The 288,358-nt window shown below is 39.2% G+C and overlaps 2 protein-coding genes across 3 annotated transcripts in view; one reads left to right on the forward strand and one right to left on the reverse strand.

Moving 5' to 3' along the window:
- Positions 1-40,133: 40,133 nt before the first annotated feature.
- tmc6b (transmembrane channel-like 6b) lies at positions 40,134-179,891 on the reverse strand. 2 transcript variants are annotated; one of them, XM_039739535.1, is made up of 21 exons: positions 179,756-179,891; positions 157,981-158,143; positions 147,083-147,231; positions 145,328-145,465; positions 138,755-138,913; positions 137,908-138,013; positions 132,032-132,119; positions 118,815-119,063; positions 117,378-117,550; positions 117,134-117,278; positions 116,549-116,704; positions 102,265-102,434; positions 93,727-93,817; positions 93,509-93,606; positions 93,175-93,270; positions 79,591-79,666; positions 79,010-79,143; positions 68,298-68,474; positions 44,349-44,427; positions 41,365-41,457; positions 40,134-41,129 (listed from the first exon to the last, which is right to left on the reverse strand). In XM_039739535.1, exons 2-20 carry the CDS (start codon positions 158,034-158,036, stop codon positions 41,365-41,367), a joined length of 2,433 nt encoding a protein of 810 aa, XP_039595469.1. In that variant the 5' UTR covers positions 158,037-158,143; positions 179,756-179,891; the 3' UTR covers positions 40,134-41,129. The 2 variants fall into 2 exon arrangements, with proteins under 2 accessions (XP_039595469.1, XP_039595470.1); XM_039739536.1 differs by having other exon boundaries at positions 179,842-179,862.
- Positions 179,892-238,758: 58,867 nt separating this feature from the next.
- Positions 238,759-288,358, forward strand: part of LOC120517964 (caskin-2-like) — a 268,762-nt gene continuing 219,162 nt past the window's right edge. Inside the window, exons 1-5 of the mRNA XM_039740508.1 lie at positions 238,759-238,936; positions 243,302-243,727; positions 256,688-256,739; positions 263,412-263,509; positions 282,203-282,348. Of these exons, the coding sequence (XP_039596442.1) occupies positions 243,634-243,727; positions 256,688-256,739; positions 263,412-263,509; positions 282,203-282,348 (390 nt within the window). The 5' untranslated portion in view covers positions 238,759-238,936; positions 243,302-243,633. The remainder of the gene's footprint in view (positions 238,937-243,301; positions 243,728-256,687; positions 256,740-263,411; positions 263,510-282,202; positions 282,349-288,358) is intronic.

The raw sequence follows: 288,358 nt of genomic DNA on the forward strand, positions 1-288,358 counted from the left end.
GACTTAATGAGGTATGTTGAAGAGGGACTTCATTCAGCGAGGAAACCTTGGCCCCTGTATCAAAGAGCAAGGGGAGCAAGATGTCATTTACATAACAGGCACCCGTGTTGAGGATCCTGTCTGGTCTGGACACCTAGTTCATTACTGGTGAAGATGAAGGTGCCTCAGAAGGGTAGTGAATTAGGAGCAGAGAGGTACAACCGTGCAAAGTGGTTCATTGTTTGACTGGAGTGTCTAATAATTTTGTAAAATGCCTGAGGGAGCCACATATTCCACAACACAGTTGACAAGCCTGCTGAGCAGTTTTACAGCCTGGACTGGCATTGGCAGTGAAGTGTCAGTAGGTGGTGCTGTTGCTGTACCTGCTAACTTAAATACAGCCAAGATTGCTGCTTCAGATTGTTTCCCAGTCTTAATGGCTTTACTTAACGTTAATGTATCTGGTTCCAATAATAAACATTCTCTCAATTGTTCTTTTTCAGTCAGTTCATCCCTTATTAACTCATCTTGTAGTTTTCCATTAAAGGATTCAACAGTGAAGCCATTAGCTCTTCTTTCTGAAGTTTCCAGCTTTCCTGAACATATTGGTTTTCATCATGGATGGAGTTGAACCTGCTTTAACGTTTAAGATATCATAAAATTCAGTCTTTGTAAGAGACCTATTAGTCTGTTCATTAAAGACTGCATAGTTTGTCATTGCTATCTCTTTATTCCCAGTAGGATATGCCGTTATAAATCAGATTTTGGAGCACAGTCATGGACTTTTAGTTCCACTAGACGTTTCTGTGCATTTTTATGTAACTGAGGAAACTGAGCCTTCTTCTTGCTCCCTTCCATAATTTTTTAAAGTTTAGGGATCTCTAGGAGTGAAGTAGGTGGGCCTTGTGGTGAAGCTGCCACAATCTACACATTTAACGGATGTTTTGCAGTTCTTCACAACATGCTGAGCTGACCCACAACATCTGAAATAAATGCCATTTTGGTTCTTCCATAGGTTTGCCATTTTTTGAGAGCTTGGGGCTTTCTGTCTTTCTCTGTATTATGGTTTTAGTAGTCCTTGTTTTCAGAGGGAAGTTCTGTTTTATGAACAAAGACAGGAGAGAAGCTTTGGAGGGCTGACCACTAGACATAGAGAAATAGAAACTGGGGTCATTTCTAAGCTTAGCTTGTTGGAGAACAAATGAGGAATATACAAAGAAAGGAGGAAATGATGTTTTGTAGTCTCCCTTGTATTTCCTATTTCCATTTTTCTTGAAAGCTGTACAGGAGCTTCTCTACTCTTGGACTTTTTCCACGGGCTGTCTCTAAGTATGAGAGTCCTGGTAGGTAACCCTATTTTTAGCCCACTCCAGTTGAACAACAGCATCACTCAGTTCTAGCAGTTTGAGGTCATTTTGTGGCTCAGTTTAGGAAAATCTTCAAGTTTTAGAGCAGGTTGACTTCTATTGCTTCTGTTGTCCTGTCAAACTCTTCCAGCCTCTTTCATGTCATGTCCAGACCTACTGAGGGGATGATTGTGTGTACTGAACACATCCTCTGATGACTCTGTTTCTAGCCATTGTACCATCAAATATGGCTCTTCTGAAGTGGAGGAATGTAAGCCTTTCTAAACTTTCAAAAAGATGCCTTCCATGCCCAACACTTTTCAGGGTGATTACCAAATTTTAAGACGCATGAACCTTTCTTCTGATGAGGTACATTTTTATACCTTCCATGCCTTGGTAGTCAGATGAGAGCACTCTGTGGGATTTGATGTTTCTGTCAATCACCAGTTTGCCGTTGCCAGTGTTATACTGGGTGCTGCACATGTCTAAAAGTCTCCTTGGTTTCAGATGAAAATCCATCTTTTCAGATTTGAAGGGCAGTTCATCTGCATGCATTTGAGGAACAACAACAACAACATTTATTTATATAGCACATTTTCATACAAAAAATGTAGCTCAAAATGCTTTACAAAATGAAGAATAGAAAAATAGTAGACACAATTAAAAATAAAAATAAGACAACATTAATTAATAGAATAAGTAAGGTCCAATGGTCAGGGTGGACAGAAAAAACAAAAAAAAAAACTCCAGACGGCTGAAGAAAAAAAATAAAATCTTTAGGGATTCCAGACCACGAGACTGCCCAGTCCCCTCTAGGTAATCTACCTAACATAAGTCAAACAGTCCTCTTTGTACTGTAGGTAGGGTTCTCACGGAAGGACCTGATGATGATGGTCACGTAGACTTCTGGCTTTCAGTCCATCAAATGTTGGAGCATCATGATGCTTTGAGTAGGTGGTGGTGGCGCAGGAAAAAAGGAAAAAAGAAAGCTGCTGAACACACTGCCTGGTACGCACTGCAGAACTAGGGGGGTTCTCTGGACCATCCGGTTCTTTGCAAAGCTTCCCACTTTCCATCTGTTCCATTTCTTCATAAGCTGTCATTTCAGCTGAAGCAACAGCAGTGCTGGACAATGTGAATACCTGTTTTTGCTTCAGCTTTTTGTATTATCACGATGTGTTCTTTTTCAGCACATGAGAGTTGCGCACAGGCAGCTTCTGCTTTTCCACGGACTGTCATGGCCAAGGAACTTGCTGAAGACAGTTCGTCTGACCTGAAGGATTTTGGAGATTGCAATTTGGTTTCATTATGGTGTGGGAGTCTTGTGTTGTGTCTTCACCTGCTAACTGTTTTTCTGCTTGAGGTTTGTCAGGCTTACACTGTGTTCCTGATCTTAGACTTGTGTCTACTGTACAACAATGTCCTGTGCTTGTCTGTTCACTGTACTGTGCTTGTGGCTTGGTCATCTGGATCAATGGCGAGACAAGGCCAGACTGTTCTTCTTCTGACGTCTACTGAAATGTGTTGTGAAACTGAAAGTACCTGCAGACAATAATCAAGAATAAACCGTTTACACAGGAAGTGTTTGAACATACAACGAGCTGCTTTTTTGTCATGTCAAATCCTGGGGCATAAAGTATGTCAATGTCAAATTTATTAATATAGCACATTTAAAACAACATAGGAATGCTGTGGCCAAAGTGATTTACAATAATAGAATAAAAGAAAAACATACAATTAACATGAATAGCATAAATAGAAATAAAATAAATGAACATAAATAAAATAAATAGAAGTAAGCTTACATAATCACATTGAGGAAACCATCAGCATTACTGAAGGTTATGGAATGCAAGTGAATAGAAATGAGTCTTTAATCTTGTTTTGAACAGTTTAATTGTAGATGACTCCTTTATGTAATAAGGTAAAGAGCTCCACAGGCGAGGAGCAGCAGCTGCAAATGCTCTGTCCCCCTTAGTTTTACATTTGGTATTGGGGACAAGAAGAGACAACTGACCAGAAGATCTAAGCACTATGGATGGCTGGTGTAAAACACACAATTCGGATAAATAGGCAGGAGCAAGCCTATGTAAAGATTTAAAAACTAGCAACAAGATTTTAAAATCAATTCGAAAACTGACAGGCAGCCAGTGTAAAGAAGCTAATATTGGAGAAACAGAGTCATGCTTTCTTGCCCCAACCAGAAAGCGAGCGGCGACATTCTGGACCAACTGTAACCTGTGTATCAGGGATTTGCTAATCCCAGAATACAGCGAGTTGCAGTAATCAAGGTGAGAAAAGATAAAAGCATGAGCAGCTTTCTCAAGATCTTTAGAAGATAAAAAATGCTTGATCTTACCTAATAGATGAAGCTGGTAAAAGCAACTCTTGACTACAGAATTAACTTGTTTCTCAAAGGAGAGGTTACTGTCAAAGATAACGGGCTTGAGGTTTGCAAAAGACAGAGAAAGCCCAGAAGTCCAAGACCACTTGGGCTTTAGCTGAAGGACCCACTATAAGCACCTCCATTTTATTTTGATTCAAATCAATAAAATTATTAATTATCCAGGTGTGACGATGCGGGTTCGGCTCCACGCTCCCATCTGCTATTTGGAAGCCCTTGAACCCAACACCGTCGGTAATGTCACCGATGAGCTAGACAGCTGAGGCAATAACAACTGAGCAAGGGGATGGTTCAAAAAGTGCAAAAGTGCTTTTATTAAAAGACAATCAAAACAGTGTTCAAATAAATAGTGCAGTTCATTCAAAAAAGTTCCATAAATAATCTGATAAAACGTGGAGGTTAAAACAATAGAAAAAAACAATCCTTTAAAATCGAGGTTAAAAAGTTCTTACAGGAAGCAGTTTTTAAAACAAACGACAATCCCAAGCTCGGTGCTTCTTCTATGCTAGCGTCTCACCTGCTTCTCCAGAGTAGGCTTTACAGCAGGCGAGATGGTCTCTCTGCAGCTGCCCTTTTCCATTCAAACACACGAGACTGGAGACCTCCAGATCCCTGGCTTCGGTCTGGCACTCATCCCAGCCTCGAGACTTGGTTCCCACCAATGGCCAGATTGCTCACGTTGGGGACTCCACCACCGAACCTCCCGACTCCCGCTGCCTTCCGCGGCCAGTCGCCTTTCCATGGTCACTCCTGCTACCTGTTCACTCAGTGGGAGCGACGTCAACTACGACTCCTGGGCGTCGGCCTAACACCCAGCTTCCTCGCAGCTGCCCACGAGCGCTTGTTCGCTCGACCACACGTTCCTTGTGTGTCTCTCTCTCCCTCCCACCGACTTGCTTCCTCGCTCCCTGTAACCTCCGTCCTTTTCTTTCTTTCTTTTTCCGATCTGTTTCCTCTCCTAACCGACTCGTGCTTCTTTTAAACAGCGAGGGGCCACAGCAGCTGCAGCACATTAGCCACGGGAACAATCACGGATGTGGGTAGTCCCTCACCTGTGCACTAGATGAGAAACGCCCACACCGCAGATCACCCCGTGGCTTGCTATGGCCACTACGCCCCCTCATGAAGCCGCCTCGAGTGCGGTGATTATTTATTTAAAAAGAAATGGCCTTTGCTCAGTGAGCTGTGGACCCATAACACGACACCAGGATCTTAGTTCAGAAAGACAGTTGTGCAGTTGATTTATTGCAGAGTTGCAGATGGGAATATAAACCTGTGTATCATCAGCATAGCAGTGAAAAGAAATGTTAAATTTCCTAAAAATAGCTCCAATAGGGTGAAGGTATATAGAGAATAAGATAGGACCCAAAATGGATCCCTGAGGAACACCACATTTAAGAGAAGCAGTAGACGAAAAAGAGGATTTTAAAGTTGCTGAAAAGTGTCTTCCAGTTAAATATGACCTGAACCAGTTAAGAACAGCCCCTTTAAGCCCAACAAGATGTTCAAGCCGCAACAGCAATGTCTCATGGTCAATAGTGTCAAAGGCAGCAGTCAGGACCAGGAGGACAAGGACTACAGTGCCACCTGAGTCAATAATAATAGAGATGTCATTGAATACTTTAAGGATGATTGTCTCAACACCATGATAATGCCTAAAGCCAGATTATTGGAGTTAAGGTGATCAACCAATTGATTATAAATAATTCTTTCTAATATTTTAGCCAGAAATGGCATTTGGGAAATCAGGTGAAAATTGGCTAAAACTCCAGGATCTAATTCTGCCTTTTTTAGACCAGGACGCACCGCAGCATGTTTAAAAAGTGAGGGCACAACTCCCACACTAACAGAATCATTGATAATGGCTAGTAAAGATGGGCCCAAAACATTAAAGGCCTCCACTAAGAGGCGTGGTGGTACAATATTGAGAGGACTGAGAGCTGGTTTAAAGGAGTCAATAGTTCTTTTTAACAAGTATGAAAAGTAAAGTAAATAAACTATGTAATATGTTAAGTTTCAAATACAATAATGCTAACATCTAAATAGGTACAGATAGCAGATAATCATTGGTTATGCTTTTATTATTTACAGATGGAAACATCCCAAGGATGATCATTTGATATGAAAGAAAACTCCTCTGAAACTTCCTGTAGGCCTAGACCGTTGAATTAAACCCCCGCCATTTCCACTAATGTCCCATAGGTGACAGCAAAGACCATGAAATGAAAAAAACAAACACAGTAAGCTAAGGAATTCTTGGAGAACTCATGGCGACACACTCCCTGTCTGGCTTTAAAACTTTATAAGGACCATAACAAGCCAACTAGAAAGAGGGGAATGCTTGTGTCTTGAGCACAGCCATTACCGCTGTATTATTCCACATCACAACGTTGTCAAAACCACGACTAGCATATACATATTTTACTGCAAATTTTTTGTGGAATAAGCAGTAATTATCGCAAACCGCACTTTATTTCCGTATGTAACAGTAAATAGCAGCCTATACTTTAACAAGGCCTGTTTCTTGTGATCATGAGCCTTCATGCCACTTGAGCTAATAAAGAGAAGTAGCAGGGGCTTGAATTACCATTATTACCCCTTTGTGTACATCCCTGTCTGCAGCAGCACCTTGTCCAATGGTAGCAAGCCATCCTGGAGAGGATGACACTCTAGTGCCACATGGACATAGCCACACTTGGTCAAATTGGGCCAATTTAGAGAACTCAGTTAACCTAAGAGCTACATGTAGGGCATCAAGTTACCCAGCCTTGGGTTCAAGTCCAGTGTTCTTGTGCTATGAGCTTATGATATTATTTATCTTGACTTTCAGAAAGCATTTGATAAGGTGACACATGAGAGGTTGGGCATCAAATTAAAAGAAGTGGGAGTTCAGGGTGATGTTTTTAGATGGGTGCAGAATTGGTTCAGGCAGAGGGTGATGGTTTGAGGAACCTCATCAGAATTGGTTAATGTTAAGAGTGGTGTTCCACAGGGGTCAGTGCTAGGATGGCTGCTATTTCTAATATATATAAATGATTTAGATAGGAATATAAGTAACAAGCTGGTTTAGTTTGCAGATGATACCAAGATACATTGATTAGCTGGTAATCTGGAATCCGTTATATCATTACAGAAGGACTTGGATAGCATAAAGGCTTGGGCAGATTTGTGGCAGATAAAATTTAATGTCAGTAAATGTAAAGTATTACACATAGGAAGTAAAAATGTAAGGTCTGAATACACAATGGGCGGTCGGAAAATCGAGAGTACACCTTCATGAGAAGGATTTAGGAGTCACAGTGGACTCTAAGCTATCAAACCCAGCCACAGGGGATGCACAAACCAGTGTGATTCTTCGTGCCGGTCCCAAGCCTGGATAAATGGGGAGGGAAGTGAATCTGGTGTAAGATTTTGCCGAATCAATATGCGGACAACAACTACCGCCACCAGTACTGTTAGCCAACAGGGTGCTGGCTTAAATTAGGCTACTATTGGCAGAAGAAGAAGAAGGAGAAGAAGAGAGGGGAGACGTGTCCGGAGGCAGGAGGAAAGGAGGAAAGTACAAGGAGGAAAGTACAAAGAGTGGAACTGAGGGTAGGAACTTTGAATGTTGGCAGTATGACTGGTAAGGGGAGAGAGTTAGCAGATATGATGGAGAGATGGAAGGTTGATATATTGTGTATGCAAGAGACTAAATGGAAGGGGAGTAAGGCCAGGTGGATTGGAGTTATTCTGAAGGAACAGTATGTCAAGAGTGTTTTGAAGGTGAAAAGAGTTCCAGGCAGAGTAATGATTATGAAGCTGGAATTGGAGGTGTGATAATGAATGTTGTTAGTGCATATGTCCCACAAGTTGGGTGTGCGATGGAGGAGAAAGAAGATTTTTGGAGTGAGTTAGATGAAGTGATGAACAGTGTACCCAAGGGACAGAAAGTGGTGATTGGAGCGGATTTCAATGGACATGTTGGTGAAGGTAACAGAGTAGACAAGGAGGTAATGGGTAGGTATGGTGTCACGGAGAGGAATGAAGAAGGTCAGATGATAGTGGATTTTGCCAAAAGGATGGACATGGCTGTGGTGAATACGTATTTTAAGAAAAGGGAGGAACATAGGGTTACATACAAGAGTAGAGGAAGAGATAATCTGAAGGAGATTGAAGACTGCAAAGTGGTGGCACAAGAACGTGTAGATAAGCAGCATAGGATGGTGGTCTGTAGGATGACATTGGAGATCAAGAAGAGGAAGAGAATGATGGCAGAGCCAAGGGTCAATTGGTGGAATTTGAAAAAGGAAGACTGCAAGGTTGAGTTTAGGGAGAAGGGGAGACAGGCACTGGGTGGTAGTGAAGAGTCACCAGACAGTTGGGCAACTACAGAAGATGAAGTAAGGGTGACAGCAAGAAGAGTGCTTGGGGTGACATATGGAAAAAGGAAGGAGGAAAATGAAACCTGCTAGTGGAACAGGGAAGTACAGGAGAGTATACAGAGGAAGAGGCAAAGAACAAGTGGGATAGTCAGAGAGATGCAGAAAGTAGACAAGAGTACAAGGAGATAAGGCGCAAGGTGAAGAGAGAGGTGGCGAAGGCTAAAGAAATGCATATGATGAGTTGTATGAAAGGCTGGACATTAAGGAGGCAGATAAGGACCTGCACTGATTGGCTAGACAGAGGGACCGAGCTAGGAAAGATGTGCAGCAGGTTAGGGTAATAAAGGATAAAGATGGAAACGTACTCACAAGCGAGGAGAGTGTGTTGAGCAGATGGAAAGAGTACTTTGAAAGGCTGGTGAATGAAGAGAACGAGAAAGAGAAGAGGTTGGATGATGTGGAGATAGTGAATCAGAAAGTGCAATGAATTAGCAAGGAGGAAGTAAGGACAGCTATGAAGAGGAAGAAGGAGTTGCATTGCATCTTTGTGGACCTGGGGAAAGTATATGATAGGGTTCCTTAAGAGGAGCTATGGTATTGTATGAAGAAGTCAGGAGTAGTATGTAAGAGTTGTACAGGATATGTACGAGGGAAGTGTGACAGTGGTGGGTCTGCGGTAGGAGTGACAGATGCATTCAGGTTGGAGGTGGGATTACATCAGAGATCGGCTCTGAGCACTTTCTTATTTGCAATGGTGCTGGACAGGTTGACAGACGAGATTAGACAGGAGTCCCCATGGGCTATGATGTTTGCTGTTGGCATTGTGATCTGTAGCGATAGTAGGGAGCAGGTTGAGGAGACCCTGGAGAGGTGGAGATATGTGCCAGAGAGAAGAGGAATGAAGGTCAGTAGGAACAAGACAGAATACATGTGTGTAAATGAGAGGGAGGTCAGTGGAATGGTGAGGATGCAGGGTGGAATGGGTGGAGAAGAGTGTCAGGAGTAATTTATGACAGATGGGTATCAGCAAGAGTGAAAGGGAAGGTCTACAGGACGGTAGTGAGACCAGCTTTGTTATATGGGTTGGAGACGGTGGCACTGACCAGAAATCAGTAAACAGAGCTGGAGGTGGCAGAGTTAAAGATGCTAAGATTTATACTGGGTGTGACGAGGATGAATAGGATTAGAAATGAGTACATTATAGGGTCAGCTCAAGTTGGATGGTTGGGAGACAAAGTCGGAGAGGCGAGATTGCGTTTGTTTGGACAGAGGAGAGATGCTGGGTATACTGGGAGAGGGATGCTAAGGATAGAGCTGCCAGGGAAGAGGAAAAGAGGAAGGCCTAAGAGAAGATTTATGGATGTGGTGAGAGAGAACATGCAGGTGATGAGTGTAACAGAACAAGATGAATATTACAGGAAGACAACCCCTAATAGGGGCAGCCAAAAGAAGAATAAGAAGAAGAAGTAATTTGAATTGATGGGCCTTATTGTGAAAAAATAAATTAGCACCAACCGAAATTAAATTAAGTCCAATTAAAAAACATACACCATCAATGAGATATGTCAACAATATACAGTACAGTACAATACTACATTAAAGTTCAACAGTCCTAGTAATGGAGTTATGGGTACGACTCCGCCATTAACCTTTCATTCTGATGCGGAGTAGGCAGGCATGTTCAAAGTTCTCCCCAGTTGTATGGGATGAAGCTCTAACTGGGTGCTTAAAAAACACACACATAACTGTTCAAGCATTATTTAATTAATAAATAATGAAAATGTTTACTACTCAAAGTGATCACCAAGCTTAATGTTTGATATATTTATTCTACTTTTCTTCTTTAAAGCTCAAATGTCTGCAACCTTTCCATGATAAAATCCCAAAGATCTGTTTCCCCCTGAACAGGTCAGAGTTAGATTATTTAGTGTGTTTTCACTCATGCGATTTCTCACACAGCTTTTTATTCAGAACATCCCCTTTCTCATTTGGCTGTGCCCACATTGTTTGGGTTTAGACCACCCAGTTTTCTTTTCACAGCAATATCTAAATATGTCGAGGTTCACATGGGAGACTCATTTGACCAGGGGAGGAACATACAGGCCACCCACAGAAGACATCTTTACCAGGAATTAACCTGCAGTTTGAGTTCTTTTGGCTGACAGCTCTGCCTGTCATGTGTGCTTTGTGTGCCATATAAGCTGAAGGTGTTTTCCTCTATTAAGCTTCACTATCAACACAAAGCCACCGTTCAGGGCAGCGTAGTTGTCATTTCACACAGGGCACTCAACATGAGATGGTTTGGCTCTAGGACTGATTCCATTAGAGTGGCTTCAATTGAAGCTACTTCTCATCCGAGTGCTGTGATGGTGGGGTGGCATCACAGGGGGGTTTGAACCCCTAAGCAGTTGAACTAGTTATGATTGTAGTTAAGGCTTTGAGAATGAAAGAATAAACCTGTCTGAGCTATCCAGGGAGGCAGAGCAACATGAATGTGAAGAATGGTCAGCATTTAGCCAATGTGGCCCACTGGAATATTCTTCTTTGTCTCCTCTTTAACAGTATGCCCTGTGTGAATGAGTGTGACAACAAAACACAAGAAAACAAGAAAAACATATATACATACTGTATACTGTATACAGTACTGTATATAGAAATATACAAGATTATGAATCCAAAAAAAAGATCTACATTCATCCAACCATCTGTTTTCTGAGTCTGGTTTTACAGTTGTAGAGAGCAGGCTGTGTGGGGTGCCAGTCTATGACTGGCCTCACACACACACACACACACACACACACCTTGTATCATACTTCATTTATTTAGTGTTGAACTGGCAGGCTTATCTTTGAAATGAAAAGTGGACTCAAAAAACAAACATGCAGACATAGAAGGAGCTAACTGTGCTAACTACTGAGCCACCGTATTCAGTTGTATGATTATGGTGTAGGTCTTCATGTACAGCAAAGAAAAGTATGAAGCCCGTGGACAGGAAATGTTGTCTCTTGTGAAAATATCACTTGACAAACTGAGAAGAAGAAATAATTACCTGTAATTTCACACCATGGCCTGTGTCTGATGGTGGGACAAGACATGCATGAAGAGATTGGTGTCATCAGTCCCAGTTTTCCTCTCAAATGTTCGCTTTGTTCTTCTTTTTTCACTCCAGATGGATTCTTTCCTATTTGGTTTCTGCACAAGAAAACTGGTAAGAAAAAGTTGTAATCCTGCTGTATTAAAGTATAAATTAAAATCTTTGAAAGATGTGAATGGAGTGAATCTATAAAGACAAATCAAGGATTACACCACAAAAAGTTTGGTCTTAGAAAATACATCTCCAGCCTGAAGGGTGATGGTAAGATAGAGCATGGAGTCTTTGGATCCTTCCCCTAATATTATTATGAATATTTATTGACTTTTGTTCCATATCTATGACAGGATCAGTGTTTAATAATAAATACACTCCTATAAACACACACACTCTACCCTCCTCTCATCCTGAGGTTCCCATTGTGCTGTCCTCTCAGGTCTTATTTCTTCCCACCCAATAAGGTGCTTTATATTTTCTTCTCATCATCATCTTTGATTTTTTTGCTCTGTTCATCTAAACTTTTGTCCATCTCTCAGATTATTCCAGGTTTCAGTTCGGTCGTACTGGACACAACACACGTGTCCCCCTTATCTTTTGTGTGCCCCATCTACTACCGTCAGTTTGATTATTAAACATCTGGATTTCTGCCATCACATTTGGATACACCTGGATTGTTTTAACTCATTCCAGATGTAAACCCCTAAGAGTGATCAGGACCCAGTGAAGTGGGCAGCACATGTTTCCTGGTAGAGGTTGCCACTCTGGTTTCCCAGTTTAAACAGCAGTTTGTTTCTGTTCACTGACACTTGGGATGGTTTGCGCTGAGAAGCCAACACAACTGATGACGAACAGGACAGTCAGCAAGGCCAAAATGAGGAGACACCCTGGTAAAGAAGGGGGACTGTTCACGTAATAAGTAAATAGAAAAGAATGAAAGATGGACTAAAGGCACAACACAATCATGAAAATCATGGAGAACCTGAAAAGCATGGGATTTGGGGAGGGGGCACAAAGAACAACAAGCAGACTGAGTTCAGACTGGAGAAGAACCCAAAAGTTCTGATATCAAACGACCATCCGGATTGTTAATAGCAAACACGTCCCATGAAGTCCTGTCAGTGTTGTCACCTTGTATTTCCTCTCGTTCCTCATCTTCTTATTAAAGCCCACTTCACCTGTAATGACCAATCACATGGTGTCCATGCAGACTGAGGGACTTGGGACACTTGTATATTTGAGTTCATTCTCATCATTGCGTCTTTAACAAACCCTTGCTCTGTGGATTTGGCTTTTTATTTTAATGTTTCAGTCCTTGTGTTGTGGAGTTCACTATGTGGTGATCAGACTTTTTTTGTGTTCTTTCTTGTCCTCAGCTGATGTCACTTTTGACCCTGAGACTGCACATCAGTGGCTCATTGTGTCTGACGATGGGAAAGAAGTGAGTCTTGGAGACACATATCATAGAGTGAAAGACAATCCAAAGAGGTCTGACTACTGTTTTAATGTCCTGGCCAGAGAAGGACTCACCTCATGGAGACACTACTGGGAGGTGGAGGTCAGGGAGAAGACAGTGTGGAATTTAGGAGTCACCAGCGAGTCTGTTAACAGGTTGGGGAGGATTATATCAAGCCCATATTATGTGTTCTGGACTGGGTGGCTGAAGAATGAGAACACTCGGCATCCTCTACCCCTGTCCCTGAGGGTGAATCCACAGACAGTGGGGGTCTTTCTTGACTATAATGAAGGTCAGGTCTCCTTTTACGTTGAATAATCCCACACACACCTTTACCCCTGTATGGACTCCTTCACTGAGCCCCTCTATCCATTCGTTAGTCCTGAACTTAATGATGGTGGAAAAAACGCGACTCCTCTGGTCATCCGCCCCCTGTGCACACACTGAACCCTAGGCACACTGATCGCTCTGTAATAATGTCGTCTGTCTATCTCTTTCTTTAACATTCAGACCACCAAAGTAAACCCCCCCTGAGGTGTCCTACTCTTCGCTGCTCATTTGATTTTCATTTTTAGGATTTAATGGAGACATCTGGATTGAACACATGGCACTGGACAAAAGCTTCGGCTCCAAAAGTGAATCCTTATAATTTTATACGAGTATTTTATATGAGAATGAACAGACATACGGAGTACACATCTTTTATTTGACATTCAAAGATAAAGATGGTTATGTTCTCCACAGCACTGGATTTGTTTTTTGTTTTTCTTTATCTTTTATTGAATTTATTAAAAGCATGTAACATTCCATACTATAAAGTCAAAGTTAACAAAACGAAATTCAGTTCAACTCCCAATCAAGAGAAACAGAGGAAGGCCAAAAGCCAGAGTAAAACTTCAGAGAGTAGTAAAGAGAGAAAGGAGTCTTTCTCCCCAATGCAAATGCTTATTCTAAAATGTCATCAATTAGATCCTGCCTGGTTTTAAAAAAGTTTTGAACAGATCCTCTAAGTGAGAATTTGATTTTTTTCCATTTCCAAGTAGCATATAACATCAGTTAACCTGCTGTCTTAAAAGAGGTGGGTTAGGATTCTTCCAGTTTAGCAAGATACGTCTACGTGCTAGAAGTGAAGTAAAGACAATTACACTTTGTTTGTCCTTCTCCACTGGATTTGTTTTCTTCAATCTTTGTGTGAAGTTACTTGCTGGTACTCAGTCCTGATGACCCTGAAGTGCCCACTCTGTGACATTTAAAGACTGAGAGGACATTGTGAACGCTGGCCCTGGCACAGACAGACGGACATCATATTGTCACCACACACCATTTATTATATACACTATGTACAAAGTTTTCTCACGTGCACCCCCAGTGCCTTCTTGCACCGATCTCCCCAAGTCCAGGCCCACAGTCTCTTGTGCCTTCCTGGCCGCCTCCCGTCCTCTCTCTCCAGTTCAGTCTACTTCCTCCCGACTTCCACCCGACTCTTGTCAATGACTGGAGGGAGGCGGCCCCTTTTATAGGAACCCGGATGGGCTCCAGCTGCTTCCCGGCAATCTCCCGCGGACACACCCCCGTGTGGCGGAAGTGCCAGCTGCGCACCCGGAAGCCGTCCGGGTGTCCCCTGTCATCTTCCCTCCGGCACTTCCTGGTGTGGCGGAAGTGCCGGGCCCCTGGAATAATGAGGCACTGGGGCGCTGCCTGGCGGTGGCCACGGGTCCCTACAGGGCTGGGCTTCCAAGCCCTTTACCCGAGGCCTCCTGCATAACCAGGACGGACGCCCCCTCTCGGTCTGGAGGAGGCACATGCCCTCCTCTGGTCCTCCAAGGCGTCCCGGCCGGGCTCCAGTCCCGGCCGGCGACCACACGGGATAAACCGGCATTGGGGCGCCGCCTGGCGGTGGCCACGGGTCCCTACAGGGCTGGGCTTCCAAGCCCTCTACCCGCGGCCCCCAACAGAACCAGGACGGACGCCCCCTCGCGGTCTGGAGGAGGCACAAGCCCTCCTCACGTCCTCCTAGGCCGGGGGCCACAACATAAAGAATGTGAGCTGAGCAGAAGAACCTAGGACACCAGAGCTGAACACCGGACCACCAATCACTGTGCTACACCGATTAGACAAACATAAACTCATATCTAGCATTATATACTTTTATTGTTAAATGTGGACTAAAATTCACAACATCAGAAGTCTGCTGAAAATGTTTATCCAACATTGAGATGAGTTTGTTATTAAGTTAAATTAAAATTAAGAAAGGCAAAGCGAGACAGGCTCTAATTAAAGAATGCAAAGATAAATCATCGACATCGGGGTAGGTGACACCGTGCTGTCTTCTGGAAATAAGGGGATCCTCATGAACTTCTCTGCAATGTCACAGCAACTGGTCTGAGGTTCCACCTCACAGTCCAGAAACTCCAACAGACTTGGCGTTCAAAGATGTGCGTGACCTGACTGGGGTTCCATATTATCTGCCCCACCCCCCCACCCCCCGTAACCCACTGCTAAAATTTATATTATGACAGTCACACTGTCATCACAACAGCAAATGACAAGATGTTCTAAAGAGCTGAACTCGGATCATTCAACTAAGTAAGCAGGCCAGCCAGGATTTGTAAGTCCCTTTGGATTAAACTGTCCATTTTGGGCATTTTGAGACCCCCAGAAGGGCCTCTTAAGCTCCATCATGGACTCATTTCAGTGACATACAAAGCTGCACGGCTGCAGTCCTGGAATCAAAGTACAGTATATTAGAAAATAACAATAATAAGTTTAATTCATGAACAGAGATCACAAAGTGACAAAAAGAACAAAAGAAACAGTATTTAAAAATTAACAACTTCACACAAATCAGAGCAATGACAACAGAATAGAGAATTGTGTGTAAATGGCACCCTTTGGAAGTCATGAATCGTAATTATACGATTTATATTCTTGAGCCTTCTAATTACCTCAGTCTTATCTGGAATGACGTGATGCACAGACAGAGCTTCAGAGAAGACTGTTTCTCAGTTCTACTCTTCAGCCTAGTACCTCTCTGTCGCTGGAGCAAACCTACGCTTCAGTCCTCCTAATGATTGATTCCTCCACTATCACAAAGTATCTGTTTGTGAGGACTGGATTTGAGATGGCACGTTGGGGCTCCTTATGCCTGCCAACCACCTCAGAGTCTTAAGAGACACCATCCAGCTTCACAACGGACCTGAAAACTGTTTGGCAGTTCCAGTTTTGGGGTTTATGCGAGTCCCTTTGCCTTGAGCCTTGTGACCATGACCCACCTAGCTCCACCTGTCTGTTCTGGAATCTCCTCCCATGCCACCTTAGGGATGCACCCTATGTCTTTGAAGGACACCTAGGCCAGGTCCGTGAATTCTATACTGCAACACAAGCCAGCCAACTCCTCCTCCAGCTCTGGGACTATAAGCAGTGGCATAGCTCGAGTTCGTGCCGCTCAGGGCGAGGCAGTGCTCCAATTTGCCACCCACCAACATATCTGAATATGTTAACCTATTTAAATAGAAAATTAAAATGACGTATTGAGAAAAATTAAGATACATTTTGCATAGATTTATTTGTATAGAAAAACAGCAATCATTTTTCATATATAATTATTTATAAGCATCAACTAGACAAGAATATAGTATAGACGCACTGATAGGCCATGTTCTAATCATTAGTTTTTCTGCGAAAACCAGAAACAGTGTAGTGTATAAGTGATAGGTGGGAATGTTTTCTGCGCAGAGCAAGAGCACATTCAGATTGATAATGAAACAATTGTAAATTAGTTCTTTATCTTTCTAGAAATTATTATCGGTTTAATGTGTATGTTTATTTTTGTTATTTCCTCTTACATTTCAACTGCCATGTCTGATGCCATCACAGAAGGAGTCTGAAAATTATTTTTGAAGCATTTGTGGATAAAAATTAGAGAATTTAACTTTGTTCATTCATGAGTGATATTTTTCTGAACCCTTCTGCTTACACACGAATTGTACTGAGCCTTTTGGCCAATAATGCCACCCCCAAAAATGTATTGCCCGGGGCAGACCGCCCCCTCTGCCTGCCCCCTAGCTACACTCTGACTATAAGTATGAGGTGCCAAATCAACTGCCATCTCTTGCAGGAGGAACCAGTCTTCCTTGAAGGCTACATCAAGCCATCCTCCAAAAAGTCCAATATCCAATGGGACTTGCGTTGTAAGTGGCCTCATTATTAAAATGAGGCTTTGGATTACTAAAATTGATCAAAATGTATATTTTATCTTCCTTCTTAATAAGAAAACTTGCATACCGAATACCCACAACTAGTCATTTCTGTATTGTCTTGTCTGTTTCTTCAGCTACTTGTGCCAGATTGACACTCCTTCACCAGATGCCTGTCCACGTAAAGCATACTGTATGTCTCTCAACACCGCTTTCAAGTCAATACCCTAACTATACTTAAAATAAATGCTTGCTTACTTATAAACACGCATGCCCTCACTTTTACTCGCTTTAACGATTAACTGTACCAGTGCTACATTGTGGCCTATCCAGCTATTCTTTATATGTTTTAACTTCTTCTCACTAAAGAAATTGTGTTTACCTTTAATTATTTGTCATTATGATACCAGTTGTTCACTTACACACTTGCCAGGTTCAGCTACTACTTACTGCCTTATTGACGTTAGAATCGAATAGAAGTAACAACGTCAAATATTTTCATACAAAACATTGTAGCTCAATGTGTTTTACAAGACATCAACGAGAAAGTTACAGAATATGAAAAGACCAAAAATAATAGTGTTAAAGAATAAGTAAGAAAAAAAAGGTACGGTCAGAAGACTGGGACAACAGAAAAAAAAAAACGAAAAGAAAAACAACTTCCAGTTAGGCTGGAGAAAAATCTAAATCTTCAGGGGTTCCAAGACCAAAAGACCATGCAGCCCCCACTGGACATTCTACCTAACCAATGTTCTTAAATCGGTCCTCCTTATTTTCAGGCTTCATATGATAAGATTTGATGAAGTTGGTCTTGTGGACAGCTGAGGCAACCACCTTGATTCCATCATCACAAGAGGCTGCATTGTGCTTGATCAGGTGGTGGTGGCACCATGCCACCTCAGAAGAACTATAGTTGAAAAGTCTAGTGTATACTAATTTAACTTAGTTACCTTTACCATGTCCCCATTTAGATACAAAGAAGGGCCAAGTGTAATGACTTTTAACCAAGACAAGAGAGAACAGGGAGGTTGTAGGTCAGAGGAAACCTAAAGACCCATCTGATGAGAGCAGAGTGTTGTATCTCCCCCCCTACAAGTAAGTCAAGAGGTTTTATTGTCATACCATCCATATACAGAGTTGCTACTGTGCACAAAAAAGGTCGTGTCTGAGGAGACAGAATTATCTTTAAAAGGAAAATCTAAGAGTGAGAGAATAGCATGGCCAAGGCACAAGATTATTAGTTAGAGAGCCCTGTAGAAGTTCAAAACCTTACAAGAAAATGTCAATCTCATAAAGTAAAAATGTATTTTCCCTGTGTCATTGTACACTGTCAGTACATAGTATGTGAGGATAAGAAGCAGTCAGTGCATGCAGGCATGTTGGAATTGCAGGGGTTCGGAGTTAATGGAAGGTATCATGGATACTTCTCAGCAAGTCCATTAGAGCAGCAACAATGTCCTCCACTAAGCAGCTCTCAGTCAACAGCAGCAAGCAGGATTCAAGGAAGAAACCAGTCACAGATCAGAGGAGCAAAAACTTTAATTTTATTCATATTGCAACAATTGGAACGTACTAATTAATCTGCATAAAGTTTCTGCATTCCCTAGTGAATGTAATTGAAGGTATGCTCCTTTATGTTACTGTTATGATTACTAATTATATTAATAATATACTTCAACATATTACATTACAATTTTAAAAGTTTCCAGGTATTATGTTACAGCCAGGTTTGTTCTCTGGTTTTTGTTTATTTTAAATGTTTCTATTGTTTTTGAAGTATTATTATTAAAGTATCATTTTTATGTTATGTTTGTTAATATTTTTATGTTTATTTATTACTTAGCATTTATTTTTAGGTATACCCTTTTGTGTTGGGATTGCCAGTGTTCCCAGAAGGAAGTGTTTCATCTTGCAGGGCACCCTGGATATCATCGAGAGGAGTCGCAGTGCATGGCTTGATGGCAACTCTGGTCTGTACTGGAAACTGAGACGGATGGCTGCAAGGGCTCCGAGGGCAGATAAAGAAGCGTTTATAGAGGAATCTGTGAGCAAGTGACACACCATCTGTGGTCTAGCGACCCACACTCTGCTTACAGAGGAATCGAGGCATTACGATCATCTAAATCTGTTCCTCGGAGAGTTGCAGTTAGGGTGGCTGATGGAACGGTCCTTACATATGACGCTGCAGTTGTGACCCGCTGGGCTTGCTGCTTTGAGCAGCTGTCTGAAGCTGATCCTTCAGCTAGGACGTTGGATATCCCTGGGTCCACGGTTCTTGAGGCTGATCCTCCAATTACCTGTGAACCACCCAAACTCACTGTGATTGCACAGGTGGTGAACCAGCTGAGGGGAGGGAAGGCTGCAGGGATCTGTGGTAGCTGGGGTGAAAATCTCCAGGCAGGTAGTAAGGCTGTCCTCCTGGCAATGAAAGCAATCTTTGCTTCCATTTGAGAGACTGGCGTCATGCCAACTGACTGGAAAACGGGACTTGTCATCCCTATCTGGAAAGGGAAGGGTGATAGCCTGGATTGTGGCAACTACAGGGGGATAACACTGCTCTCGGTGTCAAATAAGGTCCTTGCTAGGGTCGTCCTCAGTAAAATCCATGATCACTTGCTCACCTACTAGTGACCAGAGCAGTCTGATTTTATGCCAAAGAAGTCTACCATTGACTGCATCCTGGCACTGAGGGTTCTCATGGAGCACAAACGTGATTATTGGCAGAATTTCTTAGCAGCCTTTGTCGATTTTTCATAAAGTGTTGATGGAGCAGCACTGTGGGACATCATGAGACTTTGCGGGATCCCTTAAGGTTGTTGGATATCATGGCCAGCCTGTACAGTGGTACTGTGAGTGCTGTGCAGAGTGGAGTTAGAACCTCTGCGTTTTGTCCCAGTTGATTCTGTGGTTCATCAGGGGTGTGTTCTGCTCCTACTTAATTCAATGCTTGTATGTACTGGATGTTGGCCAAGGTCGTGGGGTCCAGTGGCTGTGGAGCATCTGTTGGTGAAGAAAGATTCACGGATCTTGACTTTGCTGATGATGCTGTGATCTTCGTGGAATAAATGGAGGTTCTGATCGGGGGGTCTCAAGACACTCGAGTGTCTGGGCTTGCGAGTGTCCTGGATAAAAACCAAGATCCAGGCCTTTAATGACATCTTAGGCACAGCCATCAGCAGTGCTTCTGTCTGCGGAGAGAGTGTCGACCTTGTCGAGAGGTTTACTTACCTCAGCAGTTACATCCATGTCTTTGGTGACTCTTCATATAAAGTCAGTGGATGTATTGGGAGATCGTGGGGGTCATGAGGTCACTGGAAAGGGGTGTGTGGCCCACCCAATATCTATGCAAAAGGATGGAGGTCCAAGTCCTGGTGCTTCCTGACATGCTATATGGTTGCGAGGCATGGACACTATACAGTGACCGGAGACAAAGACTGGGCTCCTTTGGCACTGTGTCTATTCGGAGAATTCTTGGGTACCGCAGGTTTGACTTTGTGTCAAATGAGCAGTTGGTCATGGAGTCCCGAGCATTACCTGCATTGTGAGGGAGTGTCAGCTACGGCACTACGGTCATGTGGTGCGATTCCCAGAGGGTAATCCGGCTTGTAGGATCCTCATTGTTGAGGACCCGAGTGGCTGGACCAGGCCAAGTGGTCACCCACGTAACACCTGGCTGCAGCAGATAGAGAGCCATTTCCGTAGGGTGGGACTGTACCATGTTTCTGGATCCTGAGCCGTTTCATCATGTGATGGGTGTGGCAACACACTGTACCAGTGCATGCTCCCTGACCTGACCTGATACCCCTTTTGTGGATTATTTTGTATTTTTTTCCTGTTTTTGCCATTTTTTGTGTTTCTTTTGAAATATTATTTTGATGCCCAATAACCACATGATAAAAGGACTGTTTAATAAATAAGACAAGGTAAAGAGCTTAAAGGAGTGGATGGATGAGAACTACTTGTCCCTGAACACAGTAAAAAACAGAAATGCTGTTTACTAGGGAAAGATGCTGACAATGAAAAAAATCTCAGTTTTAACTCAGTTAGAATCACCATTAGTTTTATTAAATTAGTGCCACAATTTGGCATTATCTTTGTCACTAGAAAGGCACTCATAACATGCAATACAAAACTATCCACATGCTTTTTCCATCATAAAAATGTTGAAAAAGTAAGATGTTTTCTAGATATGGAAAATAATGAGAAATTAATTCATGCATGTATTTCTATTTGGATAAACTACTTCGATGCATTATTAAATGACTATTAAAATTGTTGCTGCTACACGAGTAACTACATAAACCAAAAAGTAGAAACAAGTAGCTCTGGTTCTCAAGTCCTTACACTGGCTCCCAGTTAAGCTTAACACTCGAATTACCAGAGTCTATGAAAAAGCTCATAGATCTGGCCCACCTTAAAACCGTTCTCACCTCTCCGCCAGCATCCTTTGTCTTTTAAATATGCCGATTAAGATGAGTAGCAAGCAGCTGGCTATTCCATCTCCCACCGTCATAGAATGTTCACTAAGTTTTCCCAGCACATGCCTTGTTTGATTACCTGGGAGTGACTCAACTGCTGGAATTTTAGAGTAGAAATAATAGATTGTTATTTGGAACACACGCATTTCATGTCTGTTCCGTTTCTACAGTAATCTGTGTAAACACATTGTTAAAACAGAAACTTTGTCATATTTTAGTAATAAATGTTACAAAATGTAGGCATAAACTATAGAATGTGTGAAGCCTGATTTCCAAAGATCAAATAAACACTTTCACAAAAGGTTCAAGAATGATACAACAGCTTCTCTGGTATAGCATTAACATTTGATTGTCAGAGTGCAGCATGCTTACTGTGTCTCAGAGACCTGAGTTTGATTCCCCGCCAGGGAGAAAGTGTTATTTTTTTTCTTCTTTTTAACCATGGCCGCGCTGCATGCCTCCCTGTCTGCCTGCAAGCGTCTGCTTTCTACATGCTGGGGCGTTTTTCTTTTTTTTTTTCTCAAGTAAGTCGTTAAGTTTAAAATGTTGATCGTGGTTATTTCTGTTGATTAATTCATGCTTCCATTCATTATAGCTAATACTGTTGTCAAGTGGACGCTATTTTTGCCTGTTGTATACAATCTATCTAGCGTCTTTATCTCCACTCTCACTGTCCGCTTGCCTGCGTGTAGCGTGTGTCGATTGATATATGATTTAATATATTTTCTTTTTAACCTCTAACGGACATAAAATTTATAAACTAGTATACACTGTCAGTTAATGAGATCGCTATATTTTCATGTGGGATGCTCCTTTTAAAATATTTTTTAACAACTGAGACTGCAAATAACATGAACAAGTGTCCTTATAACTGTTATTTTTAAGATCCATAACACACAGACAGACAGAGCACTGCGTAATAGAGAGAAAGACAGACAGGCAGAGAAGTCACTAGATATATAAACAAACAGGGAAGGCACATGTACTGAAAGAAAAAAAGATCAACATGTGGACTGAATAAGCTCATGTGCTCTAACCCCGATCTGACTCTAAGTATCAGCGCAAGTAGACGCAAAACCAAGTTTATGTGTGTACTGTATAATATTAACAAAAAGAGCAGCTTACTACTGAAAATGGCAAATATAGGAGTGAGTGGGGATTGAACCGGGGACTCTTGATTACACTTGGTTTGTGTCCGTACTTGTGCTGTTACTTAGTGTCAGATCGAGGGAGGGGAGGGGGTTAAAGCGCGTGTGGTTAAAAACACTTTCTCCTCAGGGAGGAATCGAACTTGTGTCTCTGAAGCACAGCAACTCTTACCACTACACTACAGAAGGTGTCCTGCTGTATTTGAGCCTTTAGTGGAAGTGTTTATTTGGTGTTTGGACTTCATGCTTTACACATTCTATAGTTTATGCCTACATTTTGTAACATTTATTACTAAAATATGAAAAAAGTTTCTGTTTTGACAATGTTGTAACGGCCGACCCCTTTACCCAGCCGGCAGCTACACCTCCAAGACCTGTGGCCTGGATAATTTACTGAGAAATCTAACTATCAAGCCGTACTTCTACACAATTAAACTTTTCCCCACAATCGACGGTATAAATGCAAGTACACAAAAGCAGGATGTAAAATTAAACGGATTAAATGTATTAAATGAAACAAGACATGCCACAAAACAGATATAAATATAAATATCCCTCCACCCCAGCAACAACAAGACAGCACCAAATATAAATACAAAAACCCTCCCTTGTCCCTGTAACATATAACACACAACACAAACAACAAAATGACTGATAAACGGAATGATTGTGAACTTGAGTCCGAATATAAAAAATGTCCTGAATACGGATGACTGAACTAGCGGCAATTGTGGTGTTTGATTTTCCCGGCGATTGGAGCAACCTCACCGTGATTCCTCGGCGTATGGTGGATGGTGAATCGACCCCGGGGTCTCAGCAGATGCAGGTTGAAAGACAGTCCGGAAAATGAAAAGCAAACTGGTGAAAAGACGCGACGTGAAGAAACAGCAAGCAAGTTGAAGTGGTTGAAACAAAACGGTCTTTTTTTTTCCTTCTCCTCCCTCTTTCCTTCCTCCTTAAATAGTCTGTGACGGCTGTAATTGATTAATTAAGGACAGGTGTTTTCCAGGTTTGCGGCTGTGGTCTCCTTCCATCATCCGTCCTCCTTTACGGGGACGGCATTAACTGATACACATACAAACAGCAAACGGGACAATGAAACGAGACGCACTCAGAACTGACATTTAAACACTAACTATGTGGCCCCGCTACAATGTGTTTACACAGATTACTGTAGAAAACGGAACACACATGAAATGCGTGTGTTCCAAATAACGATCTATTATTTCCCCTCTAAAACTCCACTTCACTCCCAGATAATCAATCAAGGCATGAGCTGAGAGAACTTAGTGAACGTTCTGCAACGCTGGGGGATGGAATAGCCGGCTGCTTGCTGCTTGTCTTAATCGGCACATTCAGAAGACAAAAGATGCTGGCAGAGAAGTGAGAACGGTTTTAAGGTGGGCCGCATCTACGAGTTTTTTCGTAGACTCTGGTAATTCGAGTGTTAAGCTTGATTACAAATCCTCCTTTTAACATGTAAAGCCTTAAATAACCGAGGCCCTGCTTACTTATCAGAGCTTATCACTGTTTACAAACGACAGCACACATTAAAATCTCAAGATGCTGGCCTAGTTATCACTACTTTAGCCTGGCATAACCTGACTAGAGCTTCAGATTAGCTGTTCAAACTGCATTGCTGGCTGTTAGTCATTTGTACAAAAATATAAGTAATACAATATTTATAAGCATTTACTCAACCCACCTCTATTCTGTTTTTTTTTCTTATCACACTGGGTGCAACTGCTCTACTCCCACACTGTTTTCCTTCCTATGGAAAAGTCACGTCAGATAAAAGAACACTGGAACCATCACATAAAAAGAATTCTCTAATCAAATCGGATAGCGGGGTATGTGCCTAATTGGCTGAGGCTTCTAGGACTGTGTCTGACGTGGTCTTTGACATTCTCTCTTGCAATTTTCCTCTCCTCTGTTATCCACTGGCCATAGTTTAATAAATAATTAATGAACAGCGTTGACCAGGGAGAGGGCATTGGCATTGGTGTGCAGGGATTACTGCCAATGCAGGATGGTGAACTTGTGGGTCTGGAGGCTTAGTAACCATCTGGTGACATGGGGGTTGGTCTTCCTGTGGGAGGTCAAACATTGGAGGGGGTCGTTACTAGAGTGAACTCCTGCTTCAGCAAGTAGTAGCAAAGATGCATCACTACCCAATCCCACCCAATAGCCATGTAGCATCTCTCCTGGTCCATCAGTTTCTGACTGAGATACATTATGGGGTGTTTAGTTCCTTCAACGACCTGGCTCAGTAAAGTGCCAAGGCTGGTGTCCAAGGCATTAGTGTGAAGAAAAAAAGGCAAAGGCAAAGAGAAATTCGGGGTAAGCAGTACAGGAGTTGATGTAAGGGCAACCTTTAAGTCACAGAATGGGACTTATGCTTCAGGACCATCTAGTATCATGTGGAACACTCTCTTCTTTATGAGGTCTGTGAAGGTCGCAGCCGTCACAGAGAAAGAGTTAGTGTTTAGATCTGACGTTGTATGTGCCCAAAAAAAGAAGTCTGGCTGCATTCTCATAACATTGCTCCGCGTACTGAAGTGTCAGCATGGCACCGTCAGATCTAAGCACTAACATGGAGTGTTGCTCGTGTACTGAAGAGTCTATAGCTGCAGGTCGAAGCTGCTGCCACACTTTTAGTGGCATTATACATACAGGTATACTTTGTCAGCATGCCATGTTGATCAAACACAGGAAGCTCTGCAGTCTACTTGTGACTTTACGCTGCAGGAAGATTGGTAAATAAATCAAGGCAAACAAGTAAATAACAATCGATGTGGCTTTTATATAAGTAACTTATAAATGTTTTTCTTTATATAAAAACCATCACAAAACATAATCACAAACATAACTTTGCACAATACCTTGGTGAGCTCGGCATGCCTTGCTCATCCTCATCGGAGTTCTTTATTTGAAAACTAACAGTTTCAGATCGGAGGGAGCATGGACGTGACTGAGTGAATAAAACTGAATAAAAAAAAATGCTAACCTTTACAAGTACCATGAATTTACACTGGCTGTTGCAGACTCAAATAAATGTATGTTTTTATTGTATAATAGTAACAATAAGAGTAGCTCACTACTTAAAACGTTATTTCTGGGAAGCGGTCAGGATTGTGATTATGAGTCAGCAGTTCTTACCGCTGCACCACCCAAGCAATCGTGTCAGCATTGTACCTTAACCCAATTTCTATTTCTTTCGTTATATCCTTGAATAAAAGTGTCCTTGTTTTGTTATACATGTACCTTTTGTAAAAGTGCTTGTTTGATATTTGGTCTTCACACATTATATACTTCATGTCAAAAGTTTGTCATTAGTACTAAAACATGAAAAAGGTTTGTGTTTCAGGTATGTGTTCAATATTTCTTGCATTTCCGATCATCCTACACTTACATAGATTGTTGTAGACACAGAAAAGACATGAAATGCATATGTTTCAAATAACAATATATTATTTACCCTATACAACTCCAGACACATCACACAGAGATAAGCAAGACTTGAGCTGGAAGAAGTTTTTGCCGAGTTGAGCTCCGCTGGTGGGGGATGAGATGGCAGTCTGCTTGCTGCTTGTGCTGATTGACACATTTACAAAACAAAAGAATTAGTGTTAATGAAATAAAACCAGCAACCATATTTTCTTTGGTATGTGACAAGTAGTGACATGAGGGAAATTGCATAAAGTAGCTTTCTGGGATGGTATGTTTCCAATAAAGGTCTCCATGAAGAATTATTGGCTTTGATACCTCTTAATGGAAAAACTTGAGATGAAGATAACTCTGCAGCAATTTTGGAATTTTCGAATGGAAAATTGTCATCAGTAAATTGTTATCTATCTCTACAGATGGAGCACCTAGTAATAATGGGTAAAAATAAAGGCTTGACTACTTTTGTTTTCAGAAGACTTAAAAAGTGGAAATCTGTTTTCATTTTGAAACTTTAAAAAACCATCTTTAAACTACTGTAAGTGTCATTGCTAGCAAGTTTTTTCTGGTAACTATTACAAAAATGCATGATTTATTTATAGGTCGCTTCAAAGATTTCAGAATCTACTCATTCCTTCTTATTAGTTGAATAAATGTTCTGCCATTTCCAACAGTTGACAGAGCTCGGTATGAACTACAACTAACATACTTGAAAACAACAACTAACAGACTTAAGCCGTGAATTATAAATGGACGGAACATTCCAACTGTCGAAAGGAGGACCAACTGATTTTTGAAAGCTTTTGATTGCTAAGAGGAATCACTATCTTGTCCTTGAAAATTCGTAGGATGACTCATGGACCCATCATTGGTGAATCCTCAAGACTTTGTGAGGCAATGACTTGGATTTCCTTACTGGACAAAAAAACCCAGGTCTTTAATTGTTCATTTCACTTCTCACATTCACTCTAATTCTGTCTACATTCCCACTAGCTCTGTGATTGCCCCTACATTTTCCTCCTGCAAAGGGTTAACTTCATCCTTTAATCAGCCCTTCACTTCCTGGTTTACTGCCATTTGACTTCCTCTCCTGTTTTGAGTACATACTGCTGTCCTCTAAAGCATTCGTTAACAAAGATACAAACCTTAGAGATGCAATTTTACTTTTCCATAAGTTACAATTCTTTCCCCAACACTTATAAAACATGAAATAGGATCTCACTACAAGTTATAAAACACAGACTAGTCTGACTTGGATAACACGGTGTTAGTCCCCAGCTGATAAATCTCTCTACTGGACAGTCTAACCCTTCTTTTTATGGTTTATGTTTTACGTGCGAGTCCAATTTTTTCTTTTTGTACTTTCATATAAAACCATTTGTTTAGAGGCCTTTTTAGTACACTATTGTATACTTGGATCATTTATCCTTAATTTATTTCATTAATTTACCTCTGATACATACTGTATTAAGCTTACTGAACTATAGTTATTTCAATCTACTCACTCACACTTTAACATAATAAGATAATATGAGGGGGTACCCAAAGATAACTGAAATTGAAAAAATAATTGTTTTAATAATTTTTATTTAAAGAAACATTAGTCTCCTTCACAGTACTCTCAATGTGAATGAATGCACTTGTCCCAACGGTTTTCCAACTGGTGGTAACATTTTTGAAATGGCTGAAGAGGAATGTTGTCCAATGCCTGCAGCGATTTTTCTTCAACTTCCTCCACGGTACAAAAATGCTTTCCTTTGAGTTCTTTTTTCATAACTGGGAACAAGAAAAAAATCACACAAAGCAAGACCAGGTGAGTAGGGAAGGTGGCAAGAACTCCAAGACACACAAGTCAATTCAGAAATCTCTTCAATAGTCCGACAACGATATCCGTAAATTGCATTGCAAACGTTTTCAAGATTTTCGCCATTCCTAATTGTGAAAGGTTGGCCAGATCTTGGTTGGTCTTCAAGTGACATTTCCCCTCGTTTGAAACGTGAACATCACTTTCTAACCTGTGTTTTACTTAAAGCTTCCTCTTTAAAAGCAGTTTCAAGCATCACTGCAGGTTTAGCAGCTGCTTTCCCTAAGAGAAAACAACATTTAACGCAGACTCCCTGCTCATTACGATCAACCATCACAAAAACTGCAGAACACGTTTAATAAGCACCAATCAAACCGACACGGAATGCTGCACGGACAATACAGAGCAACGCCACTTGGCAGACTGTCACAGAATACAGTAAGTATGCTGCACCAAGCAGAGAAATTGGCAACCAAGTCTAAATTGTGCGCCAGGTTATTTTTGGGTACCCCCTTGTATTTGTTATCTTCCAATCCTTAGGAATTTTCCTAGTGCATAGTGAAATTTGAAAAATGTGTAGCAGGTGTTTATACATACATTCACTAACCTAGAGTCATATGATAAATAGCAATAGCATTTCTAATCTAACCAGCATTCCCCTTTCTATAATTTCTAAATCAATGACTACCTTCTCGGCAGCTCTTGGCACTGCTGTTTGGGTGGTTAGTGAGAGGAGATCTCCAGCAGGGGGTGTTTGCTCTCCGAGATTGAGTTCCTTGTTGATGCAGAACAGACTCGAGCCATACACATCCCTTTAGTAACCATGGCAGAAATAATCAGACAAGAGCAATATCGTACAAAAAGAGATACTGTATATATTTAACTTGCTTTAACATGTAGCTTCCACTCCCATATTACAATGCATTTATACATACATGTCCAGGCAGAAGAAAAGCCAATGGAACAGTACACACACCAGGCAGATCTTCACTGGGGAAGGCTTAATGAATGTACATCATCCAACCCAGCATAGGGGGTCAGAGACATGGAGACAGCTTCTGACTTCTCGGTGGTTTCTTCAGAGTATAAATACTCTGTTTTACTTCATTAGTGAATGTTTTTTTAATAGAAAATGCCAAGTATGGCTGACCACCAACTAAGCTACACTCTTTCAGACCAACAAGGCACCATTGGCATCAGTTTTAATCATTCATGGCTTCTGCAGACCGTGACCCTGGCCATATACTGTATATATACTGATCAAACAGGGCACATCAGCATTTTTTAAATAGCCTGCTTGTGAGTCCTTCACATGTTCCTGCATATTTCCCTGTTGTTTCACCCTGTCAGCTGGTTTGTGTGATTTCAGCTTCATGGCCTAATAACCTAAGGGGTTTGGAATAAATTGCATAGATCACAGTGGCACACTTCAAACTTATGGCTACAGGAGGGGTTTATCCTCTTCTTTTTGCCTTTATTGCTATGATGTTGAGGTCACCTGAGCACCATTTTTCTGTGATGTCTTTTGATTTCAGCAACGCTACTGTCAGTACCCTTTTCATGTTTTATGGCTTCTGATTTTTGTTTGTGTGTTGGGCATTGATGATCAGTTTTCGCTTACCTTTTACAATTTTGTGTCTCCAGTCTGTTGTATGATTACGATATCGCTTTTTCCATTACATGTCATCCTTGTGGCCACTTAGACAATGTTAAAAATCTTCATCTTGATCCTTATTTTGTTTGATTCTCAGGTCAAACCCAAACAGCCCAGGAAAGAAAACAGCATTACTGCATGAAGAGGTCAGAGTGAACTAACTTATCTGTTCCTGCATAAGCCTGCTGTGGAAAATAATACTTAAAGGGCACTGAACTGTGCCTTCATTTTAGTGACATACTCATAATGTGTGGGCTCCTCACAATTAAATAAAAGCATTTACAATGATGCGACACTCCCATATTTAGCATTTTCACATACTGTATTTGACATATTTTGGATGCTGTAGTTGACATTAAAAAGGTATTGACTCAATAAGTGGAAGTCCTTTAAGGCTAAGTTCATATGTGAGCTAAAAGTGTCTTTAGTCTGATTTTCTCTAATCTGAATATTGCCTCTTTTTTTTTTTTGGTTGCTCAGATGAATTTGACTGTTCCAAATTTGTCAATTCTGAATGTGCCTTGCATGCACACAAGACAGATTCAAACTAAAAGATGCTGGTTGCTACTCTACTTCACATCATTTCAGCACAGGCCACATGCAAATTCATCAGCTTGTAGAGGTGCTACATGATTAATGCCGTCATAAATGTATTTTGTGCGGAGTCCTGTCTGTCGTCGCTTTGTCCTGTTTTCATGGTGTGTGTGCATGTAAATATGCTCCCCTGGAAACAATGGGGGGAAGGATAACACTATGGAACCGTGGCCCCTCACAATAATTGGTCCTGTCAATTCTATCACCTGCATTTGATCATTTGCTATTTAAGCGGAAGGACAGAAAAAAAAACCATCCCATTCTACTTGACCACCATTTCACTACAGAGACAGGAGAAAACACGGATTCAAATCATTCACACCTTTATCTACCTGCCACTTTCAACACATCTTTGCAACATCTTTGTACTGCAAAACCCCGGGGTTCTGGATCACGCCATGTACTGAGGATAAGCATAGCAAGACTGTTTCTTGTTGTTTGGGGAGAGGAGCAAGCCATCATTTTCATCTGTAAATTTCCGTAGGACAATTTTTCCAACATTATCCATTTTGGTCTTTTATGTGCATTTTGTACTTTCTGTGAGTCTGGTGTTCAGTGTGAGGTCAAGGGAGGGTTTGTATTGTATATTAACTTTGTGCTGTGCCTTTTCTTTTTATTATTACTTTCTGCCGGAAACTTTTGGGGATGAATGTTACGTCAGGATTGGTTAGGGTGTGATATTTATAGTTTGTTCATTTCTTTTTTTATTATTATATACTCACTTTACTAAATTGCATATCTATATATATAATTCACTAAGGCAAGACAACCATGGAAAGCACGCCGGAAGAGGCGTGGATTCACTAAGCCCGACAAGTCAGACACCTATGGCGCACGCAGGAAGGAGCCACGCCCACCAACTCCAAGACCATTGGATACGACAACAACTCACAGAGCCATGCCCACCAACTCGGACGCGAAGACACAGAAAAACCGGCGTCATTTATATTCGTCTGTCGTAGAGGTCACATGCAACTCCGACCCACGTTGACTGTTAATAGAGGCATGTTTCTCGCGGGGGTGAATCGCCATATGCGGCGTGTAAAACTGTTTGCGAGGGGTATCCCATGGGATCCTTAAAACGTTCCTTTACAACTGAGGTTAAAACACAATGAAGTGAGCAGTCTTTAAAAAACGAGTTTTCGGTTATGACGCACGACCGCATGCACAATAGCAAAATGTTTTACACGCTACATACAGCAATTCGCATCTGCGACAAACATGCGTCTTCTTAGATGCTCCTGCACTTTGTACACACCCCCCTCCCACCGTGGTCGGGTGTCTTGGTGGATTATATATAGAAAGGCAGCCAAAACCGCACAGAGCAATGAAAAGTCTACGTGAGTCACAGGTGCATCTGGACTGTACAAAGACGACAACGACACGAGTGACGAGTTGGAGGTGGGTACATGAGCAGGCAGTGTATACTGAACGAGAAACCAGCAGACTAGCATGACTGAGGGAGCGGAGTGGATGTCCTTCTTCTCTCCTCCCGTTCCACCCTGAGCGCCGCACGGACGATTGTGTGTTGGTTCGTTCCGTGCATTGGTTAAAACCCAATAAAGGAAGCAGTCTTTAAAAAGAGCCCTGTGCCTCTGTTTCATTACCGTCACACCTGCTTCACCAATGCAGGCCCCGCAACAGGCGATCCGGCCAACCGGGTAACCAGTCTTTGGGTTCAGGGGGGAGTATGGTTACAAAGCTGAAGCTTAAAGGAATTGACGGAAGGGCACCACCAGGTGTGGAGCCTTTCGCTTCATTTGACTCAACACAGGAAACCTCACCCGGCCCGGACACGGACAGGATTGACAGATTGATAGCTCTTTCTACGATTCTGTGGGTGGTGGTGCATGGCAGTTCTTAGTTGGTGGAGCGATTTGGCTGGTTATTTCCAAAACGAACGAGACTCCGCCTGCTAAATAGTTACACGACCCAACAGCGGTCGGTGTCCAAATTCTTAGAGGGACAAGTGGCTTTCAGCCACGTGAGATTGAGCATTAACAGGTCTGTGATGCACTTGTATGTCCGGTACTGCATGCGCGCTACACTGAATGGATCAACGTGTGTCTACCCAGCGCGGGGAGGCGTGGGTAAGCCGTTGAACCCCATTCGTGATGGAGACCGTGGCTTCCAATTGTTCCCCACGAATGAGAAATTCCCAGTACGTGCGGGTCATACGCTCGCACTGATTACGCCCCTGCCCTTTGTAAAGCCCCCCATGGTCGGGTGACTTGGTGGATTATATATAAAAAAGCAGCCGGAACCGCAAAGAACAATGAAAAATCAATGTGGAAACCGACTGAGGCGGTGTTTGGAAAATTAACAGTCAACGTGACTCACAGGTGCGTGTGGACTGTACACAGACGAAAGTGACTCAGGTAGGGAGTTGGGGGCGGGCACATAAGCGGGCAGTGCGTACTCAATGAGCGCCGTTCAACCCCGTCCTTCGCTTTGGAAGGAGAAAGCGCGATGGCGCTCCGCTGGTTTTCAGTCACAGACAATTGTATGTTGGTTCGTAGCGTGCATTGTTGCAATGTTACTTTTCATGGTAGTTTATTAAATTTCGGATTTTTCAAATGTTTATTTTTTCCTCTGTGCTTAAAAATCATTTAAAAAGTGGCCTGATTATGCGCCGTATGCTACGCCGCGGGTTGGCTAGTGGTTTATTGTTTGGCTTATTTTTGATAGTCGATTGGGGGAAGTTTATTTGAAAGAAGTATGGCTTGTCTGGTCTAACGTCCTCAACTTGCCAGACCACGGGTCTTGGTGGAGTAGCTGCTGGTCTTGGAGAGTGAGTCGGCCGTTACAAGCTTATTATGGCAAGGAAGAGAATGAACAAATGAAGGATCACAGCTGTTGCTTTGGGCATATTTATCCTTGCTGACATAAGTATTCTGTAAAGTGGCCTAAAGGACAAGAGACAAAACTGATGTGGATGGTTTGGATCCAAAACAGTCGCTAACAGAGTTGTAAATGCTTTCTGAAACATTTTGATCCCATGAAGTTTTTCGTTAATCATACAAAAGTGAGACTGACAATGTCCTACATGTCACACTTTTTTTTTTCATTGGTCCCTAGAAAAACACTCTATAGGTCTTCTCCTGTATTTCAAATTGGTTTGCCTCTATGCAGAAGTCAGAAACTATACAAATTTTTATAGTTTAAATTAAACCTACGCTGTGCTAGGCCAATTAGTTGCAGTTTGGAGGAAACTTAATTGTAGCATTATCATATAATAATTAAACATTGAAACCCCAGTGTTATTTACTTATCTCTGTTCAAGCACTGCATTATCCTTATTTCTATCTGGGTCTAACGCTGTCAGGTTGCACATTATTATAAACACACTTGTGGTCATCTGCAATGGAAAGATGTGGGCGGCAAGGAGGACAAGGAGAAAAAGCCTGTTCTGGCACATTTGCTGAAATACTTGTTTCACCTCATGCGTGGTAATCTGCTCCATTTATGATCGCAGCTTTTCATAAATTTCCTCTTCCACTGACACTTTAAGCATAGATGTTATCTGTTAGGCCAAATTTTACTATTTAGACTAAAACTGTGCAAATTATTTTTCTCTTTGTAAAAAGCTGGATGACTTTGTGGAGGTCTGTGAAGGGGCCTTGTGCTTCAATTCAACTTTGCTGGGTAGATCAGCAATGGATGAAAACTGATGTCTCTTGCCTTTCTAAATGCAGGACCCATCAAATGTTTATGCCTCTCGTCCTGTAGCTTATATTCACTCTGTGAATTTTCCAAGCAGTAGATACCTTCTACAATATCCTAAAATTTGCATGATAAAGGTTTATAAATAATGTTTTAAATTTTTTCTAACATTTCCAGTGCATGCTTCGCGACCTGACCTGATTATTGATCTAATCTTCCTAGCCTAAACTGTACTGAAGGCCTAAAGCATGTGACACTTATTTTTTAAATTTGTAAATAAATACCTTGTTTTTCTGAGTCCATAATTCCTAATTCTGGAGCTCTATGTAATTTCCTTGATTCTTCATACTGTTTTCTCAATTTTATGTTATAGCTTGTTTGGAATCAGAATACACTTTGTGTGTCATTAATCATCTGTGTTTTTGATCAAAGTTCTTTGTCCATATACAGTGCCTCCAGAAAGCATTCAGAACCTTTGACATTTTTACATTTTGCTATGCTGCAGTCTTATGCTTACACTGTTTAAAGTAATTTTCCCCTCTCATCAAAACATACAACACCCAAGAATGGCAAAAGCAATAATAGGATTTTAAGAACTTTAGCAAATTTAATAAAAATAAAAAACTGAAATACAGTTAGGTCCATAAATATTTGGACAGAGACAACTTTTTTCTAATTTTGGTTCTGTACGTTACCACAATGAATTTTAAATGAAACAACTCAGATGTAGTTGAAGTGCAGACTTTCAGCTTTAATTCAGTGGGGTGAACAAAACGATTGCATAAAAATGTTAGGCAACTAAAGCATTTTTTTAACACAATCCCTTCATTTCAGGAACTCAAAAGTAATTGGACAATTGACTCAAAGGCTACTTCATGGGCAGGTGTGAGCAAGTCCATCGTTACGTCATTATCAATTAAGCAGATAAAAGGCCTGGAGTTGATTTGAGGTGCGGTGCTTGTATGTGGAAGATTTTGCTGTGAACAGACAACATGCGGTCAAAGAAGCTCTCCATGCAGGTGAAAGAAGCCATCTTTAAGCTGAGAAAACAGAAAAAACCCATCCAAGAAATTGCTACAATATTACAAGTGGCAAAATCTACAGTTTGGTACATCCTGAGAAAGAAAGCAAGCACTGGTGAACTCAGCAACGCAAAAAGACCTGGATGTCCACAGAAGACAACAGTGGTGGATGATCGCAGAATCATTTCCATGGTGAAGAGAAACCCCTTCACAACAGCCAACCAAGTGAACAACACTCTCCAGGGGTAGGCATATCGATATCCAAGTCTACCATAAAGAGAAGACTGCATGAAAGTAAATACAGAGGGTGCACTGCAAGGTGCAAGCCACTCATAAGCCTCAAAAATAGAAAGGCTAGATTGGACTTTGCTAAAGAACATCTAAAAAAGCCAGCACAGTTCTGGAAAAACATTCTTTGGACAGATGAAACCAAGATCAACCTCTACCAGAATGATGGCAAGAAAAAAGTATGGAGAAGGCGTGGAACAGCTCATTATCCAAAGCATACCACATCATCTGTAAAACACAGTGGAGGCAGTACGATGGCCTGGGCTTGCATGGCTGCCAGTGGCACTGGGACACTAGTGTTTATTGTGATGTGACACAGGACAGAAGCAGCCAAATGAATTCTGAGGTGTTCAGAGACATGCTGTCTGCTCAAATCCAGCTAAATGCAGTCAAATTGATTGGGCGTTTCATGATACAGATGGACAATGACCCAAAACATACAGCCAAAGCAACCCAGGAGTTTATTAAAGCAAAGAAGTGGAAAATTCTTGAATGGCCAAGTCAGTCACCTGATCTTAACCCAATTGAGCATGCATTTCACTTGTTGAAGACTAAACTTCGGACAGAAAGGCCCACAAACAAACAGCAACTGAAAGCCGCTGCAGTAAAGGCCTGGCAGAGCATTAAAAAGGAGGAAACCCAGCATCTGGTGATGTCCATGAGTTCAAGACTTCAGGCTGTCATTGCCAGCAAAGGGTTTTCAACCAAATATTAGAAATGAACATTTTATTTGCAGTTATTTAATTTGTCCAATTACTTTTGAGCCCTTGAAATAAAGGGATTGTGTTAAAAAATGCTTTAGTTGATTCACATTTTTATGCAATCGTTTTGTTCTCCCCACTGAATTAAAGCTGAAAGTCTGCACTTCAACTACATCTGAGTTGTTTCATTTAAAATTAATTATGGTAATGTACAGAACCAAAATTAGAAAAAAGTTGTCTCTGTCCTAATATTCATGGACCTAACTGTATTACATTCTCACATGTATTTAGACCAGGGGTGGCGAACTCCAGGCCTGGAGTGCCACAGTGGCTACAGGTTTTCATTCTAACCCTTTTCCTAATCATTGACCAGTTTTCACTTCTAATTAACTTTTCCCCATCATTTTAATAGCCCTGTTAGAAGAGTTAAGCCCTCTGAATTGATTCCTTTCTTCATTAAATAACAGCCAAGCAGAAATGAGATGTGAAATGAGCTAACAGATTACCAGCTAAAGTAGGGCTTCAAACTCCAACCAACTTCACTCCAATCAACTTCACTCCAATCGCTTTCTTAATGAGAAGTCAATTCTTGCTGTTAATTAAACCCGTTATTTAATTCCATGGCTTGTTGCTGCTCTCATTCTGCCACGGCACACATTTTGAAAGCTGTTGTTTTTATGTTCTTTCTAAGAGCACCGTCAAAATGTTTTGGTGACCTGAGAGATCAAACTTACCAAGACCATCATCCATCCTCTTCCGCTTATCCGAAGTCGAGTAGCAGGGGCAGCAGCTTGAGCAGAGATGCCCAGACTTCCCTCTCCCCGGCCACTTCTTCTAGCTTTTCTGGGGGAATCCCGAGGTGTTCCCAGGCCAGCTGGGAGACATAGTCCCTCAGGCGTGTCCTGGATCTTCCCCGGGGCCTCCTCCCGGTTGGAACACCTCGCCAGGGAGGCGTCCAGGAGGCATCCTGATCAGATGCCAGAGCCACCTCATCTGACTCCTCTTGATGCGGAGGAGCAGCGGCTTTACTCTGAGCCTCTCCCCGATGACTGAGGTTCTCACCCTATCTTTAAGGGAAAACCCAGACACCCTGCGGAGGAAACTCATTGTAGCCGCTTGTATTCGCGATCTTGTTCTTTCACTACCCACAGCTCATGACCATAGGTGAGGGTAGAAACATAGATCGACTGGTTAATTGAGAGCTTTGCCTTACGGCTCAGCTCCTTTTTCACCACGACAGAACGATGCAGAGCCCGCATCACTGCGGATGCCACACCGATCCGCCTGTTGATCTCACACTCCATTCTTCCCTCACTCGTGAACAAGACCCCGAGATACTTGAACTCCTCCACTTGAGGCAGGATCTTGCTCCCAACCCTGAGAGGGCACTCCACCCTTTTCCGGCTGAGGACCATGGTCTCGGATTTGGAGGTGCTGATTCCCATCCCAGCCGCTTCACACTCAGCTGCAAACCGATTAAGAGAGAGCTGAAGATCATGGCTTGATGAAGCAAACAGGAGAACATCATCTGCAAAAAGCAGTGACCCAATCCTAAGTCCACCAAACCGGACCCCCTCAACACCCTGAATGCGCCTAGAAATTCTGTCCATAAAAGTTATGAACAGAATTGGTGACAAAGAGCAGCCCTGGCAGAGTCCAACTCTCAATGAAAACGGGTTCAACTTACTGCCGGCAATGCGGACCAAGCTCTGACACTGGTTGTACAGGGACCGAACAGCCCTTATCAGGGGGTCCGGTACCCCATACTCCCGGAGCACCCCCGACAGGATTCCCAGGGACACGGTCGAACGCCTTTTCCAAGTCCACAAAACACATGTAAGACTGGTTGGGCAAACTCCCATGCACCCTCCAGGACCCTGCTATGGGTGTAGAGCTGGTCCACTGTTCCGCGACCAGGACAAAAACCACACTGTTCCTCCTGAATCCAAAGTTCGATTATCCGACGGACCCTCCTCTCCAGAAGCCCTGAATAGGCTTTTCCAGGGAGGCTGAGGAGTGTGATCCCTCTGAAGCTGGAACACACCCTCAGGTCCCCTTTCTTAAAGAGGGGGACCACCACCCTAGTCTGCCAATCCAGAAGCACTGTCCCCAATGTCCATGCGATGATGCAGAGACGTGTCAGCCAAGACAGTCCTACAACATCCAGAGCCTTGAGGAACTCCGGGCGTATCTCATCCACCCCCGGGCCCTGCCACCAAGGAGTTTTTTTTAAATACCTTGGTGACCTCAGTCCCAGAGATGGGGAGCCCACCTCCAAGTCCCCAGGCTCTGCATCGTCATTGAAAGGCATGTTAGTGGGATTAAGGAGGTCTTCGAAGAACTCCCCCCACGACCCACAATATCCCGAGTCGAGGTCAGCAGCGCACCATCCCCACTATATACAGTGTTGACACTGCACTGCTTCCCCCTCCTGAGACGCCGGACGGTGGACCAGAATCTCCATGAAGCCGTCTGAAAGTCATTCTCCACGGCCTCCCTAAACTCCTCCCACACCCAAGTTTTTGCCTCAGCAACCACCGAAGCCACATTCCGCTTGGCCTGCTGGTACCTATCAGCTGCCTCCAGAGTCACACAGGACAAAAGGGGACTCCTTCTTCAGCCTGACAGCATCCCTCACCGCCGGTGTCCACCAACGGGTTCGGGGATTGCCACAATGACAGGCACTGGCCACCTTACAGCCACCTCAACAATAGAGGCATGGAACATGGCCCATTTGGACTCAATGTCCCTCACACCAAGACCATCACCTCTCTTTAATTTCAGATATTGTGTAATGGGCACAGGGGAGCTGGTCATGTGGTGGCTTGTTTTGTGTCTGATTATTGTTTGGCTGCTAATCAAAGAAAAAGAAACAACTATGGGACCTGAGTCAAGCTAATTAAAAGAAGTAATCAGCAGCAAAAACTGGTCACTAATTAAGAAGATGGTAAGAATGAAAACCTGCAGCCACTGTGGCACTCTAGGCCTGGAGTTTGCCACCCGTGATTTAGACCCTTTGCTATGACACTTGGAAGTCTGGTTTTGATGCAACCCATTCTATTGATTATATGGTGTGTAAGCACACACCAGAATGACTAAAATGGAAGAAAATTAAAAAGAAGGAAAACTTCTGACTTGGCAGTTACTGCCACGTTGAGGATGTATAGCTGTGGGTATAAAGGGGCCCCAGTAGCTTGTCCTGACACTCTTGTGTTGAATGATTCGTTGGCTGAAAGTACTTGGTTTTGGTGTGTCAGAGAGGGGGTGGACCCTCAAGTACCTGACTTGTACAGGACTTAGAGGCTCTTTGGTGTGGTTAGTTAATAACCAGTTCCTTGGTTTTGTTGATGGTAACTTGCAAGGAAAAAAGCAAAACTACTTACTAGGAAAGATATTAAATGGCTTAGCTAAGGACCTTAAATAATAAATTCAAAAAACTCTTTTTTCCTCCCTCTTTTAATTTTCTGGCTATAACATCTCTTACATCTATCCTCCATATTGATGTCTCACGGTTTCCTGCACTTTTTTTCAAGCTGGTCATACATTAATTCCTACTTCCCTTGTAGTACAGTCTATAGGAATGACAGGCAGTTGCAGCTCCTTCGCTGTATGTGGGTTATTTTAGGATGGACACAAATTACATAAATTGATCTGTGATTTCAGCACAAAAATGGCTAAAGTAGTTTTGAAGCCACTAAAACAGAGCCAAAAAGCAGGCCAGACACCCTAGTAGCCTGCCCAGATAAGTATCACTCTCAAGCAGCCTGACTGCCTTCTCCAATGGCGGTCTGGCTGGCTTTGTCGTGCACTGTTTCAAATGTGCTTTTGCTTCAAAAATTCAAAAATATATATACCAGTCCCAAAATATAATAAATAATATAGTAATAAAACTCCTCACAGAAGGAAAAGGATTACAATAAACCCCTGGCTTTAACTGAGATGGGCCATAAAAGGATATTTATAGAAGTCATTTTATTAACAAAAATATGAAAATATAACAAAATGTTCAAAACAGCAAAAATAATTAAAAAGTTGTTAACAAGGCAATCTTAATTCAAACAAGTCCCAATACAAAATCCTTAAACAGAGGCAAAAATGAGTCCAAAATGGAAACCAGTAAAATTAAATAAACAGAGAAATACTGGCAAGAATAATCACACTCTACCAAAGCACATTCAATGAACAATCCTGCTTACTTACTTTTATGGGGCTAGAACCAGTCCATTGTAGTGGTGCAAGAGGTGGTCCCGACTCTTGGGGTTCCACCCCCAAAACACAAAGAATATAAAGACATTTAAATAAACAGTACATAAATATTCTGAAATGTAACAAAACTAAATTCAACATTTTACTAAATAATAAATGAACAGAACAATAATAACAGAAATAATTATAATAAATAACCAAAACTGGAAAATAAATGAAACAGACAAGGAAAATGAATATAAACATAAGTCAGAAAAGAAACACTGCCATTCCCCAATTCTTCTTCCAGATTAATCCCTTTTTTTTTTTTTTTTAATTTTTCCTTCTTTTTTCTTAAGTGACCTATACCAGAAAATTATTTTTCACCACAACAGCCTTATTCATACTTGCATATTTCAATCATGTCTGATCCAAACTATCAAAATATTCTCATGTATGTATTTTCAAACATTTTATAATCATTCAGTTATGTTTTACCAGTTAAACCCATCTATATTTTCTGCCATTATTACATACTGCATATTGCTTTCCACCATCTCTCCATTTCTTTCATTTTGGAACATTATCAGATCCTTTCATCGCTTCTCTGAACATCTTATGAAAATAAGAGGGTAGCAAAGGCTTAAGCAGTACCCACAAACTTTTATGGTACCCGCAAAAGGCAAATCCCCCACCCCCCCCAAAAAAATCTCAAATTTTGTTAAAAATTGCCAAAAATAAAAAAATAATAACCAAAAACTCAAAAAAGAAATGCAATCTACAGTGGAAATATGTCATCTTGATAATATAAATTGTCAGGATTCATAGTGGCCCTTTTCAAAGACAGACTATCCCTTGAACTTATAGAAGAGCTGCCAAGTTGGAGACATATGAACAAAACCACAATCAAGGATCCCAAGAAAATCAGCCCATTTCTTCCTCGAAATAACAAATCAAGTATCAACAAAAGGATTTAATCAACATCTCAAAACTAAGTAAAGTAACATTTGTTTTATTAAAGTATATATTTTCTTTATTTAAAACACTCTTCCAATATTGTATAAAATATGCTCTTTCAGTATCGCAACACAATTTTTGACTGGTCTTATCTAGGTCATTATCAGTACCTTACTGAAATATTAATGTTTTGTGTTTAAATCAATTTCAGTATGACAATTACAAACAGCAACCCATAACCTGGCTTCCTGTCTTTTGGCAAGTATGGAAAAAATTATAAAGGACATCTTCTTTCCTTCTATTAAATATCAAGTATACAGTATGCACATTCTCCACTTGTCTTTCCTGTAGAATATTCCTGTAAATAAATAAAATCATTAGTTACTGGTTTGGTATAATGAATGAATTAATATTTGCATATTGAGTAATATTGCTTACAGAAATATAACTTAATTTAATGAACTATAGATGCATTTAAAAAGCTGTTTGAGCGCAACATTTTGGATACCTTCAAAGTGTTGACCTGACAAAATTTGTAATATTACATTTGCACAGGGTAAATTATGCTGTTTAGTTAAATACTAATAACATACCTAATTATCTTTACCATTTTTTCCAAAAACAGGCCTTTTCCTTGCATAAATGTCCTGAAGTTGGCCAATGAGAAATTTTTTGTCTTTGCCCTCCTGCAAAACAATAATACAGTATGAACATGAAAGTATCAAAATAATCTATATTAGATTTGTAAAGATTGTATTATTTGTATAAAAATAAAAAATATTTGTATTATATTGTATGACCTTGCAGAGACAAACCATTTTAATCTACAGAGGCTGTTCTAAATTGCACTTTTAATTGGACTGTTTTACAAAATATATCTGAGTACATATTAAAGAAAAAAGGAAATGTTCATAGGGAAAAAAATTGAAGTGAAAAGCAAAAATCACTTTATTGTAATCAATGAGAAAAACTGTAGTTAGTTTGAAACATCAACATCTACTTTATACAACTTAATAAATTCTGTTGTAATCCGTATATGTAATTATTTTGTCAATCTTTTTTGGCATCTTTATTTAAACTTTGCATTTTTTTTACTTTATGATATAATAATTAACAAATATCATGGTGCTGCTGCTAAAGAAAAATACTGCACATCCATTAGGATCAGATGGAAGGGGAAATGATTCCAACATCTTAAACTCTCTACAGATGTCTTTGGCAATACAGAAATTTCTTAGCAATAAGCCTTTTCTCTGTGAACAAAAGAGAAACTGTTCAAAAATGAAATCCACACTATTGGAGAAAACAATGAAGGAATGATCATCTTTCCAGGACCACCCAGACAGACAGTTGCTAACATATTAAATTGTAGAGATAAAAGAGCAGGGGGAAGTGCCATTTGAATATTTCAAAAATATTTGTGTATTTATTTTAAATTTGTTTCAAATACAGTTGCAATATGATGGCCAATGGTTAAACCCTAAAACAGATGCTAGTCTGTCAGGTTAGTACAACTTGGTTTTGTTTGAACTAGTCTTAATTTTCAGATTCACAAAAATTAATCCAGCAGAATTCTTCAAGGTAAAATGTGAAAAACAGCAGCCAGGATCTCCAGTGGAAAACGAGAAGATGCACATTTTAGAGAAAAAAATTAAGCACTCACAGTAGTTGGTAGCCTGGAACAAATACTTCTGTCATATATACTTTATACTGGTCTAAGTTGGTAAAGGTTGCAACTCTGTAGTCAATGCTATTCAGCCAAATCACATGGCTGCAACTTAATGCTATGAGGCATGTGGATATTGTCAAGACAACTTGCTGAAGTTCAAACCGAGCATCAGAATGGGGAAGAAAGGCGATTTAAGTGACTTTGAACGTGCCATAGTTGTTGGTGCCAGATGGTCTGGTCTGGTCTGAGGATTTCAGAAACTGTTGATCTACTGGGATTTTCATTTCCAACCATTTCTAGGCTTTACAGAGAATATTTCAGAAAGGGAAAATGTCCAGTCAGTGACAGTTGTCTAGGTGAAAATGTCTTGTTGATGCCAGGGGTCAGAGGAGAATGGCCAGACTGGTTCAAGCTGATAGAATGGCAACAGTAAATGAAATAACCACTCATTACAACAGATGTATGCAGAAGAGCATCTCTGAATGCAAACCGGGTGCCACTCCTGTCAGCTAAGAACAGGCAACTGAGGCTACAATTTGCACGGACTCATCAAAATTGGATAAAAGAAAGCTGGAAAAATGTTGCCTGACCAGAGTCTCATCTTCTGCTGCAACATATGGATGGTAGGCTCAGAATTTGGCATCAACGGTTCAGGCTGGTGGTGATGCTGTAATGGTGTGGGGGCTATTTTTCTGGCAAACTTTGGGCTCCTTAGTACCAACTGAGCATTGTTTAAATGCCACAACCTACCTGAACGTTGTTGTTGACCATGTCCATCCATTTATGACCACAGTGTACCCATCTTCTGATGGCTACTTCCAGCAGGATAACACATTATGTCACAAAGTTCAAATATCTCAAATTGTTTTCTTGAACATGAGAAAATACTCTAATGGTCTACACAGTCACCAGATCTCAATCCAATAGAGCACCTTTGGGATGTGGTGGAAATGGACATTGGCATGATGGATGTACAGCCGACAAATCTGCAGCAACTGTGAGATGCTATCATGTCAATATTCAAACTTCCTGAGAAATCTTTCAAGCACCTAAGTGGAATCTATGCTACAAGCATCATGGCAATTCTGAAGGTAGAAGGGGGGGTCCAACCTGTTACTAAGAAGGTACACCTAATAAAATGGCTGGTGAGTGTAAGCATATACATTTTGACTGCTTGTGAGTTGCACTAATATTTCATTAATTGACTCAAACAAGTGAAATGGCCAACTGCGTACATGTATTAAATGGAAAGAAATGTATACAGTGTACACAGCCTTGTTTTTACAATAAAAATAATTTTCAGTTTTTTGCTGGCATTTAAGTGTATTTATGGATCGATGGCAACCCTGACTGGATGTGACACAATGTTCCAAAGTAAATATTAGAGCAGCTTAAAAATGATCTTATCTCACTTATTAAGATGGTGTCTGTTACATATTTTATCATTGATAAAGGCTTCCTTGTTTTTCTACAAGAGCACAGCAAGTAAGTTATATATTAAAAAAAACTATTACATTTTTCTTTGTTACACTTGTCAAAGCAATGAAGTACAATATATTTCAGCAAATCATACAAATTAATTCAAACTACAAAACAGATTTCTCTTAACTACTCAATGTTCTGTGCTACAATTTAGAAAGTCAGTATATTTTTATGTCACTTATGTACTGTTCATAAAGAAAGCATGACAGCTTTTAGAACTTGGCAAGCATGAGACAACCCAAAACAGTAAAAGACAAAAGGCAAACTTGGATTAAGAGATAAGTTACAGCGAACATCTGCATCAGCTACTGCAGTCCTCAAGTTTGTAAGCTAGATCATGGATGGTAACAAGGCAGCTATTTTGCTTCATATTTGGATAAATTACTTATTAAAACAATTTTGCAAAACATAAGTTGGTTTACTTACATTGTCGATTTGCTCATGCAGCAAGGAAATAATACGTCTTTGTCCATCCAGAAATTGAGCATAAAAGTAAATAATGATCCTGGAAAAAAAACATATTTTTGTTAAGGCAATTATATTGAATCAAAAATACAAAGTGTGGAAACACAGAGAAATATAGCTCTAACATTTAAGATAATTTTGATGCTTTTTATGCACAACTCTCCTCCATAAAGAAGTCAGAAGATGTAGTGGGTCCATTGTATTCATGGTCATATAAAAATGTATTAAACTGTACTACTACCAAAAAATGATCTGCAAAGATGTACAACGCTACGTTACTTGCCTCAGATTATCAATCCGAGGAAATTATATTTGTTGTATATTTGTCAATTTACATGTTTAATACTCTAAAGCCATTCAGTAACATTTAGAAAAATCTCTTGTCAAATCGGAAAGCAAGTCAAAAAAGAAAGATTTTAGAACATTGGAACAATCTAGATTAGAACAGGACATTCTGCACAAACAAAGCTTGCAATTGCTATTGAAGTAATTCTTATAAAATAACCTCAAGTCTACTCAAAGACATGATATCCGATATGGTGTTCCACAAGGCTCTACCCTGGGTCCGCTGCTCTTCTCAATCTACATGCTTCCATTAGGTCAGATTATCTCTGGGCACAACGTGAGCTACCACAGCTACGCTGATGACACACAGCTGTACTTATCAATAGCACCTGATGACCCCGATTCTCTTGATTCACTAACACAATGTCTGACTTGTATCTCTGAATGGTTGAATAGTAACTTTCTCAAGTTAAATAAAGAGAAAACTGAAATCTTAGTGATTGGCAATAATGGATACAATGAGGCTATTAGAAATAAACTGGATACATTAGGATTAAAAGTCAAGACGTGGGTAAAAAGCTTTGGGGTAATTGTTGACTGTAATCTGAATTTTAAATCGCATATTAATCAGATCACTAGAACAGCATTTTTTCACTTAAGAAACATAGCTAAAGTTAGACCTCTTATATCATTGAAAGATGCTGAGAAATGAATTCGTGCTTTTCAGTCGACTAGATTACTGTAACGCACTCCCTCTCAGGACTACCCAAAAAAGACATAAATCGTTTGCAACGAGTGCAGAATGCAGCTGCTAGAATCCTAACTAGGAAAAGAAAATCCGAGCACATCTCTCCAGTTTTGATGTCACTACACTGGTTACCTGTGTCATTCAGGATTGACTTGAAAATTCTGCATATGATTTATAAAGCCTTAAATAATCTCGCCCCATCTTATATATCGGAATGTCTGACACCTTATATTCCAAATCGTAACCTCAGATCCTCAAATGAGTATCTCCTTAGAATTCAAAGAACAAAACTTAAAAGTGGTGAGGCGGCCTTCTGCTGTTATGCATCTAAAATCTGGAATAGCCTGCCAATGGGAATTCACCAGGCTAATACAGTGAAGCACTTTAAAAAACTGCTAAAAACACATTATTTTAACATGGCCTTCTCATAACTTCACTGTAATCAAAATCCTAATACTCTGTATATCCAACTCGTTATAATAACTATTTATGGTGGCTCTAAAATCCGTAACTAACCTCTACTCACTTTTGTGTTTCCTTTTCCGGTATCCATCTACTCAAAGCACCGTGATGTTCCAACAATGATGGATGGATTAAAAGCCAGAAGTCTGTATGACCATCAACATCAAGTGACTCCGTGAGAACCCTAACTACAAAGAGGACTATTTCATTTATGTTAGGTAGAATGCCCAGAGGGCACTGGGTGGTTCCCGAGTTTTTTTTCTGTCCACCCTGGCCATCGGACCTTACTCCTTTTCTATGTTAACTAATGTTGTCTTATTTTAATTTCTTATTTTGTCTTTTATTTTTATTTTCTTCATTATGTAAAGCACTTTGAGCTATTTTTTGCATGAAAATGTGCTATATAAATAAATGTTGTTGTACTTTTGAAAGTCCCTAAAGTCCTACTGCCTACCACACTACTTGGTAGCTTATCCATGCATCTATGTTTCTGTGTGTAAAAAAAACTTTATAATGTTTATGCAAAACGTACCCTTAAGAAATTTCTAACTGGGTCTTATTAACTCATTTTAAAATAACAGTCTCAATTCACTGTACTAATTCTCTTCATATTTTAAACACTTCAATCATGTCACCTCTTAATTTTCTTTTGCTTAAAATGAAAAGGCTGATCTCTTTTAATCTTTCCTTATTATTCGTTCCTTGCAGCCCTGGGATCAACCTAGTTGCTCTTCCCTGGACTTTTTCTAGCACTGCTATGTTCTTTTGTAACCAGGAGACTAAACCTGTACACAGTGCTTCAAAGGAGGCCTCATCAATCCATTCTAACATTTGAGCATTACATTCTTGGACTTGTACTGTACACATCATGATGCTATATAACCTAACATTCTATTAGCCTCCTTAAAGGACTTGCCAGCTTTTATAAGAAAAAATACTTCGTTTGTGTGAAATTTACTAGTTAAAGTATACATTTTGCACAAATATTAGGAAGCTTTTCTTCACACAGAGAGCCACAGACATATAGAATATATATTACCAAGTATACAGTAGGGCTTTGGGGACCTTCAGAATTAGACTTAATATTATTTTAGAATAATTATGTGGATAAGACTTACAAGGTTTGTTGTAAGGCAGTTAAGAAAGGAATATTGCAAATAAGGTGAAAGATAATCTAAAGAGATTCTTTCAGTATTTTAGCAGTAAAACAACAGTCAAAGAGGAGGTGAAGTGTATAGTAAAGGTAAATTAAGACATACAGAAAGTGAAATAGCTAATGCTCCAAAATTAAATTTTCTGAGGTCTTCATATGTGTGGAAATGGATATCCCCTCAGTGATTACAGGAGTTACTAAGGAGGAAAAAATGAAAAAACTATAGGGTGGTTCAGATCTAATTATGCAATTTTCATTATGTTATAACTTATTAAGTTTATTACATAGAAAATAACCCGAAAAATCGCCGACCATTGAGAAGTGTGGGAACTGACGACATGAAGAATTGTCTTTGCGCTGAACTGGAATCGTCCCCGCATAAATCAAAGTCATGCAGATGATCTGGATCTGCATAATTAGATCTGGATCACCCTGTAGTAATCCTGGGCCACTTTAAATTCCTTGTATAGGGTAAATAATATATCCTTATTTGGAACACATGCATTTCACGTGTGTTCCATGTCTACAACGATCTATGTAAATGTAGGAGGGCAGGAAATTCGAGAAATGTTGAACACATACCTAAAAGACAAATTTTTTTCACGGTTTAGTACTAACGACAAAATTTACTACCTCACTCCCTGATAAACAAGGGTTGAGCTGGGAGAATGATTTTTGCCATTTCTGTGGTGGTGGGAGGATGGGATAACAGGCTGCTTGCTGCTTTTGCTTATTGAGACATTTACAACACAAAAGACGCTGATGGAGAGATGCGAGCGGATTTAAGGTGGGCCGGGTTTACAAGTTTTATCATAGGCTTTGGTTTTATAAAAAAAAAAGAATAGTAAAACTTTTTCAAGGAAAAGATCAAAAAGAGGTTTTAGAAGAGAAATGGTTTGCGCTTGTAAAAAACACAAGAAACACAAAAACAGTACCATGATTAGAAAAGAAAATTACATAAATGCAAAAGGACAGGCAAAGGTACTCTTGTCACAAGATCCTTAAAAAATGGACTTTCTATAGGTGAAGAAAAGTTGAACACTAAATTATAAAGTGAGAACGCCAAGCTTAAGGGCTATTTATATTGATTTGCATATTCAAAGAGGCTTAATTCTGGGAGGAATTGGGGCGGGACAGAAGGCGCATGCACATGCCTTACTTTTCATGCTGACTGGGATTTATGTAGCAGAACAACATGGAAGTTGGAGTATGCACAGATTCCTGCATTTGGATTTTTCTGTGCGTAAGCACATTTCGGCTTTTGTGCTTACGTCATGCTATAGTGCGAATTCTTTGCACGCCATTATGCATGATGCCCCAGCTGAGTAACCTAGCATGCATGTGGATAATGCAATTTTCAGAAATGAGTGAAACACTTGCAGCCTTTATTAGCAGTCTGAAAGACATAGGAGATGTAATGGCACATATATGTCGTAAAACAAAAGCAAGTATGTCTTTTTTCTGGTACTAGCTGGTAATTGTGAACAGTTAATCAAAACTACAATTCCTACAACTGAAAGATTTTGAATGTTAAAATGTTTTGTCTTTGCATCAGACCTGAGGTAAGCTTGATTTTTCCAACTAATTTATTGGATAGACATGACCTACCTGTAACTAGTAGACAAGAGGTTCACATCAATGGAACTTCTAAGTTGCAGAATGCAAAGCTGTGCACTAATGAAGTATCAGAGGCCTGTACTTTGTTGAAGCAGTTACCTCAGAGCTCCAAAGGGTACAACCTACTGACTCTGTGGTCCTGCAAGATAACTTCACACCTCATACAGGTAATAACATATATACTTGTAGGGGCATGATTACAGGTAAAAAATGTCTGGTTGATCTAAATGCCAGGGTGATTTGCTAATGACAATTCATACAGGTAGGTGTTTTTTTCTTTTCTTTTTTCTGTTTTTTTTTTTAAACCAGATTATCTTGAGTCACAGGCCAACCATTGACTTTGTAGTTGTATTAATAAAACTGAGACTAAATGTTTACGTCAGTAAGATAGACAGAAATTCCAGGACAGAAATCAAACTAATCATATGTCAAATCAATTTTCCCCATTGAAATGAATTGAAATGCCATTAATCTGTTCCGGACCCCCAAAAAAAACTTCAAATTTTTTTGTTAGATGTTTTTAAAAAAGGAAAATGTACTTATACGAATATTGTATAAAAACACAATACAATAGAATGTACTGCAATAAACTGGTTTTATTAAGTATAATGTACAGCATTTACCTTGGAGATCAAAAGAGTTGAAGATGCTGATGAAGGTCGTGGAGAAAGGCTGAACTGAATAACTGAATCTTATTCGCTGATTTTTGCCCTTTTCGCCGCACCTTCCTCACTTTCATCTGCAGGGGTTTTCTATAAAAACCTGTCCAATGAGGTCTGTTTCATCCTCCCTTTTAGAATGTTTCTAAAATGCGTTATGCAAGTGTCATTAAATAGCGCCGTCGCACATCCAGTTGAAACGTTTTCTGGGTGCTTCTTTTGAATAAAGTCTGAAAGTTTCTCCCACATTCCCAACATTTCCTTTATCTCACTTATAGAGATAACTTCCTCCGCGTCACCTATTTCCTGCAAATCCTCCATGTACTGCTGCATATGTAGCTCCTTTAGCTCCTCCATTGTCAGTTCCTTGGAGTGCTCCTCAATGAGCTCGTTGATGTCACCTTTATGCATTTCCAGGACCATGGAATTGCCGAGGGATACAGTTTCCTCCACCACTGCCGCTTTGGGTTCTAGTCTTTCAAAGTCCATTTCAGACACAACCTCAGGCCACATCTTCTTCCATGCAGAAGTCAAGGTCCTCTTTGTAACACCCTGCCAGGCCATATCGACAATTCTGAGGCATATCACAATGTTGTAATGGTCCTTCCAGAACTCTCGAAGGGTGAGGTTTGTGCTCTCCGTCACCTCAAAGCAGGGGCAGAACAGGTGCTTGGTGAAGAGCTTCTTGAAATTAGAACTCACCTGCTGGTCCACGGGCTGCAGGATAGGGGTGGTGTTGGGTGGAAGGTAGAGAACCTTTTTAAACTTGAACTATCAGAGGTTGTCATCTTCGAGGTTAGGTGGATGAGCAGGCGCATTGTCCAAGACGAGAAGGGCTTGCAGGGGTAGGTTATTTTCCTGGAGATATTTTTTAACGTCAGGACCAAAGACCAAATTCACCTACTCCACAAAGAACTGCCTGGTGACCCACGCCCTCGGGTTTGCCCTCCACATAACCTGCAGTTTTTCTTTCAGAATCTTTTGTGACTTAAAGGCTCTGGGGTTTTCCGAATGATAAACGAGCAGCGGCTTAATCTTGTAGTCACCGCTCGCATTGGCGCACAGTGCGAGGGTTAGCCTATCATTCATAGGTTTGTGGCCTGCCATCCTCATCTCCTCTACCGTTATACAAGTCCTCCTTGGCATCTTCTTCCAGAAGAGTCCTGTCTCGTCACAGTTGAAGACTTGCCGGGGGGATGTATCCTTTGGCTGCTATAATTCCGGCAAAAGGTTTGAGGTAATCCTCAGCTGCCTTCACATCCACGCTCGCTGCCTCACCATGCCTGACAATGAGTGAATGCTGGTCCTCTTTTTAAAATTCTTGAACCAGCCCCGACTGGCCTTAAACGGCTCACCTGATGCCTCGTCCGTCAAAGTGCTTGGGGTCTGCTGCAGCATATCAGCGTAAATAGCTTGCGCCTTCTTGCAGATTATAGCCTCCGTGATGGTATCTCCTGCAAGTTGCTTCTCCGTCAACTACACAATCAGCAGCTTCTCCATATTTTCATGGATAGATGTCCACTGTTTAGAAATTATTTTAACACCCTTGGCTGGTGTTATAGCCTTTATCAACCCCTTCTGCTTCAGTATGGTGCAGATTGTAGAAGTGCTACACTCGTACTGCTTTGCCAAGTTGACTACACACACACCTTGGTCATGTTTTTCGATAATTTCTTTCTTTAATTCAATGTACATCATCCGCTTCTTCTTTTCTGCACTGTCCTTTGCACTCACTTTCTTCGGACCCATAGTTGGAAAAACGAAGTTTTGCAAAATAATTACAAGCACAAATGCGAGCACAACACTGATGCTTCCACTGCGAGCTAACTGCTTAAAGTGAACGAGTGAGACACGGGATGTTGTGGCGTTCACTGCGCGAACTAGCGGTGGGGTGGGGTATCTGAAGCTGGCTCGTTACCCAAATTTTAGCTCTCAACTCAAAGCAAAAAAATCGACCAAGAGACTGCTCGTATCTCAAAAAACTTGTTGGTTAAGACACTACTAAGTCAAGGTACCAGTGTCTTACCAGGTACCAGTGATCTTACTTAGAAATTCAGTTTAATTTTCCTTCATCATGTATTTTTAGTTTTACTTTGTTTTTATTTCACAAAGATATTCCTATTTTATATAGGGATGCACGATAATATCAGATTTATATCTGTATTAGCAGATGGGTTAAAATTATTTTATCGGCATCGGACCGATGACTAAATTGGACCATTAATTCGAACTGATATTGATGACACATTCACTGTGTTCTGGATGTGCCAGACGTTTAGGCAACGCTGGCCTACTGTGTGAAAATGTCTGCAGTGTGGCAGTTTTTCCAAAGTGAGTGAGAGCAACATAAAATATGCCATTTGCAACACTTGTTCAACTAATGTTTTGTGCGGAGGGACCAAAGTGCGAAATTTCTATACCACCAACTTAATTAAACATTTGAAGACACGTCACCCTGACAAATATACAGAATTCCTCAGAGCAAAAGAGGAGAATCCTGTGCCACCGTGTACAAAATCAAAAACTACAGTTGCTCAACGCATTGATCAGTTACTTGAGAAATCAAAGAAATTTGATAAAGATAACCCTAAAGCTCAAGCAATTACTGCAAAGGTGTTGGAATTTATTGCTCTGGACGATCAGCCATTTTCTGTTGTAGAAGATAAGGGATTTTGATGGCTGCTTGAGCAACTCGAGCCTCATTGCCAGATACCCAGTCGCCGTTATTTTTCTGACATAGCGCTTCCAGAGTTACATAAGACTGTGGAAAGTCATGTGCACAAACTCTTTACTGAAGATGTCACAGCCATAAGCTTTACCACTGACTAGCAAAATACCCGCGCTTCGCAGAGGAGAAGTAGTTTGTTAAAGAAGTTATGAAAAAGAAAAGGAAACATTTTAAAAATAACATAACCTGATTGTCAATGTTAATTGTTTTGTCACTGTTATGAGTGTTGCTGTCATCAAGGATTTGATTATCATTATTTCTTTCAATCAAGTTCGTATTTGGAGGACGTGTTATTATGAAGTTACATTCCGTGTCAACTATTGTAAAGATAACAGGTTTCATTCATCGAAGTGTTCACTACGCAAATCGCTACTCCTGAATGTAAGATGTTTAACAGGCATTCCCGGTATTAACTTGTGCTAAACGTACCATGGTGTGACGTAAGGGGAGCTGACTGTAAAAAGGCAAGGAGGCGCGTATTTTGAACGAAAAGGGAGAAGACAGTGAAGAAGCGGAAAAGTGAGAAGGAAAACTGTTTAAATAAAGAGCTAGGAAGGTGAATGGAAAGAAGCATCCAGCGGTAAAACAAGGAAGACTGTAATAAGGACGGTTCGGTGCATGTAGAAGGTGTAACAATAAGATTGTTAAGCCTCATGATAATGTTCCCGCAAGGAGGATTTAGAGAGATGCACTGGGAGAAGTATAATCTGAACCTCTCTACAGTTTAGTTTATTTTTGGGTTGTAATGTTCATTAAACTTACGTATCATCTAGTCCAGTGGCGGACCATGCATCTCACACCTAGGCCTTCAGTAGTGCTCCGTTTGAATCAACCCGCCCCTCAAAAACTAATTTATGTTTATGAAAACCATAACATGCACACGTACCGGACCTGGTACATAACGACGATTGGACGACGTCACAATCATGTCACAGCCATGTGTGCATGCCCCTCTGTCATGCACCTCGACATACTACACATCAAATGAAAATTCAGAGTCTCGTCTTTCCGATGATATAAACCATTTTGACACACAACAACCACAGCACTGACACTAAATCCTTTTTTACAGAGAAGTAAATACTTTTAAGAGCTGACTTTTCCTACCTTTGAAGGCTCTCTGCAAGTCAAACATCAATATTTCCGAGCAATATTGATCTCATTCTGTCCGTAAGGCTCCAGGGAATATAATCCAGTAAAACGAAAACACACAATAGATCCTCAAAGGGACAAAAATTCCAGAAAACGTTTTTTAACTCGAGACTAGCTCCGACATTTTTTTTCATCTCTATTGGTCATATCAGACGTAATTTGTTTCTGTTCACAATAACCATGCTAAAGCATGTTACACGGAAGTGTTAGCTTCTGATTGACACCTAAGTTGGCCAATTACGAGGGGTCTGGGGGGTGACTGGCACCTCGTATAGCCAACGAGTGTCACAGACAGCTGAACGATGACGCACAACTCCAAACCCTGGTAGAATCTAACAGTTTGATTGGACGCTGTGAGTGACACTCCAAACTTACAGCCAATGAGCAGCTGAGCACGCCGATATGTTACTTGCCATACCAATTTGTAAATAAAACCGATCAGAGCTGCGCGAAGCTGGCATTTGTGCCAGTCTGCAGACTTGGTGCGTGGTTGTTTATTGTGATTTCACCTAGTTTTTTCGCATTTTAAATATGGATAAACATACAGATAAACATAAATACACTCTCGATTAAGTCGTAGATGAATGTACGCGGCGTCACAGTTTTCAATCGGACAATGGATATGTCTGAGGCAGAGAGCGACATGTAACACGCCCTTGTGCTTTCTGCCTGCTAGGGATTGCTACAATCAGTGGCACATGGAAAAACGCTGAGCTGTGTTGTAACAGTTTGTAAAAAATGTATATAGTTTGTGTGCATTTTATTAAAAAAAAAGTAAAAATTAAAATATATTTTTTTTTTTGGCCCATAAGACTTGTTTTGACTATTTTTATATTGAAATGTGTATTTTTTATTGTTTTTAGTATGGAATATGAATTTCCATAACTAATAGAGTGACACTGTGTGTAGATATAGATTCCTTTAGGTGTAAGCTTTCAGTAGAGCCCTCATTGATATATGTGGGTTGAAGCATTCAAAGGTTATTACACTTTTTCCATACGTTCCAAAATGTGGATAATGGATAAACCATAGGTCCCTCTAAAAAGCACCTGCCCACATAAAAACTGGTGTAAAAATGTAATTTTTACAGGTATTCTTTTCAAATTTGAAATGTGAGTAGTCAACAAGTTATTCTGTTGGTACATAGTGTGTTTCTGTCCCCACCTACCTACTGCAGCTATAGAGGCCTTTATTTTCACAAAAAAACTTAGGCGAGAACAAAAAAATTAATTTTTTCTGTGAGTTCTAATGTGCATAACTTTTGATCAGTCACACCTACAGTGATTCTGACTACTAAGGGTGAAACTAGAGAATGTTACCTTTACAAAGAGACCAAACGTGTTTATACTCCAGATAGTTCAATAACAGCAATGATTCTAATTTGAAGAGGTCAAATTACAAGCGATTTAGCAAAAATGACCCCACTTGATAAGGGGTTAAAGGCTGGATTTTTCTCTTTTTTGTGTTGTGAGCCTATATTTTTTGGGAAATAAACTATTTATTAGAAGCCTAAGAACACATCCTAACCATGGGTGCCAATAATTGTGGATGGCACTGTAAGCAAGTCCTGCTTTCAGATTCCACAGCAATCAGATGAATGAATATAAATGTTAATCACTGCATTTCTAAACTGTTTAATGAACTCAGATCTACTGATCACTTCTCTCTAGCATTTGACATATCAACTGATGCAACAGATACGGCTCGGGTATCAGTATTTGTCCAATATTTTAACTGAGACATTTTCAGAGAAGAATTACTGTGCCCGTTGTTACTGAAAGTGCACACAACAAATAAAGACATTTATATCCTACCTAACCAATGTAGTTTCTAGTGATGGTCAATAAAAAAATGTTAATATCATGTTTTCATGCAGAATGAAGAGAAAGAAGTCTATTATATATCAGATGCCAACAGTGACCAATGCTCTACAATGAAAAATGATGTGAAAAAAAAAAAAAAAAAATCTCACGTTACATGTGTCACAAAATCCACATGTCAGTAATTCAGCTTCATGCTCAAAATATGCAAAATGCATATGTAAGTGTTTGGATGAAATATTGTTATATACAACTTTCTGCAATTATCAACACATAACATACACAAGAAACCTAAAGCTTCATGAGAATGACTTTTTAAATTGAAGTCCTGCCTCTCACCCTCACTCGTTGGTCTAGAGTCCCTTTTTTTAATTTAAAAATTAACTGGTATGACTGCTGAATATTATGCAATAGATTTGTTGCATTGTATCATTTACCAGACTGTTTTGTGTGCAAAACTGTCAGAAACTCTGAGACATGCAATGGAAACTGTGATCAACATCCAGTCTTCAGAAATGCCTTTTCAAATAATACTAAAAGAGCAAGTCAGGCTAAACGGGTTATCACACAGTCTAATAGTCTTATAGGGGCAGGCTTTTTCTCCATGGAAAAGAATGATGAGCGTGTGAGACCATGAATTGATTATCGTGGGTTGAATAAGGTAATAATCAAGAATAATTATTCATTTCCACTTATATCCTCCTTATTAAATCAAGTAATGCAGTCTTACAATCTTTAAAAAATTGGATTTATGGAGTGCATATAGTTAAATCCGTATTAGGGAGGGAGATGAATGGAAAACAACTTTCAACACCAGAGCTGGTCATTACCAATATAAAGTCATGCCATAACGGTTGGCTAATGCACCTGTAGTATTCCAGTCATTTGTGGATGACACTTTTCAGAATGTTTTGAGCATTTACATATTAGTATACATTAAAAACATCTTTATTTTTCCAAATCATTATGACACCAATGTGATACATGTGAGGGAGGTCCCTCAATGATTAAGAGTGTCATCAGGACAAAGTGCTTTTCTTAGGAGCTATGAAAGTACTCCAAAGGAATTAGCAATGGATCAAACCAAGGTCACAATCATTTTAAATTGCAAACAGACAGAGGGTGTAAAGCAAGTACAAAGATTTGGGGGTTTTGCCTATTGTTATCATCACTTCATTCATAACTTCAGTTCAGTTATTGCACCCATCATGTCTCTAACAAAGAAAAAGCATCAACAATTTAGTTGAATGTCCAAAACTCAAGTAAATGTACACAAAATAAAAGCTGTTTTCATTCTGACTGTAATGCTTTGCTTAATGTCAGTAATGTCAGTATAAACAGAAAGGTGGAACATTTTAACACTAAGGTAAGAGCTACAGCTGACATAGTGGCACCTGAAAAGATAGTTAAGAAATCCTCCAGCACTATCATATGTTGGAAGACACAAAGAGTGTCTGTCTTAAAGAGAAAATGCTGGAGAGCTGAGCGTAAATGGAGAAAACTAAACTGATAGTCCACTATGAAATATTGAAGGCAAAAATAACTGAATATAACAATGCAGTTCACCTCGAGAGGCAGTACTACTTTTCTAAAATTCTAAATGATAATGCTGGAAATCCTCAAGTTTTCGACCATTTATTGTCTTTTAGATCCAGCTCACTAAATGGAATACCTCCCAAAAACTACGAGTGAAACTTGAAAGGCTTTTGGAATATTTTAAACACAAAATAAATTATATTTGAAATAATATAGTACATCACCCCAAAATGAATTAATTATGTGAATCCCAGCATGTTCTTTTAAGCGAGTTAAATTTTTTCAATAGAATAGATTGTCTTGAACCAAGTAGAATAATTTCTCAGCTGAAAACCTCCACCTGTGTCCTTGACCAAGTACCAACAGGCTTTTTTTAAAAGAAATCTCCAATGTCCTCTATTGATAGTATGCTTAACATAGGGAACTCATCATTAGATACGGGGGTCTTCCCTGACTGTCTAAAGACTGAAGTTCCTAACATACATATATTGTGGAAGTGGATGTTTTAAACCTGGGGATCGGTGCCATCCTATCCCAGAGATTTTGTGATACTGATCTGATTAATCACGGGCATTTTTCTCTAAAAACAACTTAACCCGGTGGAGCAGAACTGTGATGCAGGTGACCAAGAAGATGTTGGGTATTAAATTAGTACTAGAAGAATGGAGACACTGGCTGAATGGATCAACTTTCCCATTTATGAATTACACCAATTACACTAAACTTATTTACAAGAGGTAAAACAACTGAATGCACAAAAAGCATGGTGGACCCTGCTCTTAAGTCGTTTTAACTTTCTATTTCATATCATCCTGGGGATAAAAAAGGAAAGGAAGATGATTTATCCAGGATAGCAGTTCCCAACCTGGGGTCCATAGCAAAATGAGGAAAATAAAAGTCATATAATTATTATTTAAAAATCTGTAAAAAAAATAAAACATTTGTCCAGTTCACCTTGTATTTTAGTAATATCATTGTCACTTTTTTAGTGTGCTTGCAAATTATGCCTATTAATAAATGCGTTTTTCAAATACTAGCCAAAGGCTATCGTAAACGTACACACATTGCATTGTGGAGTTAAAGTGGGTCACAGCAAGCTAGGTATAGTGTGTTGGATTCAAAAACATGCATAATGATGAACCGTACGTCATTACGTATGGACTGTTTTTTAAAAAGGAAATGGTTCAAAGAATACACATCTTGTAGTTCTGCTTTAAGCTCATCATATTAGTCATATTCTAAAGCAAAATCTATATCTACAAAGTATGAAGTTTCATACATAGGGTTTGGATTTGTATTGGCTAAATGTGTTCTTTGTCAAAAAATTCTGTCAAATGAATGTCTAATAATATAATATAATATAATATATTTTGTGACCAGTGTTATTGCCGATTGGTGTCCTACCACCTAGAAAATACCCTTTTAAACAGTATTTCAATGGGAAACAAACACACTTTTAACTGGCCTTTTGTGGGAACAACTGCAGGTTTGCAGACTTACTACGTAACATGCTTCTCACATGGGGTTTAGAATATTTAACAGACCAAGCCACTACAAGATAAATTGCTCACTTTTCAGTCCTCTCTCCTCCAGAATGTGTATGCCTCAGCCATTGCTTCTGAGCCACTGAACTTGTTTGACGGCGAAAACTATAATGAAAAGAACCTTGTCCCAACTGTGAAATAATGGTTGGGGTTCTGTGATGCTGTTATTCCTCTAAAGGCCCTGGAAACATTGTTAGGGTACATGGCATCATGGATTACATGAAATATCAGGAGATTTTAAATCAAAACCTGGCTGCCTCCACCAGGAAACTAAAACTGGGTCGTCATTGGATCTTCCAGCAGAATAATGATCCCAATCCATGTCTAAATCAGCCCTGCAATGATTAACTTGCCACAAAATCAAAATTCTGCCATGGCCATCTCAGTTCCTTGACCTGAACCCTATTGAAAACCTGTGGAGTGAACTGAAGAGCAGAGTACACAGGATAGGGCCTAGGACCCTGGATGATCTGGAGAGATTATGTAAAGAAGAATGGTCTCAGATGCCATGCTCTGTATTCTCCAACCTTATAAAAGGTTACAAGAGAAGACTCCATGCTGTTATATTGGTAAAGGGAGGTTGTACAAAGTATTAAATGCAGGGGTGCCAACAATTGCGGTGCATATGTTTTTGTTAAAAATATTTATTTCTTGATGATGGCTTTGTTTTTCTTTAAATGAACTTGTTTCATTTAAAAGTTAGAAGCTTCTCATTTTTTCAGTTCAAGATGATGGTTCTTAATTATTTTTCTGACCCTTCTTACTAATATTTACAAAGATTGCCAATAATAGCGGAGGGCATATACATATCGGCCTTTGCGTTTATGTTATCCCGACCGGAAGAAGCATGGTTTAGTTGAGCAGGGGCATGGCTGAGGTGCTCTCACTAGGCAGCTTTTCAGAGCTACAATGGAGAAAAGAGATGGCATTGTTAACGTTGGTGTCACATCTTGTTCTGGCAGGGTATTGCATACCTTGTCTGAGCCTGGAAGATGAAGCCCATATGTGACTATATTGTCAAGCTTGGGTCACAAAGTTGCACAGGAGAGTTCAAAGAGTAGAAACTTTATTGCTGTTCTATCAGTTACAAACACAAGTCTCTTACATAGGCAAACCGGCCTCACAGGCAAAAGCTGTCAAACGTGACGTACCGCCCCTGACTTAATCTTCTGGATAAATGGGATACAGCAGGCCGGCGGCAATGGCTGAAGTGGAGGACGTCTGGGGAAAAAGAGACAGGGGATTGAGAGACTACAAGATGGCCGCAGCTCAATCTTTTAAATGTTCGTAGTCCCACGTAAGGAGCAAGTTGCGTGGCAAGTCAGCAAGCTGGCAGCCGATCCCACAAAGAGGTACTGAGAGTGTGTTTCTTTATCCATTGAAAAACTGTTTAAGAGGTGGTTTCTGTAGGCCCGGTGCATCCACCAGCAGCAGCGGTCACAATATATATACTGTGACATACAAAAGTTTGAGCACCCTTGCTTAAAATATCTGTTACAGTGACTAGTTAAGTGAGCAGAACATGAACTGATCACCAAAATGCATAAAGTGAAAGACAACACAATTCTTTCATCATTTTATGCAAGTTTAATGTATTATTTTTATTTTGTAAAATTGTATAGTGAAAAAAGAAAAGGAGCCCCATGCAAAAAATTAGGTCTCTGACCTTAATTAGCTTGTTAGGACTATGGCTTATTTACAGTCATCATTAGGAAACCCGGGTGATGCAAACTGCAAAACTGCATAAATTCTGACTTCCTAAAACCTTGTCCCAACAAGCAGCAGCAGTAAATTTAAGGTGGCCCGGCATTAAGACTTTTTTCGTAGGCTTCAGGGATTCTAGTGTTCATTGGAAGAATAATGAAAAGAACTAAAACAAGGTCTAAATGTGATGCTACATGCCCACTCTTGCAAGTAGCATAAGAACAACATGGCACTAACTGGGCATACACCGATAAACTCACCCAAACAATACAATACAATACAGTTTATTTTTGCATAGTCCAAAATCACACAGGAAGTGCCGCAATGGGATTTAACAGGCCCTGCCTCTTGACAGCCCCCCAGTCTTGACTCTCTGAGAAGACAAGGAAAAACTCCCAAACAAAACCTTGTAGGGAAAAATGGAAGAAACCTTGGGAAAGGTAGTTCAAAGAGAGACCTCTTTCCAGGTAGGTTGGGTGTGCAGTGGGTGTCAAAAGAAGGGGGTCAATACAATACAATACACAGAACAGAACAAATCCTTAATACAGCATAATAATAAAAAATTTAGAAGTACGGAGCAGAATTTAACAGTAGATGATATCACATAAGAAGATTTGGATAATTTTAGAGTCCTGGAGACCTCATCCATCAAGCTGCCTCCCCATTTGGCCATTCCACCGCTGAAACGTTGCTCGGCCAGCCAATCCGATGAAAGGACCCCTTTTTCCCATGATTCCTGTGATCCTCCATCAGGGATAACTTTACCAGAGGCAAACAAATCAGCGCATGAATCAACAAGCCAATACAGTGATCCCCCATCTATCGCAGAAGTTACGTTCCAGACCCATCAGCGATAGGTGAAAATCCGCGATATAGAATGACCACATAAATAAACATTTTTTTATAGTTTAAGCCTTAAAATACCCCTCCCACACACTTTAAACACATGTAAACTTATAAAAACACACTTTGTAAACACGTATGATATGTTGGATGTCGGGCTAAAGATATGAGTAACATCTCTCTATCATAAAAAAAAATCTTGGCAGGGAGACCAGGGAGACAAGATCTTCTCAGAAGAGAATTTGACGTCCCATGAGAGACATTTTAACATCACGCAAGACAAGGTAGACAGACAGAAACACAGCTGCTGTACAGGCTTTTAACTGATTGACGAGCAGAGCGACAAGCAGAACACGCACCTTGGCAGAAGCAGCACAAAGCCAGTAGCTGATCCGTCCACTTCTCCTTAGCTTCCCCCTTCACAACGTGAGTGGGAGAGACGCAAAGTGGCAGGAGCGTAGCGCGCCTCCAGGAGGGTTGAGCGAAGCGATTGAGACCAGATCATCTCAGAGAGACACTTTAACGACACACGAGACATTACAACCTTAGGAAGCAAAACCCGTGAGACGGTGACTTTTGCACATCACGCCCTACTTACAAACAATTTAAAACAAGTTCACGGACATCTAACCCTAACAGTTGTTGGAATGCTTTTGGCAGACACACTTCAGGTGCTCCCAGCTCTTAAAACAATGACAAGCAGAACACGTAGCTCGCCAGCAGCAGCAAGCCAGCAGATGATCCGAGCGCATCTCCTCAGCATCCCTCACCCCACCCCCCCAGAAACACGAAGTGGCAAAAGGACAGCTGCTGTACAGGCTTTTAAATGATTGACACAAAGCGCGACAAGCAGAACACGCAGCTGGCCAGCAGCAGCAAGACAGCAGCTGAAACGATCGGATCTCTTTAGCATGCGTTCAGACCCCCCCTTCACAACGCGAGCAGTATTATAAGTCCCGCGAGAAAGAGATTTAACCACGCCCGCGGCAGGAAATAAAGGACAAATATTGTTTTTAGAAAAGTTTTAAAGTAAAAATGAAAATAATGCATATGTAACAATTCCCAAGAAAATAATCTCTTTAAATTGTTTATCCGGTAAACCAAACCCGGGGGTAGGCGAGCGAAGCAAGCGGGGGCGGTGCCCCCTAGTAATAATAATAATAATAAACCTGCGATATAGCGGAGGCGCGATAGCTGAACTGCGATATAGCGGGGGATCACTGTGCTAACATTTACCTGGAAAACTTATATAAACAAAACACGACACATGAATGCCTTACACACCATCTAGCAATGTCATAATTGAGTGCTAAGAAATAAAGTAATGTGTGAAATAAAATCTAAATCAGTAATAAACTGGTAACAATACAGCAGAAAAGTGACATGGTACAGCATAAAATCAACCAAACATCCACTTCGTACAGAAGGAACATAAAAGCTGTTTCAACTCACTCCCGAAGACCTGTCCTTTACTGTAGCAACATGGGGAGCACCTACAGCAACACAAAGTTAAAAATGATAAGATCCTACAAGCATCCCAAATATAATTGCTTCAATATGATAGTGTTGGTGGCAAAATAAAAGAACGTCAAATCCAAAATTGAAAAATGTTCAGCATGTAGCAAAGTGTTTAAACATGATTATATGTACTGTATATAGTTGACGGATCTTTTCCAAAATCAGCACTCTGCATTGATAAGTGAATTTATAATATTCATCCTCATTTTGTTGTGGGGCATTAATTGCTGTTGCACCCCAAGCACTGTTTGTGTCTGCTTCTTCAGTGAGGGCGTAAGACAACTGTGAATGCTGATGTAGTAAGACATGCTTTCCATGCTCTTTCTCTCTTGACTTTTTACAATTTTGATTTACTCAGAGTATTTTTTTAGTATGCAAAACACAACATTACTATTAATTGCACTTTGTTTAATTTATGTGCAGTTACTTTATATTTAAAATCATTACAGCATGTGGAAGTTTCACGCACCCTAATATATTAGGGTGGCATTCTGTATATGTAGATTAGTCAAGGACTGTTTAGAATAGAGAATGAGGGAACAAGGAGTTTAGGACAGGTCAGGATTAATTATTCACAAGAAGGGATGAACAGTAGTGCAATAACAAATATGCATAGTATGTTAATTTCTAGACCAAAGTTAAAGTGCCAAAATGAAATAAGTAATATATTAAAAATTGTTTGTTTTATTTCCAGGGGTATCAAAAATAAAAAACTGAGTTGGAGTTGTATGTAGCTGCGCATAATTAATGTGGTACCTTGTCAAATGCTTTTTGAATGTCAAAATAAATAGAATCATTTGCTCCATTCTCATGTTGGTTTCTTATAGAATTCCAGCATGTTAGTAAAACACGACCTCCCTCTTTTGAACTCATGCTGACTGTTCAATAATACTCTTGTTCTTGCCATATGTTGCTTGCACTTTTCCTTAATTAATTCATTAAATTAATTTACTGAATTAAGCCTACTGACCTACAGGTGCTTGGATCTGTCCAACCACCTGTTTATATAATATGATAATATTTGCCATTTTCCAGTCCTTTAGAATTTCCGCAATATTTCACTGATCACTCCTATCACTTTCTTTTATGTGGATTCGTTCCCTAGACACTTTATACTACTTTGACATGGATTTTTACACACCGAGACTCATCTATTCAAGTAGTTAACTACAAGCGCTGAGACCAAATGCCCGTGCCGGTGTGGTTCCCTATTTACTTGACGAGGTAAGAAGGCAGTATTGTGGCAGCAGAGCCGAAGCTAAGCTAAAAGCGAAGAGGCTTGTAAGAAAGTGGCGTTTCAAACCTTTGGTACCATCTGTGATCCTGGGAAATGTGAACTCACTACCAAATAAGATCGACGAACTGGCCGTGCTGGTGAAAAACGTCAGGACCTACAGAGAATGCAGTTTGTTGTGTTTTTGTGAAACGTGACTAACAACTAAAATCCCAGATGCTAACGTGGAGCTACCCGGGTTTAGCACAGTTAGAGCGGACAGAGACGCAAATACCCACGGAAAGCGGAATGGAGGAGGACTTGCTCTCTATGTAAATACAAGGTGGTGTAAAACTCTAGACAGGTAAACATCAAAATCTCCACTTGCTGCAGGGATATCGAACTGTTGGCCGTAAGTCTGTGTCCCTATTATTTGCCCAGAGAGTTTGGACATGTCATTGTTGTTATTGTTTACATCCCTCCTCCGGCGGACGTGGAGATAGCAGGTGACATAATCCATTCCGCAGTTGCTAAGTTACAAACACAGCACCCTGAGGCGCTTGTGCTAATCACTGGAGACTTTAACCATTTGACGCTGAACAAACATTTCCTGCCTTCTCCCAGTATGTGGATTGTAACACTCGGGGAAACAGGACTATTGACCTAATGTATGCAAACGTTAAAGACGCATACAGTGCCACCCCGCTGTCTGCGCTTGGGAAAGCAGATCATAACCTGGTTCTGCTTCAGCCTCACTACAAACCAAGAGTGAAGGCGCTACCTACAACCACATGATCATTCAGGAAGTGGTCCCCTGAGGCAGAGCAGGCTCTGGGAGACTGCTTTGGAACAACGGACTGGGATATCCTGCAGGGGTCACATAGTGAGAACATTGAGGAGGTTGTTGACTGCACTACTGACTACATCAATTTCTGTATGGATATTGTAGTTCCAGTAAGAACAATATGCTGCTAAGCTAACAACAAGCCATGGATTACAAGTGACATCAAGGGCCTTTTGAACTAGAAGAAAAGGACTTTTTAAGGCTGTGATCAGCATGAGCTCAAGCGCATGCAGAAGGAACTCAGAGTCCAGCTCAGGGCATCGAAGGAGCAGTACAGGAGAAAGTTGGAGCAGAAGTTGCAGAATAACAGCATGAAGGAAGTGTGGGATGGGATGAAGATCATCACTGGCTGCAGCTCGAAGTGGGGTGCCACCATCGAGAGAGACGTGGAGAGATCAAACCAAATGAACAACTTCTTTAACAGGTTTGACCACCCTAACCGACTCTTACTTTGGAGTACTGCACCCTCCACCCATCCTTCTGCTGATAACAGCATAGGAGAGACATCCCCACCCATAATTACAGCAGCCCAGTTAAGCAGAGAGCTGAGGAGAATTCGTGCCAGCAAAGCAGTGGGTCCAGATGGAGTACCGCCACAACTGCTGAAGGCCTGTGGGCTGGAACTGGGGAGTCCTCTACAGCGCATCTTCAAACTGAGCATGGAACAGGGGAGAGTCCTGAGACTTTGGAAAACATCTTGCATCACCACAGTCCCAAAAGTATCACATCCTAGTGAGCTGAATGACTTCCGGCCTGTCACCTTGACGTCACATGTGATGAAGACCATGAAGCGGCTGCTGCTTCACCACCTGAGGCTACAAGTCCGCCACGCCCTTGACCCTCTGCAGTTTGCATAGCAGGAGAAGGTGGGAGCAGAGGATGCCATCATATATATGCTACACCGATCCCTCCTCATAACCAGCCCTGTCAGTGCCAGTGGTTGCATTGAAGTCACCCATGACCAGAGGAGTGTCACCTAACGGGCACCCATCAAGCACAGAGCGAAGTTGTGAATAAAAATGTCTCCCTCAACAAGACATCACTCACTGCGGTCAGAGCATACACTGAGACAACAGACAAAGTACCCAGTTAGTGCCATAATCGGAGTCTCATAATACGCTTGTTAAAGGAGTGACATCGGACACCATCGGAATAAGCCAATCCTCTACAACAACAGCCACTCCCCGAGTATGACAGCCATCAGAGCGACCAGATCAATAAAAGGTGCATCCATCTACAGAGATCTGGCCAGTCCCAGATCTGCACACCTCAGAGAGTGCCGCCACTAAAATGCAGAGTTTATGCAACTCCTCCGACAGCAGAGGAAGATGATCATCATGCCAGAGGGTCAAGAGGTTCCATACTCCTACCCAGATGGGCTGCCTCAAACTGGGACCCAAGCACTGCCATGCAGTGGGTGATGCCTCAGCACCACACAAGTTTTGATGCCCAACAGGCCTGACCCCACTGGCTCTCCAATGGTTTAGAGTCTTCTGGGGATGGGGCTCTCGAGGCCTTTCCTCTATCCCCTTCATTATGCGAGCAGCCTTCCTATGGACCCACGGAAGGAAAAAAGGAGTCCTTTCTGTCATCTCATAGTTGTGTGAAGGTTTTTTTTTACGGTGGCTGGAGTGCCAATCCTGCCACCAACCCTCATGATTTCGATGCAAGTTAAAGGACTGCTTGCAGGGCCGGATGCAGTTTAACATCATACCCAAGACTTTGATGTCACTGTATTGAAAACTGAACCATAGCATTACGTTGCAGTCAATCTGGCATTGTCATGTCTCAGCCAGGGTTTCTCCCCTCTCTGGGGTTCAAATTCATGTGTTATGCTTCTTTTGTTCATTTTTGATTCTTTTCATGTTATGCATACCTTTCTTTTTATTTTTTTCTGCTTGTATAAGATGCCTTTGTATAGCTCCATATGTTTTCTGGGTGGTCCCCAAATAGGCAAGGCTATCTGTCAGTCATCACCAGGGACTACTCTCTACCCTATATATCTGGAGGGTCTTCCCACTGAGCTTCAGAGTGGCAAGTTATTACATTTTACTTCTTTATAACAATGTATTGGTTTCTTTGACCTATTGGTCTGTTTTTTTTTTAAATATTCTTAGTATTTTGCATTGGTACTCTATTTGATTTTGGATTTGCCTTTAACAGGCATTGTATGCCTTTTGTGCTCTTCGCCACTTCTAAGTGTTACAGAGCATTTTTCTTGCAAAGATTTACAAGAAAAGATTTTTGTTTGCCCTTGTTACTAGCCGGGGTTGATGGTTTCTCCCTTTAGTGGGCATTTAGTGGGCATCTCTATGATGTAAAGAAACTCAAATGATCACAGACCCAATTTAAGTTTTTTCATCAGTTATATTCCACTGCACACAAAGTAATATGCTTGAGAAATGACCCGAGAATTTACCTGTAACCTTTTTACCTGAACTTCAATGTTTAGTTTTTGGTCTGGTGTGCCTAATTTTCATGAATCCATTCTCCCTAATAACATTCTCTTTTTTTCTCACATCTTTCTACTGCTAGACCTCTCTACTGTCCATCTTTCTGTGGTTAGGTGGTACAGGGTTGTTATTTTATTATATGAAAAAAATGCTTGTTTCTATAAGATGTTAATAAAAAAAAATGATTAAAAAAATAAGGAGAAAGAAAACTAACTTAGATTAATGTTTTCAAATATTGTCCTGCATATGTATATATATCATACACACATATACAAAAATAGATACACGCACATATTTACACACATACATACATACACACACACTCATATAGTATCAAATATTCATCTTCTACCACAGTAAAGATTTATTGTGTGTACTTTTACCAGTTAATGAACTTTATTTATAAACTAAAATTCATATATCTATTAGGAATTAACTAAAATGCCACAAATCAAGGGGCATCCTGATGTTTAACACTAGAATTACCAAGGCTTACTAAAAAACTCATAAATCTGTCCCACCTTAAAGCCCTTCACACCTCTCCATCACCGTCTTTTGTCTTTTAAATGTGTCGATAAGCAGCAAGCAGCCTGCTATCACATCCCTCCACTGTCACACAATGTTTTCTCAGCTCAAGTCTGTTTACCTGTGTGTCAGTTGCTTAGAGTTGTATAGACTAAACACTGTATCATTATTTAGAACAACATTCCATGTAAACACATTGTTAAAATAGAAACGTTTTCATGTTTTAGTAATAATTGACTTCTTTCTTCTTCTTATTTCGGCTGCTCCCATTAGGGGTTGCCACAGCGGATCATCTTCTGTCCCCTGCATCTTGTTCTGTTACACCCATCACCTGCATGTCCTCTCTCACCACATCCATAAACCTTTGCTTAGGCCTTCCTCTTTTCCTCTTCCCTGGCAGCTCTATCCTTAGCATCCTTCTCTCAATATACCCAGCATCTCTCTTCTGCACATGTCTAAACCAATGCAATCTTGCCTCTCTGACTTTCTCCCAACCATCCAACTTGAGCTGATCCTCTAATGTACTAATTTCTAATCCTGTCCAACCTCGTCACACCCAATGCAAATCTTAGCATCTTTAACTCTGGACCTCCAGCTCCGTCTCCTGCTTTTTGGACAGTGCCACCGTCTCCAACCCATACAACATAGCTGGTCTCACTACTGCCCAGTAGACCTTCCCTTTCACTCTTGCTGACATCCGTCTGTCACAAATAACTCCTGACACCCTTCTCCACCCATTCCACCCTGCTTGCACTCTCTTTATCACCTCTCTTTCTTTTAGTAAGAATTGACAAAATGCAGAAATGAAGTATAAAATGTGTGAAGCCTGAAGTCCGAATATCAAATAAACATTTTCACAAAAGGTACAAGATAACAAAACAAGTGCACTTTTATTCAAGTATTTAACTGCAGAAAAAGAACCACAGTTTTTTCATATGCTTTGGTAATTCTAGTGTTAAGGAGGTGATTTCATCTCAGTAAACCATAAAGGGAAACTTCTCCTGCTCTGTGGATGGGACAGCTTATAAAATGCAATACCTATGAAATGTTGAGTATTAAATAAAAACAAAAATTATAATCTGTGGCTTACACTGAATGTGACTTACAAGAGTATTCCAGCTATGAAAAATAGGAAGAATGGATTTTCCACCATGTACTTGTGAATCCAGGTGAACCAGGCCAAATTGGCATTTTCAGTCTCCAACTTGCGCACCCAGATTTTTCCTGATTCAAAGATTGTGTTCAGACTCCGGAAAGGCCCGCAGACATTTGATGGCCTAATTCTGTAATGAGAAACATAAAAACAAATGTTTGAAAATATTCAGTCTATCATTATGAAACCTTTAAATTAGTGAAAAACAACTTTACATAAATGTATTGACAATAATTAGCAAAACTCTTTTATATATACACCTTTTTTTCAGATTAGAACAGTGATTGGTGCATTAAATACTGTACACATTATTTACTTTTGTATTTGGCACCATTGTCAACATTAAGTCTGGGTTAACTGTTCTTAAATGAAGGTGAACTGATTACACCTGTTTAAGTTGAAGGTTCAATAGACTCTTCTGCTGATGCAGTACTCTAAAAATATACAATTTCAATTTTTATGAAGGATTAGTCATTTTTGCAATATGGCTCTCAATACCTTTGTTAAAAAAAAAAATCCTGATTAGTACGGACATATTTTATTGGTAACTGATAAACCAGTGTTGTTAACGCACTAACATCATATAGACACTCTAAAGTTTCTTACTTGTAAACTCAATTTGTCAGCTTTCAAAATGGCTGCACATATTTACTGGTGTATATTGTGTATGTATGTATGTACTGTACAGTATATACTGAAGTGTGTGTGTGTGTGTGGATGCTCTTTCCCCTAGAGCCATTATTGGGCACCAGACCTTTTCACCCTTCCAACTACCCCATTCCCAAGTCTTATAATGGACCCCGCAGGTTTGGACCAACCCCAACCCCTTCCAAGTCTAGGCTAGGCCGCACACCATAAACTGTCCTCCACCGTCATTCTCCGTCTCCCCTACTCCCCCATCTACACACACACATGAAGCTTACACTGGCCCTATAACTTTGCTGCCCTGTAAGGCCTACAGCGGACCATCAATTTTTGCCACCCTTCTTCATGGGTCTTTAATGGGCTCTGCACTTTTGGCCTTTCTCTCAGGCCTAAACTAGGCCCGGCCACTCATTGTCCGATCATTCCAGCAACATACAAAAAAACAGAAGAAGACCCATGCTTCTAAAAAAAAAAAAAAAAATCACAAACTAACATGGCAGCCCAGAAAAAAAACAGGAAACATTCCAAGCAGTAACAGCGGCCCCTCACAGGGATCCAAGGCAAAGCAGATGTGCTCTTAAATCATTGAACAATGGTATGAAATGTAACAATAATAAAATGGTAGGAGACCAGTAGGGTCGAATTTGCAAACTCAGCACCATCAGCTTTGCCACAGAATGCTTCAATATAAATCCTCCAATGAATTGTCAAAAAAAAAAGTCAAAAGATAATAATGAAAATGACAACTAACAGAACTATGGGAAGCAAGTAGTATGATATTCTATATTATATCTTTCATAACTGAGCATTTCCACTCTGCAAATGCAATATTATGACACAAACTAGAAAAAGTAGACACACACTTCTAGCCTGGGCAAGCAAATAACAAAATGTCACTGAACGTGTGTAAACAATATTCTTTTACCCAGTCCACCTAAACTTAACCGGACAGTCAAAGCAATGTGGTCTTCTGGAAATGAATGGATGACTGAAAATGTAAAATCACCTGCAGCACCTATATGTAAGAACCACAACTTTTAAATCAATTTTAATGGTAAATTCATATTTTGACTGGTTTGAATTTGAATAGAATGTAGTTTTCACATAGATAATGGAAGATTGTATTTTACCCCTTGGCCTAACAAGTTAATGAAATGCTCTTAATTTCCCTCTATATCCCATTGTGACAATAAACATATCAGAAGTTAGTTTAGATAGCTAGAAAGAAACATGAACTGTTAGACAGAAAGGAATTGAGGGCATGCACTATATTTTGTATTTACAGTATGTATGTCAAATATAGGTCCTAGTGTATGAGATAACATACAGAAACTTTTAAGAAATGTACTGTGGAAGATCAGGGGTCGTGCAGCCCCCTAGCCCAAACACAGACAGGCACAGAGACACAAGTCCAAGCACACGCTTTTATTTCTTTTCTTTTAGCACACAAATCACAAGATAATATCGCTCAGTCCTCTCTTTCTTTCTCTTCCCTGCTGCCTCATCTCCTCTCTGCAAGCTTGGTCTTCCTCCTGACCCTGGCTCCTTGAACGGAGTGAGGCGGCCTCCTTTATACTGTATCTGGAAGTACTCCAGGTGCTCCCTGACACTCATCGGGCAGCACTTCCTGGTGTGGTGGAAGTGCTGCAAGTGTACCTAAAAGTACTCCAGGTGCACCCCAATCCTCTCCTGGTCGCACTTCCAAGTGTGGTGGAAGTGCTGCAGTTCAGGGCACCAAAAGTGTCCAAGTGCCCTCTGGCAGCAGCCATTGGCCCCAACAGGGTTGAGCTTCCAAGATCCAAGGCCCAGATGCAGTCCAGGGAGCTGCCCTTTCGCGTCCCGGGGGAGGTATTGTCTCTCTCCCGGTCCTTTCATCATCAACGCGTCCCGGCCGGGCAAGGGATCCAGCCGTCCACCACAGTACTTAGACGCTTAAGTATTAACAGAATATCGTACTCAAGAAGTGTTCATTTTTTGTGTGTATTATCAGTTTCCTTCTTTATTTTTTATGTAAACTGCTTGCTTTGAATTTCACCAAAACTTTTAAAATGAAGACACTTGGACTGTGAAGTTTTTTTGTACATCATTTTGAACCATTTTAATCTATGTTTTTCTTTGGAAATACTGCACAAATGCAGCTGCAACATTAGAGTGTGCTAGTTCCTCCTTGACGCCTCATGCTTAATAACACCCTACCTTCAGAATAATATGTGTGTGCTGATGGCTTTATTGTAGCATATAAAAGGTGACCAAATCAACAGATCAATGTGAATGCTGTCAAGGAGCACAGAAAAGCATGCATCAAACTATAAGAGCACTTAATTTTATGAGTTACAAGATGTGCATATCAAAGGGCAAAGCTTCCTTAAATCTCCTTAAGTAAGTAGATGGGGATTTGTAATAGCATCGTTAAACATGGCATGGGTGGATGGTTACTACAGGTAACCTCCACAAAGCCACAGTTTGTTTAAATGTGAAAGATCAAGCTAACAATCTCCAAAACATGTAATTTTACAATAATTATCAAGGCTGTCTGAGAATTAAGGAGGAAAGAGGCAGCTCAATCTATTATTTAAGAATATGTTCAGTAATCAGTGGCATTGCCACTGATAACCACAAGAAGCATGATGACCGTACCTGGTGAATCAAACATGATCATTCAGAGCAGGAGTGTGGACCCTTGGGTCAATCGAACATTGTTATTTGAGTGTGAGGGGGATTGAGTATGATTGTTAGAGCAGTGACCTGCCACAACCCACAGTGGCCCGCTACCAATATAAACAACAATGACTTGTGACCCACAAGCAGCAGTCCACGACCTAGTGGTTGAGAAACACTGCGATAAGTCATGTTGTACGACAGACTGGAATTATCCATTTTGCTATGCCTGGCTTAACACCCTGCTGCCAAACACTCTTAATGTCAGCTAAAGAGTCTCAGTTTCCTCCCCACAGGATCTCTTCGGAATGCAGTCTCTGCACACTTATCTGATAAAAATGATCAAGTGACACCCCAGAGATGGTTCTATGAGGCTCCATCTAAACAACCAACCTCAAACAAAGAGCCATAACTCAACAATTAGCTTAATAATGAACAAGGCTTTGTCTCATTAGTCAACCAAAAAGGATGGGCTTGTGTGCAAGATACTGATTCCTTGCTTTAAAAACCCTCACACACCACAAATTTGGGCTTACTCTCTTAAGCTCACTGCTTTGCCTAGCTGCAACTTTTGCTCTCTAGAGCAGAGACCCCATAGCCTACAGTGTGGAGTGATCCCTTGTACTCCAAAGGGAAACCAGTGCAAGACTGGATGAGTGAAAAAGCTTCTCTCTATTAGAGCTGAAAAACAGAGCCACAAAAGTACACAAGCAAGAATGAGATCACATGTGAAACAGCCACATGATTGCCTTGCTAATGACTAGAGCTTAATAATCACTAGCCACCCAGCAGGCATAAATTTGCTAGCAACCAAAGACACTGTGCAAAAACTTTGGAAAAGAAAACTGTAATACTGCTTAAAACCAGGTTGAACAAAGAAAGAAAAGCACACTGAAGATATTTCCACATGTCTGAGAAAGCCAGCCAGGAAAGGAACAAAGCATTGCTTGCACCTAATCATAAGTACACCTGCTTTGATTCCGAGAACTATTAATTGTAACTCAGTGGTTAGGATAAAGCCCCCTAATGTATTATGGTACTGGTATCACTATAACAGAAATGTGATAGCCTTTGTGAAGAATAAGTCTTTAGCTGTTGTAAATATGTTCCTAAATCCAGCAGGAAAGTTCAGTGCAGCATCTTACACACAGAGAATGAACACGGTGCGGCCAAAGGCAGGTAGTGAATCACCCCCATTCAATAGGCAGCCATCCGATGCACACTACAATGCTACCCCCCGCCGCCCAGTTACCCTTAATGGCCTCTGTTCAGCCACAACCGAGTCACCGCTTGCAGCATTACCAGCCGCTCAACGAGAACGAACGGGGCAGCCGTGTGTGGTGGGCGGGCAGTGAAACCGCTTGCCGCCAGGAGCCACCCAAGGGACATTACACTGCACGAGCAGCGAAATCGCCCCCCTCCAGCCGCCGTCCAGCCACCGCTTGCAGTATTACCAGCTGCCCACCGAGAACGAACGGGACAGCCGTGTGTGGTAGGCGGGCAGTAAAGCCGCTTGCCGCCAGGAGCCACCCGAGGGACACTACATTGCAGGGCAGTGAAATCGCCTCCCTCCAGTCACCGCTTGCAGCCTCCCCAGGCCAAAGATGATGGAGCGGCAGCTGCGGCCCCATTCGTATGTCCGTAACCTGGGGACTACCTGCATATATATATATATATACACATTGTGGAGGACTGCCGGCTTCTCATGCCGGTCCTCACCCCCAGGCCGCCAGGAGGAGCCCTTCCGACAGCAGGATAGTGCCCCGAGGTCCAGCAGGGCCTTATGGACTTTGTGGTATTTATACACAGCCCTGCTGGATACCTTGGGGGCCACCAGGAGTCGCTGTGGGGGGGGCTTATGGGCTCTTTTGTACCTTATGACCCGGGGGTACATCATGGTCATGTGACGGGAAGGAACGACGTGCTCCCGGGTTGAAGTAAAAGACTGATTGCCCTGACCCAGAAGGAAAAAGGAACTGTGGACTGTTGGGACAGAAACACCTCCGGGTCAGGGGCTATAAAAGGGCGGTGCCTCGCTCCAGACAATGAGCTGGAGTTGGGAGGCAGGGTGGCTAAGCGTCTGGGAGAGTGGAGGATTATTATTATTGTTGTTATTGGAGTATTTGGGAGTGGAGGGTGCTTTGTGCACATTATTGATATAATAAATATCATTATTGGACTTTTACCTAGTGTCTGACGTGGTGTCTGAGGGTGCAAGGAAGCACCTAATCTGTCACAACATATATATACATACATATACATATACATATATATATATATATATATATATATATATATATATATATATATATATATATATATATATAGTGTATATATATATATATAGTGTGTATATATATATATATATATATATATATATATATATATATATATATATATATATATATATATATATATATATATGTGTGTGTGTAGCTGAGTGGACCAAGTGGAGGTGATTACCCGCCGGGCCAGGGGGTGGCGGGGTGCTCTAAACCTGTTCCTGTTAATTCTGCAGATCAAATATGGGAAAACCTGCCTGATTCAACATCACTTCCAGTTCCAGCACCCAGACTGACATCACTTCCGTTTCCGGCTCTCAGACTGAAGTCACTTCCAGGTTATAGACTATAAATCCTCCATCTTGCCAAACCAAGGGCAGTTCATTTTGAGAACTCAAACCAGCAACATCAATTGTGCTCTCTAAATCATTTTGCAGCTAGGAACAATATACGAGTGGCTGCCCCAAACCTTCTTTTAGTGTGTTGAGACTCATTATTTCACAATGGCGTAGTCGTGGATGGCCTCCTGGTGGAATCAGAAGCCGAACCAACTTTACGTCTCAACACACCAATGTGATGAACCCCTCAAGACCTATCAGGTAGGAAAGTGCCGAGCTGGGGTCTGATGGTGTGTGTCGGGGGGATCTGGAGTATGTTCCGACCCAGTTCTCCTTAAAGAGAACATGGTAGTGTAGGCAGAAGACCTACAAACGAGGGCCAGGTTCAGAAAGGAACACAGCGGGGACCTATTATGGGCTCTCGAGGACGGGAACCGACCCAAAGAACCCCACAGAGAAAAAATTCTTTGAGAAAGGTGGGGATGCCCTAGGTCGGCAGGTGAGGGAAATAATGACTTGGGAATACAGCTGACCTGGGGACATTCATATAACAACATGGTCACCCTTGTGGGGATCATTAACACCTTGCGGGAGGAAACCTACTTGGGAGACCCAGAAATGAATCTCTGGGAACCCAGAGGGAGTTGTGCCACTAACTTAGAGTCTTACTCTTACATTGCGAAGCATGCTTTGGAAAACTCTGATGCATGGCGGAGGGCTTCGCAAGGTGACACAAGGGTCTGCGGAGAAACACAGAGCAGGGGGCAGGGTGCTCCTACTAATCCTCTGGGCTTTTCTCATACAGGAGAAGCGCTAGTCAATGGCTTTAAAGTACCATCTTTATTTTACTCTGGCAGTAACATTACCATTGTTGCTCGCCATTTAGTGTTGCCGTGACAAAGATTAAAAATAAAGACCTGTCTAACCTGTATTCATGGGGACATCCGGTCGTACGAATCCGCCCGCTGTTACATCTGCAAAACCAGCGTTATAAAGAAAATAACAGTGGCGGTACATGACAATCCTCCATTCCCCTTGATACTGGGTAGAGATTGGTCAGATATAAACTGCGGCATAATGCTCGCTATCCCTAATAAAGCACTTGATCTTGTTATGGACGCTGATTCTGCATCCTCAGCTACTTCCACGCCGTGTACACAGCTGGTAGGGGAACAGAATATGGCCTTAGAGAATGATGTGGAAACAGCCAGACCGTCGCAGAGCGAAACGTCATCACCAAGCACTGCGCTGGCTCAGTCTGAAACCATTCCCCTTGAGGTCGAATCTGATCCCCTCAATTGTCTGCAGTTTTAGTTTAGGCAGGCAGTGGCTTCATTTAAAAGGGAGCAATGGAATGATGACTCCCTTAAATTTGCGAAAAATGCAGTGGTCTTAGTAGATAGCCAGCGTACCACACATCCCATGCCACAAGGTCCCTACTTTGTATTAAATAATGACCTTTTATATCGGGTGGCAGATCATGAAGGAGGGGTGAGGTCACTGCTCTTCGTTCCACAGACTTACCGGCGACAAGTCTGTGAACTAGCTCATATCCACCTCCTGGGAGCCCATCTGGGTCCCAAGAAAACTTTAGAGCGAATCAAGCTTCTATTTTTTTGGCCTGGGATTAATGGGGAGATCCGCCGCTTTTGCATGCCCTGTCCGGAATGTCAATTACGGCAGATTCCTAGATGGGACCATGCTCCTCTAATCCCTTTACTCATAATTAATGTCACTTTCGAACGTATCAGGGTTGATCTGGTGGGACCCCTAGAGCCTTCAGCCAGAGGACATAAATATATAAATGGTCCTGGTGGATTATGCCACCCGATATCCTGAAGCTGTTCCCTTATGCTCAGCCACTTCCAAAAATATCGCATGGGAGTTGGTAGGAGTATTCCGACCTAAAAAGCGGATTTATCATGTCAACTTGCTGAAACCGTGGAAGGAAAGGGATCCCGATCCCTCCTACAGACAGCCCTGCTCCCTCTTCGCTCATAAATTACACCTTAACTTCGGTGATAATTTGACTTGCCAACAACGACGGGAGCTCGAAGCAGTTATCCTGTCTGTCTAAGAGGTAATGAACGAAAATCCTGGACGAACCTCCATAGTTACGCATGACATAGTGACGAAACCAGGGGTTATAGTCAGAGAATGCCCATATCGGATACCCGAAGCAAAAAAGGCAGAAGTGGAGTTGGAGATCAAACAAATGCTGGACCTACGTGTGATAGAGGAAAGTTTTAGTCCCTGGTCCAGTCCCATCGTATTGATTAAAAAGCCAGATGGAAGTTGGAGGTTTTGCAATGACTTCCGTCGGCTTAACCAAGTCTCCCAATTCGATGCCTATCCGATGCCACGAGTAGATAACCTTCTCGAGCGGCTAGGACAAGCAAAATTTTTGACTACTCTTGATATGACCAAGGGGTACTGGCAGGTTCCCTTAACGGATTCCGCAAAGGAAAAGACTGCATTTAGCACTCCTAGCGGACATTGGCAGTATCGTGTAATGCAATTCGGATTACATGGGGCACCCGCTACCTTCCAACGTCTGGTGGACAAAGTGCTCAGACCCCATAATTCGTACAGTGCTGCCTACCTGGATGACGTTGTCATCTATTCCAGCACATGGAAGGAAAACCTACTGCAGGTTGAGGCTGTATTACGGACACTAGCGAATGCCAGACTTCGTATTAATCCTAAGAAATGTTATTTTGGGTTGGTCGAAGCCAAATATTTAGGTTACCTTGTGGGTCGGGGTATGGTCAAACCACAATGCTCCAAAATAGATGCCATAGTGAATTGGCCCCGTCCGATAACCAAGCGGCAAGTACAAGCATTTCTCGGCTTAGTGGGTTACTATTGCCGGTTTGTACCCTGGTTTTCCGAGAGAGCAACACCCTTGACAAACCTAACAAGGAAGGGGAAACCTAATCATGTGGTTTGGGATGATGATACTGACACTGCATTTAGTGACCTTAAGCAGGCCCTTACATCAGCTCCTATTTTGAAAGCTCCTGATTTTACTTTGCCTTTCATTCTCCAGACGGATGCTTCAGACACAGGTCTTGGTGCCGTGCTGAGCCAAAGCATCAATGGAGTGGAACACCCCGTTATGTACCTGAGTCGGAAACTGTTGGACCGAGAGACCAGGTGTGCGGCAGTGGAGCGGGAGGCTTCAGTAATTAAATGGGGGATTATGCAGCTGAGGTACTACCTCCTGGGTCGGGACTTCACCCTGGTGACTGACCATGCAACGTTACAGCGGATGGCGTTACACAGGGATTCAAATCCACGAGTCACAAAGTGGTTTTTGGACCTACAGCCTTATAAGTTTTCGGTCATTTATCATTGAAGTCTGTTGCAGGCCAATGCTGATGCCCATTCTCGGTGCCACAACCTCACGAACAGGTACGCCCGACCCGATATACATACAGTCATGGACAAAATTATCGGCACCCCTGGAATTTTCTCAGAAAATACACCATTTCTCGTATATAAATATAAATATATAGAGAGTGATAAAATAAAGTAAAAACATGCAAGATCAAGAGTTGGGGAATTCCAAGTATAATGTTGGTGGAATCTTGTTTCAGATTTTGACTGAAGTCACGGTCAAAGATACATAAAACAGACATTTGACCATCACAATATTGCTTTGTGGTGCTTTTATGAGTACATGGCAGGAAATACAATGAACATCTGGAATTGCCATAGTGCTGTAACTGATGCTCCCTCACAATATAGGTAATGTGCCACATTTGGGAATTTGTAAGCAACTGCTCATTCAACACAAAGTCAAACCAGCGGTACCTAAGGATTCTCCAAAGAGACACCAGTACTGTGAATTGAATGCATAAAGATTTTAAGGTTGAAATCATCAGTTATAAAAAATACCAACTCTAAATCATTAAACCTCTAAACAGAGGTGAGTGGCTCAAATTTTGGGGAGTTTTCACACCTAGTTCATTTCCTCTCAACCTCTCTCTGTCTCTCTCATTTGGACCAGTTTTTTCAAAAACTGGTGTGATCCTGGTGTTTTTCCAAGAGAACCCTGGAGTGGTTCACATATTGTCTTAATATGATTCAAAACATGACCCATTTAACTACTAGGCTCCCAGGTGCCATCTGATGGTAAAATTGTGCAAAATCAATGAAAGAATATAAGGGTGTTTGCATCTTTGAGGCTACTGGCGCAACACAACAGACCATACTAAAAGTTACTGCACCATCACAGGGTAAACATAAATACACAATGACCAATTTAACATCACCAATTCACTTAAGCTGCTTTTTAGAAAGGAGGAGGAAACCTCTGTAGGCACGGACAGTACACGTACACTTGGGACATGAACTGTCATAGTAAACTTAGTTAGGGTTGGAGAAGTGAAAATAATAATGACGATGACAAAAGAATGAATGAAAATAATCAATGGTGAGGATAAATGAAACTGCTGAGATTAGTTTTATTTGATCTAGAAGACCTAAATACAGGTTAGTAACTATACTTTCAGTGTGATAGACCCTAGAATTTGGAATGCTCTTCCTTTCAGCCTTCGCGAGGAAAAATCTATTATTCATTTCAAACTCCTGTTAAAAACGTATCTTTTCAATGAGTATTATTCATTTTCTTGTATGTGATTTCTACTGTCTTGTGAATGTGTTTATTAAATTGTAAAGTGTCCTTGAGTGTATGAAAGGCACTACATAAACTTATTATTATTATTAATTACACTTACGACCAAATTGTGTAAGTTACAACCACTGCAGATCCAAGAAAAGATGGAAAACACAGCAATGTAATGAAGATGGTCATCATCTGGCTTGCTCTCCAAGGCTTGCTGGGTGATTGGCAGTTCATCATTAGGCTAGTCTGAAAAAATTACGTAACTTATGTGTTAAACAAATATTTTTGTATTACACAGATACCCATAAATGTATGTATCAGTGACATTCTTAAATTCAAAGCACATTTCATCACTTCTAAGTAAAACCATTTAGTCTTTAGTAATACAGAGAAAATGTTAAATATAAGATGAATAAACAGCTAGTCAATGATCAGTTAATCTACAAGCACAAAATGATGGCAAAAGAAAACTAAAAAAAAAGAAATAATTTCATGCTGAAGACAACGACAAGCAGGAGACAACGAAGGCAGAAACCTGTGTGTATAGTATAATCTGACCTGGTGCACTATAGTGAGAAACAATCTGCTCATGAAAAAAAGATATTATTTTACTTTTTTACTGAGTTTAATCTTCCATAAAATGGACATGATGTAACCAGGAGACTAATATGCAGAAATATATAGTAAAATTACCTTTTTAATGTAGAATAAGAGTACAAGTTTAATTATCTGCATGGCAGGAATCAATGGTGAGAAAAGAACTCCCAACCTGAAATAAGAAATGCACTAGTTATGTTAAATTGCAATTAACGTAATTCAAACAGGTGATTCCTTGATAAGAATGGTAACAAATTTTGCAAGGTGTAAGGACAATCACAAAAAAGCTACAAAAAGACAAAAATCTAATCTTGCAGCCATATTAGGCAACCTACACAGTTTCAGAACACAATTCGGTGAGATTTAAATTGGGATTTTGCATAAGCTTAAAAGACACACTGACAAATGTGAACATTTTCAAAAATATGAAAATATGTCTATGTTTCATTTCAGTCTTTTCCTGATTACTAAACTCCTCCATTCAACCTTAAATTATGCTTATTTTGTTGTTACTTCGTAAAGAACTACTTGGCAGGAGTATTTTTTTTGGGGGGTAATATATTTTTCATAACTACTGTATATAATGTTATGATGGAGTCATGCATTGTATATTGTATTGTTTAATTGTATTTACCTAGTTATGTGTAAGACTGTAACAGAAAAACAAAATCCTAGCAACTATCTTGCGTGGCAATAGAGTTCAAATTAGGTTAATGTGCAATGCTAAACCGGTTCTGTCATGTGTCTGTCCTGAGTTGATTGAACAATTCAAACTAAGAATGATGAGTTGCTTGAGGAATTCAAACTAAAAATGATAATCAAGGTTTTCCTTAATTATACTTTTATCATAAATATCTTGGGGCAGGGAGATAAGGATGAGGTTTTTAGCAAGAAATGCCTGAGATAGTCCATCATAACAGTATATATGCCATGCACTGACATTTGCAGAAAAAGCATACAGTCCATTCAAAAAATGTTCAATGCAAGGTAAACTACAGGCACCAATAACTATCCAGCTAATAACACACAAATGGCTACAGAATTTTTCATTAACAATAGACGTACCATGGCCAATGTAAACTACTATTACATTTTAAAATTATTTTTAAATATTTAATTATTTAAATTAGTGTCATGCTACTGTCCTTTCTTAACTGTTCCTAAATTGCTGTACTATAAATGGCCATGTTGTTATAACTCCTATTCAGAAAACACGATTGATGATATTTTCTTTTTTTTTTGTGTGAACACAAAAGACCCCATGTATTGCCACAAGCAGTGACATTTGAATATTGGTACCCTGGTGTAAATCACTACTTATCTTCTCCAGCTTGTATTTAATCTTATTTTGCATATCCTTTTTATCTCAGTAAATCCTCTCCTGCTACTGTTATTGATGTTAACATGGACATGGGTGTCCCAATTTACACAAATATTAGAATAAGCAGTGGTTTGACCTCAGTGGAGACGCATTTTATGAGTCTTTTCATGTGTTTTGTCTTGTTTATCTTTATTTAATGGTACCTGTTCATAGTTTTTATCATTATTTGACCTAGATTTATAAATCATCATTTATAATCCAAGATGCACACTGTTACAGCTTTTCCAAATATAAACTTCTCAATTTTTGCAACTACTTGTGCTGGATGCTCGTTCAACTCACTGGATAAAAGCAAAGCTAAGACCTGAAAAGCCTGAGGCTATGGATAACATATACAAGGGATGTACTGCTGACTCTGAAGACTGTAACCTCAAGTTTCTGTCTTCAGGATCTTTCTTGGCACCAACACTACTGTCCTACAAAAGTTTGGTTACACTCTCAGATAAAGAAGAAAACTTTCAGACAACCACTTCCAATGATTGTACAGGGGAATGTACAAAGAGGTACGATATTCAAAATAAAGCAGATAAGCATCATGCCTGTATGCAATACACCCTTGCTCCCTTACTACTGCTAACTCTCCCTGCTATGAGTGCTCTAAACTGCTCTTGTATCATTTATATACCCAAATTCCTTTTCACTAAGACAACTTGCTAACTGAATACTATCTGATGTTGTGAGGCTGGTTATTTATTTATCAACTTACCAGTTTTAAATGCAGGTTTCCCTATTCTATAGCCCTCACAAGATGACTATTATACTAATGCAGACACCCTTTTTACTTCTTTACTTTCAAGCCTTTTCTGCTAACCACACTATACTTAAAATAAATGTTTTCTTTCATATTAATGAATGCTTCTGCTCTAACTCTATACTAGCATTAACATTCTCTGGCATGAGTTTGTTATACTGCTTTATCTGCACCTTAATTTCTTCCCATTAAGGAATCGTGGCTACTTTTAACTATTACCCACTATGACATTGGATATTTACTCACTGTTTTGCCAGCTTTTGTTGCTGCTGTCACAGCTCCCCACCCTCTCTGTGCAAGTACCTTTTGCAATACTCAGTAGTGTGTTATAGACCTAGAGTACAATAATGAGTACAATGGTATGGCTCTATGAAAATGATGACAGAGCTCAGAGCCTAGTTAATGATCAGTTAGTGAATCAACTTAGTGGACTACAACTACAAGATGAAAATAGCATGGAATCCAGTACTGCTCAAGCTCCACACAAAGTTGAAAGTAAAAATCACCCTTTGCCATCACAGATAACCGCTGAAGCTACAGAATCTTCAATAGCCACACTTGCATGTTCAAAACTTGATGAAATTTTTCAAAGCCACCACAAACATCTAATGCAGGCACTGTCACTCATAGTGTCAATCAAGTGTTGTGGAATATACTGAAGCTCATGCAGAGGCAAACCGAATGTCAGAAGGCAGTTGCTGAAACTCTAAAGGCACTTCCTGAGGGTCAGAAGGCAGTCAGTGAAGTCACTAGGAAGTTAGCCCAGGAAAGAGATAGGCAAGAGAAATATCATGCACCCCGTGGTGAAGTACCACACAGACAGGTCCCTTTATTTTCAGGTGACCCATTGGTTTATGCAGACTTCATCAGGGCCTTTGATCACACTGTAGGCGATGTGTTAGAGGACCCTCAAAATAAGACTGATTACTTAATCCAGTATACTGGATGTCCTCCTTAAGAAATGGCCAAAGGTTGCACACAAATGCCACTAAGTAAAGGCTATAAAGTAACCAGAAAGCTTCTTGATAGTTACTAAGTGGTCTCAAATAAAGCAGAATGATGGGGCAGCCCTGAGAGACTATGCAACCTTTCTTGATGGTTGTATGAACGCCATGTTCAATGCAGGGAACCGTGAAGAATTCAACAACAATTCAAATATACATACAATACTATCAAACCTCCCTTATTCTTTACGAAAAAAATGGCAAAGCTTGGCTTACGAACTTCAAGAAAGGGAATACAGAAAGGCTGGTATCGACAACCTAACCATCTTTCTACATCATCAGACTAAAATGTAGATGCATCCCGTGTATGGAGCTAGAGAAAAAAGAAAAGGCCGACAAGGTTATGTCTCATCTGAAGAGTGGCCAGAGAACAGGAAGTATTTTCACCATAAGTATTTCTGACGCTTTTGAAGAGGGGTTTTGGGAAACCTCGGTCAAAAATATTCTAACTGCTGTTTGTGCATTTATAAGACCTTGTGTATTTTGCAGTGACAAGCATAATCTTGCAGAATGTAGCAAAATCAAACAATTGCCATACAGAGATAGAATCAACTTTTTTAAATCTAAAGGTCTATGCTTTGATTGTCTCAAACAGGGCACCTTGGAAAGAATTGTAAAGAAAAAATGAAATGTGAGATATGTCCTTTGCAGCACCCAGACATCTCGCACATCAAAAAGGAAGATGGAGCAACATCCAGTAAAGCCACATCCAGTAAAGCCACATCCAGTAAAGCCACATCCTGTAAGGCCACGTGCACTGAACAAGAAGCTAAGAAAACAATTTAAGCCCTTACTGGGGCCGGAGAAGAGTGTGTATGTATGTGGTCCCTGTTAAGGCAAAATCTAAGGGGACCAAACGGCAGTACAGTAACCATTTGTACTGAAAATCTTCAGAGACAGTTAAACCTCTGTGGAAAAAGAACCACAGTATTCCTCAAAACTGTAAGAAATTATATTGCTTATTCAAGGATACTAACCAAGAATGCTATTTTATCAGATCTGCAAGTGGTTTAAATGATAATGCATATATTGAATTGCCAAAGGTTAATACATAGGTCACTATTCCACTGGAGAGAGAAAATATTCCACATCAAGAAGACATCGAGAAGTGGGCATATCTTAAAGAGATATGTCTATCTTGTATTGACTCAGAAGTTGATCTTTTAATAGGAATCAACAACCCAGAAATCTTCTAGCAGTTGTGAATCATACCTAGCCAAGGAGGTGGACCTCATGCTATGAAGACTGCATTTGGATGGGGGGGTTGGTGGGTCAAACAAGGAGATAAGTGACATCATAAAACAAACTAGTAAGCTGCCTAAACACTCAATCAATCATGTGTCAGTATCAGAAATTGAACATATGTTAGTTCAACAGTATAACACAGATTTTCTAGAGCGAAGCTGTGAAGTGAACAAGGAAAAGTTGCAGGAGGACACCATGGTCTCAGGATCTGCAAGACTGGCAGGTGGCCATTATTGCCTAAATTTGCCTATAGCATCCTTAGCGTTAGACTTGAGTGTTACTTGAGCTGCAAAAACTGTGCTAAAAGTATTAGTCCCGATTGTCATTTGGGCAACTGTACAGATGTATCTTGTGTAAGCATTAGAACGAGGATCACTAGGGCTGTAAATGTGCGGTCAGCCTAAGTCCCAAGCACTGATAAAGGCGAGTCTTGCATAAGCATTACATCTGAGCATCACATGGGCAAAGGTGTCGATGCCCAAAAGTGATTCTGATGAATCCAAAAGTGACCCTTGTGCCTGGTTATCTGTAGACTGTACTTCAACGAAACCAGCGCCACCTCGTTTTGATTTTGTGGAGCAACCAGGAATAAAATTGGACATTGACAGCCAAAATCTACACACGTACATAAAGATATTCCTGGATGACAACATAATCAACAGAATTGTTGTCGAGATTTGCTGAATAGAGTCGGACAAATAACCATACACCATACATTCAAAAAGATGGGAACCAGTAATTGCCGACGATATCTGGGCCTTTTTAGTCTTGTTTATACTGCAATGACTCCTGGTCAGTGATGGTACTGGTCCAAGAACAAAATTTTGGCAACACCATTCTTTGGAGAAATTACGTCCGAGTGTAATTTTTCATTAAGTAAGAAACATCTATACTTTACCAACAATGAAGACTTAGATGAAAATACCCATCCAGCACCCAAACTGAAGAAAATTTGGGAGATATACTAGATTACTGCAGCAAAATTTCAGAGCTTTACATTACAGACTGTGATGTCAGCATAGATGAAATGTCTCATGGCTTATAAGGGCAGACTGTCATGGATACAGTACATCGCATCAAAAAGAGCAAGATTTGGCATGAAGTTTTATAAGCATTCTGATTCTAAAACATGAAACATCTGGAATTCAGTTCTGTATGCAGGAAAATGACAATGTTTGAACAGAAATACAATCAGTATGGCGTTGCTATGTTATCGGTGCTGACTTTGATAGATGCTCTGCTGGATCAAGGTTACTGTGTAAGCATGGAAAATTTTTAATACTTCATTAGAGCTTTGTGACATCTTGCTGCAAAAAAAAAGACTGATGCATATGAAACAGTGTGACCCAACCGTCATAGCATGCCTGAAGACTAAATTACAACAAGGTGCACTAGTAGCTTGGCAAAAAGGTAAAGCGCTTGCGCCTTAATGGAAGGACAAGAAAGATGTCTGTTTTCTTAACACTGTACATAATGCAGCTACAGTCACTGTTCAGGCAAAAGGCAACAAGCAGGTTACGAAGCCTTGTGCTATGGTTGACTACAATAACACAATGGGCAGTGTAGATTGTGTGGATCAAGAATTGACTTTCTATCTCATTACATGGAGGCAACAAAAGAAATATTACTAAAAGATATTTCATTATCTGGTGAAACACTGCATTTGGGATGCATTAATTTTATACAAACAAGAACCTGGTGAAACTTTACATGCCAGCTTGTAGAACAAATCACTGCCGCATATCCACCATCCACACTACCGCTAAAGAGATGCGGTCGACCCACCACATCACTGATCAATCCAGAGTGTCTTATTGGTAGAAATTTTATTAATTACATACCATCAACAGCAAAAAAAAAAATCTGGGAAGAAAATTTGTAAAGAAACACGTTATTATTGTCCCCACTGTGACTTTGGATTGTGTCTTTCACCATGCTTTAAGATTTACCAAACAAAGGACTCATTTTGAGATTACATACTGTTTTGGCATCGTTAGTAATATTATTATTACTGTTATTATTGTTAATTTCACAATATTGTTTTTATTCATAATTACTATTATTATTTGTATCATTATTTTTCTTTGAGATTTAATAAATATGCAACGCTAAGGAGGTTAAAGGAGGAAATACTTAAAATGCCAAACAATTGCTGTATTGTAGAACAGTGTGCTGTTGGACTCAAAAGAAAGCTGAGACAAAATTCGGTTTCAACAAAGACTATAAGGCTTTCATGAGAAACATTACAGAGAAGGGTTATGCTGTCAGGGTACGCAAAGGAAGCTTGAATAGTAATGAAGGCAAGGTGTGGTACATTCCACATCATGGTGTATATCATCCTAAGAAAAACAAGATTTGAGTAGACTTTGATTGTGCAACCACCTACCAAGGCATTTCACTTAATGTACAACTACTGAAAGGTCCTGACCTGACTAAAACACTCATTGGCATCCTCAAAAGATTTAGAGACATGCCAGTGGCATTAATGGCAGACATTAACACTAGGATCCCTGAAGCTTATGATTTTTTAGTTGCCCCTGCCCTCCTTAAATTTTCCCGATATATGCCAAGAAGTTTGTTGTTCTTTATCACTGCACTAAAAGCCTGCTTTTGTTTTGCAAATGTGTGGTTTAGCAGAATGCAGACTATTACACCCCCACCCCCCATTGCACCCCCTCTGTTGCAATCCTCATAGTTCATTAGTTACCATGTTTCCCCGAAAATAAGGCCTACTCTGAAAATAAGACCTAGCATGATTTTCAGGCTGCTCTGTAATATAAGCCCTACCCCAAAAATAAGCCCTAGTCAACATAATCAGCTGAAAAGTAAGGCACCTAAGGCCAGGTTTATACTTCATGCGATGCGATGCGTGTGCCCAAAAACATCCATTATATTCTGAGGACACCTTGCCACAATATCTCTGAAAAGGATGTTTAATGATTACATTCATCAATTCAGGGATACACCCATTCCAGCAGCATTGGCGGAAGATAGAAACAAAATCTCTGGACGGGGTATCAGCTCAACGCAAGGTTAACACAAGCACACACATACACTGGCGTCATTGTAGCTTCACCAAATCCCCAGACCTTCATGTCTTTGGATGAAAAACTGAGCACACTGTGGAAACCCACCAGGAAAACATGCAAACTCCAGGCAGGGATCACAAGGGATGCGACTCCCTGCGAGACAGCAGCGCTACCGCTCTGCCACTATGCCACCCCATATGTGTAACTATTAGCAGTATTCATTATTTAAACAAAGTTAACAATCTGTAAAATGTAACATACATATTTTAATGCATTTCATCATGAAAGTGATATCAACTACAAATCTAAGAATTCTACATGTGCAGAAAGCTGGAATATTATAAATTTAATATGTTCTGTGTGATGATGCTGCTTGCCGCTGCTGCCAGGTCAAGAGGAAGCCCCAGAAGCATGTAGCAATTTAACAACTGGGAAGGTTTTAAGATGACGCTTACGACAGCCTACTTTAATGATAAAGTAAGCTATGGGATTAAAGAGGAAATTTCGAGTTTAAAGTTGAAATTTCCACTTTAATCACAAAATAGACATTTTCATTATGTCCTTATTTTTTTTTCTCTGTGGCTCAAATACGCTGCCGTACATTCTTATGGTATTGTAAAGGTGCAAGAAAAAAAAAAAAAGACAGCACAGAAGATGGTACCCCCACAGTGCCAGCAACCCCGGATGACACATTTGTATTCTGCCGTACGAAACGTTAATATTTCTTGCCCTAAACAGAAATCTTTTTTTTCTTGTTTTCCCAGTGCTCGTGTACAAGATGTTACAAGAAGAGCACCAACAGTCTTCAAGAGGCAAAAAAACAGGGCAGTGGGGACCATCATAATTCAAGTCAGGGTAAACGACATGCGATACTAACAGTCAGAGATTCTTAAGGCGAATTTCAAAGCACTTATTAATGCCACGAAGGAGAGGACCCTGGCTGCGAGGATCTTCACTTCAGGTCCCATACCTCTGGCTAGAAGATCGAATGAATACTGCAGTTGTCTGCTGGCATTAAACAATTGGCTGAAAGGCTTCTATGAGGGACAAAATATTGGGTTTGTGGACAATTGGGATATTTCCTGGGGGAGCCAACATTTCTTCACACAAGATGGTCTGTATCCCTAAATAGAACCTTAAATACAAAGAAGACTGTTTAATTTATATTAGGTAGAATGCCCAGAGGGGACTGGGCGGTCTCATGGTCTGGAATCCCTGCAGATTTTATTTTTTCCTCCAGCTGTCTGGAGTTTTTTGTTTTTCTGTCCTCCCTGGCCATCGGACCTTACTCTTATTCTACAGGTGCCGGTCATAAAATTAGAATATCATGACAAAGTTGATTTATTTCAGTAATTCCATTCAAAAAAGTGAAACTTGTATATTAGATTCATTCATTACACACAGACTGATGTATTTCAAATGTTTTATTTCTTTTAATTTTGATGATTATAACTGACAACTAATGAAAGTCCCAAATTCAGTATCTCGGAAAATTAGAATATTGTGAAAAGGTTCAATATTGAAGACACCTGGTGCCACACTCTAATCAGCTAATTAACTCAAAACACCTGCAAAAGCCTTCAAAATTGTCCCTCAGTCTAGTTCTGTAGGTTACACAATCACGGGGAAGACTGCTGACTTGACAGTTGTCCAAAAGACGACCATTGACACCTTGCGCAAGGAGGGAAAGACACAAAAGGTCATTGCTAAAAGAAGCTGGCTGTTCACAGAGCTCTGTGTACAAGCACATTAATACGGAGGCGAAGTGAAGGACAAGATGTGGTAGAAAAAAGTGTACAAGCAATAGGGATAACCGCACCCTGGAGAGGATTGTGACACAAATCCATTCAAAATTGTGGGGGAGATTCACAAAGAGTGGACTGCAGCTGGAGTCAGTGCTTCAAGAACCACCACGCACAGACGTATACTAGACATGAGTTTTAGCTGTCACATTCCTTGTGTCAAGCCACTCTTGAAAAAGAGACAGCGTCAGAAGCGTCTCGACTGGACTGCTGCTGAGTGGTCCAAAGTTATGTTCTCTGATGAAAGTAAATTTTGCATTTCCTTTGGAAATCAAGGTCCCAGAGTCTGGAGGAAGAGAGGAGAGGCACAGAATCCGCGTTGCTTGAGGTCCAGTGTAAAGTTTCCACAGTCAGTGATGGTTTGGGGTGGTTCAAGGTACCGTGATATCTTGATTGGCCAGCAAACTCGCCTGACCTTAACCCCATAGATTTTCTGTATTGTGAAGAGGAAGATGCAACACGCCAGACCCAACAATTCAGAAGAGCTGAAGGCCACTATCAGAGCAACATGGGCTCTCATAACACCTGAGCAGTGCCACAGACTGATCGACTCCATGCCACGCAGCATTGCTGCAGTAATCCAGGCCAAAGGAGCCCCAACTAAATATTCAGTGCTGTACATGCTCATACTTTTCATGTTCATACCTTTCAGTTGGCCAACATTTCCAAAAATCCTTTTTTTGCATTGGTCTTAATTGATATTCTTATTTTCCGAGATACTGAATTTGGGACTTTCATTAGTTGTCAGTTATTATCATCAAAATTAAAAGAAATAAACATTTGAAATACATCAGTCTGTGTGTAATGAATGAATCTAATATACAAGTTTCACTTTTTGAATGGAATTACATAAATAAATCAACTTTGTCATGATATTCTAATTTTATGACTGACACCTGTATGTTAATTAATGTTGACTTATTTTTCTTACTGTGTCTTTTATTTTTATATTCTTCACTATTAAAGCACTTTGAGCTACATTTTTTGTATGAAAATGTGTTATATAAATAAATGTTGTTGTTGTTATCCTAATAGATTCAGTACCCAGGTCCTCTCCAAAAACATCTATAAGGTAATTTGTCACTCTTGACTATGTAATTTTAACCTAAATCCTTTCCATAATGCTTTGCTAGGATATGATAACTCTGTAGCAAACTCTTCCTCAAATGTGCACTGCATTAATACTATAACAACAGACCTCAGTCTAAGTAAAAGATCCATACAACATGGCATAAATGTGAATAATTTAATTACCATTTTACCTCTAGATGTGTACTGTATTAAAACTATAACAGATTATAAATTAAATAAAACATCTGCACAAAGTGAAATTAATATAAATAACTTAACCACCATTTCCAACAGCTGTAATGCTCCGCCAGTTCAGCTCTGCTCTTCTGAGACCTTAAATATGGCCTTATTAAATGTTAGAACATAAACCAACAAGATATTTTTCATCAAAATTTCATATTTTTTCATTAGTGATAGAAAAATTGATTTTCTTACGTGAAACGTGGCTTAGCTCTGATGGTAAGGCTGTTTTTAATGAAATCTGAATCTCTGAATTACATCTTTTTACTCATGTGGTTTGCTAAGGCAAGAAAGGCAGCAGTTTAGATAATATTCCTTCGAGTGTAAACATGTCGGTTTTGGTACATTCGTGTCCTTTCATTATCTTGTCGTTGTTATTCAAGGAGTTTCTTAGTCTCTAGTATTGTCTGTGTACAGACCTCCGAAATATAATGTGTCTTTTTTCGAGAAATTCTCAGTATTAGCTAGTTATTATAATTGACACTATGACAGGTTCCTAATTGTTGGTGATTTTAATTTTCATATCAATAATCAGTGAGACCTGAAAGCAAAAAAATTCATGATCCTCCTGAACTCTTAATCTGAGCCAGCACATTAGTCAGCCAAAACACAATTTGGGGGAGGGGTTCGGGGAAAGTTGAATTTAGTGATTACTAAAGGATTAAAAGTTGATGTGAGGCCGATCATGGATATTAGTTTATCAGATCATTTTCTCTTAACATTTCAAGTAGAAATACTGATAACTGCAATTAATGAGAAGCGTATTGTTAAAAACACACTTCTTTGATTCATATGCAGCTTCAAATTTAAGCAACCAGTCCATTTGTAGTGCTTATTACAATAGTGATAATAAGGTAAATAAAGTGAGAGCTGCCACTGACACAGTCGCTCCTGAAAAGACAGTTAAATAATCCTCCAGCACTGTTATACCAAGGAAGACACAAACAGCGTCTTATTTAAAGAAAACATGAAGGAGAGATGAGCATACAGTAAATTGAGAAAAACTAAATTGATAGTTCACTATGAAATATTGAAGACTAAAATAACAGAATACAACAACATAGTCAGTCTTAAGATGCAGTGCTACTTCTCTAAAATTCTAAATAATAATGCTGGTAATCTGCAAGTTTTATTCTCTACTATTGATCGTTTGCTAAACCCAGGTCACTCAATGGAATATCTCCAAAAAACTTCCAGTGAAACTTGTGAGGCTTTTGCTATATATTTTAATCACAAAATTAATGATATTAGAAATAATATAGTACATCTCCCACAATACTGATCCTATTAAACCCCGGTATTCCATTTAAAGCAAATTAAATTCTTTCACCTACATAGACTTACCTGATCTATATAGAATACTTTCTCAACTAAAACCCTCCACCTACATTCTTGACATAATACCAACAAGCTTTTTCAAAGAAAATTCTACAAAAGGCAGTCATTATGCAGCTAAATGATCACTTGAATAAACATGGTATTCTTGATAAGTTTCAGTAAGGTTTTAGAAGAAATCACAGTACAGAAACTGCACTGGTTAAAGTAGCCTATAGCTGCACTTTATGTAACTGATCTTTTCCTAAATAAGGAGTGGCATTGCAAATGTACTTTGTCAGCATGCCTATGTCAATCAAACACAGGAGGCTCTGCAGTCTAGTTTGACTTTATGCTGTAGGAAGATAAGCAAATAAATATAGGCAAACAATATTAGATGTGGTGTTTATCACTAAAACATAATATGACAGTTATAATTTGTTACTAACCATCATCTATTCTGTTTCTCTTCTTAGTAATCAAATGTACTCAGTTGTGTCAGCATCGCACCCTAACCCGATTTCTTTTTCTTCGGTTATATTCATGAATAAAGACACATTTGTTTTGTTATACTTGTACATTTTGTGAAAGTGTTTATTTGATATTTGGACTTCAGTCTTCACACATTATACACTTCATGTCAAAATTTTGTCATCAGTATTATAACATGAAAAAGTTTCTGTTTTAGCTATGTGTTCAGTATTTCTTCCCTTACATTTCCCGTCATCCTATATTTACCCAGATCGTTGTAGACACGGAACACATATGAAATGCATGTGTTCCAAATAATATATTATTACCCTATACAACTCCAGACACCTCACACCCAGATAAACAGACTTGAGCTAGAAGAACATTTTTGTCCAACGAGCTGTGGCAGTTGTGGGGATGGGATAGCAGGCTGCTTGCTGCTTATGCTAATTGACAAATTTGCAATACAAAAGATGCTGAGGGAGTTGAAGGAATTTAAGGTGGGCCAGAACTACAAATGTTTTCGTAGGTTTCAGAGATTCTAGTGTTAACTTGCTTAATATGCCTCAAGTACAACTGTATGATCAAACTTAGAAAAATGAAATAAGATTTATAAGCCTTAAATAGAGCTTTTCTTAAACAATAACTTTTTTTACTATATTGATTTTTTCTCTATTTCTGTGTGAACTGTCTGTGGAATTATTCAATCACGCTTTACACTGGTGCTGGAATCACCCAATGAAGGAAACTAAAAGCTTAAGAACTGTGGTGATTTTGGGAAAACGCAGCTACATCAATATTCTGTTTGCCTAATTATTATCAGATTCCTAAAGGTGGTCCAAAGCGTGTACGTTCTCCCTCCAACTCTACCTTAACTATTTATCTCTGGCAAGTGAAGCGATTCTTACAGTCGACAGGAAAGCTCAAGCTACACATACTGTGGAATGCAAAATATAGTAATTTTTGTCTTGGGGCTGAAGGCATAGCTTAGTCCTGAGGTATACAATGACGATGCAGGGAACTCCCTGGCACACATGGAAGAGGTTGTCAGTTATCCAAGTTCTCGTTGCAGTTTGCAGTATTATTGTGTACTATTGTTGTAGAATATGGTAAATTTTCTTGCTTTTCTTTAGCATGACACGAGACTTCAGCTGCACACCTCACATGCAGGTCCCCTTTGCTGTCACTTAACGCTTAACTTCAGTCAAGTGTGAGTTTTCCATTTAGAGATAATTAAGTCTTTCTTGAGACTACCTTGACAGCGAACAATAAAGTTATTATTTACACAAAACCTTTTATATTATAATACATCTAAAAAGTGATGTCACTTAGTCATGCAGGAAATCAATTTTTTATGATGAATATACCCTACCAAGCAAGAGTCTGGCCATAGATGAGTTCAAGGACATTCCTAGCAATGTCAAACACTGGCTTTCTTTGACGCCCCAGAACCCTCTGGGAAAATATCCTGTTATGAGACAAGAAAAGTTCATTAAATTAAAAAGACGAATATGATAAACACTGACATCCAAAATATAAACATATATTTCAATTGAAAGTTTTGTCATCACAGTTCACTAGATCAATTTTAAGTAAAATCACCTTTACTGTTATTCCAATTTGCTCACAGCTGGGATACATTCATATGGAATCCTATTTTATTTCATTTGGTTATTTAATTAGCTTACAAAAACATATACATTTACCTCCACACAAATTCACCAAATATTGTGTCCAGGATGGTAAAAATAAAATCCATTAGCAAGAATCGATATAGTTCTTGCCCTACAAAAGTCTCCCAGCACTGAAAACAAGACAGAACATATGTTTAAGTTTCTTCATAAAAAAGTAAAGAAGAAAATAAAACTAGTTTCTCACCTCAGTCCATATTAAACAGCAAGATAAAATAAAAAATTTGACTCACCAATGGCTTTAGGATGTTGTGTCCACTGACTGTAGTTCCCAGCCAGTGATAACAGAGAATTCCTAAAATGAATAGCTTAAGCAGCAAATTCCTAAAGGTAATGTAAGAAAATAAAACATGAGAATACACCATTCCGTTCCATTTAATATACTGTATACACTGTAGGTTGTCAGTTCCAATACATCTAGGATAGTGGACAGTCATTCCTAGTCCCGGAGAGCTCCAATGGTTGCATGATTTTACTTGAATACATTTCTAAATTAGAAACCAATTCTTTTAGCTTATGAAACACACCACTCTATTTTTATATTATATTCACAGTTGTGTATGTGTTATTCACCTGTATCAATACATTCAATGAATTGTGTATTATATTATTATGAGGGGAAAAAAAATCAACAAAACAGACAGAGGAGGATCATAATCCCTAAGTTTCTAAATTTTATACCTCTGGTTTCTTCATCAACATATTAATTAAAAGCAAATATTAAACACACATATAAAAATGAAAAATAATGTCCAGTTATTAGCTGATATATATGGTTCACAGTTAACTATCTTGTAGAGAATAAAAACACCTAGGTTTTTGAAAACTAGTGAATTGAAATGAAGCAGAAAGTGCAGAAAAGAAAAAATGAAAAAGGACAAGGAGGGGATAAAAAAGGAACATTTTAGAGGCTGGAATTTTTGAAAGCCTGACCCATGAAATATATCACTCAGTGTGTGAATATCTTTACTAGAACAGGGTTGGAACATAATAGGACAACTTCAACTGTGCGGGGCCAGGTTGTGGAAAACAGGGGACATACACCAAGATATGTCTTCATCCTACACCCTATACAAGTGAATAAAGGAAACAGCTTAATACCGGAGAAGGGGAAGGTGAGAAGAGAACCTGAGGATACCCTATTGGACTCCAACAGTAACCATGAGGGAATGTCAGCAATAGAGGGAGTATCCACTGCATTACTGGACACAGTACAAAAAACCAATGGTAAATGTAAGATCCAGCAGTGAAACACCACCCCCACATTTACCTCTAATCAGTGTAAAAGGTCTAATGGTACGTCTTTTTTTTTTTGTTCCTCAGAAGAGCAGATAGATGTGACTTTAAATGAATTCACTACTTTAGAGGGGAGGGAGTGTAAGCATTGCACTAACAAAATTGAGGCAGTAGACTATATTTATTTTTAATAATAGCCAATCCAGATATGAAAGATAAAGGCAAAGATGACAATGAAGTCAAAGACTCTCACCTTAGAGTTTGGCAATAATTCTCAGTAATGGTAACTTGGCAGTGAAGGGAAAATGTTAATGCCTAGGTATTTAACACTAGAATTCCTGAAGCCTACAAAAAAAATCGTAATTCTGGGCCACCTTAAATTTCCTCACACCTCATCAGCAGTGTCTTTACTTTATAAATGTGTCAATCAGCACAAGGTGTGAGGTGCCTGGAGTTGTATAGGGTAAATAATATATTGCGATTTAGAAAACATTCATTTCATGTGTGTTCTGTGTCAGTAACAATCTGGGTAAATAGGTTCAATTTACATGCTGCTTTTAATATGTAAAAACCAAAACCCAAATATTAATTGCATGGCTGGTGTAGAGGTAAGAACGGCTGCGGGTCCGATCCTGGATCTTCCCCACATTTACCATTATGAGTAGTGAGGTATTGTTATTATTACTATCTATACTAATAAAAGGCAAAGCCCTCCCTCACTCACTCACTCACTCATCACTAATTCTCCAACTTCCCGTGTGGGTGGAAGGCTGAAATTTGGCAGGTTCATTCCTTACAGCTTCCTTACAAAAGTTGGGCAGGTTTTATATCGCAATTCTACGCGTAATGGTCATAACTGGAAGCTGTTTTTCCCATTTACTGTAATGGAGATGAGCTTGAACGCCGTGGGGGCGGAGTTTCGTGTGACATCATCACGCCTTCACGTAATCACGCAGTACATAGAAAACCAGGAAGACCTCAAAAAAGCGCTGAAGAAAACATGCATTATATAATTTAGAAGGCAGCGAAACAATAAGAAGCGAAGCGAAAGTGACATATACAACCATATTCATGAGTTCTGCTACTGAAACAAAGCACGATGTAAACCTACACTTTAAATTAAGTTCATAGACAGGCTGCGCTGGCGTTTGTAATTTAGTGCCTGCCCATATAAGGCCGTCCGTCAGCGGCAATCCAATAGCAAACTCTCACTAAATATTCACGGGTTAAGGACTGTGCTTATGCAGAGGAAGATGAGATGGTCAGGGTGGTGTTTGACACAAACTCAGCTAAACTGCGAGAGAAAGTTTTAAGTGCCAGGACTAAGGTAACATTAAATACAGCCATGGACATAGCACGAGATGGCACCAGCACAGCTGGGAACTTCGATGCATGTACACCGAGCGGCTCACGGAACTGACGAGTGCACAGATAAAAGCAACAGTTCCAAAGAGCTGAACAAAACCGAATTACACAATTGAAAAGGCAGCAAAAATATGAAGCGCCTGATACATACAAGCATATTCATAAATCCAGCTACTGTGGAAACAAAGCACACGGTGGAAAAGTCAATGTCCCGCTAAAGGAAGACAGTGTAAAAAACCCGTGCATGCAGTGTGTCAGGTCTCAGATAAAGAAGACGAGCTGTTTATTGATGCAGTAAGAAACGAATCGATGAATGAAACCTGTCATCTTTACAACGATTGACAAACACGGAATGTAACTTGAACACAACACATCCTACAAATACAACCTGATTGAAAGAAATAATGATAATCAAATCCTTGATGACAGCAACACTCAGTAACACTCACAAAACAAATACTGTATATTGACAGTCATGTTACGCTATTTTTAAAATGTTCCCTTTTTTTTCTAGCTTTTTAACACACTACTTCTCCGCTGCGATACACGGGTATATATATATATATATGTATATATATATCCCGATCTACATACTCGAATAATGGATACTTTATTCGCCATCAATGATTGTTTTGGTAAAGCCATACTCAGTGTATTCATTAGATGAACGGTAAAAAAGTAAGAGCGAGGGGAGGATGACTTATTGAGGCATGCAGGCTGTAGTGCGCGTCAACTCTATCTGAATTGCGCGATCACATTTAAAAAAATATATATTTTCAAGTTCTATTTAGTCCATATGTGTCAAACTCAAGGGTCGGGCCACATCCGCCCGCGTAATTATATCCGCCCGCGAGATCATTTTATATACTGTATTATTGTTATTAATGGCCCGGTATATGAAGCGCTGGTAACACAATAAACTACAGATCCCATAATGCAGCGCTTCAGCTGCCTTGCCAACACTTACGCGTTAATCAAGTCTAGCTTATGATGCTGCAAGTTATTGCGGCTAGCTCACACGATGCTGAAGAGAAAAGTTGATTCTGAAAATAGAGCCTTTAAAACCGATGGGAGGCTGAGTATATGTTTACTGAACCCGTGTGTCTCATTTGTGGAGCTAATGTGGCTGTAATTACAGAATTTAATCTAAGACGGCACTATGAGACAAAACATCAGGGTAACCTGAATGCAATGCAGAAGATACAGAAAGCAGAAGAATTAAATAAGAATCTGACACTTCAGCGGACGTTTTACCGTGCACAATCACAAAGTGATTTCAAGTGAAGCTGCTTTTATGGGAGACACAAATGCACCAGTGCAATTTGCCCCACTTTCCCTGTTGCCAAGTAATGTTAAACCAAGTCGTCACTACGGTGTTCCCAAATACGCACTTTGCTGATAAACTGAGCGCACTGAGTTTGCACGGCGCTTTGGTGACTTTGAAGAACAAAAAAAGTCCGTCTACATGCGGCTCGAACCTTGTGCATGTTTGGTAGCACATATCTGTGTGAGAAGCTCTTCTCAGTGATAAAGACTAACAAAACAGCACACAGGAGTCGCCTCACTGATGAGCACCTGCAATCCATCCTGAGAATCTCCACAACACAGAACCTCACACCAAACATAAACGAACTTGTTGCTAAAAAAAGATGCCAGGCGTCCAGCTCTAAAATGACATATGAGCAAAGACAACTGAATGATTTGATTTGTTATTGCTGAAAGGAACACATTTTATTTATATTTCCAGGTTTTGTTATGCAGCATGTTCATATTTGAATTTGTATAATTTTGACAGGATATATTTTTATGGAGAGCAAAATCTTTTGGGATATTTAAAATCTAAGTTTATTTTTATATAAAATTACATAAGAGTAAAGAAATGTGAATGTTTGTTCTTTTAACGTTTACTTTATTTCTAACTTGTATAATTTAGACAGTATATATTTTTATGGAGAGCAAAATATTATAAGTTGTTTAAGGTTTGAGTTGATTTATTCACGAATAATATTCCTGTCTGTTTTACCATTCCTACCAAAGATATTTCTGTCGACTAAATAAAAATTCCTTCTATTTAAAATTTAAATAGAACTTGAACAAATACGATAGTTCATAATATCCACGCAGACTTGCACGTAAGAGTGGGAGTTATAACAAGCAGCGTATTGCACTGATACGAAATAGCTGTGTGTGTATATATGTAGATATGTATGTATATGTATATATATGTTTATATATGTGTGTGTGTATGTATATATATATGTATTTGTGTGTATATATGTGTGTGTGTGTATGTATATATATATGTATTTGTGTGTATATATGTGTGTGTATGTATGTATGTGTGTATGTATATGTATGTGTGTGTGTATATATATGTGTATATGTATAGATATGTATATATATATGTTTATGTGTATGTGTGTAAATATATATATATATATATATATATATATATATATATATGACAGCAACACTCATCACTCACAACAGTGACAAAACAATTACATTGACAATCATGTTACGTTATTTTCAAAATGTTTCCTTTTCGTTTTCATTGCTTCTTTAACACACTACTCCGCTGCGAAGCGCGGGTATTTTGCTAGTTATATAATAAAAAACATACATCTGCTTTGACTCTGTAACAGTCGGTGAAAGGTTTTGCTATTTGTAAAAGATATTGCAGAAAGGATATAAGAAGACACACAAACGCTGTCTTCTTGGTATCTTGTTACTTGAATTTTTTAATTTCAGTATTATTCTTGAATAAAAGCACAGTTGTTTCGTATTATACCTTTGCGAAAGTGTTTATTTTGTATTCCAGTAACCACTTGAATGATATCAATTCTGTCACGCACACACATTTCCATGCATGAAAACACAATTATCTGAAAACACTATGTCATTTGAACATGATTTGTCATTTGAACACTGGGCAAGATATTAAAAAAAAATCTCCACATTATGGTGCATGTACTGGGAACGCAGACAGACTTCTTTTTGGGCGTATACACCATCAGCATGGCACTGCCAGATCTAAACACTAGCATGGAGAATTGCAAGCAAACTGAAGTAACTTTAGCTGCAGGTGGAAGTTCTCATCCCACTTTATGGTGCCAAGCAGAGTTGGGTTGCAGTGCAGCAGTCTATTAGTGAGCAAAAGCAACGTGAAGAAGTTGTTAGTTCTTATTGTTCTGTCTTTGTCCAAAAGCAGCTTTATGACCACAGTCTCAGATAGTCCTTCTCCCTTGGGACGACTGAGATCTTCTCCTAAATAAGGAGTAGCATTGTACATACACATGCAAATCCGTCACACATTCTGCATGGGTGTCTTTGATGTCAAAGCACAAATGCCGCATGATAGTCTGATAGAGGTCACGGGGCACTGTATCTTTGATTGCTGGTACAACAAATAATTCTGAGCAGGTATCAACTACAGCACCAACTGTGGTCATCACTGCTCTTGTGAAAAGAATGGATATAAACTCAGAGAGGGAGAGACAAGTTTGTTGCACCACATGAACCTCACAGACAGAATAAAACTGAATAATAATAATAAAAAAATCACTAACTTTTACAAGCATCCAAAATTTACATTGGATGTTACAGACTCAAATAGCAGTTCTTACCGCTGCAAGAACACATATCAGCTTTCTGTCAATTGATATTTGTGCTTGAGTTTTTAACTCATTTACAGCAACATGTAAATTGAATGATTTTTTATTTCAAGCACATGTGCTTATTTGATATTTGCACTAAAGTCTTCACACATCATACACTTCTCGTCATTATTACTATAACATGAAAAAAGTTTCTGTTTTAGGTATGTGTTCTGCATTTCTTGCCTCACATTTCCTGTCATCCTACATTTACATAGATCGTTGTAGATGTGGAACACAAATAATGATATACAGTGCATCCGGAAAGTATTCACAGCACATCACTTTTTCCACATTTTGTTATGTTGCAGCCTTATTCCAAATTGGATTAAATTCATTTTTTTCCTCAGAATTCTACACACAACACCCCATAATGACAACATGAAAAAAGTTTACTTGAGGTTTTTGCAAATTTATTAATAATAAAAAAACGGAGAAATCACATGTACATACAGTAAGTGTTCACAGCCTTTGTTCAATACATTGTCGATGCACCTTTGGCAGCAATTACAGCCTCAAGTCTTTTTCAATATGATGCCACAAGCTTGGCACACCTATCCTTGGCCAGTTTCGCCCACTCCTTTTAGCAATACCTCTCCAGCTCCATCAGGTTGGATGGGAAGTGTCGGTGCACAGCCATTTTAAGATCTCTCCAGAGATGTTCAATCAGATTCAAGTCTGGGCTCTGGCTAGGCCACTCAAGAACATCCACAGAGTTGTCCTGAAGCCACCCCTTTGATATCTTGGCTGTGTGCTTAGGGTCGTTGTCCTGCTGAAAAATGAACCGTCACCCCAGTCTGAGGTCAAGAGCGCTCTGGAGCAGGTTTTCATCCAGGATGTCTCTGTACATTGCTGCAGTCATCTTTCCCTTTATCCTGACTAGTCTCCCAGTTCCTGCCACTGAAAAACATCCCCACAGCATGATGCTGCCACCACCATGCTTCACTGTAGGGATGGTATCGGCCTGGTGATGAGCGGTGCCTTGTTTCCTTCAAACGTGACGCCTGGCATTCACACCAAAGAGTTCAATTTTTTGTTTCTCATGGTCTGAGAGTCCTTCAGGTGCCTTTTGGCAAACTCCAGGCGGGCTGCCATGTGCCTTTTACTAAGGAGTGGCTTCCGTCTGGCCACTCTACCCATACAGGCCTGATTGGTGGATTGCTGCAGAGATGGTTGTCCTTCTGGAAGGTTCTCCTCTCTCCACAGAGGACCTCTGGAGCTCTGACAGAGTGACCATCGGGTTCTTGGTCACCTCCCTGACTACAGCCCTTCTCCCCCGATCGCTCAGTTTAGATGGCCGGCCAGCTCTAGGAAGAGTCCCGGGGGTTTCGAACTTCCTCCACTTACGAATGATGGAGGCCACTGTGCTCATTGGGACCTTAAAAGCAGCAGAAATGTTTCTGCAACCTTCCCCAGATTTGTGCCTCGAGACAATCCTGTCTTGGAGGTCTACAGACAATTCCTTTGACTTCATGCTTGGTTTGTGCTCTGACATGAACTGTCAACTGTGGGACCTTATATAGACAGGTGTGTGCCTTTCCAAATCAGGTCCAATCAATTGAATTTACCACAGGTGGACTCCAATTAAGCTGCAGAAACATCTCAAGGATGATCAGGGGAAACAGGATGTACCTGAGCTCAATTTTGAGCTTCATGGAAAAGGCTGTGAATACTTATGTTCATGTGCCTTCTCAATGTTTTTATTTTTTAATAAATTTGCAAAAATCTCAAGTAAACGTTTTTCACATTGTCATTATGGGGTGTTGTGTGTAGAATTCTGAGGAAAAAAATGAATTTAATCTATTTTGGAATAAGGCTGTAACATAAGAAAATGTGGAAAAAGTGATGCACTGTGAATACTTTCTGGATGCACTGTATAGATAGATAGGAAGGAAAGACACTATATGATTGGCAGACAGGGAAGCTGCTATATAATAATAAAATTACTGTTGTTACTATATAGATAGACAGGGAGTTCAGGCAGGCAGAGCGGCGAAGGTTAAAAAGAAAAAAAATTAACATTTTCTATCCAGTGGGGAATTGACCTCAGGTCTCTGAGGAACGTAAAGTCTGCTGTGCTCTGAATCTCAGAAACTATTGTATCGCTCTTGAACCTTTTGTGAAACACACATTTTATAGTTTTTGCCTACATTTTGTAACATTTATTACTAAAATATAAAAATGTTTCTGTTTTAACAATGTGTTTACACAGATTACTGTAGAAACGGAACACACATGAAATGTGTGTGTTCCAAATAACAATCTATTATTTCCACTCTAAAACTCCACTTCACACCCAGATAATCAATCAAGGCATGGGCTGGGAGAAGTCTGTGCACATTCTAAGTCAGTGGAGAGATGGAATAGCCGGCTGCTTGCAGATTGTCTTTATCAGCACATTTAGATGACAAAAGACACTGGCGGAGAGGTGAGACAGTTTTAAGGTGGGCCGGATCTACAAGTTTTTTCGTAGACTCTGGTAATTCTAGTGTTAAGGAATGTGGCATTACTTACCTGAAAATGGCAATGTATGTAGCCATGCTGGGTAACTCATACTGCTCCATCCATGCCACAGCATTGTACAGGCAAGGCATGAGCAAGTTAAAGGCAGACACCACAACTGGTAGAGCGAGCAGGCTTGCCTCTTTTATTTGGGTGGTTTGCTGCACATTCTTGGACAGATTCTGCAAATTAGACAAAATGTAGAAAAATGTGATCAGATGCCTGTTGTTTAAAACAAGTTTTTTTTTGTCTTTACTTGCTTGGAACATTTTTTTTCTACCACCATAAATATTTGAACAGTCTTACAAATAAGATGTTACATTTTACTCTTATTGCATTCATGCTAATAATTTATTCCATTGAAAAAATAAAGTAGCATATAAATGTGACATTTAAATTCTGAATTTTGACATAATGCGAGTGTGAAAAAAATAACATTTATAGTATATCACTCCATATTAACATTGGCCACCCTTGCTTTCTCTTCTCTTTACTTCCATTTCCTCTTTTGCTCACATATTCATGGTCTCTGCTCATCACATTTTTATACCACTTCAGTCTACTTTACTGTACTTTCTTAGACATCTCTCCCATTTTTGTTGTACAACCGGGTGTCTCATTTCTTATTCACACATCTATCTCAACATTCTCATTTCTGCCACATCCAACTACTTCTGCTATGTTCACTTTACTGCCCACATCACAGCTCTATAACAGCATCACCTAGGGTGCAAATTTATGCTGACACTGCTAGTTAGGGCCAGACTGGGAGGGGGTGGGGGGGATCAGGATTGAAGGTAGAGTGTGAACGAAACTGAGATAATAAAACTGAAATAAATAAACTTTTATAAGTACAATAAATTTACACCCGATCTGATGTTGATTGTTTTTAAATAATAGTGCATTAGTGCGATGATGTTTTCTGATTGGTACTATTCAGGTCATAAAATTATTTCTTCAAAATGCACATATACAGTAATCCCTCCTCGATCGCGGGGGTTGCGTTCCAGAACCCCCCGCGATAGGTGAAAATCCGCGAAGTAGAAACCATATGTTTGTATGGTTATTTTTATATATTTTAAGCCCTTATAAACTCTCTCACATTGTTAACATTATTAGAGCCCTCTAGACATGAAATAACACCCTTTAGTCAAAAGTTTAAACTGTGCTCCATGACAAGACAGAGATGACAGTTCTTTCTCACAATTAAAAGAATGCAAACGTATCTTCTCTTCAAACGAGCACCGTCAGGAGCAGAGAATGTCAGAGAGATAGAGAGAGCGTGACAGAAAAACAAACAATCAAAAAATCAATACGTGCTGTTGGGCTTTTAAGTATGAGCACCGCAATAAAGCAGCCGCAAACAAGGGAGCAATGTGAAGGTAGTCTTTCAGCATTTTTTAGAGCAGCCTCCGTATCTTCTAAACAAACAGCTTCTGTGCAAACAGCCCCTCTGCTCACACCCTCTCCGTCAGGAGCAGAGAACGTCACAGAGACAGCGCACGAGATTAAAGCAAACAATCAAAAAATCAATACGTGCTTTTGGGCCACCACGATAAAGCGGCATTTCTTAGAGAAGCGTCCATATCTTCTAGGCAAACAGCCCCTCTGCTCACACCCCCTCCGTCAGGCGCAGAGAATGTCAGAGAAAGACCGAGAAAAGCAAACAATCCGCTCGGGGAAGCACATCGTATATCATTGAGGAGTTTTAGTTAATATGTAATACATGCTCTGATTGGGTAGCTTCTAAGCCATCCGCCAATAGCGTCCCTTGTATGAAATCAACTGGGCAAACAAACTGAGGAAGCATGTACTTTAAATTAAAAGACCCATTGTCCGCAGAAATCTGCGAACCAGCGAAAAATCCGTAATATATATTTAGATATGCTTACATTTAAAATCCGCGATGCAGTGAAGCCGCGAAAGTCGAAGCGCGATATAGCGAGGGATCACTGTATTTGTCTTATTTGTCGTTGACATCAGGGACCAGAAGGCATGAGCTTATTCAGTGTGAGCAGGAACACACAGGTGGCCAGTTGCTGTGTGCTACAACATATATGACCTGGCGGTGATGAACTCACATGTACTGTACAAGGCATGCACGGGGTTCACTGAGAAAAGAAGAGTGTTCTTTGCTCACCTTGAAGAGGAACTTCATTGTCGCTTCTTACAAGAAAAGGCTATGTAAAAAGAAAATGAGGATGCAACATCAACAAGCTTCTGTTCCAAGACTGCTGCTTCTCCCAGGAAAGCAAACTCAGTCAGTGTCAGATGCCCCTTCAACGTAATAGGAACCATAGCATAGACAGAAGTGTATACATTGCAACAGGCACACATGTCGTAAATGTAGGAAGGATGGTCCTTGAATTTGACGAAGGCACATAGCGCGGAACTGACCTCTCTGTACTATTCTTTCCTCTGCATGTCCTGGAGTACAAAAGAAACACCACCATGCACCAAAATGTGGAGTGTGGGCAAAATTGGGGAAAAACAAAAAATCACGGTCACTGATCACAACCGCAAGAAGGTATGCAAATGAATATGAACAATATGAATGTTGCATCAGTGCCCCAATGTTTTCTGAAATGCACTATACAGGTCATAAAATGAATAATTCCAAATATCATATACACCTATGTCTCTGTTTTTTTTGGTCAGTGCGGCTTTGACATCATGGACCATAAGGTGCATACTAATTCAGCGTGAGCAGGAACACTCAATAAAACTGAATAAAAAAAAAATCAAGTAACAATGAGATACCAGGAAGGCATGATACACCAGCATTTGTGTGTTAGCTGTTATCCCTCCAGATCTGAGAATTTCCAGTTCCATTGTCTCAAAACACCACTCACATCCACAGTTATTCCCAGTTTCAAATAAAAACTAACAGCGTCAGATCTGGGGTGGTGGTGGGGGTTGTATAGTGACTGAGAGAAAAAAAGTGAAAAAAAAATAAACATTAACTTTTACAAGTACTATAAATTTACACTGGATGTTATAGATGGCTCACTACTCAAAACAGTAAATTTGCGAGGCAGCCAGACTCAAACCGGTGGCTTTTTGATTATAAGTCAGCAGTTCTTACCGCTGCACCATGGAAGCTGTTGTATTATACTCTAAACCTTTTGTGAAAATGTTTATTTGATATTTGGACTTCAGACTTCACACATTATACAGTTCACGTCTACATTTTGTCATTTACTACTAAAACATGAAAAACAGTTTCTATTTTAACAATGTGTTTACATAGATTGTTGTAGACACAGAACACACATGAAATGCATGTGTTCCAAAAAACAACATATTATTTACCCTCTAAAACTCAAGCACTTCACTCCAGGATAATCAAGGCTTGAGCTGGGAGAACTTTTTGCCCTTTCTGTGGCAGTAGGTGGGGGGATGGGATAGCAAGCTGCTTTTGTTGATCAACACATTTACAAGACAAAAGACACTGACGGAGAGGTGCGAATGGATTTAAGGTGGGCCGGAATTCCGAGTTTTTTGTAGGCTTTGGTAATTCTAGTGTTAAGAAGTATTAAAAGTAGTAATACTTCAAGTTGACCTTTATCAGAAACATACTGTGTCAGAAGGCTAATTTGTGTGATTTCTTGCACGTCACATGCTAAAGAAAATACAGATGCTGATTTTATGTCATTAATCTGTTGATCTGTCATATTCTTGTCCATCTTAACGATTCTCTTGTGAACAGTTTTTGTGGCTACTGGAGTGTCTTTAATTTTAATAATATCTTCTTTATTCTTGAATTCAAAGTAGAGATGTTCGGCCAAATGTAAAAAGCCCTTTTTTTATGTATTCCTCATCTGTGAAAAGTTTTCCATGCTTTGCAGTCTCAGGAGAAACCGCAAAACCAGCTGCAGTCATATTACTTGAAAATTGTGTCCAGCTACTGAGTATCAATATTGATTGTTACATTTTTGCTTTAATTCTGTCACCGCTTTTTCCTTTCTTCTCCGAAAGAATTTTTTTTTTTTGCAAATACGTCGTGCTTTAGTAAAAAGTGACATTAGAGATTTGATTTTTTGTTATTAGATAATTTATTATTGCAAATTAGACATGTTGAAAGCATAATTTTCTTCCAATTCGCCTTTAAATTCATGGTTTTCATCTTCTATTTTTCACTGTTTTTTTCTTATTTGCCATATTGCAGTCTGGAGTCTCAGTTTAAAATCACACACTTAACAGCGCAAAGGTAACTAATATTACAACATTTTTCAATTCTATAGCGATAGTCTTTACCTTCACCCCTCCCTTTCTAATGTTCGCTTGGCTTTACAGTCGTCTGCCCTTCAATTGTCACTAATGTAACTGTGCTGAATGAGCAGTGCAAAATGTACTCACCACTGCAAACTCAGCAGACTATAATATCTAAATAGGAGAAATAGGAAGGTGTGGTGGTGACTTGCCACAAAATGTATATGAAAAATTTAAGAATCAGAATAAATGTTGAAGCATACATCCAATCTCAAGTCCTAAAGAAAACTCTGAAGAGCATATCATTTGACAGAAGGCATAATCTCAGGTGGTCCTTGCACAAAATGGACAGCCCGATTCACATATAGCTAAAGAAATAAATAAATAAAAAATAATAATATTAACCAATAAATAATTTCTCTCTCTTTACGAAAGTATTGTCCAATAATATGTTAAGAAATGAAAATGTGAATGCATCTATCATTCTGACAACAGATGCAGAAACATGGTCAAAAAGCCACAGGTTGCCGACACCCCTGGTGCAGACCATCAGAACTGTGACTGTCTGTCTTTGCCTTTTATAACCAACACTGGATACAACCGCAGATATGCCTTTGAGAAACTATACTCAATGAGTGGAGTTTGTGTTCCTTATTTACAATGTTAACTAGCCATGTCTCTAATACAATGGGCATTATATTTTGATTTTTTTAACCACGTTTAGCACAGTTTGAATGTTCATGTATGGTCTTGAGTCTACTCAAGGGCTCATTTTTATTTTACTTACTTGGCTGATGCCTTTATCCAAAGTGAACATTTGAGATACGATTGGTTACACTTCTTTAGTTTTTTCCAGTTGGAGCACAGGTACCATAGATCTCGTTATATAAGCCGAGAATTTCGTCCTAGATTTTTGGCTTGGAGTTTGGGGGTTGGTTTATACAACGAGTATCGTTTCAGATTCAAGATTTCCAGCTCAATGCCGGTTTTGCCGATGAATACGGAAGTAAATAATGACGAAACCACAGAGCCATCTTTCAGATGAAGAAGTAACTTTGCATGCCGGTACTTTAAATTAAATAAAGAATTTATTCAAAAAAGTGTTTTAGTTGTTGATTTTATTAATAAAATTTATAATAAATTATCGGGAAGTTTAAAATGACATTTTTTGTTTTGATTTACGACCAACATTTTGCATTACGAAACGGAGGCGGTCACGTGTATCCGCTTGCGCGATTGTAAACAAACAACCGAGAGCGTTAGTAGCATCAGTCGGAGCCCAGATACATATGTTTGTGGATGTAATTTCCGTCATTGCAGTGATTTACCTATATATATAATTCATTAAGACCATGCAAGCAAGACACATAATTGCAAAGGAAGGAAGAGAAGGTAAAAGAAAGCAATTGCAATCGAAACGAAGATGGACATGTGTGGAAATATCTCCTCCCTTCCTGCAGCCCAAAGATGTCAAATTAAATGGTGAGTACAGTATGAAATTGTTTCTAGAATAGAATGCCCTTTATTGTCACTATACGCATCTACAATGAGATTAAAAGTAGCTCCTTCAGTGCACAAAAAAGTTTTGTATAGGCTTATATGGTTGTTTTTTAGCTTTAGCATAACGCCGGATCTGCGGCCCCGCTTCTGCTTTCTTTCCCTCCTCCGTCTGTGTTGTCTCCTAGACCCGACAACAATCCACGGAGAGCCCGCTGGTCTCGCTATGTTGTCTGGGATGATGTGCGTGTGATGAAAAACACTCGAAACAGATGTCTGGCTTTGGACACCAATGTCTATAAGGTTCTGAATGGTGTAGCGGATGTTCGCCGAACCGATCGGGCACAAACAAGGACAAAAAAAAGTACAAAAACAACAAAAAAGTGCACTGAAAAGGAGAGCCCTGAGCGCTGCGACCATGCGCTGCCATGCTCCTAGCTTAATCGAAGTAGGCTAGGCACTTTTTATAACTTTTTAGTTAGTACATTAGAAAAATTATTGGTGTTTTGGTAAATTATGCACATTATATTATATATCAAAAATGCCAGCAGTCTCAAATTCTCGCCGATAAACATTATAAATATACCCGAAGAGACACTTTTAAGGAAATTTTGAAAATTTTGCTTGGAGAAGGGGATCGGCTTAAATACCGGTCATCGGCAAATACATGTAATTTAGTAGGTAGAGAAGGGGTTCGGCTAATATACTGGGTCGGCCTGTATTCTGGGATCTACGGTAGGTGAAGTGATTTGCTGATAGTAACAAAGTGTTAGTAGTGAGATTTCAGAGTTTAGGGTGACAATATAGTTCCTCTGTTGAGCTGATCAGCAAAGGCCTTAAGAACTGGAGGACTGACTCCATCTGGTCCCACAGCTTTTCCCATGTATAGCTTCCTTAGTTGTCTCCTTAACTGGTCTTCAGCTATGGACAGTCCACACTGATGGTCAGAAGTAGACTTGTCACTGGCCTTTTCAGATGATGTAGTAGGAAGATGTTCATGTAGTAGGGATGGTTTGGTGAAACTGGTCATTGGAAGAAGGTGGAAGTGGGAGAGAAAATCTATTAAAATACACTTCAGGATGTCAACCTTGTCCACAAACTCTTCTAGCACCTGAGTCCTGGACTGTTCCAAGTCCAGTAATTATACCCAGTCCATTCCAGACATCCTTCATGTTATTCTAAGCGAGTTTGTTTTCTATTTTAGCTTTGTAAGCTTCCTTTCCTTCATTCAGCTTTTTCTTTAGCACACACTGTACATCCTTCAGATCCTCTTTGTCACCAATGCTCTCCTTTCTCATTCATGAGACCTTTTAGCTCCTTAGTAATCCAAGGTTTGCTGTTTGGAAAGCAAAGCACCATTTTTCTGGGTACCACTGAGCTGACACAGTAGTTAAAATGGTCTGTGATGCAGTGAAATCACATTCAACTGTTTTTTTTTTTTTTAAAGTACCTCCATTATTAAAGTGAACAATATTGTTCCTTTTCTGTAACAAAATATTAAAAACATAAATACCAATACATTTACTATATTTTTGTCTGACAGCTTTATCCAAGGTGACTTACAACATCTGAGATACAACTGGTTCTATTTCTTTTGTTTTTCCAATTGTAACATAGACAGGTGAAGTGAACTGCTCATGGTCACACAGTGTCAGTAGCAGGATTTGAACTCAACAACCTCAGGGTTTGAAGTTCAAAGTTTTAATCATTAAACCACACTGGCAAAACTATACCACACTACCTCAGTAGTAACAACAGCTTTAAAATGCTGGTAAACCCATCAAGAGGTTACCCAACTATCATTTAAGCAAACTAGTACCGGAATTCATAAATATCAAAATACAATACAGTGATCCCTCGCTATATCGCGCTTCGACTTTCCCGGCTTCATTCTATCGCAGATTTTAAATGTAAGCATGTCTAAATATATATCACAGATTTTTCGCTGGTTCACGGATTTCTGCGGACAATGGGTCTTTTAATTTATGGTACACGCTTCCTCAGTTTGTTTGCCCAGTTGATTTCATACAAGGGACGCTATTGGCGGATGGCTGAGAAGCTACCCAATCAGAGCACGTATTACATATTAAATAAAACTCCTCAATGATATATGATATGCTTCCTGCGCGGTGCTTTGCACATTTCAAAGCTCTAATAGCCCGTATTGATTTTTGATTATTTGCTTTTCTCTGCGCCTGACGGAGGGGGTGTGAGCAGAGGGGCTGTTTGTACAGAGGCTGTTTGCTTAGAAGATACGGACGCTCCTCTAAAAAATGCTGAAAAGACTACCTTCACATTGATCCCTTCATTGCGGCGGCTTTATCGCCGGTGCTTCATTTACTTAAAAGCACAACGGCCCTATTGATTTTGTTTACTTTTCTCTCTCTCTGATATTCTCTGCTCCTGACGGCACTCCTTTGAAGAGGAAGATATGTTTGCATTCTTTTAATTGTGAGAAAGAACTCCATCTCTGTCTTGTCATGGACCACAGTTTAAACTTTTGACTAAAGGGTGTTATTTCATGTCTAGAGGGCTCTAATAATGTTTAAAAACATATTTAGAAAGTTGTAAACAGGTTTTCTATGCTCTAACTGCGAAAATATTTATAAATAAAGATTTATAAATAAAGAATCCTACTTAGTGGAAATTCATTTATCTGTCTGGAGCGGATTAACCGCGATAAACAAGGGTTTACTGTATAACTGTGCAGAGAATATTTATAAACAGTGTGGGAGAGTTTCTAAGGGCTTAAAATATATAAAAATAACCATACAAACATATGGTTTCTAATTCGCGGATTGTCACCTATTGCCGGGTTCTGGAATACAACCCCCGCAGTCGAGGAGGGATTACTGTACAGTTCTTAGATTTTAATGTGTGATGGACATGGGGATCCCCCCAGTGCAACAACAACTGGGGGGAAATAATATACTCTTGAGGTGATTTCAGCATAGGATGTATAAAGCATGATGCGAACATGGACTACCTAATTTATCTTACCACGTGCATGTTACAAATTTATTCCCCAACATATTCGCTCTGATAACTGAACAATACACATTACAAATCACATAAATTCAAACACTATTATATCTGTACTGTTGAATTAGTGAATTCCAAGATAACTCAGGACTTTTTAATATAAACAAACTCTTTAGATAGGTTTTTGTAATGGCATGCTTTTAAAATCTGATTTGTCAGATAATCATTCTGTTAGGTTAGTAAGATTTGCTATTGTAAAATGTACATTTGCCTCATTAGCTGGTTAAAAACAAACTTAAGTTTAACAATTGAGTAAAACTGATTGAATGTTCAAATGACACAAAATCCAGGAACTTTCATTTAACAAATCTGTCCCTCCTTTTATTATTTCTTTTTTATAGGTTTAAGTTTTTTTATTTAGTAATGTTTACAAAACACAACATAATTTACCTTCTCAGCTGCAATTAAATAACAGACAAAAATATAACATATGGAGACAAAGAGGTAAAAAGTTGACTTCACTTAAAAAAAAATTGTTAACCGTTTTCAACAATTTGACGGTATATTTTTATGAAAAACTCTACATCTGAGAATATCTATCTATACATTTGATGTTCCTTGTTAAAAAGCCACATGGCACTAAGAAAAAGAGGAATTTCTGGAGTGATTTGTGTGAATCTTTAAAGCAACTATCCTTCCTGATTTACTGAAGGAAATTTCTGCATGTAACGGGTGCTTGTCATGTGGAGAGATGATTTTCAGTCTCTTCAACATTGACCTTTGACACACACTTACCAAATTATCTACATTTAACTGCATGTTTTATAACAATCAGGAGTTTTTTTAATTTTGATTTGTCAGACTATTAAACCAGGCAGTGAAGCTGAAATTTTAACAGACTCGATTACACTAGATTAAAGGAAAACATGAGGTCCCTGTTCACTTTAAATAGTCTGAATTTACAAAGGCTACTCTGAAATTATGAAGGAGAAAGCACTGATTGCATTTAAAATACATATTTTTGTGTTAATATTCCAATTTAGGTTATTATCTAGGTGAGTTCCTAAGTATTTATACTTATTCAATCACTATTTCTACTTCCTTCTTCAGAATGATGAGTGGTGAAAGTCAAAAATAATTTCTTCAGTCTTTTTGGCATTCAGAGTAAGACGGTCCTTATTGCACCAAAGTACTAAGCAGTCCACTTGATTGAAGTAGTGACTTTCATTTTCCCTTAATATGTGTTCAATCATCATTGTGTAAACAGCATACTTTCTTAGTTTACAATGGTAATTGTTCTGTCTCAGGGCACTTTTATAGAGCTTAAATATAATTGACACAGAACATAGTCTTGAGCAGCCCCTGTATCTGAATGAATAACTTTGGAAAAAGGGGCGAATAATTTTAACTATTTCAATTTAAAAGAATTGAATTCATAATGAAGTATACAGGATAACATTCATACAATTCAGTTTTTCAATTACGGCCAAATGGCTGGCGACTTTCTTCAACACCATTGTGGATTCTAGCCTTATGCCAACCAACTGGGCCACGAACATCACTTTGCCTATTTTCAAGAACAAGGACAACCCTGCACACTTTCCAAATTACCACCCCATCTGCCTCTTATTGCACACAATGAAAATCTTCAAGTGGATCTTTGACAGAAGCCTGTGCGACATTGTCCAGCTCACCACCAACCAATGTGGTTTTAACAAGGGCTGTAGTACCACTGATGTGATCTGTGCTGCATGAATGCTAAAAGGAAAGCACCGGGAGAAAAGAAAGCCTCTGCATATAGACTTTCTCAACCTCAAAGGCGAAGGCCTTTGACCGGATACCACATCAATTTATCTGGAACATGCTATGGGAACATGGAGTGCCTGAACAGCTCATCAACTGGGTCCAAATGCTCTACAAAAGTGCCAGCAGTTGTGTGAAATGCACAGCCCACATTTCTGACAGCTCCCCTGTGAAGGTTGGGGTACACCATGAATCATCATTGTTGCTGCTACTCTTTATCCTTATTATGGACACCATCACGGGAGACCTGCAATTACAACATTCCGTGGACCCTGCTCCACACCGATGGCATCATGCTTGCTGCCACCACTAGAGAATTGGAGCGCCAAGTCCAGGTATGGAACGACCGCCTCAACATTAAGAAAACTGTATACCAGGAGACCATCTCAAACTATGGAACTATCCTGAGGAATGGTGAAGACCTGACAGAGACCACCAGCTTCAGGTAACTAAAATCAAACCTGCAAAGCGACAACAAAATACAGGGAAGGCCTTGGAAAGAAATCACAAGAGTTTTATGTAATAAATGCATATCGGTCAGCCTCAAGTAGAATGTATACAAGATGGTAGTCCGCCCAGTTGTGCCATTGCTGGATGCTGACCAGTCACCAAGAGTGCTGAACACATTCTATGGAGATGTGCATGCTCTGTGGGATTATCAGCATGACTATCCTAGACACGCTACTACAATGATGCATTTCAGTGGCAAATACAGATTGCGCCAATCGTAGAGAAAAGGTGACTTCAGTAGCATGTACATGTCCTATGGGCAGCACTGGGAACCATCACTGACATCGCCTACCACTTCTCAGTGGATGGCCAATGCCCACGTGGACAGCCAAAGCACAGATGGCAGGACACGATCAGAGGAGACATAAAGATCGCTCAACTACACCCAAGCCTTGCACTTGATCAAGTGAAATGGCATACTGCGATACACAAATGGACCCTGCACCTGCAGGACAACACTAAGATTAAGAAGAATGATAAGAAGAAGACTAGGACTTCATTTAACTGTGATCAATAGACATGTAGCTGCTGGTGAGTATGGCAGGATCAAGCACGGATCAAACGTGTGCCAAAAGAAATCAGTCCAAAAGCTTATTTTAAAAGATTTAGTGAAAATTCAAAGCAAACAGACCTAAGAAGAATAAAGAAAAAAGGTTGTTACACATATAGTTAACTTTCATACTATAGGACATGTTGAGGCACGGTTTAAAATCTTGTGCCCTCCATGCCTTACACACGGCAATGCAGGTCACTAACTGAGACTAATCTATAGTCAGTGAGACAAGAAATAGTTAGAATACTGTATACCAATTCAATTTAACTAGTGGGGGTTGTAAGAACCTCCCATAGATTATGCTCTAATATAAAGGCAAACATTTAATATAACTTAAATAACGAGGAAATGGGTCTTACAAGACTTTTCTTGTAAAAAAAGTTAATCCTTTTCTACAAAAAATGTCTTTGGCAAGTTAAGTTACAAGTAATTACTTGTTACAAACACAGACCCTATCTACTACAAACAGTTTCTATTGCAGGTTAAAGAAGGATCCATCCCCCTACTTTCACTCAGGACCTTTGACCATGTGACTTGTCTCTCTAACACTCCAAGTCCTCCTTCCTCTCTGCACTTCTGAACATTAAGTTGGTTTGATCCTTCAAAGACAAAATTGTGAAGTTCCTGGTCCAGACAAGGTCTCTCTCTTCATATTAAGATACTGTGCTGATCTGTTAGCACCTGTGTTTTCAGACATTATTACTCAGTCTTTGGCTTAATGCAAAGTCCTTGCCTCTTTCAAACAATCCATATTCATTCTTGTTCCCAAAAAGTATCTCCTGCTTTAACAGATAATACGGCAGTGTCACCAACCTCTGTAATAATGAAGGTACCTTAAGGTCTAATTCTTCAGCATATCGAGTATGTCACAGATTTCCTCCTTGACCCACAGCAGTTTACTTACTGTACTGAGGATACAGTAAATATGGTTCACCATTACATCTTGCATCTTGCTAATTTTCCACTAGCCACCTTTTTCATACATTACATGGAAGTTTTTAAGCAATGAAAAAAGAAGACTTTTGAAAAACATTCTCCAGAGCTGTATTTTTCTGAAAATGGTTGTTTAGCATTACAATGTGGATGGGTGAAAATAGAGTTTTAAAAAATGCAGACTCTAAATTGCACTTTGAGCGGTTTGTGTTTATTACATGGTCCTTCCCTTAATGATTCCTACTCATTACAACAATGTTCCTTTTGCACATGTATGCAGCATTCAAACTGTTCAAAACACACATGAGTAAGCAACACAACAAGTACCATGGAAAGCAAATCTTCTGTGTCAGGAATGCTGGAATATTGTTTTCTTCCATGAAGTGTGACCAATCATGCAATGAGAAGTTATTCTCAAAACAATTCCACCTCATTTCAGTCTAAACAAAACAAACTGTTTTTGATTTTCATATTGCTGTTCTCCAGTGCAAACACAAGTTGAAAATGAATATCTAATGTGGAGTGCATCTCCAGTGTAAGCAAAAGGGTACGTAGTATTTGTTTTTGGTTTTTTTAATGTGGATGGAGATACTTTTGTAAACAATGTGAAAACACTAATATTGATGGAGATTTAGTATCATTAAGCTGGCTGCCTTTGTCCTTTAAAAATGATTAAAACACATCTCTTAATTGTATATAAGGCTCTGAACAATCTTGCTCATTCTTTTTTTATTTGAGTCGACTATCATACACTCCTAAAAATATAATCTTAAATGCTCTAACAACAGTTTACTTGTTATTCCAAGAGCCAAGCACAAAAGAACTAGTGAGTCAGCCTCATTCTCATGTGCACAAAAACTCTGGAATCCTCCACCTACAGGATTTGTCAGGCTAATACTGGGAAACTTTTAAAACAATTCTAAAAGTCAACTTCTTTAACTTGGCCCTTCTCGGAATTTCTTGTTTTTTCCCAGTTGTAACAGAATAGACACATATTGCACAGTTTGAAGTTCTGCACTAGAATAAAAAGAGAGAGAAAAGTATTGGTTGTTTTCTGGTTGTATACTCTGGAGTTCTGTGTCACTGCCACCTGATCAAAGCATGGTGCAGCTGCCTTTGATGCTGGAAGGGATATGGATAGTTGTCACACTTGCTGTATTCAAATCCAGGGTAGGTTGGTTAGGTGGTCTTTGGGTCTTGAAACCACCAGAAGAACATTTTCTCTAGTGTTCCATTAGCTTGAGCTTTAATTTAACTCTCCCTTCCTAGACACCTGTGTAGCATTGGACTTTTAGAATTATATTTATTTGAGACTAAAAATTGCGTAAAGTTAACAGTGAATTATGCACAAATTGTGTTATGTACTTGTCTAGTTTTACTTTGATTTGTTTTGGTAAGTGATTTTTTAAAATACATTTCCTTTCTAACCATATTTTGTATTTACTTTTTTGTAAAGCACCTTGAGCTACGCTTTTTATATGAAAATGTGCTTTATAAATGTATGTGGATGTTGTATAATGTTTCAAAAGTGTTCTTATTTTCTGATGATGCCAAACATTATACACTGGTATATAGATGTATGTGCTGGATACATGTTTGTTTTGATGAATGGATAATTTAGTATTGGTAGTCTACTATTTGGAAGAAAAGCTAATTGCAGAACTAAAATGAAAATTAATGATTGTGTTAGCTGATATTTGTAATTTGGGTGGATGACGAATGATTTCATTTGCTCCTATTACTGAATTTCTTACATTTGGAAATGTCAGAATTTTGAAGCAACAGACATCTCAAAGTACCACCCACCTTGCTCATGTAAGCCGAGAAGTAGTGCACTGCCAAAGCACATCCAAAAGTACTACCCAGGGATATTGTCCATGCCAATGTGTGCACTGCCATTTTCATCAGCCTGTGGCACAACGATTTAGAGCATGATGGCCGGGAAAGTTCAGACAGCAGCTCCTGAAGAGCAAAGGGCAATTAACAGAGCAATTTACATTCTAAGACTGGCACAGGTAAGCAATAATCCCAAAAACCATAGGTCAGAAAATGTAGTGAAAGTAAAGACATTATTGATGTGCTTAATTGAACTAGTGTATATTATAAGGCCAAAAAGGTAAGCTAAAGATAAACACAGATGGAAAGTGCTAACTAGTGTCATGCAGATTACAATTAAATGTGCCACCATGTTTCTCCAAAATCAATTGAATGCAGCACAGCATTACTTAATTCTGTCCTTTTTAGGTTAAATATCCTGTTTCTGATTCTATGGGCTTGCCTGCTTCCAGCTAGATAAGTCAGGGATCAAACTTCATTTTTCAGAAAACGACCATCTCCATTGCTTTTGCAATTCAAATTCCACACCAATATTGTAGTTACTATAGATGTTACCTTCAACTGAGTTGAGGTATTCTCCATCTGAAGCTTCACAGAGGCTTTCTTAATCACTTTGAAGTCCCATGAGCAGAAAACTTTCATTGCCAAATCTCCATGTGGATTATCAACTCTGTAGCTTTCACCAAATGATCGGGACATACTGGAAAAAAATTGAAAATGATACGAAAGAAATGGAGATAGTGTACCAAACAGTAAACAACAGGTCCTTCAAATGACATCCTATCCCAAAATATCTTACCTATACATCAGGATGATACAAGTGATGAAGTAGGATATGCCTATGGTGAAAAAGTAGGCTAGAGGCATGTTGTAAGGGATGCAGAGTGACCTATTCTCACTAGATTTTGTGTTTTCATTCAGGGTAGAATTACTGTAATATCCATAATACATCACTGTATTGGTAAAAGAACCCTATAAAAATGTAGAAAAAGGCAACTTAAGCATACAGAGCAAAACCAGTAAGTAATAAATCAAAGAAAAATATACAATATAACAAAAAAGCACACAATGCAATCATTTTTGAAGATCCTGGAAAATCAATTTATTTGCTCTTCAAGTATAAAAACCAACAGTATTATCAGATAAGGACACTCTCCTGGCATGGCATAAAACAACTGTGACAAGAACAGACCATTCATCACAACAAGCTCATCCATCCTGTTCACCTAGAGTGTCCAAAATAACATCAAGTTGAGATCCAAAATTCCCTATCTCACAACTTGGTAATTTATTCCATGTGTCTTTGCATGAAAAAAAACTTTCTAACATTTGTGCAAAATCCACCTACAATACCCCATGCATCAGGCTAGATGATGTTTCACAATTTAATGTGTTTACCTGGGGCTGATTAATGCACAACTCAGTGTGTCTGAGTAATTGACATTCTATTGCATTGTGGTGAGTGTTAATTAGACACAAAGCCAGCATAGTTGCTTCTCTCTGGTCTTTCTCTAGTGCTACCATGTCTCTTTTGTAATATGGAGGACAAAACTCCACATTATAATCCAGGTAAGGCGTCACTAGTATAATATGACTTAAGCATAACCTACCTTGACGTATACTCCTAAACATCATAATATATAAACTATCATCTTCTTAGCCTTCTTGATCACTTCTGTACACTGTCTGGATATAAATAGTGAGAAGTCCACTATGACTCATAAATACTTCTCACAAGACACTTACAGCACCAACTGTGTATTCAAATCTAACATTCCTACTTCCCATGTGTAATTCCATATATTTATTTACATTAAATTTTATATGCAACAAACTGGCCTGTATCCCATCCATTTCACTATGCAACAATGTAGCCAATTCTACATTATTTACCCTTCAATCTCGTTTTGAATCATCTGCAAACTTAACCAGCTTGTTTATTATATGCTCAACCACATTATTTACACATATTGAAAGGAGCAGCATCTCCAGCACTGATACCCGAGAGACACAACTTTTAACCATACCTAGTTCTGAAAAAGTCCCCCTTACCATAACCCTATGCATCCTGTGTTTCAGCCAATTTTAAACAGACCTACACAACTCACCATGAAATGCCACCACACTTCTGTTAGATTGGGAAGGGTGCACAGTGGTATTTAAGTAGTAGTATACCAATCAAAAATAATTATGTGGAAATTCTACTAATCATATTTAAAAAAGAAATACAACTTACAGCGCCAGTGAGCAGCTCCAGACCCTGAAATTGGTGTACACTTCCCTGTGAACACAGGGACTGAGGGATGACGAGGAAGACTATATTTATAAACAATAGGAAGACGTTGAAAAAAAGCAGCATCTTCAGAAACAAAAAATAAGAAAGAACACCTGTGCCAAAACGTCCGCTCAATTTTTTCAGAGCAACATGCCATAGCTGCAGTGAGTGTAGGAAGGACAAGAACGTGTACCAGATTTGTCGAAACACCTAGAGAAAATGTGAAGAAACAAGAAATTAAAAAAATCATAATGTGGTGATACAATTCTCATCTACACAGAGTTCAAGACTAGATTTGAAAACTTTTACCAGTTGTATGCAAAAAAATACAGCTTCCTTTAAAAAAATAAAGGCCCTATGAAAAGGTACATCGACTCTACTTCTTAAGCATCTGGGACTACCAAACCCTAGACAAAACCACACAGTCCCAGGCTCAAATAAACAATTTTATTTGACAAAATGTGTTCAAAACATCCTTCTTCACACATTCAATTTTAGTTTTATCCTCTACCCCTTTCCAAATAAGGTTTGTTCTTCCCCTTAACTTAACTCCAACTTATCTGGGTGAGGTGGAGTGTCTTCTTTTACACCAGACCAGAGACTGCTTCTGGTGCCAACAGTATTGCACCCAAGAAGCAATTCTAAATCAGTTGGAACAACCTTAAAACAGGGAAGCCTCCTCTGTTCAGCTCCCCTGGTGGGTCCCATGCAGTCCTGCAGATGTGCAGATGGGAGATCCACCAAAGGAACATGGTCACCCTCCCACAGTCTCTATTCACCCTTCCATTATAACATTATTCTAACCAGGAAACGAAATGTCCATTATCCCAGCCTGGATGCCCATCCATCCATGGAGACTATTCGTTATTATATATATATGGCAAAGTTGACTGACTCATTTACTTACTCACTCATCAACAAAAACACTATTTCAAGCTTAGTTAAAAACCTGAAATTGGCAGGATATTGCAGTACATCAAGGTCAGTAGGTATCATCTAAAAAGAAACATTTTGATATATAGTATCAATATTTAGAGGTGAAAACCCAACCTACAGTAGAAAAACTAAATACCCCAAAAAATCTCAAAAATGTCTTGATGGAACTGATTGAAATTTGGTGATATAGAAAAAAATTAGCCAACACATGTTTTTTTTACTTGTTGATATTTGTCGATAATATGACAATTAGTAGCAAGGAAGCTATTCTAATGCACTGAAGCCTTTTCTTTGTTCACTGCTCAGAAGTGATTGCACTGTGTTTTTGGGGCTTGCAGTGTATGCAAATGAAGGCCACCAGCAGAACAGCAGCAGCACTAGAATAGGGTAGAAGGAGTGAAAAAAGGAAAAGTATATACTAACATCACCACACTCCAATCCCAAGCCCCTCAAAACCTGCTCCTCAAAATTACATACAAACATGACATAACGCAGCCACCCAACTCTTCAATATCATAAACTAAAATAAATAATGCACCAATCTACAGGGGACACCATCACACTCAAATCTATACTAATAAAAGGCAAAGCCCTCACTCACTCACTCACTCACTCACTCACTCACTCACCACTAATTCTCCAACTTCCCGTGTAGGTAGAAGGCTGACATTTGGCAGGCTCATTCCTTACAGCTTACTTACAAAAGTTGGGCAGGTTTCATTTCGAAATTCTATGCCTAATGGTCATAACTGGAAGGTATTTTTCTCCATTAACTGTAATGGAGTTGAGCTGCAATGATGTGGGGGGGCGGAGTTTCGTGTGACATCATCACGCCTTCCACGTAATCACGCGAACTGACTGTCAACGCGTGCGTAGAAAACCAGGAAGACCTCCAAAAAGCGCTTAAGAAAACATGCATTATATAATTGAGAAGGCAGCGAAACTATAAGAAGCGAGCGAGTGACATATAATACCATATTCATGAGTGCTGCTACCTCGGAAAGAAAGCAAGGTGTAAACCTAAACTTTAAATTAAGTTCATAGACAGGCTACCGCTGGCGTTTCACATGCCCACAGGTAATGCGGGATACAAGTTTAATGAGAGGACGCAGGATATAAACGAGAGTTTTGATCACTTTGTAACTAAGTTAAAATTGTAGGTGAAGGGGTGTGCTTATGCAAATTCGAGACTGTGTTTGTGGGGGATTGACAGTTAAGGCGGGTGGGGAGTCACGTCATCATCTCCCCGCCCATTCATCCCATTTCACTCTGAGCTGAGCTCTGCAGCTAACGCCGTCTTCGAAGCAACCGCCAGACTGCCACCAAATACTCACAGAAAAATCCACAAGTTAATACACACGCTCTCTCTAGAGTTTCTCCACACTGAATCCTCCAGGCACTACTTACAAAAGGTTACATTGACAATCGTGTTACGTTATTTTTAAAATCTTTCCTTTTCTTAGCACAAGCACAGCTGAGAAGCTTGATGCATGTGCTCCATAACGTTAAAAAATAATGCATTTAATCACACTTTGCATTACAAGCAAAGGGAGCTTTTGTCAATGCATGATTTCCTGGTACACCGATTACACTGATCAGCGCATCCCGATTCATTTTACCCTCGCACCACCTTAGTTTGAGAAGAAGTATGAAAAATATGAGGTTAACACAGAAAAACAGATCACCAATTCAAGCTTTATGAATAATCGTTCGCCATCAATAATTGTTTTGGTAAAGCCATCCTCCTTCCATTTTATAATTTTTCCGCCATTAGCCATGATTAAATGAACGGTAAATAAAGTAAGAGCAAAGCGAGGTGACTTATTTAGGCAGGCATATATATGACAGCAACACTCATGACAATGTCAATCATGTTACGCTATTATTAAAATGTTTCCTTTTCTTTTCATTACTTCTTTAACACACTACTTCTCCGCTGAGGCGGGTATTTTGCTATATATATAATATATGAATTACCTCCAAAGAGCGCTGAGACTTTTGATATCATGAAGCGTGTGTACAAAAGGGGTCTCCTGCCCAGCAAAAGTCGAGCAGCCAGCGCGTGCATAGCTGTGCCGCCTTTGAGACGCTGACTGCGCTTCTGCCTTAAGTCAAAGTGAGCACTTTTAATTTTTTCATCCTCCCCGCGCTATAGCCCAGACAAGTGCAAACACGGACCCCTTTTCTACACCACGGCAAAATAATATTAAGGCGATTCACACTTTCTTTTGCACGTATACGATTATGAGGTCCTAAACTCGGATTATGAAGACACGCACACGAGTGGAGGACTGACAGTGCCATCACAGCCGATTAATGGCGGGACGCCTCACCAGTCTACACAAGACCCACCGCGACTGTCCCCAAAAGGCGATCATAACGCCAGCTTAACACATCTCTATACTATATAAAAGAAAAAGGCAACTTTCCTTTCTTTACACCTTTTTCCTTTTATGCCAAACCAAAGCCTTTTCTCTTAACACTGCAGAGGACACAAAACTAATTTTCTTTAAATGCCGGTAAGGCACATTACCAGAGGCACAAATTTGAACGCTCACATAGAAAATGTAATTTCTATACCACAGCCGTCGTGTAGCGCCTTTCAAAAGGGATCTACTACCGAGAGATGATCCATATACATTTTAGCTGCTGTTAGTTACTTACCTGTTGTGTTACACAGTCTTTAAAATGTAGTTTACCCACAACCACTCCAGTAGTGCTCAATGTACCTGTACTTCTTAAAACGTTAATGTTTTACTGTTTAATAACTTATAGACTATATTTTATTATTTTTCCCTTGCACTCAGTGACCAAAGCTATACACACACATATAGACACATACAAACATACACACAAGTATATGTATGTGTATATATATGTATGTATGTGTATATATATATATATATATATATATATATATATATATACACACACACACATATATACATTACATGTATATATATATATATACACACACACATATATATTTGTGTGTATATATATATATATATATATATATATATATATATATATATATATATATATATATATATGTGTGTGTGTGTGTGTGTGTGTGTGTGTGTGTGTGTATGACAGCAGCAATTCAAGCTGTGAGAAAACAGTAAAAAGGAGGCATGTCAGACGTCGTGGTACATTTTCTGATGCAGCTAGACGAAAATAACTTTGTGACGCTGCCACCAAATACACAAAACAATTACTTTGACAATCATGTTACATTATATTTAAAATGTTTCCTTTTCTTTTTCATAACTTCTTTAACACATGACATCGCATAGAAGCTGGGTATTTTGCTATATATATATATATCACAGCGACACTCATAACAGTGACAAAACAATTACATTAACAATCATGTTACGTTATTTAAAAAATTTTTCCTTTTCTTTTTCGTACCTTCTTTAACACACTACTTCTCCGCTGCGAAGCGCGGGTATTCTGCTAGTGTTACATAAAACTTATACTACTTTGCGAGGAGAAGCAAGATTTTGACAACACAGAGTGCCTCATGTATGGTTTTACTTCAGCCACTGGACGGGATGATATTTGGCATGAATTGTGAAGTGGAAGAAGGTTTGACTAAGCTTTTTGTTTACCCATAAAGCTCAAGGCAGGTTGCCAGGGAGTGAAGAAGAAATGCAGGAGAAGAAGTTTCGTCACATCCAACAGTAGGGACTGTGTCATTTTAAATAATAGCACAGCTAAATTAATGCATTCTAAACGATGAAAAGGGACAGGGATGGACATATGTACATATTCATGTTTACATGGTAATTGGTTATTATATTATTCTTTGTAATTGCATCAGGAACACTGAAACCTGTTACTCTGTTCCCTGGTGTTCCTTAAAGTTCATTTCAGGAATGGTGGTCCCCCTCAGTGTACAGTGAATGAACTCTTTAACTTTCATAAAAGGTTTCTCTCAGATGACAGCACCCTAGGCAGCCACCTATGGCTCAGTTGCAGTTAGAAAGGTTTTTCCAATAACCAATTAGCATCAATAAATGACTAATTAAGGATAAGCTAAGGGAATTTACAATACACCAACTGTGTACTCAAATCTAACATTCCTGTAAGTTGTTTTACTTTTTTAAATATTAGTAGAATTTCCACATAATTGTTTTTGATTGGTATACTACTACTTAAATACCACTGTGCACCCTTCCCAATCTAACAGAAGTGTGGTGGCATTTCATGGTGAGTTGTGTAGGTCAGTTCAAAATTAGCTCAAACACAGGAAGCACAGGGTTATGGTAAGAGGGACTTTTTCAGAACTAGGTATGGTTAAAAGTTGTGTCTCTCAGGTATCAGTACTAGAGATGCTGCTCCTTTCAATATGTGTAAATAATCTGGTTGAGTATATAACAAACAAGCTGGTTAAGTTTGCAGATGAGTCCAAACAAGGTTGAAGAGCAAATAATGTAGAATTGGCTACGTTGTTGCATAGTGACATGGATGGGATACAGGCAGGTTTGTTGCATATAAAATTTAATGTAAATAAATATATGGAATTACACATGGGAAGGAATTGCTGCTGAAAATGGGACTTTGCAGCTATGTGTACTTCTGACGAGTCCCAAGTAGGTCGAAATGCATCTTGTGCACTCTTTGTATTATTTGGTAGTTGCTAATATATATATATATATATATATATATATATATATATACACTATATATATATATATATATATATATATATATATACTGCTCAAAAATTAAAGGAACACTTTGAAAACACATCAGATCTCAATGGGAAAAAGAAATCCTCCTGGATATCTATACTGATATAGACTGGGTAATGTGTTAGGAACGAAAGGATGCCACATCGTTTGATGGAAATGAAAATGATCAACCTACAGAGCCCTGAATTCAAAGACGCCCCAAAAATCACAGTGAAAAAATGATGTGGCAGGCTAGTCCATTTTGCCAAAATTTAATTGCAGCAACTCAAAATTGTATGCAGCACTTTGTATGGCCCCTGTGTTCTTGTATACATGCCTGACAACATCGGTGCATGCTTCTAATGAGATGACAGATGGTGTTGTGGGGGATCTCCTCCCAGATCTGGACCAGGGCATCACTGAGCTCCTGGACAGTCTGAGGTGCAACCTGGTGGCATTGGATGGACCAAAACATAATGTCCCAGAGGTGTTCTATTGGATTTAGGTCAGGAAAGTGTGGTGGCCAGTCAATGGTATCAATTCCTTCATTCTTCAGGAACTGCGTGCATACTCTCACCACATGAGGCCAGGAATTGTCGTGCACCAGGAGCCACTGTACCAGCATAGGGTCCGACAATGGGTCCAAGGATTTCATTCTGATACCTAATTGCAGCCAAGGTGCCTTTGTCAAGCCTGTAGCGGTCTGTGTGACCCTCCATGGATATGCCTCCCCAGACAATCATTAACCCACCACCAAACTGCTCATGCTGAATGATGTTACAGGCAGCATAATGTTCTCCATGGCTTCTCCAGACCCTTTCACTTTTGTCACGTGCTCAGGGTGAATCTGCTCTCATCTGTAAAAAGCACAGGGCACCAGTGGTGCATCTGCCAATTCTGGTATTCTATGGCGAATGCCAGTTGAGCTGCATGCTGCTGGGCAGTGAGCTCAGGGCCCATTAGAGGACATGGGGCCCTTGGGTCACCCTCATGAAGTCTTTCTGGTTGTTTGGTCAGAGACATTCACACCAGTGGCCTGCTGGAGGTCATTTTGTAGGGCTCTGGCAGTGCTCATCCTGTTCCTCCTTGCCCAAAGGAGCAGATACTGGTCCTGCTGATGGGTTATGGACCTTCTATGGCCCTCTCCAGCTCTCCTAGAGTAACTGCTTGTCTCCTAGAATCTCCTCCATGCCCTTGAGACTGTGCAGGGAGACACAGCAAACCTTCTGGCAATGACACGTATTGATGTGCCATCCTGGAGAAGTTGGACTACCTGTGCAACCTCTGTAGGGTCCAGGTATCGCGTCATGCTACCTGTAGTGACACTGACTGTAGCCAAATGCAAAACTAGTGAAGAAACAGTCAGAAATGATGAGGAGGGAAAAATGTCAGTGGCCTCCACCTGTTAAACCATTCCTGTTTTGGGGGTCATCTCATTGTTGCCCCTCTAGTGCATCTGTTGTTAATTTCATTAACACCACAGCAGCTCAAACTGATTAACAACCCCCTCTGCTACTTAATTGACCAGATTAATATCCCATAAGTTTCAATGACTTTATGCTATACTCTGATTAAAAAGTGTTCCTTTAATTCTTTTGAGCAGTATATATATATATATATATATATATATATATATATATATATATATATATATATATATATATATATATATATATATATATGCATGCCTGACAACGTCAGGGTATGCTCCTAATGAGATGACGGATGGTGTCCTGGGGGATCTCCTCCCATATCTGGACCAGGGCATCACTGAGCTCCTTGACAGTATGAGGTACAGCCTGGTGGCGTCGGATGGACCAAAACAATGTCCCAGAGGGGTTCTGTTGGATTTAGGTCAGGAGAGCGTTGGGGGCCAGTCAATGGTATCAATTCCTTCATCCTCCAGGAACTGTCTGCCTACTCTCGCCACATGAGGCCGGGCACTGTCATGCACCAGGAGAAACCCAGGACCAACTGCAACAGCACAAGGTCCGACAATGGGTCCAAGGATTTCATCCCGATATCTAATGGCAGTCAAGGTACCATTGTCTAGTCTGTAGAAAATCTGTAGAAATCTGTTCGCCCCTCCATGGATATGCCTCCCCAGACCATCACTGACCCACCACCAAACCGGTCATGCTGAATAATGTTACAGGCAGCATAACGTTCTCCACAGCATCATCATACCCTTTCACGTCTGTCACATGTGCTCAGGGTGAACTTGCTTTCATCTGTGAAAAGCACAGGGCACCAGTGATGGACCTGCCAATGCTGGTATTCTATGGCAAATGCCAATCGAGCTCCACGGTGCCAGGCAGTGAGCTCAGTGCCCACTAGAGGATGTTGGGCCCTCAGGCCACCCTCATGAAATCTGTTTCTGATTGTGTGGTCAGAGACATTCACACCAGTGGACTTCTGGAGGTCATTGTATAGGGCTCTGACATTGCTCATCCCGTTTTTCCTTGCCCAAAGGAGCAGATACCGGTCCTACAGCCCTGTCCAGCTCTCCTAGAGTAACTGCCTGTCTCCTGGAATCTCCTCCATGTCCTTGAGACTGTGCTGGGAGACACAGCAAACCTTCTGGCAATGGCACGTATTAATGTGCCATCCTAGAAAAGTTGGACTACCTGTGCAACCTCTGCTCTGTAGGGTCCAGGTACTGCCTCATGCTACCAGTAGTGACACTGACTGTAGCCAAATGCAAAACTAGTGAAAAAACAGTCAAAAAGACAAGCAGGGAAAAATGTCAGTGGCCTCCACCTGTTAGACCATTCCTGTTTTGGGGGTTGTCTCATTGTTGCTCTTCTAGTGCACCTGCTGTTAATTTCATTAACACCAAAGCAACTGAAACTGATTAACAACCCGCTCTGCTAGTTCACTAACCAGATCAATATCCCAGAAGTTTCACTGACTTGATGCTATACACTGATTAAAAAGTGTTCCTTTATTTTTTTGAGCAGTATATATATATTAGTGCTGCACAAAATTCAATAATGAACTCAAAAGTAGTGTATTGCATGCATTTGGTTTGCAAACACTTTAAACAAATAAGGTGCTTTTTAACAGCAGTATTCCCTTTACATAGTAGCAGTTAAAATATTACTTGTAAATCTCAACTTAAACATTAATGCAATCAAATCATACATAAAACTAAAGCTATTTGCAACTGCCAGGGCATTCACGTTTTATCTAGGTTGTTATAGAAAAACAAGTTAACCTCAAAGTCCAGAGCCACAATCATAACATTATAAAGGCACCTTTCAAGCAATAGCAAGTTAACATTTCTAAAACTGTTCTATTTTTTATGAGAACAGATACCAGCAGAAACATTTTTTTTTTTTTCAGGGAGCTGCATAAACATTCTATGTTCAGTAGCAACTCTTGGAGGGCTAATATTTTTTCCAAAACACCCAGTTTTCTGAATAGTGCACAAAGCAATGGTTTCAAACATAAATCAACATAAAATATTTATTGCTGCTTGTTGTGCCGATGTCAGCGCCTGTTTGCAGTTTGCGGCAGCAACGGGTATGTGGGGGATGGCTCAACGGCCAGCAGGAATGCATGATGGGATGACTGTCTGGCTGTCTTTGTGAGACAGGTGCGCTGGGGTGGCAGTTGCAGCGAGATGCAATATGGTTTGTACCTCCTGTCATTATGTCTGTCCTCCAAGGCAAACGTTGCCATAGGTGCATCAGTTACACGAACATGTTCAGCACCACAATTGGCCGATGCCGGTACCTCACTATCGTTTTCAATCTACAGATCACTTCCATCAAAATCGGAGTCCAACAAATCAGAGTCCGATTCGGCGATAACATGAAAAAAGTCATCCACTGATTATTTTGCTTTGAGCATTCACTTTGGTATCTCTCCACATGCCACTTTAAAAGCTGTTTGCTTTTTGCTACTCATGCACGTGTAGGGAATCGAGGTCAAATCAACAAAGCTAACTTTCCATCTAGCAAAAACACACTGAAAAGCACTGTAACAAGATCACTGATCTCTATTGATCGTTAGCGAGACTGAGTCTTTCAAAATAATAATAATAATAACAAAAACTGCATTAATGCGCAATAAAATAATTGTTGGTGTTAATTAATGCATTAACACGACAGTAACACATTACCTTGCCCAGCCCCGAGATCGATATATATATATATATATATATATATATAGACTAGGGGGCTTCGTTCGCCAAACCCCAGCCTGTGCTATGCGCCAGCCACTTCACATCTCTGCTGCTCACGTATGTGGATTTCATTTTCATTAAACAACAAATCTTTTAATTCTCGCAGATAGGCCTCTTCATTGGGAAGAAACACTACTTTTCCCTGACAGCAACACGAATTAGGCGATCTACAAGTTTCTTGCTTAAACTTTAAAGCCGAACAATATCTACATACTTCTGTCATATCACCTATCTCCATATATTCAATCTTTTTTCGCTGTTCGTTATTTCACTGAGTAATACATTTCCATTTGTTAGCGCTAATGCAATCTTTACTATCAATTTTTTGAGACTTCCGAAGTTTAGTACTTTCATAATCTCTAACCTGCTCTGCATGGTTTTTGAACCTCTTTACGTCATTCTACTTGGTCATCTACTCTTTGTCTTGTTTTTCTGACCCCTCTTGGAGCGGATAGTGCAGGAACTATGTCTGACAACAGCATTCACACGAATAAGAAGTGATTGGACCGTGGACATGGTTGTAAATGTTTGATAGGAGAGTGGGACTTGTCAAGATTTCTTGTGAAAAAGTCTTGTCTCGCGGGATGTGAAATGATCTCCTGGAAAGTCTCATCCTAGGATTTCCTTTATAATTTTATATATATATATATATATATATATATATATATAGTTGAAGAGCCTCAAGCAAGGAGACTACCAGCACTGTTTGAATCAATGGAAGATACGTGTGGAGTGGTGTAGAGATCGGGAGGGGGAGTATATAGAAGGTGACAATGTTTATAATGCTGTGTAATTCAAATACATTTTTTTTTTTCCAATCCAGTCTCATCTTGTGCGTTTTTATATATATATATATATATATTTTATATATATATATATATTTATTTGTCAGGGATGCCAAGGGTGACGACCCAGCCGGGATGCCCTGAAGGGCTGGAAGAGGGTCTACGCCTGCCCTGGATCACGTGGGGGCTGCCACCCTGGTTGCTTTGGGGGCCACGGGTAGAGGGCTTGGAAGCCCAACCCTGTAGGGGCCCGTGGACACCGCCAGGGGGCGCCCCAATGCCTTGGGAACCCTGGACCTTAGCACTTCCGCCACACCAGGAAGTGCTGGGGGGGAAGAGAAGCAGGGACACCTGGAGAGCTTCCGGGAGAACAGCCAGCACTTCCGCCACACTGGGGCATGTCAGCAGGAGATTGCCGGGGAGCACCTGGAGCACATCCGGGTGCGGATAAAAGGGGCCGCCTCCCTTCATTTGGGGCTGTAGTTGGGTGGAAGCAGGACAAGGCAAAAGGAGCGAGAGTGGAGGCGGCCCGAAGAAAGGTAAGGTGTTGTTTGGCTAGGACTTTGGGGGGTTTTGTGTGTGCACTTAAATCTTGTAAATAGCGTAAATAAACGTGTGGTGGTGAATTTACAACACGTCTGCCTGTCTGTGTCCGGGCCACGTTCACTATATATATATATATATATATATATATATATATATATATATATATATATATATATATATATACACACACACACACACAGTGGAACCTCGGTTCACAAAAGTCTCGGTATATCGCACAACTCGGTTCACGCACCAAAAAGTTCACCAAAAACTTTTGCCTCGGTTCACGACCACACACTTGGTATACAAACAAGCCAGTGCGCGCCGATGATTTCCGCACATGTTGCATTGTTCTCGGTCAGACATGCCTGCCTGCTGCTGAGAGAGAGGGGGAGGGAGGGGGGGAGCTGCTGAGAGAGAGGGGGAGGGAGCCTGCACGTGCCTGCCTGGTTCATACGCGCCGATTACTGTATTTAAGCAGAGCCGCTCCCTGTTCATTGTTCTCAGACAGACATGCGTGCTTTACCTGCGCTCTCTTTGTGCTCTACAGTATTTTGTGTGCTTTTGCAGTTAATTATGGCTTCTAAGCAAGTGAAGAGTGGTGAGAATATAGTTTTGAAGAAAATTGAAATTGAAGTAAATAAAGAAATTATTGAAAAGTTTGAGCGTGGCGTTCATGTTACTGATCTTGCCGCCGAGTACAAGAAGTCAAAATCTACGATTTCGACTATTCTAAAGCAGAAAGAATCTATTAAAGCAGCTGATATTGCAAAAGGAGTTACAGCGTTAACCAGGCAGAGGCTTCAAGTGTTGGAAGACGTGGAAAAACTGTTTACCAGTTTACTCATTTACCAATTTGAGAACCCTCATGCTTTCAAGCAGCACAATGTAAAGAAAGCCAGACTGCCAGTGATGTGGAGAGCAAACACGAAGGGTTGGGTCACAAGGCCTTTGTTTTTGGAATGGCTGCATGAGGCTTTAGCTCCCACCAGCTAAACAGCTAAAAACACCAGAAACCCAAGAAATCACAAGAGAGAAAACACCTGAAGGAAAACATCCCTCCATCGCAGAGCCAGACTCTCCCTCAAAACTGTAACCTCCTCTGCACCCAGTTCCTCCTCACTTCATGCCAGAACTCGACTCATGCAAGGTTAGTTTTCTTGGTGGTTTTTGTATTATGGATTTTTCAAAAGTTAATTTTTCAGTTCATAGCGTGATTTGTTGCAATGTTACTTTTCTCTTTTTTTAAATGTTTTTGGTTTTTTTCCCTGTGCTTAAAACTCATTAAAAAAAGGTGTTTACATGGAGTTGTTCATAGCGTGATTTGTTGCAATGTTACTTTTCTCTTTTTTCAAATGTTCCTTTTTTCCGCTGTGCTTTTAAAAAAAGTGTTTACAGCGATCGGGCTGTAAGGCTATTAGCATGAACTGCTGCACTGTTACTTTTTTGGTTGCTTGTGGTTGGTTTTTCCCCTCTGTTGAGAGAGAGAGAGAGAGAGAGAGAGAGAGAGAGAGAGAGAGAGAGAGAGAGAGAGAGAGAGAGAGAGAGAGAGAGAGAGAGAGAGAGAGAGAGAGAGAGAGAGAGAGAGAGAGGGAGCCTGGATGTTTTGTGTCAGTGTTATTCAATGTTTTTACATTAGTTTACTATTACACTGTGCATTCATGGTGTAATTAACTATATTTGTGCTTAATCTTTACATATATTTACATATTTAAATATATATTTACATACAGTTTGTACGGTTTGGAACGGATTAATTGTATTTACAAACAATCCTATGGGGGAAATTGCTTCCGGTTTACGACCAGAGTTTTGAGGTTCCACTGTACATATACACACATATATATATTTAAAGAGCTTCTGTAAAAAGCCAAATTTCCCCCTGGAGACAAATAAAGTTCTATCTATCCATCCCTTTAATGCAGATCTGACCCTACAGGCCCAACAGCAAAGCCTTCTCCACTGCCCTTATACAAAGGTGATTAGGGAAAACACTCAATACAATATCGAGGATACATTCCCTTGTGAATTCATAATACTTACAATAATTAACTTGTACTTAAGCTGACTACAACAAGGCAGCTGTTTCAAAGAATACCCACTGTCATTCTTGTTCTTGAAAGCCATGTATCTGAAAAATAAATAAGACTAGTAAAAATCAATTATTCTTTGATTTATATAATTCTTTCAAAACAAAGAACAAAAGCTACCTGCAAACTAAACCTTAAAAATGGCTTGTTTTTATATGCAAATGCTGGCATTTTCTTCAGCATTTGTTCCGGGGGAGCAAGCATGAGAGACCCAACACCTCCCCTTGGATGCTAGATGGCATCCTCCCTGGGTTGCAGCGGTGTCTCCGACTCCCACAGGGCTTCATGGGAGTTGGAGTGTGGTGCAGCCCTGTTGGGTTCTGCAGGCACCGATAGGGGGTGCTGCAACAGGAGCTGATGGGCCCTTGTGGGCAGTGTTTTCGCCACACCTGGAAGTGCAGCCGGGACTCGGCAATTAAGCACCTGAAGCACTTCCGGGTGCCTAATAAAAGGAGCCAGAGTCAGGAGGAGGACGACGAGGTTGCCTGGGAGGCGTGGTGGAGGCAAAAGACAGTGTTATAGTATGTGCTTTATTTTGGTGTGCTTGGGACTATGTTAGGGCTGAGGGACACGGGGAAAACGTGGACCTCTGCTGAAGAAAAAATAAATCTTTTTGTTGATTTTACATGTGCCTCCATGTCAGTCTGTGTTGGGTCGGGCGCATATATAGCACCTTTTACAATTATATATATATACACATAGACCCAACCATTCAAAATGTGCAGAGAAAGTACGAGTCATTTCTCTGTGTGTGGGCTGCCACAAATTGCAGAAGAATGCAAGGCTTCAGTAATTTTCACTAAATGACAATTTTCCCTCAGGGATTAATACAGTGTACCATATACATCCACTTGTAAAGTAAATGGATAGAGCAAAACAAAAAAGCAACAAAAAAAAACCCCCAAAAAATAAATTTTTTACACTGTTATTGGTTTTTAAACTGTTATTATATTGCAGTTTTTGAGCATGACGTGTGTTTTCAGGCTTAAATCCACACAGCAAAAAATTAAAAGTAAATTTTGGCAATAAATAATAAGCACACTAGTAATAATACAATTTTTAAAATTGTGCCTTTTAAGACACTCAAGGATACATTACAAGTTAAACCATAAACAATGTCAGCAGATGTTAGCAATACTGCAATGAAATGTTCTGTAAAAACATACACAATAACATTACATTCTCTTTACTCTAGTTTTTAATTCCATTTATTTTTGTATAGTGCTCTTCAGTGAGTGTAGGGGCAGAGGACTGTAACAAGTTCACAAGTACAACGTAGGTACAAAAACAAACTTTACAAATCACTGAAGACATAATGAGTACACATGAAGGACACAGTTAAGAAACAAAGAGGTTTAGAAATGAGCATTAATTAATTGTTGAACTATGGTCAGTTGACAAAAGAGACTTTTATTAACTTTATGCAGTACGAAGATCTCTTTAAATTATTAAATGGATTATGTCTATGCCATTTGACATCTGCAAAGTGTTACTGCTAACATTACGAAATAAATGGAACCCACCTAGAACCCTACCCCATCTACCCCATACAGACTATCACATATTTAGCCTCTCCTCTCTTTGAGCTCCTTAACACACAAGCATGCACGCATGCACATTCACAGCTGAACAATTCCAAACACATGGTTTTAGTGGGTAAAATTAAGCTATTTTAAAACTTCAGTCCCCATTGTACTGATTGCACTAGATGGAAGCATTCTGAAATAAGAAAGGAATAAGGAGATAATAACATAGTAATAATATAGTAGTATAAATTATAGCAATATAAACTGGCCAAAGCCAAAACCAGGATAGTTGGAGTCAAGGAAAACAAGTCCAGACTAAGACCCCAAAATTGTAGTTAAGGAGCATAGCAAGAAAAAAAAAAAAAAACAGTGTATCACTGAACACAGTCAAGATGTAAACCAAAGGATATAGTTAAAATACAGAAAAAATTTGTAACCCAATATCAATATTTATGTCCATTGTTCTTTGGAGCATTGAAACACTAAATACATATTACTTTGGCAGCCAAGCAGCCAGACCCCAAACTCAAGAGGCAACATTTTAGGCACTGGCTTTAAAAGTACAAAAAAAATTTTTAAAACATCCCAAATGCATACAAATTCCATTCAAGGGAAAGGAAATAGACACACACAACAGTTAATTACATAGACCTACATACATACCTCTAATTCTCTCTGTAAAAAGACAGACCATATTGTCTGTGCTTCAGCCATCCATGTGTTGTTTTGTTTGCACTTTCAAAGCACAGTATGGCAAGATTCAGGAACACGGCTCCATTCGTTGTTGACATTTTGAGAAGCCTGTGGTCATCATGTTTCTTTGAATGGATAAAAGTATCCATTGGAACCATGCTCAAATATAGCCTGAGCACCAATATCATGGCATGACCATCAGAATGAATACGTTTGTATAGTTGGAGCTATACAACTACTGATGATTGTAAATTGTGAGTAGTCACTCATGATTTAAAAAAATGGCACAGTGTAAACCCAGTTTAACAGTAGCAAAGACAAAAAATTGTGAATGTGATGTATTGATAAAGGGGATGAGACAGGGTAGAAGTTTGTTTCTTGGTGCAATGAGAATTGTTTGCAACTTAACACCAGCAAAACCAAGGAACTGGCTATTGACTTTAGCTGGCTCTTCTTCCTTATGAGACTGCATTCCTTTACTGTGGGAAGTGACATCCTTCACATCTTTCATAACTGTGTGATGGCCAGTGCAAGTTTCAACACTGTGGTGTGCTAGGCTGATAAAATCACGTCAAGAGAGACCCAGCAAATCAAAAAGCTAATTAAAAGGGCAAGCTCAATTATGGGACAAACTACTTACAGAACACACCCCTAGATGTATTAGTGAAGGAGAAAATTAAAACAAAACGGAGTGTATTTTGAACAATGCTGCACATCCTCTCTACGACACACTACCAGCATTCGGCCAACAAATTCTTCAACAGAAGTGTGTCAAGAAACAGTACTGATGCTCCTTTATACCCATGGCAATATATCTGCATAATTCCTCACTGTGACAGCCAAGTCAGAACTTTTCTTTCCTTTATACTCCTTCTGGTGTGTGTTCAGCTCAAAGTGTGCAAGTGAATATGTATTTATTTATTATGTATTTATTTATTTATTTAAAGAGCTTCTGTAAAGAGCCAAATTTTCCCCTGGGGACAAATAAAGTTCTATCTATCTTGTAATCTCTTCATTTTCCTGAGAACAAGTACATTTAGCACAGTTCAGAAAACTTTTAAGGAGTAAGAACAGACACACACTTTGTGAAAACATTGCTATAGGCTAGACAGAGAGAAGCAGTTTTGATAACATAACCACCATCTGTCTCCCAAGCAAGCCACAAACCTAGACGTAGGCAGAAGAGAGAAAGAGTAGGCTCTATTCCGGCCTTCTGTATTTGGATGTCCTTTGCTTCCTTTCAGTATTTTCAAACATTTAACTAATCTTGTTGATTAAATGTAAAATTTTGAGTTTGTAAAACTGCTAGAGTTTGTAAGAATTGTATTGCTTATGTGTATTGATCAAATACAAGACGACCATAGTTTTATAATAAGAATATAAACTCTGTAAATAATGTGTCATATTGGGTATTATGAAAGGTGCACTCATTATAAGTATACAGGCATTCAAAGTAAACGTGGTTTGGCAGTTGAGACTGTGAATGTGCTTACAGACTAAAAATGAAGTCACCTTGGTATCTGAAATAGGGATACTTAGATAAGCTAATATCTCTGGTACCATAGCCAGCAGCTCTTGAGAGATGAAAAAAGCGAGAGAAAGAGAGAAATGAACCACTGTTGAGACTCATACTTATCAGGAAATAAAAAAATAATAAATTTCAAATAACAACAGGCCAAATTTAAAAAAGAGAGACATATGCAGTCTTTACAGCATAAAGTATAAGTAAAATTAACATTTTATTATCCAACAAAGCAAAGAACAGCAGGATAAAATACTGCTAGTGTCTAAAAACCGTAACAGTCTGGGTAGCAGTCCAATGTATAATGGAATTTACCTTGCTGGATGACAGGGTCATCTCCCTGCGACTTGCAGTCAGTCAGCAGGAGGTTCTATGATATTTGTCACAAGGCTCAAGAGGTGGATGATATTTCCTGGAAATTCTTAAAGTCTCTGGATCTTAGCTTGGCATACTCCTTACATACTGTGCGGATGTCAGGAACGCTGCATCTGGAATGCAAAACTGGAGAGGTGGTCCCCGTCTAAGAAAGAGGATTAGATGGTGTGTTGAAACTTTAGAGGGATCACCCTCCTCAGCCTCCCTGGGAAGGATCCAGATGTTGATTGAGCATCAGATTCAGAAGGAACAATGCAGATTTAGTCTTGGTCGCAGAACATTGGACCGTCTTTTTATCTTCATAAGGATTCAAGAGGGTTCATATGAGTATGGAGAACCAGTCTACACTTGCTTTGTGGACTTTGAAAAGGCATACCTCTGTATTCCTTGATGTGTCCTGTGGGTGGTGCTTCAGGAGTATGGGGTACCTGGTAAGTTGTTGCAAGCTATTCAATCTCTGATCCAGAGTGAAATCTTGGTTCGCATTGCCAGCAGTAAGTCAGACTTATTCCAGGTGGGTGTGGAGTTCCACAAGTGCATCCCTTTGTCAGTAATTCTATTTATACCTTTGAAGGACAGAATTTCTAGGCCCAGCCAAAGAATGGAGGGTATCCAGTTCAGTGACCTTAGGATCACATTTCTGCCTACCTCGGATGATGTGGTCCTGATTGCTTCATTGGACTGTGACCTTAGACAAACACTGGGGAAGTTTGCAGCCAAGTGTGAAGCGGCCAGGATGAGTATCAGCACCTCCAAGTTCAATGTCATTGTTTTCAGCCAGAAAAAGGTAAAGTGCCCTCTCTTGGTTGAGGATGAGGTGCTGCCTAAAGTGGGGGACATTTAAGCATATTGAGATCGATAGGTAGATCAGAGCAGTACCACAGTCATGCAGATGTTGTTCTGCTCTGTCATGGTGAAGGGGGAGGAGAGGTAAAAGCTCTTGATTTATGAGCTGATGTATGTTCCTACCATTACTTATGGTCAGGAGCTATGGTTGTGACTGAAAGAACCAGATAGAGGTTAAAAGCAGCATAAATGAGTTTTCTTCTCAGAGTGTCCAGGCCCAGCTTTAGAGATAGGATGAGAAGTGCAGACATTCAGAAGGAGCTCAAGGTAGAGCTGCTGCTTCTCCTTCAATGAAAAGAGCAAGTTGTGGTTGTTTGGGCACCTGATTAGGATGCATCATGGATACCTACCCACAGCATGTCCAACTTGGGGAGAACTCAGGGCAGTCCCAAGACATGCTGCAGAGATTACTTCTCTCAGTTGGCCAGGGAACACCTCAGTATCCCCCTGGAGGAGGTGATGGGGAAAGAGAATGTCTGGGCTTCATTGCTTAGAAAGCTGTCCCCACAACCCAGACCCAGAATAGAAGGATATTATGGATGGATAGATATTGTCTAAAACATCTTAAAAAAAAAAAAAAAAAAAACTTTTTTTCTAGGTCAAATCCTGCAGCTCCCTAATGCAAACTTATGAGCATTTGATTTACGTGTTTTGCTAAATGATCTGCAGGTTCTAACCTATGCTTGTTCATAAAATTCACCTATAAACATTATTATAATAAAGACAGTATACCCCTTAAAGATATGACACAAAGAGACATCTTTTATAAATTATTTTAGAAAATAAAACGCGTTCCAATGGGAATTTATGAAACAAAAATTGAATTTCAAAGACAATGTTTGTAAACAGTGAAAGCTAATCACTTACCGAAGGCTCCTTTTCTCTGTTAGGCTCAGTGGAATTGTCTGCAACATACGGTTCCTGTCATTCATTGGCAGATTTCGCAAATTGTTTATAAGAAGATTTCTTTTTTCTTTGGGAGAGGAGATTGCAAAAATTGTATTATGAACAGAACAAAATGGTCAGTATAACATCGATACAAACAATACCACACAAAATTCCACATAACACATCCACATAATCCATTTCAGAAAAATGGGGCACCCAGTCAAGAGACAGCACTAGATAGAGTTCTAGTCTCTCATACACAACTCTATGCTCACACATACAGGACATTTAGGAATCACCCATCAACATAACAAAAATGTCTTTGGAAATGTGGATGGAAAACTCAAGAGCACCCAGAAAATTCCCATGAAAACACAAAGATGTCTACCAAATGTACTACTAAATTAGAAATTTGCATTAATACAAGTCACTATTTGCTTTGTGTCTTTTGCTTGGCATTTTTATATGAATCTGCTTTATGAAAAACATCCATTTGATATATTTCCCTTTAGTGCAAATTTTTGATATGTTTTCCCTTTAGTCATATTGGAACTAAAATGCTGTCTAAGCCAACCAAACCAACTCTGCAAATCCATAACTGAAACTCAAACCACAGATTAAAGTTCAAAATGTTAAGCCTAAAGGTAGGAACAAGCTTAAGTGATTGTCTGTTTCTCTCTGCTCACATCTTGCCTATAAATGTTTGATTTTGCAAATGCTTTCTGAAAGAAATTAGGAATATTCAACATTTCTAGAAAAGATAAGGAATGTTGCCCTCACAGTTGTCAGAAGTAACTACAATATTAAAATTTAAAGACAAACTCACCCTCCTCATCTTGCCCCTCTGGGTCCTTTTCAACTCCATATCCACGGATACTGGGCCGCGAACATCTGGCCATGCCGTTGATGGAGGGACGACTGCGTCTCCGGCGTAACTTTAAGGTGCGGTTGCAATACTGAGATATTATTGCACCTCGGCAGCGACCTGCGATGAAAAAGTTCAAAATTTACACTTCAACAGGATAAAGTGAAAATTACTTGTAAGTTGTACTCAAAATATTAAAAATCTGCTATCTTTGTTCACATAATTGGGGACTTGTTGGTTTTCTTGTGCAAAACCAATAGGTTTCAATTTACTACACTATTAGGAAAATTCCAACTGCAAGAAATGCAGTTCATAAAATATGAACTAGAACTATAGACACATATATATATACATATATATACACACACATATATATATACATATATATACACACATATATATATATATACATATATATACACATATATATATATACATATATATATATACATATATACATATACATATATATATATATATATATATATATATATATATATATATATATACACATATATATATATATATACATATATATATATATATATATATATATATAAAATCTATCAAAAAAATGTATTTATTTATATCTACAGTAGACCCCTGCGAAGATGCGGTTCAGGGTTCGCAGCTGAAGTCGTTCGCGCATTTTTTCTTAGAACCTAACTAATAATTGTTGGCGGAAACTGCAAATATCCTCCGCAATTTTTTACGGCTTTTTTCGTGGCAATACTGCACTGTAGAGAGAACAAGAAGCAACCGTATAGGAAACCGTGGCTTGGGATGGTGAAAGTAGCCGATCTGAGAGCGTACTCTACTAGAATTTGAAACTGTAACTCCCAGTAGACACTACAGTGGCTCCAATTGGTCCTACTGAGGGTGCAGGGGCTGTTGGGGTCAAAGGATGTCAGCGTGGCTTTTAAAAGGGAGCCAGTGACCAAAAGAAAAAAAAAAGTTTTTGTAATTTGTGTTTCAAGCTCCTGTCTCTCTGCCTGCCTTCTGTTGGTTATCTGTACTTATTCGTTTTGTCCTGGATCGTTTCATGGTTGGGGTCTGGATTGTCTGCCTGTGTACATGAGGACTGTAAATGGATTCATTGCTATCCTGCGAAGAAAGGAGTGCTCCTGAACCTGTCCACCTGTCTTCACCATTTCAGGAACTACTGGTAAGACTATCTTTAAATTTCCATTCAACATGCGGATCTCTAGACTATCTATCTTCATCATTACATTTCATCCGTTGCCGTTTTTCATGGACTTTACTGTGTGTGTTTTGTTGGTGCTTTGTAGTATTTAATGTATAATCGCTGAAAGGGAAGCAGGGGTGGTATTGTTGTTTTCATTTCATTCTTTATTTGCTGTTTGATTACCAGTTTGCTTTGTTTTTGTCTCTCTTTGCGAGTGTGTGCAGGTCGGGTCAAGGCTGGGTGCATCTCTGGAATCTCCACCATAAAAATAAATAAATCACCGTCTTCTTGACGGTATGAATCTTAGTGGCACTGGACCGCTCCAGCGTTATTCATTTCTCCTTGCTGCTGATTGACTTCTGTCCTGTGATGCATCTCCAGCTAAGTGTTCTTGTGTTTTTCCGTTTTGTTCTTCTTAATCCTTAAACCACCGCAACCGGCTATAGCCGTTTCCCAGTGTCATTTGCCAGCACATAGGAGCCAATCATATTTGGCGACGAACATTCATTGACCGCCACAACCAGCTATTGTCCGTTCCCAGTGCAATTTACCAGCATGGCGGAGCTGATCACTCAGTGCTGTACATTCGGTGATTAGCTAGCTCATGACCACTGCTGGCCCCTGCAGCACTGCAGCCTCACTGTCTCTGGGATTGAGCAGCTGCATTAGACTAGCCTGCCAGCATCAGCGTTTACTTCTGTGTGCTTGCATGCAGCCAGTTCAAGCGCAGTTGGCTCGATGATTGACTGAGTTTCATCAATGGCGTCAGTTGCACCTTGTACATATTGTTACAGTAGTTTTTTTGAAAATAGTTTTTACAGTTTATTGGCAGTGTGTAAAATGATCAGTGTTGCAGAAATTGTGATGCTCTTTGCACGAAAAAAGTGTTCCATTAAAATTTCACTTTTTCTTTGTGAATTGTGACGTTCACTTAAAAAGTGCAGCAAAAAAGTATCCCTTTTATTTTTTCTCCCGCTGCTAATAGGCAAGCACATTAGCACAAGGAAACCTAGGAGAGAGACACCCGGAGTAGTTCCTTTCAATTACCTGACATCTCTATACAGTACACCCCCAAAATTTGCAGGGGTTACGTTCCAAGAGCACCCGTGAATTGTGAAAAACCGCTACTTTTGGATGTGGTTAAAAAATGCCTTTTAAATGCTTATTATTATAGTTTAAACCCTAAATACAGTATGCCTCCAAAGCACTTTAATTTCATTGCAAACTCAGCTTAATACATGAAAACATTACCGAAAAAATTACCTTAATAAATTACCTAAAAGCAGAATGTAAAGGTATACTGTACAGTACTGTACTGCTATGTCTCCCGTGGTACTGGAATATAAAATAACGACGTTACCGCTATACGCTTTATAATTCATGCAAGCATGTTTTCTTTGGTAAGCGCTGCCGTTTTGTTTGTTATAAGTAAGAGTAAATACATAATAACAATTTAATTAAAATACAGTAAAATGTATGGGTACTCACCAATGATGAGTGGTATTGATGATGATGATAATGAAGTAGCTGTGCAATACGATGCAGAGGATTTAAAACTCCTCGGGTGGTGCCTCTTCTTCAAGCGTTTCAGGAGGGGTCGTATCTTTGGACGGGTCTTCTTCTGGTGGGGTTTTCATGTTGGCTTTTCTTTATAGGTTTCAGAAACATTGTGATGGGAAGTTGCCACATTGTCTCCTGTAGCGAACTGCTGGTACAATTTCCGTGCTTTCTCATGTTACCATCCAAGGGGATGTTCTTCTTCCTGCAGTCGGTGATCCACAAAGCCAAGGCAGATTCCATCCTGACGATACTTTTATTCCTTACGGCCGTTACCTTTTTGGCACTATCACAACAAAGTACAGATACAGTACTCCAAATCGCTGCTTTGTTCTTCTTTATGTAGCGTGCTGTGCTTTCATTAATGCCATAGTGGCACGCTACTGCAGCATAACTTTTTAGTTCCCGGAGCAAATCCAGTAATTCAACCCTTCTCCTGGAGTGTTTTAAACTTCTTCTGGCGCTTAGGCTCAGTGCCAGAAGCCTTAGAAAGTGCAGGGCGATTCGGCGACATCTTGTGCGTAAGAATAACAAAATGAATACAATAACAAAATGGAAAACACGAGGACACTAAGCTGGAGATGAGTCACAGGGCAGCAGTCAATCACCAGCAAGGAGAAATGAATAACGGTCTCGGATTGGCTATTTTCACCATCCCAAACCGTGTTTCCCTCAGCAGTTGCTTCCTGTTCTCAGCAGAAGACAAATCAGATCCACTGCAGGGACTGTTGGGAGTTGCAGTTTCAAATTCTATTGGCTACTTTTACCATCCCAAGACGCAGTTCTCTCTACAGCACAGTATTGCCACGAAAAAAGCCATAAAAAATTGCGGAGGATATTTGCACTTTCCGCTAACTATTAATAGTTAGGTTCTAAGGAAAAATCTGCGAACGATTAAGTCCGCGAATCCTAAACCGCGACTTCGCAGGGGTCTACTGTATTTGAAATTTTTTTTCTAACAATTTCAATAGTTTCTAGGACCCTGGGCTTTTTACAGCACAGGCTTACAGAGCTAGATATATATTGTGAACGATAGGGCGCCTCGCTCCCTTGAACCCCTGTCCACGACTCCAGACACCAGGTAAAAGTCCTCAAGTTGACTTTATTTTCTTGCCACAGTGTACAAAGCACACTCTCCTCCACAATACTCATTAACAACAATAATAAACCAATAAACCAATCCTCCAGCTCCCAGAGCGTTGCCACCCTTCCACCCAGCTCAGCTCGTTGTCTGGGAGTTCCCATAGTCCTTTATAATCCCTGACCCGGAAGTGTTTCTGCCCAATAGTCCACAAGTCCCTTTCCCTTCCGGGTCAGGGTAAATCGTCCCTTTCTTCAACCCGAAGTCCGCCGCTCTTCCTGTGACGAACCTCCGGGTCACAGGGCACGAAGAAGCCCTCGGTCCTCCCTGCAGCTCCCTCCTGTGGCCCCCACGGCATCCAGCAGGGCTTTGCATAAAACTCCAATGTCCATGATGCCCTGCTGGTCTTCTGGGGACCTCCTCGCTGCAAGGAGGGCTCCACCTGGCGGCTTGGGGGTATTGGCCGGGATAAATGGCCGGCCATCCATTACAGCATTCCCCCAGCGACGAATTATTATTCGAGCGCCTGCCCCGAGAGGAAGTCTTCCTCCAAGAGGACGTCCTGGTTGAGCCTTGATTAAAACGAACATCTTGGTCCCTGGAGAACCTAGGGGGAATATTATTCCAAATTGACCTCTTGTCCCCCTCTCTCCAAGGACAGTTCCGCCAAATATGGCCCAACCTTGGCACCGTAACACTGCCTCTGTCCTCCTGGTATTCTTCCCCTACGGGACTGAAAACAATAAGGAACTGTTAGGTCCGCCCCTTTTGCTGGGAGAGAAACCCCTGCGCCTCTAAAAGGTGCTTTCACTCTCTCTGCTTCTTTTCCTTTCTTGTCAGGAGACCCTCGCTTCATTATCGGGATCTCCTGCTTAATCTGGGGCTTGTCCACAGTCTGAGTCTCTCTATTAAAGAGAGACCCTTTACTGTTTGCACCCCTTTACTTTTATAAATTACCGGCGGCGGCGTCTTCAGGGCTGCCTCGCTCCGGGAGTCAGCACTGTCTAGCTGCCCCGGATCGATTAGCCCTTCCGCCGACCACTTTCGGTTAATGTACCGACCTCTTTGTAGGGTGCGCCGTGTATTGGCACCCGCTACTTATTAAACGCGGGCCCGGATCACACAGCGTCCCTCTATTATATACGATACGGGTCTCGCTTACCTGTATCGCGATCATTCATTACGGGAGGCTCCTCACCAAATCGCCGCACGTAGGCCCTCACCTTCTCCAACGGCTCTCTGGCTGCCGCTCCCAAATCCCCGACGATCTTTTCAATGGTCGTCAGGACCTGTAAGATACTCGCTACGGGCTCGATTAGTTTTTCGAGCTCCCGTAAGTCAATATAATTATTTATTTCGACCGGCAGAACACTCACTTCCTCGTTTGTGTTACCTGCCGACCGGGAGCCAATGAGCACGCCCGCTTCAGGCACGTGCTCTGGCGGATCTCGCGGAGGCTTCTGGGATTTGGAGTTCTCGGAGGGTCGAGTTGCCTTCTTCGCGAACTGCGGTCTGCCTTTAATATTTTTCGACATCCCGATCAGCTACTTCCCGACCCTCCTTACCTTCTTGTGGTTTGAGCGATGCCTCGCCGCCTCCCCTTCCCTTCGGAAAGACCAAGTCCGCTTCTTCGGGCTTGAAGGTGCAAACAGCAGGACGGAGCTCCTCCTTCCCAGACTGCACGGGTTTGCTACCGTGTCCTGTCGGCTGCCATCATGCGGAAGTCGATTTCTAGGTGCTCTGGCCGACAAGAGAAGGCCGCCGCCTCGGGCAGTCTCCTTTTCCCCTCGGAGCCTCCAGGTGGTCATCTCCAAGGTACATGCACGGGACAAGGTGAGAAACAATAAAAGGATTTTAAAGTCGCTCCCGCACGCACCTTAGAGGGATCGTTGCTTCCTGGAGGTTTCTCCGACTTGTAAGGCCTCTCCTTAACTCCTCCCGAAGGCCGGCCATTGCACCACGGCACTCCGCTGGCGTTGTCGCTTGTTTGCCCTTCTTCTTTCCCATTTTGGACTCGGTTTTTCGGTTTTGGCGATGCTGTGGTGATTCCTGATTCCGCAGTCTCTCGGGTTCGCTTTCCACAGAAATTTTGATTCAGGTCCTCTGCAAACCACGCTAGAGTATCCTGCCGCTACGCCACTGTGAACGATAGCCTCGCCCCTTGAACCCCTGTCCACGACTCCAGACACCAGGTAAAAGTCCTCAAGTTGACTTTATTTTCTTGCCACAGTGTACAAAGCACACTCTCCTCCACAATACTCATTAACAACAATAATAATAACCAATAAACCAATCCTCCAGCTCCCAGACGCGCTGCCACCCTTCCACCCAGCTCAGCTCGTTGTCTGGGAGTTCTCATAGTCCTTTATAATCCCTGACCCGGAAGTGTTTCTGCCCAATAGTCCACAAGTCCTTTCCCTTCCGGGTCAGGGTAAATCGTCCCTTTCTTCAACCCGAAGTCCATCGCTCTTCCTGTGACGAACCTCCGGGTCACAGGGCACTAAGAAGCCCTCGGTCCTCCCTGCAGCTCCCTCCTGTGGCCCCACGGCATCCAGCAGGGCTTTGCATAAAACTCCAATGTCCATGATGCCCTGCTGGTCTTCTGGGGACCTCCTCGCTGCAAGGAGGGCTCCATCTGGCGGCTTGGGGGTATTGGCCGGGATAAATGGCCGCCATCCATATACACACAAACACATATACAGATACTCACCAATGGTTCGACTTGGCATGGATGACAAAACTCTTAAAGTGGCATCAGAGAAATGGTCACAAATCACCATGGCACCCTTTTCAATGTCTTCCTGAACATTGTCTCTTGAGGTGGAACATGCCAAGAAAGTGTGGCTATCTAGCAAGTATAGTAAATAAACAAACCAGTCAAACACACAAGCATTTCTTCTTCTTTGAACTTTCAAAATGCATCTTTATTATAATTTTTGTTGATGTCTACTTTATGTGTGTTCAGGTTGATAAGAACTCAAAAAAGGAAACCAAACTTTTCCATATACTACAAATAGTACACCCTTAGCAGTAATAGACATCAACAGCATGCCCTAACACTAGAATTACCAAACCTTATGAAAAAACTCGTAATCCTGGCCCACCTTAAATCCCTTCACACCTCTTCGTCAGCATCTTTTCTGTTGTAAAATGTGTCGATCAACACAAGCAGCAAGCAGCCTGCTATCCCAGCCCCCCGCCGCAGTTCAATTCGCAAAGAAGGTGAGGTGCCTGGAGTTGTATAGGGTAGATAATATATCATCATTTGGAATACATACATTTCATGTGTGTCAAGTGTCTGCAACAATCATATCGTTAAAACAGAAATGTTTTTCATGTTTTATTAATAATTGACAAAATGAGGACACGAAAATGTAGAGCTTCCACCTGCAGCTAAAGTCACTTCAGTACACATGTACTTTGCCAGCAGGCCCGTGTCATTCAAACACAGGAAGCTCTACAGGCTACTTGTGACTTTACACTGTAGGAAGATAAGCAAATAAATCAAGGTAAATAACATTCGATCTGGCTTTTATATAAAAACATATAAATATTTTTTTTTAATGTAAAGACCATCACAAAACATTATAACAAACAGGGCTTTGCACAATACGTTGGCAAGCTCTGTAAGCCCTGCTTTTTTTCTTTGAAGAAAACGTGTGAGCCAGACTGAATGGCAGAATGACACCCAACCTGTTGCTGCATCCAAACGGTGCCATCTTTCGCCTTTACGCCTGGTGCAGCTGCGTTGTTCTTATGTGTGAGTGGACATTTCTTGCAGGGAGGTCTTCTGTTCTCTTTCTGAGTTCACCTCTGTTATAGCAAGTCTTTATTTGAAAACTAACAGTGTCAAATCAGCGGGAGTGTGAATGAGACTGAGAGAATAAAACTGAATTAAAAAAAATAAAATAAAATAAAGCTAACTTTTACAAGTACCATAAATTTACACCGGCAGTTACAGACTCAAATAAAATGCATGATTTTATTCTGCAGTATAATAGTAAGAATAAGAGCAACTCACTACTCAAAACAGAGGCATCTGGGATTGAACCGTGAATGTCTTGATTATGAGTCTGTAGTTCTTACCGCTACACCACCAAAGCGGTCATATTAGGTGCATGTCAATGTCGCAACCTAACACAAGTTCTTTTTCTGCAGTTATATTCTTGAATAAAAGCACACTTGTTTTGTATGTATTCCAAATTACGATATATTATTTATCCTCTACAACTCCAGCACTTCACTCCAAGATAAACACTGAGCACTGAGAACCTTCTTTGTGAATTGAACTGCGTCGGTGGGCGGGGGGATAGGATAGCAGGCTGCTTGCTGCTTGTGTGATCAACACATTTACAACAAAAAAGATGCTGAAGGAGAGGTGTAAAGGGATTTAAGGTGGGCTGGGATTACAAGTTTTTTCTTAGGGTTTGGTTATTCTAGTGTTAAACCAACCACTAGCACTCACCTTGCCTGTTAACTAGCTCTTCCATTTCTGTGGCATCCAAGTTGCCTTCAATCAGGCTTTGACTCTGTTCCTGAATCAGGTGGCTGAAGGAATCATGTACAATGTTTTCATCATATGGAGAAAAGTCTGGTGTACACAGGATATGGGTGCTGCATAGAATGTAGATAAAATCATCATGCAGATAGACAGAAGGCATATCTTGTTTGTACATACTGAAGCAAAAAAAAAACTACAGATTCTCCAGTCAAAGAGACAGTTTGTCTTTAGTCAGTGAAATTACTTAAACTGCACCTGACAAATGTGAATAATCAATAAACACTATAAATGCACCAGTCAAGATTTGTGAGGCCAGTTCCAATCAGTGGTATTTTTAATTGGAAATCTAATTTCTGATTTTATGCTCATAGGCGGCATGGTTCGCTTCCCGGGTCTTCCCTGCGTGGAGTTTGCAAGTTCTCCCCGTGTCTGCGTGGGTTTCCTCCGAGTGCTCCAGTTTCCTCCCACAGTCCAAAGGCAAGGTGTGTATGTGTGCGCCCTATGGTGGGCTGGCACCCTGCCCAGGGTTTGTTTCCTGCCTTACGCCCTATGTTGGCTGGGATTGGCTCCAGCAGACCCCCGTGACCCTGTAGTTAGAATATAGCGGTTTGGATAATGGATGGATGGATTTTACGCTCACTTCAGTGTGTCACATGAAAAATGCAAGCACAACCCTTAAACATTAGGATTCTGAAGTTCAGTTCTTTTTTTTTTTTAAATAACCGCCAGGCGTAGTTGACAGTTAAAGCATAATTTATATAACACACAAAATTATTTACATTACAGAAAAAAACATAAAACATACAGAAATTCTCCACTCACCTCAATGTTTGAACCACTCTTCTTTTTGACGGTCAAAGTAATGGCAGGACAAGATCAGCCCAAACTTTGTTATAAGCTACAGATCTGAGATCTTTCTGGGAAATTCTCAGGCAGTCCAAAGCCAGCCGAGAGACATAATCCCTCCAGCATCTCTTGACTCTGCCACAGGGTCTCCTCCCAGTAGGATGTGCCTGGAGCAGCTCTAGGGGAGGTTGCCTAGAGAGCATCCTAACACAATTTTCCAAGCCACCTCAACTGATTCCTCTAAATCCAGAAAGTTAACTCTGATTCGCTGAGCTTCTCACTCTATCACGGAGTGTCAGCCCAGCCACCATGCAAAGAAACCTCATTTCTACTTCATGTACTCAGGATTCTTTTGGTCATTACATACCCGTTAATGATCTATACTAATAAAAGGCAAAGCCCTCACTGACTCACTCACTCACTCACTCATCACTAATTCTCCAACTTCCCGTGTAGGTAGAAGGCTGAAATTTGGCAGGCTCATTCCTTACAGCTTACTTACAAAAGTTGGGCAGGTTTCATTTCCAAATTCTACGCATAATGGTCATAACTGGAACCTAGTTTTTCATCCATATACAATAATAGACTTCTGCTCGATGCCCGTGGGAGACGGAGTTACGCCTCCCACGTAATTTAGCGCCTGCCCATATAAGGCCGTCCGTCAGCGGCAATCCAATAGAAACACTGCCGCTAAATATTCACGGGTGAAGGACTGTGTTTATGCAGAGGAAGATGAGATGGTCAGGGTGGTGTTTGGCACAAACTCAGCGAAACTGCGAGAGAAACTTTTAAGTGCTGGGTCTTAGCTAACATTAAATACAGCCGTGGGGTAGAAAAAGTCAATGTCACGCTAAAGGAAGACAGTGTAAAAAAAAAAACCCGTGCATGCAGTGTGTCACGTCTCAGATAAAGAGGAAGACGAGCTGTTTACTGATGCAGTAAGAAACAACCACACATCGTGGCGCAATGGTAGAGGCTTCGCCTCTAGCGCCGATGTCTGAGGTTCGATTCCCAAGAGGGGGTGCACTGAGTATGTACGCACGCTTCCCGATTTATTTTACCCTCGCATCCCCTGTATGTATGAAAAAATATGCGGTTAACGCAGAAAGACAGATCACCAATTGAAGCTTTATGAATAATGAATACTTTATTCGCCATCAATGATTGTTTTGGTAAAGCCATACTCAGTGTATTCATTAGATGAACGATAAAAAAGTACAAACCGGATTCCAAAAAAGTTGGGACACTATACAAATCGTGAATAAAAACTGAATGCAATGATGTGGAGGTGCCAATTTCTAATATTTTATTCAGAATAGAACATAAATCACGGAACAAAAGTTTAAACTGAGAAAATGTATCATTTTAAGGGAAAAATATGTTGATTCAGAATATCATGGTGTCAACAAATCCCAAAAAAGTTGGGACAAGGCCATTTTCACCACTGTGTGGCATCTCCCCTTCTTCTTACAACACTCAACAGACATCTGGGGACCAAGGAGACCAGTTTCTCAAGTTTAGAAATAGGAATGCTCTCCCATTCTTGTCTAATACAGGCCTCTAACTGTTCAATCATCTTGGGCCTTCTTTGTCGCACCTTCCTCTTTATCATGCGCCAAATGTTCTCTATAGGTGAAAGATCTGGGCTGCAGACTGGCCATTTCAGTACCCGGATCCTTCTCCTACGCAGCCATGATGTTGTGATTGATCCAGAATGTGGTCTGGCATTATCTTGTTGAAAAATGTAGGGTCTTCCCTGAAAGAGATGACGTCTGGATGGAAGCATATGTTGTTCTAGAACCTGAATATATTTTTCTGCATTGATGGTGCCTTTCCAGACATGCAAGCTGCCCATGCCACACACACTCATGCAACCCCATACCATCAGAGATGCAGGCTTCTGAACTGAGCGCTGATAACAACTTGGGTTGTCCTTGTCCTCTTTGGTCCGGATGACATGGCGTCCCAGATTTCCAAAAGAACTTGAATGTGACTCGCCTGACCACAGAACAGTCTTCCATTTTGCCACACTCCATTTTAAATGATCCCTGGCCCAGTGAAACGCCTGAGCTTGTGGATCTTGCTTAGAAATGGCTTCTTCTTTGCACTGTAGAGTTTCAGCTGGCAACGGCGGATGGCACGGTGGATTGTGTTCACTGACAATGGTTTCTGGAAGTATTCCTGAGCCCATTCTGTGATTTCCTTTACAGTAGCATTCCTGTTTGTGGTGCAGTGTCGATTAAGGGCCCGGAGATCACGGGCATCCAGTATGGTTTTACGGACTTGACCCTTACGCACAGAGATTGTTCCAGATTCTCTGAATCTTCGGATGATGTTATGCACAGTTGATGATGATAGATGCAAAGTCTTTGCAATTTTTCGCTGGGTAACACCTTTCTGATATTGCTCCACTATCTTTCTGTGCAACATTGTGGGAATTGGTGATCCTCTACCCATCTTGGCTTCTGAGAGACACTGCCACTCTGAGAAGCTCTTTTTATACCCAATCATGTTGCCAATTGACCTAATTAGTGTTAATTGGTCTTCCAGCTCTTCGTTATGCTCAAATTTACTTTTTCCAGCCTCTTATTGCTACTTGTCCCAACTTTTTGGGATTTGTTGACACCGTGAAATTTTGAATCAGCATATTTTTCCTTTAAAATGATACATTTACTCGGATTAAGCTTTCGATCTGTCATCTACGTTCTATTACAAATAAAATATTGACATTTGCCATCTCCACATCATTGCATTCAGTTTTTATTCACAATTTGTTTAGTGTCCCAACTTTGTTGGAATCCGGTTTGTAAGAGCGAGGGGATTGTGACTTATTGAGGCACGCAGGTGAAACCACAATAGCACGCGGGCTCGAGCGGCCGGTGCACGCGTCAACTCGATCTGAATTGCGCGATCACATTCGAAAAAATATATCTTTTCAAGTTCTATTTAGTCGGCACAAATATCTTTGGTTGGAATGTAAGGCGAATTTACTCTTTACATTTGTATGGTGAAGAAAAATTTATGCAATGATGCCTACATTTAACTTACATTCCTACCAAAGATATTTCCGTCAACTAAATAAAAATTCCTTCTATTTAAAATTTAAATAGAACTTGAACAGATACCATAGTTCATAATATCCATGCAGACTTGCACGTAAGAGCGGGAGTCACCTGTTTTAACAAACAGCATATTGCACTGATACAAAATAGCCTGCCCATTTAATTATTTAGGAATGGATAAATAAATTAAGATTTTGTACAAATAATGTTTTCATTTTCTTCCTTGATGGATTCTGGCACCCCAGCAACAGTTGCTCGCAGTCCCGCCGCTCCCTATACGCAGAGTACGCAGTCTGCGTAGGGCGCCAACTCCCAGAGGGGCACCATCCCAGCTGCTCAAAAAAATCATTTTTATATATTATAATAATAAATTAATATTAATAATATACATATACAAATAAACTAAAATATAAACGTATATATTGCATTTTACGGTGAACACAGAGTAGGCTAAGCACATGTGATGACGCGCCCGGCGCGCCCTCACCTTTGTTACGGCTGCCTATTTGGCCAAAAATGATAATAATTGAACAATATGCCTGGTCCTGGAAAGAGACATCAACAGTCCGGCGCCGACAAAAATGAAAGAAAAAAAAAGCCCAAGATGAAGCCCGTGCATCACTTTCAGGTATGTTCATAATCCTGTGAAACGACGTTAATAATGTGTTTTAATATCGGTAATAATTTCACGACTAACGTATGTTTCATAATATGAATACAAGCAGATCTAAATAAACAAAATGACTTAAAATGCATTATTTTAAACACAGAGGCAATTCTGATTATTGATTTATAATGACCATATGGTGTCATTAAGTAGGTGTTTTTTTTATTATTTTATTTTTACTTCCGTAATATTTGGGGGAGGGGGCACAAAAGTAAATTTCTGCTTAGGGCACCCATTTGGCCAGCAGCTGCCCTGGTTGCTCGCACCCCAAAGAGTGTGTGTGTATATATATATATATATCTATACTAATAAAAGGCAAAGCCCTCACTCACTCACTCACTCACTCATCACTAATTCTCCAACTTCCCGTGTGGGTGGAAGGCTGAAATTTGGCAGGTTCATTCCTTACAGCTTCCTTACAAAAGTTGGGCAGGTTTCATTTCGAAATTCTACGCGTAATGGTCATAAATGGAAGCTGTTTTTCTCCATTTACTGTAATGGAGATGAGCTTGAACGGCGTGGGGGTGGAGTTTCGTGTGACATCATCACGCCTCCCACGTAATCACGCAGTACATAGAAAACCAGGAAGAGGCCCCAAAAGCGCTGAAGAAAACATGCATTATATAATTGAGAAGGCAGCGAAACAATAAGAAGGAGTGACATATACAACCATATTCATGAGTTCTGCTACTTCGGAAACAAAGCACGATGTAAACCTACATTTTAAATTAAGTTCATAGACAGGCTGCCGCTGGCGTTTGTAATTTAGTGCCTGCCCATATAAGGCCGTCCGTCAGCGGCAATCCAATAGCCTTATGCAGGGGAAGATGAGATGGTCAGCGTGGTGTTTGGCACAAACTCAGCGAAACTGCGAGAGAAAGTTTTAAGTGCCAGGACTAAGGTAACATTAAATACAGCCATGGACATAGCACGAGATGGCACCAGCACAGTTGGGAACCTTCGATGCATGTACACCGAGCGGCTCACGTGAACTGACGCAGTGCACAGCCAAAAAGCAACAGTTCCAAAGAGCGTTGAACAAAAATCGAATTACACAATTGAAAAGGCAGCAAAAAATATGAAGCGTCTGATACATACAAGCATATTCATAAATCCAGCTACTGCGGAAACAAAGCACACGTTGGAAAAAGTCAATGTCCCGCTAAAGTGAAGTGTGTCAGGTCTCAGATAAAGAAGAAGACGAGCTGTTTATTGATTCAGTAAGAAACGAATCGATGAATGAAACCTGTCATCTTTACAACGATTGACAAACACGGAATGTAACTTGAACACAACACATCCTACAAATACGAACCTGATTGAAAGAAATAATGATAATCAAATCCTTGATGACAGCAACACTCAGTAACACTCACAAAACAAATACTCTATATTGACAGTCATGTTACGTTATTTTTAAAATGTTCCCTTTTCTTTTTCATAGCTTTTTTAACACACTACTTCTCCGCTGCGATACGGGTATATATATTAGAATGCGCCGATCCGATATTCTGTATCGGTCCGATCCTGACCTAAATTACTGGATCGGAAATCGGGAAGCAATAAAAAATGTAATTTGATCCTTTAAAAATTACGGAAAATAATTACCGCATGCATAACGTGATTTGGGACATGCATCACGTGATAAGAGTTTCTGTTGCGTGTGAGACTTGCCGACATGTCAGCAGTTTGGAGTTACTTCCGACTCAAAGAAGAAAAAGCCAAGACTGCCGAATGTAATTTATGCAATACAAGTGTTTCGCGGGGTGGTAGCCTTTGATGGTGATATTTGTGTTGAGGTATATAAAATGTATCTGGACATTTTTTGAAAGCATTAATTTTTGTTTTCTGTTTAAAAAAAGACTCAATGACTGTATCGGATTTGTGACGTATCGGCAGATATCCAAATTCACAATATCGGTATCGGTATCGGACATAAAAAAGTGGTATCGTGCCATGTCTAATATATATATGTATATATATATCCCGATCTACATACTCGAATAATGGATACTTTATTCGCCATCAATGATTGTTTTGGTAAAGCCATACTTAGTGTATTCATTAGATGAACGGTAAAAAAGTAAGAGCGAGGGGAGGATGACTCATTAAGGCATGCAGGCTGTAGTGCGCGTCAACTCTATCTGAATTGCACAATCACATTTGAAAAAATATATCTTTTCAAGTTCTATTTAGTCCATATGTGTCAAACTCAAGGGCCACGGGCCACATCCGGCCCGGCGTAATTATATCCGGCCCGCAAGATCATTTTATATACTGTATTATTGTTATTAATGGCCCAGGTATATGAAGCGCTGGTAACACAATAAACTACAGATCCCATAATGCAGCGCTTCAGCTGCCTTGCCGAACACTTACCGTGTTAATCAAGTCTAGCTTATGATGCTGCAAGTTATTGCGAAGCTAGCTCACACGATGCTGAAGAGAAAAGTTGATTCTGAAAATAGAGCCTTTAAAACCGATGGGAGGCTGAGTATATGTTTACTGAACCCGTGTGTCTCATTTGTGGAGCTAATGTGGCTGTAATTACAGAATTTAATCTAAGACGGCACTATGAGACAAAACATCAGGGTAACCTGAAAGACCTGAATGCAATGCAGAAGATACAGAAAGCAGAAGAATTAAATAAGAATCTGACACTTCAGCGGACGTTTTTACCCGTGCACAATCACAAAGTGATTTCAAGTGAAGCTGCTTTTATGGGAGACACAAATGCACCAGTGCAACTTGCCCCACTTTCCCTGTTGCCAAGTAATGTTGAACCAAGTCGTCACTACGGTGTTCCCAAACGCACTTTGCTGATAAACTGAGCGCACTGAGTTTGCACGGCGCTTTGGTGACTTTGAAGAACAAAAAAAGTCCGTCTACATGCGGCTCGAACCTTTTGCATGTTTGGTAGCACATATCTGTGTGAGAAGCTCTTCTCAGTGATAAAGACTAACAAAACAGCACACAGGAGTCGCCTCACTGATGAGCACCTGCAATCCATCCTGAGAATCTCCACAACACAGAACCTCACACCAAACATAAACGAACTTGTTGCCAAAAAAGAGCCAGGGTCCAGCTCTAAAATGACATATGAGCAAAGACAACTGAATGATTTGATTTGTTATTGCTGAAAGGAACACATTTTATTTATATTTCCAGGTTTTGTTATGCAGCATGTTCATATTTGAATTTGTATAATTTTGACAGGATATATTTTTATGGAGAGCAAAATCTTTTGGGATATTTAAAATCTAAGTTTATTTTTATATAAAATTACATAAGAGTAAAGAAATTTGAATGTTTGTTCTTTTAACGCTTACTTTATTTCTAACTTGTATAATTTAGACAGGATATATTTTTATGGAGGCAAAATATTATAAGTTGTTTAAGGTTTGAGTTGATTTATTCAGGAATAATATTCCTGTCTGTTGTTACCATTCCTACCAAAGATATTTCTGTCGACTAAATAAAAATTCCTTCTATTTAAAATTTAAATAGAACTTGAACAAATACGATAGTTCATAATATCCACGCAGACTTGCACTTAAGAGCGGGAGTTATCCGTTTTAACAAGCAGCGTATTGCACTGAAATAGCTGTGTGTGTATATATGTAGATATGTATGTATATGTATATATATGTTTATATAAGTGTGAGTGTATGTATATATATATATGTATTTGTGTGTATATATGTGTGTGTATGTATATGTATGTTTATATATATATATATATATATATATATATATATATATATATATATGTATATGACAGCAACACTCATCACTCACAACAGTGACAAAACAATTACATTGACAATCATGTTACATTATTTTCAAAATGTTTCCTTTTCTTTTTCATTATTTCTTTAACACACTACTCCGCTGCGAAGCGCGGGTATTTTGCTAGTCACAAATAAGGGCAAGGATGTAGATTAACTTGTAAACCAAGAGTTTTCTCACTTCAAAACCACAGACTAGTATAGCAGATGTAGAATAGCTGCCACTGCTCCAAACACGTGGTGATCTCATGAAAAAGATCCTGAGATGCTTGAATTCCTCCACTGAGGGCAGTTGTTCCAGTATCAACGAAAATGAGCAATCCACTTTTTTTCTGAAAAGAAGCATGTCCTCAGACTGGGAGGTGCTAATCACATATCCTGTTCATGAAAACCACAAACAGGAGTGGTCATGAAAGACAAAGCAGGTATTGCCCATTTTACTAGGCTTTAGTGGCACACAAGGCCTGTTAAGAAAGGAGATTTAACAGTGATGCAGAAAATGAACTGAACTATAGCTTATACCAACAGTTTGCTCGGCACTGTACATCATCTGATAACAAAGTTGTAAATCACAGTTGAGTTGATACCTTTGCAGAGGTTCCCTCACACAAGAAGGTGCCCAAAAAGACATTTATTTGTTGCTTGTGGCAAAATTACACAGGTATAAGCAGGCACTGATTTTATAAATTGAAGTGACCTGAATCCAGTTACCAAAGGTTACACCTTCCTTCACAACTATTAAGGATCCAAAAAGCAAGCAATACACTCTCTTGTGGGAAGCAGAAAGCTGATAATTTCTGCTCTTTAGGGAACCAGGAAGAGGACAATCTACTCCTGGGGGTGAAAAACCAGCCACTCTCTTTCCACTCTCTCTTTCTTAAAGTGAGTGTGCTTCAGTTACCTTTACATAAACCTAATAACTGGAAATCCCCCTCTACAGAGAAAGGTAAGGAACATATAGTGGAGACATACAAAATTCAGTTAACTATTGGCATTGCCAAAAGGCAACACTGAAAATTAACTTTGTGATTAGATCAAACTGGAATCTTTCCTACAGTGACAAGACATAACCTTAATGCAGTCCAACACTGGCAGTTAACAAATTCGATTTAGGGCCAAATATTCAGACACAGCTCTCACTGGATTCATATAGAGAATGAATAGCATGGAAGAGCAGTCCTGTTAACCCATTTTCCTTCAGCAACTCCAACAACAAAAGCCAAAGGTAATGGTCATACGGTATTTTTCAAATCTACAAAACAACATAGATGAACAGAATAACAGGTTTTAGCAGCACTAACAAAATTAGAAAGGTTTCTGCAATAACCAATAGGCATCTAAACATGACTAAGAATATGTCAAGGGAATTTACCAACAGAGCATTGAAGGAACACCTTACAAGTTACAGACTGTCCAAGTAATGACTGTGTGTCCGAAAGAGTAAAACAGGTTTAGATATACATAGGGCTGGGTAATATAGCTCAAAATTCAAATCACGATATTTTTAAACCAAATGTCAATATACATCGATATTTTTTCCTTATCTAATTTTACTTAAAAAGAATTTACGCAGTTGTATTGTTCTTGTATTTATTTGAATCTAATTGCACAGTAATAACTTTATATGATTTACCTTATAATAGCACAGGCATAAACAAAACATACACATTATCACAAGAAATGCATAGTAACATCTTAAACATATGCATCAAGGTTTTATATATGTACTCACTAACCTTCTTAATAACTTGAGGATAAATATTATCTGGTCTTGGTGATTTGTTTGACTTCAGCCTATTTAATCTGAGCAGTACTTCCCCCTCTACAATTTCCAAAGAGCTCAGGACCTTCTTAGAAGTCCTTTATACCGCTGGGAGGTCATCCACTTCCTCACATATGAAGACCTCAGAAAAATCCTAGTTTAGAGCATCCCCTATTTTATTGTCCTGTATTTTCGAATTCCCCTTTACTATTCCTGATGCACTTCACCTCCTCCTTGACTGTTTTACTACTAAAAAAATGAAACAATATCTTTGGGTCATCTTTTGCCTTAGTCTGCTATATTCATCTCTAACTACATTTTAGCCTCCCTAATATCCTTCTTAGTATTGTCATACACCCTAAGATTCACAATGGAGTTATTAGTCTATATTGTATGGCTGTTTATCCCTTTACAGCTTCTTTTTCAACTCTTAATTAACTCACTTCTGATTTTTTTTTTAATTTGCCAATAATTCCAAATTTCAGGGCTGTCTTTCTTTGAATGCTCAGGCATAAAAAGGGCACTATAGAAACTGGCAAAAGCGCAAACAAAATGAGACAATACAATTCTTCTGTAGGACTGTAATTCCCCTTACACAGCAAGCTTTCGATGGGGAGAACATTTTCAATTTACCTATGCTATTCTATAAAATGTGACAATGTGTGTGAGCACATTTAAAGTGTAGTAGATATGGGAGGAGAGCAAAGTGTTTTTCCACCACAACACACTTTACTTACTGGGAAGGCTCCTTGGGTTCAGGAAGATCAATGCTGAATCGGACACTGTGAGCCATTGCCGATTCAATACTTCAGGAACAATCTCTTGAAGCTTCACCTGAACAGAAGGCTAGTACTTTACTGCGGATGCTGGACCCTTTGCAAAACTCATACTGCTGGTTTCCTAAGGTGAAAGCACAAAAGAAAGCACATCAGATACTTTATCTCTGCTACACGGAGTACGGAGACTGTCACAATACAGCTGGAAATTTGATTAGTACATATATATTTGGCAAGTTACAGAGTTGCCAAACAAAACAATATAAATGAATAAAAACAAGTCACATACACTTCAAACACAGAAAAAACCATAATACATTTTTTAAACTTTGCAGCTGCTTGCTCATTTAGCCATTCTCCAATTTCTAATGCCATACAGTAAATGAGTCAAAGAGGTGTGGAAAGTGTTTCACTGCTTTGCTTGCACTCTAACCAGATTATCAGAGAAGATGCTCAACTGGTGGTCAAGTACATTTCCATAACAGATTTCATACAATGGCCTCTTACAATAGCATCTTTGGCTATTTATTACCTTTGTACTGAGATGTATTTGAATGGTTTTCTCTGCAATGTTTCTGGAGCGGTTATGCATTTTTTATAGTGTGTTAAATATAAGTGGACATAGTGATTCAAATGCAGTCTCACTAATCCATTATACATTCCAAAACTAGTACAGTGATCCGCCGCTATATCACGGTTCAGCTATCGTGCCCCCGCTACATCGCGGATTTATTAATACTATTATTATTACTAGGGGGCTCGCCCACCTCCGGATTTGGTTTAGCGGATAAACAATTTAAAGAGACTGTTATTTTCATGGGTATAGTTACATATGCATTATTTTAATTTTTACTTTAAAATTTTTGTAAAAACAATATTTCCTGCCCCGGATGTGGTTAAATCTCTTTCTCGCGGGACTTATAACGCTGCTCGTGTTGTGAAGGGGGGGGTCTGAACGCACACTAAAGAGATGCGATCGGTTCAGCTGGTGTCTTGCTACTGCTGCTGGCCAGCTGTGTGTTGTGCTTGTTGTGCTTGTCGTGCTTTGCATCAATCACTTAAAAGCCTGTTAAGCAGCTGTCCTTTTGCCACTTTGTGTCTCTGCCCCTCTTTTGTAAAGGGGTGATGGGGGGGGGGGGAACACACGCTAAACAGAAGTGGGTGGATCAGCTACTGGCTTTGTGCTGCTCCTGCCAAGATGCCTGTTCTGCTTGTCGCTCTCCGCGTCTTGAAGGAGAAGTATGGGGGCGGGGGTTTGGAGAAGGGGGTGTGAGGGCTGAACGCACACTAAGGAGAAGTGATTGAATCATCAGCTGGCTTTCTGCAGCTGCTGCTAGCAAGCTCTGTTCTGCTTGTTGTTGTTTTAAGAGCTGGGAACACCTGAAGTTTGTCTGCCAAAATCATTGCAACAACTGCTAGGTTAGATGTCAGTGAACTTGTTTTAAATTGTTCGTAAGTAGGGTGTGTCATCAAAGTGTCTGTCCGAGATCATCTGGTCTCGATCGCTTCACTCAAAACCGAGGCACGCTACGCTCCTGCCACTTTGCGTTGTGAAGGGAGGGAGCTGAATGCACGCTAAGGAGAAGTGGACTTTGTGCTGCTTCTGCCAAGATGCTTGTTCTGCTTGTTGCTCTGCGCGTCAATCATTTAAAAACCTGTACAGCAACTGTCCTTCTGTCCCACTACCTTGTCTTGCATGACTTTAAAATGTTTTATAATAGAGAGATGTTACTCGTATTCTTAGCCCGACATCCACATATCATATGTGTTTACAAAGTGTGTTTTAATAAGTTTACATGTGTTTAAAGCGTGTGGGATGGGTATTTTAAGTCCTAGACTATAAAAAAAAATGTTTATTTATATGGCCTTTCTATATCACGGACTTTCACCTATCGCTGATGGGTCTGGAACGTAACTTCCGCGATAGGTGGGGGAATCACTGTATCTCTTAATTTACTATACATCAAGAATTTTTAAAATGTACCCTAAAATATTCCTTTTTAATTACTTCTGCACATTACCTTCAACATGGGAAGGCTATGTCCATAAAAACCCCAAAATCCTTTTCAAATATTGTCCCCAGATATTGTATGCCAGTGTAACAGATAATATGCTAAAAGTTCCTTCTGCCTGCTGCAGCACTTTGGATGTACTGTATATACATTATAGCAACAGAATGGCATTCAGCCTAACAAAGTTTAGCAATTCTATTCGCTTAACACTTCTAAAATAACAATGATCCAATTTTTGAAATTATTAAAAGTATCAGGCTCTGCCACACTAAATGGTAAGTTAATCCATCTGTCTATGGTTCTTTGTGTCAAGATAAAAATTGTCTGTGTAAAATCTATTCTTAACAAGTTTTCATCTGTACCCCATGTCCTTCTTGAAGAACATAATGTAATTGAAAACTGGGATACACTGCATCAGTTACTTACAACAGTAGTAAATTTGTCACAAGAACAGACTATTAATCCCTAACAAGTATGTCCAACCTATTCACTTAGATTGTCCAAAATAACGTCAAGTCAAAATGTAAAGGTCCCTAAACTCATTCTCTACTTGTTAACTTATTCAATATATATATATATATATATATATATATATATATATTAGATATACACACACATACATATATACATACTGTATATACATACACCAGTATATATGTTTTTTGCATGAAAAAAAATTTGACATTTGTGTGAAATCTGCCCTTACCATTTCTCCAATAGTTACCCCTGTGTTCTTTTTGAAGATTGTAAGATTTTCATTTTGCTTAACTAAGCTTGTTCTGTTCTTTCTGTCTTTTCTCATAGCTCATAACTCTCAGATCTGGAACCAACCTAGTTACACCTGCTTTCTTTAGTGCTGCTGCATCTTTTTTGTATTATATGGAGACTAAACATATACCAAGTACTTCAGTTGAGAACTCACTAGTGCATTATATTAGTTAACCTCCTGTAAGTTGTACTCCACCCATTGTGATATACACTCATCTATAGGATTATTAGGAACACCATACTAATACGGTGTTTGACCACCTTTCGCCTTCAGAACTGTCTTAATTCTATGTGGCATTGATTCAACAAGGTGCTGAAAGCATTCTTTAGAAATGTTGGCCCATATTGATAGGATAGCATCTTGCAGTTGATGGAGATTTGTGGGATGCACATCCAGGGCACGAAGCTCCCGTTCCACCACATCCCAAAGATGCTCTATTGGGTTGAGATCTGGTGACTGTGGGGGCCATTTTAGTACAGTGAACTCATTGTCATGTTCAAGAAACCAATTTGAAATGATTCGAGCTTTGTGACATGGTGCATTATCCTGCTGGAAGTAGCCATCAGAGGATGGGTACATGGTGGTCATGAAGGGATGGACATGGTCAGAAACAATGCTCAGGTAGCCCGTGGCATTTAAACGATGCCCAATTGGCACTAAGGGGCCTAAAGTGTGCCAAGAAAACATCCCCCACACCATTACACCACCACCACCAGCCTGCACAGTGGTAACAAGGCATGATGGATCCATGTTCTCATTCTGTTTACGCCAAAATCTGACTCTACCATTTGAATGTCTCAACAGAAATCGAGACTCATCAGAACAGGCAACATTTTTCCAGTCTTCAACTATCCAATTTTGGTGAGCTCGTGCAAATTGTAGCCTCTTTTTCCTATTTGTAGTGGAGATGAGTGGTACCCGGTGGGGTCTTCTGCTGTTGTAGCCCATCCGCCTCAAGGTTGTGCGTGTTGTGGCTTCACAAATGCTTTGCTGCATACCTTGGTTGTAACGAGTGGTTATTTCAGTCAAAGTTGCTCTTCTATCAGCTTGAATCAGTCGGCCCATTCTCCTCTGACCTCTAGCATCAACAAGGCATTTTCGCCCACAGGACTGCCGCATACTGGATGTTTTTCCGTTTTCACACCAATCTTTGTAAACCCTAGAAATGGTTGCGCGTGAAAAACCCAGTAACTGAGCAGATTGTGAAATACTCAGACTGGCCCATCTGGCACCAACAAGCATGCCACGCTCAAAATTGCTTAAATCACCTTTCTTTCCCATTCTGACATTCAGTTTGGAGTTCAGGAGATTGTCTTGACCAGGACCACACCCCTAAATGCATTGAAGCAACTGCCATGTGATTGGTTGATTAGATAATTGCATTAATGAGAAATTGAACAGGTGTTCCTAATATTCCTTTTGGTGAGTGTATAACCTAATATTAGCCTTCTTGATCATTTCTGTACACCGTTTTGTTAAAAATATCGATGGGTCTAATATGACTCCTAGATCCTTCTCATAAGGTGTACTTTCAAATTTCAGACATCCCACTTTGTATTCAAATCTAATATTTCTATGTCCTATTTATGTTATAGTTTACATTTACTTAAATTAAATTTCACCTGCCACAAATCTGCCCAAGCCTATATGCAGTCCAAATCCCTCTGTAGTAATGTAGCTTATTCAACATACCTGATTGGTCGGTCTTACCAGGAGTTCCAAATGTGCATAGCTTAAGTTAGTAGACTGGAAGTAAACCACTCTACAAAAGCATGCACATTTGTGTTTTAGTAATTTTACTATATAGTAATCAAACTGCAAACCACTTTTAAAATTTAAACAAATTTATATCCTTCAAGACACCCATATCTGATGTTAAAACAGATTCCAGCACTATTGCAATACTAGTCCACAGGACCACCAAGGGCCATATTCATTATTCAAGACTCAATTTGGACACCTTTAATCTGATTTAGATATAAATTATGATCATGTTGTGTTAAAAGGGGTTTTAATATACACAATGTTTTACTTCTTATTTGTTAAACTCAAAGGGGCTTGAAATTCAGCACAGGATTGCAGGTTTACAATAAAAATAAACAAATTCCCACAAATTCTGATTTTTAATGCGTAAATTTCCCACATATATTTTGTAAGAAATCTTTTTTTATTACATGAATATTCAATGTCTTTTCAAAATTGCTAGTATGTTTGTGCCTAATTAATTACTTATGAATTCATATATTTTTTAATTATGTACATTTTGATAAGCTCACATGCAGTTGCTCTTTACTGAAGCAATGACTTATGGAACTTGGCTCCTCAGTGAAGACATAGAATTGCACAGCAGGAGTCAAATATGACCCCTTGTTTAAAACTAGAATCCCTGAAGCCTACGAAAAAACTTGTAATCCTGGGCCATCTTAAAATTCTTAACAACTCTCTATTAGCGTCTTTCCTTTTGTAAATGTGTTGATCAGCACGAGCGACAAGCAGCCTGCTACTCCATCCCCCCCCTCCACTGCAGCTCAACTCAGGCTAAGTTTTCCCAGCTTAAAGCTCTTTATCTGTATGTGAGGTGCCTACAATTGTATAGGGTAAATAATATATTGTTATTTGAAACACATGCATTTCATCTGTGTTCTGTGTTTACAATGATCAATATAAATATAGGATCACAGGAAATGAGAGGCAAGAAATGCTGAACGCATACCTAAAACAGAAACTTTTTTCATGTTATAGTACTAACGATAAAAAATTTCCAAATATCAAATACAGTGGAACCTCGGGTCACGAACGTCTCTGAACATGTAAAAAAATCGGGTTACGACCAAAAAGTTCGCCAGACTTTTGCATCTGTTCATGACCATACACTCGGATGACGAACAAGCCAGTTTCCCTTCTGGTTCATACGCGCCGATGATTTCCGCACATGTTCAGTCTTTCCCTGTGTATTCGCTGTGAACTCTTTGTGCTCTATTTCGTTTCCCTTACGGTTCGTATGTGTCGGTGATTTACGCACGTGTTCAGTCTCTCCCTCTACAGTACGTTGTCCGCAGAGGGACTTTGTGGTATAGCGAGTCCACAGCTCACGTCAAGAGGCCAGTTTTAAATAAATAATTGCTGCGCTTGCAGCTTAGTGAGGGGGCATGGTGGTTGATTGCTACAGCTGCCACGTCCTCTTCATAAATAGAAGCGCAAGGCGTCTAAAGGGAGGAAAAAGAAAAGAAAGACGGAGGTTGCAGAGTGAGGAAGTAAGCAGGAAGCAGTGTTGAAAGAACCGGTGTGAGCAAGCGAGAGAGCGAGAGCAAGCGAGAGAGCACGTGCTCGCAGGCAGGCAGTTGGACAGTGAGCCCAAGCCGCGTTTGGCCAACACTCGGTGGGGCAGATGGAAGCGGTCGCTCCAGCTGAGCGATCAAGGAGCTGGAGTGACCAGAAGGAGGACGGCTGGCCGCGTAAGGCCGAGAAGGCAGTTAAAGAATGCACCAGGCTTGTTTTTAAAGAGACTGCTTTCAGCATTGTTTTAACCTTGTATTTAATGAAGACTTTTTTCTATTGGATTTTAACCTTCACTTCACTTCTGTTTTTATGGGATTATTTATTTATTGAAGGATTCTGAAAGCACTGCAATTTATTTAATTTGGACTTTGTTTTTGATTGTTGTTTTGTTAATTTTAATAAAAGCACTTGCCACTTTTTGCACCATCCGATTGCTCCATTGTAGTGCCTCATTGTTGTGCTCATCGGTAACATTATCGATGGTGACGGGTTTAAGGGCTCCCGGAAGCGAGATGGGAGAATGCAGCAAACCAGCATCGTCACAGACTTTACCTCAAAACTGTAATCTCCTCTCCACCCAGTTCCTCCTCACTTCCTTCATGCCAGAACTCGACTCATGCAAGGTTAGTTTTCTTGTTTGTTTATGGTTAGTTTTTGTATAAATTATGGCTTTTTCAAATGTAAATTTTTTCCCTGTGCTTAAAACTCAATTAAAAAAAGTGTTTACAGCGATCAGTTTGTAAGGCTCTAGCGTGAACTCTTGCAATGTTAGTTTTCTCTGTTCAAGGTTTTCACATTTAGTTTACTATTACACTGTGCATTCTATGATATAATGAACTATTTTTTTGCTTAAAAATCTTTAAAAAAATATATTTACATACAGCTCATATGGTCTGGAATGGACTAATTGTATTTACATACAATCCTATGGGGGAAATTACTTTGGGTTGTGACCCGAGATTCCACTGTAAACACTTTCACAAAAGGTACAAGTTTAACAAAACATGAGCACTTTTATTTAAGAATATAACCAAAGGACAGAGAAAGGAAAAAAAAAAAAAATCGGGTTAGGTAGCTACACTTACACAACTGCTTCGTTGGTGTAGTGGTAAAAACTGATGATTCATAATCAAGAGGTCACCAGTTCAATTCCGGTTGCTTCCTAGAAGTACTGTTTTGAGTAGTGAGCTGCTCTTATAGTTACTATTACAGAATAAAAACATACATTTGATTTGAGTCTGTGGTTGAAATTTAACATCTTATTACATAAAGAAACATATACTAACAGGACAAATCAGTTATCAAGCAGGAGAAGAGCTGTTCATTGCATCTTTTAATTACTCCTCAGCAAAATGCTTTGGAGGGAGTATTCTTTAAAAGCAGTCTGTTACAGCATGGGCAGAATGATCAGAATGGTCAGAGAAAACAAATAGAGGTTCATTTTATAAACTACTGAATTCACATGCAGCAATCAATGCATACATTTTACTCTGGTTGGTTCATTGGTTTACACCCAAATGATTTATATAAAATAAAAGTCTGTTATATTATATTCTGGTTCTTCTTACACCTTTGAGTTGCACCACCACCCATGAAATTTCTGTGCATATAACAATTGTCAATTCTTGTTCATAGGACATCTGCTGATTTCTTAGTCATCCCTCAGTACATTTTGTATATTTACACTTTTTGCCACCCAACATGGGGCGATCTGCCCCGGTGGGAACTCCCAGCTGAATCTCAAAAGACGCAAAGCTGACGAGATAATTATTGTGCATCCGAAATTAAGATAGACTTGTTCCCATCTGTACAGGACTCTCTCTGGAGGATGCGAACGTTGGACCTGAAACGGTGGGAGGAGGTATGTTCATTCATTCTTTTGGGGATAAAGCGCTGGGTTAGACGTCATGCATTAGAATAGGAGTGTTTTGCTTATATGGTTATTTTTTAGTGTTGTTATGTTAAGAAAAAGTAAAAATGAATTTTGAGAGTACCTTTTGCCCACTAGAGAGAGCATATTTCATCTTAGGGATACATTGGGACTCATCGAAGGTTGCCGGTAAGTAAAGAAAAGTGCCAAGATCACTCCTCGTCACGTGCCGGATTATTTTGGGTTGCCATCTGGAGAAAGTGGCCCACTATTGTCTGGGGAGGTGGCCCAGATCTCTCTCTGGGTTAGGAAAAAGGTCTCAGTAGACAGTAATACTGTAAAATGGATAGAGAAGTCCTGGGTTCAAGTCCCAGGCACACAGAAGTCCTGGGTTCAAGTCCCAGGCACGTAGTAAGGGGGATAGCGTCCCCCCACCTCAGTAAAAAAGAAAGGAGGTTAAATTCATCCCTGAGGTAATAAGGTTGCAAACAGTGGGAGGGAGAATCCCACAGAAAGAGAAAGGGTTAAAGACAGAATGAGATAATTGTGCAATAATTGAATAGTAAACAATTTACATAGTACGTGGAAAATGTATCTGGTAAAAAAAAACAAACAAAAAAAAACAGAATAGGTCTTAGATTAAAGGTAAGATTTTTGTCACAGAATTGTTTTTTGTGTCTAAAAATGTTGTTCTGTGACTAAGAAATGTGTGAATGGGACTTTGCCTAAAATATACTTGTATTTAACTGAATGTTAAATGTACGCATAAATTTAGAAACGTCTGATAAATTTCCAGCGCTCAGAGTTAATTTCGGTTAAAATGTGAGTTTTGAAAATGTGTAATATTTGATAAAATGAAAATGTTTCCACTTTGCTTATAAATGTTAATATGTATAAAATATCTTTCCTTCAGACCCTGATCAAGTCTTAGGGAAAAATGTTCGTTGATAATTATAAAATATAAAGCAGACAATTTCTTTCAAGGATAAAATGCTGCTGGTATATGTGCGTGTGTATGTGTGAAGATGCATATTTGTTATGTACATTGCTTTAAATGCTTTCCATCAGCTGTTAGGTGATTGAAGTAAGGGTGATACAGTGGTGCATTGATTGGCACTGTTGCCCACAAACAGGAAATTAAGGTTCAAGTAAGTTTGAGCATGTTCTGCAATGGAAAAGACATCTCTGTGAGTGAAGTATATTTGAATGTACAGTGCATCCAGAAAGTATTCACAGCGCATCACTTTTTCCACATTTTGTTATGTTACAGCCTTATTCCAAAATGGATTAAATTCATTTTTTCCTCAGAATTCTACACACAACACCCCATAATGACAACATGAAAAAGGTTTACTAAAAATAAAAAAAAATTGAGAAAGCACATGTACATAAGTATTCACAGCCTTTGCCATGAAGCTCAAAATTGAGCTCAGGTGCATCCTGTTTCCCCTGATCATCCTTGAGATGTTTCTGTAGCTTAAATGGAGTCCACCTGTGGTAAAGTCAGTTGATTGGACATGATTTGGAAAGGCACACACCTGTCTATATAAGGTCCCACAGTTGACAGTTCATGTCAGAGCACAAACCAAGCATGAAATCAAAGGAATTGTCTGTAGACCTTCGAGACAGGATTATCTTGAGGCACAAATCTGGGGAAGGTTACAGAAAAATTTCTGCTGCTTTGAAGGTCCCAATGAGCACAGTGGCCTCCATCATCCATAAATGGAAGTTAACCACCGGGACTCTTCCTAGAGCTGGCCAACTATCTAAACTGAGCGATCGGGGGAGAAGGGCCTTAGTCAGGGAGGTGACCAAGAAACCGATGGTCACTCTGTCAGAGCTCCAGAGGTCCTCTGTGGAGAGAGGAGAACTTTCCAGAAGGACAACCATCTCTGCAGCAATTCACCAATCAGGCCTGTATGGTACAGTGGCCAGACAGAAGCCACTCCTTAGTAAAAGGCACATGGCAGCCCGCCTGGAGTTTGCCAAAAGGCACCTGAAGGACTCTCAGACCATGAGAAACAAAATTCTCTGGTCTGATGAGACAACGATTGAACTCTTTGGTGTGAATGCCAGGCATCACATTTGGAGGAAACCAGGCACCGCTCATCACCAGGCCAATACCATCCCTACAGTGAAACATGGTGTTGGCAGCATCATGCTGTGGGGATGATTTTCAGCAGCAGGAACTGGGAGACTAGTCAGGATGAAGGGAACGATGACTGCAGCAAAGTACAGAGACATCCTGGATGAAAACCTGCCCCAGAGCGCTCTTGACCTCAGACTGGGGTGACGATTCATCTTACAGTAGGACAACAACCCTAAGCACACAGCCAAGATATCAAAGGAGTGGCTTCTGGACAACTCTGTGAATGTCTTTGAGTGGCCCAGCCAGAGCCCAGACTTGAATCCAAGTGAACATCTCTGGAGAGATCTTAAAATGGCTGTGCATCGACGCTTCCCATCCAACCTGATGGTGCTTGAGATGTGCTGCAAAGAGGAATGGGCGAAACTGGCCAAGGATAGGTGTGCCAAGCTTGTGACATCATATTCAAAAAGACCTGAGGCTGTAATTGCTGCCAAAAGTGCATCGACAAAGTATTGAGCAAAGGCTGTGAATACTTATTTACATGTGATTTCTCCGTTTTTTTATTTTTAATAAATTTGCAAAAACTTCAAGTAAACTTTATCACATTGTCTTTATGGGGTGTTGTGTGTAGAATTCTGAGGAAAAAAATGAATTAAATCTATTTTGGAATAAGGCTGTAACATAACAAAATGTGGAAAAAGTGATGCGCTGTGAATACTTTCCGGATGCACTGTATTTAAGTGAGTTTGGGAATATGTTTGGTTAAAGACAATGTGTGAAAATATGTGGTATTGTTTAAAATGATAAGGTAATTGATAAAGGAGTACATAAATGTATATGTTTTGAATTTAAACTTAAAAATGAATATGATTAGGTCCAATTAAACATTTCCTGATTTAGTATAAATGTGTGTGGCTTTTTTCCCATTGAGTACTGGCCATACTCAAATGAAGGAAAGTTCACTTAGTAATTTTTAAATAAATAAATGAATAAATAAAAAAACACACATTCTCTAGGATAGTAAAAAAGCTGCTGACGAGCACTGGCTTCCAGTCTAGGTAGCATTCTACACAAAGATATGCTGTACAAAAGGGGGGTTTAAACTAATAAAAAGGGTAGACTACTTTTTCTGCAAATCATCGTACTGGAGAAGCTGAAAGAAGTATCTTGGGATGATATCAATGAAAGTGTGCATAAACAACTAGCCTTAACCGGAGCTTATGAGTAAAAGAAATCAATATTATTAAGCATTTTTTTTTACGTACTGTATGTAATGGTGTGATACACTAACTACCATGAAAGCATTTTTAAATAAAAAATAGATTTCAAATTATAAGGCATTGGATACAGTAAAAGGTTGATTTCTATTCCCATCACTCCTTGTTCACAAGTATCACAAATACACTGTGACCAATTAATCAAAACTGCACAAATTTGGGAATATAGGAGGATAACTGAAGCACCCAGCAGAACAGCGGTGAGACACGGAGAATGTGCAAACTCCATGCAGATAATCAGGTGCTGGATTTTAACTTTGCAGTTTGAGTTTGCTTTGCAGTGAGTTCGGAGACTCATGGAAATGTTTGTGATATTTGCCAAACTCTGTGAAATGTATTAAAGTCAATGAGGAAAGAGGACCTGAACTGATTTTGAGTGGATTATAATGATGCAACAGTCTTTTAACCGTCCCTGGGAGCTAGGGAAAGGTCTGCCAACTATTCTGGACCGATAATTGTGGCCAGATATGCAATATGAGCTGTGAGGCAGCAGTGTTATATAGTGCCGTGCCTCAAACAACAAAAGAAGCAGACAGAACAAACACCACAAATTAAAAAATAAATATATAAATAATTCAAAAAACAAAATGCAACAAAATGACCACAAACTGACAATAAATAAATAAACAATAGATCTTGCACGCATTGGCCATTCCACAAAGCAGCGGCGTGGGACTGGCTCATTCTATTGTTTAAAGTCGTGGCTCCAGCACAGCGGCCATGTCTTTTTTAGTTCAGATGTACCTGTGCAAATACTCTGCACTTCCTTCTTCCATCAACAACAAAGAAAAGTCTTGTAAATAGTAATACATCTTTTAATTTTATTGGTTCACACCTTGTTCTGTATTTTCTGATCAGGTGAAGTGTGTTTTGTATCAAACATGGCTAGTTACACATGCAAATTAGCCACATGAAGCTGAGCTACCAGCACAGATGTCAGTATAATACAGTATATCTGGTGGCAGTACAGGTATCCATCAACGTACGTCTTATCTAGCAACGTCCAATCGTACTTATGCCTGTGGTCCATAACTGGTGTCTTTTTTTATTTCTACCCGAACATCCCACCTATATTCTAAACAAAACCTATTGTGCTGCCAGTCATAGAAGGGTACAGTACATAACTAAAATATATGTATTTAACAGCAATGCTAAATATGCTTCAGATATATGTAAGTACTCGATTATTGTATATTAATGTGTACTTTCTCTATTTACCAAGAAAAAATTAACACTGTACCGTTGAAATTTTTGTACCAGTCTCACAGCTTATCATGCACCAACTCCTTGCATCCAATCTTGTTCACTCACATCATCTCCCATGTCCATTTCATATTTCGTAGCTACTATGTTTTTATAAAGACAAGTGCATCATGGCCCTTAAATGCCTCAAGCTTAAAAGCAACAATGTGGCAAGTTGGCAAAGGAAAGAAGGCAGTGTGAAAACTCTTAAGGACACTTTTTTTAAATGCATGCTGCATGGAAGACTGGAGTACTAACTGGATTGTCACAATACACATGCCCAAAGCAGAGTGGCAACAATCTTACAGTATGCACATTTGAAAGTTCTGCGCATGGCGCATACATCTCTGTGATGTCTCTTGGGCCTCGCAAAGCATCATGGGGCACCCTAAAAACACTGTTCACTTAAGCTAGGCACACTGCAGACTTCTTGGAAAATATTCAACAAACAAAATTAACAGCAAATACAGTATATCCGCTGTGAAAAACACTTTGGCGAATTTCAACAATCAATACTGCTGGCAGTGTTATATAAATGTCCACTACAAATGTATTTCTTGTAACGCCCCCAAAACACACAAGGAATGCTTCAATTGGCTTTAACAGCGTTGATAGCCTGTCAGCCTTGACTCTCTAAGAAGACAAGAAAAAACTCTAAAATAAAAAAAACTTGTAAAAATAATTGAAAAACTATTGGGAAGGGAAATTTAGACAGAAGGCCCCTTCTAAGTAGGTTGGGTGTGTAATGGGTGTCAAAAATGGGGTAAATACAACACACCAAACAGAATACAAGTAAATCCTCTTCACAGATAGATAGCCAGTCTTTCATTGCCACTTCAGAAATACATCACAACAATACAAAATACAACTGATTACACCACTCATTAAATATAAAACTATCACATATAAGGATACAGATCTGTTCGAATACATCAAAAACAAAGTAGAAAATAATTAACATAAATGAAAAACAAATCTCTCCATCAGATAATTGTAGAACTAAGGCCAGATTGTCAAAAAGGAATCAGACAAGCCAGACACAGACCTAGAGACCACAGCCAACTAGAAGCCTCCACCCTACTGGGCATTTTACATCTGAGTCAGTACTGGGCCAGTCAATCTGGATACCGATACCAAGAAGAAAAAATGAGTAGGGGAAGGTTGGTAACAGTTTAAAAATTTCATATTACGGATATTTTAGTAGTAATGACTAACAACAAAGATGATGCAGTATGCGCTGCTAATCAGCAGCTCTACTCAGGGTATGCTAAAGTGAAGCAGTGAGTCTTTAGCATGGATTTAAAAGCGGAGATTGAAGGAGCACTATTTATAGTAGCAGCAGACCATTCCACAGCTCCATGAGCTGTAACTAGAAACTTACTTCCCGCTGCAGTCTAGGGTCTTAACAACTGGTGTTCATAAATTGTGGTTCTTGTAATTATTCTTGCAAGCAGAATTTTGAATTAACTGAAAGCTGTATAAAGAACAATTTGAACAAGTGAACACCGCACTGCAGTAGTCAATTCTACCATAAATAAATGCACTAAAAATAAACTATGGTGCCCCCTAAGCTACAAATACCCCCCTCCCCCAAACAAGATGACACGCCAAAGCGCGTCCCAAAACACGACTGCCGCATCTGTGGAGGACTGCTTATCCATTGCTGGGGCAACTTCAGGCTCACAGTGCTGCAGTGGAGCGCCGCAGAAGCATCTACAAGCCAATCATGGTTGTGCTAAAAATGCTTGTCATCGATGGGTAATCCAAGGAACAATATAAATGCAGGGAACAGTATTACGTAGCCACTAACCTGGACCAGACCCTGCCTTTTTGCTGTGTCTATGTATAGGAGAGTGATAGATCCTGCTACAATAAATAACCGTGCTGTTCCTGTTTCAAGCTGAATAAAGCTGGTTTTGCTAAATTACTGAGACTCAGCCTCATGTTTTAGGCTCCAAGACAGGGACTCACACATCACAATATAAATATAATTTTTTCATCTTCATTAGGAGAATACAACGATACTCTCATGTCAATACAACCAATCTAATGTTTATTCATGTTTAAACATCAAAAAAATATATTACTGTATATACATCCACTCTACCAAGAATTGATAAACAAGTGATTCAGTTGTGTGTTACTGTGTTGTGGGTGGCACAATGGTAGCATTGTCGACCTACAATAAGGAGATCATGGTTTCCTGTCCCAGGTCCTCCATGTGTGAAATATTGCAAAAAGAGTTTTTTTTCCCCATTTAACAAAAAATTTCAATGTGGACCGAGAGTGAGCAAGGCAGGAGGGGAGGTTGGGCCATCATTGGTGGCCGGGGGCACTCACCCCTAGTCAAGATCTATTAAAAGTAAATGTGCATCTTGTTTCATGTGTATAACAAAACAAATCATTAGACCAATGATTTCAATTGTTGTTATGGTTAATGATTTCAGGTTTAGGGGTTAAAATTATTAAATATTAAATTATTCAGGTGGAATGCACTGTTACTTTGATTGTTAATGGGTAGGCACATCGTAAATGTGTTAATGACTGGGTCTGTGCTTCTGTAACTGGAAGGCTGTTTAGGAATGGTACAGACAAGAGAACCATCATATTTATTCAAAGAAATGTGTTAGGGAGTCAATGCTGGATTTTTTTTCCACTTATAATATATGCTGTTCCCAAAGTTCAAGTTTGCCTTGCCAGTATAAAATTTCTTAATTCCCCACATTTCTATTGTTATTAATACAGTTTTGAAGTGCACAGTATACTGTATTTTGATTCAATAAAAACACTAACATATATATTTAATAACTAATAACTATATTTAATAAATTGAAAATTTCAATTTGGAGAGAAATTCTCATTTTAATTAAAAAAAAATGTTTATATCAAATCGACAGGCAAAAATAGTTGTAATATCAAGTCAAGAGGCCTCTACCAATTCCCACCCCTAGTACACAGCCAGCATTAATTTGACAAGAGCAAATGAGAACACACGAGATGGCACATTGTGAACAGAGTAAGCAGCATGTAAGCATGGCACTGAAGAACGCACCACATGTCAAATTGATGCTGGCCACTTACTTTAGATTCCAAGTTGTGTGAAAGCATTACAATGCACAAAAACTCAGAAACTCAACATCTAACAATTATTAAAAAAAAAAGACAACTGCCTTTCTTTGCTTGTGTACGCACCTGCTGTAAAATTATGTGTGTATGTGATTCAATACTTGCTCCAGCATTTTAATATAGCTGTACTCAAATAAATTTTTTCCCTTCCTAAAAGGCACTTCATTTGTGGCCAAGTACCATATTTCATCAGCCCTTCCATGATCACAAAGAAAGACCACGGTTCATTCTCACATTTGCATACATCTTGGGCAGGATCAGACGAAGGGCTGGTATATACTTCATGCTGAGAACGCATACACATGCATATCATGGCTACCACGCATTCCCAGCGTTCATTTAACACATCCTCTGAGCACGTCCTCAGAAATTAACGTGACGCATGCACGAGTTACAGTACCAGCAAAAAGTCAGGGGCGCAGTGTGATAAAGTCTCTGTTTACTATCTACATCTGACAGAAAGCCACTTTGTGGATCCTATAGGATCAATACGCATGCTTCGATGTATGATGAATGGTTCGATGTGCTAAAGCAAAATGCCTACGTACAAATGCATTCGTGGTGCTTTCATATTCAAGCGTTGCATATTCCTCATCGTAATACTACAATACATTTTAAAGGTTTCACATACCATCTTCTGTGCATTTTTTTTATCTCTATTTTGCACCTTCACAACAGTATCAGAATGTATGACAGTCAAAAAAAAAATATGAGACACTGTGAAAAAGTCTATTTTGTGATTAAAGTGGAAATTTCAGCTTAAATCTCGAAATGTCCACTTTAATCTCATAATTAATTTTATCATTGTAAAGTTGTAAACATCATCTTAAGACTGACCCACTTGTTAATCGCTTCTGGGGATTTCTCTTGCATTGAAAGCAGTGGAAAGCAACAATCACCACACAGATCACATCAAATTTATGATATTCCAGCTCTAGGCAAATTTACAATCCTTAGATTTATACTTGATATCACTTTCATGATGAAATGCATTAAACTATTTTACATTCTACAGATAAATTGATAACTTCATTTAAATAATGAATACAGTTAAAAATTACACAATGTGAGGGGGCGGCACAGTAGCAGAACGGCAGAGCTGCTGTCTCGCAGGGAGTCACATCCCTGGTGTTCCCTGCCTGGAGTTTGCATGTTTTCCTGGTGGGTTTCCAGAGTGTGCTCCGGATTCCTTCCAAAGATATGCAGGTTTGGGGATTTGGTGATACTAAAATGATGCTAGTGTGCATGTATTCACCTTGCAATGAACTGATGTCCCTGTCCAAGGATTTTGTCTGCCTTGTGCCCAATGCTAGCTGGAATGGGTGCATCCCTGGATTGATGGATTTAATCATTAAACATCCATCCTTTTCAGAGATACTGTGGCAAGGTGTCCTCGGAAGTTAATGGGTGTTTCAGGCACTTCACAACACAGCAAAACCGAACCTGTTCTCACAGTGATGATATCTCTCACTGCCACCTGGTGGAATCTTCCAGATTTGCGTAAAGTACACAAGCAAGTATAAACAGTACAATGCTTGCGTAGCAGTAGCATCCACAGGTGCACGTCACATGAAGCAAAAACCCATATACTGCTAGCCAAAAAAGGACAGAAAGTTGAAATGTATCATAGCGTGACAAGCCTATCTGTTGAGAGAGAGAGAGAGGGAAGGAGGAAGAGAGAGAGATGTAGAAATAAGCCAATATTTAAAAGTATTACTTGGATACCAGTTATTTTCACACTACTGTATTTTGTATTTTCAGTTGTTAAAGCAAATCTAAGAAAAAAAAAATGAAAGCAAAAAAATAGATAAAAATAAAATAAAAACACATCAGCCAGTTTAATTTTTCCATCAGTTTGGAGACTCTCTCTCACTGAAAAAGAAAAACTTGAGTATTCTTAGAAAAAACAACAAACAGAAATCTCCACACAGGCACTGCTAACTATGCAACCCTCTACTGACTGAAAGGCTGTGTGCATGAAGAGCAGGCATCCTATTGGTAGTATAGTAGTTTCCTCCTCTCAACCACTGCAGCCAGTCCATTATAAAGCAATACTGCATGCACGTTTTTTGATCTGGGACAGAATTTCTGTCTCATAAATTGAGATATAAACACACTAAATAAGCCATTGTATCTGCTTTTGAATTTATAATCAAAGAAGAATATTTAACAAATATCAGCCAAGGTATTAAGTCAGTAAACTAAGAAATACGTGAAAATTTACTACAATTAGAGATGCTCTGATCGATCAGCGGATTATCTAAATTGGCCAATTTCACCCCTACCCTTCTAAGCTTTACTGTAATTTAATTGCAGTGCTCCTTTATGTGAAGTAATATAGTAACTAACCAAATGGGCTTTTTTATTCCAAGGAACATTCTATAGTGTAAATAAAGCAAGTTTTCTTTTTTTTTCCTTTTTTTTAACAATACAGCATTAAACTAATATAAGCCTTTAAACTTAGCAAACCAGAGTAATAAACTGGGGAAGGGGGGGAACAGAGTAGGGAAATGGGGGATCTAAGGAGTCATCATGGGCAGTTAAACAAGCAACAAGAAAAGCTACTTTAATGAATTCAGACCTTTCTATTCTGTCCTTTAATTAAAACAAATAACGTTTGAGTTTGGACCACCGGCTAGTTTTAAGTGCCTCTGCTTTTCAATTAGAAAAAGATAATGATGAATTTGAAATTGCTGCCAATTTACAATAATCTTGTTAGCTCAACAGCAAAATGTCTTTTACTTATAAACCTGTTAAGGATGTGTCTCCTTGATAAACAACTTATGATCATTTGATATACTTGTGGCTATTATAAAAATTTGTACTGTGTTTATTAATTGTTGCCGTGTGTCATACAGTATACGTTTGTTAAGATGAAGTTTATGATGCTCTACTTTAATGACAAAATAAACTACATGATTAAAGTGGAAAATTCGAGATTAAAGTTGACATTTTGTGCTTTTTTCCCCCCACTGTGAGCCTATTTTTTTCTCTGTACCCTAATAAGCTTTCATATGACACTCAAGACGGTGGGCTACGACTCGCCTTTTCACAGCGACTTTAATATTCGACAACTTCTTTTTTATTTCGGGCACTGTGCGACTTTGTGGACTTGAGCTTTCGAGTTTCTCCGACACTCTGTCACTTGATCGACTTCCTTTAGTTGTTTACACCACTGTTTAAACCAACAAACAGTACGTTTTTCCTTGCCTCCACTTGTTATTTGCTGAAATTCTTTTATTTCTCCCCATGTTTTTGCCATTGCCTTTTAACATAACACTGAGCTTAAGGGCTATTTATATTGGTTTGTATATTCAAAGAGGTGTAATTCTGGGAGGAGTTTGGGGAGTGGCAGCAGGCGCGTGCACATACGTTACTTTTTACGCCGACTGGGATTTATGGAGCGGAAAAAAATGGAAGTGGGCGAACACACAGATTTATGCATCTGGATATTTTTGTGCGTACGCACATTTCCGCTTTTGTCCTTACGACATGTTTTAGTGTAAATTTTACGCATAGCATGAGGCACCTGGCGATTTCAATGGTCATTTTCAGCTATCACTTAGAAAAGAGAGCAAATACAGAAGCCTCACCAGTTGCAAGTGACCTCTTCTGAGTATTGAACCGGCCATAACTGACCATCAGGCAACAAGTTATTAACGAGAGGCAGCTTTTACCCAACTTCAAGGAGAAGACCCTAAAAACATGCAAACTGTTCCTTTGGCAAATGTGTCCCAAGTGGTCACCCTAGGATTCAAATTCAGTCTTTATTTAAACTGGTGTGGGGTTTTTGGGGATGTCCTGTTGTTACCTTTGTATGCCAAAGGGTCAAAAACATTCAGCAACCAACATTAATGACCTGTACCTTCAGTTCACGAAAACTCATGGTTCTGATTATTTGCTCACTGCGCTAAGATTTGGAAAAAAAAAAAAAGTTTTAAAGTCAAATTTTGATATCTTAAATGCATTATCATATGACACAATAATATCTAGTGATCCGATCAGAAGTAAACTTATAATATAAGAAAAGATTCCTGAATTCTTTAATAAGTAAATCAGAGTGGAGTAGCTTGCTACAGATGTTTACTCACACCACTCAAAAAAAAAACACCTTATTTCACAAAAAAATACTGCTTGCTTGCTAGCAATTTTATCACAGTGACAGATTAAGCAGACATGAAGTAGCATGCAATCAATACCATCAACTGAGCCAATATTACACCTACACATTTTACTTGAATCAGGTTATTTAGTACTGATGCTTTAATGTGCGTAGAGCAATGGTGTATGCCCAATGTCTGTGTCTCAAAGTGCCATGAGCTCAGATCAGGTTTTGCTTGGAATTTGCATATTCATTTTATGTGTATGTGGGCTGAGTGTGCAAAATTGCTAAGGATTTCCTGTTTTACAGGTGGATATTTGAAATGTGCCATGACGTACTCTCACTTGCCAAAACATGCTTATTCCTACATATGGTCTTATTAAATAACATCCACTCAGTTTAGGCTGAGGGAGCTCTCGATGTTCTGCTGTTGCTATAACAGATGTTCAGTATTGGATGTAAATATGCTTGTACAAATGCACTATATACGTGGAAAAACTCATCTTTCAAAGTCTGCAAATAGATGGATAACAATCAGCAAAAGTCAAAAATAATCTTACTGCTTACAACAGAAATAACACACATAAAAATGAAACCCTTTTTAAAATTAAGTAACCATTTGCTTCACCTTATTGCAGGTTAAAGTAACAAAGAACATCAGAACATACTACCTACTTGACAGTTGCAATTCTTGATTATACTGGAATCCTTGAACTTCACATTATTATGAGAATATTAGGCTTTGTCACAGAAAGTAAAATTATACTATTAAATATACAATATGAATACTATATAATTTGACAACTCTTAAGAAAACTTTTTAGACACTCAAAAAAGTGTTTATGTAGACATTTTAATAGGCTAAAACTAAATATAAACTAAAAAAACTAAAAACAAGAAAAACATTAATATGTCATCATCATTAAATGACTGAACACATTCAATTCTCAAAATTCCAACATGATACATTAGTAAATATGAATTTATGGTGTTTAGTTTGAAGACGTCTATGATAAAAATCTAAAAATTTTCAGTAAGTAGTATTTCTGAAAAAAAAAAAAATGTCCCGAGTAGTCTTACAGCCACTTTCCCCAACACAATGCAACAATGAATCTTTGGACAGAATGTTTTATGTAATCTGCCTAATAAAACAGTAACTCATTCCAACTGTAGCGTTCGGTTAAATACTGTACAAGGATAAAAAACACAATGCAAGTGCAAGAACCAGAAGTTGGCTTCAGACTGATTTAGATCCAATTTTCAAAATCTCCATTTAAAAATACCAAATCAAACTTCAAATGTATTGGATGATGCAATAGGACTGCTACATTTTTACAATAATAAGCCTGAATGATTAAGCGATTTCAGGCAAGTTACAACGAGCTCGAGGCGTTATGCAAACCATTTTTCTCTTCCATGTTAGACCCTCCCACCTAAACTCTAATTTATTTGTGTAAATACGCAGACAAAACACAAACGTCCGAGTTATAATGCGGTCATATTCTCACAGATAAAAAAATATGATGTTGTCACAAAGATTCAGTAACTGACAGCCTATGTCGGCACTCGGCACGGCAACACAATAACCGATACAAATCCACGTCGAGTTCATACAATTTTTTTATTTTTTATTTCTCTTCTCGTGTTTAAGTGGTAGAGGCTTACATTTGCTATTATGATTTTTTATTGCATCAACTTCAGAAACAATTAAAACTGTACCAGTCACTTTTTATAGTTTGAAGGACATTTTTTAAGCCTTTAAACCAAAGCATCAACAAATTTAAAAATCTAGCTCAAGTTCTGCAGTCCCGTAAACACCAGACTTATTATCAAGAGATACTAAAAATGGATAACATTATCTGAGCCTAAGTTGGACCCAGCAATGACAGATACTTTTTAGTCGATAAAACGGAAACTAAAAAAATAATTCGAATACACAAAATTTCAACGATCTAAAGGAGAAAACTCACCCAGATACCGTCTGAATACTTTAATCGTTTAAATGTTTGTCTCTAAGGATTACCCAAATAACCCCACCAGAAATATTTGCTAAGACCTCAAAAATAGTTTTCTTGAAGTTCTTCCCTTCCTCAACTTCCTGCGCTGAGGTAAGCTAAACCGCGCCCTCTATGGTTTGATTGACAGATACTAAATGCACGAGTCCCGCAATCGATTCGGCCATTTATATTATATAATGGCGTTTAGAAATGCAGTTCATTATTGTAAGCCATACGCGTAAGAGTTAGTATTTTAACGTTTTTCCATTCAACCTGTCTCCTCCACACCTATCCCTTTTTAAAAATAGTAGAACACTATAATTTTTGAAAAACTGCACCGCACATGTATAATGTATTACAATGAGCGTCAGATCTGCAACTGAGAATCAGACAAATAAATTAGTAAGAACCAGATAAGCACTCTTGTGTTTTATTTATTTTATGTGCTTTTCCCCAAGTAAGACAGCGTGATATATTGCCTAGTATTAGTTCATGCCAGCAGATGGTGCTGTTCGTTTCATTTATAATTCCAATCGGTTTTTTTTTCTCTTGACGTATGTTCTTGTTGCTTTATGGAGATGGGTATTGCTACAGACCGGAGACATTATGGGTGGATCTAGAGGCGGGATAATTGTCAATCAAATTCAACTTCAGCAAATCATATTGTGCTAATTCAGAACTTCAGTGAATGAGATTGCTGTTACTGTATGGCAATCAAAAACTCACCTGTCCAATTATCAACTTTTGAAGTTGTCTATCAAGTGTAACTTTAACAAATCGTTTCACAGTTCGTGATCCCTATTCTGCCTTATAGAGTTTCCTCGTAAATATCCTGCCATTGCACCAAGTGACAAAACTCCATTAAATGAAAAAAGAAGACAAAAAAGAAGCAGCAGCGATAAAACACCATTAGACAAAAGAAGAACCGACGAAACCAATTGTTTGTTATTTTTGGCAATAGAAGTAAGTGTGCTTTGAAATGAAAACGTTTGAAATGTGCATTTGCACAGTTATCTTTGTATTTTATAATAACTTTGTTTTGCATAGTTATGTTTGTTCCGTGAACTTTTACGTTTGTATTAATAATTATTCTGGCTGTACTAATTAATGCATATTCAGTGCTTAGAGTGGGCCGGCACTAAGTGGTACTGGTAACTCTTCAAATTCCACAAAACAAGTTTCACGAGAACTTTTTGACTGTGCATGGAAGACAAAAAAAACTTTTACAAGTATCCTGGAAACGTTTGATTAGTTATTCTGTCATGAACCAGGCTTTTGACAAAGTTCAGATTTACTACAGTGGTGCACGATATTACCTTTTATTTCTTTTCAGTTTAGTTCCTTATGTTGGAGTTCATGAAGCAATGTGTCACAATTGTAATAATAATCTGCCATGTTTTGGTACCATCAATTTTAACAAAATCTCATGGTAGTTTGTATGTGACTCAGACCGAGTGTCGCAATGTACACAAAGTGACATTTATATTTTTCCTTTCAGCCAACTTGCTACAAGTATATATTGTGAAAATTGGATGTTAATGAAAAATAAGGTAAATTTCCAATAGCCATTTGTTAAACTTGTAATTCACTATAAATATCTGATTTTCACATGTATTTTTTTTTTCTTTCCTTCTTTTCCTAGGACATCCCTACTGGTTCAGTAGACTATGGAAAATATATGTTGATGGTATTTGAACATTGACTGTAAGCTTTATCTAACCTTAGATTTGTGTTTAGATTACATATGATTTCAGTACTTTTTCCATTACCCTCTGTCTGTATGTGCTGACCATGGAGGAACCCTTTGATTTTACTGTCAGTCTTTTAAAGATATTTCTTCTTCTTCTTTCGGCTGCTCTTGTTAGGGGTTGCCACAGTGGATCATCTTCTTCCATATCTTTCTGTCCTCTGCATCTTGTTCTGTTACACTCATCACCTGCATGTCCTCTCTCACCACATCCATAAACCTTCGCTTAGGCCTTCCTCTTTTCCTCTTCACTGGCAACTCCAGCCTTAGCATCATTTTCACAATATACCCTCCTCTCTCCTCTGCACATGTCCAAACAAACGCAATCTCGCCTCTCTGACTTTGTCTCCCAACCGTACAACTTCAGCTGACCCTCTAATGTACTCATTTCTAATCCTATCCATCCTCGTCACACCCAATGCAAATCTTAGCATCTTCAACTCTGCCACCTCCAGCTCTGTCTCCGTCTCCAACCCATATAACATAGCTGGTCTCACTACCGTCCTGTAGACCTTCCCTTTCACTCTTGCTGATACCCATCTGTCACAAATTACTCCTGACACTCTTCTCCACCTATTCCACCCTGCCTGCATCTCTTTTTCACCTCTCTTCCACAATCCCCATTACTCTGTACTGTTGATCCCAAGTATATAAACTAATCCACCTTCGCCAATTCTACTCCCTGCATCCTCACCATTTCACTGACCTCCCTCTCATTTACACACACATGTATTCTGTCTTGTTCCTACTGACCTTCATTCCTCTCCTCTCTAGATCATATCTCCACCTCTCCAGGCTCTTCTCAACCTGCTCCCTACTATCGCTACAGATCACAATGTCATCAGCAAACATCATAGTCCACGGGGACTCCTGTCTAATCTCATCTTTCAGCCTGTCCATCACCAATGCAAATAAGAAAGGGATCAGAGCCGATCTCCGATGTAATCCCACCGCCAACTTGAATGCATCCGTCAATCCTACCGCACACCTCACCACTGTCACACTTCCCTTGTACATATCCTGTACAACTCTTACGTACTTCTCTGCCACTCCCAACTTCCTCATACAATACCACAGCTCCTCTCGAGGCACCCTGTCATATCCTTTCTCCAGGTCCACAAAGACACAATGCAACTCCTTCTGGCCTTCTCCATCAACATCCTCAGAGCAAACATTGCATCTGTGGTGCTCTTTCTTGGCATGAAACCATACTGCTGCTCACTATTCATCATTTCTTAACCTAGTTTGCACTACTCTTTCCCATAACATCTCTGCTGTGGCTCATCAATTTTATTCCCCTGTAGTTACTGCACTCCTGCACATCCCCCTTACTCTTAAATATCGGCACCAGTACACTTCTTCTCCACTCCTCAGACATCCTGTCTCTTTCCAAGATTCCATTAAACAATCTGGTTAAAACCTCCACTGCCATCTCTCCTAAACACCTCCATACTTCCATAGGTATGTCATCATTTCCATTTTTCATCCTCTTCAAAGCTGTCCTTACTTCCTCCTTGCTAATCCATTGCACTTTCTGATTCACTATCTCCACATCATCCAACCTCTTCTCTCTCTTTTCTCTTCATTCATCAGCCTCTCAAACTACTCTTTCCATCTGCTCAACACACTGCCCTCGCTTATGAGCACGTTTCCATCTTTATCCCTTATCACCCTAACCTGCTGTACATCTTTCCCAGCTCGGTCCCTCTGTCTAGCCAATCGGTACAGGTCCTTATCTGCCTCCTTAGTGTCCAACCTCTCATACAACTCACCATACGCCTTTTCTTTAGCCTTTGCCACCTCTCTTTTCACCTTGCGCCTTATCTCCTTGTACTCTTGTCTACTTTCTGCATCTCTCTGACTATCCCACTTCTTCTTTGCCATCCACTTCCTCTGTATACTCTCCTGTATTTCCTCAGTGCTCCTTTTTCAACTTCCACCATTTGATCCTTGGCTCTGCCTTCACTCTCTTCCTCTTCTTGATCTCCAACATCATCCTACAGACCACCATCCTATGCTGCTTAACTATACTTTCCACCACTTTGCAGGTTTCAATCTCCTTCAGATCAACTCTTCTGCAAAGGATGTAATCTACCTGTGTGCATCTTCCTTCACTCTTGTATGTAACCCTATGTTCCTCCCTCTTCTTAAAATACATATTCACCACAGCCATGTCCATCCTTTTGGCAAAATCCACTATCCTCTGGCCTTCTTCATTCCTCTCCTTGACACTATACCTACCCATCACCTCCTAGTCTCCACTGTTCCCTTCACCAACATGCCCATTGAAATCCGCTCCAATCACCACTTTCTGTCCCTTGGGTACACTCTTCATCACTTCATCCAACTCACTCCAAAAATCTTCTTTCTCAACCATTGCACACCCAACTTGTGGTGCATATGCACTAACAACATTCGTCATCATATCTCCAATTTCCAGCTTCATAATCATTACTCTGCCTGACATTCTTTTCATCTCCAAAACACTCTTGACATACAATTCCTTCAGAATAACTCATACCCCATTTGTTCTCCCATCCACACCATGATAGAACAATTTGAATTCACCTCCAATCCACCTGGCCTTACTCCCCTTCCATTTAGTCTCTTGCATACACAATATATCAGCCTTCCTTCTCTCCATCATATCTGCTAACTCTTTCCCCTTATCAGTCATACAGCCAACATTCAAAGTTCTTACCCTCAGTTCCATTCTCTTTACTTTTCTCTTCTCCTCCTGCCTCTGGACACGTCTCCCCCCTCGTCTTCTCCTTCTTCTACTTCGGCCAACAGTAGCCCAATTTCCACCGGCACCCCATTAGCTAACAGTACTGGTGGCGGTCGTTGTTAACCCAGGGCTCGACTGATCCAGTATGGAAATTTGTATTGTCCGCATATTGATTTGGCAAAATTTTACACCAGACGCCCTTCCTGACGTAACCCTCCCCATTTATCCAGGCTTGGCACCGGCACAAAGAAACACACTGGTTTGTGCATCCCCTGTGGCTGGGTTCTTTTAAAGATACTGATAATATATATTTTTCTTCATGTTTGGCATATTTTTAACTGTGGCATTCATTTAACGTGCCCTCCACTATTAATGACACCCCTTATAAAAATGTTAATTTTAAAAATATTTATTTCTCGATGAGAGCTTTGTTTTTTCTTTGAATGAACTTGTTTTAATTAAAAGTTAGATGTTTCTCATTTTTTAATACTAATTTTTACAAATTGTGCCAATAATAGTGGCAAGCACTGTATATATCCTTTTATTCTTTGAATGACATGCCAGCGCCCCGTGTCTGCGTGGGTTTCCTCCGGGTGCTCCGGTTTCCTCCCACAGTCCAAAGACATGCAGGTTAGGTGCATTGGTGATTCAAAATTGTCCCTAGTGTGTGCTTGGTATGTGTGTGTGTGTGTGTGTGTGCCCTGCAGTGGGCTGGCACCCTGCCCAGGGTTTGTTTCCTGCCTTGAGCCCTGTGTTGGCTGGGATTGGCTCCAGCAGACCCCCATGACCCTGTAGGTAGGATATAGCGGGTTGGATAATGGATGGATAGCTGGATAATGGATGGATAGATGGATGTCAGCCATTAGAAAGTGGTGCTGCTTGCTTCTTCTGGGAAACTGCTCATATGGGTGGTAAACATTTAGTATTTCCTTTTTTTTATGTAAACAGTTTTACTCATAATTTTATGTGGTCAGCTCCTATGGTCTGGACCGGTGCTTATTCAGAATACCTTACAGTTGTTGATACTTGTACTGAGTGTACCATTACTGACTGCTGCTGCAGGTACCCTGCTTTTAGAGCTGCTCCTTTTGGGATGCTTATTCTAAGATGACACCTCGCGTCCAACTAGGGGAAACAGTCAGTTTAAATAAACTTGGAATTTTAAATACTCTAGTGTTTAAATTAGGTGGAATATTGTAACTTTAAATACACCAGTGTGTGTGTTTGGGATTAATAAAGTATCTATCTATCTATCTATCTATCTATCTATCTATCTATCTATCTATCTATCTATCTATCTATCTATCTATCTATCTATCTATCTATCTATCTATCTATCTATCTATCTATCTATCTATCTATCTATCTATCTATCTATCTAATGTCTAAAAATCAGGACCAAGACGAATATGGTGGCAGTGAACTCCTTGAGGAATATACAGATACAGCCACACCAAGGTATTACTGTAAAACTTAGTCTACCACTGTAGTTTCATACTCGGTTCAACTTGAGCAAAACCCTTAAAATTGGACATGGAATGAAGGATTATCATAAGCTTTGTCAAGGACCAGTTGTCACCTGTGGAGTGTTTGGATAGGTTATTTTATGATTAGAATAAAAATATCTACAAAGCTTTTCTGTGACTTGCATATTACTTGAAGTAGTGTCCAGATTGGTGTATTCATAATACAGTACTCTAAAATAATGGATGTATTCTAAAAAAACTACTGTGATAACCACAAATGAGAGTTTTTGTAGTGAACCACAGAGAAATTCTCAGTTTGAACTGTATTCCAATGTATCCATTTTTCTGATTAATCATAAGTGTTCAGACCAAAACCAGACAACTTGCCCAAGACAAATACTACATATGACAATTTGATGTATTATTTGTGTGTGTTCACAGTGTAGGAGAGCATTCTGTCTCTGTGGCTGCAGTAGGGCAGCTGACTCAAGAACAAGTGGCTCAGGTTTTTGTGGCTGCAGTGATCACCATGGCCTCCAGGAGGGCTCAACATGAAAAACTGTTAGAGTTCATAATAACGGACCACTTGCTAGTAACTTAGATTGGATAACAAGTAATACTTTGTTATTGTAATCTATCTAGTAGCAAAGAGCTGTGATGACTTTATAGCACCAAACCCTTGTATTTACTTGTCCAACAGGCTGTTGTAAGTGAAAAGGTGTCATCCAAATGGTTTAAAAATTATGAAGATCCTATAGGTCACTGGGTAATAACCTATACACAGCAGAAGTTGAGGAGCTGATAGATGGCCTCTACAACTACCTGGATGAAGTGCTCTCAAGAGCTGTAGGCACTATTGAAAAGAATGACAGAGTTTGCATCACTCTGGATGTGCTTATGCCAGAGGTTCATTTGGCTACAGTGAAACTGTAATGAGTACAGAAAGTGTCTCTATGAGTAACATCCTCTTTTTTCTGTATTTGTGATCGGCTCTTATTAAAGCTCTATGAATAGTTGAGAGGATTTCTCTACCAGAAGCAGAAGATCTGTTCATTGATGGACCAGTAGACCAGTGAGTGGTATGTCATGTAGTGTTGGGGGGAGGGGAGAGACAGACCTTTCTTTTTCTTTTCAGTGCCATTATTCTGTTAAACAGAATACTATTTTACTTGTAGTGCATTTAGACAAGAATATAAATGTAAATATATGTTTAAAGTGAAATTTAAAATACACATTAATACACTTATTATTGGTGAAAGTAAATCTTTTTTTTAAGTGAGAAAGAAGAGTTTGACATTCTGTACTTGTAACAGTTGGAAGCACAAAGACTGCATCACTAAGGCTTTTAAACTTGGGATTCCACCTCAACCCTATTTCTAATAAACATGTCCTTCTTTATTTGTCTTTTGCCTTTTTTATTTCTGAGTGTTAAATTGACTGTGCATAACAGAGTTGTATGAAAAAGTTTGGGAACCCCTCTCAGCCTGCATAATAATTTACTTTCAACAAAAAAGATAACTGGTATGTCTTTCATTTCCTTGGAAATCTGAGTACTGGGATGTTTTCTGAACAAAGATTTTTAGTGAAGCAGTATTTAATTGTATGAAATTAAATCAAATGTGAAAAATTGGCTGTGCAGAAATTTGGGTACCCTTGTAATTTTGCTGATTTGAATGCATGTAACTGCTCAATACTGATTACTTGCAACATCAAATTGATTGGATTAGCCTTGAACTTCATAGACAGGTGTTTCCAATCATGAGAAAAGATATTTAAGGTGGTCAATTGCAAGTTGTGCTTTCCATTGACTCTCCTCTGAAGAGTGACAACATGGGATCCTCAAAGCAACTCTCAAAAGATCTGAAAACAAAGATTGTTCAGTATCATGGTTTAGAGGAAGGCTACAAAAAGCTATCTCAGAGGTTTAAACTGTCAGTTTCAACTGTAAGGAATGTAATCAGGAAATGGAAGGCCACAGACACAGTTGCTGTTAAACCCAGGTCTGGCAGGCCAAGAAAAATACAGGAGCGGCATATGCACTGGATTGTGAGACTGGTTACAGACAACCCACAGATCACCTCCAAAGACCTGCAAGAAAGTCTTGCTGCAGATGGTGTATCTCTACATCATTCTACAATTCAGCGCAATTTGCACAAAGAACATCTGTTTGGCAGGGTGATGAGAAAGAAGCCCTTTCTGCATTCACGCCACAAACAGAGTCGCTTGTTGTATGCAAATACTCATTTAGACAAGCCAGATTAATTTTGGAACAAAGTGCTTTGGACTGATGAGACAAAAATTGAGTTATTTGGTCATAACAAAAAGTGCTTTGCATGGCGGAAGAAGAACACCACATTCCAAGAAAAACACCTGCTACCTACTTTCAAATTTGGTGGAGGTTCCATTATGCTGTGGGGCTGTGTGGCTAGTTTAGGGACTGGGGCCCTTGTGAAAGTCAGGGGTCGGATGAATTCAAAGTCAAAGTGAACTTTATTGTCATCTCAACAATATACAAGTACAGTGGACCCTTGACTTACAAACTCAATTTGTTTGCGAGGGCTGGTTGTAACTCAAGTTGGTTGTAAGTCAAGACTATTTTTCCCATAAGAAATAATGGAAATACCCATACTGCGCTCCGAACCTCCCACAGCAACACTTACTTAACCTTTTCATAATAAAAAAAGGTTGTATAATGTGCATAATTTACCAAAACACCAATAATTTTTCAAATGTACTAACCAAAAAGTTATAAAAAGTGCCTAGCCTACCAGAAACAACAATTTGATACTGTACTCACCATTTAATTTGACATCTTTGGGCTGCAGGAAGGGAGGAGGAGGAGAATGAAACGGAAGGTGGTTATTGCTAAGAAGGAGCCTCCTTATACAAATCTTTTCTTTGTAAAATTATCGAGATGGTGGATTTCGACATGCTGTACATATTAGCAAGGTCGGTCACGAACGACACTCTCATATTTCTGCACAATTTCCTTCTTTGTTTTGATTGTGATCGCTGTTTCTCAAGTTAATAATGACAGTAGTCGAGCACTCAGTTCAAAGCTGGTCGTGTTGTTAACTGCTGTAATAATACACTCCAAAGCAAGCCAGTGCTGACTCAGCCTGATGACATCATCATGTGCCGCGCCAGCCTGCTAGCTAACATCCCTTAACAAACTCTTTCTTTACCTTCGTTACCTTCTCTTCCTTCCTTAGCAATTATGCGTCTTGCTTGCCATGGTCTTAGTGAATTATATATATAGATAAATCACTGCACTGACCGAAATTACGTCCACAAACACATGTATCTGGGCTCCGACTGACGCTTACGAACGCTCTCGGCTGTTTGTTTACAATCGCACAAGCGGATACACGTGACCGCATTCGGGTCATAACGCAAGATGTTGGTGGTAAATCAAAACAAAAATTTTGATCGTAAATCAAGTTGTTCGCATGTCAGGCCGGTCGTATGTCAAGGGTCGACTGTATACAGATAGATGAAATTGCGAAGCTCAGGGCCTACAGAGTAATAGCATGACATGCAAATAATAAATTAAAAATAGAATTAAAATTTAAGTTTAAAATTAAAACACAAACAAGACAAGACATTGTGTAAAGACAAGACAAAGAAGTAGCAGCAATATTGACGTGTAGTTAGCAATATGAACATTGATACAATGTACGGTATTTGCAATCTAGATACATAAACATAGTCAATAGATATGTAATATAATAAATAAATAATAGATATAGATGACACAGAAATTATCAGTGTATGATAATAGTTGTTTAAGACGTGTAAACAATGACAGGTCAGAATGTTTCACAGCAGAAGGATATCAAGAGTGTCAAAATACTTAAAGGTCAGTATGAGATTTACAGTTTTTTTCTACATGCCCACTCGTCTTTGCAGGAAAGTGACTTGCATGTATAAAAGTTCTGTTTTTAGAGGTGGTTGAGGCAGTGTGGAAGATCCCAGGGGGCAGCATGGTGTTAAGGAGTCTGACAGCTTGGGGGTAAAAACTCTCCTGTAGCCTGGCAGATCTGGATTTAATGCTGCAGTATCTTCTCTTCAGGATAATATTCAAGCATCAGTCACAAAGTTAAGTTAGGCAGTGGTTGGATATTCCAACAAGACAATGACCCAAAACACAGTTCGAAATCTACAAAGGCATTCATGCAGAGGGAGAAGTACAATGTTCTGGAATGGCCGTCACAGTCCCCTGACTTGAATATCATCGAAAATCTATGGGATGATTTGAAGCAGGCTGTCCATGCTTGGCCACCATCAAATTTAACTGTATGGATGAATGGTCAAAAATACCTCAATCCAGAATCCAGACACTAATCAAAGGCTATAGGAGGCATCTAGAGGCTGTTATATTTGCAAAAGGAGGCTCAAGAAAGTATTGATGTAATATCTCTGTTGGGGTGCCCAAATTTATGCACCTAATTTTGCATATATTGCATATTGCAAATATTAGATATTTTCTATTAATCCAATAAACTTAATGTCACTGCTGAAATACCTCTGTTTCCATAAGCCAAAGAATTAAGAGGGGTTTACAAACTTTTTCATATGACTGTATACATTTGATTTTAACTATTGATGTAAATAATAAAGGACATTTTGCTATTGTTAAAGATGGTTGATTAAGTTCTGCATATTTGAAATTGTCTGTGTATCTGTTTTTAGCCAATTCATGCCATCTGCATTTTTTTCTTTAATTTTTTTATAACTGCATTATACAGTTTTATTCCTTTTTTTCTACATTACAAGCAAACATGTGTATCCCCCTTTACATTTTTCTTTTATTTATATATAATATATAGAAGTGGGTAAGCTGCAGTTTTAATACTTCACCTTCAGTATATTCCCTGATCAGTCTGTTTGTCATTCTGTATGGCTCTGGCAGTGCTCATCCCGTTCCTCCTTGCCCAAAGCAGCACTTACTGGTCCTGCTGATGGGTTAAGGACCTTCTACGGCCCCATCCTGCTCTCATAGAGTAACTGCCTGTCTCCTGGAATCTCCTCCATTCCCTTGAGGCTGTGCTGGGAGACATAATACACCTTCTAGCAATGGCATGTATTAATGTGCCACCCTGGAGAATTTGAACTACCTGTGCAACCTCTGTAGGGTCCAGGTATCGCCTCATGCTACCAGTAGTGACACTGACTGAAGCCAAATGAAAAACTAGTGAAAAAACAGTCCAAAAAGATGAGGAGGGAAAAATGTCAGTGGCCTCCACCTGTTAAACCATTCCTGTTTTGGGCATCGTCTCATTGTTGCCCCTCTAGTGCACCAAAGCAGCTGAAACTGATTAACAACCTGCTACTTAACTGACCAAATCAATAGCCAGGAAGTTTCATTGACTTGATGCTATACTCCCGTGAAAAAGGGTTCCTTTAATTGTTTTCAGCAGTATATATCCTATAGAAAACTACATTAATGTAAACCAATTTTTCAGTATAAACCTATGACAAATGAGAATAAAAAATGCCTTACCAGAAATATCATTGCCAAAATAAATTCCCAGCTGTTCAGATTGAATTATTTAATGGTTAAGATTCGACAGACTCTGCGTAGAGTGTGGTAAAATGACCGGTAAAGTGGAGTCATTTACAACTTGTACAGGTTGTTATGTAGAACAGAATTATGGCAGGGCTATAATTCTGTTCTGTTGGTCTTTGTACTGGAGTATACAGACTCTGTAGGCTATTAATATGCTTTTTGCTTGTGTAGTCATATAGGACTATGCCCAGCTGAAATATCTGGCGTCTCTAACTTGTTAACAGTAGTGATGCTGATGCACATCGGTGCCTGCTATACAATTGGACTCCTGGCAATAAGGCCTCATACAATCTCAGAGACAATAAAGACAGGCTGATGTGTTTAGCACACCACTAGGACCTGATGGAGGCTAAATGAGATATGAACTACAAACAAACATCTGCCATGTTTTAATCTCTAAATATAACTTTTGCATAAGTAATATGTATTATAATAAACATGTATCTGATTATCTTAAAGAGGTATTAAAAATCCCAAAGGTAATAAAGGTCTAATTAAGTCAAATAATTGAATAGTCTGATTAACAGGTGTACAGTCACAAAAACAGTAAAATTATTATTTTTAAGGCATAATATTTGCTCTCCACAGACCATTTAACATAGTAAATTTCATTATAAAAATAATGATTGAAAGGTGACTATTAGCACTATGATAACTGTGTTTCTTACATTTAACATTGATAACATGCAGAGACAGCCAAAGGATGTTTTCAATTTACTATTTTATTGCCAGCTTTCTTATGTTGTCTGTTCCCTAATACATGAACATGAGAGTGTCAAGTATGTAATTTGTAATATTCTGTAATCATAATGCTGTACAGCTAAAAAAAACATGAATATGAGATCCACAGGAAACAAACTCACTAGAGCTGTTGGTATGTTGGGAACAGACATGAAGATAGTAGAATATCTGACACACATTAGCAAACAAACAATGTTTTGGAAGAAGATGATCCACTGTGGCGACCCCTAACGGGAGCAGCTGAAAGAAGAAGCAAACAAAGAACAGAGGCTGTTCTGCAGGCAGAAGAGGTTACAATAGGATATTAGGAATACATAAATAAACATTGATAAATAGTAATGAAAGTAATAAAACACATTTTTATGGTTGCGTATTATAGAAGTAAAGACTTAACTTTAACAATTTATTCAGAGTTTAAAAATGTAATACGTTTATAGCCCGTCTTTAGTGTGACTTGTTAAATGTAGGCAACTATTTCATTTGGATATTCGAGTAAACAACTACAGTTAAATATTTGTTTTAATCTGACTGAGTTAATCAAGTATAGCACACACTTAAGTCTACGTCAATCAATTGAAAATTTCTTCAGATGTTGTTTAATAACAATAACTATCTCATATCCAAACTTTTATGATCATAATTTTTCAAAACTGCTAATCATAAATGACAGTTGTAAAAACTGCACTGCAGTCTTAATAATGCATTCGGCAGAGTGCTATAGTGTAAAATATTGGCACTAGTAGAATACCGTCGCAGATGTATTTTACGAATATACACTCCGTCTCTTACAGTCACTTTATCTTGACCATCCACCTTTAGAAATTCTTACACATCTACCTTTAGAAATTACTCCCACCTTTCTTTTTACATATCCATAAGGCAATTGGCTAAACTGGAACGTGAGTGACAAATAACAGTGATTGGCGATCTGCTGAATAAAAAAGTGATGAGTGGTGAGCTGGCTTCGACGGTGGGGGAAGATGCTGGTCAGACCTGGTAGGCCCAAACGTGTTGTGAGGGTCTGCTGGGAACGGCTGGCAGAGTCCCCTGTCAGAAGTAGCTTCAACTCCCACCTTCGGCAGAACTTTGACCACGTCCCGAGGGAGGTGGGGGACATTGAGTCAGAATGTGCCATGTTCCGTGCCTCTATTGTTGAGGCGGCTGACCGGAGCTGTGGCCGTAAGGTGGTCGGTGCCTGTCGCGGCGGCAATCCCCAAACCCGTTGGTGGACACGGCGGTGAGGGATGCCGTCAAGCTGAAGAAAGAGTCCTATAGGACCTTTTTGTCCTGTGGGTCTCTGGAGGCAGCTGATAGGTACCGGCAGGCCAAGCGGAATGCGGCTTCAGTTGTTGCTGAGGCAAAAACTCGGGCATGGGAGGAGTTTGGAGGCCATGGAGAGCGACTTTGGACGCTTCGAGGAGATTCTGGTCCACCGTCCGGCGTCTCAGGAAGGGGAAGCAGTGCAGTGTCAACACCGTATATGGTGGGGATGGTGCACTGCTGACCTTGACTCGGGACGTTGTGGGTCGGTGGGGAGTACTTCAAAGAACTCCTCAATCCCACTAACATGCCTTCCAATGAGGAAGCAGAGCCTGGGGACTCTGAGGTGGGCTCTCCCATCTCTGGGACTGAAGTCACCGAGGTGGTCAAAAAACTCCTTGGTGGCAGGGCCCCGGGGTGGATGAGTTCCTTAAGGCTCTGGATGTTGTAGGACTGTCTTGGTTGACACGTCTCTGCAACATCGCATGGACATCGGGACAGTGCCTCTGGATTGGCAGACCGGGGGGTGATCCCCTCTTTAAAAGGGGACCGGAGGGTGTGTTCCAACTATAGAGGGATCACACTCCTCAGCCTCCCTGGAAAAGTCTATTCGGGGGTTCTGGAGAGGAGGGTCCGTCGGATAGTCAAACCTCGGATTCAGGAGGAACAGTGTGGTTTTCGTCCTGGTCGGAACAGTGGACCAGCTCTACACCCTTAGCAGAATCCTGGAGGGTGCATGGGAGTTTGCCCAACCAGACTACATGTGCTTTGTGGACTTGGAAAAGGCGTTCGACCGTGTCTCTCGGGGAATCCTGTGGGGGATGCTCCGGGAGTATGGGGTACCGGACCACCTGATAAAGGCTGTTCGGTCCCTGTACAACCGGTGTCAGAGCTTGGTCCGCATTGCCGGCAGTAAGTTGAGCCGGTTTCCAGTGAGAGTTGGACTCCGCCAGGGCTGCCCTTTGTCACCGATTCTGTTCATAACTTTTATGAACAGAATTTCTAGGCGCAGCCAGGGTGTTGAAGGGGTCGGTTTGGTGGACTCAGGATTGGGTCACTGCTTTTGCAGATGATGTTGTCCTGTTTGCTTCATCAGGCCGTGATCTTCAGCTCTCTCTGGAGCGGTTCGCAGCTGAGTGTGAAGCGGCTGGGATGAGAATCAGCACCTCCAAATCCGAGACCATGGTCCTCAGCCGGAAAAGGGTGGAGTGCCCTCTCAGGGTTGAGGGTGAGATCCTGCCCCAAGTGGAGGAGTTTAAGTATCTTGGGGTCTTGTTCACGAGTGAGGGAAGAATGGATCGTGAGATTGACAGGCGGATTGATGCAGCATCCACAGTGATGCGGGCTCTGCATCGGTCTGTTGTGGTGAAAAAAGAGCTGAGCCGTAAGGCAAAGCCCTCAATTTACCAGTCGATCTACATTCCAACCCTTAACCTATGGTCATGAGCTATGGGTAGTAACAGAAAGAACGAGATTGCGAATACAAGCGGCTGAAATGAGTTTCCTCCGCAGGGTGTCTGGGCTTTCCCTTAAAGATAGGGTGAGGAGCTCAGTTATCCGGGAGGGGCTCAGAGTAGAGCCGATGCTCCTCCGCATTGAGAGTAGTCAGATGAGGTGGCTCAGGCCTCTGATCAGGATGCCTCCTGGATGCCTCCCTAGTGAGGTGTTCCGGGCACGTCCAACCGGGAGGAGGCCCCGGGGAAGACCCAGGACACGCTGGAGGGACTATGTCTCCCGGCTGGCCTGGGAACACCTTGGGATTCTCTCGGAAGAGCTGGAAGAAGTGGCTGGGGAGAGGGAAGTCTGGGCTTCTCTGCTTAAGCTACTACCCCCGCGACCCGACCTCGGATAAGCAGAAGAGGATGGATGGATGGATGGATGGATGGATGGATGGATGGATGGATGAATAAAAAAGTGACTGACCGTGACATTTAAATTTGCGATTGGCTGATAAGTGCCTGACATACACAAATTTAATATATGATTGGCTGAAGTTGAAAATGATATGTCATGCCCATTTTACTCTGGTTTGCAGCAATACCTACTTGGTTTTATGTATGTTTTGGTGCAAATTGTACAGAGTTCAGGAAATAAACAGATTTTTTTCAGAATATTCATCTGGATGGAAACTCGCTTCAGTAAATAATAGTGGCGATGAGGAGGGCATCTCAACGAGTAATACAGAATGCTGCTACAAAAGAATCATAACTTAAATTCGGAGAATATTGGGAATGGCATTATTAGGCCAAATGAGGAGTCTGACATTTCAGATCCGGCCTCATGGGATTCGTATGCAAAGAGACTGAACTTCTTTTTGGACGCTAACAAAGTAGCAGACGCTGACCAGAAGCATGCAGTGTTGCCAAGTATGATTGGAAGTAAAACATTTGAAATTGTTAGGTTGCTCATTTCTCCTGCTAAGCCCTGCGACAGGTCTTATCAGGAAATTGTAAAAATTGTTAAAAAATCATTTTGCACCCACCCCTTCAGAAATAGTTCATTGATTTAATTTTAACAGAAGGAATCAAAAGCCAGATGAAAGCATTGCAGCTTACCTTACAAAACTTCGAAGGCTATCTGAAAATTGCAATTTTGGTAACAGTTTGGATTCCTTGCTGAGAGAGAGACTCAGATGAGGGAGTCAGAGATGAGACTGTTTAGATGCGGTTCTTAGCAAAATCAAATTTAACCTTTGCCTTAGCTCAGGAAGAAGCACTTACATATGAGGCTGCGTCACTACACTCAAAAGAAATACAGGAATCATCTATTAAATTGTGCACATCAGATACCCGGCAGCTGCAAAATAAAAACTCTTATTCCCTACAGTCAGACATTTTGGACCACACTCAAGGAAATTTCAGTAGTTGTGGAGGGGATTACAGATGTGACATTTGTCGTTTCAGAGAAGCTGTGTGTCGTAAATGTAAGCGCCGTGGGTATCTGCAGAGAGTATGTCGCCAGGGGGCTTATCCAGTGAAAGGTAAGCCATTAAGTCCCTCTCACAGCATTTAGAACAGCATTTCACAACCTTTAAGTATTTGCGACCCGAGTTTTCATAACAGTTTTAATCGCGCCCCCCTAACATTTTTTTTGAAATGTAGATGCATATTTTATTATACCTACTTAACTTTTATGGACATTTATCTAACTCTATATTTATAGTTCTAGTATCAGAATGTAGTTTAAGTTAATTTGTTTTGGTTTCAACAGATGTTTTTTTCATATTTTTGATTCTTGTTTACTTTTTTTCACGTCTTCGTACCCCCTTTTTTGTTACTTCGTGCCCCCCTAGGGGGGCCCACCCCACAGGTTGAGAACCACTGCAGTAGAACAAAGAGACAGTGTAGCCGCAGAGAGGTTTGAAGATGGACCTGATACAAGTGTTTATTCTGCAGAAATCAACATTGTGGGCGCTTGTACAACCAGACACAAGACATATACTCTTGCCACATTACAAGGAGTTCCATGCAGGATGGAAGTGGACTCAGGATGTGAATATTCGTTAATCTCAGCGAAGACCAACCATGCATTATAGCCAGTGAATGCTCCTCCTATTGTACCCTGTGATATTCAATTTTGGATTATAATAAACATAATGTTACCGTGCTGGGTGCCTGCTCAGTCAAGGTACATTATGTGAAGAGCAAATGTTATTTACACCTTATCATTGTTAAGGGACAAAATGCCAGTCTACTTGGTACAGAGTGGTTTAAACCCCTAAGTATTCAGTTAACAGGAATACACAGCCTTTCCACAGACCCAATACAGACAGTCCTCAAAGATTTTAGTTGTGTGTTTGAAAAGGGTTTGGGCAAATTTAAGGGTGCACCAGTCTCTTTTCAGTTGTACCTCAATGTAGCATCTATTTTAAAAACAAGACCTGTTGCTTTTGCTTTCCGCCCATAAACAGAAACAGAGCCCGATCGTCTAGTGAAGCAGGGTGAACTAGTTTCAGTAACTCACCCCATTTGGGCCACCGCGATTGTTCCTGAATTAAACCCGAATGGTGAATCAAGTGAATTTACCAGAGGTGTACTCCAATTAAGCTGCAGAAACATCTCAAGGATGATCATGGGAAACAGGATGCACCTGAGCTCAATTATGAGCTTCATGGCAAAGGCTGTGAATACTTATGTACACGTGCTTTCTCAATTTTTTTATTTTTAATAAATTTGCAAAAATCTCAAGTAAACTTTTTTCACATTGTCATTATGGGTGTTGTGTGTAGAATTCTGAGGAAAAAAATGAATTTTATCCATTTTGGAATAAGGCTGTAACATAACAAAATGTGGAAAAAGTGATGCGCTGTGAATACTTTCCAGATACACTGTATATTAGCACCCTGATGTGTGGAGTACAAGTCCAAGAAGGTTATGCTCAAGTTTTATAATGCACTAGTGAGGCCTCATCTGGAATACTGTATGCAGTTTTGGTCTCTGGGCTACAAAGAGGATATAGCAGCACTAGAAAAGGTCCAGTGAATATCAACTAGGCTGATTCCAGGGCTACAGGGGTTGTATTATGAGGAAAGATTAAAAGAGCTGAGCCTATATAGTTTAAGCAAAAGGAGATTAAGAGGTGACATGATTGGAGTTTAAAATTATGAAGGGAATTAGTACAGTGCATCGAGACTGTTATTTTAAAATGAGTTCATCAAGAACATGGGGACACAGTTGGAAACTTGCTAAGGGTAAATTTCCCACAAACATTAGGAAGTTTTCCTTTACACAAAGAATAATAGACACTTGGAATAAGTTACCAAGTAGTGGTAGACAGTAAGACTTCAGGGACTTTCAAAACTCGACTTAATGTTTTTTTGGAAGAAATAAGTGGATAGGACTGGTGAGCTTTGTTGGGCTGAATGGCCTGTTTTCGTCTAGATTGTTCTAATGTTCTAATTACAGAAGCACTCATACCAGATTCCATCCATCAGTCAGATACTACATTAGCAAAAGAAAGAGTTTTTGCAAAACTAGACCTAGCTGAAGCATATCAACAATTGCCAGTGGATGATACAGCTGTGGAATCACAGACTATAATTACTTACAAAGGTGCATTCAGATTTACTTGCCTACAGTATGGAGTTTGTATTGCATTTCTGGGACTGCTGAACTTTTATCATTCATTTCTAAAAGATAAGGACACTGTGGCAGAGCCACTTCACAGACTGCTGGATAAAAATGCCATTTGGAAATGGTCTGACACCCATGAGAGAGCTTTTAATGAAGTTAAAAAGTTGCTATCCTCATATTGTATTTTAGTGCATTATGACTTGGAGAAACCACTTAATCTCACATGTTATGCATCCCCTTATGGAATAGGAGTTGTTCTGAGTCACACAATAAGAGGTGGTCATAAGGCTCTATTTGCATATTACTCGAGGACTATGACCAACACAGAAAGAAATTATTCACAAACTGTCAAAGAAGCATTGGCTATTGTTGCAGAAGTAAAAAAAAATGAATGAGTACCTGTATGGTAGGTGTTTCACAAATATCACAGACCACAAACCATTATTGGGGCTGTTTAAAGGAAATGGCCTTACACCACAAATAATTTCACCTCATGTGCTCAGGTGATCATTACTGTTAAATAAAAATAAAAAAATAAAACTATAAACTTCAGTATCACCCAGGAAAATAAATTACTAATGTGGATGTGTTAAGCTGTTTACCCCTAAGCACACCTGAATTTTAAATTCCTCCAGTATCAGAAGTTCTTATGTTGGAATCTATCTCCAGAAACCCCTGTCTGGCATCTGATATCGCATGCATGACGGCAGCAGATCCAGTTTTGCCCCATGTACTGAACTGGGTGTGGAAGGTGTGGCCGATGGAAAAATAAGGGAGGACTTCAAGCCATTTCATGCAGGGGCTGTCTTCTATGGGGAAACAGAGTAATAATTCCACAGAAGACACAAGCCATAGTGCTTGCTGCTCTACATGAAGGTCACCCTATATGGTAAATATGAAGGCTCTTGCCAGGCGCTATATGTGATGGCCTAAAATGGATGAACAAATAGAACGATGGCTAGCTGTACTTCATTTCACGCCATGCTCCTGCCCAAACTGTTGGGTAACCAAGAATCCATGGTCAATAATCATCTTAGTCTGCCCAGTACCAGACCCATAGGACAAATCCAGGGTAAAATATATTATACCCTTTCCACCACGCTGCCCAATCTGATGCTAGTTTTCCCATTTCTACTGTACTCCAAAACTTCAGTCCGTGACAGCCACAGTCTCCTTATTCTTTCTATAACTTGGTCTAGAGAAGTGGAAAGGAACAGGTGCACCTGACACCCAACTTTTATACTACACCTGTCTCTAATTTTCAAAATTCTCTTCCAACTTGCCTAGTTCCCCATTTTGCCATAAACCACACCATAATGTGTGCACCTGCACAAACTTGTCTGTCCTATAACACATCCACAGCATAAGTCCAATCCAAATCTTATTTTGTCTCTGTTAATAGAGTGCCCAGTCCTAGGCTGTTTCCATAAATCCACATCATACAATCATAGCTCTGTGATTTTTCTCAAGTCTTGCATTACAGTTTATCATTTACTACACCAATAGAGTCATTCCCACCCTAACTTTATTCTGTACTTGCTGCCAGTGTGCCTAGTCCTATGCAAGTTTGCCAAGCTTATGTCACTGGTGCACAATTTAACATTGTAAGATCCAGAGACCCCCACATCTTAAAACATAGCAAGTCCAAACTAAATCTTAATCTGCCTTTACGATCTGGATAGCTACATTTCCTTGAACATACATTTTGTCCTCCTTTTGTTCTCAATTACTGTACTTTCTGGTTAGGTTGAGTCATTTCGCTAAGCCTGCCAAAAAAAATTAGGCACATACTTGCCATGGTTCAGCCAACATATTCCCCCTGGCTGTTGTTCCAAGTGGTGTTTCTTGATTGTTTTGTGTTATTTCATGCCATTTATCTGTATTAAGGTTTATTTTGTTTATTATGTAATTTTTTCTTTGTGTTCATGTGTTCTTGTCCATTGCGCTTTGTGGGTGGTTTCACAAAGGCCACATGCCCATCACCACTAGGAACAGCCTCTCCATGATTTTCTCACGGTTCATTGAATGCGCTAGGGAGTGGAGAGTTTTGGTGAGTTTCTGTGCTATTGCTGTTGCTATTGATTGTGTTTTCTGGATTTTTGACTCTGTGCTTTGTTTTTCAACTTTGTCTTTGGATTTTGTTTTGGGACTGCGATTATTGGTTTTTTGAACCTCTGCTCTGTTTTTGACCATGATTTTTGCATTCTGTATTGGGATTTTGTTTACTGTGCATCACCTAGCCTTCTCAGGTCTCCCCCTTGTGATCTCTGGAGCTTTGGGGTTTGCACAGCCTTTTTTCACTAAAATAAACTTTTTATTTTATCAACATTCTTCTCAGCCCATGTTGGTTTTAGTCTGGGTATTTTGACTGTGTTTCCCCCTCTAGTGTGCAACCTTGGAAGTGTTTTTGCAGATGAGCTTTTCGGAACCCAAGCACTTTCATGACTATTTACTAGAACAAATGTTTTCCAACTTTTTTCCTGTATATATATATATATATATATATATATATATATATATATATATAAAAGTGAGGCCAGCACGGTGGCGAGTGGGTAAGCGCAGCTGCCTCGCAGTTAGGAAACCCGGATTTGCTTCCCGGGTCTCCCCTGCGTGCAGTTTGTATGTTCTCCCCGTGTCTGTGTGGGTTTCCTCCTGGGTACTTCAGTTTCCTCCCACAGTCCAAAGACTTGCAGGTTAGGTGCATTGGTGATCCTAAATTGTCCCTAGTGTGTGCTTGGTGTGTGGGTGTGTGTGTGCCCCACGGTGGACTGGCACCCTGCCCGGGGTTTGTTTCCTGCCTTACGCCCTGTGTTGGCTGGGATTGGCTCCAGCAGACCCCCATGACCCTGTACTTAGGATATAGCGGGTTGGATAATGGATGAACGGTTATATATATACAGTATATACAAACCGGATTCCAAAAAAGTTGGGACACTATACAAATCGTGAATAAAAACTGAATGCAATGATGTGGAGGTGCCAACTTCTAATATTTTATTCAGAGTAGAACATAAATCACGGAACAAAAGTTTAAACTGAGAAAATGTATCATTTTCAGGGAAAAATATGTTGATTCAGAATTTCATGGTGTCAACAAATCCCAAAAAAGTTGGGACAAGGCCATTTTCACCACTGTGTGGCATCTCCCCTTCTTCTTACAACACTCAACAGACGTCTGGGACCGAGGAGACCAGTTTCTCAAGTTTAGAAATAGGAATGCTCTCCCATTCTTGTCTAATACAGGCCTCTAACTGTTCAATCGTCTTGGGCCTTCTTTGTCGCACTTTCCTCTTTATGATGCGCCAAATGTTCTCTATAGGTGAAAGATCTGGACTGCAGACTGGCCATTTCAGTACCCGGATCCTTCTCCTACGCAGCCATGATGTTGTGATTGATGCAGAATGTGGTCTGGCATTATCTTGTTGAAAAATGCAGGGTCTTCCCCGAAAGAGATGACGTCTGGATCGGAGCATATATTGTTCTAGAACCTGAATATATTTTTCTGCATTGATGGTGCCTTTCCAGACATGCAAGCTGCCCATGCCACACGCACTCATGCAACCCCATACCATCAGAGATGCAGGCTTCTGAACTGAGCGTTGATAACAACTTGGGTTGTCCTTGTCCTCTTTTGTCTGGATGACATGGCATCCCAGATTTCCAAAAAGAACTTCGAATCGTGACTCGTCTGACCACAGAACAGTCTTCCATTTTGCCACACTCCATTTTAAATGATCCCTGGCCCAGTGAAAACGCCTGAGCTTGTGGATCTTGCTTAGAAATGGCTTCTTCTTTGCACTGTAGAGTTTCAGCTGGCAACGGCAGATGGCAAGGTGGATTGTGTTCACTGACAATGGTTTCTGGAAGTATTCCTGAGCCCATTCTGTGATTTCCTTTACAGTAGCATTTCTGTTTGTGGTGCAGTGTCGTTTAAGGGCCCGGAGATCACGGGCATCCAGTATGGTTTTACGGCCTTGATCCTTACGCACAGAGATTGTTCCAGATTCTCTGAATCTTCGGATGATGTTATGAACAGTTGATGATGATAGATGCAAAGTCTTTGCAATTTTTCGCTGGGTAACACCTTTCTGATATTGCTCCACTATCTTTCTGCGCAACATTGTGGGAATTGGTGATCCTCTACCCATCTTGGCTTCTGAGAGACACTGCCACTCTGAGAAGCTCTTTTTATACCCAATCATGTTGCCAATTGACCTAATTAGTGTTAATTGGTCTTCCAGCTCTTCGTTATGCTCAAATTTACTTTTTCCAGCCTCTTATTGCTACTTGTCCCAACTTTTTTGGGATTTGTTGACACTGTGAAATTTTGAGTCAACATATTTTTCCTTTAAAATGATACATTTACTCGGATTAAACGTTTGATCTGTCATCTACATTCTATTACAAATAAAATATTGACATTTGCCATCTCCACATCATTGCATTCAGTTTTTATTCACAATTTGTTTAGTTAAATTTTTTTGGAATCCGGTTTGTATATACAGTATATATATATATATATATATATATATATATATATATATATATATATATATATATATATATATATGAATTCCTGGAGTGTACAGCTCCCCAAATTTGGAAACAGACAGGCACAGAGACACAAGTCCAAGGCAACACGTCTTTTTATTTAAGTGGGGCAGCGCTTTTCCCTTGCTCCCTACTACAAAGCACACTACATCAAGAACACAAGCCCTAATGCTCAGTCCCCTCTTCCTTCTTTGTTCTCTCTTCTCTTATTCTCTACCATATTCACTCCTCTCCCAGCAAGCTTTGTCCTCCACCTCCTGACTCTGGCTCCCAGAATGGAGTGAGGTGGCTCCTTTTATTAAGCACCCAGGAGTGCTCCAGGTGGTTCATCAGGATTACCTGGAATCATTCCTAGGTGTGGTGGAAGACCATGATAGGGCTCTGCAGCTCCTCCTGGCGGATCCCATGGAATCTAACATGGCTGAACCATACTTCAGCTCCCAGTGTGCCCTGCGGGAATCTGTGGTGCCACAGCTTCCCAGGAGGGCTGCCCTCTTGCAGCCCAGGGGAGGTATTGCCTTAGTGATCCTCTCTCCCCCAGTCCTTCCATTCCATTAGCATCCCGGCAAGGTAATGGCCATGGCCACCTCTCATAATTTATAAATGTGGCCTAGCAGAGGGTGCTCCTGCTGCCCAAACCAGACACGGACAGATGCAGAAAACAAGATGAGCACATGCTTTTTATTTTTTTTTTCCCGTGGGGAATGCCTTCCCATTACCCACTTGTACAGCACAGTTCACAGCACCAAAACACAGCACAAAGCACCCTTTTCTTCTTTTCCTTTCTCTTCATTTCTTTCCACTCCAATCCACTGCCACACTGCCCGTCCCACAAGGGCTGTATTTCTCCAGGATGGAGAGTCGACATAATATGGTCCACAGCTCAGTTCTGAAATAACAAAATAAGAAAGGGACTGGAATGCACTCTGCCAACGCTGTTCACCGGTGTTTACCGGCATCCTAAGCAGAAAGCGCCTCCAACCATGTCCCAGATGGTGGCACTCATAGCAGCGTTGCTCCTCTCCTGGTATCTGCGCCCTGCGGAAATGTAAGCAGAATGAGAAGCCCTTCTCCGCCTTGCACCAAGCTGAGGTTAGGGTGTCTCCCCGAACCTGTAGATGAAAAGGCCATCCACACACGTAAGCACACAGGCTCATGTGCTGTAATGTTTGGAGACCTGGTCTTCCTTCTGCTCTGGGATGCAGTGATGATCTGGGTCTCTCTGTAGCAGGAAGAGAGACCCCCTGCCCTGTCTGCACCATCTTTGACTTGCGTGAAACTGTTGCCAACCTGGTAAGGGCTGAGAAGCCAAGATACCAAAACTAACAAAATGCTCTGTCTCTTCCAGCCCACTCTCTTTCTAACCCCCACCTGGTGGTTGGTCATGATGCCTACATCCGCTGTAGGGGTTGCAGCTACTTGGCACCCACTACTGTTTACTTTGGGGGCATCTTTGCTCTGCACCCCTCTTTCCTATATGGTATGGGCATCACTCACCTGTACCACCACATTTACTTGGGTGAAGAATCTGGCGCCAAGCTTCCTCAAACACTATTTTGCCATGTTCAGCAATTCCTTGGGTGTCCTCTCCAAACCCTACATCATCTGTTTTAGCAGAAAAAGTTCCTGCAAAAAAGACTGCACGGGCTGGAGTACCCTCTCCAGCTCACGAACAGCCGACACCAGGTTATATATTTCAGCCGGTGGTGAACTTGGGCTTTGCTCGTTTTTGTCTGCCGGCCAAGAGCCATTGCACCTTCCCCTGTTTTGCACCTGTGCAGCACAGTTCACAGCACCTAAACACAGCACAAAACACTCTTTACCTTTCTCCTTCTCTTGCTCTCTGTCCACCTCCATTGTTTCCTTCCGACTCTGGCTCACGGAATTAGTTCCTGCTGGTTCCTTTTATAGGGCACCTGGAAGTGTTCCAGGTGTCCAGTAATCTTATTGTGGCAGCACTTTCTAGGCGTGGTGGAAGTGCTTTAACAAAAGACTCAGCAATTTCTGCAGAACCATTTGATGGCACCAACAGAACCCAACAGTGCTGTGCCAAACTCCAACTCCCATGGAGCCCTGTGGAAGTCCGAGGCAACACTGTAACTCAGGGGGCTGCCACCTAGTACTCCAGGGGAGGTAATGCACTGAATAAGCTCTCTCCCAGTCCTTCCACTGTAGAGGCACCCCGGCCAGGTAAAAGCCCCGGCCTTCGGCCACATTACATATACACACTTGTGATACATTGTAAAACATTATTACACTGTACAAAATGCTAGCCCCTCTTTTTTATTTCCGTTGAACTCAGCACAATACGTTTAATAATTTCAGTTTAGTCTCAAGGGTTTAAAAATATTTTAACTTGAAAGTATCCATTAATGTATATTGAAGGCAATTAACCATGACCATTGTGACAGATTTAGGGTTTTCTCGCACCCTTGTACCCTCGGACCACACGTCAGACACCAGGTAAAATCCCAAAAGATGAATATTTATTATAATAAGTGCACAAAGCACCCTCCACTCCCAAATACTCCAATAACCAATACACTATAAACAAATCCTCCAATCTCCCAGACGCTTAGCCACCCTGCCTCCCAACTTAGCACCCCGTCTGGGAGCTCCCACAGTCCTTTTATATCCCCCAAACCGGAAGTGTTCCCAATCCAACAGTCCACAAGTCCTTATTCCTTCCGGGTCAGGGTAAATAGTCCTTTTCTTCAACCCGGGAGCACGTCGTTTCTTCCTGTCACGTGACCGTGACGCACTCCCGGGTCATAGGGCACATAAGAGCCTACGAGCCCCTACAGCGACGCCTGGTGGCCCCCAAGGTATCCAGCAGGGCTGTGTACAAACACTACATAGTCCATGATGCCCTGCTGGAACTCGGGCATGATCATGCTGTCAGGAGAGCTCCTCCTGGCGGCCTGGGGGTGAGAGCCGGAGTAAAATGCCGGCAATCCACCACACCATGTAACAGCAATTACCTTACAATAAACTTAAAATTACAAATTGTAGATGACATAACTAAGTGAAAATGTTTTTCTGAGTGAAATTTGATAAATGCAAGTGAAGAAGAAAAATGTGCTATGTATGGACAAATTTATTCTGCATAAGCATAAAAATCATTTTGTTATCTTCATCGTGTGCTAAAGCCAATCTGACTATTTAAGGACTTTCTCATTTAGCCTCCTTGCTGCAGCCTGCGAATGGGATAAGCTAGATGTTTCCGGAGGAGCTGGATGTTGGTGACACACCATTACAAACCAAACATTTTAATTTATCTTTCTTTAAGTAGGGTTATACATGTTCAACACCATGTTTTATGTAAATGTTCTTTTACAATTTATGTTGTTATATAGATGCATTATAACATTATTTATCATTTTGCATCATTCAATGTCATCTTACTGCAGCAAGGACACTGTTGATTTATTGAGATCTGGCATTTTAATAATCCAAAAGATTTTTCAAAGACAGGATATTCAATACATGTTATAGACTGACAAAGGTGAGTGTACATTACATTACATTATCAATGTTTGTTAATTTATTTTATTTAAAATATGAGTACTTGGTACAGAGTTTGAAAATGTTTTGTGGTTCTTATTTACAACCAGAATTGGGAACAAGAGCAATGACTTTTTTTCCTTTTTTTAATAATTGGAGGCTACATTAATTCACAGTTGTAATTTTTTATTAATGTGGGTTTTTCAGATGACATATGATGTGGGACTGTAAGTTTTGGAATTCTTTCTCAAGTAATGAAAAGAAAACACTTAAAAATGATCATTGACAGAGAAGGGATCTTAACTGTACAGTATTTACAAAGACTGCTAAACTATCTGTCAGTCCCATGTGGAACTTAAAAATCATTTAAATGAACACAGGAAAGGAAAATTTATTCCAGTAGTTGCTAAAGTTCACTGAAAAATATGTACATATTCAGATCCCAACAACTTCCAAAATATTTTCTTAATTTAAAAATATGTTTTTGGAAAAAAGAGATTGTTAATTGTCCTTTTAGTGGTATTTTAAATCTACCATGGTTTCTACATTTACTGTGTGAAGTAAATCAGCCTCGGACACACAGAAAGGTTTGGGGCAGCCATCCATATATTATACCTGGCTGCAATGGTTTAAAATAAGCACTGATATGCTCAGGTTGAGTTCTCAAGTTTAAATGATTCATTGAGTTAAAATGGTGTCTTTATAGACCAGGTCGCGGAAATGATGTCATCTGGGTTGCCGGAATCAGAAGGCAGGTTTCCCTGTTTCTGGTCTGCAGAGGAAACAGAGAAAAGTTTAGCACACCCCACCACCCCCTGGCCTGGCATGGAATTACCTTCTTTCTGTCCACTCAGCTTCCTCCTGTTCATACATGTGTGAGAACTGCTTATAGAACTCGTTATCACCAATCTCCCACTTTACAAAATTTCTGACCTGAGCTTGTTGTAAGTTGCAACTATCAGACCTCTACAAGTCAAGTACATTCAGACACTGTGGATTTAACACCTCTAGATCTGATCTAGCTGGAAAACAAATCAGTTCAATGTCGAGTATCATCTCTTTTCCTTCAAATGCAGGTAGTCTTGCATGTGGCACAGTCAGCAATTCAGGAAATAATAATTTTTTGATAGTGGAGAATTTGTTGGACAAATAACTAAAGTTTCAATTGAAAATGTTTTAAAGGAACATGATTGTACACCTGAGAGATGTGTTGTTGATGCATTAACAGATGCACTGCAAAGATCAAACCCACTAAACCTGCTTTCAAGAGAAAGACCTCTAGGAACAGACCACAAAAGACAATTATTTAATGAGCAGAACTTCACAGTTATTGAGCCTGTTGAATATATTTTCAATGTATTTGAAATAACCCTTTTGTTTATATTCCTGTTACTAAATTATTAAGCAAAAATTTAAAAGAGATGAAGTAATGAAAGTATTAGAAGTAAATATGCCTGTCATACAATCTGGCAATTATAAATCATTTAAAAGTTGGTGAATAGAAAACCAACTTCTCTCAAGTAAAAATATAAGTGTTTTTATAGGACTGTATATTGATGATGTTGAGATCAGTAATCCTTTAGGTACATCAAAAAAGCACAAACTCTGTGGATTATACAGGGTTATAGCCAATTTACCTGTAAAATACAGATCATTATTATTGTCAGTCTACCTTGCTGTACTGTGTAAGACCGAACATATCAAAGCCTATTGGTATGAGTGACTTTTAGAGTCACGGCATAAAGATATTGAACAGCTAGAAAGAGAAGGTGTGCACATTGAGAAACCTGGTTCTTATGTTAATGGGGACAGTATTATATGTGGCTGCCAACAACTTGACTTCACACTCTCTAAGTAATTCCAGGAGTCCTTTAAAGTACAATGTACATTAATGTACCCTCTTCCAGGGCACTGTAGCAAACCCCCCATTGCAGCTCTTCATTTTTGTGCCTGGTTTTTTTTTGTGTTTTTTGTTCTTAAATCGTGCAAAATCATTTATTTTGTTTTCTTTTAAAAGTTTGTATTTATTTCTATAAAATATTTTATAACATTTGAGATTTTTTTTTCTTTTGTAGTCCTAAAGGGACACTTACACTCTTCCTGCATAGGTAACCCGAGGTGTGTGGCTAGTGTTCATTTATAACTGGGACATGCTGCTATCACTGAGACCAGCTACCAGTTACTCTCCATGTACTACTAATATACAGGATGAATTAAAAGCTTTGAATCCCAAAAAATGAGGAAAGAGAGGTAGACTTCAAGTATGTCTAACACAGAGAAGTTTTAAAACACCTTTGCCAAATATCATAATGAGCAATTCACAGTCTTTGGGGAATAAACTGGACAGCATCTGTGTGACACCTCCACAAGTACCTAGAAATCTGTCTGATGTGCTTTACTGAGACCAGGTTTAAGAATACCAGCTCAGATACACTGTTGAAATGGATTGATTTGATTGTGTACGGCAAGACAGAAACCAAGCTTCTGGTAAGCAGACGGGTGTTGGGGTCTGCCTTTACATTAACAAAATGTGGTGCAATAATATCACTGTAAAAGAGCGCATTTGCACACCGAATATTGAACTACTCACCGTCGGACTTTGCCCATGCTATCTACCACAACAGTTTAATCAATTATTTGTGACAGTAGTTTGCATACTGCCGCATACTGATGTGAGAGCTGCAGCTGAAATGACTCTTGAAACTGTTCAGAAAGACCAAATCACCTGGCTCTTTCAATTTTGTGATGGATGATTTTAATTTATGCAATCTGAAATCAGTATTATCACATTACCATCAGTACGTGAATATTAATACTAGAGGGTAAAAAACACTAGACATGTGTTATGGAAACGTCCCTAACTCCAACATATTGCATTGTAAAGCAGCCCTGGGTGCGTCTGACCACGTCATTGTTCACCAGCTATCAAAGTACAAACAGAAACTGAAACAAGAAAAAACAACCATAATAAAAACAAAACTGGTGCAAGGACAGTACAGAGGAACTGAAGGAATGCTTCCCCTATACTGATTTGGATATCCTGATATACTCACAGTCACTGAATGAGGCCACTTTCACTGTAGGTGAATATATGAAATTCTGTGAATCTATGATCATTAAGGAAAAAACTGTCAAGGTGTACCCCAACATTAAGCCATGGATCACTAAAGAGGTTAAAGCACTAAAATTGGAAAAACAACATGCTCAACAAGAAAATAAGATATAAGTAAAAATGAATTTTACTGGAAAGGATTTATAGGTTAATAATACAAAATAAAAAGATAAATTGAGAAAAAAGTATGAGGTGGTTTAATGATAACAATCACAAGCAAGTTTGGAAAGGCCTTAAAACAGTGTGAATTTTCCATTTGACAAACACCAGAATTTTTTAGCAGATGAACTTAATAACTTTTTTACCAGATTTTAAAGAAGCGATTTCAGCACCCAAAATGCAGAAGTAAAAACACCAGGAATTCTTCTGTGATGGGGTTCAGTTTATCTGAAGTGAAGAAAGGCTTCAGATGGTCTAAAACAAACAGGGCAGTGGGGCCTTATGGCGTATCAGGTTGGCTCTTAGAGTCCTGCTTTAAGCAGCTCTCTCCAGTTTCTCAGAGGACAATGCTAAAGAAACTGTAAAACATCTCACCTGATGACACACATTGTGACAAGAGGCTGGGGGTCAGAGCCAGCTAGCATGCCTAGAAGGGCCGGGAGGCAGTCTATATGTCCCCTGGGCCACGAGAGGGCAACTGCCGTGGATAGTATGGGGACCACGGTGACGGAGCAAGGAGGCTCAAACCTATTGGGGTCCAGCGCCCCCACCAGGGGGCATCCCGAGCCTCATAAAGCCCGGGAGATCTGCACTTCCACCACACCTGGGAAGGTGGATGGAGGACCTTCCAGGAATGCCCGAAGGGCTTCCGGGTGCTCATGTGGCATGCCGCCAGAAGGACATCAGCGAGCACCTGGAGCACATCTGGGTGACTATAAAAGGGGCCACCTTTTTACAGTTGGGGAGTGAGAGTCGGGTGCTGGAGGAGGACGAAGCTCCAGAGCGAGGAAGAAAGGCGACGCATCGACGTTAAAAGGCACATGGTTTGGGGTGAATGGTGCGGGACCACTGTGTGCTGTGCGGGACTGTGTTGGGGACTTTTGTAAATAAAACTGTGTTTTATACTAGTGCCGGTGTCAGTCTGATGGTGTTCGGGCTACCTCTCACAACATCCATTACATGTAGAACTTAACTTTAGTAAATCAGGAAGGATAGTCACTTTGAAAACCCATACAAATTGCTCCAGAAAGTCCTTTCTTTCTAGTGTTATAAGACTTTTTAATAAGGAATATTGGAGAAAATGATTAAGATTTGATATGTATACTTTTTTTGTAATAATTTTTGTGTAAATATGCACTATTAAACTGCCTTACCTTAACCTGTCTTGTCTCTATTTGTTTCGGTTTATTTCTTTCTGTTTTGTTATTATATGCAATTGAGAAGGCAAATTTAATGTTTTCTTGTGTAAACTTAACCAAATAAAGAAACACAGAATCTAGATTTTGTCTGGCAAATTGTGAAAATATACAGACCTGTGATGTCTGATGTGGGACTTTTCCTCTGTGAAATAATGCTGTAAATGTGTTTAAGCAAAATGTACTGCCATGTCTTGATGGTGTAAAATAAGGCTGTCCTCAAAATAGGCTGGTACACTTTCATGCTTGTAAAGGCTTTCCACCTGAGTTCCTAAATGTATGTAAGGAACTGTACCTGTAGAGCTAAGTCTATGTCTTTCATACTTAATTTCAAAAAACTTTTTGACATTGAACATGTAAAAAATAAATAGGCAAGTGTAGGCCAAGATTCATTTAGCAAGAGAGGAGAACAATGTATAGTCAAGATGATTTAAATAGAGATAACAGTTTTATGCCCAGATATGAGGATTGTTTACATCTCTCAGAATGTCCCAGACAGCCTGTTGTGACAGATTAGGGCTGTATCGCTCCCTTGAACCCCTGTCCACGACTTCAGACACCAGATAAAAGTCCAAATGATGACTTTATTTATTCACCACAGTGCACAAGGCACCATCTCCTCCACTATAATTATAAACAAAACACAATACTAACAATAAACTAATCCTCCACTCCCAGACGCGTTGCCTCCCTTCCACTCAGCTCAGCTCTCCGTCTGGGAGCTCCCACAATCCTTTTATAGTCCCTGACACGGAAGTGTTCCAATCCCCAGTCCATGTGATCTTCTATTACTTCCGGGTCAGATCTAAAGTCATTTTCTTCACCCCGGAAGCACGTCATTCCCCTTGTCCATGTGACTCTTACGTACTTCCGGGGCGTAGGGTAAATAAACACCGTTCCTCCCTGCAGCGTCTCCTAGGCCCCCATGGTATCCAGCAGGGCTGTGTATAAAAACTCCAATGTCCATGATGCCCTGCTGGTCTTTGGGGAACCTCTATACTGCAGGGAGGGCTCCACCTGGCGACTTGGGGGTACTGGCCGAGATGAACGGCCGGCCATACACCACACTGTCTACAGATCAGCATTGTATTGAAAAACTTCAAAAGACTTTGTTGAACAATTATCTTACCAAAACTATACATTGTTCTCCTCTCTTGCTAAATAAATCTTAGCCTGGAGAGAGGTCTATTAATTCTTTACATCTAAGATGTCTCACTTAAAGGTTTTCCAATGCTGTATCTGTCCTAGTGTCTATATAAGCACAGGGAATTCCAGTTTCTGTATTACATCTTTCCTGAAGAAGGGGCCTGAGTTTCGTTGAAAGCTTGCATATTGTAATCTTTCTAGTTAGCCAATAAAAGGTGTCATTTTGCTTGACTTCCCACTACATCCATAATGGCTAACACGATAAAACACCCTAGTACTACTTAACATTGAATGAACTTAATAGTAGAATACAATCCATCCATCCATCATCCAACCCGCTATATTCTAACTACAGGGTCACGGGGGCCTGCTGGAGCCAATCCAAGCCAACACAGGGCACAAGGCAGGAAAAAAACCCCGGGCAGGGTGCCAGCCCACACGCAAGAGACAATTTAGGATTGCCAATATGCCAAACCTGCATGTTTTTGGAGGAAATCCACGCAGACATGAGGAGAACATGCAAACTCCACACAGGGAGGACCCGGGAAGCGAACCCAGGTCTCCTTACTGCGAGGCAGCAGCGCTTCCACTGCGCCACCGTGCTGACCTAGAATACAATGCATATTTTAGATGGTAATATCAGACAGGCCGTTCTGAGTAGGTTTAGTGATGTTTACACTGCTGGGCTTACCTCCAATGTAAATGTAAATGGAACTAAATATTATAAAGGAATTAGTCTTTGTGTTGGAAGCACAAGTGGACTTCCAGATTTTGCAAATTGTAATTTAATAGATGTCAAAGATCTTCCAAAAGAGCGGGTGACTTAAAAGGTTTTGTTTACCAACTTCTGAATCAGTCTGCTCAGATTCAACTTTGGATAGCGGCAGCCTGTCATCTTCCTGTAGTGGAGAGTCTGTAAATTGGCCTGATTTTTTGAAATTCCATGTTTCTCTCATGACATTGAACTCCAGCTAAAGCAGGCAAATAATGCTTATGTTAAAGATGGATCTGTAAAGATGATTTCCATGAGTGTTAACAGTGATATACTTGACAAACTAGCAGATTTAATGTCAAGGATTACTGCCAAGCAAAGATCAATATGACAATGTCACTAAAGCTCTTGTTGAAAAGCAACCTTGTCTCAAGGAGCCAGGATGTGGAAAAGGATGGCATTGCTTGGTGTATAGCCGGAAATTTAAGTTGGGCAATTACCACCAGAGTGTGAGTGCTGCTAGATGCCCAGAGGTTTCTGTAATCAAAAGGAAAAGAAAGATTATAAAGGCAAGTGTGTAAAGGAATCCAAAAAGGTTCAACTACATTATATGCCAAATCCACCCGAAGGACAGCGTGTACAGGACATGGAGAACAAGCAGAAGCTTATTGTGACTGAAATGCAGAAATAAAATCCTGATCTACAGCATGTGGATGAGGTGATGATCTGCATATTTTCACAGCATAAGAATAGAATAGTTGTTAGTGATGGCAGGCAATGTTAACTGAGAGACAGGTAACTGACCGCACACCAGACCTAATTATAAAAAAAGTCCTCAACATGTTTAAATGTTTGAGGTGCAGGTGTGTTGTCATCTAAGTTATCTCACATTAAATTCTCTCTCTCTCAGATAACTGCAGAAAGAGGATCAACACTATGGACCTTTTGCAGTCATTTCTTGAAGGATTAGATGTCCTGGTCCAAAGATTTCTTCAAATGTATAAAGCAGCAGCAATGTCTGGCAGAAAAAGCTATCACTCAAAAGTATTGTGTAGTGTCTTGAGGAAGATGTAAGCAATAAAAGTGATCAGTGTACAGATGCAATGTTATCATTTATTGTGCAAATTTGCACTATTCCTTTGTCTGAGTTTTTTTCCTCTGGTAGGGAAAAAGAACAACTGCACTGCTTTGTCTACCATACTACTCACCTGAAGATCCACCAGCCATTATCAAGATTGTGATGTATTAAAATGATTCTTTTAATTCTTTACTTCTTGAGTGATATAACTACAGTTTAAGTAGCCATTCATTGTTTAACAACTAATATTTGATCTGTTAAATGCTGTGATAGTTATGCATCTTGTAAAGTACTTAATAGGCCTTTTTTTAACACAACCATCAAAATGTGCCAAACGGCTTTGCCATGTTAATGGGCATTATCTGCTGTTTAATCTTGAATATCCACGAAAGATAAAATACACATTTGAGTTTCTGCAGAGAGTTGTTATGAAGATTAAGTCAGAACAGGGCTCTACAAGGATACATGGACCGAGAAATAAACTGTTGAGGTATGGAGTGTAGACACTGATGTGAAAACAAATCATAATTTCCTTCAGAATGAAAAATACAATGAAAGTGTTAGAACCTTCATTTTAAATTCTTGTTGTATTGAATTATAAGAAAGAGAGAACATTTTCTTGGATTTCTTTCTTTTTTTTCCTTTCTTGTTGCAAGCATGTGAAGATTGTGAAGCATTATTATTTAAGAACTGGTGAAGTTTGTTGCCAAGCTGTCACCAAGTACACTTGTTTAGTATTCATTCATATTCATATCGTGTTGTTTAAATAACCAGTTGAAGTTCGTTTTAATTTAACATTATTTGTATCTGCGAGACATTATCTCACACACTGATGATGCATTTGCCACATTGCCTTTCAACACATAAGCACGTTCATGTTTAGAAAGCATCTCATAAAGGTGCATCTCAAAAAATTAGAACATCATTGAAAAGTTAATTTATTTCAGTAATTCGATTCAAAAAGTGAAACTCATATATTATATAGATTCATTACACCCAGTGAATATATTTCAATAGTTTATTTCTTTTCATTTTGCTGATTATTCCTCTCAGTTAACAAATTTCCCTTTATGTAAAACCCTGTACTATATATTTTATTATTAAAAATCAATAACCAATGATGCTTAAGTTGGACTGACTATCCTTAAATTGGACTGGTAATGTAAGTGCTAATGTGATGATTGTCACCAATGTAATACTAAATATAGTAGTCATGTGTTAGATTCTGATTAACTACAGGAGGTGTGTAGTGGGCACAGTCCTAAATTACAAACAAACATTAATTCTTAAAGGTGACTGTTGTTCTCTCACACCAAGTATCAATGGGGTTATATAATGAGGTCATTCTAAAAGTATTTACACAAGATGCTGAACATATTATGTTAATCACACTTTCTAAACTACTTGCTATTATTCCAATTGTGCAATTTAAATCCAAAACAATTTAAATTCATACACTATTTCCATTAATAAAACAACAGTTCAATCACTACATATTGCTCATGAAAAGCGTTCATTTGCCTTGTGCTTACAGATAATTAACTTTACCTCCTATATCATCTATCACTCCATGGTTCAAATGCTCTTTGAAAGATGTTATTGCATAAAAATAGATGTTAAGTTGTAACAAAATTCCATCTATAGGGGGGATTTAATATGATACAATAGTCAGGTCCTGGGGTCCAATACCCCAAAGCAAAGCAGCTCTTTGTTGAAGTGAAAGTCAACAACCAGTTCCTTGGTTTTGCCAGTTTTAAGATGCAGACAATTGTCTTTGTACCAAGAAAATAACTTTACCACCTGATGTCTATACTCTGTTTCATCTGAATGATAAGTTCATTATACATATCTAAGTTATGCCTCTTTAATCTATTATTTTTACTACTAATTCAATTAGTACATACAGTGCACTTTTGCCTTAAGTTTTAGAATTGTAACAAAGTGTTTGGAATGTTTCATTAGAAAATAAAATTGTAGGAAATAAAATTAAACCTTTTATCAGTTATGCAATCACGTACGCATTAACATTCTATTTCACACTTAAAATATACAAATTACTTATATCACAAGTGGTGGACAGAAAAACAAATCAATATATCACATTCATCAAAAGCCTTAAAATTTAAAATCTATTTGTACTTAAAATGCCTTTAGGGTATAGTGCATCACACCATTTCATATTGAGAAAGGAGGTTCTACTCCTTTGTTAATTAAACATTATAGTACATTAAACTAATAAAACATATTCTAAGATACAAAAATTGTCTATGCTTAAAAACTTTGATTTATTTTACCCATAACTTCATGTTAAGGCCAATTAATGCATGCTATTTTATTGCTATCATCTGAGATTTTCCTTGCATTTTCTTCTGAAGTGTTGGTTCTGTAGAAAAAGCACAGTCTACCTTTCCTGTTAGTTAAAATGTTTCTCTTGCATTATTAATACACTACCCTTATTGGTACAGTGTGAAACAGTATCTGGACTGGAGGCCAGTGCTTATCATCAACTTCCTTGCTGTCTCAGAAGAATGTCTAATTTTACTTTAAAATTACTAAAAAAAACCTCCTTCCATAGGCAGCATGGTGGTACAATTATAGTGCTGCTGCCTCACAATAAGGACACCAAGGTTCATATCCTGTGTCCTCCCCGTGTCAGGAGCTTGTATGTTCTCACCATGTCTGTTTGGGTTTCCTTCAGGTGCTTCGGTTTCCTCCCACAGTCCAAACATATGCAGGTTAGATGAATTGGCGATGCTAAATTGGCTCTAGAGAGTGTGTGTGTGAGCGCGCGTATATGTGCTTGTTTGCCCTGCAATGGACTGGCGGCCCTGTCCAGAGTCTTTTCCTGACTCGTCCCTGTGCGAGCTAAGACAAGCTCCAGCAGACCCCTGTAACCCTGTTCAGGACTAAGTGGGTTAGAAAATGACTGACCTCTTTCTATTTAAAGCATGGCAGTGCTAATTATACTAATTTAGATCTGGAGACTTTCAATTGCATACACTAATCATACACATTGCGTTCAGCTTGAATTCAAACTTCTTTTAATTCATACAAACAACATACATATTTGCAGTTTTATGCATACTTTTAATCAATGGGTTTATCCTTTTAAACAACGCCACATATTTTCACAAATTGACTTTAACCAAACACATTCTCAGACTCGCTTAACCTTCTTTTAATGCACTTCAGTCACAGAGATCCTTTTCAGATACTGCATAACATACTCAAAGTCACTTAAACTGTCTTTAACACACTTAAACTCATTAAAGCTATATGTTTACTAGCATTCACTATTTAGAGCATTTACAAACTCTGCCTCTCATGCTTACATTTACTTTCTCTCAAATCGCTGCATGTTAAGATGTTTATTTACTTACACAATGTGTTCTGAAACAAATCAATGCACAAAAAGAAACAAACTCTAAAGAAGAACAAGTGCAGTGCTTTATGTTTACACTCTACTCTCACTTTCCAGTTCAGCACAAACACCTGACTGCCTCTGATGATACATCCTGCTGGTTGCTGGATCGGGGAAACTCTATTGGCCAAACAAATCAGCAATAACAAGGAAAAAATCCATCAACTATCAAACCACATGGCAAGAAACCACAGTATGGTAGCATTCAGCTAAATCTATGCAGACACAGAGAGAACATAGAAACTCTACATAGAAAACATCCAAGCTTGAACCTTTATTTCTTATTGCTGGTTAGTAGTGCTAATCATTGTGCCAGCATACCACCCCTCTTTAAAAGTTCCCAAGTTACCTAACAAATCAGGTTCAAACTATTTAAAACAATATCAGTATCCTATATATGTATAAGTTAAGTGTCCTTTACTTTTGGATCCTATTTAATTAGAAAGCTGATACACAAAACTATTATTATCTATACACAATACACTTTCTGCATTTCACAAAGAATCACAGTATATTCAGCCTCAAGCACACACACACACAAACATTCACATACCAGAAGCATTTTTGTTCTTGAAAGAAATTGTCTCCTTTGTATTTTATAACTATCAAAGGAACATTTTCCTTAAATCTTGATCAGGGTTTGAAAGAAAGATTGCGATACCCCGTGTTGTGTAAAACGAGAGGACACCAGTGTACACTCTCGGTGTCTAGTACTGTATAAAGGACTGAGCATGAACTGGATCGTGGTATAAAACGTGGACACAAAAGGGATGGCTTTTGCAAAAACAAAGTGAGGTTTTATTTACAGGTGCACATAAAGAAAAATAATATCCTGCAGAATATACAGTATAACTAAATACACAGTCCAAGACCACAAAGGACACACAAAAACAATTATGAAATGGAGCCCAAAAATTATTGTATGCACTATTTACACTGCTGACTTAAAAGTCTCAAATGAAAAATAAAAATGCACAAAAACTCGAGAACCCCATATATACACAAAAATAAAGTTGCTTTTCTCCACAGTAATCCAAGTCAGGAGGCTGTGCCTCCAAACAGTGTATAGTAAATAAGTAAAATATTGAAAATACAGAAAAAGAAAAATGCATATATACAAAAAAAAACAGTACACCATCAACTACAACTCTATAAATACCTCCACCAAAGCTAATCCGGAAATACTTAGAAAATATTTACAAGAAGAAGAAAGGTGTTTACAAAGCCGTAGTGCTTAGTAGATTCAATACAATGCTCTATTGATTGCCTCTCTCTCCCAACGATCTAGCCAGAAGAATCCCTCTAGAGGCCGGAAATTCCCATTTGTCGTCGGCGCCGCGCCGACCAATTAAGCTGTTGAACGTCATCCTTCTACGTGCACTCGTCTCTGAAGAGTGGCTTCTCCTGCCCCGCAAAATTCCTATATAAATGTAATCGGCTTGCGGTCGCGTGCATGGCTGTGCATGTTCAAACGCGAACTGCGCTTTAAAAGAATAAAATAAAATAATAGTAGTAGTTGTTGTTGTAGTAGTAATAATAATAATAATAATAATTTATGTTTTTTTGTTTCTCGTCTTCACTTGGGCTACCGCCCAGACAGCTACCGGTATGGAATCCCTTTTATTAGCCGCGTTAGGCCGAAACTAAGACGCTTCGCACTGTCTTTTGCTCTTCAAGTGCTACGAGGTCGTGGGAGACGGTGAATGCCCTACTGGCTGGACAATGGCAGGGCCGTCTTTTCATTTTCCAAACCTGGAGCGTTGCTCCCCAGAAGTCTCAAATATCGTCAGCGAAGACGCCCCTCTGCACTTTCTAAATACACAAAAAGGCAAGCTTTATTTCGTTATACTGTACTTTATTTGTTCATTTTCTCCCAAACCGACGCTCCTCTCGCAAAACTGCAGAGGACACAGAACTGACCTTATTTAATGGCTGATAATGCCAGTGAAGCACCTCACCACAAAGATATTTTGCACATTTATAAATATTTGCATAAGTAAAAGTGGAGACGTTTTCATTATCCCAATTATTACACGTATTCAAAAGAAATCTTTTACCCTGAGCTCTGGAAATTTAAAAATTTTTGTGCACAATATTTTTTGGAAAATGCTTGAATAATCAATTTAATACTAGTATTTCTTCGACAAAAAAATTCCCACTTCACATATCATTTCATAGGCATAATATGACATTTTCAGACACAGAGAATTCTTTTAACACATTTAATCATACACAACATTTTTTCCCCAGACATATCAACCCTATAAAACAACTAAAACAGCATTTCCACCTTTAATTCTTTTGAAAAGTCTTCTTAGTCTCTCTCACTTACACTCTTTTCTTGCTTGTGCAACTTCGTAGTGCGTTCAGTTCTGTTTAAATGTTAAGTTAGTAGCATTCTGCTCTTTCCTGACTAGCAATTACATCCATTTCAGTAGCTCCAGGTTCTATCATTACGGAGCTGTTTTCCTTTCAATTTCAATGTTCATACTCTGTTAACATTGGGTACTATTCTTCTCAAGTAGAACTCTCTAGGCAGCCCATAATTTCCTGATTGAACTTGAACTATGGGTTCACAGTTTTGAGTTTTGGAATAACTGTCCTCCTATTCTGAGCTGGCTGATTACAGTCTTGTTGATATTATTTCACAGACAATTCTTTCTGATTTGTACTGGCTGATCACATCCCCAACACACCCTGGGTGAATTTTTTGGTGTCACTTTGTTTACACCTTTTTTTACTTTTCGATTGTTCCTTATCCCAGTTTAGTTGCAGGAAATTTACAAATGCTCTAATCCATTTCCCTCCACCCTCATGCATGTCGGGGAAGTTAGCCATCAGGTTCTCTAAGTCTTACATTCTTGTAATATATTGTGTTCTTGTCCCCATAATTTTATTCTGCACTCTAAACCTGCACTCTCTCTCTGAACTTGTGCATCTATTGTCAAGTAATTACAGAGAAGTATACTATACTAGCCTACCCGTGGCGTACCATATGCTGCATAATCAGGCCGGTTTTTTAACGATTTTTAACCACAGGGAGAACATTAACATTTGAAAAATTGGTAATGTAATAAATCAGCAAGAAAAACAACATTGTAACAATGTACGGAACGAACCAACACACAATTGTCCGTGACTGAAAACTGGCGGACCGCCATCGCATCTTCTCCTCCCAGATGCAGTATTGGGGGTGGACGGCGCTCAGGCGCGGAGGGTGGAACAGGAGGAGAGGAGGACGACGTCCATTCCACTCCCTCCGTCATGCTAGTCTGCTGATTTCTCGTTCAGTATGCACTGCCTGCTCATGTGCCCACCTCCAACTCGTCACTTGAGTCGTTGTCGTCTTTGCACAGTCCAGATGCACCTGTGACTCACGTAGACTTTTCATTGCTCTGTGCGGTTTTGGCAGCTTTTCTATATATAATCCACCAAGACAACCGACCAGGGTAGTAGCAAGGTGGGAGGGGGGGGGTGTGTACAAAGGTTAGGGACGTAAGCAGTGGGAGTGTATGAGTCGCACTTAGTGGGAATTCCACAGTTTACAGCCCGAATGGGGTTCAACTGCTTACCCACGACTCTGCGCCGGGTAGACACACGCTCAATCTCATGCATAATTATGTATTGAATGCTAAGACACGGTTGTCTAAAACTGGTTGGTGTAAGAACACCGATCACTTTTGTCCCTACTCTGATTCTCTTGTTCCATCTTCCAGAGGATTGTTGAAATAAGGAGTGTTGGTGGGCAGGGAAACGTCTTCCGTGCTCCTGCAGGAGCATCTAAGAAGACACATGTTTGTCGCAGATGCGAATTGCTGTATGTAGCGTGTAAAACAGTTTGCTATGGTGCACGCGGTCGTGCATCTTAACCGAAAACTCAGTTTTTAAAGACTGCTTACTTCATTGTGTTTTAACCTCAGTTGTAAAGGATTGTTTTAAGGATCCCATGGGATACCCCTCGCAATCTGTTTTACACGCTGCATATGGCAATTCACCTCCGTGAGAAACATGCCTCTATGAACAGTCAACGTGGCTCGGAGGTGCATGTAGCCTCTACGACAGACGAATATAAATGATGTCGTTTTTTGGGTGTCGTCGCATCCGATTTGGTGGGCGTGGCTCTGCGAGTTGTCGTCGTATCCAATGGTCTTGGAGTTGGTGGGCATGGCTCCTTCCTCTGTGCGCCATAGGTGTCTTTCTTGTCGGCGACTTAGTGAATCCACGCCCCTTCTGCCGTGCTTTCCATGGGTGTCTTGCCTTAGTGAATTATATATATATATAGATATATAGATATATATATAGATAGATATGTGACCCTTTTTATTTGTTAACCTTGCTAAAACTATACAACTCCTTTAAGTGACTGTTTAATTCAGCCTTCCCTAATTGGATGCTTTATAAGTGTTTCACAAAATGTCCTGGCTAATGCCAGTTAATTTACTGGAGGTAATCTGGTTCTTTTTACTAAAAATGACCCTAGTTGACTCCAACCTTAGCATATTTCATAAACTGTTCCACCAGTTCAACTCTCCACAAAGGCGAGCACAACACTCCAGATGGAGCCTCATAGACATACAGTGCATCCGGAAAGTATTCACAGTGCATCACTTTTTCCACATTTTGTTATGTTATAGCCTTATTCCAAAATGGATTAAATTCATTTTTTCCCTCAGAATTCTACACATAACACCCCATAATGACAACGTGAAAAAAAGTTTACTTGAGGTTTTTGCAAATTTATTACAAATAAAAAAACTGAGAAATCACATGTACATAAGTATTCACAGCATTTGCTCAATACTTTGTCGATGCACCTTTGGCAGCAATTACAGCCACAAGTCTTTTTGAATATGATGCCACAAGCTTGGCACACCTATCCTTGGCCAATTTCGCCCATTCCTCTTTGCAGCACCTCTCAAGCTCCATCAGGTTGGATGGGAAGCGTTGGAGCACAGCCATTTTAAGATCTCTCCAGAGATGTTCAATCGGATTCAAGTCTGGGCTCTGGCTGGGCCACTCAAGGACATTCACAGAGTTGTCCTGAAGCCACTCCTTTGATATCTTGGCTGTGTGCTTATGGTTGTTGTCCTGCTGAAAGATGGACCGTCGCCCCAGTCTGAGGTCAAGAGCGCTCTGGAGCAGGTTTTCATCCAGGATGTCTCTGTACATTGCTGCAGTCATCTTTTCCTTTATCCTGACTAGTCTTCCAGTTCCTGCCGCTGAAAAACATCCCCACAGCATGATGCTGCCACCACCATGCTTCACTGTAGGGATGGTATTGGCCTGGTGATGAGCGGTCCATAGTTTCCTCCAAATGTGACGCCTGGCATTCACACCAAAGAGTTCAATCTTTGTCTCATCAGACCAGATGAGATTTGTTTCTCATGGTCTGAGAGTCCTTCAGGTGCCTTTTGGCAAACTCCAGGGGGGCTGCCATGTGCCTTTTACTAAGGAGTGGCTTCCATCTGGCCACTCTACCATACTGGCCTGATTGGTGGATTGCTGCAGAGATGGTTGTCCTTCTGGAAGGTTCTCCTCTCTCCACAGAGGACCTCTGGAGCTCTGACAAAGTGACCATCGGGTTCTTCGTCACCTCCCTGACTAAGGCCCTTCTCCCCCGATCGCTCAGTTTAGATGGCCAGCCAGCTCTAGAAAGAGTCCTGGTGGTTTCAAACTTCTTCCACTTACGAATGATAGAGGCCACTGTGCTCATTGGGACCTTCAAAGCAGCAGAAATTTTTTTGTAACCTACCCCAGATTTGTGCACAATTCCTTTGGCGTCATGCTTGGTTTGTGCTCTGACATGAACTGTCAACTATGGGACCTTATATAGACAGGTGTGTGCCTTTCCAAATCATGTCCAATCAACTGAATTTCCCACAGGTGTACTCCAATTAAGCTGCAGAAACATCTCAAGGATGATCAGGGGAAACAGGATGCACCTGAGCTCAGTTTTGAGCTTCATGGCAAAGGCTGTGAATACTTATGTGCATGTGCTTTCTCAATTTTTTTATTTTTAATAAATTTGCAAAAACTTTAAGTAAACATTTTTCACATTGTCATTATGGGGTGTTGTGTGTAGAATTCTGAGGAAAAAAATGAATTTAATCCATTTTGGAATAAGGCTGTAACATAACAAAATGTGGAAAAAGTGATGCGCTGTGAATATTTTCTGGATGCACTGAAATCCACTAACACCTCTACCCCAGGCCGGTATCCACTATACTAAGATAACAAAGCCCTTTCTTCGATAATCTCTAATAAATATAGTTATAGTTTAGTTCTATTAGAATAGCTTCTTACCATGCGTCTTTGGCAGGGTGAAACCCCTGTGAAACTGACAAACACTTTCATTGTGAAAAATAGCTTACATTGTTTGTGCCCTTTCCCATCCTCTGGAGCCACTCTGCCTTTTTTCTAATCACATCAGGGTCACAAAATCTATGTAGTGTAAAAATATGTCCTCTATCTTCAAAGAAAGCAGTCATTTACCCCAGATGAGAATACAGAACATTTATTTTTTTGCACAGAGTTGTGCACAAATGTGCCAGTCCATAGAGTGAACAATCAATTAAATAATCTGCTTTTATACTTTTTAAAATTACCATTATCTCATTTAATACATTATGTCACATGACTCTTAATATGCAGAATTTTATTACCTTCTCCAATCAACTAACACCACCAGTAATTTGTGACTGATGTCGATTCTCCCATTATTTTGAATACAGCTTCGTTAAGAGGGAATTAAGTTACATTTAGTTAACTGCTGAGTTACATACAAGCTTTTCCCTTGTGTTTAATAATTCATTCAAGACGTGAATAGATGGTCTACCCTCCATCTAACATTAGCAGGAAGAATTAACATTGTTAAGATGATCATCCTTCCCAAGCTTCTATTCCTATTTCAAAGCATCCCTGTATATGTAAATAAATAATTTTTTCAGAAATTAGACTCAATCATAACTTCACTTATTTGGAATTCAAAACATACACGCATCCAAAGGGTGACTCTACAACGACCTAAAGCAGAAGGGGGCATAGCACTACCTAAATTTAAGTTCTGGTACTGGGTGGCAAATATACAAGATATAAAGACCTGGAGCTTCATGTATAAATGTTGTGTACACAAAAAAATTTTGATTTCACCCATTTCCACGCTCAAATTGTAATATATAAAAACTAAACTTGTCATAAAGCCACACACGTTCTCATGGCAGCACAATCCATTTGCATGTGCACATTTTCTGCTGGTTTTGCAAACTGGTGGCACCAGCATCAAAGCAGTGCTACTGTTCCTGAGTGGTTTCCCTTTCTTGTTTAGATTCACATCCCTTATGTGCATTTATCAAGTAGACTGAAATTAACAGCATATAATTTATAAATTTAAGGCACCTGATTGTAATAAACCTGTAACAATATAATGGTCCACGGCATGGCCAAACTATTCCAAATACCATAACTGCTTTAGCGTAGTTACTCTCAGTGCACCACTCTGAGTATTTTAACCCACTATATCTGAGTGTGGAATCAGAGCTGATCAGAAAGCTCTACAGCGGGTTGTGCTGAGAGTGCAGAGGATAATCGGGATGCAGCATCTAGCCCCGAAGAACATTTATAGCACATGCAGCCTTAGCCATGCACACAGTCTGTTTGAACTTCTCCCATTCAACAAACACTTCAGAACCCCCATTCAACAAACACTTCAGAACCTTTCCTGTAGGGTGATCATGGTTCAGAAACAGTTTTATCCCAAGAGCTATGAACACACTCAATTTGTCATCCGGTGCTGCTGGTAGAACTGTTGGTATGTTTGAAAGAGACAGTACTACTGCAATAAATAATTTAACCAAGGGTCGCGCACGTCCCAGCAAGCATCTTGTGTGAGGCATGAACAATCTCTGGACGGGGCACCAGCTCATTGCTACCACTGTCCCCCTATGTTTAAAACATGCTTCGTTTCTTCAGGAAAATGATATCAAGTATAGATCTTAGTATTTAAATTGTTCAGAGATCTGTAATATTATGAATGTAATGTATTCTGTGTCATGTTGGTGTATAAGAAAGACCATTTAAGAAGTATGTAGTGATTCACACACGTAAAGCACATAGAAGAACACATACAATACAAAGCATTTAATGTGCTGCTTTAGTTATGATGGGATCTGAGAAACTCTAGTAAATTTGTAATGGCTGACTCACTCTCTGTAACCGGCAGGTACACCACCAAGACCCATGGCCTGGCAAGCTGAAGATGTTAGACCCGAAAAGCCATACTTCTTCTTAACAAACTTCCCCAATCGATGATCAAAGATAAGCCAAGAGACAAACAATATGTGAAATAACAAATGCAGTATATATTAATCTATACTAATAAAAGGCAAAGCCCTCACTCACTCACTCACTCACTCACTGACTCATCACTAATTCTCCAACTTCCCGTGTAGGTAGAAGGCTGAAATTTGGCAGCTTACTTACAAAAGTTGGGCAGGTTTCATTTCGAAATTCTATGACTAATGGTCATAACTGGAAGGTATTTTTCTCCATTAACTGTAATGGAGTTGAGCTGGAAAGACATGGGGGGCGGAGTTTCGTGTGACATCATCATGCCTCCCACGTAATCACGTGAACTGACTGTCAACGCAGTGCGTAGAAAACCAGGAAGACCTCCATAAAGCGCTTAAGAAAACATGCATTATATAATTGAGAAGGCAGCGAAACAATAAGAAGCGAAAGTGACATATACTACCATATTCATGAGTGCTGCTACCTCGGAAAGAAAGCAAGGTGTAAACCTAAACTTTAAATTAAGTTCATAGACAGGCTACCGCTGGCGTTTCACATGCCCACAGGTAATGCGGGATACAAGTTTAATGAGAGGACGCAGGATATAAACGAGAGTTTTGATGACTTTGTAACTAAGTTAAAATTGTAGGTGAAGGGGTGTGCTTATGCAAATTCCGAGAGACTGTGTTTGTGGGGGATTGACAGTTAAGGCGGGTGGGGGAGTCACGTCATCATCACCCCTCCCATTTACCTCATTTCGCTCTGAGCTGAGCTTTGCGGCTAACGCTGTCTTCCGAAGCAACTTCGTCACACTGCCACCAAATACTCACAGAAAAATCCACAAGTTAATACACACTCTGTCTCTAGAGTTTCTCCACACTGAATCCTCCAGGCACTACTTACAAAAGGTTACATTGACAATCGTGTTACGCTATTTTAAAATCTTTCCTTTTCTTAGCACAAGCACAGCTGAGAAGCTTCATGCATGTGCTCCATAACGCGCTAAAAATAATGCATTTAATCACACTTTGCATTACAAGCAAAGGGGAGCTTTGTCAATGCATGATTTCCTGGTACACCGATTACATTGATCAGTGCATCCCGATTCATTTTACCCTCGCACCACCTTAGTTTGAGAAGAAGTATGAAAAAATATGAGGTTAACACAGAAAAACAGATCACCAATTCAAGCTTTATGAATAATCGATTCGCCATCAATAATTGTTTTGGTAAAGCCATCCTCCTTCCATTTTATAATTTTTCCGCCACTAGCCATGATTAAATGAACGGTAAAAAGTAAGAGCAAGCGGGTGACTTATTTAGGCAGGAATATATATGACAGCAACACTCATGACAATGTCAATCATGTTACGCTATTATTAAAATGTTTCCTTTTCTTTTCATTACTTCTTTAACACACTACTTCTCGCTGCGTAGGCGCGGTATTTTGCTATATATATAATATATGAATTACCTCCAAAGAGCGCTGAGACTTTTGATATCATGAACGTGTGTACAAAAGGGGTCTCCTGCCCAGCAAAAGTCGAGCAGCCAGCGCTGCATAGCTGTGCCGCCTTTGAGACGCTGACTGCGCTTCTGCCTTAAGTCAAAGTGAGCACTTTTAATTTTTTCATCCTCCCCGCGCTATAGCCCAGACAAGTGCAAACACGGACCCCTTTTCTACACCACGGCAAAATAATATTAAGGCGATTCACACTTTCTTTTGCACGTATACAATTATGAGGTCCTCAGCTCGGATTATGAAGACACGCACAGGAGTGGAGGACTGACAGTGCCATCACAGCCGATTAATGGCGGGACGCCTCACCAGTCTACACAAGACCCACGCGACTGTCCCCAAAAGGCGATCATAACGCCAGCGAACACATCTCTATACTATATAAAAGAAAAGGCAACTTTCCTTTCTTTACACCTTTTTTCCTTTTATCCCAAACCAAAGCCTTTCTCTCTTAACACTGCAGAGGACACAAAAATAATTTTCTTTAATTGCCGGTAAGGCACATTACCAGAGGCACAAATTTGAACGTTCACATAGAAAATGTAATTTCTATACCACAGCCGTCGTGTAGCGCCTTTCAAAAGGGATCTACTACCGAGAGATGATCCATATACATTTTAGCTGCTGTTAGTTACTTACCTGTTGTGTTACACAGTCTTTAAAATGTAGTTTACCCGAACCACTCCAGTAGTGCTCAATGTACCTGTACTTCTTAAAACGTTAATGTTTTACTGTTTAATAACTTATAGACTATATTTTATTATTTTTCCCTTGCACTCAGTGACCAAAGCTATACACACACATATAGACACATACAAACATACACACAAGTATATGTATGTGTATATATATGTATGTATGTATGTGTATATCTATACTAATAAAAGGCAAAGCCCTCACTCACTCACTCACTCACTCACTCACTCACTCACTGACTCATCACTAATTCTCCAACTTCCCGTGTGGGTGGAAGGCTGAAATTTGGCAGGTTCATTCCTTACAGCTTCCTTACAAAAGTTGGGCAGGTTTTATATCGAAATTCTACGCGTAATGGTCATAACTGGAAGCTGTTTTTCCATTTACTGTAATGGAGATGAGCTTGAACCCGTGGGGCGGAGTTTCGTGTGACATCATCACGCCTTCCACGTAATCACGCAGTACATAGAAAACCAGGAAGACCTCCAAAAAGCGCTGAAGAAAACATGCATTATATAATTGAGAAGGCAGCTAAACAATAAGAAGCGGCGAAAGTGACATATACAACCATATTCATGAGTTCTGCTACTGAAACAAAGCACGATGTAAACCTACACTTTAAATTAAGTTCATAGACAGGCTGCCGCTGGCGCTTGTAATTTAGTGCCTGCCCATATAAGGCCGTCCGTCAGCGGCAATCCAATAGCAAACTCCACTAAATATTCACGGGTGAAGGACTGTGCTTATGCAGAGGAAGATGAGATGGTCAGGGTGGTGTTTGGCACAAACTCAGCTGAAACTGCGAGAGAAAGTTTTAAGTGCCAGGACTAAGGTAACATTAAATACAGCCATGGACATAGCACGAGATGGCACCAGCACAGCTGGGAACCTTCGATGCATGTACACCGAGCGGCTCACGGAACTGACGAGTGCACAGATAAAAGCAACAGTTCCAAAGAGCGCTGAACAAAACCGAATTACACAATTGAAAAGGCAGCAAAAATATGAAGCGCCTGATACATACAAGCATATTCATAAATCCAGCTACTGCGGAAACAAAGCACACGGTGGAAAAGTCAATGTCCCGCTAAAGGAAGACAGTGTAAAAAACCCGTGCATGCAGTGTGTCAGGTCTCAGATAAAGAAGAAGACGAGCTGTTTATTGATGCAGTAAGAAACGAATCGATGAATGAAACCTGTCATCTTTACAACGATTGACAAACACGGAATGTAACTTGAACACAACACATCCTACAAATACGAACCTGATTGAAAGAAATAATGATAATCAAATCCTTGATGACAGCAACACTCAGTAACACTCACAAAACAAATACTGTATATTGACAGTCATGTTACGCTATTTTTAAAATGTTCCCTTTTCTTTTCTAGCTTTTTAACACACTACTTCTCTATGATACGCGGGTATATATATATATGTATATATATATCCCGATCTACATACTCGAATAATGGATACTTTATTCGCCATCAATGATTGTTTTGGTAAAGCCATACTCAGTGTATTCATTAGATGAACGGTAAAAAGTAAGAGCGAGGGAGGATGACTTATTGAGGCATGCAGGCTGTAGCGCGTCAACTCTATCTGAATTGCGATCACATTTGAAAAAATATATCTTTTCAAGTTCTATTTAGTCCATATGTGTCAAACTCAAGGGCGGGCCACATCCGCCCGTGTAATTATATCCGCCCGAGATCATTTTATATACTGTATTATTGTTATTAATGGCCCGGTATATGAAGCGCTGGTAACACAATAAACTACAGATCCCATAATGCAGCGCTTCAGCTGCCTTGCCAACACTTACGCGTTAATCAAGTCTAGCTTATGATGCTGCAAGTTATTGCGAAGCTAGCTCACACGATGCTGAAGAGAAAAGTTGATTCTGAAAATAGAGCCTTTAAAACCGATGGGAGGCTGAGTATATGTTTACTGAACCCGTGTGTCTCATTTGTGGAGCTAATGTGGCTGTAATTACAGAATTTAATCTAAGACGGCACTATGAGACAAAACATCAGGGTAACCTGAAAGACCTGAATGCAATGCAGAAGATACAGAAAGCAGAAGAATTAAATAAGAATCTGACACTTCAGCGGACGTTTTACCCGTGCACAATCACAAAGTGATTTCAAGTGAAGCTGCTTTTATGGGAGACACAAATGCACCAGTGCAACTTGCCCCACTTTCCCTGTTGCCAAGTAATGTTAAACCAAGTCGTCACTACGGTGTTCCCAAATACGCACTTTGCTGATAAACTGAGCGCACTGAGTTTGCACGGCGCTTTGGTGACTTTGAAGAACAAAAAGTCCGTCTACATGCGGCTCGAACCTTGTGCATGTTTGGTAGCACATATCTGTGTGAGAAGCTCTTCTCAGTGATAAAGACTAACAAAACAGCACACAGGAGTCGCCTCACTGATGAGCACCTGCAATCCATCCTGAGAATCTCCACAACACAGAACCTCACACCAAACAGAAACGAACCTGTGCCAAAAAGATGCCAGGCGTCCAGCTCTAAAATGACATATGAGCAAAGACAACTGAATGATTTGATTTGTTATTGCTGAAAGGAACACATTTTATTTATATTTCCAGGTTTTGTTATGCAGCATGTTCATATTTGAATTTGTATAATTTTGACAGGATATATTTTTATGGAGAGCAAAATCTTTTGGGATATTTAAAATCTAAGTTTATTTTTTATATAAAATTACATAAGAGTAAAGAAATTTGGTTGTTTGTTCTTTTAACGTTTACTTTATTTCTAACTTGTATAATTTAGACAGGATATATTTTTATGGAGAGCAAAATATTATAAGTTGTTTAAGGTTTGAGTTGATTTATTCACAAATAATAATCCGGTCTGTTTTACCATTCCTACCAAAGATATTTCTGTCGACTAAATAAAAATTCCTTCTATTTAAAATTTAAATAGAACTTAAACAAATACGATAGTTCATAATATCCACGCAGACTTGCACGTAAGAGCGGGAGTCATCCGTTTTAACAAGCAGCGTATTGCACTGATACAAAATAGCTGTGTGTGTATATATGTAGATATGTATGTATATGTATATATATGTTTATATATGTGTGTGTGTATGTATATATATATGTATTTGTGTGTATATATGTAAATATATATATATGTTTATGTGTGTGTGTGCAAATATATATATGTATTTAAACATCCAAGCAATCCAAGCTGTGAGAAAACAGTAAAAAGGAGGCGTGTCAGACGTCATGGTACATTTTCTGATGCAGCTAGACGAAAATAACTTTGTGACGCAGCCACCAAATACACAAAACAATTACTTTGACAATCATGTTACATTATTTTTTAAAATGTTTCCTTTTCTTTTTCATAACTTCTTTAACACATGACATCGCTAAGAAGCGCTATTTTGCTATATATATATATCACAGCAACACTCATAACAGTGACAAAACAATTACATTGACAATCATGTTACGTTATTTTCAAAATGTTTCCTTTTCTTTCTCTTTCCTTCTTTAACACACTACTTCTCCGCTGCCAAGCGCGGGTATTCTGCTAGTATAAAATAAATGAAACAATCTCCATATATATATATATATATACAGTAATCCCTCGCTATATCGCGCTTCGACTTTCGCGGCTTCACTCTATCGCGGATTTTAAATGTAAACATATCTAAATATATATCACGTTTTTTCGCTGGTTCGCGGATTTCTGCGGACAATGGGTCTTTTAATTTATGGTACAGGCTTCCTTAGTTTGTTTGCTCAGTTGATTTCATACAAGGGACGCTATTGGCGGATGGCTTAGAAGCTACCCAATCAGAGCATATATTACATATTAACTAAAACTCCTCAATGATATAAGATATGCTTCCTGCGCGGTGCTTGATTGTTTGCTTTTCTCTCTCTCTGACATTCTCTGTGCCTGACGAAGGGGGTGTGAGCAGAGGGGCTGTTTGCACAGAGGCTGTTTGCCTAGAAGATATGGACGCTCCTCTACAAAATGCCGCTTTATCGCGGTGCTTCGGCATACTTAAAAGCACGTATTGATTTTTTGATTGTTTGCTTTTATCTCTCTCTCACTCTCTGACATTCTCTGTTCCTGACGGCGCTCTTTTGAAGAGAAGATATGTTTGCATTCTTTTAATTGTGAGAAAGAACTGTCATCTCTGTCTTGTCATGGAGCACAGTTTAAAATTTTGACTAAAAGGTGTTATTTCATGTCTAGGGGTCTCTAATAATGTTAACAGTGTGGGAGAGTTTATAAGGGCTTAAAATATATAAAAATAACCATAGAAACATATGGTTTCTACTTCGCAGATTTTCATCTATCGCGGGGGGTTCTGGAACGCAACCCCCGATCGAGGGATTATATATATATATTATATATATATATATATATATATATATATATACACATACACACATATATCACACCCCATCCAGTCTTGACCTAACATTCAAACCCAAAAGTGACTGGTGGAATGTAATAATAAAAAGGTGCAACTTTTTCCAACCTTTCAAACTTATACACTATTTAATATCTGGAAAATGTGCTGGATTAAGAGACTTGTACATTGATAATGTTTTCACAACCTATGAACAATCATGCTACAAATTCAACTTCTCATCAACAAAATTCTTCCACTGCTTTCAAGCTAGAAACTTTGCTAAACAGAACCTGCCTTACTTTCTTCACCTCCCACCTTTTTCTATTTCAGAGAAAATATTTACTAGATTTGAAGATTCGGATAGCATCTCTACAATTTATAAAAAAAAATTAAAGTCCCTTCCTTTCAAAGACCCCAGAGTACATTTTGGAAAAGATCTGGAACTTAATATTTCAGAGCAAGAGTGGAAGGCAGCCATGCACAGAATACACTCTTATTAATGTAAGCTGCTTAATTGGGAACCAATCCTTGCCAGTCTCAGACTTAATTTAAATTTTATGACTTGCTAATTTGAAATGTTAGGTTCTTACATCTTAGATTTTTTTCCAAAGATATCACCCAAATGATCTGAAGCCTAAAGCAGATAATTTTCAGTCTGTCATATTCTTCTTTTAAGTGTTTTATTAAACTTGTTGGTGCATGATGAATCCACACAGGTGTAAATGGAAACAAGTTAGATAGAGAAATGCTGGCTCCTTTGTCATTTGCATCTTATTGCTAATAAGGATCCATTAAAAACAGTGAATGCAGCCATTTAAGACTAAAATAAGCAATTAAGGGTGTGGAACCTTAACAAGCAAGGCCACTAAAATGAAGCATCAAAATGTCGCTTGAGTAATAGCAGACAGCAGAAACATCCGGCGCCGCTACGAGTGGCAGCCATTCCAGCAACTCCGTGTATGACTTTATCTTTTTACTTTTTTCTCTATTATTCTCTATTTCACTGATCACTTCTACCACTTTCTTTTATGTGGAATCACTCCCTGGACACTTTTTACTGCTTTTACTACTTGACATGGATTTTTACACACTAAGATTGCTTCAGCCTCACTACAAACCAAAATTGAAGGCGCTACCTACAATCACGTGATCATTCAGGAAGTGGTCCCCTGAGGCAGAGCAGGCTCTGAGAGACTGCTTTGGAACCACTGACTGGGATATCCTGCAGGGGTCACATAGTGAGAATATTGAAGAGGCTGTTGACTGCACAACTGATTACATCAACTTCTGTATGGACATTGTAGTTCCAGTAACAACAGTACACTGCTATGCTAACAACAAGCCATGGATTACAAGTGACATCAAGGGCATTTTGAACCAGAAGAAAAGGGCTTTTAAAAGCAGTGATCAGCATGACCTCAAGCACGTTGTTATGGTGTATAAAATCTGTACATTTTGGTTTCCATTATATTTTGTTCAAGACAACAGATGAACTAAGACAAATTAAAGCAGGTTTTCTTCCCTTACACCTTACTTTTTTTGTTCATAGCTTAGTGCTAATTTGGTTTACAGCCTGGGAAAGAATGCTGAGCTGATACCTCAGGCTAATGATTACTTTATGGATGGACATCTGGAACAATAGTTTGGTTTACAGCCTGGGACAGGAAGAACTACTGATAACCTCAGAGTACATCAAAGGTTTTGTTGTGTGGGAAAACGGACAGTGAATTAATTCATCAATCATTTTGACAGCCAGCCAATCAGGTGCATGTGTTGTGAAACCAAGGCATGACATTTCATAATAAATATGCCTTGGTTTGAAAAGCAAGATAGAGAGAAGCAAAGATTTAGGAGAAGAAGAAGAGGAGGAAAGGACGAAGACGGCCCTGGTCGTCAGAAAGGCATCATGAACATCGATTGCTAAATCAAACGCCTCCCTGGGACATTCATCCTTGTCATCTGTAACTTTTTCGTAAGCTTTTTCTAAAGACTATACTGTATATTCAGACTTTCCTATCAGTACCTATTTTCTTGTATTCTTTGTTATTGTGGTATTATTATTATTCTTGTAATAAATACCATGCTGCTTTTAACTTTCAATGCTTTGTCTTAATGTCTAGAGTGATTGAAGTAATAAGTTAAATTTCTTTGAGCACCTGGTGACAGAGGGAAGTTTTGCCATTATTTCTGTGCTGTGAGGTTTATAAGGCTGAGAGTTAGAGCGCTACTCAATAGAAGGGACAAATATGATAAAGAAGGTTTTATTGGCTGATAAATGGCCTATAGTCAAGAGTGCTGAGTCTTTGTATGTTTAAATGTATTCTTGTAGACCAAAACTAATATTTAAGTCTGAGGTATCACTAAAAAATTGTATGTTGTTCGTGCCGAATGACAGGCTGTTATTCATATAGCACTTGTGTGGTTTAAAGTGCTAAGGGTTAATCAGTGTGTGTGTGTCATTCATGGGGCACTGTTGTGGTTAGGGTCTGTGTGTGTGTTCATCTTAAAGTGCAACAGTAGAACAACCCGATAACGAACTTGACGAGAACACTTACCCTTGAGGAAACAGGTAAAGGGCAAGTAGAGGGAAATACCACGATAATACACATGTGCAGAAGGACTCCGAGTCCAGCTGAACGTGGCGAAGGAGCAGTACAGGGGAAAGCTGGAGCAGAAGTTGCAGAATAACAGCATGAAGGAAGTGTGGGATGGGATGAAGACCATCAGTGGCTGCAGCTCGAAGCAGGGTGCCACCATCGAGAGAGACGTGGAGAGAGCAAACCAAATGAACAACTTCTTTAATAGGTTTGACCACCTTAACCCACTCTCAACTCGGAGTACTGCATCCTCCAACCATCCTTCTGCTGATACTAGCATAGCGCAGACATCCCCACCCACAATTATAGCAGTGCAGGTGAGCATGAGAGCTGAGGAGACTTCGTGCGAGGCAAAGCAGTTGGTCCAGATGGAGTATGGCCAGAAATGCTGAAGGCCTGTGCGCTGGAACTGGGGAGTCCTCTACAGCGAATCTTCAACCTGAGCCTGGAACAGGGGAGAGTCCTGAGGCTTTGGAAAACATCTTGTGTCACCCCAGGCCTAAAGGTTTCACGTCCTAGTGAGCTGAATGACTTCTGGCCTTTTGCTGTGACGTCATAATATGTGATGAAGACCATGGAGCGGCTGCTGCTTCACCACCTGAGGCCTCAGGTCCGCCATGCGCTCGACCCTCTGCAGTTCGCATACCAGGAGAAGGTGGGAGTGGAGGATGCCATCATCTATATGCTACACTGATCCCTCTCCCACTTGGACAGAGGCAGTGGTGCAGTTAGAATTATGTTTTTGGACTTCTCTAGCGCCTTCAACATCATCCAACCTCTGCTCCTTAGGGACAAGCTGACAGAGATGGGAGTAGATTCACAACTGGTGGCAGGGATAATGAATGGACTATCTTACAGACAGACCTCAGTATGTGCGTCTCAGGAACTGCAGGTCTGACATTGTAGTCAGCAACAAAATAAATAAATACTTGGGAGTGCAGCTGGATGATAAATTGGACTGGACTGCCAATACTGATGCTCTGTGTAAGAAAGGTCAGAGCCGACTATACTTCCTTAGAAGGTTGGCGTCCTTCAACATCTGCAATAAGATGCTGCAGATGTTGTGGCGAGTGCCCTCTTCTACGCGGTGGTGTGCTGGGGAGGCAGCATATAGGTGAAGGACACCTCACGCCTGGACAAACTTGTTAGGAAGGCAGGCTCTATTGTAGGAATGAAGCTGGACAGTTTAACATCTGTGGCAGAGCGACGGGCGCTAAGCAAGCTCCTGTCAATCATGGAGAATCCACTGCATCCACTGAACAGTGTCACCTCCAGGCAGAGGAGTAGCTTCAGCAACAGACTGCTGTCACTGTGCTGCTCCACTGACAGACTGAGGAGATCGTTCCTCCCCCACACTATACGACTCTTCAATTCCACCCGGGGGGGTGGGGGTGGGGTAAACTCTAACATTATTTAAAGTTATTGTCTGTTTTTACATGCATTTTTATTACTCTTTAATATTGTTTTTTTATCAGTATACTGCTGCTGGATTATGTGAATTTCTACCCTTGGGATTAATAAATCTATCTATCTATCTATCTATCTATCTATCTATCTATCAATCTAAGAAGTGTTTCGTCAGCAATAATTGACTTCTCATTAAGAAGCTGGATTGGAACAAAAACCTGCAGCCAGTGCTTCCCTCCAGGACTGACATTGCCTACCCCCAAATTAAAGTATGATTTGCAAGGCCAAAGAAAAAAAAAAATCCTAGAAAGGTCATCTTGACTGTTTCACTTTTCTTTCTTTGATAGTTTGCTTGCTAGTTTTAGTTGTGATATTCAAGTTTATTATTCAGATATTAAATTGGATTGGTATTATTTAAATTCTTTTCCTAAAATGAGTTCATACTGGGGGCGGCACGGCGGTGTAGTGGATAGCGCTACTGCCTTGCAGTTACGAGATCCAGGTACGCTTCCCCGGTCCTCCCTGTGTGGAGTTTGCATGTTCTCCCCTGGTCTGCGTGGGTTTCCTCTGGGTAAGGTGTGCAGGTTAGGTGCATTGGCGATTCTAAATTGTCCCTAGTGTGTGGGTGTGTGTGTGTGCACACCCTGCAGTGGACTGGTGCCCTGCCCGGGGTTTGTTTCCTGCCTTGCACCCTGTGTTAGCTAGAATTGGCTCCAGCAGACCCCTGTGACCCTTAGCATATAGCGGGTTGGATAATGGATTGATGAATGGAGTCCATACTAGGTGTTTTCTTAGGCTGGCTGTTGACATGCTTTCAAAGACTGAAAGACTGTAGAGTGGTTTATTTGATCTAAATCTATCATTGTGGCAAGCCATCTAAAGTGCACATCAATTTACACCATTTCATCTGCTTACCCTCAACTTATTTTTAATGTAATTCAATGATGCCAATTTGAGAACTGATATCTTGGATTAGCCTGAACTAACACTATGAACTATACAATATTTGGTCCTTTACAGCTAATAAAACTTTTTGACATCCTTTTTATTTCTTTTGTTAAATTAATTTTATATAATGGATAACTTTTAGTAAAACTCATGCTTATTTCCAATTTGAGAACTGATATCTTGGATTAGCCTGAACTAGCACTATGAACTATACAATATTTGTCCTTTACAGCTAATAAAACTTTTTGACATCCTTTTTATTTATTTTGTTAAATTAATTTTACATAATGAATAACTTTTAGTAAAACTTATGCTTATGCTTATTTATCTCTATAAACTTTTGTAAAAAATGGTGTTGTATGTGGTATGGTGATTTTGTTTTAATTATCACTTCCCTGCCAATTGTGATGCTTAATCATTAGTGACTGATAATTACTTTGATCCAAAAATCTAATTCTATGTCTTTAAATTATATGTAATCATAGGAGAGACCCATTTACTCAACTAGCTATATGACTGAAATGGTACAGCAGTATTTCTTTAACTTGCTTTATTTGAGGAGCAGCATGGTGGCAGAGCAGTTAGTGCTGCTGCCTTAATGCTGTAGACTCCTGGATTCAAATCCTAGTGTACATATTGTCTGTGAAATGTTTTCATACTGTCTCCAGTTCTGTGTGGGTTTTTCTCTAGGTACTCAATTTTTTCTCAGCCATTTTCAAGATATTAGTATTTTATTAGACTGGGGTGTGTGTACCTTTCCTGGACAATTTTAGCTGCAGCACCCCTTGATTATTGTTTTAAATATTCTACATCATGTGAGTGTCACATTAGTGTTTGTTTTGCAAACAACATATCAAATTTTAATCAAGAAATAATCGTTACATTAATTGACAAAGACTAGCTTGTCTGAAAAATCTTTTTTCTGTTACATCATTATTTAAGTATTTATTAAAGGATTATAAACATTACATTCTATAAAACATAAAATATTACATTCAGAAAAATAATATTAATTACACGTTTAGATTATTTTTTCATTAGTAAATAAAAAACAATCTACCTTGCTCCTCATTTTCCTCTTTTCCACTGTTGACCATTCACCTAGCGTTTACTTTTTAGTCAACGACGATAGGGTTCTAGTATACTATCCATTGAAACAGATATGTATTTGACGTATGTAAATATTGCACGTCTGTCTACGATTCTGTCACTGCCTTTGTTTTACTGCCTTTGTTTTACTGTGTTAGCCATTCTCTTTGAACCTGTCTTTCACAAAGTGAGATCACTGGAATGAACTACTACTCTGAACATTATGGTAAAAAAAAAACTTAAAAAAACTTAAAATACTTAAAAAAAAAAAATAAAAAAGAACAGCGCATGATATGAAACTTTTGATATCAGTTACTTTAGAAGGAAATTGATACTGGTTCGGAATAGGGTAAATACATTTTTACAGAGTTTGCAAAGTACCATCCGCTTCATTGGCTGATCCGTACGTTTTATTTAAGTCTCAAAACTACAAAAAATACAGCTTCAAGACAAAAGCTGTATTTCTTCTAGAGTACTCTGAACCTGTCTCATGCTCCCAATCCCTGTTAAAAAGGCGGAGCCACTGACAATGACAAGCGATGGAAAGGGCGTGTTGTTTGGCTAATGTTCTATAGGAAAGTTGCCTGTAATGGCAGACGTCGTCGAAAAGCGTAAGAGAAAGGCCGTGGAACTGTAAAAGTATTGGTATGCTTCTTGCTAGTTGCGCGAATCAGTCTTTATTTTTGCTAAAAGTTATATTAAAACTCGAGACAGTTTGGGTATTGTTTCGTGACGGTAAGTTGGTGGCTGATATTTCCTTATTCTATTCACGGTTTGCGACCTGGGTGGGGGAAATTACACAACTTTAGTATTTAAGTTTCTGTCTGTTCTGTCTGCGGCGTCATATGGCTGCGCCACCTTGGCATAATTTTTGTACTTGTCCACGAAAGTTGGTTGATCACGGCTGCTTTTCCTATTTAAATACATGTTATACTTAGATATGAGCGTTTCTTTTTTCTTTTTCCAACAGGCATGTTTTGTTTAAGAACGCGGCCAACCCAACGATAGATGTTACGATCCTGTTGTTAAAGATTTACCTTTAACGTTTCTGAGAATTCCCAGACCAAAACAAAAAATAACACTAAATTATAAACTGTGGCATTAGGTTGGTAATAAAAACACAATTTGGAACATCAAAAGATGGCACTTTATGGTAGCAGTTCGAATGTCAAAGGATGGATATTCACATAATAGTTACATAATTATTAATGACAGTTAAAACATACCTGTATATACCTTTTGTACACGTTTTTGTGTAATTTAGGGTGATATTTAAATGAGAAGCTGCTTTATTAGTATTTTAATTTTTCCTTTTAGTTGAGGCAATGTATTTTGTTTCCTTGTTAATCTTGATATGATACTAAAATAGAAGAATTGTGGATTCGGTCTTTAATGGAAATCCATATTTGATTTAAACTACAGTAATCTTGTCCCATGCTGTTTAAAACCTCCTTTGACAGATTTAAGCTCTTGATAATCTGTTAGACTCTGAAGTAATTTTATTTGTAGCTGGCCTGTGTATGAGACACAACTGTTGCCAAAGTGCTACCTTTGAGTGAATATAAAACAATGGCATTTGCTTTTCTTTTTGTCTGAAAATACTTAAGTGTGTCGTGAATTTGAATCCCTACTTCCATTTAACCAAAAGAAAAGTGTATACGGTGTATGTTTGGAAGAGTTACAAGTAAAGTAAGTTTTGAACAGTGCATATACTGAGAAGTAAAGTTATGTTAAAATAGGAACTATTATTTAAAAAATTGTGCACCTGTCACTAACTTTTTTTAATTTCACATGCTGATTTTTTTCTGATAAAATGTACAGAGCATAAGCAATGACTGATAATGCCTAGAATGTTATATAATTTGAAAGCTGCAGGAACCTTGTTATTATATAATACAACCCACATAATCAGTACTGTATCTGTATTGGACATTTTGTGAGTATAGAAAGTAAAAATAATTAAAAATCCTAGATTCTAAAGGACATTTTGATAATTGCTGTATCTCTATAGCAACTTTCTTATGTTACAATAATACATTTATAACAACATTGTGATAACCCTTTTTTACACAGGATTATAATTTATATTTAGTGTAAACAAGAAGTCGCATTGTGTTAGCCTTCTATATGGAACAACAAGGTTATTTTTCACTTAAGGTTTTGGCTAGAAATCCTTGTCTGGCTTTGGAGTCATCTGTAGCAGCATTGGGCAAACTTGCATGCCTGTCTGAAACTTGTTATTCACAGAAACCTTGTTTCTAAAATGCCTTGTAAATTCCTTATTCTGGTTAAAGAAACCCTGTTAGTGTCCTCTAAGAAAGTTAGTTAACAGAGGTAGATGTCTCATTGAATAACACCATTATGTGGTTATGTAAACCCTTAACTGGGTTACCGTTAAAAGATTTTGTAGGTTGTGCATGCATTTTATTCGCACACACTCGGATCATTTAATTATTCCTTCTCCTGATAGATTATTTCAATCTCTGTATGTATGTGTATGAAAATGTTCTCTGTGTCACCCACGCTGAAAACATTACCTGAGGGGAAGCTGGTTTCAGGAAAGCACAGGCACCATTTGGCAAGGAGACTCACTCTACCACTGGGGTGCATGATAAAGTGAAAGTAGTTGACTTGAGAAAATTGATTTTTAAATGTTAGTGAAAATTATTGCAATATATAGTAAATAAGGCTTTTTATACACTAAAATATAATTCAGGAAAATACATAAAGAATGAGAAGGATCCTACAAGACTTAAAATTTATTTTAAGATAATAAATGGAATTTGATACATAAGCAAACACAATTTGAACATAAAAATGCTGTTATATTCGTATGTTTCATTTGCAGTATTTAACCCAACATTTTCTGTAAACAGCTTGATTGTAGTGTGGTGAAACATAGACATAAAATACCATTATTAAAGTGTATACAAATAGTGTATTATTTTTATTTTTGTTTATTTAATGATGTTCTCCTTTTTCTCTACTCTTATTTTCTACCTAGTTTATCAAGTCAACAGCAGAATGTGAAATAACTTGCCTGTTATTGTCAGTAGCAGGATTTAAACTCACAAGTTCAGGGTTTGAAGTCCTTGGTCCAACGTTAATCACAACAGCACACACTACCTGCCAATAATATAAGCCTTTAATAAAAATCCTACAAATAATGTATTCAGTGATGTACTTGAATATATACTATAGTACTTCTAATATATCCGATTAATGAATGGCACTATAACTGAGGCCCATTGTCTTACAAAATTTCCCTGGTGAAGCCAGATAGCTCAGGTAGTAGGTTATATAAGGATGTTTTGTCTTGGAACTAAAATTATTAATTACAGGAAGTACCAAATCTAAGCCAGTAAACCTCTTAACTCTAAGTAGCATTAAGATTGTCACTGTAACTTACAAGAAAAAAAAACCCACACGTCAAAACATTTTAGGATCAACTATGGTGTGTTTCTTTTCTTAAATCTTGCTGAAGTTTGAGCTGATGTACTATATAGAGCTTAAAATATCAGTGCAAATAATGATTAGAAAGAGAGCCTTTTCTCAGTTTTTATACATGTCGTAACAATATCTGCATGTATATTATATAATCGAGTAACATGTTAAATTGGTCCAGTTTCACATCTCAGCTAATTACATTTGATCTCTTTATTATTCTTACATTAGGCCATTATTGTTCTGTTCCCTAGCAAAAATATTGTTAAAGGACAATATGTATCCCTTAACATTCCCTGGTGACTGCATGTTTATAAAAACCAACTTCATAAGAATTTAGTTGAATCTATACATTTTGCCAAGTCAGCTCACCATGGCAACTACCAGATTATTTTGGGAACAGTTTGCATCAGTTTTGTTTTCTTCATCTGCTGCATTTCTGTCTAGTTTTGGTAATGCAGGTAAATCTTTGAAAAGCATCTGTATTTGAAGTTTTTCTTTTCTTTTTTCTTCCATTAAAATGTGCTTTATTTGTTTAAGGCCCTCATCTAGCAAGCCCCTGAATCTCAGAAACTTGTCTTCCGGTTTTATTATGGCTTTGGGTCTACCAGACCTGTTCCTGTCAGAGTTTCCACTTTCCAATTTCCTTTTATTTGTGTACTGTACTCAATGACTCCTTGGCTTTCTTTGCAATTTATCGGAAGCAAAGGGCTTCACTTTTAAGGGTTTCAATGGCTTTTTCTCACCATAATACAATATACTTTGCCATATTGTTCAAATAATGCTTCAGAGGGTATAGTAAAGCAGTTTGTTCCAAAAGTGCTGTTATATGAACTGAAGGTGTGTAAGTAAAATTTGGGACCCATATAGGAATTGTTTGCATCAACATTGAAGGCTTAATTAACTGTTGAAAATCTGGACATTGTTGATATGACTATTATAATTTAATGTTTAGAAGTGGTTTGAATGTATGTTTAATTGAGCTTACTGTTTTATCATAATAATGAAGACATTTTCTTTATATGTCAGCTTTTTTGGTTTTAATTTCTGTTACATAATTTGGAAAAATCTACAGACAGAAAAAGGCATGCCAATGGGATCTCCATTAATAGGACTCTTGGCTGAACTGGTTATGTCCCCAGTGTAGGGTTAATCAATTTGTTTAGTTTTAAACAGACCTGCATTGTTGTAAGTAAAATTTAGTTTAGCAATTTTTAAAAAGCAAAATATAGTTTGTGTAAATACACACACACAAACTTCTTGAAGTGAATTTATTTTTAAATGTCCAAATTTATATTTTGGTTTCAAATTAAGTAGTCAGTCTATATTACCATTTTAATTTGTAATTGGAAGTAGATGGCAGAATACTGAAAAGACCGAGACTTGGAAGCAAACGTAGACCAGTGTTATTTGGTATTTGCCTGTTTTGCATAGTATTGTGTTTTTTTGTCATTTGCTTCATTGATCGACAAATAATTTACTATTTAAATAAAATTGAAATATCTAGGGGGAATTAAGTTTTTTATCAACTCTAACATTGACATTGTAGCTTTATTTATATTTTGTTTACCTTTTCTAACTTCTCAAATATTGATTTTTGGTGTAACTGGTTACCAAAAAAAGCTAACAATTTTTTTTTTCTTCCTCTCCCCTTAGGGTATTCCAATCACATACGTATTGAAAGTGGTAATAGCCTGACAACTCCATTTCAGAAATATTATTTGTTTTCCTTTTTCTGCAACATTTTTAAGTCACTACTCCATATCATCTGTGTTCATGATTGAAGGATGGAAATGTTTTAACTGCAAAGACCTAGGAGAAAGAAAAGTCATGAGTCAAAATAGTTGTAGACTTGAGAATAAAAGAATTGTTGCAATTTTTTTTTCTGCTATACATTTTCAGCTGGAGTCTGAAATTGTTTGCTTTAATATTTTTTAATGAACTTGGAACATCTTTTTTAATTTTGACAAGAAATTTGGATTGCAAACATGGGAAAAGAACAAGAACTGCTTCAGGCAGTAAAACTGGGAGACTATGCAGCTGTGCAGAAGCTCTTAGCTAAGATGAAAGCCAACCGAAGCAGTAAGTTTATTCTTAAACAAAAACATAAATAATTAGATTTTTATGTGCATTCACATCTTATTGCCTAGTAGAGTTTTTAATGTGTTGATGAATAGAAAAGGCAATATGTCGTTCACTTTTAAAATGCTCCAAACTGCATAAGTTAAACTTAATGAAAGAGTTTAGCTTTTCAGAAGGTTTGGTACCAGCTGCAAACAGCTCTTCTAAATAAATCTGTTACTACTATTGTAGGATGTGTGAGGGATCACTGTTTCATCATCCAACTGGGATGCCAGAAACATGAAGAGATCTGTACAATTCAATGGAAGTCTTCATTAAATAACTTGGCTTTCTCTGTTGTGGTTCTGATGTAGTGAATGACTGTTTTTCAACAAATAATCCTGTTGCAGTAAACCAAATAATACAATTTATTCATAAAACATGGATAATAGAAGATGGGTGTATGTAAGTGTAAGTTTGTGTGTGTCTGTGTTATGGCTGTCAAATTAGCCAAAAATTAAAGTTAGAATATTCCAAATAAAAAATATTCAAACTTGGGTTAATGATTCTGGGTGTTATACATGTACATTTGTTTGTAGTAGTTGGGCATCTGTAATTTAAGTAATTGTCACAAAATGTTTGCAGTAGTGATGTGCAAACAGTTCTTTTTAGTGATCCGATTCATTTTGTTCAGTTCACCAGAATCATTGATTCGTTCACTTTAAAATAAGCTGTATTCTAGTTTAAAATCTAGAATGGTATCATAATAGTGTAACAACTTTAGCCACCAAACAATATAAAAAGCAAGCAGCAGTAATGTATACATAATAATAATGATATAATAACAAGGATCTTTTTTATTAAATTCTGAGAAAAATAAAAATTTCAACTATATATAAAAACAATCCTACACTCACACATAATAATAATGATGATGATCCTCTATTGATTTCTGACAATAAGTAAAATTTCATCAATAAGTAGAAAACAATTGTACAATTAGAACCTTAGAGTAGTCCACAATAACATTTTCTGATGTAATCTCCCATACATACATACATCATCAGTGAACTAAACTGAGATTCAGTGTTCTGCGAGTCTGTTGTGTACAGTTTGTTCCTCCATTCAATACGCAAACTGATTCTTTTGGTGAACTAGTTCTCTGTACTTTACTGCGAGTCTCTTGTCTTTAGTTCATGAATAAACTTCAAATGGTTCTCCAGATCAGTAGGGTGCATACTGGTTGGTCAGTGTATATTCTGTGATGGTCATATTCACTCAGTCAGAGTGAACTGATCAGTGGGAGAAGCTTGGTGTCATTTACCAAGTCAGTCATTGGCTAGTTGTCACCATGACTATTGGGCTGAAACAGTTTACTGATATGCTATTTCCCAAAGACATTAGCCATTTAAGTGAAGTTAAGGTGATAGCTCTGAACTGTTGAGGAATGCAATATAAAATCTAGCACGCACTGCACATGCCTTTAAAAGATTAGTTCTTTAATGTAATTGTACCAGTATGTTCATTCAGAGACCAAGACAAGTACAAAAGAACTAGTTTGTTTGTTCGTTCGTTTGTTGCACATTACTAGTTTGCAGTGCAGGGACACCAGCTAAGTGCTATAAGACCCATTCCACATTGTCATGAGTGCTTTGTGATTTCCAAAGACACTGTGAGTGAGGAAAAAAAAAAAAATTTTTATAAGGGAAACAAAATGGTGTAGGAGCATTTCTGCTTCTGTCCATTCATAGTCCGTCTCGTTTTCATGACGCTGTCGTTTCCTTTCTCGATCTTTTCTCAACCTTTCTCCAATCTCGCAGGCAATCCAAAGAGTAAGGCAATATACACGGAGAAATGGTTATAAAAGGGGGACACATAGGTATCCAGGCTTTTTAAAGCATAAATAGGGATCGCTTCACTGACGTGAGCAAGCCACGGTACCACTGTTAGACGCGCAGCACTCGCCGCCTACAATGTAACAATAATAATTTCCGGAACGTGCTGTAACATTGTCATTCATTTTACCCACTGTCTTTCTTTCTTTCATTCATATGTTACGTAGGCACGTACCTTTTATCTTTTTCTGTAACGAGGCTTCAGGAGCTAACCAGCGTAACACTGTCCACCACCCCTTTCGTTATTCCGGCACATTATTGACAATCGTGAGTAACAACAACGTACTAAACTGGAAGGTGGTCTATGCATGCGTGGAATTCGTGGACAAACAAAAATCAAGATCTAAATGAAGATCTCTTTGGTTAATTTAAAGCACAACAATTTGTTTAGTTTGAATGTCTGTGTTTTGAGGTGTGACTGGAGTACTACAGTTTTCAGTAGTATAAGCCTGGAGGAGATTCTTAATACAATGCCTAAGTTTTAGCTGTCTCTCTACTGCCATCTAGTGCTTCTTCTTCTAATTCATTCGCTAACAAACAAAGATCAAGATCCAAATGAAGATTATATATAGAGATAATGTAGCATAGCTCAGTGCAAGCATATGTGGCTCATAAGGTTTTAGCCTCCTTTTCGTGGCTGCTTTTATGGGGGTGTGATAGTGATCCAAGTTTTTATTGTGAAGGGAGTCTAGCTATGGATTTTACCAATAAAGCTAACCATTCAAAATTATAAAATTACTGATTGTAAAAATGAATTTGAACACAATGACAAAAAAAATTTGGGTAAAATGAACAACCAAACTTTTACACTTGCATGTCCGCTATTGGCTTTGAATAAGACCTTTTGTAAGTAAGTTCAAATTATAACTGAATAGCAACATTTGATCTGACAGTCCTATATGCCTTTATGCTAGCTTAATTGAACTTTTTCTTACTTAGTAAAAAAAAAAAAAAAGGCACGTAACTTGAATTCTGAACTTTCTCTTCATGTGGCCAATATGGATATGTTTTTTAACTAGTTATTAACTTTCTAGTGTCTACACTATGGCATTCATTTGCGCTTAGCTAGTCAACACTGATTTACCCTTTTCTAACAGTTCTTTGTGTGTGTGTGTGAGGTGCTGCTCTAAACTTTCCTACTAGATTTAGGAAGAGAAACCTATAACGGCTAAAACATATCATTTACAAAGGTTATTACTTTTCTGTTACAGTGATATCAATATTTTAACACATTAGCTGGGTTTATCCTAACTACTAAGTCACAATTAAGTTTTCAGAATCAAAGTAGGAGTAATTATGATTTGGTGTTGGTGGTATTTTGCTCCATCTGGGTTGGTTTTCGCTGGCACATGTGAAAGAAGATCAAGTGCTGTTTTCTTTCTTTCCTCCGGAGTTCTTCTCCTTCTTCGCCTTAATTGCACCTTCTATTTGCTGGCAGTACTGCAGTTTTCTCTTCGAGAAAGGAGTGTCCCTTTCTGCTAGCATAAAGTTTGTCTTCTGGGTAGTTGATGATTTAGTCAAGTACTGTCTTTAGCAAGACACACACATAGCTTTTACATATGGTCCCTCTTCTGCAACTTGGACCTCTGCTATGGAGCAGAAGTTACGGACAGGCCAAAAGCATTGAGTAGGTAGAGAGAGTATAGTTCTGGTTCTTGTAATGATTTTTAAAGGTAGGAGGATATGTTTTGCCATTGGTTTCTTGAATGCACATAAGTTAAAATTTTGCTTGACAGTTTGTGCTTTTTTTGTCTCTTAATATTGCCCATTGTTGAGTTATGGCTCTTTGTTTACAAGTACGTATTTAAATGGTGTATTGAGGAGACGTATGTTGGTGTTACTTTTTGATTGACCATTTTATCAGGTGAGGCCCAGAGACTGTATTCCAAAGAGGCCCTGTTAGGAGAACTGACATTTGAGCTGGAATTAAGAGAGTCTGGCTATTACTTTTTAAGAAAAAAGACTTGAACCATTACAAAATTAGTAATGGTAGTCTATTCTACACTGTTTCATATGTTTAATACATTTTTCCATTGTAGGTAGTGTGAGTATGTATGTAGATCTTCCATAGCGCATAACATAGAGGAACTTTATAAGAAGATCTTTTGGGTCCTAGTATTGCCACTAGGAGTGGCACATGTGTCTTTCGGGCCACAGCATTTGGTAGCTATGTCCGCAGTGGAGAGTTTGAACAAGGCACATTCGGACTGTGTTCATTACCTCCCTCAGGGTGTGTGAAAAGTTCTTATGGAGGTTGGAGTTAAAACCTTTCTAGGCAAGGGACTCTCCAAGACAGTCCACTCTTGCTGCTTGCTTGGGCTTTCCATGTCTATCCAGGTGCCCCCACACCATTTTACCTAACTCATCACCAGGCGGCGATCAGTTGAATAGATCTGCCCCTCTCTTCACCTGAGTTTCCAGAACATAAAGTCATAAATCTGATGATATGATTGTAAAATTGATCATAGATCTTTGGCTTAAGGTGCTCTGGTATGAAGTACACTTATGAGCTACCTTATATTTGAACATGGTGTAGTTAGGATATAGCGGGTTGGATAATGGAGGGATGGATGCTTATTATGGTCAAATCATGCCTAGCACAGAAGTCTAATACGGAATACCGATTGGGTTTAGATCAGGGAGGTCATCTCTCTCAAATATGTCTCTTCAGGTGTCTCTCTCTTTAACCCATGTTAGCGCTGAAGTTGCCCAGCGGAACTATGGAGGCCCCAGCTGGGACTTTTTCCAGGAAGCCCCTCCAGGCACTCCAAGGAGGTCTGGAATTCGGAATTACCATTTGGTGCATAAGCACATATGGCAGTTTGTGTTCTCCCATGTGGATCCTTTAGCCATACAGAGACAGCCTTTCATTCTCTGGGACAAACTCCAACGTGGTATTGACCAGGCAGGGTTTCAATGACATTCCTACTTCCTCCCGTTGCCTCCCCCCACCCTGGGCAACTCCAGAGTAAAGGAGAGTCCAGCCTCTTTTACAGAGGTTTAGTTCCAGAATCCAGTGAGTTGACATGATCACAATTATATCTAGTTGGTAGCGCTCTGCTTCTCCCCCCAACTCCTTTCCCCTCCAAGAGAAGTGACATTCTACATCCCAAGAGTCTGTTTATGTGTATGGGTTCCAGTCTATCAAGACCTCTTCCTTCAACCACTGCCCAGGTCACACTGCACCTGGTCTGTATTCCTTCTGAAGGTGGTTGGCCCACGGTGGGCAGTCCTACAAGGCGATTTTGTGATATGCCAGACTGGGTCACACCTGGCCGTCATGGGTGGATCACCTGCAGGCACTACCCAAGGCCTGGCTTTAGGTGGAATCCCCATTAACCCTATACCGGACAGAATACTTTTTTAAAATTTTGCATCTGCATCATCTGGGTAATTTGAATCCCTTTTTGTCTGACCCTCCTGCTCAAGATGGCACAGCTTCCAGGGTCACAAGTGCACAGAAATGAATCCACCACGATAAGCTGGCATTTACTCGAGGCGTTATGTAAAGAACTACTGTAAAAAAAGCAAAATTTCCCCTTGAGGACAAAAATCTGTCTTTCTGTCTGTCTATCTAGCTATCTATCTTGTTCCCAATAACTAAAACAAAATAACGAAAAATTAAAATTAAAAATTTCCTGAAAAGGAGAAAATGAAAACAAAATAATTTTTATTTTAATTTTGTTTTTCACCACACTAGTCTTGTGAGAAAAGTACATGCGAGTGTCCAGTTGCTGGTATATTTATTAAATATTATTAAAAACTGTGCAGTAGTAAATTTGGTTACAAATGAGCATTTATTTGTGTGCATGTACAAGTATCCCTCTCTAATAGTATCTGAATCTCTAAATTTCATTCATCATTTCGTCCATGGGTCAGCTCTTTATTTCTAGGGCTGAGAGTGAATACCAAATCCTCATCACTTGTCAATGACTTATTCTGTGAATTTCTTTGGCAGTGATTGACCGTCTATCAGAGATAGCCCTTTGCCAGCAAATGGCCGACAACTCTGACCAATTTGAATTAAAAGGTGCTTAATTTCAAAAATGCCACACATATAGCTTAGAAGATAAAACTAAATAGTTTAAAAATTTGAGCCATGGAGGATTTTACAAGATTGAATAGCTGCCACTGTGCTTCAGATTTAGTCAGTATTTAGACTGGGAAAAAATGAAACCTTACTTAGCACATTACTTGTTTGATTGCTCTACATTTGCAATGGAAGATGCGCAGCATGCAGTCAATGTTATCAACTAAGCCATTGTTAATCATATACAGGTTGACATTCAAAAATCCGGCCACTGATAATCTGGTTCCTTTAGATTTCCAGCATGGATTTCAGGGGGCATTTTCAAATTTACCTCGTTGATGCGCCACTGTTTTCTGGAGGTGCCGTTTATGTTTTGATGGTGCTGTAGTCAATAATCAGTTGTTGGGTCTTGCTTGCACTTGCTAACTGACATTCCTGCTCATTCCTTCTCATTATATCATTTATTTGCTGCTGTATAGCCCCATTATGGACTCGGCAAAGAAAAGAGGTGGCTTAAAACGTAAACATCTTGTGTTGTCGATCACAGAAAAAAGGGAAATGCTAAAAAAACTTGATAGCAGATTGTCTGTGCGAACCATTTGCTTTTCATTTAGTGTTTAATTCTCTTTCTTTAAAGGACTGTACAGGTAGTAATTTTCTGTTAAATATATACAGCATATATAACCATCCAAAATCCGGCATTTTCTAAAATCTGGCACTCCTTGGGTGTGGAGGTTGCTGTATTTTTGAATGTCAGCCTGTATTTCATTTTAAGCAGGTTATTTAAACAGTACAATAATCTAGACGAAAACAGACCGTTGTGCCCAACAAAGCTTGTAGTCCTAGCCACATAATTCTTCCAAAATAACATCAAGTATATTTTTGAAAGTCCCTAAAGTCCTACTGTCTACCACGGTACTTGGTAGCTTATTCCAAGTGTCTGTTTTTCTCTGTGTAAAGAAATATATCCTAATGTTTGTCAGAAAGTTACCCTTAACAAGTTTCTACCTGTGTCCCTGTATTCTTGTTATAATAATTTTAAATTAAGTGATGATCCACTATACTAATTCCCTATATAATTTTAACACTTCACTTATGTCACCTCATAATCTGCTTTTGCTTAACACTAGAATTACCAGAGCCTACGAAAAAACTCGTAATTCCGTCCCACCTTAAATGGCTTCTTAAATCCCTTCACACCTCTCCGCCAGTGTCCTTTGTCTTCTAAATGTGCTGATAAAGAGAAGCTAGGAGCAGCCGACTGTTCCATCCCCCCACCAATTTAGAACGTGCACGAACTTCTCCCAGCTCATGCCTTGATTGAGTATCTGGGAGTGAAGTGGAGTTTTAGAGTGGAAATAATAGATTGTTATTTGGAACACACGCATTTCATGCCTGTTCCATTTCTACAGTAATCTGTGTAAACACATTGTTAAAACAGAAACGTTTTTTTATATTCTAGTAGTAGATGACAAAATGTAGGCATAAACTATATAATGTATGAAGCCTGAAGTCCAAATAGCAAAGAAACATTTTCACAAAAGGCTACATATATAACAAAACAATTGCGCTTTTATTCAAAAATATAACTGCAAAATCAAAAAGCCGCCTTAACATGCGACATTGACAGCCGTTTATTGTGACTTCTTCCGTGGAGCAATAGAATCAGTTCCCGCCTGGGAATCAAAAGGTTGCTAGTTCGATCCTGCACCACTCCGTTTTGAGAAATAAACTGCTCATAGTCTTACTATTTTAGAATAAAAGCATATATTTGATTTCAGTCTGTAACAGCCGGTGCAATTTGTGATCCTTATAAAGGTTAGCTTTTTTTTTTTTATTTTATTCCCTTTTCATTCTCTCAGTCGCGTTCAGAATCAATTCACACAACCCCATCTGACACGGCTGTTTTCACATAAAGACGCGCTATAGCTCTGCAGTGTACCACGATGCATACTAAAGCCCCACCAAGGGTTCTCACACACAAACGCTGGCGAAGCTGCCTTCTTCGTATCTCACCGTCACTTGATTTTCTTTTTATTCAGTTTTATTGAGTGTTCCTGCCAGTCCCTGCATGTTGCTGTATGCTGCTTCTTTTGTACTCCAGGACATGCAGAGGAAAGAATGGTAAAGAGCAGTAACTAGGGGGCTATATGCAATAATCAGACACTCCCCATCTGCCCATTGTTTTGTTATACTTTTACACCAACATATGTTCCTGTGTTTGAGCATGCTCAAAAAAATACACATGTAATGCCACGAAAAGTAAATAATGCAGTTTTTTTTTACAACGAACAGCGTCGGATCGGGTGTGAATTTATGCAGGAACTGGAAATTCTCTGATGTGGGACCTTCCCCCAGGGAAGAAAGTACAGTGTCAGGTGCTCATTCAGTGTAATAGGAACCTTAGCACAGAGAGTTGTGTGCACTGCAACAAGTACACGTGTCGTAAATGTAGGAAGGACGGTCCTTGGGTGTGTGAGAACTGTTAATATTTGAATGTGATGATTTTATATAGCACGGAATGAAAATCAGCACTTCTTAGCGTTGCACCATGCAAGCTGTCGTATCAATCGCCTACTGTAAATTGCTTTCTTTTTTCTTCGGTTATACAGGTAGTCTTGAATAAAAGTGCACTTGTTTTGTTAGCGAAATGAAGTGTCTGCGTGCACTTTTCGTGGCATTTCACGTGTATTTTTTGAGCATGCCCGTTTGAGCATGCTCAGACACAGGAACACATGTTGGTGTAAAAGTATAACAAAACAACGGGCAGATGGGGAGTGTCTGATTATTCCATATAACGCCGAAGTTACTGCTCTTTACCATTCTCTCCTCTGCATGTCCTGGAGTACAAAAGAAACAGCATACAGCAACATGCGGGGACTGGCAGGAACACTCAATAAAACTCGATAAAAAGAAAATCAAGTGACGGTGAGATACGAAGAAGGCAGCTTCGCCAGCGTTTGTGTGTGAGAACCCTTGGTGGGACTTTAGTATGCATCGTGGTACACTGCAGAGCTATAGCGCGTCTTTATGTGAAAACAGCCGTGTCAGATGGGTTTGTTTGGATCGATTCTGAACGCGACTGAGAGAATGAAAAGTGAATTAAAAAAAAAAAAAAGCTAACCTTTATAAGGATCATAAATTGCACCGGCTGTTACAGACTGAAATCAAATGTATGCTTTTATTCTAAAATAGTAAGACTAAGAGCAGTTTACTTCTCAAAACGGAGTGGTGCAGGATCAAACTTGCGACCTTTTGATTCCCAGGTGGGAACTGATTCTATTGCACCATGGAGGTCGTTACAATAAACGATTGTCAATGTCTCTTGTTAAGCCGGCTTTTTGTTTCTGCAGTTGTATATTTGAATAAAAGCGCAATTGTTGTGTTATATTTGTACCTTTTGTGAAAATGTTTCTTTGATATTTGGACTTCAGGCTTCATACATTATATAGTTTATGCCTACATTTTGTCATCTACTACTAGAATATAAAAAAAGTTTCTGTTTTAACAATGTGTTTACACAGATTACTGTAGAAACGGAACAGACATGAAATGCGTGTGTTCCAAATAACAATCTATTATTTCCACTCTAAAACTCCACTTCACTCCCAGATACTCGCTCAAGGCATGAGCTTGAGAGAAGTTCGTGCACGTTCTAAATTGGTGGGGGGATGGAATAGCCGGCTGCGTCTAGCTTCTCATTATCAGCACATTTAGAAGACAAAGGACGCTGGCGGAGAGGTGTGAAGGGATTTAAGAAGCAATTTAAGGTGAGACGGAATTACGAGTTTTTTCGTAGGCTCTGGTAATTCTAGTGTTAAACTGGTGATTTGTTTCATTTCAGCCTATATAATCTGAGCAGGACATCTTTCACTACAATTTTCCAAATCACTCGGTACCTCCTTAATAATCCCTTTTAACAATGGGAGGTTATCCACTTTCTCACATGGAAAGACCTCAGAAAAATGTGAATTTAGAGCATCTGCTACTTCACTGTTATTTAAATTACATTAAATTAATTTAGACAAAAAAGAAAGGTTAGAGATTGGTCGATAGTTATTCAAAATCATTGAATCCAAGCTAGGTTTTTTAAGCAATGGTTTAATAATGGCAGTTTTAAAAGTGGAAGGCGCAGAGCCAATGCATAGTGACTTATTGATAATATTCAAACTAGGACCAACTAAAACAGGAGACAGTTTCTTAAAAAGATACAGTGCATCCGGAAAGTATTCACAGCGCATGACTTTTTCCACATTTTGTTATGTTACAGCCTTATTCCAAAATGGATTAAATGCATTTTTTCCTCAGAATTTTACACACAACCCCCTATAATGACAATGTGAAAAAAGTTTACTTGAGATTTTTTCAAATTTATTTAAAGTAAAAAAAAATTGAGAAAGCACATGTACATAAGTATTCACAGCCTTTGCCATGAAGCTCAAAATTGAGCTCAAGTGTATCCTGTTTCCCCTGATCATCCTTGAGATGTTTCTGCAGCTTAATTGGAGTCCACCTGTGGTAAATTCAGTTGATTGGACATGAATTGGAAAGGTACACACCTGTCTATATAAGGTCCCACTTAGTTCATGTCGGAGCACAAAACAAACATGAAGTCAAAAGAATTGTCTATAGACCTCTGAGACAGGATTGTCTCGAGGCACAAATCTGGGGTAGGTTACAGAAAAATTTCTGCTGCTTTGAATGTCCCAATGAGCACAGTGGCCTCCATCATCCTTAAGTGGAAGAAGTTCAAAACCACCAGGACTCTTCCTAGAGCTGGCCTGCCGGCCATCTAAACTGAGCGATTGGGGGAGAAGGGCCTTAAGGAGGTGACCAAGAACCCGATGGTCACTCTGTCAGAGCTCCCGAGGTCCTCTGTAGAGAGAGGAGAACCTTCCAGAAGCCTCCACAAATCAGGCCAGTATGGTAGAGTGGCCAGACGGAAGTCACTCCTTAGTAAAAGGCACATGGCAGCGTACAGAGACATCCTGGATAAAAATCTGCCCCTGAGCGCTCTTGTCCTCAAGACTGGGGCGACGGTTCATCTTTCAGCAGGATAACGAACCTAAGCACACAGCCAATATATCAAAGGAGTGGCTTCAGGACAACTTTGTGAATGTCCTTGAGTGGCCCAGACTTGAATCCGAAATCCGATTGAACATCTCTGGAGAGATCTGAAAATGGCTGTGCCCCGACGCTTTCCATCCAACCTGATGGACCGTGAGAGGTGCTGCAAAGAGGAATGGGCGAAACTGGCCTTGCAAGGATAGGTGTGCCAAGCTTGTGGCATCATATTCAAAAAGATTTGAAGTTGTAATTGCTGCCAAAGGTGCATCGACAAAGTTTTGAGCAAAGGCTGTGAATACTTATGTACATGTGATTTCTCAGTTTTTTTATTTTGCAAAAACCTCAAGTATACTTTTTTCACGTTGTCATTATGGGGTGTTGTGTGTAGCATTCTGTGGGAAAAAAATGAATTTAATCCATTTTGGAATAAGGCTGTAACATAAAAAAATGTGGAAAAAGTGATGCGCTGTGAATACTTTCCGGATGCACTGTAAGATGATATTGGTTCTAATATGCAGGCTGTAGGTTTGGAAGCAGTTATCAGGCTGGACAAAGCCTCAGAAGAACCAAATTCAAATTGTGCAGAACTGCAAGAGGTCTGAGCCACAGTACCTGTATTCATGAAAATGCTGGAGGAGTCATAGAAGAATGTAAACCATTGATTTTACTTCTAATTATGTCAATCCTATTTAACAAGTTCTCTGAGCACATCCTGAGAAATTAACACAACATGTGCACGAGTTGCAGTACTAGCATAAAATTGGGGTGTGGGGCGCAGTTTGTTCAAGTTGGAACATGACATCAGAGTCTCCGTTTACTATCGAAATGTGTCCTTCAGGATCACTGTGCTTGCTTCAATATTTGAATGGTTGGATGTGGTGAAGCAAAATACTGACATACAGATGTATTCGTGGTGCTTTTTAAGCGTCACATATTCCCCAACATAATGATACGATTGTGTACAATTTCCAGTGCCATCTTTTTTTTTTTTTTTGTTGTCCACCTTCACAACAGTATCAAATGCACGGAAGCATATTTGAACCACAGAGAAAACAATTTGGGACACAGTGAAAAGGTCTGTTTTGTGATTAAAGTGAAAATTTTGGATTTAATCCCGAAATTCCCACTTTAATCTTGTAGTTTATTTTGTCATTAAGGTAGCCCATCGTAAATGTCATCTTAAAACCAACCCAACTGTTAATTGCTACGTGCTTCTGGAGCTTCCTCCTGCACTGACAGCAGTGGCAGGCAGCAGTTGCCATACAGAACACATTAAAGTTACGATATTCTAGCTCTCAGCATGTTTAAAATCCTTAGATTTATACTTGATATGACTTTCATGATGAAATGCATTAAAGGATGTATATTACATTTTATTGATGAAATCGTTAACTTTTAAATATTTAAATAATGAATTCTGTTAATAATTACACATGTGTGGGCGGCATGGTGGCGGGGTGGTAGCACTGCTGCCTTGCTAGGAGTCAGATCCCTGGTGTTCCCAGCCTGGAGTTTGCATGTTTTCCTGATGGGTTTCCATCCAAGGCTGTGCAGGTTTGGAGATTTGGTGATACTAAAATTATGCTAGTGTATGTGTGTACTTGTATTCACCTTGTGATGAGCTGATATTTCTTGTACTTTATATTTCTCTTCTAGCCTTAACTCAATATAGAGTACCTGTTGGAGACGAAAATTTCTTCTCTGTAATATTGTTCCCAAAAAGTAGTCTGACAAATCAGTTATGCAATTCAGATGCTTAAAGTAATCTGCTACCTGAAGGTATTAATGTTTAGCTTTTATTTTGTAATGTATGATACTTTAGATCTTTCTAAAGTATAATCTGCTTAAGAATGTGCTGACTGTGGTATGTAAGTGAAAGAAAGTGAAGTCAGAATAATAAACACATTTATTTTAGTTACTTGATATATTTACTTTTTTCATGTAAATGTAAAAGAGTTCATGTACATTTGCTTCTCTTATTGATTTCAGAGTTGCTGGGCTCTGGAAAGAGACTGAATATCAACTACCAGGACTTTGATGGGTTAGTAAATTGTGTTTTCCTGTGGCTTTTTATGTATTTTCTAATTTAATTATCATGTGAAATATATCTCATCTACATAGTCAAGGAAACACTAGTGATATTTGTGGCAAAGGAATACATACATCAATTGTTTGTAATTCTGGACATTTAAGACCAAAAGAATTGTCAAGGTCCAAGAATATTTAGTGTGCTTGAAAGACAAAAAGGACAAATTTAGCACCATTATGGATCTGACAACATATTAACTCGTTCTTAACACCACAGGTTAAATAGCAGCCATTGTGTCATTTTGGCCAAATACCTGACTTTTTTTGTCAATGAAGTTCTAAAGAAGTCAATGTTAGAGTCAGTACCTCTTTAAATGAATAAATTGATTCTGATAAAATGTAATTTATTCTTTGGCAAGAGCTCTAGTTAACATTGTTAATGTTGGAACAACTGATACACTTAAGGGGCAGTCTGACAGTTCTGAGGAGCATTAGAAACATTTTGACAGGAACAGATCATTCAGTCCAACAAAGTTCACCAGTCCTATCTACTTAATTTCTCCAATATTATCATTAGATTGAGTTATGAATGTCACTAAATTCTTACTCTGTACCACACTACTTGATAATTTTTTCTATGTGTTTATAGTTCTCTGTGTGAAAAAAACATTTCAATCTTTTGTGCATAATTTGCCTTTTACAAGATTTCAACTGTGTCTTCCTGGTCCTGTCAAACTTTTTCTAAACTAAAGGCTTGAATATTCTGTATGAATTCCTATCATAATTTAAAAAACTTCAATCATGTCACATTTTCTCTTCATTTGCTTAAACTGAGAAGGCTCAACTCCTTTAATCTTTCCTCATAACTCATACACTGCATTCCAATAATCGGCCTATTTGCTCCTCTTTAGACTTTTTCTAGTGATGCTATGTCTTGGTAGATGTCAACAGAGTTTTTTAAAGCATAGTAACCATAACCTCGTTTTACTGTACTCTACACATTGTGCTATATTACCTAACATCCTGTTACTCTTCTTAATGACTTCTGAACACTGTCTTTATGTTGAGAGTAATAAGTCACTATGACTCCTGAGTACTCCATATATGGGGTACTTTAAATTTTCAGACCTACCATTGTGTATTCAAAAGTAAAATTTATTTTTCCTATGTGTGTTACCTTATATTTACTTACAGTAAATTTTATCATCTGAAAATCTACCCAAGCCTGCATTCTGTTCGGGTCCCTCTCTAATTATTCAACTGATTCTAAATTATCTGCCAGTTCACCTAGTATGGTATCACCTGCAAACTTAACCAGCTTGTTCCTTATATATATCTAGATCATATGTACATATAATTAAAACATAGCAGCAAACCTAGTAGTGATCCCTGAGGGACGCCACCTTTAACATCACTTAATTCTGATAAGGTTTCGTGCACCATAACCCATCCTATTTTTTATGAATTTTCTACCAATTTTCACACTATAACCTGAATTCTTGCCTCTTTTAGTTTTATACCCATCCTATCTCGTGGGACTTTATCTAATGCTTTCTGAAAAACAAAAAAAAAAAATTGTCTGTTATGGTAACTTTTTTTGTTACTTCCTCATAGAATTCCAGCTTATTAGTAAATTCAGTAAATTACTTTGCTTGCCTTGTGTTGATCAATCTTTTCCTTAATAATTCCTTCAATACTTTTACCTGTGATAGACGTTGAGCTTATTGGACTATAGGTACTTGCATATGCTCAATCGCACGTTTCATATAACAGGATAATATTTCCTGTTTTCCAGTCCATACGAATTTCTTTAGTGTGCATTATTTTTCAGGGTTGAGGGGAAACCACATGGGTTTATATATGCACTTAGTAGATAGATAACCTCCTCGAGCACTCTGGGATTAATGCCATTTGGTCCTATGCACTGTTTGGCACATTTGGAATATTAGTGCTCCTTATATTTTCTGCTAGTAATAAACTTATTTATATACTTATTTTGTCAAGTAATTCTCATACATGTTTGTTCCATTGACCTGGCTTATTCTCAGTTGTGAGTATTGATGCCATAGGAACAGCGCAGTGCCAAGTCTGCGGACACATGAGGAATTCCAGTTCTCAATTTTTTTTTCCATACTGAGAATAAACATACAGGATATATTGCAAATTACCCTAGTGTAGAATTTTTCAGTTTAAGCAAACAGAGATGACAGACTTAAGTGTTTAATATTATGAATGGAATTAGTACATTGGATTGCTGCTGTAACTTTAAAATAAATTCTACAACAAGAACACGGTTGGAAAGTTGTTAAGGACAGATTTTCCACAAATGTTTGAAAATTTTTCTTCAAGCAAAGAACCATTAACACATGCAATAAATTACCAAGTAGTTGATGAACTTTAAATCTTGACTCAGTGTTGTTTTGAAGGATGTAGGTGTATACCTTGTTTAAAATATTTTACTCCTTAATGTGAGAAGCATTAGGAATAAAATGCATGACCTATAGGCCACAGTATTGACTTGTGACCGTATTGTTGTAGGAATTAGAGAATCATGGTTAAATGAGAGTACCAGAGAGAAATATAATAATATTAGTGCCTAAACATGCTTCAGGAGAGACAGACAGTAAAGGATATGAGGAGGGTTGTGGCACTATATGTGAAAAATAATATTCCAGCCCACATCTTCAATATGGAAGAAGGATACATGTCAGAATCTTCGTGGGTTAAGCTAGTAAAGAAGAAAGGAAGCAATCTACTTAGTGGATTTTGCTACAGGCTGCCAAATTCTGATATTTAACCAAATAAAATATATTTGTAACAAAGGGGACGTAGTGGTCATGAGTGATTTAAACTTCCTGAACATTTTTGGGTGGCCTCTATCGAAAATACAAAAGATTAAATTGAAATGGTGCTGTCTTGATCTCGATATACTCATTAAACTAGTGAAATTTGGAAGGATGGCAGACACTGAGGAGGCAGCAAAAACAATTCAAAATGACCTGGACAACCTTCAGAACTGGGCAAACACCTGGAAAATGCAGTTTAATACAAACATCAATTATAAATACAAAACAGGAGACACTGTCATACAGGAAGCAATCTCTGAAAAGGATTTAGGGTTTTGCCTTGTTGCAGGATTTTCATTGACTAAGCAATGCACAGAAGCAAATTAAAAGGCAAATACAATGTTAAATTATATCATAAAAACTGTTGAAATTTAAGTCAAGGGATGTTATGCTCAAACTATATAATGCTCTCGGAAGATTGCATCTGGAGTATTGTGTTCAGTTCTGGTCACCATGGTACAAGAAAGACATAGCAGCGCTTGAAGCTGTGCAGAAGATAGTAACCAGGTGCATCCCAGTACTTAAGGACATGTTCTACTGACAGACTCGGAGAATTAAACCTGTTTAGTCTTGAGCAGAAGAGGACCTAATCCAGGTATTTTAAAATCCTCAAAAGCATTGATAAAGTGGATCCAGCAACATTCTTTTGGCTTAAGCATGAATCACTTACTCAAGAACATCCGTGGAAATAAAGGGCATGTCCATTTAAAATTGATGCCAGAAAACACTTCTTTACGCAAAGAGTTGTAATACTCTGGAACAAACTTCCAAGACTTGTAGTTGAAATAGAAACTTTGACAACCTTTAAGGAGATTCTGAATGAGATGATGGGGCAGCTTAGCTATTAGCTAAAGAAAAGGCCTGATAGAGTGAATGGTCTCCTCTTGTTTGTCAAATTTCTTACATTTATCACAGTCTTATAAGAATATAACAATGATAATAGAAATTGACAAGTATATGTTAAGTCTAGGGGTGTACAATAAATCAAAATTTCTATTCATTATTTAAGAAAAATATTGTCAGCACTTTTATTAAATTTTCCACAATTTCTTCTGAACTTTAGATCCACAAAATTTCCAGTGATCTTTCTAAGCCTGACTATGTCAACTCTGTTCATGTTGATTGGTGATGATGAACGAATTTCAGAAGAGGAAAACTTTAAAACAATCAGGGTTACCACTGCTGTGTACAAATGGTTTGGTTTAAACCAAAATGAGAGTCGGATAAACAACACCCAATAATTCACATCACAAAAGAAGTCAGACATCCACACAGGATGAATCTTCATCCATCAGTTTAACACTGTTTGCATTACTGTAAAATTAGAAGTGGGAATAAAAACAGCAGCCTTTATAGTTTACTTTTGTATGAATTGTTCAATGTTTGTATTTCATGTATATATTTTATTTTGGCTTTTCTTTTTTCATTTTAAGTTTGTATTTTTGCATGGCAGGTGAATTATGCTTCCTAAGTACAATAAATGACATTCAACGTATAGCACATTCATTTTCAATTAACATTTAAAATATTGTAGCAACTTGAGTGTATGGGAGAAGTCTGTGGAAAGTTGGTTGTTGTTAGCCTAAAAAGAACTGTTAGTTTCTTCAACAGCTGAACCCTCTACCGCCTTCCTATGACATTCCTCCATGCTGCACAGGTCTTAAGTGGCTCCATGTGTCTCTGACTGCTTCATCCCAATACTAGCACAGACACACACCACTGCCCTAACCTCGCTCTGCTCTCCGGAAATACCCAGGCTCCATGAGCACATCAGAGGCTTGCTGTTGGCCACATATCCAGGCCAAAGAAGTTTAGAAGTGGTGACACCCAGTTTAAAGTGTCTTTGAGTGCTGTGTCTGTGTGCCTGCCTGTGCAGCTCCTCTAAAAATGTTTTGTGGCTGGCTTCTCCATGTATCCTCACCCTCTCTGACACTCTCTAGCCATCTGAGGAGCATGTCCCTCTTGGGTCTGGACCCAGAGTCACTTCACTATGTTGTCTTGGTGATATCTAAATCTATTAAGATTATGGAAAGAAGTCAAATTTACAGCCATAAACTGAGTAGGTTTATGTTATAGGATAACAAAATATTAAGTAATGAAATAAAGAAAAATCTCTGTGTGGTTTTTATAATGTGAAATTTTAAAAGGGAGAGTTTACTTTACTGTTCATTGCAATTGAAAATATAACTAATGTTTTACTCCATTTACACCGAAATATCACCACCCTCCTCAGAATTTTAAGCAGATTCTTACCTGGCCCTGCTTTGTAAATTACCTATGTATACCAATGAGAAAAGGTAATGAAGAAGCAATTATGGCCCCTGGATCCAAAATATCAATTGTCTGGCCGCAGAAGCAGTACTTGTTATGCTGGTAAATGTTCTAAAATAGATACCATCATATCTCATAGACTGTAGTAGACAAGAAAAAGTTTATATATGCAAGTACATAATTTGGAACTGCTACAAATTATGTTAATCATAAACAGTATGTATATAATAATACATATGCATATATATTATGATCAGAGCTTAGCATGGAAATGAAGAGGTTTGTCTTTACTTATGCAAAACAGTCACATGGAGAGAGCTATCTAGTAGACACAGTTGTAATACATACAGTGGAAACTGAAATAATCCAAGTATCGTTGATTTCTACTTTTGCACTTTATTAGAAAAGAAACTAGCTAGTTACCACATATTGAATAAATATGAACATGAAAATAAATTAAGTGTTTCTAAGAAAAAGCATATGCAAAGGTATTCGTGAATTTCAATTGTTAGTAATAGGGGATCATCTTACAGCCCAAAACCTTAGACACAACCACACAGGCACCAGTCCCAATAAATACTTTTAGAGCAAATACCTATTACATCCATTTTCCTCAGCCATAAACAGTAATGCTTTCTCTGTTTCCCTTCTCCTCTCCTCCTTCCCAGGCAAGTATTATTATCCTCCTCTTCTGACTCAGTCTTCCTGGGTGAGGCAGTGTGGCTTCATTTATATTGGACTAAGGAGTACCTCCAGTGCCACAATATTGCACCCAGGAAGCAATTCCAGATCTGGTGGAAGCATCTTAAAATGTGAAAGTCTCTTTTATGTAGCTCCCAAGAAACTCAGTAGGACTACCCATCAGGATTGCAACTCCTGGGTGGTTCTGCAGGTGTGCGTCCAAGGGAGATTCACCAGAGGGATGCCACCACCCACCATGTTGGGGAAGCATATGACCTCGACTGTCAGTTTCCTTAATTTTTCTAATATTTTATCATCCTAACCGGGAAAGGGGACATCAACCATCCCTGCCATGATGCTCATCCATTCATTAGAAGTCCCCTTTATGCTTGTACGTTTCTTGCCTGTGCTTGTCATGTTACTGTCATCACACCTGATGCCCCAACACCGACCAGTCACCGTGTTGTTTCACCTTCTTGCTTCACGTGTTACGTTCATGCATTTTTTGTGGGGATAGCGGTGGTAATCATGCCTACCTTGTTTATACAGTCACCAGGTATGGTTCAAGGAGTTTTTCCACACGGTCCTTGTTCTGGGCAAAGTTGAATTATATTTATTTATCGCCATGAGTCTTATTTTCTGATATGATATAGATATCCCTAATAGGAGCAAATGGCTCTTGATAGCATTGTTCTAAGTATAATTTTATTGGATAAAAGAGAAAATACTTTATAGAGATTACCTCCTCAGGAAAATGATAGATATGATTGTATGACTGATCTGTGTCATTATTTGTATATGATTATATATAACTACTATTGAAAAAAACTAAGCCATCAGTTATTTCTATGAATAAAAATTAATTACTTTATTTTCTTAAATGGCAGATTTTCAGCTCTTCACTTTGCAGCACTTACTGGAACTACTGACCTTATTTCTTTGCTACTAGAAGCAAAAGCCACTGTTGATATCAAAGACAGCAATGGTAAGTCAATAATTATTACTATTATTAAATTATTATATTATTATATATTATTAAAAATATATGAAGCATAGAGAGTATAGTAATAAAGTCTAATATAAGGGGAATGTGAAGCCAAATTGCGTTTCAGTCAGTAATTTAAATAATGTGCTAGGTGCAATGTGCTTTTGTTTAATAATTTCAACAATCCCCAGTTGTCCATAAATGCCCATTTGTCTGTGTGGAGTTTGTTCATTTTTACCACATCTGTGTTGAGTATTTCTCCATATGCTGTGATATTTTTTGCACATATCTAAAGGTTTGGAGGTAGGTTTTGTTGGTGCCTCTAAATTGACACCATGTGATATGAGTTTGCTGTAGTGGTGTGTGTGTGTGTGTGTGTGTGTATGAGTGGAACCTGTACTTAATTGTAGCCCTTTCCAGGCCTGTTTCCATCCTGGATAGGCTCTGGTCCTACTCGCACCATGAACTGGATAACTTATGTTTTATGGCATAATGCAGTAGTTTCATTTGCCTTTTTAATGTCTCTTTCTGTGTAACAATTTAGTGCATTTATATTTAACATGTAACATACAACTATAAATAAATAACCTTATGGAAAGATCTAAGGTACAGTGGGATTTTCTCCAATAAATGCAGAAATATTTTCTGATTTTTATATTTGATGTCCCTTATTCATCTAATATTTGCTGAGTTCACTTTCAACAGGTGATATCTTCGCAGTACAATCATATAAGAAATCAGATAAGAAAGGAGGAATAAAATTGCCACAGTACAGCACTGAACTTTTCTTTTCAAGATACATATTGTTTACCTGAGTCCCTATAATAATGAAATCAACAATTAGTAGATGTCTACTATAAGTGTTCAACTTACTGTCAAGCCATGCAAAGTGATCTCCTCTTATAAAATGTAGCTAATGCACAAGTTTATCTAATGTTTTTGGCATCTGATTGATAGCTTAAGATATGTGCTCCATTTTCAAGTACAACAAGCACAAGGATGTTCTTAAATTTTTAAAAGGATCAGGGTTTGTCGGGGCCTGGCTGGGTGATCATTTGATATTTAATAACATGCCTGTCTCTTAATTTTCAGTGATGGTTGCACATATTTGTTTGAGTGTGAACATTTCATAGGGATATCATAAGGTGTAAATATGTTCTTAATGTGGCATGCAGATGACCTAGCAGGCCCTTAAAAATAAAGCACAGCGTAAATACATTATTAAAGAATCAGTCTGCCCAGAATTTGTGACCTTTGATGGTGAGAGAGCTCAAAATTTTACAAGATATTATTCTTCTGTTCCTTATCTGTCTCCTCGTTGAGTGAGTGTAGAGAAAATTAACAAGCATCAGTTTGAGAATGATCATATTACAACTGAATAAAATCAAACATATTGTACATTTTGCAGATAAAGAATATGTAGCTGCTTCTTTTCCAGTTCCCCAAAATTGAGCTGCTGCTGAGTTGTCAAGGTAGGATTCAGAATGAGTCAAACGTGTAACAAAATAAAATAAATTCTCAGTAAAGTTCTCCAGTAAAGTTTGTTTTAAAAAGGTTGAGTGAAAATTCAAAGCAAAACAGTTCAAGCAAAAAATAGAGAGAAAATGTATTACAAATACAGAGTAAAAGACAAAAAAGGTAAAAATGTTTCTTCTACAGACTTAGCTTTTTCTTGTTAAAAAGGTATTCTCTATAATTAAAGATTGTGTTATTTCTCTATGACAACCTTACATATACTTATTACATTCAGTATGTTCCTTTCATGGGGCACATTCAGTATTGTTAATACAATATGTTACAGGATACAGTTTAAAAACTGTTTGCTCTCCATGCCTTACCAACTGCAAGGCAGATCATAATCTGGGACAAATCTGTAGTCAGAGGGACAAGAAATAATTAGAATATTTCATTTTAATTTAACTTCTGGGGATATAATCAAATCTCCTATAGACTATACTTAATGTAAAGGCACATATTTTAACATAACTAAGAAGTGCTTCTATCAATTTAACATTACATAAATAACTAACAAATGGCTCTTACAGAATGTATCACTTGCACCAGAGTAGGGTGAATATGGTGATACCAGGTCTGTAGGGCATGAGTTACAGGGAAAGAACAAAGGCCTCGAACCTTTTCAGGCTAAGTAAAAGGAAATTAAGAGGTGACATGAACAGTAGTTAGAAGAATTTTTTAATTTTCTAATAACAATCATGTCCAAGTATTTCATAAAAAATAATACATGTAGTGTGCTAACACAGTTATGTTTAGATATTTCGTGAAAATTTATTTAGTATTATTTTTTATGTACTCCCTTTATAAGAAGCCGAAGAAAAAAATGCTTGCAAAGCCAAAGCAAATAACAAGCAATTTTTTGAGTACTACTCCAGTGAAAAGTATATAAAACATAATAAGAGTAATAATAATAAATTTTACTTATATCACAGGTTTCCCAAGGGTTACAAATGGAGAAATCATAGAAATTGAGAAGGAAATAACAAATGAACTGAACAAATACATTTTTTCACCCAAGTGTTTGATAGATAGACAGACAGACAGATAGATAGATAGATACTTTATTAATCCCAAGGGGAAATTAGCATACTCCAGCAGCAGCTGTTAAATTAAAGAGTGATAAAAATGCAGGTAAAACAGACAATAACTTTGTATAATGTTAATGTTTAACCTGCCCGGATGGAATTGAAGAGTCGCATAGTGTGGGTGGCAGATAAAAAAAAATGATTAAGTGTACAAAATTTTGTTCAGATTTTTCATTCACCAAAGTAGCCATCTTTTTGCTAGTATAGCAGCCAATCTGTGGTAATCCTTTTGATTCACAATGCTAGTCACTCTGTGCAAGTCACCAACTATGCCTCCAGCAAAAGAACCCCAGACCATCACATTTCCTCCTCCATATTTGACAGTTGGTGTTGCACAGTGAGGATTCAGCCTTTGACCAATTTGAGGGCATACAAACACCCTGTGTGATGACCCAACAATTTCAAATTTTATATCTTCAGTCCTTAAGACTTCCTTCCAGTCCACAGTTGTCCACAACAGCTATTTCAAGGCCCTATTTTTGTCCTTTAAGGAATGGCTTTCTTACTGCCACTCATCCTGTCAAACCTGCAGCTTAAGGTTTCCTCTTCAGAGCAGGAACTGAGACTTTCTTTTTTCGACCACTATTAAGCTGTGCTTGAAACTGTTCTGCTGTGAGGCAACTATTATGTAAGCTGGTGACCTTTAGCAATTTGTTGTCTGATTGGCTTTTGACTTTGGGTCTGTCAGATCTCTTCCTATCAGAGTTTCTTCTAGTTTCCAATTGCCTTTGGATTGTATAGGACACTGTACTCCTGGACACTCTTGTTATTTTTTTGCAGTTTCCCTAAGTGAAAGGCCTATACTTCTAAGGGTAGTAATGTTCTGTCTCGTTGCAATTTTTAATTACTGAAATGTACAACTCTTTACAGTGTAATGTTGTCCAAGTAGTTATTTCAGAGGGTGTAGTAACACAGTCTGTACCAACTCTGCTTTAAGATGGAGGGTTTTTAAGTAATCAACAGAATTTGGTTCACCAGTGCAAAATGTTTGCTTCAAATTACAAGCCTTAATTTTCTTTAATTGCTACAGAACATCTGTAGGTTGTAACCTACTACTTATTCCCCGAAGATCTAATCAGCTAAAATGTATCACACGTGATTGTTTTGCAAACATGTTGACATACCTTTTTCAGAACATCTGTGGGGTCCATGTGACATCAACAGAACTTAGTATTTTTTGCATTTATTTATTAAAGCATGCTTGTTCCAGTGGTATAGTAATTTTTATGGTAGTTTTTGTCATATGTGTAATGTTCATTTGAAATATAGATGTGAATTTTTTTATTTTTAATACCGTGTATATCAAAGTTTGATTTCATTCAGAAAAGAACCTAGTCCTAGTTGGGTAAGAACTTTAACATAAGTAATTCCTATAAAAATGTGAAAAACTTAATTTGGCTCAGTGTGGTGATAGAGGGCCGGAGTTGCTGTAAAGTATGCAAAGTTTTTATGCAATTTTCACCAAACCAAAAATAAGCATATATGCAACTGCTGATCAGCTATTTTAGTTGAAAGTTATAGACCTCTAATATTAAATAACAATCCCTAAAGTTGTCATGCATTTAGCATTAACAGTTAAAATGTTATGACTTCTCTGAACATTGCCTTTTTGTAGTAGCACTCATTTTTACTGTGATATTAGGGCCACACCCCTTTTCAAAGCTTCCTTATCTCAGAAAACAATGAACGTATAAACCTAAACATTTTGCACACTAGTTACTATATACAGTAAAATTATTTTCACCAAGTATGAAGCAAATCAGAGTTGGTCTGTTTGGAACGTTTTGTAAAATCTTTTGATTTGACACAGAATGACTCTGACTTTGTAGGGTAACAGGTAATAGACTGATATGCAAGGTTATTATAGTTTTGCCTTTTTATATTAGTTTTTATTTCTATATTATTTCTGATCTATCTTGGAAAAATCAATTTAGTTTTAGTTTTCCTTCATTGTGTATTTTTAGTTTTAATGTAGCTTTTATTTCACAAAGACATATATATATTAGTATCAGTTTTAGTAATTATTGTATGGTGAAAGAGTTACTGTGGAGTTTAAGTTTGTGTCACAATCAGGAAGAACTGCGCACTTAACAGGTTTGGATATAATATAAGTTTAATGTTAGTGGACGCTTAAAGCACTACATGGTTTGCTATCTGGTATTGTTTTTGACTGATAAAAACAAGCATAATCAAAACTAGATACTGAATATGAACAATTTTATAATTTTTAAAATATTTTCTATGTCATTTGCACTGAACAAATGTGCTCTGACTGTTGGCACATTCCATCTTTTCCTTTTCTTGCCCAGAATGGGCCAATTTGAGGTGAAATTTAGGTGAATTTTAAGGTTTGAGGGTGTTTTACTCTAAATGTCTACAGCTTGCAACATATCCTGCTCCGAGACAATGTGCTTACAATTAATGCATTCAATATTGATAAAGTAAGTATCTATCTATCTATCTATCTATCTATCTATCTATCTATCTATCTATCTATCTATCTATCTATCTATCGACAGCCATACTGATTTCTTCTCAGGTACATACAATTTATAGACAATATTTTTTCACCTGCAGGCCTAATAAGATATAAAAAACCAAAAAATAGATTCTACTGTGTTCTGACAGGTGTGATCATGAAAATCATGGGGGCTTAAGAAGAACAGGGCTCTTAGGCTTGAATTGGTGTGCAGAGAGAAACAAAGAAAAACTTATATGCAGTGTCAAGGCTAGGAGTAGTGAGACTTGAGTAAGAGCAGGTAATAGGAGTATGGACAGCCATGAAACAGCATCTGAGATTCGGAGCAATATATGCATTTAGCAACAATATGCTGGTCTTTTATGTTGACCTAGGTAGTCTCTCGATTAGTGCAGTTTTATTTTCAAGAAGGTTTTTTCCTGTGCGAAGTTGCAGGTGAATTATTGTCAACAAAACTCAGACACCTGAGAAATAAACTGAAATGTTACTCACTTGTGAATTTTTTTTGACCATACGGTAAAGGTTTTGTTGACCAACACATTCCAACTTAAAGTTTTTGTATTACATCTTCATATAAAAGAAGTGCAAAAAATATTTCAGCTCATCATAACAGACACCCAACTCATGCAGCCTGCAATTTACTTTACATACTGTGTCTTGGACTCAGTCAGAATTACAACTAACATGCTGTCATTTATGAACAGTTTAAATTTCTGTAAGAGATTATCTGTATCTAAGACTTTTTTCTTGAGCGCCGGAGATGGAGTTAATGGCATCTTTGAAAGTTTTCCAAGCAAATTCAAAGCAAAATCATCATCATCTCAGTATGCTTCACTAACACTTTTACCAGAATCTATCATGCTCTCACTATCCGCTCCTGAAGAACTATCATTATTATCACACAGTAAATCGCTTTCTTTGCCCCATGCTATATGTGCTCGAATTCAGCTTGCACTGTCACAACAAATGCCGTCATCCGCCACCATTCACTGGATGAATGTATGCAAGCAGCTCATGGTGGATGACTTTCTGTTTTAGAGTTAAAAGCTTAAAGGGTTTAAGACAAGCAGCAGGAATATTTATTCAAAAACCAAATTTGAAATTTGTATAAATATATTTTGACTAATTTCGGGACCCTTGCAGCGAAGGTTAGCCCTTGCATAAGTCTGGTTGTTACAAAAACTAAAAATATTTTTTGTAATTTTTTTTATTTCAGTTAGTCTTTTCAAGTAATTTAATAGTTTAAATTAGCTTTTGTTTTTCCTTTTGGCTTTGTTAATTCTTTTATTTCAGTTTACGGAAAATTTTTTTTTTTTAAACTTTTCGTTAACTATAGTTACCTTGCTGTTATAATGCAGTGCACCCAGTGGTTCACAGGTAGGTCAGAGTATTAGGTTTTGTTTTCTTTCATGATCTGTAACAAATTATCCATCCATCCATTATCCAACCTGCTATATCCTAACTACAGGGTCACGGGGGGTCTGCTGGAGCCAATCCCAGCCAACACTTGGGGCAAGGCAGGAAACAAACCCTGAGCAGCCCACCTGTAACAAATCCTATTCACAGCAAATATGTCATGTTTCAGTTACTTTACCTTTGGAGATAGCTGCACCAAAGACAAGTTTACCTCACATTTCCCGGCACTCAAGACTGGAAATTACCAGACAGCCTCACAAATTTGTGATTCCTTTGAAACTTTCCTGGGGTTGACACAGGCTGGATTATCCATATGGACAATTGATCGAGTGCCATTGTTCATGAGACCTGGGGGAGCACAAACACCAAAAAACATAAGCACAAAACACACTTTACAAGCATCCCCGGCTACATCTGCATTCACTAGTGGAATCACGAATGAAAAAAGGTTAAAATCAAACAAAACAAACCCCTTACAAAAAAATAAAAATAGTTACTTCCTGTATAACTTGTAGTGGTATCAATTAAGAAAACAAGCCAAACATGCATCCGCTTATTGGTGGTGGTACACAATTTAATTTTGTCATGTGTTAGGGCATTTGGAGTTTATCTCTTACATAGTGATTGTATTGATAGTGGAAGTAGGCATAAGCTATTGACTTCTGAACTTGTGTGATTGACACCATTGGGCAAGTTTTTAAGATACTTCATAGTGTCAGATTACACAGGTATGTTGTGATATTTCACTGTATAAGTAGGCTTAAGTACTATAGTTATTTTTAGGACATTAGAACAATCTAGATTAGACCACTCTTTTCAAGACCATTAACACTAGTATTACCCGAGCCTACGAAAAACTTGTTGATCCGTCCCACCTTAAAACGCTTTGCACCTGTCCGTCAGTGTCTTTTGTCCTTTAAATGTGTTGATAAGCAGCAAACAGCAAGGAGCCTGCTATCACATCCCCCACTCCGTACAGTTTTCTCAGCTCAAGTCTGTTTACCTGCAGAGTTTTAGAGTTGTATAGAGTGAGAAGTCAAGCAAAATGACACCTTTTATAAATACTATATCGTTATTTGGAACACTTGTATTTCATGTGTGTTCCGTGTCTGCAACGATCTATGTAAACACATCGTTAAAGCAGATATGTTTTTCATGTTTTAGTAATAATTGACAAAATGTAGACATGAAGTGTATAATGTGTGAAGCCTGAATTCCAAATATCAAAGAAACACTTTCACAAATGCTACAAATAGAACAGAACAAATGTGCTTCCATTCAAAAATATAACTAGAAAAAGAACCCGTATTATTATTATTGTGCGACATTGACACGCAGTTGCTACGACAGCTTCAGTGGCGCAACGGTATTAACTGTTGACTGGTAATCAAAGCTTCAAGGGTTCGATCCCGGACGAGTCCGTTTTGAAAAGTGAGCTGCTCGTATTCTTACTATTTTAGAATAAAAGAATACATATGATTCCAGTCTGTAACAGCCGGTGTAATTTATGATACTTGTAAAGGTCAGCTTTGGTTTTTTTTTTTTATTCAGTTTTATTCTCTCAGTCGCGTTCATGATCCCAACTAAACCCTTTGCACCAATGGTCACCCCCATACCCCTACTGCGAATTAGACATTGCAGTTTTCACAAAGACACGCTATAACAGAGGTAAACTCAGATCATGTTGGATCAAAAGTGCACTTTTGCCATCGCTGTACTTTGTATATGTACATGGGAAGCTCTGCACTCTACTTGTGACTGTAGGAAGTAAGTAAATAAATAAAGGTAAATAAAATTCGATCTGGCTCTTGCATACAAAGGACTGTGTATATGCCCAAAACATTAGCATTTATATGTTACTTACATAAAAGCCAGAGAACATTTCTGGTATTACAATGTTGCACTGTGGAACATGTTCCGGGTCAGGCAGAAACTCCTCAAAGTGGGGATAGTTCTCCCCTACAGCCCCCCCGGTGGCACCCTGCAGGTTTTCTCATCGTGACTCTAATTCCCAACATGCCCTGTGGGCATATGTATGTGTGTACCAGACCAGGAGTGCTGACAGCTAGTGTATCGGGGGACTGTACAATCTATGGTATTTCCCCCAATCTATCCATCTTCTAGCTCTGTCTGGAAACGGGCACAACCTCCATCCTAGCTGGAACTTCAGTCCTTACAGTAGTCACTCTGGACTTTTTCTAGTTTGCTGCATCTATTAGCTTGCTTACTTTTTTTTCTTATGACTAGTGGACTTACTTATGCATATCTAATAAAACCATAAATATGCAGTTCTACCAGGATTTTGTAGTTGTTGGTTTTCTTGAGATCAAAAATAGTTCTCAGCCTTGCAAAAGCATAAATGTAGAGCCACTTCCTAATTGATCAGTGGGAATTCATATTTAGAATTGGATTGGAGTGACAGACTGTGAAGCGTTCAGAATTTTAACTTTACCCAGTGATTTTGTAAATAAGTTCAACTTGATTATATAGTGCAATAGGTTTAGTATCACAACAGTCAGACATCTGGGCCCACCTCATCCCACGTCCTGCAGTGCTGAGTAGTTGGAACAAGCATCTGTGTGTAGAATTGCAGTCATGTCTACCTTTATCGAGTCAAACACTGCAGCTAGTTGAGATCAAGTCAAGATAGAGTCCAAATCCAGGCATTAATTAGAATTGAATTAATTCCTGCCCATATTTGCCAATTCTCAGATTGTGCAAATAAGACTGAGCTGCACTGAACCCCTGCAGATTTATTTTAGCCAATTGAGTAAAGCAAGGTATAGGATCTTACCAGTCACTAAGTAGGAGCGTACACAACAGGACACCAAAATGTTTCAGTGGACTTGTAGCTCTAATCCCAAACAAAAATCTGATTGTTCATCAAATTATAGAAATTAGTTGAGTATTTTTAAAGTTTGATTTATGTGTCTAAAATATGTACTGTATATACTCAAGTATAAGTCGGGTCTTTAAACCCGAAAAATAAATTACAAAATCAGACCCCGATTTATATGCCAGCTTAATATTTTCTTCTAATCGAATGCTCCATCTTAGATAAGGGATGCTCCTACAGTAAAGGTGTATGAAGGTGCAAGATACAAAAAACACAAGTCAGGCCAAACATCACTTCGGAATAGTTTGCGTATTACCATGTGGTCCTGTAGGCACAATACATAGAAAAAAAAAAAGGCAGAGTGCTCCGTGGTTACTCTCTCAGGTGGGCGTTAGCATATTATAATCTCTTTGTCCAATAGCGTGAGTTTTCCACATTCGACTTATACAATCGACATTATAAAATACTGGAAATTATACTATAAAATCAAGCCCCAACTTATCTGCGGGAGAACTTTTTGAACAATGTGATTATATACGGCATATTTTTGATCATTTTGCACTTTTATTCAATCATGAGCATGGTGAAACAACAGTATAGTCTCAAATTAGGCTACACGTATGTTTTTTTTTTTTTTAACCTGACATTACACTGAATACTCTCTAGAAATATCTAATAATATGTAATCCTCATGAAAGCTGTTTTGTTGCATTGAAGTAAAAGTCGCATTGTCAAACTGAAACTTCACATTTTCATGGACTACTCCACAGCAGACTTAATTCCAGTGCATCACTCAGATCTACAGTACATCATGTATGATGTACCACCAACATTCTCTATATTGGCAAATCCCAAGTAACAGGCTAGATAAGATTGTGCAAAACATCTCACTCATGTTAGCAAGTAAAGCAAAGTGTTAGTCACTTAAAATACTGCATAAACTCAACTTAATCAAAGAATCTATTTTTTCGAAGAGTTTGGTACATGCTGTTTGCATCTTCTCTAAATAATTCAGTTACTCTTGCTTAATAGGTCCTATTAATTTTTCCAATTTTAGGTAATATGCTTGTGCACATCACTCCTGAAATGCTCACACCTAGAAGTCCATGGTTGCACATGAGAAACATTATAACTGGTTTTCATTCATTTTTAACAAATTACTGAAAGCCACAAAAATATGTAATTTATATTTTTTTGTCTGGACAGAAAAACAGGTTATGGATGAACAGTTTAACTTTTTCCTTTTCATCTGCAAACATTATACATCTGTTGAAAAAATGTATTTATTAAAGCTTCCAGTTTTTGCAAATGTCTATCTCAAGTCGGCCTAGGTGATAGAAGTTATAGATTATTAACTTCTTTTATAAAAAAAAAAATAAAGCAAATGAAGTAATCTTCATCAGTTGATACTAATATATTTCACAACTAGTTTCCCGGAATATTTTTGAATTCAATGAATATTGTGTATGTGAAAGTATTTGAATTATGCAAATCCATAGAAGAATAGGAATTTTCAATCAACTCCAACTGCAGCATCAATGGTTAATTTTGTTTGAAATAAAAAAGCTGCAGCTGGTGTAGGGAGAGAAGGATAGAGCAAGCTGGTGTGCTTTTAGAGACTGATCAAGAGAGTAGCCTTCTGACAGTCAGGGCTTAGTATAGTTAAATTCTCAACAATTTAATAAATCAGACCAAGATGCTAATCAAAATTAAATGTCACAAGTACTTGCTAGATGTGATCCCGATTGTCACTCAAGATTTATCTTCTTCTTTTTAAATGAATAAAATGTGGTGTTAGAAGTGCAGTTCTCCTGCCCGGTATTGTAAAAAATATCAAACGGCCTTACTTGAGTAGAAGTAGAGATGCCGTTTCTAGAAAAATTACACTTGCCCATGTGAAAACTACTGAAGTATAAGTTTTAAAATATTTAATATATATTTACTTAAGCATCAAAAGTGCACACAAATATATGATCTTTCCTTGTTTTATATATATAGCCAAAAAGTTTTTACACACTGAAAAAATCCAGGCTGCCTTTTTTTTGCCAAACGAACATTGTATCAAAATAAAAAAAAATAATAATAAATATTTAATATAACTATATAAGCAAAGCAGTTTGTCCTTTCCTTCCACCCTTCAGCCCTCTAAGGCACACCCAGAATGACATTTATGTTCCGTTTTCAGAGAAGCCAATATGCAGTAGAAAGTTGCTTAAGGTAGAAGGGGTTTAGTTATTGTTCTCATAGTTGTTTGGATTAGGTACAGCCTTTAAAACATTATTGAGGATAAATACCTTATTTTATATTTATTTTTGTAAAATGGTCCTTCTGTTAGGTGTCTGTTTCATGTATTTGCATAGCACTTTTGTTTTCTGGTTTAATATTGCTGTCAAGAATACGTCTAGCTGCTTTAGATAAGGATAGAGGTAACAACAGCCATGTGTGTTTGATTTTGTACTGAAATACAAATGAAAGCAGACAGAGAATTTTGTAATCAAGTAAAGGCAGAAGTATTCTAAAAACATACTCAACTAAAGTAACAAAACATACTCAACTAAAGTAACAAAATAGATATAAAACACTGTTCTTGTCTAACAGCCTAAATGAAAGGTACTAATAAGAAATTTAAACACAGAAAATGAAAATGCCCATCATTGCAAACAATAGTACGAATCGGGCTATTCAGAATTGTGATTCTAATCAGTAATAAAAATAACTGCAGTAATGAAGTTCACAGAACCTTATGGTGGCAGTGGCTCATCTGCATATACAGGTACTGGTCATAAAATTAGAATATCATGACAAAGTTGATTTATTTTAGTAATTCCATTAAAAAAGTGAAACTTGTATATTAGAGTCATTCATTACACACAGACTGATGTATTTCAAATGTTTATTTCTTTTAATTTTGATGATTATAACTGACAATTAATGAAAGTCCCAAATTCAGTATCTTGGAAAATTAGAATATTGTGAAAAGGTTCAATATCGAAGACACCTGGTGCCACACTCTAATCAGCTAATTAACTCAAAACACCTGCAAATGCCTTTAAATGGTATTTGAGTCTAGTTCTGTAGGCTACAAAATCACGGGGATGACTGCTGACTTGACAGTTGTCCAAAAGACGACCATTGACACCTTGCACAAGGAGGGCAAGACACAAAAGGTCATTGCTAAAGAGGCTGGCTGTTCACAGAGCTCTGTGTCCAAGCACATTAATAGAGAGGTGAAGGGAAGGACAAGATGTGGTAGAAAAAAGTGTGCAAGCAATAGGGGTAACCGCACCCTGGAGAGGATTGTGAAACAAAACCCATTCAAAACTGTGGGGGAGATTCACAAAGAGTGGACTGCAGCTGGAGTCAGTGCTTCAAGAACCACCACCCACAGACGTATGCAAGACATGGGTTTCAGCTGTCGCATTCCTTGTGTCAGGCCACTCTTGAGCAAGAGACAGTGTCAGAAGCTTCTCGCCTGGGCTAAAGACAAAAAGGACTGGACTGCTGCTGAGTGGTCCAAAGTTATGTCCTCTGATGAAAGTAAATTTTGCATTTTCTTTGGAAATCAAGGTCCCAGAGTTTGGAGGAAGAGCGGAGAGGCACAGAATCCACGTTGCTTGAGGTCCAGTGTAAAATTTCCACAGTCAGTGATGGTTTGGGATGCCATGTCATCTGCTGGTGTTTTCTGAGGTCCAAGGTCAACGCAGCCGTCTACCAGGAGTTTTAGAGCACTTCATGCTTCCTGCTGCTGACGAACTTTATGGAGATACAGATTTCATTTTCCAACAGGACCTGGCACCTGCACACAGTGCCAAAGCTACCAGTACCTGGTTTAAGGACCATGGTATCCCTGTTCTTGATTGGCCAGCAAACTCGCCTGACCTTAACCCCATAGAAAATCTATGGGGTATTGTAAAGAGGAAGATGCAATACTCCAGACTCAATTCAGAAGAGCTGAAGGGCACTATCAGAGCAACATTGGCTCTCATAACACCTGAGCAGTGCCACAGACTGATTGACTCCATGCCTCGCAGCATTGCTGCAGTAATCCATGCCAAAGGAGCCCCAACTAAATATTGAGTGCTGTACATGCTCATACTTTTTATGTTCATACTTTTCAGTTGGCCAACATTTCTAAAAATCCTTTTTTTGCATTAGTCTTAATTGATATTCTAATTTTCCAAGATACTGAATTTGGGACTTTCATTAGTTGTCAGTTATAATCATCAAAATTAAAAGAAATAAACATTTGAAATACATCAGTCTGTGTGTAATGAATGAATCTAATATACAAGTTTCACTTTTTGAATGGAATTACATAAATAAATCAACTTTGTCATGATATTCTAATTTTATGCACCTGTAATGATATTTTCTGTTCAAGTCCTTGTCTGAAAATCCCCTTCATCTCTGATGCATTTCAAAAGTAATCGGCCAAAGGCTCAATGGCAGTTGCAAAGAGCAATGGTGATAGGGGGCATCCTTGTTGAGTATTGTGTTCTAGTTTGAAGTAGTATGAAATAATGTTAGCATGGAATGAGGTTTCTGGACTAGTATAGAGTAGCTTGATCCATGCACTGAACTGAGCTTGATCCATGGGCTGAACCCAAATTTGTTCAATGTGGTGAATAGGTAGTCCTATTCAACCATGTCAAATGCATTTTCTGCATCCAACGATAGTAATATCTCTGGGATGTTAGATTTAATAGATGAGTATATTATATTAAACAAACATTGAAGATTAGAAGCTTTGTGTCTGCCTTTAATTAATCCAGTTTGGTCTTTTGATATTACAGAAGGAAGCACTTTCTCAATCCTTCTAGCTGGAACTTTGGAGAGTATCTTAATGTCATTATTCAGGAGTAAAAATGGCCTGTATGATGAATATTGTAGTAAGGCCTTATTTTTCTTAGAAAGAAAGAAATTAATTAATAGCGGAAAGTTTGAGATATGATTTTGTTGTCTTTAGCTTCTGTAAATTTTGCTATTTGATTTTTTTTTATAAAATTCCACTGGGTAGCCATCATGGCCTGCTGCTTTTCCACTTTGAATGGCGTTTATAGTGTCGAGTAATTCTGAGAGTTCAGAGGTTTATCTAGTTCTACAGCACTAAGAGTTTCTAGCTGTGTTTTCTGTAATGAGTCGAACAATTCATTACATTGTGTCTTGTCTTCTTAAGACTGAGTAGAATATAAAAACTTATAGTAGTCTCTAATTGTGTGTGTTTTATGGTATATGATTTTATCTCTGTGTTGATAATTGCTTTTATTGCATTGCAGTCTTCCTGCCTATGGATTTGTTGAGCAAAACTCTTACTGGCCATGTTTATAATAATGTTGTGGTTTAAAGATGAGCTGTTCCATTTCTTTAGTAGTCAAGAGGTTAAATTCTGATTGCAAAACCTTTCTTTCCTTATAATGTGCCTCATTTGGAGACCTGCCGTATTCTCAATCATTTCTTGTAATTTCGTTGATTAACTCAGTCAACTTCATGCTTTCCAATTTATTTTTTGTGAGAAAGATATGAAATAATCTATGTTCTTAAAAATGTCTTCAGTGTTTCCCAGAGTGTTCCTGCAGAGACCTTTGGGGATACATTTGTCTCCATAAAATAAGCATTTTGCTTGGGTATTAATTCTGTACAGTGCTCATCAGCTAATGACAGGTGATTAAGAAGTCTGCTATGACATGAGTGTGTAGGGCATAGCAAGTTAAGCTCCATGATCCGAAGGGAGTGGTGGGAGATGATAATAGTGTCATGCTTGCATGATTTGATAATGGGCAAAAAATTATTGTCTATGAAGTAATAATCAATTCTTTAGTGACAATGATAAATTTGTGAGAAGAAGGTATATAATCTAAGGTTAGGATTTAAGTCCTCCATTAGTCTGGTAAATTCTGATCCATTACAAACTGTGTAATTATTTTTGATTATTATTAGTATTAGACGTTATCGCCTCTGTAGCTGGAGAACTGTCCAGGTCTGGATTTTAAACAAGACTCTGGCCATAGTATTTTCATGATTTTTCACCTTAGGAATAGATGCAAATGCATTTTGGATGAAATCTCCTATCATCCACATTAGGTGCATAAATATTTATGATTTTAGTATTAAATAAATTGACCGTGAACATGACATATTGCCTTTCAAGTTCACATGTTATGCTTGATGCTACAAATGGGATAGTTCTGTATATTAAGATGCCCACACCCTTAGTTTTTTTTGGTATAGCTAGAGTGAAGAATTTGGTCAATCCAAAATTTATTATGTGAGACTCCTGTAAAAATACTGTCTTGGCTTTTAAAATTGTTAAGTGAGTGAATGCTTTCTGTTTAATTCATCACTATTTGGTCATAAAAACATTTTGTGTGTTGTACATGTCATTTGTTGACATTTTGCAGTCTTAAGTTAACACTAGAATCCCACAAAAATATTTGTAATGCTGAGCTAACTTAACTTTACTTGCACCTCCTCACCACTGTGTTGATTGCGCACCAATAATAGCACTTTTATTTTGCAAATGTGTCAATCGGCTGCAGGTAGACAACCTGCTATCCCATCCCTCTCCGAGACGGATGAAGTCTGTTTATTTGGGAGTGAGGTGTCTGGAATTGTATAGGAAAATAATACATTGTTATTTGAAATACATACATTTCATGTGTGTTCCTGTCTATAGCTATTTGTATAATTGTAGGATGCCATTTCTTGTGAGGCTCGAAATGTTGAACACATAACTAAAACAGAACATTTTTTCATAAATTGTAGTTGTAACGACAAAATGTTGACGTGGAGTGTTAAGACTAAAGTCCAAATATTAAATAAACACAAAAAGTATAACTAAACAAGTGTGCTTTAATTCAAGGATAAAACCAAAGAAAAATAAATTCTTGCATATACATGTTGCTGTCAGTGTTTGAAAACAGAAGCCCAAATATCAATTGATACGAAGTAAACATGTTTGCAGGCATGTTTGTTTTGTGTCTTTCACAGTAGATACATGGTGGTGTTACAAGTAATCTACTTTGCTGGTGCAGGGGTAACATCTGCTTTGTGATCAAGACGTTGTTGGTTTGGTCCTGGGTGCTTCCTGTTTTGAGTTGTGGACTGCTGTTATTGTTACTATTATATAATAAAAACATATATTTGATTTGAGTCTTTAACAAATTAATGAAACATGTGCTTTTATTCAGTAATACAAACTGATTAATACCTTAATAAAAAAAAAAATCATACATAAAGGCACACTTGTTTCATTATAACAATTATTTATTTGAAAATGAACATTGTCGGATTGGGTGGGGCATGAACATGACTGAGAGATTAAAACTGAATTTTTTAAAAACGGTAACTTTTATAAGTACCATAACTTTACACAGGCAGTTAAGACCCTAACCTATGTGCAATTTTTCTTTTATTCGGTTTTTAGAAAAACTATGCATGTGGAAAATAGGTTTTTCAATTGATAGTGACAATAAATTCTATGTCGATGTTTTCTGGAATTGTGTTAATAACGATAAGTAGATAATATTTTGCATCCTTTAAAAATGTTTTTGTAAAAATCATTTAACTAGCTCCAGCAGTGCTCTTTTTAACAGGATATTAACTGTTGCTTATTTATGATAACACTTATTATTAATGGAAACATTTTAAAGGAATACTCCACCCAAAAGATAAATGCTGCTTACCCATGTAGTCTGTAGTAGTGGTTGAGAAAGAAAGTTGATCTCATGATTTTCTGTAGAAACTAAATACAGTATTGAATATTTAAGCTCCACAGTGCTGAAAAATAATGAATGCTGGAAATTGTCAAAGGATGCGAATAACATCCATGGAGAACAGAAAGAAGAATCTCATGTAATTCATGTCGCATATGTCTGATATCTATTTTTATATGCAAAATGGGCAAAATGTGTGCATTTTTGCTAAAATGTCAAGTTACTTTCTGAAAACGGTAGCTTTAAATTTAGACACGGAAGACATCGTATCTATCTATCTATCTATATCCATCCATCCATCCATCCCAGTGAATGGGGGGGACAGGCAGATCTTCAATTAAAAGGCACAGCATTGTGGGAATGACGTTTTCCACATTTACATTCAATCCGGTTATTACACATCATCAGTTTTATTGTACCTTGCAATGTCAATCTGTTCTGCAGTTACAGACTTTTGAGGTGTCACAAAGTGGTCCTCTCTTGTATAAAAATACACCTGGACTGGACATGACACCCACATAAAACCCTATTTTTTTGTTTTCTTTATTTCCTTTGCATGTGTACTTTGGAATAGAGGATTGCTCAGGCATTTTGATTGAGGGCTATGCCCTAGGCCAGGGGTGGCGAACTCCAGGCCTAGACTGCCATAGTGGCTACAGGTTTTCATTCTAACCCTTTCCCTAATCTCTGACCAGTTTTCACCATCACTATAATAGCTCTGTTAAAAGAGTTCAACCCTCTGAATTGATTCCTTTCTTCATTAAATGACAGCTCATTTCATATCTCATATCTGCTTGGCTAACAGAGGACCAGCTAAAGTGGGGTTTCAAACTCAAACCAATTTCACTCCAATCACTTTCTTAATGAGAAGCCAATTCTTGCTGTTAATTAAACCAGTTATTTAATTCCATGGCTTGTTGCTGCTCTCATTCTGCCACAGCACACATTTTGAAAACTGTTGTTTTTCTGTTCTTTCTAAGAGCACCGTCAAAATGTTTTGGTGACCTGAGAGATCAACCTTACCAAGGCCCTCACCTCTCTTTAATTTCAGATATTGTGTAATGGGCACAGGGGAGCTGGTCATGTGGTGGCTTGTTTTGTGTCTCATTATTGTTTTGCTGTTAAAGAAAAAGGAACAGCAATGGGGCCGGAGTCAAGTTAATTAAAAGAAGTAATCGGCAGCAAAAATTGGTCACTAATTAAGAAGATAGTAAAAATGAAAACCTGCAGCCACTGCAGCACTCTAGGCCTGGAGTTCGCCACACCTGCCCTAGGCAGTCTGATAACAAGCTGTTAGATGTGTCACACATACTGAGAAATCAACTCTCCACAAGCAAGCTTAGCTCTTTAGCTTCTTAAGAAATTTTGTTTTGACTGATGTGTGGTTTGTTGTAAGGTCTGAAAAATCAGTTTTGCTTTACTAAAGAAAAACAGGTCAGTATCAGCTTTGTTCTATAGTACTCAGAATTTCCTGTTTTTAAGATATACTAGTGTGCCAGTTATTGTTGATTTCTGCCCTGAGCCCTATGAAAACAAAATAGACTCCTGCTCCTGGCAATCCTTGATAAGATTAAGTAGTTTATAAGATGGATGGGTGGATATTTTTTAACAGTTTATTTGTGGTAATTTTTACTTGTCTGCTTTTTGCAGGGATACGGCCTTTACATTATGCAAGTTGGCAAGGAATGGCAGACAAAGTGCTTATGCTACTGCGAGCAGGTGCCTCTGTCAACATGGCCTCCCAAGATGGACAGATTCCTTTGCACCTTGCTGCACAGTATGGCCATTATGAAGTGGTAAGTACTGTACATATTATTTGAGGAAGCATAATTTCTCATTTTTACATTACGTTTTATATACAGATAAAGTAGGGTTATAGTACTAGAGTCCATAAAATAGCACAACACCTTGATCTGTCCAACTGTCTCTACAACCGCTACATAACCACTGTAGCCACAGTTTTGTTGGCCTAAAACAACTTTTATTTTCAAAATTTACATATTACCGTACTTATGAACAATATTAGATTAATTCAAAAACATTTGTCTAAGTATATATGAAGTACAGTATAGTGTCTATTGCTGTGCAGATTATTTGGTCATAAACTTTGTGTTTTTTAAAAGAACTGTCCCAAAACGTCTATCACCCACCCAGGCAGACTTGAGCTTTGTGCATGTTACAGCAAAAAATGTTATTTGGTGGTTTGTTTTTTTTTTTGCCCAGAATAAAAGGATAAATTAAGTATTTTTATCATTTTTAATATTGCATCTAAAAACTTAAAGTGTAAGAAATAATATCTTCTGGTTTCTAAAGTGCAACTATGGATTTCTGTAGTACTGTAAAGAACCCTGACAAGCACTGGTATTTTAGGAAAGAGATGTGCACATAGACATTACCTATATATATATATATATATATATATATATATATATATATATATATATATATATATATATATATATATATATATATATATATATATACTCATGAAACATATTAGACAGTAGTAACTGAATTATTTAAAGGTGTAGCATAGAGCCACTACCAAACTCTTTGAAAAGATATATTATTTAATAAAGTTTAGTTTTTAAATTCTTGTTTAGGCTTTTTCTTGGACCTTGTCTCTCTTACATTTGAATTTACTCTGTGTTTGATCTAGACTAGTTGCAGTCTTGGACTTGGCAAAGGTGATCTTGACTTCAGCACTACAAATAATGAATTGGAAGGTGCAACTTTGCCATTGATGAAGAAATTATATAAATGCATGCTTTCTTGCTGTATTTATGCAAGCATTAAAAATATTAATTGTTGCAGAACAATACAACCATATAAGTGTTTGTTTTGATTCCCTGCTGAGTCCTGCATAGAATGTAAAAAGTTTAAAAGAAAGGGTCTAAAAGAGAAAAGAATTGTTTTAATTATTAGGCTGTAATTTTAGTTCTGCAGGTAGAACAAAGATTAGGTTTATGAAGAAGAAAGATGAAACCTGTAGAAAGTGGGTGGATGCAGTGTTAAATGAGTAGATAAGAAAAACCAAAAAAAAAAAAAAAAAAGTTCTGCATTGCCCTCTTGCATTTATAGGCTTGGGTTATGATAAATATTAAAATGCATGTAAAAAACTTCATGTAAAAATACATACTGCATGTAAAGGGGTCAATTTATAAAAAGATATTTAAACATTAAATGTGTAAGGGCTGCAACAGAAGAGATGAACCTGATATAATTCCAAATAAATGTTTTGACAATAATGAAATGTTAGGTATTCAGACAGCCAGCTAAATAATTTGTCTCACATCAGAATGATAAATGGTGTAATTTGCCTTTAGTCATCTGTTCATAGTACAGTGAAAGGAAATGGCTGACAAGGACATGTTGCTTTGTCAACATTCAGTCATTTATAGTTTTAGCTAACATTAATGCAGGCTTCAGCAAGCTTATGGAGTAACATGCTTGGGCTGCTAGAGGTCTCAGATGTTAAAGCTCTTTAAATACAGAAACATGAAACACACATCATCCCCATAGTAATTTTCAAGACACTGTTCCTACCTAGAGCAAGAAAGAAACATTTTTGAGCTGACTGTACAAAAGTAATGCACAAGAAATACAGCATTTCTAAAACAGATTGGACTAGGACACCATGCAGAATTTGTGTTTACAGAAAATATATGAACATACGCGAGATTAGTGCCACTCTTGATGCCAGAAGTAGTCCTTGGAGATAATCCATCATGTTGTCACGGGTAGGAGTTTTTTCACATTCTTGGAAAGGTTGATTAAAGCTGTTTAATTAGTTTGTTCCAAAATTCAAACATGGCATTAAATGCAAGCATCATTCACTCTGGGGTTAGCGGGGAAGAACCGTGAATAGTTCACTCGGTCTCCAAGATCATGGAAACTATCTTGTTGAATACTGATTAATTCATTGTGGTTTAATTTATATCAATAGAAAAACCTGCTGTTTGTATGCACTCCAAAACTTTTATTGTTCATTGTAATAGAAATATCTTTAAAGTGGGTTATTCTACAACATTACAATGTACTGTATGTCGTCATACTGCCTAATTATGCTTGGACATAACTGAGAAGGTGGTCTGAGAACTTCTTTCTCATCCACCCTGCAACCAGGACCTAGTTCCTTTAGACTACAGTGTATTTAGAATTTTAAACAATAAGTTGCAAGACCAGCAAGAATTTACATTCAAGTTTGTCACTATTTACACATGGCTGGAGGAGAATTGTAACATAATTTGAGTAATCAGATTTTCCAGAAGCCTGTATAGGTCGTGTAAGGTGTGATGCTCAGTAAAGTGGTAGGTGCTTGGATGGTGATAGGACTCAGTTGGGTGGCCTTGTCATTTATATTTGTAACTACATTTTTTCATTACTTTACAATTCTTCATGTTTTACGGTAGACAAAGCTGCACCCTAGAATTATTTTCCCAGATTAACACTGCTGCACAAACATATCACAGAGCTAGAGTTAAGACATGTACATCCACTCAGATCATATTATGCTACATTATCAACACACTGTAGATAATCCTTCAAGCCAACAATGACAGCCACCTTTTAGGTTGACAACTGTGAAACATGCCCTCTGTACTTCTACATCAAAACCCGTCAGCAGTGTTACTGACAGTGCCACTAATACTTGTTTTTATAGTTTACACAAAGGATTTTAAAATATAATTTCCTAACTAGAGGTTCTGGGCTATTTTTGTGAGAGCTGCATTTTTCAATTGAAGTGAACATTTGAAGGACGAAGGGATAACTAAAGCAGAGATCATACTGACATGAGTGTGTGCATCTTAATCACACATCATCTGGTTGGACAAATCTTGAATAAAAGTAATGTATTTGGTGATTAACAAGGTGTACAGCTAGTAAGGTTCTGTTTGTGTGTGACTTTCTGTGTCAGAGGGCTGTTTTTAAATTGGCAGGTTCAGTTTTTAAAAACAGTATTACTTAGTGAATGAAGGTTTTGTGGGTTATAGAAGTGCTGACTAGTCGCAGCTGACTGTGGATCAAGGCTAGTTAATATGCACTTGCATTTTGAGAAAGCAGTGTAGCCACTTCTTGTTAGTTACATCAGTAGTTAATTAGGGCAACACCTGCATTTTAGGATAAATTATCCAGAGTAAGGAAATGGAATGTAGGTCAGTTTTTTGGGATTGTGATTGTTTGAAGCAGAGAGGCTGGTCTAAGCGTGGAGTGTCTTTTCTCAACGTGATGCATCTAGCATGTGATGGGATTGTAGTGGCAGGAGAGATGGGATTCAAGTTTTAAAGTCTGTGGGTACCAACTGGAGGTGGAAGAAAAGTTCCCTGCAAGTACCGACTTGTGGTAGTGACATAGCTAAAAGAGTGGCTGACTTCAGGGGTGAATGGCATCGGGGTGCCAGTGGAGTGGGGTTGGGAGTCCCCTTTGAAATTCAGTTGATGCAAATGTATATTACAGTGGAATAGTTTGAACTTGCACCATCTGTCCCCCTCATCTTGGATCCCAAGACGCCATTTCCCCCTCTACTTCCCTCTCCCAGCCCTTTTTCCCCATAGTGTTTGACACTGGTACTTGAACTTTTATAGTGCTTGCTAACCAATCAGCTTTGAATCCTCCCTCAGCTTTGCAGAACTGTCACTTTTCCATTTCACACCTTGCTGTACTTGGCAAACATTATTATGTCTGTTTTTTCTCCTGTCCAGGACACCACCTCTGTTTCAGTAGTCCATCCACCCTATTGGTTAATGCTCTTGTCAATCGCTTCTGTTTTGTCCTTTGTTTGCATAAATCCCTATCAGTGTTGCCCAGAGCATGACAGTCAACATAATATTAATACATATTGGAAAAAAAATCATACAAATTCAAAACAAAAACACATGTTGGCTAATGTTCCTTTTCTTTAACATCACCAAATTTCAGTCAAAGTGAACTTTATTGTCATCTCAACCATATACAAGTATATAGATAGACGAAATTGCGAAGCTCAGGGTCCACAGTGTAACAACATGAAGTGCAAATAAAAAATTTAAATTAATTTAGAATTAAAATTTTAAATTAAAATTAAGATTTAAAATTAAAAACACAAACAATACAATACATTGTGCATTGACACAGAAGTAGTCAAAGCCTTTCTGAAATTTTGAGGTACAGTGGAACCTCGGTTCACGACCATAATTCGTTCCAGAACTTTGGTCGTAAACCGAGTTGGTCGTGAACCGAAGCAGTTTCCCCCATAGGATTGTATGTAAATACAATTAATCCGTTCCAGACAGTACAAACTGTATGTAAATATGTAAATATATGTAAAGATTAAGCACAAATATAGTTAATTACACCATAGAATGCACAGTGTAATAGTAAACTAATGTAAAAACATTAAATAACACTGACACAAAACACCCAGGCTCCCTGCTCAGCTATAGGAGCTGGCTCGCGCTCCCTCCCTCCCTCAGCTACAGGAGCAGGCTGGCTCTCTCTTTGTAGCGCGCGCGCACACACACACACACACACACACACCCTATCCTCTCCCCCCCCATCCCTTCCCTTCCCTGTCAGCTGCCCCCTCTCTCTCTCTCTCGCTTGCAGCATTTTTTTTAAAATGAGTTTTAAGCACAGCAGAAAAACGAACATTAAAACTCTAAGTGCAGTGCATGCAAAACCAACTGCAACCAGAAAGAAAGATTGCAGGAGATCACGCTATTAAACTTAAAGCCTGATCGCTGTAAACACTGTTTTTAAAATGAGTTTTAAGCACAGCGGAAAAAAGGAACATTTGAAAAAAGATAAAAGTAACATTGCAACAAATCGCGTTATGAACTGAAAAATTAACTTTTGAAAAATCTGTAATACAAAAACCACCAAGAAAACTAACCTTGCATGAGTCAAGTTCTGGCATGAAGTGTTTTCCTTCAGGTGTTTTCTCTCTTGTGATTTCTTGGGTTTCTGGTGCTTTTAGCTGGTAGGAGTGAAAGCCTCATGCAGCCATTCCAAAAACAAACTCCTTGTGACCCAATCCTTCGTGTTTGCGCCCCACATTACTGGCAGTCTGGCTTTGTTTACATTGTGCTGCTTGAAAGCACGAGGGTTCTCAGATTGGTAAATGAGTAAACTGGTAAACATTTTTCCACCTTTTGTAATTTCTTTCTTTACTTCGATTTCAATTTTCTTCAAAACTTTCTTCTGACCACTCTCCACTTGCTTAGAAGCCATAGTTAACTGCAAAAGCACATGAAATACTGTAGAGCACAAAGAGTGCACGTCTTATTGAAAACAATGAACAAGGAGCGGCTTTGCTTAAATGAAAAAGCATGGCAGCTCTCTTTCTCTCAGGCTGCCTGTGGGGGGAGGGGATGGTTTCGCTTGCACTACAGCCTACAGATAGGCAGGCAAACACGTGCAGCAATCTCCTCCTCCCCCTTCCCAGCAGGCACGTGCTCGCGCTCGCTCTTTCTCTCTCTCTCTTTCTCTCTCTCTTTCAGCTCAGCTTGCAGGCAGGCAAGGGAACCTGGCTTGTTCGTATACCGAGTGTGTGGTTGTGAACCGAGGCAAAAGTTTGGCGATCTTTTTGGTCGTGAACCGGGACGTTCGTGAACCGAGGTTCCACTGTATTTTGTTTTTGGTTTTTTTTACCCCTAAAAATTGATATATACCGGAATGTCCTTTTTTTAGAGAGTCAATCTTATTTGTTGCAAGGGATGGATGTCTTGGAGGGTGCTCCGCTGGTAGCAATGTTATTTATTTTTTTTTTATTTGAGGTATCTTGTATTTAATTAACTTAAGATGAATCAGTTACAAATGTATTAAAAT

This window comes from Polypterus senegalus, chromosome 17, assembly GCF_016835505.1.
Source record: "Polypterus senegalus isolate Bchr_013 chromosome 17, ASM1683550v1, whole genome shotgun sequence".
NCBI lineage: Eukaryota > Metazoa > Chordata > Cladistia > Polypteriformes > Polypteridae > Polypterus > Polypterus senegalus.

What these genes read in the sequence shown, in the direction of transcription:
- tmc6b (XM_039739535.1), bottom strand. Translation starts at nt 158,036, where the DNA reads ATGGCTCACAGTGTCCGATTCAGCATTGATCTTCCTGAACCCAAGGAG. An exon ending in TCTTATTCTACATTAAAAAG is followed by an intron (nt 79,144 to 79,590) that starts GTAATTTTACTA and finishes TAATTTTTTCAG; the next exon opens with ACTAGCCTAATGATGAACTG. An exon ending in TGCATGAGCAAATCGACAAT is followed by an intron (nt 41,458 to 44,348) that starts GTAAGTAAACCA and finishes ATTGTTTTGCAG; the next exon opens with GAGGGCAAAGACAAAAAATT.